Below are 262,215 nucleotides of genomic sequence, written 5' to 3'. Positions count from 1 at the left end.
GTATAATACAGCTGGCCAAATATCAGATCAAAATCATTTAATGGTACACCAGCAAATAATTCGTTTGTATTTGCAAATAAAAACAAACCAGATGGAACACCTAATTGGGTCGTTGTTGGAATACCAACTGACAGTTATGAGGTCGAGGAAATCAATGAAGAATTTCAACGTAGAATAAAATCAATAACCGGAAAAGAATCAAAAATATCAATTAACGTTTATGAGCCAACTTTATCAGCAACGATTGAAATACATTCACCTGATTACGCCGTTAATATTTATCAATTATCGATAAGATCCGTACTAGGTTGGCCTGAAATCCCGCCAGAGCATCGCGGACCACCAGAACCGAAAAAGTCTGATTATGTCACGGGTATGCAATCATATCATGAATTTAAACCATCATCATCATATCTGAGAGGTTTAAATGTGTTAAAAAAATCAACATTTGTTGAAGTTGTAATCATTAATAATGGTGAATTTTGGAGATTTAAATCAGATGGACAAGATTCATCTATTGATCGATTTGATATTTATGATTATTTTCAGGAAATTGATGTAGAATGTGAAAAACAACTAAATCAATATTTTAACGAACATATTTTTGACATATTAGCGTCATCACGTGAAAAAATTGTCACGCGTGTGGAAATATTAAATCAGCTTATATCAGACATGGAATATTTTAACAACCGAATAGTACAGGCGATGGTTAATTCAAAAATTTCTGAAGGATCTTCAACCAAAAAAAATGGGTAGATAGAAATAGAGTAAAAGAATATGATCTACCGAATTATAAATTCCCCGGATATAACGTGAATGAACTAAACAAATCACTCAACGAAATAATTGATGAGTTCTTTCCTAAAATATCGATGCGTGGAAAAAAATAACTCCACCCGAGCCTACCCTTAGATATAACAACAGTCAACAAAATAACGGACGTCACGTCTCACCAGGAATCGTTAGTATAACATCAACGATCGCAGTCAATCTTGCTTGTGACGTAATCGATGGCAGCTATCAAATAGATCTTGGAAAGTCAAATCAGGCTCAACAAGGATATATTTTATACACGTTCACACCACAAGTATCTCCTGGGAGTTTGATCGTGCAAGAGTCAAACAATCCTGTTTATCTACGTACACATAATCAGTTTCAAACTCACTGACCACATAGGACAATTAATTGACCTGCGTGAGGAGGAATTGATTGTGAATCTACATGTAAGATCGTAGATCTTTATCTTAAGATTTCTGTCTTAAAGATTTTTATCGTAATGATTTTTGATCATAGATCTTTGATCTTAATATTTTATTTTTTCTGAAATATTTTATTTTATCAGAAATATTTTATTCTATCAGAAATGTCTTATTTTATTTTTTCAGAAATATTCCAACATTTTTAGTCAAATTTGTTATTTTTTTAACCTATTTTAGTCGATTTTTTCTAAGAAAATTCATCAAATTACAGTTTTTCGTCAGGTCAAACCTCAAGCGGTTCTCTAATCGATTTATCGATCAATCACCGAAAATCAGTAAAATTAGCTCAAAAAATGAGAATTTTCATGCGATTTTTGTTAATTTTTCTGGTAATTATCGAAAAAAATGAGGATTTTTAACGATTTATCGATAAATCAGTTAGAGAACCGCTTGAGGTTTGACCCGAATGATATTGGAAAATTCATCAATTTGCTTTGACAAAATCGACTAAAATAGCTGGAAAAAAATATTTCAGAAAAAATAAAATATTTCATAAAAAATAAAAATATTTCAGAAAAAATAAAATATTTCTGATAAAATATTTCAGAAAAAATAAAATAAAATATTTCAGAAAAAATAAAAATATTTCAGAAAAAATAAAATATTTCAGAGAAAATAAAAATATTTCAGAAAAATAAAATAAAATATTTCGGATAAAAATAAAATATTACACGTGCTCGGTCGTTTCATGATCTGACATAATTTTTCTTAATTGTCTTATACGAGTACTAATTATTTTTTTGCTTCGTACTCGCGGGATAATTCCGATCGAATTTTTTCTACTGCAGCAGAGAGGGGAACGAATTCTTTCACTTGATCATCTTCTATAGCAGCTAGCGACTGAAACATCGCCGCCTGAATTCGTTTTATGAACCTGTATTCGGATGATAGTGTGTGTATTCCTTGGTTCTTACGTTCTTGTAAAATGTCAAAATCAGAAATTATTTTTTCAGGATTTAGTTCATCAGATATATTAATGCCATCTTTTTCCAATGTTTTAATAGCAGAAATAATATCATTAATATTTTCGTAGTTCATTATCATACGGTATATATATATATATATATATATATATATATATATATATATATATATATATATATATATATATATATATATATATATATCCCCATGTGAACCCCTAATCGAGTGTTTTAGCAAGTTCAGGAGGATGTTTCAAGGACAGCACAACATGTATGATGAATGAATAAATGACGACACAACATATAATCCCCTTATGAACCCCTAGTCGAGTGTTCTAGCGAATTCAAAGGGTATATGAATCACAAACCCCCCATGCGAGCCCCTACTCGAATGTTCTAGCGAGCTCAAGAGGGCATGTTTCAAGGACAGCACAACATGTATAATGAATGAATGAATGAAGGACATTACAAACATAAATCTTAATTAAGGACGGCACAAACATATGAAATATATACAATGAATGACAATCCCCACATGAACGTCTATTCGAGTGTTTTAGCAAGTTCAGGGGGTACATGAAATATATACAATGAATGAATGACAGTACAAACATATATGAAATATATACAATGAATAAATGACAGTACAAACATAAATCTTAATTAAGGACGGCACAAACATATATGGAATATATACAATGAATGACAATCCCCACATGAACCTCTAATCAAGTGTTCTAGCGCCATCCCCAATTGATTATAAAAATCGCTAATAAGCGTAACCACCGACAGTTGTCAGTCGTGGGGACTCGATCGCCGGGCCTCGAGTATCACGGTCCGATACGTTATCAACTGAGCTGTCGAATCATCTAACAATTATACGTTTCAGAAATTGTTATATAGCTACGGTTTCTGAGTAGATTGTAAGTTATACATATTTCTGCATTAAAACAGCGGTTTCTGAATAGATTGTAAATATTTCTGATTTAAAACAGCGGTTTCTGAATAGATTGTAAATATATAAATGTAACAGCGTGTTCTGCCTCGATTTCTCGTAACAGATTGTAAATATCTGCACTCAAACAGCGTGTACTGCCTTGATAAAATCGAGTCTGAAAAAATATATGTACATCTCCTACCACTGCACCATCAAACGTTTTATAGTTACCTACAGATCGGTTTAAATATTTCTGCATTATAACAGCGGTTTCTAAACAGATTGTAAATATCTGCACTAACAGCGTGTTCTGCCTCGATTTCTCGTAACAGATTTAAAAATAACTTGCTATATTGTACGATGTAAAATACGTTTATTTTTTTATTTTTGAGCTTAAAACCATAAACATCCTTTACTCGTCACATTATTCATATTAATTACGACGTAGATGGTTAATTGACTAATTACGACCGTAAAAATCAGAAATCTACGAAGAAATATATTTACAGAATTATCTCCCTTTCGCTCAAGTCGAAAATTAAGTAGTATATGAGTGGGAATTTCTGACAAAAAATAAATAATTAAAAAATAGTCAATAAATATAATTTGAGGTAATTACTTCCTAAAGATGATAGTTTATCTCATTAACAATAATAGAAAATAATTTTTGTTTATATTTTTTGGAAAGATTGGATTTGATTATATTTTCTGCGACGTATTTTACCACACGCGAGTTAACATCAAAGTATTTCTCAGCAGAATACATTGATTGAAACGTTTTCTCTTCACCGGTCTCTGCGTTAAGGGATTTAACTACCCTCCTTGCAGCTGTTTTTTCATATTTACCAGTACTTCCCCTTGCAGAGTTCTCGCTTTGTGTAATAGAATGAAGATTGGATAAATTATTGTCGGTTTTTACACCGTTGATGGGATCGATTACAAGACCATCTTTGATCACTCCGAAGAAACACTCATATGTGAAACGATGACAGAAATATCTTTTCTTCCCGGCACTAAATATTAGATAACCGGTATTAATAACAGTACCAACTGGTCTCTTCAACCTGCTATTTCTAATCAAGCCATCACGATTTGATTCGTAGTTTATTATTATAGGATGCTTCACAAACTCTCCTTCATTATATTAATATCATTTGTTTAAATCATAATTTGTCTGAAAACTTAGTTAGATAATCCTCCACGGATTTTATAGCTCCGTCACTGACATTATTTTTTTTTAAATCATAATATCTCTTAAGTTCTCGATATTTTTTTTTCACCACATTTCGCACATAACTCTTTTTTATCTCGTACTCCAACACCACATCACAGACACGTTATTGGTCCTAAACAACCTCTACGAACGGACTGCAAGTGAATCCCTCAGAATTCCTTCCTGCAGGATTTATTGCAGGGAGTTAATGATCCGATCATCAACCATTTACACTTGTTCTGTTGAGACATTGTATATATAATATATTTTATTTAAATACTTGTCTGAAATATAATATGGATGAGTTTGAGAGATTATCCAGAATCAAGCCTTGGAAAACAAGTAAATTCAACCTCGACAGGATATCTTCTGGTTTACCAATAAAACATCTAGTTGATAAGAAAAATAAAAGTTTGATCAATAAAATTCAGGACGCCAAGAAAGAATTTCACGCAGATGGTGCATCTCATGTATGGTCAACGTTCAAAATTATACGCGACAAAGATATCATCGACGCTACGATGAATGACAAACGAGCGGCAGCTATTATTGAGCAGGTCGATGATAGAAGTTATCTTTTCAGAATAAAATTTGTCGTGTTAAAAGAAACAGATAACTGGATTATCCGTGACAGATATGATCCTGTCCACAATAATAAAAAAACTGTCATACTGAGTAAAAATTCCAAACCAGGAGCGCTGACTGGTATTGACAAACCGTATTATGAGCGAGCGTACCCTGTAACAGCAGTTATTTATGGAATCTATGTGATAAATGAAAAACCCAGCATTAATAAACTGACACCGATGAAATTTTCAAAAATAAACTGTGTAGCTTAACGAGTAATAGAACATTTTACAAACGCGGCCGTGGAAACGGTTTAACAGATAAAAGACGTAAATTGATAAACGAGTGGGGCGAGATGGTTAAAGATACCGGGGCGTCTATCAAAAATGTCACTGAGTTAGGAAAAAAATTAAAATTCCCAATAACCGTAAGAACAATAACAGGAGAAATATTATTTGATTCAAAATATAAATCAAAGGAGCTTCGATCGAAATTATTGATCGTAACGCGCACGCGTGGACTAGCGCAGTAACAGTGTTTCCACGAGATCGAACTGTTAAATACTATATGTTTGATTTTATTAACGAGATAAGTTAAAACGATCCTGTGTCAGTATGGCTGTTTCAGAGTTCTAACGACGAATCAGATATGGAAGAAAAAAATAAATTTGATCAGTTTGTAAGACCGAATGGCGTTATTTATCGAACAGATCTTCTCCACGAAAAAATGAAAAATCTTGCGCTGAAATATACTGATGACACTAATGAACTATTGAGCAACTGTTTTACTCTTCCGTCAGTTGCGGCTCATTTTGCTAGAAAGAAAAATTCGTGGAAGCCAACTCGGTCTGATTTTCTTGATGATATAATACTGAGTTGTGTCGAATACGGACATGGCGGACTATGGAATATTAAATACGATCATAAAGATGTTATTTCAGTTGATATGGTTGCATGTTATCCTGGAAGTTTTCTTGGGTACGGAGATTGTTCTGTGTACTTTGAGCGATTCGGTCATCCGACGCACGAGATGACACGAGCATCGATAAATGCTGGATTTGCTTGTATCGAGTCATTTGAAATGTCTAAAGATCTCCACGCGATTTGTTATACCTGGTTTGGAAAACATTTTTCAGAAAAAAATGTGGGCACCAATAGTACTGTTACGGTATATGCTCGATTGTGCGATGTTAACACTGTTGATTGTAAGTGATGCAATTATATCATACCGGAAACAAACCGAAGTTTGGTTACCACAACAAAAGAAATATTCTGATGATGAAAATCCTGATATAACCGATTATGAGAATAAAATTACAAAAGATCTTGGTAGAAAAATAATCGGCAAGTTCACCCAAGGAGGAGCATATGATCACAGACGACATTGTACAAGATTGATTATGGATGATGCTGAGTTAGATTTTATAATCGCTGATACAACAAACAGAAATACGTTTATTAGTCGAGAAATTGTTTTCTTGTCAAATGGGACTAAATTAGGTACAATTGTAAGTTATATGGACATTGAGTCACCGCAGTTTACTCATTTAAGATCATCGATGTTCGCGTACGTTTCAATAAATCTATTATCGATGATAAATAGAGTTTCTGTACTCGCTGTCAGAGTCGCTACGGATTCGTTTTATATCAACAGAAAATATTCAGGATTACTAGAACAACTACATATCGGTACTTGTGCATCATGGGGTTCGTGGAGAATAAAAAAAGAAAATATACTCGATTATTCCGAATCAGCTGATGCTGACGTTAAAGATATTTACCGCAAAAAAACATCAAACACTACAATTATCATCTGCATCATCGGTGTACGATCCAATAGCTAGAAATGAAACAGTTTATCTAAACGGACTTGGAGGTTCTGGTAAAACCACTCGAGCGATCGAACGATTTCAGAACTCATATATGATCGTGCTAACACCAACATACAGACTCGCGCGAGAGATGAAACAACGAGGAGTACAATCGTGTACTTATCATAGCTTTTTTAGATACAGCGGTGATGCATGTACATCTTTAAGGATGGGCGAGAAATACATTCCAAGGATCATCATTTGGGATATTAAAAACATTTCTCGATTGGTAATTAACAAGAAATACTGCTGTGATAATGTATGGTGATCACGGTCAACCACCACCGTTTGTTGGATTATCTCTACATGGATGGCTAAAGAACTTTGTCGATTATTACGATGATGATCATAGAGCGCTTGATGCAGAATTAAGAGAATTAAAAAAATTAATCAGACTACAGCCGAATAAAATTCATTGTGAAGTAATGCGTGGGATAATTCCAGAAACTCCGATGAACGACTTTCTACAAACGTGGCGACCAAATGCAAGTAGAAAAATAGTTCGTGATACACTTCGACGGGAATTGTTTCAGTTACATAAAGAAAAATTTCCAACATTGCCAGTTCCGTTATGTTATCGACCAGCTGATACACGGCGGCAGAATATTGACGTTGATATACCAGGACAGACCGAGAAACAGAATTTAGTATTAAATGATATTGTCGCAGTTGATGTTGATGTTGTTGAAGATGCATTAACGTTGAACAAATCTCCGTGGACACTAGGATATGCAATGACGATTCACTCATCTCAGGGATTAACTATTTCTGATACAGTTATTTGGATTATAGATGATCGTATCGAGTGGTCAAACTTAGTTTATCTCGCAGTGTCTCGAGTCAGAAGAATATCTCAGTTGCGGAGAATTGCCTTGGACGAGTCAGTGATTAGTGATGATATTGACAATGATATAATAAGAAAAAAATTAGCTGGTTATAAACAATCTGATACAAAAAATAACCGAGAATTTGATCTCGACGTTGAATTTATCAACGCGCTGAAACAACAGCAGAATAATCATTGTACAAGTTGTAATTGTGTGATGTTATGGAGATATTCAAATAATAATCCAAGACAATTTACCATAGATAGAAAAGATAACAGTCGCGGTCATACACGAGAAAATGTAATGTTGACCTGTCTTGAGTGTAATCGACGTAGAGGTGCTAGTTAAGTGATCGCGGTGGTAATTGCGTATCCTCAGGAATCACCTGTAATTGTTCACGTGTAAATCCACGTTGGGGGGCAGTTGAATCCAGTCTGTAGATTGCGGGTCTACCTGAGGATCTTGTTACGTTAGATATCTTATGTGTGGTAACACTCCAAATAGGATCAGTCGCTCTTTTTTTACCACCTTCGAGTTCACCGGGTTCATATAAATACCTTACAGTGGTATTACTTAATACTGGTTGCGCTGAAAAATCACGTCGTTGTATTCGTATATTTTTTTTTTGTAATTGCATTAATAGGTTTCATGTTGGTCGTTCGAGTTACTTCATTATTTAATGCGGCTATCACACTTGGTAATCTTGCAACCCATTCACGAGATCTCTTGTCTTGAATAAATTCCTTCGTGTACTGATATCCAAATAACCGCTCAGCAAGTGTTCGATTAAATCGTTCAATGATTGCCTGATCACGATGAATTGCAGTGTGTCCTTGTCTCATGGTGACATTATGTTGCTTCATCAGCGATGATACTGGACCTTGAAATTCTCTGCCAGGATCAACCTGTAGCATCTGTGGCCATTGTAGACCACCTTGTGGTCCGGGTCCACGTTGATAATTCGTTTAAACGCAGAAGCTACTTCAGCAGCTGTCTTTGTTAATAATGGTTCTGCTTCTTTATATCTACGTGCAACATCAACAACGGTTAGCGCGTATTTGTACGTTTTTCTACGTACAGTATCGTGTGGTAAAAACAGAATATCAGCTTGATGAACTTCATTAGGGACGCTGACATCAAAATACGCGTACTGAATTTGTTTCGGTGGTGGCAGGTAAATTTGCCATATTGCCTGTTTAGATAACCATTTTTTAGCAGTAACACGTGTGACTTTTGCTGCATCGGCGAGTTTGCTAATTGCTGCGTTACCTTTCCAGTATCCTCTTGGGGAATAATAAATCGATTCCATTTATATATTACCAGCACCTAGCGCTAATTTACCTTTCATCGCGGATCTTATTAACCAATTAGCTAATGATTCTCTTATATTTTTATTTTTTATAGAATTTAACGCATGAATTAATTTGACATCTGCAATATGTCTGTCTTGTAGATTTTTGCTTTTATATGCTACATCATGAACATGGCACGCTTTATCAATAGCGTTTATTGGTTCCTCGCCTGGGTTTGGTTGATCCTGATTGTCAAGTCTGATATCAAGTCGAGTACCAGGACCGCAATAATTATATCCTGGTAGATGTTTTTCTCCTTGGTATTTAGCCCACGGAGTTCCTGGGAACTTTGACATTAATTTAGCAATATCACCACCATCTTTTTTAGGTAAAAAAGAAAACATTTTTCTGTTACATACTGCACATCTTCCACCATATGCTATTCTCGCATTTTTTGTTGTAACCGTGGAGAGATCATTAGCTGGGGTTTTAGTTCTACAGCGTAAACAATATAGATTCAGTGTTTATATAATATGGATATAATTGATTTCTCAGCGACAAAGAAACGAGAACCGGTCAAGCATCATCCGGCGTTACCGAATTTCATCAGAATGATTTTAATAGGTCCATCTGGATCGGGTAAGACACAATTGTTACTTAATCTTATAGTGAGACGGCTAAAATGGGATAAGTTGTATTTAGTAGCACCATCAGTTGATGATCAGCGGTGTTATGACGTACTTAAAGATTTTAATGAAAACGCGACACTGTTGAATGACGAGAAAGTGATTGAATTTATAACCAACATTGATGAAGCTCTGTCCGTTGATGATTTAGATGGATTTATTAATAATTTGGTTGTATACGATGATGTAATGCTGGACAAACAATCAAATCCAGCTAGAATATTTTCTCGAGGAAGACATATAAACACTGATGTGATATATGTAACACAACGGTATACACAAATACCAAAAGTGATCAGAGACAATTGTAATATTTTAGTTGTGTTTAATGGCGTAGACACACATACGTTGCGCAATATTCACCAAACTTGGTGTAGCGGAGATATGGATATAAATAAGTTTAGAAATTTTTTTTCACGAGCGCAGGCTACTCCACACGGATTTATAACGATACATTTACATGATCCTAGAACAAGATATCGTGTGGGTCTCGATAAAATATTTGGATGAATAGCAGCAGGGAGGGCCCGACCTCAAGTTGACGTAATTGCATAAAGCGCGTGCATAATAAACTAGACAAAATCGCCAACGACAATAAAGTAATATTAATTAGAAATTCCATAGAGACTCTCTCAGTAAAGTGTCGACGCTTTTTAAAAAAAAATTTGTCGACGCTTTTTATTTTTTGATTATTTGTAGGAAGGCTTATTTTCGACATTTGGACGTTTTTCGACCATTGGTCTGTTCACCCTCCCTGCTGCTTCATGAGAGTGACTCATTACTTCATATCCTTTTGGGTAAGAGAGTGGACATCTTTGATTCTATGGATGATCAATCATGGCAGGCATTCATGTGTGTGGTGGCTGATGGAATAGACACAATGTACAGAAGAACAAATGAACTTGAAAACGATATCTGATATTATGTTTGTTCAGTAAATTAGGGAAATGGAGCCATTTCATTTTGATCTTATAAATTATCTGCATGTGTTCTAAGTGAGAGAGAACATGATGATCCATTTAAATCGTTACAATCGAATGTAAATAATTCCTATTCCTTTAATTTCCTCTCTTAATCTATGTTGCGCATATATCTCGTTTGCAATGAGTTCTCTCACTCATGTGTTTAGATATTGCATTTTCTTTACGTTTCTTATATATATATATATATATATATATATATATATATATATATATATATATATATATATATATATATATATATATATATATATATATATATATATAGATAGATAGATAGATAGATAGATAGATAGATAGATAGATAGATAGATATGTGTGTGTGTATATATGTATTTATGTGTATATATGTGTATATGAATGTATATGTATGCATATGTGTATATATGTGTATCTATGTATATGTATGTATGTATATGCACATATATATGTGTATGTATGTATATGTATATGAATATATGTATGTGTATATATATGTGTATGCGTATATATATGTATATGTGTGTATATATATAGCGTACTGTAAGTCCATTAATGTCAAGCTATGTTCCTATCTTTTCTGTATTAACGAAAATTTAATTGAATGAAATCTCTTCTGAAGAGGAAATAAAGTCACACACACACACACACACACACACACACACGCATGCATGCATACATACATACATACATACATACATACATACTGAGTGGAACACCTATGAACTAAGTTTGACATTTTTACCAATATCTCAAGCTTTATACACATTGACTTTTAAAGGTTTCGCGCATGGGACGGCTTCGTCACGGTTACAAGCATCATTGTCTATTCGAGTTGCAGATTCAGCTTCAGGTTCTGCATAGCAAGTGAATTTTCAAACATCACTTCGCCCCTCTGTGGCCGGTGATCGATTTTCGTACCATCACGTGACTGAATATTGTATTGGACTGTTCAATGTTAAGTGAATCTTTATACAAGGTTTTTATTCTATAATAAATGTTGCGGGTACCAGCCTTTTGTCAATTCGCTGTTGAATTGTGGCATCGGTGTTAGAGGTACTTTCTTCTTAATAAAGTCAATTTCAATTTTTAATATATATATATAAATCTGGCATAAATTAAACGTATTTCTTAAATCAATTATTTAAAAGAATAAATCTCGCGAATGCACTTTCCATCATGTTTTTTGTTGTTGTTGTTGTTGTTTTTTTATATTAACCCCCTAATAGGTTGACCACTGGTTCAGGGATCCACCCCAAGGTCACCTTACAATCAAACATTTCTGGTTATCAGATAATCTAGGGATACTAAATATAATCTAGAGAAAAAGAAACACATACACGCATTCATATATGCATATGGCACACAATCTAGTTGACATGGACTTTGTGATATTACAGTATTTGTTCCTGTTTACCATTAGGTCAGATACAAGTTACATGTTCATTATTGAGGTCATTTTTGAAGAAATGGGTCCTCTTTTTTTTATTTACCTTAGCAGAGTATTTTTGAATATTCTTATGCATTGCAACTATTTGCTTAAAAGCAAAAACAAGGATTTTTCATATTGAATCTGCAAGTATAAATATAATATTTTGCCAAAATAAGCAGGAAATTACCCAAACTGTCCAGTTGTTCACTTCCTAAGAACGTTTCTTTTTTGGACAATTGTACAATATTTGGGCAAAAAGGTGCAAAAACTTCAATGAAGTGGTACCAAAACTTCGAAGTATTACTGCAATCATAAAGGGGATGCTCAATACTTTCATTTTCACTCTTACATTTGTTGCCATCTAATATTTTAATTCTTTTCAGAAAATCATTAGTAGCGATTATTCTATGGATTAATTTAAAGTTAAAAGAGATCACATTGGTATCCTTGGTACAGCATTTCACCTGGCTATAAATCTCAGACCACTCCTCACTACTTATATTTTATTAAATACTTACATCAAAGTTTCTTGCTTCGCGTGTGTTGCTTTTTAGCTTTTTTAAAAAATCTTTGTGAACAAACTTGAGTGAATTTTGTTTTTGCAAGTTCATTATTTTATCCTTATGCTTAACGAAATTGTTATGTCCTAAAAAAATTTATGGCATCTTTTCATGCTTTTGGAATTTTGGATATTAAGGAGAAGTATTTCAAAAAACTTACTGCTTCTGGTTTTTTGTTTTATTATCTCAAAAGGTATTAAATTACATTGATCATCAACTAGATCATTCACAATTTCAAAACCGGCTTCTGTCCAGGATTTGTATTGATAGAACGTTTTAGGGGGGACAAAATTTAAAATACTCATGGATATATACTCGTTAGGACTTTGTTGTTCCTCTTTCCAATTAGATACTGCCAAAATAACATCTCTCGAAAAACTGTTTTCAATGAACTTCCTAAATTTTTTTAATTTCGTTCTCCCTAAATACCAAATATCCTTTTTATTTCTGAGTATAGGTGTATTGACTAAGTTCTGCCATGTTCCATTTTCCTTTTCCAGGAATCTTTTTACCCATCTTATCTTAATATACCTAATGAATGAAAATGTGTGTATCATATTTAGTCCTCCCTCATGTTCTGGGGAAATTAGTATATCGTGTTTTATTTTCTCTACTTTTCCACCCCATACAAACTTAAATAATGTGCGATTTAATTCTACTTCAACTTTTGCTGATGGGTTTGGAAGTGCTGAAAAAAAAGATGTATGAATATGGGCAGAACAAGAGTTTTAACAACAATTACTTTACCAACTATTGACAGATGTCTTTGACTCCAGCTTGCCAGTATTCGTTTTGCCTTTGTTAGTTTCTTCATATAATTAATTTCCACCATATGTTGTAAATCTGGAAAAAATTCAGTGCCAAGGAGTGTAAAGTTAGAAGAGGACCAAATTAGACCCATTTCGGGACATATTCTTGCATTAGAAAATTTCCTGTTTCCAATCCTAAAAGCTTTTGTTTTTTTAATTTACATTTAAGCCCAGATAATCGAAAAAAACATCTTGCAAGATATTCCTAATTGCTTTAAGAGAAAGTTGAGATCCATCAAGAAGAATAAAAGCATGATCGGCATACTGACCCAATTTATATTCACTGGCGTCAAACATTAGTCCCCGTACATTCACATATTGCATTAAAGTTATAGCTAAAATCTCAATCCAAGTGATAAACAAATAAGGTGCATTAAGGGGATCTCCTTGACTATATCCTCTTTTAAGTCTAAAACAAAGATGACATATGCCCATTATTTATAACACAACTTTTAGAGTCATTGCAAAACAGTTTAAACCACTTGCAAACGGAATCACCAAAGTTAAAAGATTGTAAAGCTTCTTCCACAAAGATCCAATTAATTGAGTCGAAGGCTTTTTCAAAGTCTATTAACAATAATAAACCATATCTATTTTCATTCTCAAGTCGGTCCATGATATTGTATAATAGCCTGGTATTTTCTCCAATGAATCTACCCTTCATATATCTGTTTTGAGTATCACTGACTATTGATGGAAGAACCTTTTTAATCCTAGCTGCAATGGCTCCCGAAGCAATATTATAGTCAATCTTTAAAAGTGATATAGGTCTCCAGTTTTTAAAATATCTTATGTCTTTTTCTTCCTTTGGTAGACATGTGAGACTCCTTGAGTCTGAAAAGCTGAAAGTTTTACTACAGTATATCCGTAATTTATTGATCTACATATAAATCACCCAAGTGACTTCCAAAAGAATTTATGGAGCTCTACAATGAATCCATCCGAGCCAGGACTTTTTCCATTTTCCATCCGTTTTAGAGACATACCGAATTCATTGATTGTAAGCAGAACCTCGCATGATTCTCTTTCCTCATGACTAGGTTTAATATTGTGATTAAACATCTATTTTGAGTTTCTTGAGTAGCCTCATCATCAAGCTGAGCAATTATACTATTGTACAATTCCATATAAAACTGTTTTCGAGCTTTTAAATTATCTATTTGGTCAGATATATTTGTCCCATCATCTAAAATAATTTCCTTTATTGTCTTATTGACACATTTTCTTTTTTCAAGATTTAAAAAGTTCTTTGTGGTTGTCCCCCCAAATTCATACCATCTAGCTTTAGATCTTAATATAACACCTTCTATGTATTTTTTCCTAGATTCCTCTAATTCTGCTTTTTTCTCTCTAACTTTTCCAGAGTTTCCCCATTTATGTTATTCGACAGCCCCTCCCCCCGAATTTATATTATTTCCTGCTCAATTTTCTTTAATTTTTTTCCGTTTCTCTTTTGTTTTCCTAATATAGTAACATATAGTTTCAGATCTTATTTTCATTTTCAAAATTTAAAGGAACATTTGATCATTACAGGAAAGAGAAACCTGGAGAGAATCATCTTTATTTCCCCCTACATAATATTCATTTACAGTGTCAGTTGACCAAATCAGTATACTCAATGTTCCTCAACAATTGGGCATTAATATTCCAATATCCTTCCCCCCTCAGACGTGTTGAAAAAGTCACACTCAAAACAATGGCTGAATGATCAGTCTTATACCCTAGGAAGATACACGCATCAGCTGTATTCATATGAATGTCATCCGATATAAGAAAGTAATCTAATCTACTTTGTTTCAATGGAGATTTTTGCCTCCAGGTATACATCTTTAAGTCTTTATTTGGAATTTCGCCAGGGATCAATTAATTCCAAATCGTTTTTCAGGTCTTGAATCGCTGCCCTAGACTGTTGGTGTTTGTCGTGTAAAATATTATAAGTATCCAAATCTAAGTCTTGAACAGTGTTCCAGTCTCCGCACATTATAAATTGATCAGTTCTCAAAAAATAAGATCTCCTTCTTTAACTCTCTAAAAAGCTAAATTATCATCGTTATAACCATGCAAATTCATGAGGGTTATTCTGTTGCCATTAATTGTAATATCTAAAATAATAAATCTCCCTTGACTGTCACATCTTTCTCTATGAATTATAAATTCAAAGGTATTTCTAAAAAATATTGCAACCCCGGCACTATTACTATGGCAGTGGCTAAATATACATTTGTATCCCCATTCAGCTGCTCAATATATTAATTACCAGGATAATTATTGTCCAGTTTACTCTTTCACCAAGATTCTGCCATTCTGCATTAAAGTATTTCCTAAGCCTTAATAGGTAAATAATCTAAATATACCGCGCTGTAAAAACTCAAAGATGGCTTTTTTACTCTTTCTCTTTTGATGATAAAGACATTACACTTGGTTCCATAAATATATGCCAAAAAACATTTAAAAAACCAAACAAAACCAAACCAGAAAAAGGCAACTGAAAATAAGATGCTCCAAGCTAAATACGGTATCTATATGTTATTGCATGAAGTTAATACCATCTAGAACGTTATTTGGAAGAAGTGTTTAGATAAGTGTCCATAAATTAATAAGAGCAACAACGTATAGAACTCACTGCATTTCCTTGTTCTCTCTCTCTCTCTCTCTCTCTCTCTCTCTCTCTCAGTGAAACTTTAGCGGAAAACAATAAACCACGCATACTGTATCTGCGATAAAATCTGGTGTGCGGAGCTGTTCATCGCGAGAAGCAACCTTGACCATTGACCTCTTGACCCCCAAATCAACAAGCCCCTTCCAGCCCCCTAAGTGCAAGCCCTCCACGACTATAGTAAAAGGTATGTGGCCCAGAACTCAAGTCTGTATGCAAAGACAATTTTTGTTCTTTCAGTCAGTGGCCATAATCTTTGATCCCAAAATTACTTCTTTCTAACCCAAGGTACAAGTCATCATGAAACTTTTGCAAAGGTACACGGTCTAATACTGAAGCTGTATGCATAAACTAGTTTTCTTCTTTATGTCACAATGACCTAGATCTTTGACCTTGTGACCCCAGACTAGTAAGCTTCTTCTTTTCCTCAAGTGCAAATCATCCACAAAGTTTGTCCAGTCTACCTTGCAGAATAAATGTTATTGTGCAGAAACCATGTCTTCTTTCAGTCACATCCACCTTGGCTTTTGATCCCAAATTGACAGGATTCTTTTCTACCCCAAGCGCAAGTTATCCACAAAGGTTGGTCATTGTAATGTATAATTAAAGTTAAGTTGTAGAAACCACTTGTATTCTTCCAGGCATAGCTACCCTGACTTTCTTGCTCCAAAATCAATAGTATTCTTCAGTAGCCCAACTACGAGACATCAACTAATTTTGCTAATTGTTGATGATAAACAAGTCTAGTTATTCAATGGAAACCAGTTTTCTTTCTTCAGTCACTGTGACCTTGACCATTGGCTTTTTGACCTCTAAAGCAACAGGTTTGTTTATTACCCCAAAATACAAGCCATCTTGAGAGTTTGGTAACTAGATGGTGGACAAACTTAGTTATTGTGTAGAAACCATTAATCTTCTCTCAGTGACCTTGGTCTTTGATATAGATATTGATAGGATGCTTCACCACTCAAAATGCAGGCTATCTGTGTATACTTGATGTTACTTATTATATCTGATCGTTTATGTATACAACGTTACCCGTTATTTACGTCAGACGTGATTTCAAAATATTGAGTTCGGTTCACTAACGTTCCACACGAGCATGAGCAAACCGACATACTTCGAGTTCCCTGGCCGTGGATTGCACCATAACCAGGGTACTTTTACGTTCGAGGTGGACTGCAATGCTATAACACGAACAGTTTTGTTACGAAGCTGTCCACTTTACGAGAGTAAAATCTTCAGCTGTAGCAGAATGTGAATTTTTAAATTTGTATTATTTTCGCTATCCGTATTACATGATAGAATTGTTCCATATATGGGATTTTCTATTATTCATTCTAAATTGTACAGGTACTGAGGTAGTCAGACCTATGTCATAAAACACCATGTTATTAGATGTACTATAATCTGTTTTCAAGTTGGCCATCTTATAATTGAACCAACGAATTGAATTCACTTTTGTTGCATGCGTTATGATAAAAGTTTTGTATCATAGCCTTCTTCTCATTTTTTGCTAAGAGAAGGAATTGCTAATAAGTTAATAAATTTCTTTGCCCATGGAGAGAGAGAGAGAAAGAAGATTTCGGATTCTCTTAACGCTCATAACGGTGTAGTACGGCTACATCTTGGGGAATATGGCAAGCGAACGAACAAACTTTATTTAAATAATTGACATATATAATACTATATTCTAGAGATACATCTAGAAGCTTTTATATTTAAAATACATGAAATACATATAAGATTACACCTTTCCTTCGAGCTTACCAACTTCATACATTTGTATAATTTCTGCATTTTAGAATATAATACAGATAGTGAAATCTCGGTTAATTCATGACAGCCAAAGAGTATGAAATTCAATAGTTCCGATTAGTACAATAATCATTTTGAAGAAATGTATTTTACGAAATTTAAAATTTAGAATAGGTTACTAAAAACATTATTCTTTATTACTTATAGAATATTTTATTTTCACATTAAATCTAGACATGAAGTTTGTAGCGAATTCGTCATTTTCGATAATAATTACCATAAATGCAAATGAATATAAATTCTTAACCACAATTAAACATTCCATTACATTATATTATAAAATAGAAGGAACTCTGACAAATGTTGAAAAAAATATGAACTTTACCGTTAAAATCTCAAATATTAAAAAGTACCTATTTAAAGAAGTTTACGAACACAGACGATTCTTATCTACAAGAAGAGACAGACTCTTTCTGATTCTGGACAAACGAACTAATTCTGCGCAAGCTTGTTCTTAATTTATGCGCAATTTTGAACTTTGAACTTAAACTCACGGCCAAATATGGACATTCTTCAAGATTATAAATATATATATATATATATATATATATGGGTGTGTGTGTGTGTGTTTCAATGTAATTGTTTGTCAGTTTAAATTTTAACAAAAAATATATTACATGCTATTGTAATGTAAATATATTCATTAGAGATGATACTTTTTTCAGAAAATAGTTTGACCTTGACTGTTTGTTTTATAAACACCAGGTGTTGATCTAGATCCTTACCATGATTCCAAATTTGTAGCAACCACGTAAATAAGTTCTATTTTTATTTTAAAATAACTGGTTGTTGTCGATGTCATGATGGTATTTCGTGTTTAAGATATAAATATTTTTGTTAAAATTATTTTTTATTTCTTAGAGTAAAATGATTGGTTTTCGTCAGTCACACTGGGTGTAGATGACCTTTAACAAGTACCTAATTTCTACAGGCCTCCAGAACATGATCACGTGACACCCCTGTGTATGTTTTAGAAGACGATATAACCTCCGTTTTGGAAAGGTATTCTCAGTAGAGGCTGGGCTGTTACAATGGAAGTTATATGTTGTGCTATTTGGAGTTATTTCAAATTACTTGGATTAAAAAGGATTAATTCTGTTTTCTGGAAAATACATGTGCTCATGTAAAATTGTTGAACAAGGACAGTTTGTTATAATGACTGAGTGTGTGTGATTTGGATATTTAACGTAGCTTTTAAAAAAATGTCAGTCATATCACTACGATGTCTGTAGTGTGACAGTTTATAGTGATGTCTAGTACTGGGGCCTCATGCTGCAGACATGTAGCATGATATCCCACCCAGTCACATTATCCTGACACCAGGCCGACCAGTACTAACACTAACCTCATAATGCTGAGCGCCTAGCGAGGCAGCAGTTAGTACCATTTTTGTCCGTCTTTGGTATGACATGGCCATCGATCGAACCCATGACCTCCCGCATCCGAGGCGGACGTTCTAACCACTAGACCACCAGAGCGGTCCCTTTTTTAATTTTTTTTTGTAATAAAAAATTATTTAGCATTCCAAACCCGGAGTGATAATTCTTGTTTCTACAAGGAATTGTATACTTCAAACCTACAGGTCACAACCTAATTCATCGTCTTCCATCTTGGATTCATCGTCGGGATTCGAACTTGAAATCAGTAGAAAATTTTGTTATCAGGACTAAAATTTTATTCTTGGATTATTTTTGGATTTGATGTTATAAAACCATAAGTTCATATTTTTTCTCTCTCATTTTTACAAAATTCTTTCAATGAAATAAATTATTATTATATTTTTCAAAGCTTGTTGTTTTCACTCTTTCTTGCGTTACAGTTATTCGAGCCTAAACACGTAACATAAGAATGCCTGATATATAATTGGTAGAAATTTAATTAAAACACAGTTGGTAATTAGGTGGTTCACAAGCTATACGCTGGGGAAAGAATACAAGCCAGAGTTGGATTTTATCCTGCTGTGACCTTGACCTGGAAGCCATGAGTGTAGCTACAGTATCTAACATTCATACTACTTAATCATAATACATACTGGGCCAAGTCTCATTATATAAATTTTAGCTGCTTAGAAGGTTATTCTCTGAACAAGGGAATAAGTCACATACATTAAATTTTCATGACATTAATTTGGATGAAAGACATGTAGCTATGATACGTGACACACAATCTAGTCATAATATATTTATTTCAGCAATTTCATGAAAATATCTCGGACTATCATCAAATTATGGCTCGACAGCAAAACGTTACCAGACAGAGATGGATTATGCCAGAGCATAATACACGCATCTTCAAATATTGGTCTATAAAAATGAAATACCAGTAGGTCAATATTTTGCCACAAATCACTTCGGGTTGAATCAATGTGGAATAAAGATCTACACAAATAAAGGTTAAAAAAGTTATTTCCTTGCAAATTGGTGAAATGTTTTGATTTGGTTGAATAAACAAGCATACAAATAAAGTTACCTGGAAAAAAAGAGGAAACACCAATCATCAACAAAAATGAATTTATTAATCTGATTACAAATAAAAGGAAAAAAGGTACAGATTCATTGCTGGATATACACAAATGATTCACAAGGTTTTAAAGAGTTCTACCTCTCCTTCTCTGCTTCACCAAATATCTGTCATCACCAAATATCTGTCATGCCAGCAGTGCTTCAGGGCACATGATGCATTACCCGGCAGTACCCAATTTATAAACCATGCTTTGACTCGATTTACATATTTATAAAGAACATACAAGTATATTTACATTTTTAAAAGATATAAACATACAATCATTTGACTTTCTTTCATATTATGTGCTAGTGATCATGAAAAATGCATTTAAAGTGAAACCTAGGAGGTGATAAAAATTCTGCTAAATAATCAATGGTAAAATCTTTTTGTAGGCCCCTTTGTTCCTTTTCTGTATTGGAGACAGAGGAATCAAACTTAAACTAGTAGGTTAAATGTGCATTAACAAATGATATGATACATTTATTTCACTTGTCCAGGTATTTTCCTTTTCGAAAAGAGTGTGTGTGTGTGTGTGTGTCTGATTTGGATTTTTAACGTAGCTTTAAATTTTTTTGAGTCATATCACTGCAATGTTTGCAGTGTGACAATTTATAGTGATGTCAAGTACTGGGGCATCATGCCGCAGACATGTAGCATCATGTCCCACCCAGTCACATTATCCTGACACCAGGCTGACCAGTCCTAACACTAACCTATTAATGCTGAGCACCAAGCAAGGCAGCTGTTAGTACCATTTTTGTAATTCTTTGGTATGACTCGATTGGTGATCGAACCCACAGCCTAATACATAAAAAACTGATGCTCTAACCACTAAGCCACCAGAGCATTTAAAAAAAGAAAATAAGTAACAACCCCGATTTTGGTACCATATGATTTCATGCTGTGAATTTATATTCAAAAACAAATTTTTAAAAACATACTTCCTCTAATGTAATTCAAAATGACTATTAAAACTTGGTTTTGGAATAAGAATGAGAATTCAAAAAACTCCATCATATCTACATTTACCATAGGTGATAAAGTGAATAGCAAAAGTCATGAAGGTGTTCAATGCCAATTATTTCAGAAATGGATCTTAACTTTCTGAAGTTTATTCTTTATACCTTTAAATGGCAATTGTTCAATTAATTTGGATCCTCATACATCCATATATTTTGGGAAGGTCATTATTTACAAGAAGTACATAAAGCAAAATCTGAGCTAAAGTATGCAGACATTTTTAGTGGAGATCAACCTAAAGGTGTGATCCAGTACAATCAGGTTAAAAGTTGCATGCTGGGATGTCACTATATACATGTTGATAAACAAATCTGTCCTTCAGTATATTATGATGATCAACATGCTCTTGTCTTGACCCAGTTTAGTACCTGGCCACCATTATAAATTTTTGTCTGGATGTCTCATGAGGACAGTTAAGGTGTAGAGCATTCAATAATTTGGATTGGATAGCCTTTAGTAAACAAAATTAGTATTACATTTTAAAACAAAAATTTATTTTTAAGATGAACAACTGTGCATACATGACAGGTATGACTTTTACTATGGCTAAAGAGAGCAGGAAATAGTTCCCTTGTTGTTCCTTTAATGGTCATATGATATCAAGTGATTAGGGGCCTCATTTGCATAGGGAATCCAAGATAGGTTCATAAAGGGCTTTAATGCCAACCCCTGTGCAATTCTTATCCAAGCTAAACATAATTCTGAATAAAATGAAGTAGAAAAAAACAATGTTAAAAAATCATGAGATGATACTTTCAAGATGCATTTAGCCAGCTTATCTTACATTGATTTAACAATATTTACAAATGAAATTTTATTTCTAGGTATTAATTCATGTAAAATACACTTGCAGCATCGGATGCATGTAGAGTTCACCATAAATATAACCTGCATTAAGCATGACATATCATAACATGTATTTAAGCTTGAAATATATGACATTATGATCCCTTGGACATGACACATATAACAATATGACATCTATGACATGACACATGCTTCAGTATGACATCTGTAACATGACACATGATGACCAACAGTATGACATCAATGATACAACACATCTTAAAGCATGACATGTCTTACAGCATGTCATGTCTTAAAGTATGGCATCTCTTACAGTACGGCATATCTTAAATTATGATGCAATACATTATGATATCTGAAACAACACATCTTACAGTATGACATGTCCTACAGTATGACAGGTCTCACATTAATGTCTTACACATAAGAAAAATAATAATAATGTAACTGCTACATTCCCTTTACAAAGTGTATTGTCCTTATTTCCTGTCAAGTCCAACTACAAACAACAGGGTCAATGTTATTTATTCTACTAATAACTTGTAACAAACTGCATAGACCTAGATCTGCCAAAACATTATGTGGTGGTAGATCTGGATCTGTGGAGTTTGCAGTTAGATGTGACTTACAAGTACCAGTATATACTGGACATATTTAATCTGATATTGCTTATCTGGTATTATTTGATATGGATGTTCAGTCTGTATTTCTGAATTGTATACCCAGAGTAGAACTGTTTCATGAACATCAATATTGTGATAGACTGAGAAGTACCAAATCAAACTGTAATATAGACCAATTTTTAATAATTCTGTTAAAGATGTCTAGCTACAAATATTTTGAGAAATGGGAGAGTATAATAAAATGCACCCATGACCAGTTCAGAATCAGGGGAAAGAACTCATTATGACTCATCCCTGGTGGAAGTCGCTCATTTATCCATATGCCATATCATACACATTCTTACCTGTACCTCAGAAAACTAAACATACACACCAATATATATATATATATATATATATATATATATATATATATATATATATATATATATATATGCAATAAACTGACAACGAACAGTGCAAAGGGTACAGATCTTACATATGATGAGATAAATGACATTCTCTGTTTTGCACATTTTGTTTGGACCATGTATGTTTAATTTATCTCTAGTCACTGTGCTAGAAAATGTCCTGATCTCTATCATATGTTGACAGGTTTTGCACCTTTTATCGCCACACTGCACAGGGGCCAGATTGACTAGGGTGGTCTTGATTAGTGATTGGCGTTAACTTCTCCTGACTATGATGTCCTTGAGGTTTTTTGGTCTCTGGTATATTTGTGTATGTCCATCAATGTATCTGTACCTTTTTTCCATTTATTTGTAATCAGATTAATAACACCCTATCCAAAACATTACCTAAACTGTTTCAATGTTTTTGACCTTGACCCACTATCCGATGGATATGATAATGTCACAAAATAAACTGTCTTTCCTCTGAATAAATTTATTAAAGGCGTAAGGTATACAGTATATATTCACTTATAAGGTGAGTCCAATTGCAAACTGCACAGACCCATATCTGCCATCACAAAATGGCAGATCTGTGTCTGTGCAGTTTATTAGGTGTAATCAGTAAAGCAAACAGCATAGACCCTGATCTGCATGCACATTATGCTTTGGCAGATCAGGATTGTTGCTGTTTGCAGCTTGACTGGACTTATAAGTGAGTACATACAGTATATGGTATTTTACCTATGTATAGCACCTGCAATTCTGATAAGCACTAATTCAAGGTCATGTTCTGTTGACTTTCTGATTAACCAATCAAATTATAACTTTCATAATCTGAAGGCATTAAACTGTCATTTGGACCATAATATCAATAATAATACACCCCTAACATAATGGGCAATGCTTTATTTGATTGTCTAAAATTATTAAAGCTCCAAAACTGACATTTATCATAACTTTCAAAATTCTTCCAATCTAGTTAAAAACTGGAAGGAAGGAAATGATATGTTAAAAGAAGTTATGACATAAAGCAATTTTGAAACAATCAAGATGTTAGACATAAATGGTGTTAAAATTTTCAGTTTAGAATTAAGAGGTGCCACATATTAATTCAGTCCTCAAAGTTGCTGGTTATTCAGATCTTTTTCCAAAATGCTCCAGAAGAAGTGATGTGATGCATTTGACAAATTCTATTAGCAAATAATCTAATAACAACATCTGCACATAGCTCACATTTTGAACTGAGAGCAAAGAAAGAGGCATGCTTGCTTGATGCAGATCTGAGAAGAAAAAGCACGTGTTAGATACAAATAAGACTTGGGTGAATACTGGTGATCAGCTGGGGTGCTGGAATACACACTACAGTATGAACATAAACTGAAGACAGTCAAACACAGTGTGATGCAATCTTCTTATGTTTACAATGGTGACATCATCAGATCATGTGTTCTATCTTTTGACAGAAATCGGTAAACTCAGTGACGTCAATGATTATCGCTGGATTAATGATTAATGACACAAAAAATGGCCAGGTTTCTCTCAGTTTGAGGAAGAAATTCTATGGCTCATAATATGGTGAAACATTGATATTATGTTTGGTATTAATGGAAATGAACAATGTTTAGGACCAATATCTTTCAAAATTCAGTATTATTCAGATGATTTGGCATACATAGCTTTATTGCATGTAACGGCAGCATTGGGGCTTTAAGTGGACAGAGGTCACCAGAACATGAACTTCTACTGGTAATTGTCAGATCTCTGTTAAAAATTCAGAGCGTCTTTGATAATAACCAAGGGAGACTACTTAGTCTCTTTTGTATGCTTCATTGATTTAAAAAATATTGCATACAGCAAATTTTGAAGCAAATACTTGGAATAGTAGTTGTTTATTTTGAGCTGTTGTCTATTTTGAGTGACTCTGACTTCTTCAAAAACTTGTAATGTAGAAAAAAGACACATTTTTCAGGTCACTCTAGGCCAACAAGATCCAACAAGGGGGACCAAAAGAAAATGTACCATATATGGTTTTTAATCCAATTTCTGTATTTCCAAATATTACTCTGACAAAATACTTGAAATCATAGTTGTGTATTGTCATTGATATTGTGATACAATATTTAAAATGCAAATAAAAGTATCACTAATACATGTATAAAATACATACACATTTTTATTATTAAAACATCATTAGCTTGATGATATCGTTACAACTGACAAACAATCTGTGCTTTCTCTTTAAATACTTTAATATATGCAGCCTAATGTTGAAATTTATGCAAAATGAGACAGATTAGAAAAATCAAATCAGTTATCAACTTCAGTAATTTAATCTGTGTGAATAATCTTACTCAATTCATCTTGTTCTAGATTCCTACATTGTTATTACATTATAATGCTGTTTTGTGCTTATCACCATTTGTTGATAACAATATGAACACATTATTACCATAGTATACTGACAATGAGATCTTCTACAATCTGTATGTGATATCAAAGGACCTCATGAGACATGAAGCTTCAAGTGTGATCTGCTGATATTTTCTACAGCCAGTATCTGATATCAATGAATTTCATGAGGCATGAAGCTTTGAGCGTGATCTGCTATTTTCTAGTCTGTATCTGATATCAGTGAATTTCATGAGACATGAAGCTTTGAGTGTGATATGCTGATGTTTTCTTCAGTCTGTATGTGATCTCAATGAATCTCATGTGACATGAAGCTTTGAGTGAGATCTGCTAATGTCACATACTCATGAGAGATGCAACAGCTTTCCTGATCAGCGTGCTATGCTTAAATTACACAGCTTTAAACAATGGACACATAATTCATTTATTAGTGGAGCTATTAATAGACAGTGAGGCATCAGATTGCATGCACTGCTAAGCTGCCACCTTTCTGGATACACAACTTATATTGTCACAAATGTTTTAACATTTGAATTACTCAACATCAGTGTCAGTCACAAATGTGTTAACATTGGAATTACTCTGTACATAATTTGGATTCTCCTCCATTTTGGCAAATTTCATGGATGTAAGTGGCTGACAATGATTTGCATTATAATTCATCAGCTTTGCAACCAAAGCATTTTATTGGTATCACCACTGAAACTGAATGCAAATGGTATGAAATGCAAAGATGGCGTGTAATCTCTACATGATAACTTCCTGGTAATTCTGTCAGCTTTTAAATGCTGCCAAAAAACTGTTGGTCTTTTACAACTGTGTTAATTTAAAAAATATGTGTAATTATTTGAATAATATGCCTGTTTTGATTCTAAAATTAAAACTAACTTCTTAAGAATCAGGTCACTCATAGAGGTCATTTATAGGGGTCACTCATAGAGGTCACTCATAATAAAGTTCTTCAGACTGTGTTGGTATGGAATCAGAAGCTATTTGGTGATACAGATGCCCATGTGATATACTTTGTCAGAAAATGTTTAATCATTTATCTGTATATAATGAAATACATTCTCTTGGCATAACAATGTTGGTATTGTGTATATGTCATGCTGGGTCACTATAGCTATACAATGAATGGAAAACTTCCAAACCAAAGCCTTTAGTGCAACAAATGGGTTTAGGATTTATAATGGCAACAGTTCACTTTGGATTATCAAAACATGATTTTCCTATAGAAGTCTGTATTTTGTATCATACTCAAGTATAACAACCACCCAACTCAAAATACACATAAAATCCTGACTAGTATTCTTGGGAAATTATGTTAGCATAAGACTCAAGATCAAATGACAAAACTTTTAATTACAATAAAGCTAGAATCATGGAATTTTCAGATTTTTCTTGACTGAGGTACTCTACTTGACTGCCAGATTTCCTTAATTTACACCTCTTGATGAGACTGACAGATTTTCTTAATTTACACCTCTTGACCAAACTGCCAGATTTTCTTAACTTAGGAACCTCTACTAGATCGACAGATTACCTTGACACAGATGCATTCTAAGTAACTGACAGAAAAGGGTATATTCTATAGTTTCTACAAGTGAACAGTGTACACTTTGATAAGTCATCACAAAAAAGTGCCAGCAGATCAGGATCTATTCTATACTTTCTACATAGGATTACAAGTCAACAGTGTAAATCTTGATCTCTCATCACACATTGTGCCAGCAGATCAGAGTCTATTCTACACTTTCTACATAGGATTACAAGAGAACATTGTAAATTTTGATCTATCATCACACAATGTGCTGGCAGATCAGGGTCTATTCTATACTTTCTACATAGGATTACAACAGTATATACATTGATCTGTCATCACCTAATGTGCCTGCAGATCAGAGTCTATTATTTCCATATATGAGTACAGGTTAACCATGTAAATTTTGGTCTTTCATATAAAGTGCCAGCAGATCAGGGTCTATGATATTCTTTCTACATATGATTAAAATTATGTCACTTTTGAAAGACCATTTCTGATTGGCTGATTGTGGAAATCCAAGCTCTGAGTTTTATTTTATATAGCCCAATCAACCATGGCATAATACTGTAGTTCAGTAGTTCATGGTCTAAACTGTTTGGTGTATTCTTGATTTTATGAGAACAGTTTAGACCCAGATCTGTGAATACACTATCTCATGGCTTGATGTGGTACTAGTCAGACCTGCTAACACACTATTTGATGGCTTGATCTGGCACTAGTCAGACCCACTAACACACTATTTGATATCAAGATGTGGCACTAAAGCATTTTATTTTATGTGAGAGTTATATACAGCCCTAGATAGTACAGAATAACATGTAATAACTTGATTATAGTGTTTTGAAATTTTGATAAAAAATGAAATTTCATGAGTGTTATTTAAATGAAATAAAATATATGATACAATAATCTGAGCATTTGTATTTTAAGAACTCTAACTGTATATTTGTATTGTCAAAATGAAATGGATTGCAATATATGACAGAATACTAAACTTGAGGAGGAATACATGAGAAAATGAAAGATGGCTGCAATGGCCTTCATAACCAGGATAAATATACTCTGAAGTCGACGGATCTATGTTGACTGACCCACCTGAAATAGAAAAGAACAATGATATTCACTGTGTTATGCAATTGTTTATATACTTTAAAATGTTTCTTTCCTTCTTTAAAATCAAGTCAATACTATGTGCACCGCTCTCTTGAAAGCTTGCACACAAATAGGTCAAAAAACAGACCACAGCATAAGTGAAGGCACAATTTACCAAGCTACCATTGAACAATGAGGAAAAAGGATAGACATTGATAGCAAAAATGGGTTGATAAATGACTCATATTAGCTGGACCTTGTATGGTTTTCACCATTCTGTTGAAAAATGCAATGGATTTATAGCCCATCCATGTTGGACAACTTATCCAAAATACTTGTAAGATATCCTAGAATGCATGGACAATTTAGGGAACTACTTAATGCAGAGGGTGGGACTCTGTAGAAATATCCACCCATTAGTATTCCACACTTGTGGTTGCACTGTATAACTTCAACATGGACACACTGGTATTTAATCAAGTTTTATGTTGAATTTATACTGACAAGAAACCATGCATTTAAAAACTTTCATGTCGCATGAAACACAAAACAAAATGACTACTAGGGATCTCATGGTGACAGTCAGATTTGAAATGATAAATTAATGAATGAAATGACTTTAGTGCATTTTTTATGTCATTTAGGCATTCCATTTTTAAAATATGGTGGGGGGTAAAACTGCTGGGGGAGGTAAATGAGTAGGGTTATAAACATCAATCTGATGTTAGTAATATCACAATTTATCCAGTAATAATCTTGTAATAATTGTACAATATATGAACTTTCAGTCCCATTTTAGAAAACAAAATTCTATTTGAGTTGGTAAGGAAAAAATTTGCTAAAATGTTATACATGTGAATTAGTGATAAACATTTTTATTTGATTGTTTGTCAATTTCTAAAATGTTGTCTTCCTAAATCTAGGAAGTTACAGATTCTAATTCGATGAAAACAAAAAATTGTGGAACAAGAATGCTCCGTCAAAGTCCTTAGGAGAACTTAAATGAACATGAGCCAGTCAAAGGGACTGATAATTTACTGGTTGGAAAAATTCAAGATAAGTTCATTTATTAAAAATTCAAGGACATCAAGGTAAGTTTATTTATTGTAGTCCTTGAATTCTTTTTAACTGCTTAGTATCAAAAACATAATATTTTTTAAGAAACACAAAGGTACCAAATTTTATCACAAAAATATTTTCTTTAGATATCGAAGTTAACATGCTCACAAGATACCTATGTTTGATACAAATTTTTTTATCATGGTAATAGATCTTAAACCTGATATAACCAATAGGAAAATGAGTGCTCTTGTCTCAGACAATAAGAAAATATATCCATTTACTCTGTTTGCTTCAAGGCATAATTATTTTTGGAGAAAAATAATAAATTAAGTGACATCATTTAAAATATCCACAAACTTCGTTTTGATAAAAATCCTTTCATATATGTTTACATTATTCTTACAAGCCTGTACAGATATAGAGATAGTTGACCTTGACATTGTGATGACTATTAACTTTTTTATTGAAATGCAACTAAACAAAATATTTGGTCCAAATTCACATGCAAATGTGAGTGTGTGTGTGATTTGTATTTTTAACATCGCTTTAAAAAAATGTCAGTCATATCGCTACAATGTCTGCAGTGTTGCAGTTAACAGTGATGTCTAACACTGGGGCATCATGCCAGAGACATGTATCATGATGTCCTACCCAGTTACATTATCCTGACACTAGGCTGACCAGTCCTAACACTAACCTCTTAATGCTGAGCACCAAGCAAGGCAACTGTTAGTACCATTTTTATAAGTCTTTGGTATTATTTAGCTGGGGTTCGAACCTGCCACATCCAGCATCCAATATGGACACTCTAACCACTAGGCCACCAGAGTGGTCACTTGTAAATGTACAATTCACTCTGTTAATGAGCTAAGTGAAGTACAAGAATGCATGCAATGACCTCAGACCCCAAGGTTAGTTAGTCTTGTTTGTAGCCTCCTTAATAAAGGGCTATATTGGTTTTCATCAAATCTTCACCTATAACATTCTGAACCAGTTAAACATAGCAAGAAGTGTTGTAGTCAAAACCCCATGTGAATGACACCATTCATGGAAGACGAGTAGTGATAAGGTTTTTCGAGATTGCTACTATCGTGCCATGTGGGAGGTCATCATACAAGAACCATTTTCATTCCAAATCAGTTATATTCTGCTACTGTGTAGATGTTTTTACTTGTAAATATTTATTTTCAAGATAGCAAGAGAAAGCTTGCACGAAAATACTTTGACTTCGGAAAAGTGATGATTGTAATATTGTTAAAATTTTTGTAATGTAGGGAAAGAGCCTCAAGGCAGATTAGTGGTATTCAACTGAGATTACCCATTGTAATTAAAGATATTATTATTATTATTATTATTATTATTATAGTGTTTTAGAAATAGTCCTATAAAGATTTTCAGACTGGCAGTGAAAGCAGCCATTTTGGAGGTTGGATCAGCATCATTCAAATATAAGAACAAATATATTACCTTTAAATGTGATCATTCAAAAGAATCAGCTAATGTGAAATTTTCATATTTTAGGAGATAACATTGTCATCATTTTCATTTAGGATAAACTACATAATGTGATGTATTTTTGTGAAAACCGCATGTCGATATGACCATCTGTTCAGAGTAATAGTGATAATACAGTATTCAAGATGGCCACCATTGAGCAGCATTTTTTTGTTTTGTTTTTGGACCAGCTACATGTCACAACAAGTCTTCTAGTGACAATTCAATGTCTAACCATCTGTTCAGGAGAAGAAGCAGCTATAACAATATTTTCAAGATGGCCACCATACTGGACAAATTAGAGGTATCCTTGGCATCATTTACATTTAGAACCAACTACATACTATAAGAAGTCTTTTAGTCATTACAACTCAGCCATGAGAAGGAGCAATAAAGATCTTCAAGATGGCCACCATGACCATGAAATTTCAGTTAGGTCCAATCATGTCTTTTAGTGAGAACTCAGTGTTGTAATGGCCATCAGCCAATGAGGAGTAGCAATAACAAGATGTTTGAGCTGGCCATTGGGGTAGCAAAATATAGGCATCATTTTCATTTAGAATAACTAGACAGCATAAGAAGTCTTTTTGTTACAAAAATACTATGACCATCCATTCAGGTTCCACTCCACAGTTTCATATTTTGCACAGGGGTTAATTTCTAAACAATAAGTGAATACCAGCACTTGAACTATAGGATTATATCATTTAAAGTTGAATCCATAAATGATTATGCTAATGTGAATCAATTATGTTTAAGCATTCAAGATAAACCAGATGCTGCAAATACCTAGCTCAGTAATCACAAGGTTTGAATGGAAAACTAGTTGTCATTTTCTTCAAATTATGTATTGAGTAAGGCAAAGTCAAGTACTTTAATGTTCATATGAGTGTAGGAATGTTTTTTTTCTCAGAACAAGGAGAGGGCAAAAACAATAATTTTTGTTAGTTCACAAGCTGGATTTAAACAAATGCAGAATAATTCTGACTGAAAAATAGACAGAATTTCTGCTTTGATTGTAAGAGATTAAAAAAGTTCTCAATTTCATTTTGGAGCAACTAGACCTTGGGATAAATGTGTAAAATTTCATGCGAATTCTTAAAGTAGTTTAGGACAAGCAGCAATTACATAATTTTGCTAAGAGACTGACGGAAGCCAGACAATTGGCCACTGCACAAGTTTTTGTACAAATAATTCTAATGTATATTATTTTGATTAAAAGGGTCCAGTTGTTAAAAAATAAAATTGTATTAAGTAATATATTTATATGAGGAACTTTTAAACATTTTCATTCAACAACATGCTGCTAAATCTTCACAGTCATTTTCATATCTTTACATCTTCTTCCTACCAAGCAGAAAATAGTGCTGATGTGTTTGACAAAATGTCTTGTTTAAATTATACAACATCAACTTCCTAAAATTAAGTATTTCTAATTAAAGTTTGAAAAAAAGTTCTTCACATTAGTTATTTATGGAGGCATTTTCTTCATTTACCATTCTTGGTAATTTTTCTCGCAACCACAAAAAAAAGCAAGGGCTTTTCAATTTTTGTCCATCAGAGGGCTAGGTAAATCTACAAAGCCGAAGAGGCATTTAGGTTCATGCGCTATTTATGTGACATCATTCAAATGATGTCATCAATGCACATAATGATATACACTGACTTTTTGTATTCTCTGATGTTCAAAAATAATTCATGTCATGAAAGTGAAGAATCTTCCCAACATGTTTAGACAGGATAGGAAAATATTAACTGGGATTCTGCAAACCTTACCCCAACCTTATTTCTTTCAAATTCTATTTTCATAATTCCACCTCACAAACATGGATTATATTTGATTACATTCCTATTTCAGGCTGGTATAAAAATTATTAAAAGGAGCATTAACTCAAAGTGAACAGCAAGTTCAAAAAAAGGTGTTTTAAGTGAGATTTTGCTAAAATAATATGCATTTATGGGCCAAAGTTGAAGGTGTCTTCCTAGTTTTTTAAAAAGATAAAGGCAACACACCCAAGGTAAAATATACTGTTGGACTTTTGGCCCCCTCTCCTCCTCTGCTCCAACCCAGTATGCGAAGTTTATACACTTCATTTGATTGTATGCCCTCAAGAATGGTCTCCCATACTACAGGTACTTTAGTATCTACTGCTGTCCTGATGTCATCAGTAACTTTCCAGTGTCTTAACTGAAAGAAACAAATGATGTTCATTATTATCAATATTAGTTTCATATAAATGAAAACCTGTCATGACATCTATGACCCCACTAATTCAGAGCACATGATGAAAAATTGGTTTAATATATGGCAAAATTCTGTGTTAATTAGAACCATAACTCCATCAAATTTTGTCAAAAAAATTCATGAAAGAAACTTTACTTATATCTCTTAATATATATTCTTATACCAAAGTTATTCTTAATCTATTTTAGTTGTTCAAAAGTTACTGAGCTGATGGACATATATGTGATTGATTGACATGAGTTTCACTGACTGACCCCCTCCCCCCAGTATGTCAAAGGCTTTGGTGAAATTTTTGTCCAAAATAAAAAGTTTTTAAATCAGTGATATTTCAGTATTAATAATAATATTAATAATAGATTCATATATATATATATATAAATCATGAAGTCCTTCAAATGTTATCAAGAGAAGGCAAAACTTTGAAGTTAATGAATGGGAAATTCCCAATTCAAAATCAGGCTATAGCTCTGTTAAATTAAGTCGGATAAAGGTGAAAATTAAACTTAGCCAGGATCTTCTAACTTTAAATCCTCATACTAAATCTGACTTAAATCCAAGAAGATCTTCAGCATTACTGACCAGAAAACAAAGTTTACAAGCCATTCCAGAGCAGAAAAGTGACAACACTATATATGCCCTTCACAGAAATGATGGGAGCACAAAAATGGTATATTTTCATACATGTTTCCAAAGATCAAATAAAGAAACTTTATCAAATAAAATACAATATCTGATTAGCCAATTCTGTAGAAATGAAATCTAAGATTTTCTTTTGGAAACACCAATTCAATTGCAAAGGCATCATAATATACAGATTATTCATGGTGTACTATGTACAAACCATGTATTATCATTATTCATGGTGTACAAACCATGTATTATCATTATTCATGGTGTACAAACCATGTATTATCATTATTCATGGTGTACTATGTACAAACCATGTATTATCATTATTACATTACCAATTATTGGGGATTTGATGACATTAATGGTGTTTTTACTGTGGAAACTTCAAGTTTAGTTATAAAGTAAACATACACTTTATGGTAGAAACCATCCTTTAAGCCATCAAATCCATCCTAGTTCGAACAATATCATAAACCTTTGGCAAAAATTGTTGAATTTCACAACCAGTAGCTACTAGATATGGAGTATTCTTACTTGATCACAGCTTGTTTGGGACGTTATTTTTAGATGTCACCCATACCTAAACATTAGAATTTCACTTGCTGCCCAAGCACAAGACCTGAGCAATTACAGGGTAGTTTCTCTAATAAATGCATTCTGTGAAATATTCACATCTATTTTGAACAAATGGGTATACAGATGGGCAGAAAGTAATTATCTAACAGATGAATCTTAAGCTGGCTTTAGAAAACACTAAAGTATTTGTGATAATATATTCAGTTTGCAGGCAATTGTTCAGAATTATACATGTAAATCTAGTGGTAGGTTTTACTATTTATTTATTGATTTCTCAAAAGCTTTTATCATGTACAACATATTAAACTATGTTTTTCTTATGTACAAGAATGTATTGAAGGAAATTTTTTACAAGTTTTAAAAAATATTTAATCTTATTTGAAAAACTGTGTATGAACACCAAATGGATTAACCAGATATTTCAATTGCAATGTAGAAACAAGACAAGGATGTATTTTAAGCCCAATTCTTTTTGTCTTTTTATTGATTTAGTTCAAAAGTTATGAATTAGGTGAAATATCACAGATAATATACCAGAGAATTTTGCCTTATTGTATGCAGATGACGTGGCTAATTGTGCTGAAACTGTGTGCTTATTGTAACAACAAATTAATGCCATGGATAAATTCTGTGTTGAAACAAGAATGGAAATATTTCTAGCAAAAACAAAAATAACTGTCTTTCAAAATGATGGCTATCTGAGAAATTATGAGCATTGGCATTACTGGGGCAAACCTACTGAAACAGTGTCATTTTATAAATATATGGGGTTGCTTTTCACATCGAGGTCGATCTGGACTAAGGCAAAAACAAACACTTTGGCATCACAAAGCGCTGAAAGCAGTATCTAAAAATTTTGGGTATCAACACATATTTGGAAGATTACATATACAGGATATATTTAAAATATTTGATGCAATGGTGAAACCATTATATTATGGTTCAGAAATATGGGGGTACAAATATTCACTGCAAAAATAGCAATTCAACACAGATTTTGTAAAAGATATCTTAACATACCAAATACTTTGAATAATTATGCTAGTCTTGGTGAATGTGGATGATACCCTCTGAGAACAACTTATATATGTAAAGTTTTGGATGAAAATTATACATGTGCCAACAAGCAGATATCCTTCCCAATGCTATATAATGTTAAAAAATAATGACAATGCCAGCGGGCCAGTAAAATTAAAAATGTTTTATTCTGTCATGGTTTTGGTTATGCATGGCTAGCGCAAGAAATGGTTGACAGAAACAATTTTCTAACTATGCTCAGACAATGTCTACTTGATTCCATGTTACAGATCTAGTCAAGTAAAATAGGCAGTTCTATAAAATATGTTTGTCACAGTCAAAACAAGTTGTTATTGGATATTAAGAAATATTTAACATTAGATTTACCTTTCAATTTCAGAAAAGCATTTGCATCTTTTGATGTTCTAAATTTGATTTAATGATTGAATAAAAAAAGACATTAAAATTAAAGAGATCAAAGAGTTTGCAAGTTATGTCTGGAAGAAAATATCAAGTGTGTAGAAGATGAATGTCATTATGCATGTATATACCAATTTAAGATGAAAATATCTCGACTAGATTTATCACATCAACCCTTCAGTAAATACATTTATAAATTTAATGTCCATTCAGAAAATAAGCATTATTACAAACGATTCAAAACTTTTCACATTGGCTTTTAAACGAATAGAGATGAGCTGTGAAAAAGTATCATTACCAACACCTAAACAAATGTATTATACCATCCTGTTTATGGCACACTGTGTATTAAACTGTGTTTTATTATGTTGTGTATTATGGTCCAGTGGCCTCAAGTACTGAACGTTTGTTGGATATAGCAGAGTGGATGATCTTTAATTTAAACACTTAGTACTTTGGCATGTCGTGAATATATTCCAGGTAATTCAATATGTAATTTATTCCTTTGGATTATGTGAAACTTTTCGGGACTTAAGTGATGTTCAATGCACATGAGATTACACTGAAATAAAATCATCTGGATTAATAACTATGATAATTCAGTGGATAGCACATAATCTTCATTTGGAATATCTTGGAACAGTTTCTGGATTATTTAGAAACTTCATCTGGAACACCTAGGAACAGTTTCTGGATTAGTTAGAAACTTCATTTGGAACACCTTGGAACAGTTTCTGGATTAGTTAGAAACTTCATGGAATATCTTGGAAGTTTCTGGATTAGTTAGAAACTGATAGCAGAGTCTTAGGATTGTATTCTAGGAATTTTCATACAATGTCAGTTTTTTAATTCTTTCACTTTGCTTGATTTAATATTTTATTTAAATAAATTTATATCTTCGAAAACCTAAATGCTTGTTTGGTTTTACCTGATTACTTAAGTTTATGCCTCTAGACATAACAATATATACACAAGTCAAGTCCAACTACAAACAACATAGACACTGATTTGCTGTGTGCTGATGGCTCTTAGCAAACTGCACTGAACCTTATTTTCCAGCACATTATGTGATGGCAGATCTGGATCTGTGCAGTTTGCAGTTGAAATCGACTTATAAGAAAGTATGCACAGTAGTTAGAGTATCTTTACTTCAGTGTATAAATTTATTGACATGCCTCTTATGGGTGATGTGGTTGAAAAGATTCTTTTTAAATGGATAATATATCTTTTGGTCTTTAAATTACTGATTTTGAAGCAACCATTAAATCTGTGAAAATCAGTATCCCAAGAAAAAGAGATTCCACAGTATTATCTATTCAATCAAAATTAAATAGGCTGAAAAGAACATCTTTACAATGTATCCCTCCAAGGACTCCTCATCCCAGCGAGTATCAATCTGTTGCCATGTGACACGGACACTGGTAGGGCCATGAGAGAAAACTTTCACATGACGGGGATATAATCGTGGATCTGTAAGTAGACAATGTATAATTGTTTAAATATTTATTATAAATTTTACATAAAATGAAGCTTTCAAACAAAATCCTCTATTCACATCTCCAGTTGTTTTTAATTGCAGGAACATTTATTTTGCTATTAATGAACTGGCATATGCATGAAAAGAAGTAAAAACCTGAGAAAGAAAAAAACCCTAATCCCAATTTCTAATTTTTTGAAAACAACCAGTCTCCAATAAGACCTTTTGTGGTATGTTTCCTTGATTTACGCTAAAATGTGCACATGTTAAGATACATTATGAGGGACATTTTACTGCACTTTGGGTTTTTTAAGAGCTGGTTACTAAAACACAATGGTGGAATGATGGAACAGAATGAAACATTACCAAAATTAAGCAGAAGAAGATGGGCCTCAAAAACAGTGTATTATTAGATAATACACCCCAAAAGAGATGTAATGATGAATCGGTTGAATGGTCCTTGACAAGACATGCATGCCAAAGTAGCCTCTAGGATTTTATCTATAATTTTACATGAATAATTTTTTCTAAACAAAAACAAGACAAAATTAAAAGTTTTATTAAAATCATTACTTTTTAAAAATAATTATGATTAATTAAAATATTCTTTAACCAACAATTTAGCCCCTGCCTGCAAATGTCATACATGTACTTCTTTAACCTCATGGGACGCATTAAGAAAAGTGCAACACATTAAAAATTAATCTTGCAAGAACATTCTGGTGTCTGGCAAAAAAGTAACTGAAAAGAAACAGAAAATATGGTAACTGAATTCATGTGCACAGCCACTTACAGATTTGGGTAACCTAAACACCAGTTAATACCTGCATCATGGGGGCATACAAAATATAACATACTCTGCTCTGAGTGACCCTGACCGTTGGAACTAAATACATGTAGACAGCAAAATAGGTTGTCATCTTAAATGTTAATTAATGCATTATGATGAACTTACACCAATGTTTTGATTCTGATAGTCTCCATTCTCCAATAGGGCCTACTCCAGCATGGTTCATCACCTGTACGGCCAGCAACCAATTGTTGTTCTCCTTCAATCCTATAACCAGACACTCGCCAGTCTGCCCCCAGGTGTATACAGTTTTAATTAGTTCTGGAATTGTTTGCTGGTAGTACACAATCTAAAAGATGAATAGGAACTTTTAAGTGGAGCAATCTTCAGTAAAACAGTCTACGACATCTAAAGTGGGGACCAAAAAATGTTGTCATTTATTTGGTTTTATTTTGTGAGGTTTAACACTATTATTCTGCAGCACATGTTAAGATATACATGGTGGCCAGTATATCTGGTGAATTAAAAAATAAAGGAAGACCCTAGTAAGAATCACTGACCCATGGGAAGCAACCATGACCACATTGATTAAACTGAGACTTGGACTCATGCTGAGCCCGGGTGAGAAGCGTGAGTGATATGTAAAGGTAAGCACCATGGATGACTTGGCTGCCCATCACCCTTTGTCCTTTTAGGATAAAGATCTGCTATATATAGGTGAAATATATAAGTACACTTCAGAAAAGGAGTTTATAATTTTTTGATATTTTTATGAGCAGATACCCTTTATATTGGTACAATATCTGCTAGGACAGGATTTTACTATACACAGTGGGAATTGAAAAACATCAGGCCATGGTTAGAAATAGCGAATTTGAACAGTATTTACAGTGGGCTAGCACTGTCAAATTATCAATATACCATTACAAATAACAATCAAGAAGAAAAAAATCTATAAAAGATTAAAATATAGAGAGTTTATATTTCTAACTTATTGCAGAGATAAGTGACTTAAGATTATGGTTTCATAAAAAATGAAGTAAACAATTTGAATTATTTATTTCCTTCCCTTTAAAACTTCATATACTGCATGTATATATACATATATACATACACACACACAAAAGTAGGGGTCATCTTAACAGTATGACATAAACAAAATTTGATAAATCTAGGGGTGACAATGGAAACTCCTTTCCAGTACATACAAAATACTGTCAATTCAAATATGATTACTTTTCATGCCATTGTTCCCATCCAGAAATATATATGGTATGCACACTGTGTTTATCCATTTTATTATGGTACTCATTATACAATGTTTGTATATACATTTATTTGGATCTTAAAAATTGTAAAATATTAAATTAGATATTGCTCACTGTGAAATGAAATCTCCATCAATGTTGTTTATCGAGAGTGTTCACTAGTAAGTTTATTGCTTTCCTTTTCATGCAAGTCCAAACAATCCATATTTGTACCATATTTTGTGTTTTGCTGTATAAACACTGTTTGTTCTTGATGCAGTTTAAGTTTTTATATGATTTGCATATTTGCATTTTCGCCTTTTTGTAAGCCAGATATAACTCTCATGTGATATTTCCTAAGATATCTGTCAGCACATGTGGTCCAAATAGAGCCCTACAACTCCCTGTGTGCATCTGACCATAATCCCTTAGTTGGTAAAGGCAGCCCACAATGTGTTTTCCCAGCTGACAATCCTCTAATCAACCTGTTCAGTGGAAAGTAGTTTTGTATTCAATTAACAGAGGGTGCTTACTTGAACTCCCTGTGATCATGCCAAAAACCAACATCTATTCACTTTAACAGATGTCACAGAAATGAAGATCAAAGTACCAAAAAGTCTCTACAAAAGAAACCTACAAATTACAGTAAAGATGAAGGAAGCACCTGACAGTTTCACAACCAAAAATGATCATGCTGTAAATTATATTTTATTTATCCAATAATTTTAGAAGAAAAACGTGTTATATACTTGTAATAAGAAAGTTTCTGATGTTTGATTGACACATTAGGATTCTGAAGGTTACCAGTGTGTCTTTGTGTGTGTGTGTGTATGTGTGTGATTTGGATTTTAAATAAACCTTAAAAAATGTTCAGTCATATTGCTAGGATGTCTGCAGTGTGGCCGTTTACAGTGATATCTAGCACTGAGGTTATCATGCTGCAGACATCATGTCCCCCCACCCACTATCCTGACATCAGGCTGACCAGTCCTAACACCACCTCATAATGCTGAGTGCCAAACACGGCAGCTGCTAGTACCATTTTTATGACTCTTTGGTATCACTCGGCCAGGGTTCAAAGCCATGACCTCATGCACCGAGGTTCATGCTCAAACCATTTAAGCATCTCAACCAGAGTTACCAGAGGGCAGGCACTTGACAATTTTCACTCACCAATTCTGAATTTTTGGTAACAAATGCTACATGATTCTGTTTTTGCTTGCTCCTTTCAGCTATGCCCATTTTACTCATTTGTGCAGATAAAATTCTTAAGTTGAACAACCTAAAGGTTCAAAGTTGGATAAATCTGATACTGACAATAAAGAAACAAAAGTTCTTGCACTTCACTGCCTTGAATATTAATGCTTAAGCAATCTTTATCAAAGAAATATAGGCTGGTTTGTGAATATAATATTCCTTGGAAGTTGGACAAACAATAGCATTAGTTGGTAAAATGAAATGGTCAAGCCAGAAGCAGTATTTAGTGGAATTCATTTTTGAAGGCAAACTGTTGCAACACAAATTCAGGGCAGGATGAGCCATCTGCAAAGCAAGCAAAACTAAATTTCAGAACTCCAGGTTGATGCTATGAACTACAGCAAACTGAGCTACATACTGCACATGCTATACTAACATTATCATTCTGGATTATATAACATCCATCAACATAGTATGACCACCTTGCATCAGGGCATATAAGGAAAGATCATTTCCAATGCTGTGAAAAATCCAACAAGATCTCTTTGGGGAAGTTTAACAACAACATCATCTAGTGTCTGATGACTGCAAGGATGAACACTAATGACATCTGCATCGCCTTCAAAGCCTTCAATGAACTATGGAAAGCAGCAAAATCAGCAATCAGCAACTAGAAGTTAATACTCTATTCCATTATTCAGCTAACTTTAAAGAGAGAAACTTTGTGTCTTATTTGTTCAATGTATGTATGGTTTTGATTACACCAGCTTATATAATGATTCGACGATAAGTCAACCCCCACCCCCATCTACTTTAGAGCTGCAAAAATCTAAGTCAAGGAGTATTTTGCAAGTCAGGTCCAACTGGTCAGGTGTCTTGTTATCAGTGAGTCAGAGTTGACTTCTGGAGAAAAAAAAGCCAAACTAAATAGACAAATTATATAGCTGGATAGATTGCACAGACTGTATAGATTGAGCTTGGACTCTGTAACTGACTTTTCGATTATAGTATGTGAAATGTATTATGGGATATGCTGCAAACAGAACAGGTGTCAACTGTGTGGCATGATCACAGTGAGGTAAAAAGAAATAAGTACCCTCTATTAACTTATTAAAGGACTCTGCATGACACTGAATCATTATGACTACAAGCTTGATCAAAATTTGTCAGCTGGGAAAACAAAGTGGGTACTGTCTTCATAAATGAAGGTCAGATTAAGGTCAGATGCACACAGAAAGTTGTAGGACTTCACTTGGCACTGAATAAGAACCCAATCAAAGGATTGTAAACTAGGAAAACAAAGTCAGTTCTGCCTCTACAAAATATGGACTTATTGGCCCACATGCACATGTAACTTAGGAAATATTACTTGGGAATTAGACCTGGCTTATGAAAATGGCAAATATAATCAAATCAGAGCATCAAATATAAACAGTGTTTATGTCAAAAAAACACAAAATATATTACAAAACACAGGTTATTTGGACTTGTGTGAAAATGGAAGCATACTTACTAGTAAACACTCAAAGTAAAAAACATTGCTGGACACTTCAATTGACATTGAGTAATTAATTTAATATTTTTAAATTATTAAAACGGAAAAAAATTTTGATACAAGTATGTTAAAATGAATACTGTAATGAAGTGGATAAAACAGGCATTCTATAAATACTTTTCTGGATGTGAATAGTGACATGAAAATGTACAAATATTTGAATTCAAAGTATTTTCTAGAGTTTCCAATATTACAGTAATTTTAATAAAATTTTGTATATGTCATGGTTTTAAGACAATCGTTACTCTGCATGAATCAAATCTTAATTAAAAACATCAAATTATAAGTGAGTATATACGGTATGTAATACTGTGTGTGTGTGTGTGTGTGTGTCTGTGTGTGTGTGTGAGGTAATGATATATGACAATGCTAAATCTATTAGCTATACTTTATTTGAATTTGAATGAAATATTTCAAGAAAAACATGTTTGTTTCTTTTATTCAGACTTGAAGAATTTTCAATCATTTCTATTAGCTTGTATGCATAAGTAAATTATTCTCAATTGTAACATATCACTTTTTTGTCATGCATTCTGATTCCCTTGGGACTACAAAACACTTCTTTTACATTTAAATTACTTATGAGTTGTTTTTATTTAAAAAGCAGATCTGAATAAATGTGTGCACAGTGGAAAAGAACTAAAGGGGATAAAATAAAGGACACTGATTGTACGATATGTACATCTTATGGAAGCATAAATAAAAATATACATCTAAAAATAAATTAGTGATAAATTATTTGAATTAAATTAATTTATTCCATGGTTAACAGCAACCTAATCTTGTTTTTAAATCTACCAGTTTATAAAAGTGTGGACAGCTGCTGATGTAAATTTCTAGATCAATGGACATGTTTATCAACTTTAACAAAGAGAATTAAATACAAAAGCATTAAAGGGAAAGCACCCAGGGAAATACAATAAATAAGTCAAATGAATATATTGCTCCATTGTGATACAGGTTTTGATGTTTGATGGCACAGAAACAAAATATCTGTCCAGAGACACCTTGGTAGGTGATCTTATGGCAGGATTCGAATCATGCCCTTTGGGTTGCAAGTCCAGAATTGTAATCACTTTGTCACCATGGTATCTGCATAAATGGATGTGGAAAAGTGTTTCCCTGTGTGAGGACATCTGCTCCTATTTATGTTATTGTAACAAATGGCCTATTTATGTCATTGTTACAAATGGCCTATTTATGTCATTGTTACAAATGGCCTATTTATGTCATTGTTACAAATGGCATATTTATGCCATTGTTACAACCTGTATGAAAACTTCCGCCCTGACATTAACCAGATTCCAGGTGGAATTTTAAAGCAGATTTCACTTAAAGCCTAGTGGTTTGCTGTGTAGCATTGTGACTGTATTAAGGTCACTGCATTATAGTTTTGTATGGTTTGCTGTGAAGCATTGTGTGCATTAAGGTCATTGTAGTGGTGTTTTGTATGGATTGCTGTGTAGCATTTGTGTATTAAGGTCATTGTAGTGGTGTTTTGTATGGATTGCTGTGTAGCATTGTGTATATTAAGGGCACTGCATTGTGGTTTTGTATGGATTGCTGTGAAGCATTATGTGTATTAGGGTCATAGTTTTAAAGATGCACATGATGACATCTGGATGCACCTAAGATTTTTGTAAGAATTATTGCCCTTTTATGTCGTAATATCTTGATGCAATATGATGGAATTTTATCCTGCAATTGTCACTGAATTGTTGTGACATTTAGTGCATATTATGGTCATCATCAGAAGATATGTTTGAATACAAAGTCATTGTACTGAGACAGACATATTAATGTGAGCAAATTGCTAATATTTCTTCACTACTTTTCTAGGTATGATTGATAATATAGCGCATACATATATGTACATTAATAACATGTTTAAAATTGACTTTTCAACTGTTATATAATTCTAAACCTTTTTAAAATACAGGAAGCTGTTTGTTTGGATTCTCTACTAATTTATCTTTATAAGGTAGTAATTGGGCTATTTTCTTTTCTCAAACAGGAGTGGGAGATTTTGGTCCTATCATGCACACTCATATTTTTCCAACACCAGCTATGAGGGGAGGTATTATTCGTATGGAATGTATTGCTTATGGGACGTAAGTATTTCTTGGATTGTTTTAAGTATACAGCACCTAAATTGCCTTCTTATATACTTCTTTGGTTTCAGACTGATTTGTGGCACCTGATTTTATGCTATGAGCTGTTGTTAGATGTGGCATTTGATTTTATGCCATGAGCTATTTTTAATATGCCATTTGGCATTTGATTTTATGCCATGAGCTATTTTTAATATGCCATTTGGCATTTGATTTTATGCCAAGAGCTATTTTTAATGCCATTTGGCATTTGATTTTATGCCATGGGCTGTTTTTATTATATCATATGGCATGTGATTTTATGCAATGAGCTGATTTTTAATATGTGAATTTCATGCTACTTTTTATTTAAAGGTAGAGAATCTTCATTTTCATTTGTGCATCCACCTTTCCTTCCATTCAGCACACAGTGTTAGTACAGCTAGTCCAGAACCACTGAAACTTGTAAAATCTTATGTTCATCACCAAAAGATGTTCATATTGACAGACAACTGTGCTGTCACTGTTGTTATAAGAGTTATTGCTTTTATTTACTTGCAGGTGAATGCAGTGTGTTACAGTCTAGTGAATGCGATTAGTCTTAAATTTTTTAATGGATCACCATAAAACTTTGTAAATTATAAGGTCATCACCTGAAGATGTGCATGTGTACAATTCCCACAATATTTATAAGTCATTGCCCAATTTTATCCAAAAAGCTGAATGCATTGTATGGCAAAATCTTGTGAACACTACACGTCTTACAGCTTGAATCAATCACCATGAAACTCGGTAAATGTATGATCATTATCTGAAGATATGCATTTCCAAAGATCTCTTTGTATCAATAATGTTTATTAGAGTTATTACCCTTTGCTTCCACAATTTTTATTAGAGTTATTACCCTTTTCAACCACAATTTTTATTAGAGTTAATACCCTTTGCTTGTTGTTAGAGTTATTGCCATTTCTTTCTTGCAGCAAATATGCAGTGTTTATAACATAGTTGTACACTTTACATACAGTATGTTATCAATACTCAAGGCCACTAATTTGGAGAAGAATCCTAAAGTAAATTACAAAAAGTGTAAATATATGTGCATTTCATTGTAATCTAAAGCAATGGATGAAAATTGGAACCAATGATTTGACTCCTGTATGAAAACTTCTGCCCTGACTTTAACTAGATTCCAGGTGGAATTTTAAAGCGGATTTCACTTAAAGCCTAGATTCCACTTATTATAAATTTTAGGTGGGTTCAGGGCGGATTCAGGGTGGAATACAGCCTGAAATATGCAAATTAGTCCATCTATTACTAGGCGGAATTTGTTTATTCCGCCTACTAGGTGGAATTTTTTATTCCGTCTACTAGGCAGAATCTGTTTATTCTGCTTATTTAGCCTAGAATTCCCTTATTATCACTTTTAGGCAGATTCAGGGTGGAATATAGCTCGAAATACACAAATTACTGTTACTAGGCGGAATCTTTACTTCTGCCTAATTAGATGGAAATACCTGCAGAAACCCCATCCAATAATGAAAATGTCAAGGCAGATTTCAGACGGGTTTTTTAAAGCAATTTCTGCCTAAACCATAACAAATATACTTCAGATTTCTATTAAACTGCCTAATGATTTTTAGACATTATTGGGAATCAATGATAAATATTCACAGTAATATTTAAAATGGATCATAAATTTTATTTTGACAGACATTATCAAATAAGATTTAGGTTTATCTTGTCCTAAGGGGCAATGCCATTTTCTTTTTTGCATACAAAATCTAATCCAACATGGCATCACTTGAGTATTTTTCATTTCACTTTAAAGTTTGGTGAGATTTCACATATTTTGACCAAAACTTTCATTGAAATTATGTTCAGGTCTCACTCAAATTTCTTTGAAATATTTGTGAGGTTTCACAAAAAAATTGACTAAAACTTTTGTAAGATTTCACTAAAATTTTTATCATTATATAGTATTTTACTGAAGTTTTTTTAGTGCTTCAGACATTTCAGCAGGTTTCAAAGAAATAATGGATATGAATTAAACAGGACTTTATCAACCAAGGTCAGGGATGGTCCTGGCTTTTAAAAAGCTGTCGCCAAAAAAATCACCAACCTCAATATTTTGTCGCCAGTTTTCAAAAAGTGTCGCCAAAACAAGTAGTGTACATTTTTCCAAGTGTTCATTTAGTCTATTAATGTAACAGGCAATGAAAAGTACAAAAGATGGGTTAGTTAATACTTTAATTACAACAAGCATTAACAAAATGTTACAAAGTGTTACATGAAGATCTGTCGCGATTTTAGGACTGCCCACTTGTTGAATGCAGTTTCAAAGTCTAATTTTTCAAATCTGAACATGCTGATTCTCATTAAATTCTCGAGAGATGAGATGCAGAGCTTATTTCTGATGTCAGTTTTTATGAGGTTCATCTTACTGAATCCATGTTCAATGTCTACAGTGCTGACAGGTGACACCAGTAGTCTCTCAGCAGACCCACCCCACACCCCACCCCTTTAAGGCTAGCTTCACAAAGCTTGTAGTGAATTGCTTCCTAAATCCCAAGAATGATCACTGAATGCTGTATAAATTTTCTCGACAAGCAAAATAGGATCTCCATTCCCACGAATGAAACTTACACGAGTCAACACCTGGCAATATTGGACCGTATATATAAGCATAAATTCACACCCAATTTAGGGATTCTTTCACTCCTGTATTTTGAGAAATAACTAATTATTAATTATGCAGAACTGTTTTTTTTTTGGTGCTATTTCTTGTTGCGGAGTTTAAGTCTCTGCAGCCGTAACACGGAATTAATGGCAAAAGGAAAAGATCAATGAGTAAAATGCTGCACTGGCGACAGATATAATTGTAATTGAGATTTTTTCCATTTGCTTTGTATTTATACACAGTGGGTACTTCAAACGTTATCAGTTTTCTATAAAGGTTCAGCGAAACTATTGTATTGGTATATGTATAAAAAAAAAAAAAACAAAAAAAAAAAAACAGAAGGATTAGCCATACAATTAATTGTATCTGTTCTATTCGCGTCTTCAGAAGTCGGTCAGTTGTAGGTATAGTGCGGTTGCATGAATGACTACAGCAGCATACAGTACTCAGCCCAGATGTCAGCATAAGCAGATTATGATGTAACAATGCACTGTAAAGATGGGGTTGTCAATACGAACAAAGGATCATTTGTGTAACAGATTGATTCCAATGCATTGCTTAGTCAAAATTGTGGCTTCCTTTCATTCTCCCTTTTAATTTATCCAGTCCAAATCCATGATTGTATGTACAAATTAAATAACCAAAAAGTATGTCGCCAAAAAAATCGCCAGATGGGATATTTTTGTCGCCAATAAGGGAAAAAAATCGCAATTTGCGACATTGGCGAAGCCCAGGACGATCCCTGAAGGTGATATTTAAGTGTGCATGAAAACAATTATACTGATGTTGTAATTATATGACATCCAAGGCAAGAGAAATGGGAGTTAATAATAATAACAATAATGATAATAATAATATATGACTTTATTTAGAGAAGGTAATTCAATTAGTTACAGAACTAATCTACCTTAAGGCCTTCTATCTGTGATGTACAACATATACAGTATATACAACATGATACAAAGTATCTGACACTAAATAATTAAGTGGTTTTAAAAATCAAAGTATCAAGCCTGGAACATATGCACAGGCATCTGTGAACACATAAACATATATAAAATATTAATCTGCATTGAAAAACTCAACCGTGAAAATAATGCAAAATTACAGAATAGCATCCATTTGAGACAATTTGATTATGAGAAGAAGAAAAGCTAGGAGCCTGCCTTATGTCACTTGCACTGTAGACTGGATTTTTGATTGCACAAACTATGATGCTGTTGTGGTCTTTCAAATTAGTCCTTGTTCCATAAGCAGCCGTGACAAACGTTTATCATGATATAATTATTCTTATTTTACACTGAATTCCAACACACCAAGAATATTTTGATAATATACACAATAATGCCTCACGAGATTGAAAGTAGATTCTACTTTTCAGTGAAGAAAATTCTGCAAAGATATGACTATCTTTGATAGACATGGATATCTGGCAACAATTCCCACCAGTGATCTACACGTTGTCCCTCCTTAAATTCTGAAGTTAATCAGTTTGGAGTTGTATAACTTCGAAATCATCCTGATTCCTGATTCAATTCCTTGTCCTATTTAGCATGTTAGCCGTTACTGTAAAGCTCTTTATGGCACAAAAAGCAAAATGCTTGTCCTGGCGTTCAGTTTTCATACAGACTGGCCAGTTATGTTCCCATCAAATTTGTGTTCGGGGTATTCTCACTGCCGCACATTTTTCAAATGGTTATTGAATCTCTCGTCCCGCCCGAAAATTTGAATTGCCATGTTTAGCAAACATGCTCTTTCCCATCAGTTTCTGTTACGCGATGATTCATTGGGCAATTACAAAATTATGAGCAATCAGAAAGCTTTATACAACGATCTCTGTTAAACAATAAACAGAACAAATACTTATTTGAAATGTTGTGGAATGGGACCGGATAGAGCATTATTTAAAATAAAGTTTCGGAGACGATATTAAAAAATGGGTCCATATTGAGGAAATTCAGGTCAGGAGAAAAGCGAAATTATGTTTTAAAACGGAAAACAAGATGAAAACTTGTTTGAGGGCAGTTAAATCCAATTGAAGTTAAACAAAAATACAACAACAACAACAAATTTGAAAAAAAAATTTAACAAGGAAAGCTGTGGAAAGAAGTTATAAATTGTGCCCAAAATAAACAATAAAATTACAGCTATCAGAAACAGGAGATATAAATGCTGCTGAAAATCATTCAAATTGTACAAGAAACAATAAATGTTATTATATCTTATTGATATTTTTATTGAACTGTCAGTGACATTACAATCACAAAGTATCACTATATTTTCAGTCATTTAACTTTAAGCCAAGTCCTAATTATGCCTTGTTTAACTGATGTAAATGACTAAGTTCTTCATTCCGCCTAGATGCTGGTTAGAAAATAAACTAAGTCAAGATTCCTCCTTTCATATAATAGATGCCAGTGACTAAGTTCCTAATTCCACCTAGATGGTGGGTGGAAAATAAACCAAGTCCAAAATTATGCCTAAAGATGTATTTATAGCAGGAATTTGACAAAAGTCCATCTTTGAGTTAGACAGACTCTAGATGGATTCATCTTAATGACTTCTCAAATTTTCCATGTCCGCCTCTGTATTAACCAGATTTTTAACATTTTAGGCAGATTCTGCCTGGAGTCTGGTTAAGTTCCAGGTGGAATCCACCTAATAATTTCATATGGGAAATGACCTATTTACTTCATTGTTACAAATGGCCTATTTATGCTATTTTTACAAATGGCCTATTTATACTATTTTACAAATGGCCTAGTTATACTATTTTACAAATGGCCTATTTATGCTATTTTTACAAATGGCCTATTTATACTATTTTACAAATGGCCTATTTATACTATTATACAAATGGCCTATTTATACTATTTTACAAATGGCCTATTTATGCTATTTTTACAAATGGCCTATTTATACTATTTTACAAATGGCCTATTTATGCTATTTTTACAAATGGCCTATTTATACTATTTTACAAATGGCCTATTTATACTATTTTATTTATGCTAGTTTTGCAACTGGCCTATTTAAGTTATTGTTACAAATGTCCAATTTATGCTATTGTTATAAATAGCTATTTATGCTATGCTTACAAATGGCCAAAATGACAAGATATTTGCAACTTGTTGTCAATAAATAGTTGGACTAATTTTGCCTCTAAGTAATGAAAATATTCTGAAATCTCTGTTTGAAAAGTGAACTGTTTGTATTTTTATGAGAACTGTTAAGAGGCCATGTGAATAATATCTTGATTATGTACCTGGTAGCCCCTAATGCTGCCTTTAACAGATTCCCTTGTGTCAGGTACAGGGTCCCAGTAGGTCCAAACAGCAGTAGAATTGTAACCATCACCATCTTGCATTACAGGTCTGGCTACTGGCACTGAAAATACAAAACGTACCTCATCTCAAATACAGTCTGATCTACAACATCTGAAATCACTATTCTCACTGCTGAAACCTCCTGATTGCTAGATTATCAGAATTATTTCAAAACCTCATCTACTTTACCTTTTTCAAGAGAACAGATTCAAAACAATCAGTCCCTGAGAAGATTATGGCTTTCTATTTCAGACACCAGCAAACTGGAAATAATGTAAAGAGATTTAAAATGAACCAAATGATGCTCACAAGTTGAAAGATTCCTATCTTTTGCAAACACCCGACTGGAATTTTCAATAAGTTTCATTACTTACATTTGAAATGAGGGAAAAATATAAAATTCTGGTTACCCCATAGATAATCACAGACCTGTTTTTGATAAATTTGATTAATCCTTATTATAAACATTCATTGGCTTAGCTGCCAATTGAATAAACATGACTAAAACTATATGCTTATCTACCATGATGTCGAGAGAGGATGCATTTATTTAGCATGTAGAGAATGCAAATATTTAACCCATGAACATGTGCATAAAAGACCTAAGTGGGACGGATATGCTCACCTGGCCCACTGTTATTTTAACAGTTGACCCTTCACAAATCATCCTTATGACATATGGTATAAATGCAAACTATGTATTCTATCACACTGATTTTGTCCCCATTTTATAATATCCTGAAAAAAATCTTTGCAAAGATAAATGCAGAATTAATATACACTGGTCATCCAAATTCTCTAAAAGATAAGTTTACAGACAAAGCTTTTATTTGTGGTCTACAGTCACATAATAATTTACAGGTGGTTTTTTTTTTTCAAGGTCATAAGTCTATTTAATCTTGCTAATTAAATTTGGAAGTGTTTCATGACAAAAGGATATTGGTATATTTTTATTTAAGTATAAGCTAAAATACAAAAACAAATTTGAAAACTAAATTTCAAATAACAAAGAATATATGAAATGCCATAGAACATATTATAAAATGTAGTAATATATGAAATGCCATATTATAAAATATGCCATATTATAAAATGTAGTAATATATGAAATGCCATATTATAAAATATGCCATATAAAATGTGGTAATATATAAATGCCACAGAACATATTATAAAATGTGGTAATATATGAAATGCCATATTATAAAATATGCCATATGATAAAATGTGGTATTATATAAATGCCATATTATAAAATGTGGTATTATATAAATGCCATATTATAAAATATGCCATATTATAAAATGTGGTAATATATAAATGCCATATTATAAAATATGCCATATTATAAAATGTGGTAATATATAAATGCCATATTATAAAATATGCCTTATTATAAAATGTGGTATTATATAAATGCCATATTATAAAATATGCCATATTATAAAATGTGGTAATACATGAAATGCCATATTATAAAATATGCCATGTTATAAAATGTGGTATTATATAAATGCCATATTATAAAATATGCCATATTATAAAATGTAATATATAAATGCCATATTATAAAATATGGCATATTATAAAATGTGGTAATATATAAATGCCATAGAACATATTATAAAATGTGGTAATATATGAAATGCCATATTATAAAATATGCCATATTATAAAATGTGGTAATGTATGAAATGCCATAGAACATATTATAAAATGTAGTAATATATAAATGCCAAATGTTTTGATAAGCCAGAACTGGAAAACGTCAAACTCTATTTTGCAAAACATATCAATTTTGTTTCCAAATATCTAAGAATTTTAAATCTTGTAACGGTTTTGGAAAAAATTCTCTGCAAATAAAATTATAACCTGGATGTTGATTTTACAATAAATGTGGTCTTTTTCAAGCAAAATTAATGATAGAAAAAATATCTTTAAGTATGTAAAGAATTCTTGATTTTTAATTATAATAATACTGCACATAATTTATGTTTGCCTGCAAGTGTACATTTTATTATATCAATATTTCTATTTCACATCATTTCTTCCATTATAAATTGCAAAGTATTAATTTTAATCCCTAAAGTGAATTATTTGTCTGATTTATACAAATTGTTTTATCAAAATGTATGCATCTTGTATTCTACAATTTATTTTGTTATCTGGTTTGCATAAGTTATGCTTGTGGAAGAACTTAAAAATTTTGAGTCCCAATAGTCAATATCATGGGTTACTTCCCTTGCTCTACCTTATGCACTGAAGGCAGGTATTGTAAAAGAAAACAAAACTGACTGAATTGCCTGTGATTTGAGAGCTACATCTAACTGCACTGAAGTTCATTTAAAGACACAGCTCTTGCTCAAAGTAAGATTCATTAGACATCTAAATGATTACTTCTATCTACCAATTTTACTTACAGATATAAAATTGTGTCCCCAAAGAGGTAGAGGTAACAACCAGTCAATCAGATGTAAGATTACCTAATTATTTTATCATTCATACAATTGCTGGCTATGTAGTTTTATGTTTGATAAACTTAACTTTAATAATCTGATTCTTAACTGCTAAAATTGCACTGCTGCTCTTTTCTGGGATGCCAAGTCCCTAGTCCAAATTACATATATACTCGCGTATAAGCTGATTCGCATACAAGCCACAAAAAACCCAACTGAACAGGTATAAGCACTAAAAAGTATAAGCCAACCCACAACTCCGAGACATCACAGGATGCACACGGTAAGTTCTAAATGCATTTATTTAGGCAAACTTATATAAACAAAAAGTACATGTATACTTATCTCGGGCATGACATGTATGATCATCAAAAAGAAATGGTATCAACTTGTTTGAAAAGTAATTTATTTAATTTTCTGTTTTCTTACTGGTTCTGCCTAATTTATATTAACATATAATTTGATTAAACAATGATGACAATTGAGCAGTCATGAGTTGCTGTAACTCTACCTCACCCTTTTGACTCAATTATTGTTTGTTTATGCATAATTGCATTGGACATTTTATATCAGTGCACCAGTAATTACGTTTCTATTTTGCCTTGAAATTGTAAATACCTAACTCATTAAAATTTGATCCCAGTATGACAACACAATGAATAACAATATGGTTTGATTCAAGGCTCTCAATTTGGCTACTGAACGTATTTACATAATGGTGCCACCACATGTACATCGTAGGTTTGAACATGTGCTGAATGAAGTACATTCCACTGAATGAAGTACATCCCTTAGAGTTGAATCATGGGCACCACTGCACTAAATTTTTATATCTCTACAATAATGAAGTTTCAGAAATAATCCTTTGAAATTTATCCTAATACCATTAAAGCTGAATTTGCTTTGATGTAAGCGACCCAATACCATGCCTGTCATCTCTCACGCTAGGAGAGAAAAAAAAACAACTCCCGAATTTTGGGGTCACTCCATGCCTACCTCCCGATTTCATAATATGTCCTGATTTTTGCAGAGAACTCCCAATTATTATATTATGTATTCAATTTTAATTTCTCCTAAAAGAGAAAAGTCCGACATAAATAGATATATCATATCAGACTCACACTGGAGCAAAGGTCAGTACATTTTTTCTGCCTATACCGCCCTCCTTCTAGTAGAAAAAACAAGTTGACTGAATCTCTCTTTTTGGAGCAGTTTCCGAATCTCCTGGAGTATGGAAATTCGATAGGTGGCAACCTGATTATTCTTGGAGATTTCAAGTTTCACTTCGACTGTCCTGGAAACCCAAACACATCAAAACTTCTAGATTCCATTAATGTTTTCAACCTCAAACAGTCAGTTAACCAACCCACCCATAAACATGGTCACAAATGAGACTGGATTCTTCATAGACCTGATGATAACATTCTACAGTCCTCCCTGGTATCCCATGAACTTGCATCAGATCACCTCTGCATTATATGCCATCTTGACATATCAGTCCCTAACCCTCCACCTTTATCTGCTACTAAGAGAAACCTCCGTATGATAAATAGAACCAAATTAATGCATGACATCAAAGCAAACCTAACAACTTGCTTACCTCCTACAGCAGAACAACTTGATAACTGCCTGAGTTCACTGCTTGACAAACAATTGCCCCAGCTACCAAGTGCAGAGTATCAATTCAAAAGTGTTCTCCATGGTATAGCAGTGTTAGGGACCAGCTTCTCGCTGCTAAAAGAGACCGCTGTAAAGCTGAGAGGCTTTGGCTTTCCACCAGACTCACTATTCATAAGCAAATCTATGAAGCTGCTAAGAAGAATGTTACAAATATAGTCCATGCAGCAAAATTAGCCCACTACACTACTAATATCATGGAAAGTTCCAGCTGCAAAGAGCTCTTTGAGATTACTAACAAGCTAATGTCAAGGAACAAATCTACATCACTTCCAACTACCTTCTCTCCAGTCAACCTTTCGGACATGTTTGCAAATTTCTTCCGTGACAAAGTACAAACCATTAGAGATAAGCCTGACACCACAATTTCAATTGACTCGTCATCAACATACAGTTAGGATACAGAATTTGAGCAGCAACCATTAGCAGTATTTGAACCTGTCTCTATGGATTTGTACGTACAATCCTGATGAAGAGTGCACCAAAGTCATGTGAACTTGATCCAATTCCAACATCACTGCTGCCTGAGTGCTTAGATCCAGTATTGCCTTCACTAACTGATGTAATTAATACCTCACTCTCATCTGGGGAATTCCCATCATTTTTTAAAACTGCCATTGTAAAGCCTCTTTTGAAGAAACCAACACTAGACCATAACGATTTAAAGAACTACCACCCAGTTTCTAATTTCCCATTCATATCAAACATCTTAGAAAAGGTTGTTCTATCCCAGCTTGTATCTCATCTGAATTCAAACAGTCTTTTTAGCAATGTACAATCTGCATATCGCCCTTGCCACAGTTCTGAAACTACTCTTCTAAAAGTAGTTAATGACATTCTCTCTGCTTTGGATAGTGTAAAGATTACAGTCCTCACCCTCCTTAATTTGTCTGCAGCATTTGACACAATAGACCATGATATATTACTTCACCATCTCCAGGATGTATTTGACATTCATGTTACAGTTGCACTGCGGTTCAAGTCCTACTTGGTCAACTGGACACAAATTGTGTCTGCAAACTGAATACACTCCAGCCCAGTTAATTTATGTTGTGGTGTTCCACAGGGGTCTGTTCTTGGACCTGTTCTCTTCATTCTGTACACTCAGCTGCTCTCAAGTGTGATAGCTCGTCATCCAGTGTCTCACCAATTGTACGCTGATGACACCCAAATATACAAATCTAGCCACCCAACTGAAGTTGATGCTACCATCCAAGGTGTAGAGAGGTGCATTTCTGATGTGAAATCATGGATGACATGTAACAAGCTGCAGATGAATGATGATAAAACTGAGGCCATTCTGACCACAACACAAATACTTTCTCATTCACATCCTTTACCTCAAACAATAAATATCAGCAACACCAACATCAAATTCACACAATCAGTACAAAATCTAGGTGTTACTCTGGACAGTACTCTCTGAGGGCCTCAAGGTAGATTAGTTCTTAGCTAATTGTGTTACCCTCCTTAAATAAGGTCATTATTATTATTATTACATTGCACCAACATGTCATTAACATATGCAAGGCTGCATCTCTTGAGCTGAGACACATCAGCTCCATTCGCAAATATCTTTCAGTTGATGCCACTAAAACACTTGTGTGTTCATTAATACTTTCAAGACTGGACTATTGTAACTCAATTCTGTCTGGTTCATCTCAATATCTACTCCAGAAACTTCAAAAAGTTCAAAACAGAGCTGCTCGGATCATACTTAGAGTACCACAGTCAGAGCACACTTCCCCACTGCTCTGTACCCTACACTGGCTATCCATTCGATCCAGAATCTAACACAAAGTTTGTTCTCTGTGCTACCTTTCACTGACGGACTCCAGTCCAACATACCTTTCCGACCTCACCCATGTGTACACACCAGCAAGATACTTACGCTCCTCTTCTGACAATCATATACTCATTATTCCCACTATGAAAACAAAGTCATATGGACAGCGTTCTTTTGCATACCAGGGCCCAGCAACATGGAATGAATTGCCCACTGAACTTAAACACAAAGACATAGTGATCCCATTCAAGAGTGCTCTTAAAACTCACTTATTTCGACTGCAAGAACTTAAGGACCTAATAATGTTTCCTACCTTAAATATTTTCAGCATGTTTTTTATGTTTTCTAATTTCTCGGTGTTTGTTTTTGTAATCATATCATTATATATTTTTTTATTTTATAGGTGTTTAATGCTGTAAAGCGCTTAGAGCTTCTAAAGATTAGGCGCTATACAAAGTCCTCATTATTATTATTATTATCATTATTATATGCAATCCATGGAAGGCATGTTCTGTTGTATCACCTGTGAATATAGTCCTACATGTAACACACATCACATGTTATTTATGTTTTAGTGCTATGACCCTGACTCCCAAAACATAAATATCAGCATTGACATGTATGACTACTTTGATTATTGTTGTGACCAATATAATTACTTTACCAGAAATAATTCGCTTCTTCACTAAATAGGATGTTAAGTTTAAACATTATTCAAATAAATTTATGATCTTTTTTTCATCCACAACAATACAAAAGTCAGAAAATAAACCAGAAAAAAAAAACCACAACAGTAAAATTATTGGCAATTAATTTCAACCCAAAAAATGATCACTGTGAATCATGCAGCTCCATTCCCACCAAAGAAACTTACACGAGTGAGCACCTGGCATTTTTATATCATTAACATGAATGTTAATTACCATCATTAAATTACAAGAAGAAATGAAAATACATTCCTGGCAGCATATCTGTCCTCAAAAGATTAATTCAAAATATGTATGTTTTATAGTAGAAAATATTAAATGCCTTATGAGTTGACAATAAAGGAATAAGGTCAGCTATACAATGAGAGGAAAATAGTTACCACACGTATGATACCATAAGGCTGCCTATTTAGGTACCTTCAGTTCAACAAAACTGGTAATCCTTTATTTTCCAATTGATTGTTGGTGCTTGCACAACACACATTAGTGTAGAACATGGTTTCTTGAATCATGACTTTTTCACAAAAGAGTTGCATCAAAAAGGATTAACTTTTAATTAGTCTTGCTGTCTTTCTTGCTTGCTTATTTAAGACTAACCTTTAGCTATTGTGCAGTATGGCCACAACTGACCAGAATGTGAAAATAGGGCACATCCTCGGGGAAAATAAGGCGCGTCACAGGAAGAAACCATGTGTCCTTTGCAAATTTCGCCAATATTAGACTTGGAAGATGGATCAATATTTAGTGAAAACAAGGCTTTAAAAATGCCACAAAAAACCTCCCAATTGTAGGCAATAACACATCAATGTACTGGTATAGTTGCTGGTCAAAATTTCCTCTTAACCCTTTACCTCATAGAGGGTATGACTTTTTATCCCTCCGATACACATGAAGCAAAGTTACATAGTGCAGTGCGCTCTAAATAGAACACTTGTTACCTTTATGACTCCATACACATAGGCCTTCCTGTTAACTGTTAAGCAGTGTAGTGTATGTTACGTTTAAATGCAATTTTAACCATTTTACGTTTGGTACACATCTACTAAGTATGGAAAAATTTAAGAGTAAAGTCTGATCGTTATAGCTGTGTAATTATTTTTCAAGTAAGAAGTATTTATGTGCTTTAAAATCTTGATAGAACTTGTTCACCGTCAAGTCAGTGAAGCCGCGTGACCAACCATAGCTGCCATTTCTCATACTCGAAATTTACATGTTCTTCATCTGTGTCTACATCACTAAGTCATCTGAATTTGATAATTTATAAACACTAATTGCTACCTACATAAATATCAGAGCCTTTACCTAAGTTACTGAAGCTTTCAAAGTTGTGATTCTAATTGTGAAAAGTACAGAACGAAATCCGCGACCTCCATTTTGGAGAGTGGAGATTACGACCCAGTTACTTCAAAATAGCAGATTTTGACCAGAGCATAAATAGTGACTATGTGATCTGACATAATGGTCATTCACAGCAATGAATGAGGCATCTAATAGGGGTTTTTCCTGAAGGTGGCGCTACAAAAACCCGCTACAAATGGTCGATGTTTACAGCCGATGTCAAAAGGCGCTTCCATGCAAATGGAGTAGAGGCATCCAAAGTCGCTTGCATGAGGTAAAAGGTTAACACAAACAAATTTCGGGGTTTTAATGATTAAATGACCTGTATCACTGTCAGAAAACAAAAGACAAGTCCACCAACTATCAACAAAGGAGATGCCGAAACATCAAGCTTTAAACTGTGTGGGAAGTTTGATGTTGTTCAGCCAAAACACAAAACTAACATAGATTGGTGATGATATTAATTGATCTATAATGAGAATTTTAGCCTTTATTATTACCACTCCTTGTAAGTTATGCTGGCTATGTACCTTGAATAATTAAACGTGCATAACTTTTCATAAATATTAACGTAGTTTGTAGGATTGTTTATATCACTGAAATTGAGAAACTCGTGAGCGTGTGATTCAACTTAAATGACACAGCTATTAAGGACTTGCTGAAATGTTATCTGGAAGAATGTAATTTGGTCGAAACAATGATTAAAACAAAACCTGCATCTAATATGTTTGGGATGGATTTCAGTTATCTATACACGCTTTGCACTGTGTAAGCAATATACATTATAGCTCATCTTGGTCTCCAGGGTAAACTCATCCAGACCACAAATTTTGAAGTCTGTATTTACCTTTATTTAATTTCATGCTAGAGAATTCAGAAAATATGCAAATGCAAAATAATAACAAAATCAACCCATAGTACTTGATAACAGTTCAATAAGTGTCGGGTCACTGAAAATGTTTCTTTTTTAACACGCATGTCTTGGGACACAGCAAAAAATTATTTTTTCATGTCCCAAGATTTACAGCCTTTACAGTAAGACTTAAAAACTGTCAAGTTTAGACACTTGCCTGCAGATAAGCCGACCCCCCCCCCATCTTCCAGGCCATTAAGTTTTCCTAAATTATTTTGCTTATACGCGGGTATGTATGGTAAAATATTCATTCCTCCAATTATTACGGAAAGACCAGAGTTGAAAAGAACACTATCCCAGTCTGATTCTGTAGTCATAGCCAAGACACAGAATATCTTCCTCTTCAAACCTTTACCAAGACTACAGCAAATCAGACAAGGGTCCAGGGTGGGAGGAGGGAATCTTTGCACAGTAGCAAGTAAATATTACATAACTAAAGGTAGTTTTACCCCTAAACAGACTACATTTGAATAGCAGCATGGCAAGGGACTGGTGTTGTTGGTCCCTCTAATCTTGTCACACCATGGAAATGATTAGACCTCTGAAGAGCCCTACCTGAGTTTTGCTGTGATCCAAAGACAATCAAAGCTGCATCTTTCTGTAGGTGGAGAAACACCATGGACACTGTCAGTGCATGTCTGCATGTTTTAATCAAAGCCTCCAGCAAGAGTTATAATGATGCAGAAAACAACAATATCTGCTTCAACAAACTGAAGGAGGCAGCCAAAAACAAAAGATCAATATTTGTGACTATCATAACCAGGGTTCCAGCCTTAAATTCCATTTAATCCAGAGACAAGACCAGGTCCCAGCTGAAATCCCCAATTGGGAATCAAATAAATCCAAGGAGGGGGGTTAAAAGGGCAAAGCAGGAAATGCACCCAAATTTCTTGAATTGTAAACTGAGTGTGGGAAGAACAGAAGATCTGAATGAGAATAAACCATGGAAAGTCTCTCCAAACATAAGAAATCTAGAGTCCTCAGCTTCCAATGGCTTTGAGCACAGTGCTGGAGACTTATCACAAGTCCGAGTTCTTCCTACTCCATTATATGATCTGAAAGGTGCAATGAAGAATGGGACCCCAGTGGAATGGCCAGCTTCAACCAGTTCTTCTGGAAACTCATCCGAGTCTATGAGAATAGAATGGGCATCATTGTCCTGACCCCACTTTCAAGACAAGACAGGACTATCCTTCCTGGTATTCATCTCCATTGGAGTCATTAACACAGGTATTTTGTCGTTCTGTAACCAATCACGGGGGGGGGGGGGAGGGGGCAATGGGACTAACCCTCTCATCTTCCCTCCTTGGAGAACAAGACTGATGATTCCTTCTGTACAATCTATGAGGAAGATGGTGCTCTGCCTCCTCTATTTTGAACAAGGCTGGAGGGGACAGAGATGGTCTACTGTCTGCCCCATCCAACATACCTTGGGACCAGGGAAACAATATCAATGATGACATGGGGTGAAAAGGAAGACACATTATTGGGTAATGGGGGGCACCAAATTCCATGGGATTAAAAGGGAACATAGAGAAAGGGCATGCCAATCTGATCCCACTCCCTGATGGGTTAGTAAAACCACAACTACCTATTCCCACAAGGATTAATCAGTAACATGGAAGAGGAGGAAGGGATATTGACTAGGCCCATGTCTCCAGACCCATGCAGATGACCTTTGCCTAGTTAACAATTGGTCCTATGGTGATGATTTGACATATGGAATTCTGTTTGGAGAACTAGAGTCAGCATCAGATCACTTAGAGTGAGAGTGCTTTAGAATAGGCACAACATACTCTTATTGGCCATCCATTGGGACGGGCCAAGGATTTCCACTAACAGGAACTGATAACACGTCATAGAGTTCAATGATCCAATGACTTAAGTCAACTTCAGAACCATGGAAAAGCAGACTTGATCCCTCCATTACTGGAGATATTGACTTATCTAAGACACAAAGCGATCTAGACACCTCGTGAGAATAGATGTGGTCATCCTGGGATGTAAAGGAAGAAATGGTATGAATGGAGGGGGTCATCCAGGGATGAAGAGGAAGAACTGGAACTTTGTTCTTTCCATTGTAAGTGTGACAACTTGATGCCATGTCTGACACTGCATCTTCAAGCAGAAAACAAATAGGATAACTTCATTAAGTGTACACTTACTACATGATCAAGAGGTGGAATCGTCTTATGCCCATATTTACCAACACTCTGTAATATAATTATCAGCTGAAAAAGAAAAACAAATTTGACTGGGATGAAAGAGGAAAGGAGGTATTTACCCTGGTACTGGATCTAAGAATGGGTACAAATTTATTGAAGCACCACTTTGTTAAGCAAGATGCAAACACCACACAAAACCAATGAAAGGAACAAATCAACTGAAGCAAAGCAAGGACTGGGTAGAAAATGAACACACTGAAAAGGATACATTTAGCAAAACAAAAAAAAAACATAAATCAACATTAAAAGCAATTTTGCTGAACATTGAGACTCACGTGTATGAACACAAAGAAAATTTGCAAGATATTCCATATGTATGTAATCTGTGACTAAGGAATCAGACTGGGACAGTGTTCTTCTCTTCCTGGCCCTAAGCTTACTAATTGAAGGAGGGAATATTTTAGCTTGGAATGGGGCTTAGCAATAAAATAGTAGATTATATATATTACTGCTATTAAACCCAAAAACTTGCATTCCAAATCTGATCAAAATCTGACTAGAAATATGACTTTGATATATATTACTGCTATTAAACCCAAAAACTTACATTCCAAATCTGATCAAAATCTGACTAGAAATATGACTTTACTGTGTTAACATGTTCAGCCAATTAGATTCATGACTATCATTATTCTGCATGAATCTAATGAACTCAGCAAAGAACTTGCTGATATAAGTCTATATTTCTAACTTGATCAAAATCAGATCTGAAATATGGCTTCCAGAATGGCTACAAGCTCAGCCAATCTGACATAGATCACCCCATTAATATGCATGTTTCTCGCTCATTCCAAATCTGTCATCCAAAATCAGAAATACCTCCAGAGTGGTAACAAGCTCAGTCATTCATATATATTAAAACCTGTCAAAGACCTATTTTCCAAGTTTGATCAAAATTGCATTAAAAAAGTTTGGTAAGAAGCTAATAAGCTTATTTATCAATGTGGAGAAATATTTTACTGGAACTTGGTTCAAGAACAGTAGCAAGTTCAGCAAATCAGATACAAGACTATCTCATTAATAGGCATAGATCTCAATCATAATCAAACTCATCTTGATAACACAAGACTACTTAACAAGTCTGATCAAAATCTTATGACATATATATTTGCTAGAGTGCAGACAGGATCAGCCAATCAATTGCAGGGTCACATAATTAATATGCATGAATTTCACTCATATTTATATTCAACAAAGAATTGACATCTTGATGATATAGACCTAGTTATCAAGGTTTGGTTAAAATCCTCTCAAAAATACAGTCTTTCGAGTGGTAAAAAGAACTCTCAATCAAGATTACACAAAGTATGCAAAAGTCTCTGATGAATAAAATCATCCAACGTGACAATATTTACCAAACTTGAGTAAACTCAGGTCAGAAATACAGTCTCTCAAGTGGTAAGAAGCCCAGCCAATCGTATGCAAGATTGCCTTATTAATATGCACTGAACTCACCTTAAATGTCTTGATGATACAAGCCAATTTACCAAGTTTGGTGTTGACATTTTCAGGCAGTCAGATGTAAAATCATCTCATTTATACAAACAGATCTTGCTTGTAATTACATTAAATAAACATATTGATAATGTAAGCCTAAATACCAAGTTTAATCACTTCTGAAGCAGGAATAAAGTCAAGGTCAGTTCATAAATATGGCTTCCTGAATGGCAACATGCTCAGCCAATACGATGCAATATCACCTGCCATGAAGAAAGTTTGTAAAAAGTTTTTATGATTACTTGTATGAAACATCAGGACAAACCACAACAGATTCAACATGTTGAATAGAACATAAGGCTTAATTAATATGCATGTATCATAAATATGACTGAACTCAAGTGAGATCTAGATCATATAAACCAAAATTCTATGCCTGATCAAAATAAGAAATATGGCTTCAAGAGTGATATGCTCAGCCAATGAGATGCATTCAAGAGTGATATGCTCAGCCAATGAGATGCATTCAAGAGTGATATGCTCAGCCGATGAGATGCATTCAAGAGTGATATGCTCAGTCAATGAGATGCATTCAAGAGTGATATGATCGGCCAATGAGATGCAAGATCACCTCATTAACATGCATGGATCTTCCTCATTCTTGAACTCAGCAATGATCTTTAACATACAAGTCCACAATCCAAGTCCACAATGGTAATAAGCTCAGCTAATCAGATTCAAGTTCAGCTCATTTATATCTATTTATGCAAAGACCACCTCAGTTATATCTGTTATACAAGATCACCTCATATATATGTTTATGCAAGACCACCTCAGTTATATCTGTTATACAAGATCACCTCATATATATGTTTATGCAAAGACCACCTCATATATATGTTTATGCAAAGACCACCTCAGTTATATGTTATACAAGATCACCTCATATATATGTTTATGCAAAGACCACCTCAGTTATATCTGTTATACAAGATCACCTCATATATATGTTTATGCAAGACCACCTCAGTTATATCTGTTATATAAGATCACCTCATATATATGTTTATGCAAGACCACCTCAGTTATATCTGTTATACAAGATCACCTCATATATATGTTTATGCAAGACCACCTCAGTTATATCTGTTATATAAGATCACCTCATATATATGTTTATGCAAGACCACCTCAGTTATATCTGTTATACAAGATCACCTCATATATATGTTTATGCAAGACCACCTCAGTTATATCTGTTATACAAGATCGCCTCATATATATGTTTATGCAAAGACCACCTCAGTTATATCTGTTATACAAGATCACCTCATATATATGCAAAGACCACCTCAGTTATATCTGTTATACAAGATCACCTCATATATATGTTTAAGCAAGACTACTTCAATGATATCTGTTTGTCTTGCTCATTATCAAACTTATCCAAGATCTTGGTAATATAAGCACACATTCAAAGTTTTATCAAAATCAGGTCCGAACTATGGCCTTCAGAGGGGATAACAGGCTTAGATGTACCTCATATGTATGAATGTATCTCACTCACGATGGATGACTGATGGACAATGAATGACAAACACTGGACAATGTCATAAGCTTACACAGCATTAAATTGCAGGTTAGCTAAAAATATGAAATGGGTCGTAACAACATTGTACTGATGACAAAAGAAAAATGGACTGCATGGTGGTAGTAATGGAACTTACTTGCTTCAGCAGAGTAGATGACCTCCACGCTGGAGTTTGGTCCTGGACCATAATCATTGAATGCTCCAACTTTCACCTCATATTCTAAATAATAGTTGTCTAGACCCACTAAGTAAACATATTGTCCAATGTTACTATTCACATGCCCCTGCAAAAAATAATAATAATAAAAAGTAGTGGGCAATATGAACCAGATTCTCCCTAATTGGCCATTACATAGGAAACAAGCAAATAATAATAGTGAAAACACAGATGGCTTGATCAGGTGACTAGATTAAAAGGATAAACATAACTAAAAAATAGTAATAAACACAATATAATGATAATCATGTTCACAGTAAAATATTAACATCTGTTTAAATACATGTAATATTAATTTTAAAAGTTTCAAGTATTTTCTTTTGTTTGTATATTAACAGAATTGATTTAAAAGTTCATAATGTTAATGGAGAACAATATCAAAGCAATTACATTTAAGAAACATTTTACTTCAGTGATTCAGTATTGTTTTAAATGCTATACAGAAGCTGTCAAACTACATCACATAAGGTAACCAGTCATTGTCTCTCAGGATTAGAAATTTTATTTATGTCCCTTTACATACTGTGACTGGACTTTCAAAGTTAAAAATGCCAGAAAAGATAAATATAGCAAATGTTTTATTATACTATATTTAGCAACAGAGAGCAAACTGCTTGTTACAGGCTCTGAGGGATGAAATTACTGTGGCAAGTGGACAGCTCTTCTGAAAATAGGGTGAGTACACTGACTGGTCGATAGGCATATCTCCTGAACAATAACTAAAATATGCACCAAGTTTCACAGCAACCCAATAAACACTGCATGAGTAGACACATTCACAAAATTCTGTCACAATATGCATACAGACATAGTGAACAGGATACCACAAACAGCACATTATACACCCATCCCTTGTTGAATAGTTCACTACACAGGCATTGCTGACTGTAGAGATTACACATCTCCCTCGATAACTTGCATACAACCGGGTCCACAAACTCAGGCCACACTATAAGCGAGGTGCAATTTACAGATGGACCTCCAAAAATTGAAAAAAATCAATTTGACATCGAGAAAAGTGGGGGGGGGGAAGCGGCATTAGGGAACTGGGCTGTTTAATGACTAAGTCCTCATTTCTCATTTTACAATCACGTTGATAATAATTTTTAATAACGTGCTTTTCCTAAAGAAGTTGTTCATTATCCTGTTTAAATAATATTTATTTTCAAAATGTCCAACATGAAAGAATGTTCCAATTGGTTTCAACAGCCATCACGTGTACACAAAAAATGTGTGTATTACGTCACTGCTTTTTGTTTTCTTGATGAGTCTGGTTCCCGTAGTGGTGTTTAATACTATCCTGCCAAATCAGGAGTCTACAAGCAGGGAACTAGACCAACTGTTGATACACCACCAAACAAGATTCCTTTTTTTTAAAAAGCACGCAACATTTATTTCATGAGACAATCGTCTACTTCAAAATCAATATTTTTTTGTATTGTTCAATTAGTACAATAATGAGGTCATGATTTTATTGGAAGTAATAGTGAAATATCATCATTGAGGATATCTCCAAGTGCCAGTTCAAGAATTCTCTGAAACTTGCTTGCCTACAATGGTCCGTCTCTGTGAAATCAAGCTCTTATTTTACGAAGTATTCATTTTGTTTGGCTGCCTTGTTATTTTGATCACAGTTATGAAAGAGTCTGTTAATTAAAGGTAGTTTATGTTACAGACACAATAACATTCATAAGTGTTCGATTGATTAAATGATGTGAGTTCAACCAATGTACAACCGGGGCCACTAGATTTTAAGTTTGTAGGATTTTCGTGCCTTTTAACTTTTCTTTTATTTCACCACTTTTTTTTGATTCAAAGACATAATTAAAGTGATAATACAAAGGAGGCCAGCTTTTAATTCAGTGCAACAATACAAAAAATATTTCCACAAGTCAGTTATCAAAACACAGCTGGCACTTAATTAGGTTCTCAGAGAAACTCTCGTGGACATAGCTTTTATTGTAGATAGATGCATTTTACATTTAATTACAAGAGGACACATTGTATTTGTGACAATTACACTCAAAAGGAACTAAAAGATAGAACTAGAACAAAAATTTCAATTGATAAAAAATTATTTAATTTGTATTTATTTATTAAAGTACTGCCTCCACTTGGCATAAGTGACATTTTCATTGATCAAAATTTCCTTACATATCATTAATTGTGGTGTACTAGGAATGTTGTTTGGAAAGAAAATGTAAAAAATTGTATGACCTATTATTAAATTTGATATGTCATAGTGTTGATTAAAATTTCCAGGTCCTATCTACCGTTTTTGACAATAAAACGAGCAATACATCAAAGTTTCCATTACCAATTTTGACTGCAAATTTCTTCAAGTTCAACAAACAGGGATAAAATTTTGGGGTATTTTCTGGTTTAAAAAACGGGATCCATGCCTGACCCTGCATTTTATATGGGTTTGTGAGTTATCAGGGCACGAGTTATCGAGAAAGTGGTGTATCAACCAATGGGTCTCTAAACTTACTGCGCAGACATTTCTTTCTTATCAGACTTAACACAACCATGACCTTTATTCTTAATGCTTAGACACCCACCTCCATCATAAAAAGTTAGGACAAAATAACAAATTCCTGATTGATGAATCTATTGACAAGGGAGGTGACAAGATCATTGTCATTTCAATCTGGGTGTATGTCCATGCCATCAAGAAAGTTTGTAAAAGTTTTTATAATTACTTGTATGTTACATCAGGACAAACCACAACAGATTCAACATGCTGAATAGAACATCAGGCCAGGTTTATTTCACTTTTAATTATTCATTACCTTAATATTGTTAAATTACCAACTATTACTCAACCTTTTTGGTGGTGGGGGAAGGGGGATGAAGTTGGCCACAAAAAATTGACTGAAAGACAATAATAAGCACATTCTCATGTTTACACTCCATAAGTTGGATGGCTGGAAAAAGAGATTTTGTTAAGACCCACACTGGACAGAAGCATTTATTACTGCAGTATTACCTGTAAGGTCCCCATAAAGCCTGAAAGAAAATTATGTCCTCAAAAATTCATCTCTACGATAAAGAGACATGCACACAAATGATACCCGCATTACCTTCACTCCTCCCTCACCCTGAACTTCTGAGAGCAGTAAAGACTGTACTAATTAAGGTAATATTCCATTGTTCAATGGATTTTAAAGAAAGAAATTTGGTGCAATTTTATTTAAACCATGACCACAACAACAAACAATTATGAAATCAGAAAGCATGTTAATCATCTAAATTTTTTCTTTGATCCAACCAGGGACAAGACAAGCTAGTACAAATCGGAAGGGTATCTTTTTCTCTTGAGTGATAGAGTGACAGAAGGATATACTTATGTCAATTACCTTCATCCAATTATCACCTCTGTCCACCCCATCCCCAGTGTCCTCTGGCTTCCTCCTCCAGTAAACATTGTACCCAAGTCCGGATCCAGACTCCTCAGATATATCTAGTGGCTGAAATAAATGTTAAAATCAAGTGCAAATGATCTTTAATACATATAAGAAAAAAGTGCTGTAAATAGCTATAATTAGTTACAAAATAAAGGTTGAACAATGTTGAGTGTTGTTACTTTTTTGTGCTAGCAAGGCAAGAGACTAAAACAAATGATCCCAGTCAAAGATGTTAGTAGGTCAGCAATTAATCATTTGTGCAATTTAATGAGTTTTTTACATCCCAGATGTAATATTTCATCCCGGTTGTAGTATTTCACTGAGCTAGCTGTATGTTAAAAATTGTACCTATTTACAGCAAACACAATGTCAGCTTTGTATAGTACTCACATTTTTGTGGGGATTTTTGTGTTTTGCTAAGTTGTCATTTGTGTAATTGTTCTTTTGTGGCTCTGAGCCCTTGAAACAGTAATCAGGAGATTTGAAAAGCACTTGAGCTGGTTTTGCACCAGTTTTGCTCTGTTGTTTGTCAGTTTTTCTGTTGTTACATTGATTATTTCCCTGGCTAATATGATATTTTTTCATCCAGTGCCTTTGAAAATGTGATTTGTAACACACACACACACACACACACACACACACACACACATATATACATACACACACACATATATATAAATATACATACATATATATATATATATATAGAGAGAGAGAGAGAGAGAAAGAGAGAGAAAGAGAAAGTTTCTTTTCCTAGGTAAATACCACATATCTGGCCTGTACCATTTTTCCCTGGAAAAGTTATTTGTTCTGACCAAAATGTTTACTTGTCCCATTTTTTCATACTTGTAATTTTCTTTATTTTCTCATATCTAATGTCTAAAGAATTTGAAAAGCCTTTTTATCAGCATCTGCAATTTTTTCTGGGTAGGACTGTACTCGTAGCTACTAGTTACCAGATTATGTAATTAAAAGAGTCCATATTTTTTGGGTGTTGTGTTGCAGTACAGACTCTCATTTCAGTCATTTCTGTGTTTTTATGGTACATGTGTACTTGTTAATTTTACTGTTTTGTTGCCTTTTTGTCAGAATTAGTGCTAATTATTATATTCAAATTTTACCCCACATAAAATATAAAGTTTCAAATATTTTATGTCCCATTTCAATCATGATCTGCACCACCCCCCAAACAAAGAAAATTATACATTGCAACATTTCTTTACTTTAATATTACCTCAATAAACATATCGAACAATACATAATTATGAATTTTATAACTGATAATAAAGCTGCATTTAATTTACTTTTCAAAATCTAATTCTAGAACAAACAAGGTTTCTACACTGCTGCCCCTAAAATCTATGCACATTTGGAATCGACAGTATCATGATTATGTGTCAGTTAACATCCATCCCTGACTTTTAATTCATTTGAAAACCCCAAAAACTGCTCTGATATAAAAATTGTTTTTATCCTCTTGCTAAAGTGGAAAGAAAACAAATCATATCCTCTTGGTAACATGTTTACATAAAGATTTCTACTGAATATCTCCACGGTCTACTATTCTCAATTATTAAACACTACTATCAACCTATACAGCTTATGTTATTACCCTATACTACTTATATTACAACCCTATACTACTTATGTTACTACCCTATACTATTTATATTACAACCCTATACTACTTATATTATTACCCTATGCTACTTATATTACAACCCTATACTACTTATGTTACTACCCTATACTACTTATGTTATTACCCTATACTACTTATGTTACAACCCTATACTACTTATATTACAACCCTATACTACTTATATTACAACCCTATACTACTTATATTATTACCCTATGCTACTTATATTACAACCCTATACTACTTATATTACAACCCTATATTACTTATGTTACTACCCTATACTATTTATATTACAACCCTATACTATTTATATTACAACCCTATACTACTTATGTTATTACCCTATACTACTTATGTTACAACCCTATACTACTTATGTTACTACCCTATACTACTTATATTACAACCTTATACTACTTATGTTACAACCCTATACTACTTATGTTACAACCCTATACTACTTATGTTACAACCCTATACTACTTATGTTACAACCCTATACTACTTATGTTACTACCCTATACTACTTATATTACAACCCTATATTACTTATGTTACTACCCTATACTATTTATATTACAACCCTATACTACTTATATTACAACCCTATACTACTTATGTTATTACCCTATACTACTTATGTTACAACCCTATACTACTTATATTACAACCCTATACTACTTATGTTACTACCCTATACTATTTATATTGCAACCCTATACTACTTATGTTACTACCCTATACTATTTATCCCTTTACCTCATAGAGCATAGTGACAAAGTGCAGCACGCTATAAATAGAACACCTGTTACCTAGCAGACCGCATCCGCATAGGCATGCCTGTGAATTGTTAAGCAATGTAGTGGTGTTACGTTTAACAGCAGTTTTAACCATTTTACGTTTTAGGTAGACATCTATTATATATGGAAAAATTGAAGAGTAAAGTCCGATTGTTATAGCTGTGTACTTATTTTTCACGGAAGAATATTCTATGTGCTTCAAAATCTTGAGAGAACTTGTTCACCGTCATGTCCGTGAGGCCGCATGACCGACCATAGCTGCCATTTCCCATACTCGAAATTTACATGTTTTTCGTCTGCGTCTACATCACTAAGTCATCTGAATTTGATAATCAATAAAAACTAATTGCTGCTTACATAAATATCAGAGCCTTTACCTTAGTTACTGAATCTTTCGTGGTTGTGATTCTACTCGTGAAAACTTCGTAAGTACTGAATGAAATCCTGCCTGAGAACTGTTAAGCAATTTAGTGTATGTTACGTTTAACAACAATTTTAACCATTTTACATTTTTGGTACACATATATTATATGTGGACAAATTTAAGAGTAATGTCTGATTGTTATAGCTGTGTGATTATTTTCCACAGAAGAATTTTTTTTATGTGCTTCAAAATCTTGAGAGAACTCGTTCACCGTCATGTCCGTGAGGCCGCGTGACCAACCGTAGCTGCCATTTCCGATACTCGAAATTTACAAGGTTTTCGTGTGCGTCTATATCACTAAGTCATCTGAATTTGATAATTTATAAAAACTAATTGCTGCCTACATTAATATCAGAGCCTTTACCTAATTTATTGAATCTTTCGTGGTTGTTATTCTAATCGTGAAAACTTCGTACGTACTGAATGAAATCCGCGGCTGCCATTTTGGAGAGTGGAGATTACGACCCAGTTACTTTAAATAGCAGATATCGACCAGTGCATGAATAGCGACCACGTGATCTGACGTAATTGTCATTCGCAGAAATGAATGTAGTATGTAATAGGGGGGTTTTCCCTGAAGGTGGCGCTACGAAAACTAGCTCAAAATGGCTGATGTTTACAGCAGGCGTCAAAAGGCGCTTCTATGCGAATCTTGCAGAGGCGTCAAAAGGCGCTTCCATGCGAATGGTGTAGAGGCGTCCAAAGACGCTTGTATGAGGTAAAGGGTTAAATTACAACCCTATACTACTTATATTACAACCCTATACTACTTATGTTATTACCCTATACTATTTATATTACAATCCTATACTACTTATATTACAACCCTATACTACTTATGTTATTACCCTATACTACTTATATTACAACCCTATACTACTTATGTTATTACCCTATACTATTTATATTACAACCCTATACTACTTATATTACAACCCTATACTACTTATGTTATTACCCTATACTACTTACATTACAACCCTATACTACTTACATTACAACCTTATACTACTTATGTTACAACCCTATACTACTTATGTTATTACCCTATACTATTTATATTACAACCCTATACTACTTATATTACAACCCTATACTACTTATGTTATTACCCTATACTATTTATATTACAACCCTATACTACTTACATTACAACCTTATACTACTTATGTTACAACCCTATACTACTTATGTTATTACCCTATACTATTTATATTACAATCCTATACTACTTATATTACAACCCTATACTACTTATATTACAACCCTATACTACTTATGTTACAACCCTATACTACTTATATTACAACCCTATACTACTTATGTTATTACCCTATACTACTTATGTTATTATCCTATACTATTTATATTACAATCCTATACTACTTATATTACAACCCTATACTATTTATATTACAACCCTATACTACTTATATTACAACCCTATACTACTTATGTTACTACCCTATACTACTTATATTACAACCCTATACTACTTATATTACAACCCTATACTACTTATGTTACTACCCTATACTACTTATGTTACAACCCTATACTACTTATATTACAACCCTATACTACTTATGTTACAACCCTATACTACTTATGTTACTACCCTATACTACTTATATTACAACCCTATACTACTTATATTACAACCCTATACTACTTATGTTACAACCCTATACTACTTATATTACAACCCTATACTACTTATGTTACTACCCTATACTACTTATATTACAACCCTATACTACTTATATTACAACCCTATATTACTTATGTTACTACCCTATACTACTTACATTACAACCCTATACTACTTATGTTACTACCCTATACTACTTATGTTACAACCCTATACTACTTATATTACAACCCTATACTACTTATATTACAACCCTATACTACTTATGTTACTACCCTATACTACTTATGTTACTACCCTATACTACTTATATTACAACCCTATACTACTTATATTACAACCCTATACTACTTATATTACAACCCTATACTACTTATGTTACTACCCTATACTACTTATATTACAACCCTATACTACTTATATTACAACCCTATACTACTTATGTTACTACCCTATACTACTTATGTTACAACCCTATACTACTTATGTTACTACCCTATACTACTTATGTTATTATCCTATACTATTTATATTACAATCCTATACTACTTATATTACAACCCTATACTATTTATATTACAACCCTATACTACTTATATTACAACCCTATACTACTTATGTTACTACCCTATACTACTTATATTACAACCCTATACTACTTATATTACAACCCTATACTACTTATGTTACTACCCTATACTACTTATGTTACAACCCTATACTACTTATATTACAACCCTATACTACTTATGTTACAACCCTATACTACTTATATTACAACCCTATACTACTTATATTACAACCCTATACTACTTATGTTACAACCCTATACTACTTATATTACAACCCTATACTACTTATGTTACTACCCTATACTACTTATATTACAACCCTATACTACTTATATTACAACCCTATACTACTTATGTTACTACCCTATACTACTTATGTTACAACCCTATACTACTTATATTACAACCCTATACTACTTATGTTACTACCCTATACTACTTATATTACAACCCTATACTACTTATATTACAACCCTATACTACTTATGTTACTACCCTATACTACTTATGTTACAACCCTATACTACTTATGTTACTACCCTATACTACTTATGTTACAACCCTATACTACTTATATTACAACCCTATACTACTTATGTTACAACCCTATACTACTTATATTACAACCCTATACTACTTATGTTACTACCCTATACTATTTATATTACAACCCTATACTACTTATATTACAACCCTATACTACTTATGTTACTAACCTATACTACTTATGTTACAACCCTATACTACTTATATTACAACCCTATACTACTTATGTTACTAACCTATACTACTTATGTTACAACCCTATACTATTTATATTACAACCCTATACTACTTATATTACAACCCTATACTACTTATGGCAAGACATCCTCCATTTTGTACTAATATTATAGCACTTAATTTCAAGGGTAAAATAAACTATATTGAATGTAGCGTTAATTTTGAGTTTTTGTGCCTTGGTGAGCAAGACCTGGAAAGTATTCAATTATCTTCTAAATTTTACACTAAATCAGTATCCCATATAGATTATGTTAGTCACATAGCTTTTATTTAGTTTAAGGAGTTTACAAAAAAAGAAAACACAAATTATTACAGCATTTCATTTAATTCTTACTCAGATACTGTACCACAATACAATGCAGAAGTTGCACAAAAAACTGTACTAGAAGTGTTGCTGAGTATAGTGATTCCAAATGTAATGTTTATGTGACCAGATTTTTGCATTATTTGGTTTGGATGAATGCTGTGATGGGATAACTTCCTATCTTTTAGAAGACCAGCATTTATTGACATTAATTTTGTAAGAGTGGCCAGATTATTTAGGTTGACATGTAAATCACACTTGTCCTAGGGTTGGGGTACAAAATCCATACCATGTGGTAGCAGCAATTTACTCATATTCAAGTTTTAGCATGGCATTCAGAGAATTCAACACAGGGTAAATTGGCCATATTCTGACATACATAATCACCTCTTTGCATTTTTTGTGATAGTTGCTCATTTTTCACACTGTCCATTGGGCTACCATTTGGAAACATGGTTGCCATATTGTCAATAGTAATAAGAAAATGCTGGGTAAAGAATCAATCATGTGTAATAATTTCATGGGGTTATCTGGACCAATTAGTTCCACATAAAGTGATATGTTAATTTGCTGCCATCAAAGATATTAAACCACAAACACTGTATGTAATGTATGAACTATGTGATAATTGTGTATCTCGCTCATAATTAAACTTGTTCAAGATCTTAAGCCTACATTCAAAGTTTGATCAAAAAATCAGACCAGAGTATGGCTCTTGAGCACTACAAGTTCAATTAATCACATGTCTGATCACCTAATTATTATTATGGATCTTGCATAATGTCCCCAAATCCTTAAGTAAAAAATACTCATAATGGCTACATTTATTTTCCATGGTACCAACTGTCATGGTTTTACTACTGAAAAAAGGCATTTTTGTGGATATGCAAATTCATGGGTCTGGTAAAAAGCATTTTTTTTTTTAAGTGGATAATATTTTATTCAGTCTTCAAATTCTTGATTGAAACGATCACAAAAATTCATTCAAACTTGGGCACAATGAGAAAAGGTAATTGACAGTAATTTATTAAAACTACCCATAACAAAATTTTCAATGAAATATGACTTAATTTACATTAAAATTACTTGACTGCTTATGAGCTGTTTTGAAGTACATTGTGTGATGTCGTAGAAAAAATACGAAACGTTAATTATGCCATGTGTTAAAGTATTGCTTTAGATAACTTACCTCCCACTTAATTGTCAAAGTTCCTTCACTTCCCCCTCCCCCATACACCTGCTTGGGTGCGATGACTGGGGCAGTTGGGGGTGTTTTGATTACACCTGCATAATGAAGAAGAGTGGTCAAACAAAATGTGTGTGTGTGTGTTTGAGAGAGAGAGAGAGAGAGAGAGAGAGAGAGAGGGAGATGGAGGGGAGAGAGATAAGGGATTGGGAGAAAGAGATGTTTTGATTAAATTAGAGCTGTCCCTCATAAAAAAAACTATATATAATACTAATAAAGATGCTAATAAAGTTGTCAGATTTAGTTCTGTTACCCAATTTATTTTAGTTCCCTGCTCTATTGTTGTTTTTTTTTATGCACAATGGGACACCTCATTGTTGTGCTTGTATGCACTATGAGAACACAGCATTGTTGTGCTTGTATGCACTATGAGGACACAGCATTGTTGTGCTTGTATGCACTATGAGAACACAGCATTGTTGTGTTTGTATGCACTATGAGAACACAGCATTGTTGTGTTTGTATGCACTATGAGAACACAGCATTGTTGGAATATTCCTCTGTATAATGTTCCCTCATATAATGCAAGTCACTTTATTGATTTTCATGTACATTTATGGAAATGGAGTATTGTATGTAGACAGCATATTTAGTTTAATAGATGAAATTAACAAACAGGATCCTTAATGTAGGACCTCAAAGTAGATTTAACATGGATGAGTTGACTACAAGCAACATATTAATTGTCAGTAATTCAATGTAGTTTGTTGTTGTTGTTGTTGTTGTTGTGGGGTTTAACGCCAATTTTCAGCACACGATAGGCTATACATGGCGGCCAGTATTAATGGTGGAGGAAGAACCAGGAAAACCCCGGAAAGAACCACCGACCCACGAGAAGCTACTGGCAAGCTTTCTCACATGCCCACATTGGCTGAATCTTAGACTCGAACCGCCGCAGACAGAGGTGAGATGGCAGTGATCCGTAACGAAGAGCGCTTTAGACCACTCGGCCACTCGGGGCCCCTCAATGTAGTTTGTAGTCAGTAAGTCAGTAGTTCAATGTATTGAGTAGTTCAATGTAGTCTATATTCAGTAGTTCAATGTATTGAGTAGTTCAATGTAGTCTGTATTCAGTAACTTAATGTAGTCAGTAGTTCAATGGAGTCAGTAGTCAATAGTTCAATGTAGTCAGTAGTTCAATGTATTCAACAGTTCAATTTAGTCAGTAGTCAATAGTACACTGTCTAAGTCTCAGATAAAAAAGATACCAATCCCTAAGTCACAGATAGAAAATATACCAACCCCTAAGTCACAGATAGAAAATATACCAAGGTCTAAGTCCAAAATAGAGAATATAAAATACTTAAGTCCAGGACAGCAAATATACTGATGCATAAGTCCAAGATAACAAATATAACAATATTTAAGTCACAGTAGCAAATATACCAATGTTTAAGTCAAAGATTGCAAATACACCAATGTTCAAGTCAAAGAAAGCAAATACAGTAAACTCCGGATTTATGCATATTGGACTTACTTGTGTCTCATGTTTATTTGAATTAATATTAAAACACAAGCAGAAAACTACAAGCTTAAAACTGCCATATTTTGATGCGTTTGACTGGGATGAAGATTCAGCTCCATGTTGATGAATGGATTTGAGTCTCATGAATTCAAGATACACTAATTTCTCAGGAATGCAATATACACATAAATTGGGGATTTACTGTATACAAATGTTTAAGTGAAAGATAGCAAAATTACCAATGTCTAAGTCAGAAATTGCAAATACACCAATGAACACCTTTTCACAATCCAAATCAAAGACAGCAAATTTACCAATGTCTAAATCAAAGACAGCAAATTTACCAATGTCTAAATCAAAGACAGCAAATTTACCAATGTCTAAATCAAAGACATCAAATTTACCAATGAAAACCTTTTCACAATCCAAGTCAAAGACAGCAAATGATCTAATGAACACATTTTCAGTCAAAGATAACAAATATACCAATGTTTAAATCACAGAAAGAATATATGCTACTGTCTAAATCAAAAACAGCAAATATATGAATGAACAACTTTTCAGATTAAACAATTCTTTGTCGAACTGGTTCAATGACTTCATCTCATATAACCCCATCATGCCCCCTAATTAAAAATGTACATTTAAGCATTAAATAATATAAAAGAAAACAAAAATCCAACTGACAAGGACAAAAGTGCCTTATTTTTTATTGTATGAACTGGAAAAAAGTGTTTTGTCTCTTTATTCATGTATGCTTCATGGGAAAACTGGATAAAACTAAGACACACTATTATTCTGCTCAGGAAAGTTTGAGTAAAAGAGAGGAAGTTTTTAGCTTGGAGTTTAACAAATCTGAAATTCTAAACTCTAATCATACGAATTAATAATAAAAACTGTCACAAATTTCCTAACTTTGATTTTTTATCAGCAAGCTACATCTGAATACTAAAAATGTGCTCAGTGTGTCAACAGATCTGATTTACAGGCTTGGAATTTGTGCATCTGCAAATGATGGCCATCACATATCCTGATGCTTTTCACTGCTAATCCAAGGCACACCCACTGACTCCCCTCCCCTTGGTAACCCAACCCACACACATACCAGATAGTGACCCAGGAGTTTTTAATAAGAAAATCCTTTAAAGGTATGGTACAGCTTCCTGGTGTGGTTACACATATAAAGTTTGATTAGAAAATATTTGAAAATGTACTGTCATTAAAGTCTTTGGTACATCTGACCCCTGACCCCCTTACAGGGAGTTCTGGGGAAGGTGACCCATCCTTCTAATGGTTATCAAAGGGACATCATAACTACAAAGATCCATATAACTTCACCCAATTGTTTCGGAGATATGGAAACTGACAAAGATGGACTGACAGATGGATACAGGTATCACAATATCATAGACTATTTTTTAAAAATGTACTGGGTTAATAAAACTTTTAAAATGCATGCATTTGTCTTTCTCTAATAAAAAAATAACAAAAGAAAATGTGTATTACCTGACCCAACACTGGGTCTGCCAGCTCCAAACTTGTTGACGGCACTAACCCTAAAGCTATAACCTGTGTTAGGAATTAGGTTATCCACTAAATAGATCCTCTGATCTGAGCGCAGTATTCCACCTACACCCTGGACAGTGTCCTGAGCAGGAATGTCTGTTAAAAGACAGATATTGTAAAATATGTTTAATAGAGACAGTAACACAATGGGACAAGTCTGTCCAGAACATACAGCCACAGGTGTCCTTTATATAGAGGTTTCTCTGATGTGATGTGATTTACTGTATATACTGACCTATAAGTAGAGTCACACTGCAAAGAACATAGACTCTGATCTACCATCACATAATGCGCTAGCAGATCAGGGTCTATCTTGTTTGTTGTACTGATTACTCATAACAAATTGCATAGCATTGCTGGCACACATTGTCTTGAAAATTGAAAATATTCTCCAAAAAAATGTGTATTTTGTAAATTACCACTGTATGGCCATATTCTATGCTGACTTAAAGATGCAACTATCTGAAGCAGGGCTCTCCACAGAATTTCAGAATCAGGAGCCCTGGGCTATTTACTCAAGGAATTTAAGAGTCACCACCCTATATGACAGAGTCCCTGGTATAAATCTGGGAGTCCCTCACTTTCAAAGGGATAAAAAGGAAAATGAAAAGCACATGCTCATTATTTTAATAATATCAGGATTGAATTCTTTGGCATTTATAACATCAGGATTGAATTCTTTGGCATTTATAATATCAGGATTGAATTCTTTGGCATTTATAACATCAGAATTGAATTCTTTGGCATTTATAATATCAGGATTGAATTCTTTGGCATTTATAATATCAAGATTGAATTCTTTGGCATTTATAACATCACACCATAAAGATTTTTTTTCAGTAAATAGAATGTTAAGCTTTTTTTTTTACCACTACAAGAATACTGAAATAAAAAAAATGAACCAAAACAATAAAATTATAAACAATTATTTTAAATCCCAAGAATGATAACTGGGAATTATAATTGGGAATGCTGTTTAGTTGTCTCTACAAGTGGAGTAATGTCTCCATTCCCTCCAAAGAAACCTGCATGAGTAAACACCTGTATCATCTACAAGAATGTGAATTACATCATTAAATTAAATAAAGAAGGAATTAAAAAATATACCAAGCAGCATATGTGTATAAAACAACTTATTCAGAATAAATGTTAATTAGTAAACAGTGCTAAATGCCTTTTATGGTATGAGTTGACCCTAAGGATATAAGATGAGATATAAAACATGGACTTTATAGAAAAAATGGCTACTACATGTATGCTACCTAAATATATGCAGCTTGAGACCACAAATCTTTCAAGATGAATCCACATACACTTCATGGTCAAACATGACAAATCAAATAAAACTTTCACCTTTTGTTGTATTTTCTCTTCTTCCATTTATGGGTTCATTTTCATCACAAATCTGTCCCCCCCCCCACAATGAAACAGATTTTGCCTACTCAGTTTTTCAAGTCAATGCACAGTGTACACTTTTAAAAGGTTTCTACTGATACTGTAAAAGTCACACATACTTAAACAGCAGTTATTATTATTATTATTATGACTATTATTATTATTATTATTGCATATCAATGATTTTACGTTATTGTCCAAATCAGACTCTGAAAAGTTTTGATCACATTCATGATTTAAACAATGCTGCAACAAAACAGGGCATTGTTAATTTGCCAGCCAATTGCCAGTGCTTACATCCATGTAGAGTACGGTTTCTTTGAAGTATGTCAAAAGGCCAGTCCATTTCACAAAATATTTGCAATGATAAGGATTGACTATTAATTAGTCACACACTTCTTGCCTGTTTTCTTAAGTCTATAATTATACAATTTGGCCACTGCTGACCAGAATAAGAAACAGGGCATGTCCTGAGGTAATATGAGACACATCACAGGGAAAAACAGTGCATCCTTTGAGAATTTCATGCATATTAGACCTGGAAGCTTGGGTCCCTGAGAGCCCTGTGAAAGAGTCATTTAAAAAACTCAAGGCAGCCGAAAAATTTGTCATTACATATGTCTTCCAATGATGACAACAATATGTACCAAGTTTCACAGCAATCCATAAACAAGAGGCTCTAGAAAGGAGTGACATTCTACTAGCCAAACATAATTTTCAAGAAACCATGATAAATCGTTTTCTTCATTTTAACTGCTGGGTGTCGAAAACATCTCTGACATTCTTAAGAAATATGAATATTTCTAAAATAGGGGCTTAGGTTGACATATTACATGTAAGACTGGCACCATTTTCATTTAGGACTAACTTGACTTCATATGATAATAATTTGGGTAAAAATTCAATGACATTAAATTTTATGTTTTATTGCTTTTTTAGTCATGCTGGCTATAAATTAAACTTACCATAAAAAGTCCTCTGGTGAAAAAAGCCTATGTTGATTATGTAGTGTAAGCCTTAATCTAATTAGCTTTAAAATATCACTCAGCTATTCCTGACAGAAGAAGTAATCAGACATTCCACACTGCACTAGAACTTAGATTCAGACAACAGCTGGTTTATGTTTTATGTTCACTTGGGGAAAATGCTTTCAGCGCAGTCTTGCCTCCTCGTACCATGTGCGTGTGTGTGTGTGATTTGGATTTTTAATGTAGCTTTAAAAAATTTTCAGTCATATTGCTACGATGTCTGCAGTGTGACAGTTTATAGTGATGTCTAGCACTGGGGCATCATGCCACAGACATGTAGCATGATGTCCCACCCAGTCATATTATCCTGACACCAGGCTGGCCAGTCCTAACACTAACCTCTTAATGCTGAGCGCCAAGCGAGGCAGCTGTTAGTACCATTTTTGTAAGTCTTTGGTATGACTCGGCCGGGGATCGAACCCATGACCTTCTGCTTCCGTGGCGGACGCTCTAAACACTAGGCCACCGGAGTAGTCACCTCCTCCTACCAACTGTACTGATGACTTGTATTAATAAATAGGATAAACTGCCTTCTGGAGTTATTCCTCAATAACATATACCATTACAGATATGACCATGACATTGAGGAGGTTAAGCAGCAATAAGATTTTCAAGATGGATATTCATGTAGGACCAACAAGACACTCTAAGAAGTCTTTTGGTACCAATATGACATTCTGTTTAGGTAGAATACCAAGACTTTCAAAATGATTGCTAAAGTGACCATATTTGACATCAGAACTGGATCCATTTTCATTTAAGACCATCTAGACATCATAAAAAGTCTTTAAGAGAAAACCCATATCAATATAATCATCCATCTAGGAAGTGTAACTAAGAAAAAGATTTTCAAAATGGCCACCATGGGTATGTGAGAAAGCTTGCCACTAGCTTCCCAAGGGTCAGTGGTTCTTTCTGGGGATTTCCTGGGTTTTTCCTCCACCAATAATACTGGCCGCCATGTATAGCCTATCATGCGCTGAAAAATGGCGTTAAACCCTACAACAAAAAACAACATCACCAACAGCAGTCTTCAAAGATTTTCACATGGCATTACCCTAATCATTCTCAGCCAACAAAGTAATTTGTGGAATGATGGCTGCTTATCTCTGACCACCTTACCTTTCAATTGCCTGGAGTCTATGATAAATCTATGGCATAAACTGCCCCAAGGATAGTTCTAAGCAGGATTTATTACTGTTTAAACTAGGAACATATACAGTGGTCATATAAAAACGTCTCCATCGCTCACTGTTTACTAATTTGTTAAAAATTTGTTTTATAAGATTACTGTAAACCATGTTTTTTTTAAAGATGACAGTGCTGTGGGGTCTGCATGTAAAAAATCTTATTTTCATGTGAGGAGCCATGCTATTGCAGGTATGTACTTCATAGTGACCTAGTAATATGTAAAAGAAATCACAAGAAATGTTTGAAAATCAAGGAAATTTATTCAAACCTGACTTTAAAACCTGCCATTGCCCCTTGTAGTAATCGGTTTCACCCTCAATGATGAAATATGCTATAGGATCCCCATATTCTGCTCCTACTGTCCAAATGACTGATGCAGATGTGGCAGTTACAGATTGAAGATCTACGTAAACCCCTGCTGGTTCACCAGGAGGACCTGGAAAGAAGAAAATATGTGTATATAAAATATGGAATATACTTGTCTCTTTGGCTGACTCTTAAAAAAAGCATTATCACCTATGAATTCAAGCACATAATTATTTACATCTAGGATGTCATAGTCATTCTGTTTAATAGGAATATACCACAACCGCAACAATTTGTGCCGAGATTACTGGCAAACACACCTATATTGTGGGGTAGGTGTGGATTCCACCTTTTTTCTAGAAAATGCAAAAAGAATTGAGTCATTATGTCCAATGTGAAGAACTGGTAAATAAAAACCAAATATATTGCTCATTTTATCATTGAAAATGGTAGTTAGTGCCCAGAATTTTTAATCAACATTGTGAAATTCTCAACGTTTAATAAGTCATATATTTTGTCACATTTCTAGACCACCCATCCCCATCTCCAAAATTCTCAGCACTCTGTAAATAACAATATTGGATGAAATTTCAATCGATGAAATGTCATTAATGCCTAATTGTGGTAACACTTTAAGAAATAAATATCAATGAAAAAATGTTTTGTCAAGTGAAATTTGTGCTTTAGCTCTGTTTTAATTCAGTCTTATTATTGTGTAATCATCGTAAATGTGATATGCCCTCTTGTATTCAAACATAAAAATGTTAATCTACCATGTCACAGATATGTCCATGAGCATTTCTGTGAGAACATAACTGACTGCCAGCTGTGCTTTTATCTCTCATATGTGGACACATTTTTTGCATTTTTACGCTCATTGTATTATCACATTAATAATGCCGTTTGTATCAATTAAATAAAGGGGACAGAATTAAACATGTTTATTGGCATACAAATCCTACCTGCAGAAGAGCCAGTGGCCATTATAGTCATGTATCAGGTCTATTCATTTAAATTGATCACTCAAATACCGTTATAAATATTATTGTGTCAGTAACATGATTAAACTATCCTTATTGTTCACAAACATGATCAAACATGGCAATGCAACCAAGTGAAAGGAGTACTCAGTGAATGTAAAGCTTTATTGGATAGATACAGTTCATTACAGAGAAGCGAGCTCCAAAGTCTTAAGTGAATTTATAATTGGCACTCCATAGATTTGCTCAAGAATGAGCAGAAGTTTCACTATTACTTGTAATTAAATCATGGCATCAATATTTTATTGATAAAACAAGTTTGAAAAAAAAAAATCAATGTTACAAACTAAATGTATAAACATATCTTGTTCTTGTTCAAAAAGCAGTCATTTAATGCACAGTGATTTGCAGGTACACAACAAGTCACACAAGTAGATGACGTGTGTTGAAACCCCTTTGAGTATTGTTTGCATGATCTATCAGACACTGGTTATGCTGAAAACAAATGCAATTTATACTGAAATGAGAACAGTTTTGTTAGAAAAAGCAGTTTATCAACAATTATTCCCTGAGCGAGTATTCAGCCATTAAAGAGCAGTGGTACCTACCCTCCTTGAGTCTTTCAGATGCCAAAACAGGATGCCACACATTCATTTTTAGAAGTCCCTTGGTAACTAACTTGTGAACACAACATTAACCCTGAACTGCTGGCACATTATGCAGTGGCAGATAGGGCTCTATAGTATTTGCAGTTGGACTGGACTTAAAATTGAGTATATGGTAACAATGCGTTTATTTTTCAATCTGTCCTGAATAATGGAATATAAGTCTTGTAAAGGAACTGGCACTCCATTGGCTGAAAAAAATTGGATTCTATGAGAGAGCTCAATTTTTTTTAGCTCCTTTGTGTCTTTTCAACTTCTGATTATGAAACCATCTAAGATAAACTAAATAAGCTGCAACATACTGAATTAGATAAGAAAATTATTTTCTTCCTTGTTTAATTAAGATGTTCTCTGGAAAAGCAGTAAAAATGTTTAGATTGACCTTGAATCTTTGATCTGGAAAGATCATTGAACTCATCTCAGACATACAGTTAACACATTAACCCCTAGTGACAAGTTAACATGGCAGGAGGTAGTAGCCTACTGCCGAGCTCTGTAGGTCATGGTCATGTACGATACACTAAAGTGGGTGGTATTATAGAAAGGTAGACAGATGTAGCTCTACAATGATACCAAATAATTTCTAGTTGCACTACAAAATACAGAGGGGAAAACCTCAATTTTTGGACCTGATTTTTTTCAATCCAAAATTGGCCTGTGGTTAGGATCCAATTTTGTGTCCGGATTTAGACTTTTTGGTCTCAGATCTAAGGCAGACCAGTATGAACTGCAAACAGACAGATGAACGTTTGCAAAAAATAGGATAAGATGGGCATTTGGAATCAAGAGTGTTCTCGATACAAAAATAATGGGTCCGTTTAGCAACACACAAAATTTTTTACAAATAGCTTTCAAAATGTGTTTCCTACTCAAATTTCATGCGAAAATGACAAAAACCTCCAGGAGTTAATGTGTTAAGCTGTATTCACATCCTAAGTTTGGTTAAAAAACACAGTAACCAATTGGATTGGATTGTTGTATCACAAGACATTATAATGAAAAACCCAATTATGTTGTGATCCCCCCACATGGTTTGATCAAAATCAGTTGACACTTCTCTTTTTTTACACACTAGTTATAACATCTACACACTCGGCATGACCATTAACCTTGAAATCAATATCTGAGTGCTCACTATCAGCTTGCGTGTTAAGATGCAGCATAATGCAAACTATGGTCAAATCCCTTTCAATATGTACAGGTCAGTGTATTTATTACCTCAATGAAGTATAAAATCTCCAGAAAGTTATGTTCGACCTTGACCCCAAGGCCAATTAAGGCAAATTATAAAACTCATTCAGAATTGTGCTTAGAGATGCAAAGAAACTAAGTTTGATCAAGATCTATAATTATATTTGCACAAGTCATAACAGCTTAATCAGAACCAAATAAATGACATAAAAGCCCTCTAGTTAAAACTAAATGTCAATACGGCCACTGACTTAGGAAGAGCAAAGATAAAATGTCTGCAAGGTTCCCACTGTATTAGTTTAGTTGGACATTAGATAAAACCAGTTTCATTCAGGATCAACTATACAAATGTTATAAGTGTTTCAATGAAAATCAAATGTCAATACAACCATCCCTTAATGACCATGAGTGTCCAAAATCTTGAGGCATTTGAAGACTTTGAGTAAACATAAAGCAAAAAACTTACCCATAACTTCTAAGTAGGCACTCTGCTCCACTGTATGGAGTGTTGTCTTGGCAATGCATTTGTATTGTCCCATGTGCTTTATCTGGGCCTCTCTAACATAGAGTCCATTAAGTCCATTCTGGGAGCTCTGTAATTGAAAAAGTATATTCTTATCAAAATATTGTATCACTTGTATTACTTGGCATTCAACTGACCTCTCAGAATTCAACTGACCTATGGGCATTAACTGAGCTGTTGGCATTCAAATGACATCTTGGCATTCAACTTACCTCTTGGCAATAAGTGACATCTTGGCATTCAATTGACCTCTTGGCATTCAATTGACCTATAGGCATTAACTGAGCTGTTGGCATTAAATGACATCTTGGCATTCAATTGACCTATATGCATTGAACTGACCTGTTGCTATTCAGCTGACCTCCTGGCAGTCAATTGACATCATGCCATTCAATTGACATCTTGGCATTCAACTGACCTCTTAGCAATAAATGACATCTTGGCATTCAACTGACATCTTGGCATTCAACTGACCTCTTGGCATTCAATTGACCTATATGCATTGAACTGACCTGTTGCTATTCAGTTGACCTCCTGGCATTCAACTGACCTTTTGGCTGGGCATGACATTATTCAATCAACTATTGCATAACAAAACATTCCAATGAACCATTTCCCAATTTAATCGCCCAGGTAGGTCTCAATGTTCACCTAACCAGAATTTTACAGGTATTAGTACGGTGATCTGATCAGAGCAGGTTCAACCACACAAGTCACCTGGACATCATTAACTACACAGTTTCAAATGTTTATAATTCTGACATCTTCTGTCCAATTTTCATTAAATTCCACACCTTAACTCATTTGGAATATCCTCATCTCTTTCCAATGTGAGTCAAATAACTTTGATTCTCTAAAAGAGACTTGAAGGTAACAGTAATTAAAGTGATACTTCCCAAATTCACAAGTTTTTGGCAGACAAAAATTGGGCTACATGTGCAAAGAACAGGTTGTTATATGCTTGCAGCCAACCACTTTCAAAATTGCTATCCCATTCCTCTGTACATCTTAATGGCTATATTCTTACATATGTCAACAGCTGTAGGTATTTGGGTCATGTTTTAAAATCCAATCAGTCTGATGATGAAGATATGATGTGACATTACAGATTTCTAACAAATATGCTTCTGTAACATAAATTTATAAATAATATTGGTATATCAAACTGTGATCCACCAATGGTGCAATAATACGCATATATAAATATTCTTGCGAGCACCTGCAGTTAATTCTAGATCAATGATCAATTTCCACACATTAATCATTAGTGACATATGAAAATAATGATAAAATGTATTAATAATCCACGTTTTCTAAATGAATTTAATATGGTACACATTTTCATCATAATCCTTTCTGCTTTCTGTTCCCCCTCCCCTCTCATGCATACCGGACAAACAACATAGAAATGTGGAGTAAGAGAGAAGAGAAATTTGGGCTGGATTAAAACCTTGAAATAGAAATTACACCAAGTAACCTACAAGAATATGGTTGTCACAATGATATGCATGCACTTTCCTTGGGATCTATCTAAAGTATTTATCAATGATACAAAGTTGTAAACTAGGTCGACATTACACAGCAAATTTCTCGGTTATGTGGTACGTATACTGTGATGTATTTAATATTCTATTGTTATTTTTGTTTCTTCAACATTCAATAGCATGCTAAAAATTGATTATTATTAATTAAATATGAAAATGTCCAAAGACCTATCTCTCTTTCTCTTTCTCTTGACCATCATAGCAAGAAGAGTTTTAAAGTCAAACTGACCAGAAAGATGGAGAGAGAGAGAGAGAAAGAGAGTTTATGGTCAGTAGTACTGTTACTAAAGCAGAACAATGACTTTGATCAACTGCAAATATATTAAAATATTTTAATTACCTCTTGCTGGTTCATTGTTTTGCTTAGTTTCTCTTCCACATTTATTTCCATGTGCCAGTACATAAATGGCTAAGCTTTCATGTTTAAATCATAAGTGTGTATTGTACTGATATAATCAATGTGAAGAAAAATAGAAACTAAAAATGAAAACTATCAACTTATCAATATGCAATGGTGATTGTGAATAGCCACAAAAGGCATAGAACTACATTTTGTAGCGAACACACTCAGGGCTGTGAGAAGTTCATTCACTCGGTCAATACACAGCTACCTGTAGTAAAGCTTAACTTCATTCAAAGAGCAAATATACATATTTGCATGTGATATAAATAAAATATATGTACAGCATGTATGCTGTATCACTGATGTACCACTCTTTGTATAAAAGTTTCATTAAAAGGAAACTCAGCAAGTCTCGTTTCCTTCTAATGAAAATTAATCTCGTGGTATATCATTGATAGTGTATATATTATATATATATATATATATATATATATATATATATATATATATATATATATATATATATATATATATATATATATATATATATATATATATAGATAGATAGATATACAAGTGCTGACTTGCACTATGGGTTGTACAATACCTTTTACAAGGAAGATAGTAAACTCTCAAAACAAGTGCCCTCTCAACAGAGGTCATCATACTATACAGTTTTCCCTCTTTATGATGCAATTAAAGATGTAACAGGACACCATAGTGGACCATCTGACCAAAATTAAATTACTGAATTGTAATTGATTATCAAATGTACAACAATACAGACTGTGAGAAAACAATATGAATCTTAGTGTTATATATCTTTATTAACATTTTACCAGTTTGTTTTATAAACTCTTCCCTCAACATCACAGTTAAGTTTTTGTGCTGTTCTAATTCATCAGGTTGGTTTAATACATGCTGTTCCTATTACATCACAGTTTGGTTTACAAGCTGTTCCTATTACATCACAGTTTGGTTTACATGCTGTTCCTATTACATCATAGTTTGGTTTACATGCTGTTCCCATTATACCACAGTTCAGTTTCTATGCCATTTCCATTATATCACCATTTGGTATCTGTGCTGTTCACACTATATCACAGTTAGGTTTATGTGCTGTAACCATTATACTGGTTTGGTTATTATACTGCTCCCACTATACCACAGTTTTGTTTCTATACTGCTTCCACTATACCACAGTTTTGTTTCTATACTGTTTCCACTATACCACAGTTCACTTTATATGCTGTTCCCACTGTACTACAGTTCAGTTTCTATGCTGTTCACACTATATCATTGTTTGGTTTCTATGCCATTTCCACTATACCAGTTTAGTTTTTTATGCTGTTCCCACTATACCACAGTTCAGTTTCTATGCTGTTCCTGTTATACCAGAGTTCGGTTTCAATGCTGTTCCCACTATATTACAGTTCAGTTTTTGTGCCATTCCCATACCAAAGTTTCGTTTATATGCAGTTCCCACTATATCACAGTTTGGTTTATATGCCATGCCCACTATACCAGTTTTGGTTTATATGCTGTTCCTGCTATACCACAGTTTGGTTTATATGCTGTTCCCACTATACCACAGTTTGGTTGATGTGCTGTTCTCATTATGCAACATATGTTCAGTGGTTATAAACTCCCCTATTGTGTTATAATGAAAGAGCTGTATAATCTACCACTGATCCATGCATTAAGAATCTGATGTTAACTGAAAAGTGGTCTTTCAAGTCAGGTTGTCTCTCTAGTGTACTCTATCTGAAATAATGAGCACACTATATAGGACTTGTCTAAAAAATCAAATCTGTCACAATTCTTTTTAACAAGATTTTAAGATATTAAAATATTCCTTAAAAGATTGCTTCAGAAGAAATTTAAGGACAGTTTAAGCAGACATGGGCAACCTATGGCTGCCGTAAACTCACTGCATCCAGTCTGAGCTGGTTTTATCCCATTATATTTATATCAATCATACTGGTTGCGTGTGCTTGATAAAATGTATGAATAACCAAGATACAGATTTTGTAAGACCTACCAATCCTCTCTCACCTTTACGTAATGCAGGCTATCATCAAAGTCAACTGGATATCCATTAAAGGTCCACAGGTAGACAAGGTCGTATGTTTTGTAGTCATATGATGCCTCGCAGTACAAGAAGGCAGTACTGTTGACTATCACTTGCTGGTTTGTTGGTGGTACACTAAGTGTTATACCTCCTGAAACAGAGTGGAGAAAATGTTTGTTCAACAAAATTACAAGGTGTACAGACTCATATATCAACATGCATAAACCCATGACCCCATGGCCACATCCAGGGGCATGACAGGAATGCAACAGGAAGTAAGGAGTATATGACGCAGTACCTTCCAAACTGGGTGTAAATTGGATGCAACAGAAAACTACAACCAATAAACTGTAAATTGGATGCAAGAGAAAAACTACAACCAATAAACTGTAAATTAGATGCAAAAGGAAACTACAACCAATAAACTGTAAATTGGATGCAAAAGAAAACCAAAAAAGTATCAGCACATACTTGTTCTATGAAAGTATAAAAAAGATTTGTGTTGACATCATATCTGATGTACCATCATTATTATCATTTGTATCTATGCTCATCATGTGTGATATACCATCATTATTATCATTGGTATCTATGTTGATCATGTATGATGTGCCATCATTATTATCATTTGTACTATGCTCATCATGTGTGATGTACCATAATTATTATCATTGGTATCTATGTTGATCATGTATGATGTGCCATCATTATTATCATTTCTATCTATGTTGATCATGTGTGATGTCTCATATAGTTGGTGGCGCATACTGAAAATGTTGCATAGCTTAGAGTGCAACTGTTTTGGTCATTCTATACTTAATCTGATGTCTTTTACCTTATTGAAATAAATGGAGGCACAATCAAGTGGTTGTATTTTTCAAACTCTGCTGACACCATTTCTGTTCTTGGAAAAGTGATGGCATATGAGGAATGGCCAAGTCGATTGAACTATAAATGCAATTTCTTCAATGAAATGAATATCTCTAATTTCATTTTGCTGACTGTGATTAGACATATTTGTTTCATCAAAGAACCTTAACTGGAACTTCAACCAAATTCAGTATTACTTACCTATCATCAACTAAAATGGTGGTCTACAACAGCAATGCTATACAGGAGTAAAATTAGTTATTTCTACATTTCTTGGAAGTAAAGCTGGCATGATGCATGAAAATTTGTGCACAATTTTTTTATCTTTGCATGATCAAGCCTGATTGGATTTTAATTTTTTCAAGTTTTTCATCGTTTATTACTTGATTTTCACAATCATAAATCCAGGATACAATCCTGTAGGTTGAATTAACATGGCTTGATTTACTGTGTATATACACATCAATTGTATGGTGTGTTATTATGTATTACCATATATTATCTTAAAAGTGTGTTTCTTGTACTTTCTATATTGCTTATTATATGTATTATATTTTTTATTAAGACTTTTATGTATCACTTCCTAATTTTACCAAATAATTTTTACGACTACAACCTTTACTACTATTGCAGCAGCTGCTTCTACTACTATTACTACTACTACTGCTGCTGCTACTACTACTACTACTACCACTACTACCAGACATGAATACAGCCAACTCCAAATCAAAGCATTAAGGAAGAATCTAGCAAGCTACTGTCTTAATGATGGGATAATATTAGAGATGAACATATCTAGCAAGATACTGACAAATATGTTCCTTTTTCTGGTTATTTTCAAACACCAATATCCACCTAAATACATTTTATTACAAATTTTGATATTTTATTCCTAAGAGAGATCTGATGAAAATTTCATAAAATATAATCAGATAAAATATTTAGGAATTAAATTGTACAAGCAAGGAAGTTAATCACTGTAACCAGGGAATGTCTAATCATTACCTAAATTTACCATTTGACACAACACTAAAAATTATATTCCCTGAATTGAAATGACTGAAATATGAATACAAATTGGCCTACCATATATTTGGAATAATGTTCTTTGTCCACAACATTTGCATGATATGTTTCATTTTAAGTCAGAAGAATGATACCATGGACATAAATTTAGCGGGATTACAAACTGCAAAACACCATTTCCAAAAAGAAATACCTTTAAAAAATCATCTGCTTACTTTAGTGTTATTCTACAGCAGTGGATCTTAAGCAATGACCCACATTAGGTTTGTGGTGTTAACATCACCACCCATCAAATGCTAAAAAAGAATTTGGTAGGAATTCCAAATTATTAAGATTGATCTAAGCAACCTAGTTTTAGGTTGCAACCAATGGGTTAAGAACCACTGTTCTATGGAATGAACTCCCTGAAATCATTAAATGAGAAATTACACATCTAAATGTGTTCAAAACAAAATTGTTTAACCATCATCTTAAAAAGGCAGTAGTCATTGTAAATATTGAAAATACATGTACTGGATTACTCCACTTAATTGCATATCATCGACACTGTGCTTTTTATACTCATGCATGCTGGGGGCCTAGGGGGAAAATAGTATATCATAGCTAACTGAGTTATCCTCATAAAAGAATGTACTTATTATTATTTCTTCTCAGTATCAGAAAGAGTTATTTCCCTTTACACAGCATGACTGTTATACCACATTTCAACCCTACATCTCAAATGGTTTTACACAGCCTAACTGTTACATCACATTTCATCCCTGCATCTCAAATCATTCAACACAGCATGACTGTTATTCCACATTTCAACCTTGCATCTCAAATGGTTTTAAATCATAGTGAAAAGGAAAGTGAAATAGAAAAATTCATATCAAAACACCAAAACAATGACCATGATTATAAGGTGTTGTAAACTGCAACCCTGCTGATTATGACATAAGTGTTCCATCACATTAGCTCAAACAAATCAAAGGATGGAAAAAAAAGGGATGAAAACAAATAATGAGCCAAGACTGTGACCTTAATGACAGGATTCAAAAGATGTATGCAACACACTTTCTAGGGATGATTTACATATCTTATCCCTTACTCTTAAATGGTTGTAAAGATATTAAGTCAAAGCAAATCTGTGATGGAAATAAAATACCGAGTTGTGACCTTGACCTTGAAGATCCCCCTCATGTGATATGCAAAATACTTTCTAGCGATGATGTACAACTTTACCAAGTTTCCTGCTTTAATCTAAAATGGCTTTAAAGCCATCGACTGAAAGAGTGCAACAGAAAATTTAAAATACTAAGCTATGACCTTGATATCGATTCTAGCATCCTATGCCACATGAAACACCTTTATAGTAATGGAGTATATCAAATTTCATCCCTTAATCTCAGAATGGCATTGAAGGGAAATTGTGACTGAAATTTAAAATAATGAGATGTGACCCTGACCTTAAAGATAGGACCAATAGTCTTATGGTGTTGATGCATCAATATACCAAGTATCCATGTTTTATTCCTCAGCTTTGAAGTTATAGACAATGAATGAAAGGTGTGATGGACAGATGAATAGATGGGCAAAAGAATAGATGGAAATGCAGACACTATGGTCTTCACTATTTTTGTTGAAAAAGTGGGGCAAAAATTGAAATTGGGCTTTACTCTACGTGTTGGATGAATCTACTTACACAATCATTTATCAACACATGAAAGCTTACACTGTGCCATGGCATTTGCATTAAATTGCATTGCCCATGGACATAACAAGGAAGCTGAGCAGGCCCAGTCTGGGCAGGAATCAAATTCAAGCCCTCGGAACAAGTTAAAGAAGTCTGATACATTTGTTTTTGATACCTTAACTCTGCCATTGTCTTGTAGTACATACAATGTTTTGTTTTCATCTTCATTTTTTCAGTCCTCCTTCAAACTTCATTGTTTTATCTTCTTTTCTTCTTCTCATTTTCTTCTTTTCTCTTCTTGGTATTGTTGAATAAAAAAATACTTGTTCTGCTTCTATTACACCCTTCTGAATTGGTTTGAGTCAGCAATGATAATGGTTTCTCAGTGCAAATCCCTTGCCAGGAACTTGATATCTCCCAAAGAAGTTGCTAGGCACTCAGCAATATGAGGTTAGTGTTAGGAATAATTGGCCTGGTGTCAGGATAATGTGACTGGGTGGGACATCATGCTACATGTCTGCGGCATGATTCCCCAGTGCTAAACATCAATACAAACTGCCACACTGCAGACATCATGACTGAAATTTTTGTCATGCTACATTCAAAATCCAAATCACACACACACAATACTATATGGAGGATTAAGTTTGTAGCCAAGTATATTAGCCACTACCCTATGCTAACAAATTACTGTTATATACTCTGCTTTGACTTAAACTCACCTACGACCACCAATGATGTAGTGTTTGTAGCTACTCCAATAGTGTTTGTGGCTTGACATGTATATGTGGTCTGGTCAGCTGGCTGAATATCAGTCAGTACAAGGCCATTGTTGAATGACATGTAGACTCTATTATTCACATCTCCAACCACCAGGTTCATGTTTGCTCCATTCTTCAACCAAGCCACCTGTCAGAATAAGAACATCAAGAGTATACCATGTACTAATTTTTTTATATGAAATTTATAACCTCATTTATGAGGCTTAGTGGCAAATGGGTTCTAGTCAGCACTATCATTTTGCAGAAAATTTAATCATATGGGAATAAAATCCAAACAAGTAAATTTTAAGGTATTTTACTTTGGTATTGTGATCCATTGATAATTAGGACATTGACCACATGAGCATATTTCTGGCCTCTAGGCTGCCCCTTTAAAAATACTTGATTCTAAATACTAAGCAAAACCTTTATATTCCAAAACTTTATTGTACCTCATAAACATTAAATCTTTCTAATTGATCCATCATAGGTCTTATGATGAAAACTAAAATATAATGCTAGTTTAGTCAGTGAGGTTCCACTCCCTAGTTTAGTCAGTGAGGTTCCACTCCACAGTTTAGTCAGTGAGGTTCCACTCCATAGTTTAGTCACTGAGGTTCCACTCCCTAGTTTAGTCAGTGAGGTTCTACTCCCTAGTTTAGTCAGTGAGGTTCCACTCCATAGTTTAGTCAGTGAGGTTCCAATCCATAGTTTGCATAGGATTTTTAAATAATTTCCCAGGTTTTCCTAAATGATTATCCTGGTTATTTAAATAAGACATTGTATATCTTAATTATTGTTAAAAGAACTTTTAATTTCCTTTTCTTTTGTGTATCTTAGTGAAAAAGTGGCTGAAATTTCAGTAAAATTTCACTGGTAATTTAGTAAAATTCATGAAAATATTAGTGAGATTTCACTGACCTTTTGGTGGGATATCATGAATATATCACAGACAATTTTGTGAGATTTCACAAACATTTGACCAAAACATCACTGAAAATTTGGTGAGATTTCAAAAAAATTCTGACCAAAACTTTCTTTAAAATTTTCAAACAGATTTCACTAAACTTCCACTGATATTTTGGTGATATTTCACCAGACGTTTGACCAAAACATTCACTGAAATTTTATCCAATTACCAGCAAAATTGTGCTGAAATAGCGAATTTCATAGTTACTATATATATATATATATAAAGGTTTCAGTAATTTTTCACAGAAATTTCAGAAGGTTTCAAATGAAATAATGGATATGAATTAGACAGCACTTTACTACCCACTGTAATATTTCAACATAAATGAAATAAAATTATACAGCTGAAATGGGAGATGTCCTGCAGACGCAACTTTTGAATGTACAAACCATGATGCTGTTGTGATTGCTTGAATGAGCCCTTGATCCATAAGTACCCAGGACAAACTTTATCATGATATAATTACACTGATTTTACTCAGAATTCTACTACAGCAATACTATTTTGCTAATGTAAACATAATATCACTCACATCACTGAAAGATGATTCTGCTTGCGTGTGGGCCATGAAAAGATATGTCCAACTTTGATAGATATGGGTATCTGGCAATAATATCATCAAATCCCCACCAGCGACCTAGATGTTGTCCCTCCCTAAATTTTGGAAGTAAATCAGTTTGGAGTTACATAACTTCAAAAGCATCCTGGTCCAATATCTTTACATTTAACATGTTTGCTAGGCCTAACTGTAGGGCTGGTATTTCAAATCTTTCGGACCAAAATTGCAAAATGATAGACCTAGCATTAACGCTTTCTTACATACTGAACAACTACATTCCCATCGACTTTGCATTCAAGCCATTCTCATTTCTGCACATTTTCAAACCATTATTTAAACTCGTGTTGTCTGCTCGAAACTTCAAATTGCCATGTTTGTCAAGCATGCTCATTCCATTCAGTTTCCGCTACACCAAGATTTGTTGGGCAAGTACAAACTCCAAACAAGTTCTTTAAAGTGATCATCTGCTAAATAATATATGGAATGAATACTATTATAAGGATAGTTGTGAAATGGGATGGACAGACCATTTTTCGAAAACAGTTTTGGAGATAATATAAAAAATAAAGTCCATATCAAGGAAAATTGGATTCAGGTCAGAGAAAAAGCAGAATACTGCTTCAAAATTGAAACCAATTTTTTTGTCTGAGAGCAGTTAAATCCAATTCAAGTTAAACAAAAAAAAAAAGGAAAAGTAACAAGGAAAGATGTAGAAAGAAGTTATTGTTCCCAAAATGAACGTCAATAAAATTAGAGCCTTCAGAAATGGGAAATACACTTTTGCTGAAAATCATTCAAACTGTACAATAAACAAAAAATAAATTTCATTAAAATATTTTTTCATCAAAATTTCATTGACATTTCAATCACAAAATCTCACTGATATTTTCAGACATTTTGGCAAAATCTCTGAAATCTCACTCACAAAATTCAGATATTTTCTGAAATTTTGCCAAAATCTCACTGAAATTTGGTGAAATGCCATCATTTCAGTGAAAAAGGACATTCAGTGAATTTCACTGAAATGTCCATTATATTTTCACAAGGGCATGACAAATGGGTGTAATATGGATTAATCTGAATACAGCATGGCCCAACATCAGATGTGCATATCTCAAAAGATGGCTAGCTCTCCTTGGTCATTTTTACTTCCTGGACTTCAAGGTAAGTTGGAAAAAGACATGCCAATAACTTTTTTAAAAACATTTTATATTATTTATAATTATTTTATTGCACCTTCAGAAGCTGCTATTGTCTAATCTGGCAAAATTAATTTTCCCTATTTTAATATCTGCTGATTCTAGTGTACTTTTGGGTGAGTTCAGGTAGAGTAATAACCAGTTATTTCATTGGGGTAAGTGCTAATCTCCTGTCCACAGGCAGACAAAGGTTACGCATGCCCTTATTACAGTCACACTGCAAAACAGCATCTGCATTAATATCACAGAAATGGATTTAAGGAATATCCTGGTCTGAAAATAACCTAAATATTAGCAAAGAACGATGTTGATAATGAAAATAAGGCAACAAAGTTGCAGGAAGCAATTCAGCATAATAAAGTAAACATCCAGAATTGTTAACAGTATATTTTTTTAAAACTGAATTAATGGTAGTAAGGGGGGACAACTATTTAATTTGCTACACATAAGAAACAGAAAGGAAGAAAGTGGAAAGAAAGGAAGAAAGTGGATGAAAAATCTACAAATTCCTCTATGTAATTTGGGCTCTTATGTAATCTGCACCCCTCTCCCTCCCCCTCTGCCCCTCCAAAATCCTTTGAAAAAAGTTTGTATCTATATATTTTGGGTATCTCCTGTTTCAGCAAACATCTAGCTGTGAACCTTCCCAGTAGTAAAATGTAGATATGGTGATAACGGCTTTCAAGGACAGGGTTGGTATATGTACATTCCATGGTGTATACAGTAAAATGTAGATATGGTGATAACGGCTTTCAAGGACAGGGTTGGTATTTTGTACATTCCATGCTGTATACAGTAAAATGTAGATATGGTGATAACGGCTTTCAAGGAGAGGGTTGGTATTTGTACATTCCATGTTGTATACAATGCTGTTGACTGCATGTTACAAAAATATTAATTTTCAAGGCTTTTCTAGTTTTTATATCATCTTCTTATCTGATGGCTTATCAGCATTATTTGTCTGATAATGAAAGACCTCTATGCCAGGATGACTTCTTCAAAGTTGCTCAAATCTGCATTTTGTTTGATAGATTAAGTTTAATACTTCTGTATTTTTAGTAATGACAAGTATATGTGATGGGGGACTTTCACCATTCAAACAAGTGTGCAAGACCTTCAAGATATCTGTCAAATGGTCAAATTCTATTGAGCAGTTTTTTTATATGAACGTTTTGAACAATGATACCAACTTGGCATCAAATTGACTACCAGGCACAATTATCATAATTGAAAATCCTTTAAATGACTACTTCTTCGAAACCACTTGACAAAATTGGACCAAATTTGACAGAAAGCATCAGGGCCTAAATAAAAATGATGCTGAACTTTTATCAACTATGGCTGCTTTTACTAAAAATAGAAAAACCTTCTGATCACATATTTTGTCTATATCATGTGTGCCATTAAGCAGAAGTGAGGGGTAATTTCTCATTTCCAAAAGATCTGAGGAAACTTTTTGAGTGATTTTTTTTTTCTTTCAGTTCCTTAGCTTTAGGACAAGAGAAATAATTTTTGTTTAATGTCTCAAGATATGCAATGGGATTCAAACAAGATCGGTGTAATTCAAACTAATCTATATAGTTTCTGCAAAGAAGAAGAGGACACGATTCAACATTTGCTTTTGGAGTTATTGCCATCCTTATATGGACAAAAAATGTATTTTTCAACAATTAGATCTGATTGAAATTCACTCTATGTCAATGAAAATATAGTTTAAAAATTCTGCAAAAAATGGGGTCTACTAAGCAGAATTGTTCCATATAATAAGAGAAATAATTATGCTCAGCATAACCTATCAAAGAATCAATGTCAATATATTACAAGTGCTGCACTCATCAGCACTTTGATTCATCTTGCAGAGAAACTAACATTAATGGAAACAGAAAATAGCTTCACAAATTTGACAGTTCTGTACATTCACTTTACATAAAGGCAATAACAGTATATTAAGGTAATACCTATATATTAAGTCAATACCTGTGTATTAAGGCTATACCTGTATATTATGGCAATACTTATATATTAAGGCAATACCTGTGCATTAAGGCAATACCTGTATATTAAGGCAATACCTGTACATTAAGGCAATACCTGTATATTAAGACAATACCTGTGTATTAAGACAATACCTGTGTATTAAGGAAATACCTGTATATTATGGAAATACCTGTATATAAGGTAATACATGTATATTAAGGTAATACCTGTACATTAAGGTAATACATGTATATTAAGCAACACCTGTATATTAAGGCAATACCTGTATATAAAGGCAATACCTATATATTAAGGCAACCCTTGTACAATAAGGCAATAACTGTATATTAAGGCAATACCTGTATATTAAGGCAATACCTGTATACTGTAGCCACCATTGTGAGATATATCAGTATATACAAGGGCGAAATGATTAATCAGTATATTGATGCATTGATACTTTTTCCATACTGGTACCCATAATGATACAAGAGGCGAAGAATCGAAAATGAGTGTCACTTCATATCTTGTTGACATGGAATGAATTTGAAGACTGGTGAAAATATATGTTACATTCAATTCTGATCGGTCATTATTGTTTGTTCAAGTCCTGAGTAAAACAAGGACCACCAATCAGAACAATCTGTAGCTTATTCAATGCATGACACACTGGAAGTATTGCATCAACTGTTGCTCCAAACAGACACATAGTAACAGAAAATATTTGTGTAAATCTGGCATTTAATGATCTACAAAGAACATGTACATGAGGAATAAGTTTTGAATGTTTCCTTTTAAACTGACGTACGTAATCAGCAACTCACCCTGATGACAGGATAAAACAATTACCACAGGATTAATGAGGGAGAAGATTCCAAACCACATGAGTCACAGTCACCTTGTTAATTTGTAGAGGCAGAGTGGGTGTTGTCAATAATTTCTCTTTTTACTAACAGAAATGAATGCCTGTGTCCATTGTAGCTGTTTTGCAGTAATTACAATGTTATGGGGATCTGGATGCTAGTCATCTCAGCTCACACACTCAGTAAGTACAATGTTATGGGGGATCTGGATGCTGTACAATGTTATGGGGGATCTGGATGCTGTACAGTGTTATGGGGATTTGGATGCTGTACAATGTTATGGGGATCTGGATGCTAGTCATCTCAGCTCACACAGTAAGTACAATGTTATGGGGGGATCTGGATGCTGTACAATGTTATGGGGGATCTGGATGCTAGTCATCCCAGCTCACACACTCAGTAAGTACAATGTTATGTGGGATCTGGATGCTGTACATTATGTTATGAGGATTTGGATGCTGTACAATGTTATGGGGGAAGTGGATGCTAGTCATCTCAGCTCACACAGTAAGTACAATGTTATGGGGGGATCTGGATGTTGTACAATGTTATGGGGGATCTGGATGCTAGTCATCTCAGCTCACACACTGAGTAAGTACAATGTTATGGCAGATCTGGATGCTGCACAATGTTATGAGGGATCTGGATGCTGTACAATGTTATGGTGGATCTGGATGCTAGTCATCGCAGCTCACACAGTAAGTACAACATTACATGGGGATCTGGATGCTGTACAATGTTATGGGGGATCTGTATGCTGTACAATGTTATGGGGATCTGGATGCTGTACAATGTTATGGGGATCTGGATGCTGTACAATGTTATGGTGGGTCTGGATGCTGTACAATGTTATGGAGGATCTGGATGCTAGTCATCGCAGCTCACACAGTAAGTACGTTACGTGGGAATCTGGATGCTGTACAATGTTATGGGGATCTGTATGCTGTACAATGTTATGGGGATCTGGATGCTAGTCATCTCAGCTCACACACTCAGTAAGTACAATGTTATGTGGGGATCTGGATGCTGTACAATGTTATGGGGGATCTGGATGCTGTACAATGTTATGGGGGATCTGTATGCTGTACAATGTTATGGGGGGATCTGGATGCTGTGCAATGTTATGGGGGATCTGTATGCTGTACAATGTTATGGGGGATCTGTATGCTGTACAGTGTTATGGGGGGATCTGGATGCTGTGCAATGTTATGGAGGATCTGGATGCTGTACAATGTTATGGGGGATCTGTATGCTGTACAATGTTATGGGGGGATCTGGATGCTGTGCAATGTTATGGAGGATCTGGATGCTAGTTGTTGCAGCTCACACACTCAGTAAGTACAATGTTTTGGGGGATCTGGATGCTGTACAATGTTATGGGGGATCTGTATGCTGTACAATGTTATGGGGATCTGGATGCTAGTCATCTCAGCTCACACACTCAGTAAGTACAATGTTATGGGGGAATCTGGATGCTGTACAATGTTATGGGGGATCTAAATGCTAGTCATCCAGCTAACAAACTCAGTAAGTACAATGTTTTGGGGGATCTGGATGCTATACAATATTTGTACAATGTTATGGGGGGATCTGGATGCTGTACAATGTTATGGGGGATCTGGATGCTGTACAATGTTATGGGGGATCTGGATGCTGTACAATGTTATGGGGGGATCTGGATGCTGTACAATGTTATGGGGGATCTGGATGCTAGTCATCTCAGCTCACACACTCAGTAAGTATAATTTTTTGGGGATCTGGATGCTGTACAATGTTATGGGGGATCTGGATGTTGTACAATGTTATGAGGATCTGGATGTTAGTCGTCTCAGCTCACACACTCAGTAAGTACAATGTTATTGGAGATCTGGATGCTGTACAATGTTATGGGGGATCTGGATGCTAGTCATCTCAGTTCACACACTCAGTAAGTATAATGTTATGGGGATATGGATGCTGTACAATGTTATGGGGGATCTGGATGCTGTACAATGTTATGGAGGATCTGGATGCTGTACAATGTTATGGGGGATCTGGATGCCAGTCATCTCAGCTCACATACTCAGTAAGTACAATGTTTTGGGGGATCTGGATGCTGTACAATGTTATGGGGATCTGGATGCTGTACAATGTTATGGAGGATCTGGATGTTAGTCGTCTCAGCTCACACACTCAGTAAGTACAATGTTATGGGGGATCTGGATGCCATCATCTCAGCTCACACACTCAGTAAGTACTATGTTATGGGAGATCTGGATGCTTTACAATGTTATGGGGGATCCGGATGCTGTACAATGTTATGGAGGATCTGGATGCTGTACAATGTTATGGGGGATCTGGGTGCTAGTTGTCTCAGCTCACACACTCAGACATTCTAGATAAAAAATTTGCATGACAAAATTCATTGCACATTTTCTTCTCTTAAACACTGTCATGTCTTCCAAATTTATGTGAAGATGTGAATTAGATGTTTTTGAAGCTTTAATGTGGCACAAAACATGGTGACCAGTATGAGTCAACTAATCTAATGAAGGATTAATGTGACCTAATCTAATGAAGCATTAATGTGGCCCAAAACAAAGGGTATGGTGACCAGTCACCTGATCTAAGGAAGCATTAATGCGGCCCAAAACAAAGGTCACAGTGACTAGGATGTCACCTAATATAATGAAGCATTAATGTGACCTAATCTAATGAAGCATTAATGTGACCCAAAACAAAGGTCACAGTGACTAGGATGTCACCTTAATATAATGAAGCATTAATGTGGCCCAAAACAAAGGTCACAGTGACTAGGATGTCACCTAATATAATGAAGCATTAATGTGACCTAATCTAATGAAGCATTAATGTGACCTAATCTAATGAAGCATTAATGTGACCCAAAACAAAGGTCACAGTGACTAGGATGTCACCTAATATAATGAAGCATTAATGTGACCTAATCTAATGAAGCATTAATGTGACCTAATCTAATGAAGCATTAATGTGACCCAAAACAAAGGTCACAGTGACTAGGATGAGTCACCTAATATAATGAAGCATTAATGTGACCTAATCTAATGAAGCATTAATGTGGCCCAAAACAAAGGTCACAGTGACTAGGATGTCACCTTAATATAATGAAGCATTAATGCGGCCCAAAACAAAGGTCACAGTGACTAGGATGTCACCTAATATAATGAAGCATTAATGTGACCTAATCTAATGAAGCATTAATGTGGCCCAAAACAAAGGGCATGGTGACCAATGACCTAATATAATGAAGCATTAATGCGGCCCAAAACAAAGGTCACAGTGACTAGGATGAGTCACCTATCTAATGAAGCATTAATGTGACCTAATCTAATGAAGCATTAATGTGGCACAAAACAAAGGGCATGGTGATTAGGATAAGTCACCTAATCTAATGAAGCAGCCTAAAATGACTTAAAAGGTTGAATTAAAATCGCTGACAACTAACAGCTTGTCTGATTGGAAGTGCTTTCCTTCTCTTACTTTGTCAAGGCACACAACCTGATGAAAGGTGAACTATATTCAGGATGTCAACACAAAGTAAACCAGAACTATTCCATCACTGACAAACCATCAAAAGATGTAAAGATCATGAAGTTGATATGTGTATCAGTAATGTATAGTATTACAGGCTGTTTATTATGAATCATATTGAAACACAGCACAGGTGTATCATTTCACCCATAGTATATACATGTATTTTTACATCAATATCTATGAGCCAGTGTACTTTAACCTTCTTCTAGGGACCTAGAGATTTAAACTTACCTCAGGAGCTGGGGCCCCTTCCACAGAGCAGGGTATGGTTATGTTGCCTCCTTGGGGAGCCAGAGTCTCCATAGGTAAGGGGTGCTTGTTGAAATTAGGTAGAAATGCTAAAAATAGATATAACAGGAGTCAATGGTTAAACAAATATAGGCCTCCACAAACAGCTGTTCATCAACTAAGAAAAGTTGAAAAGAAACAGGAATGTACAGATGCATTGCAATATTAAGTGGCCAAAGTCATTCTACCACTTATAAAAACCTAAAACAATGGCTTGTGAAATCCAAAAATGTAAAATACTGCTTTTGAAAACTAACAGATTATTTTTTTCTTTTAAAAAATAAAAGCGACAATGTGAGATATTTTATTAGGTGTTGTAAGTAATAAAGGGATCAAAGTTGGTTCATTATGGCTTTACAAATCTTTGAACAAAAATGGGATGAACTTTGGCAGAGGTGAGATAACAATAAGAAACAGACCCAAAAATGAATTTGGTAGAAACACATAAAATATGTTTTTTTTTTTCTGGTATTGTTTAGTTGTTATTGTGTTGATGAAGATGTCTTAGAGGGATACTTCAGGGCAGTTCATATATTGTTTAGCCCAGTTAATGTCAAAATGCTGAACTGTGCTTTCTCACATTGCTAAAAGCCACCAAGTAAGAAATATGATGCTCAGGAATACATCACCTGGGGGTGAACTTAGCTTGGAGGAAAATTGTTTTTTTTTATTATCAGCAGCCTCAAAAACCAAGCTGCAGGAAAAATCTGAACTTCTTAGAATGCAGGTTGAGCAGGATTGTTTTGTCATTGCCACATCCTAATGCTGGTACAGAGAGGACAAGCTCCATTTTTGTCATTGCCACATCCTAAAGCTGGTACAGAGAGGGCATTCTCCAATTTTGTCATTGCCACGTTCTAATGCTGGTACAGAGAGGACACTCTCCATTTTTGTCATTGCCACATCCTAATACTGGTACAGAGAGGACACTCTCCATTTTCGTCATTGCCACATCCTAATGCTGGTACAGAAAGGACATTCTCCATTTTCATCATTGTCACATCATAATGCTGGTACAGACAGGACATTCTCCATTTTTGTCATTGCCACATCCTGATGCTGGTACAGAGATGACAATCTCCATTTTCATCATTGCCACATCCTAATGCTGGTACAGAGAGGACACTCTCCATTTTTGTCATTGCCACATCCTAATGCTGGCACAGAGATGACAATCTCCATTTTCATCATTGCCACATCCTAATGCTGGTACAGAGGGGACATTCTCCATTTTTGTCATTGCCACATCCTAATGCTGGTACAGAGAGGACATTCTCCATTTTTGCAAAAGACAAACTGATTCAAGGGGAAATCTAGACTTAAAACCAAATGAGAGCTTGTTGAGTGTGAAACTTAATTCATGGGGAAATCTGAACAGAAAGCTAATAAAAGCCTGTATAGACTGAAACTTAATCACAATGAATTTCAGAAGTGATCAATAGTCAGTGGTGATCTTGTGACATGAACTAAAAATGCTTGTGGATTTTATTTTTAAAAATCTTTGAACTCATTGAGTCACTAACTCATATTAGTTAACGTTATCCTCAAGAAACTGAATATAACATTATCCACAAGAAACTGATTATAAAGTTGCCACAAGAAACTGATTATAACATTATTCACGAGAAACTGATTATAATGTTACCCACAAGAAACTGATTATAATGTTACCCACAAGAAACTGATTATAATGTTACCCACAAGAAACTTGCCATTTTATTATAGTATGAAGAGAATGTGTATTATGACACAAGATGTTCATGTTTTCATTTGAAATTCCTCAAAATATGTAAAATTTATGTCAATAAAAGGGTAACTGGTTATGAAGCCAATCTACTGGTCAAAATATGTGCATTTACTGGTCTGATTTCCTGATTCTGTAACACGTATGCTCTTTCCAAATGATCAAACATTATCTGCTTGGTCCAAACAAACCACATGGGGACTGAAGTCTGCAATGTTTTTCCCTATATTGATATCTGCCATATTTCCCTAGACAGATATCCGCCATTATTTCCCTGTCGATGCTCCATGGCCATTTTTTCCCTAGACTGATATCTGCCATGTTTTTCCCCCAGACAGATATCTGCCATTTTTCACTAGACAGATATCTGCCATTATTTTTCTAGTCTGATGCTGGCCATTTGTTCCCTAGATTATATCTGCCATTTTCCCTACACAGAGATCTGCCATTTTTTCCCTAGTCTGATGCTGGCCATTTTTTTCCTAGATTGATATCTGCCATTTTTCCCTAGAGAGATATCTGCCATTATTTTTCTAGTCTGATGCTGGCCATTTGTTCCCTAGATTATATCTGCCATTTTCCCTAGACAGAGATCTGCCATTATTTCCCTAGTATGATGTTGGCCATTTTTTCCATAGATTAATATCTGCCATTCTTCCCTAGACTGATATCTGTCAATTCTCTATGCAAATAAATTATGGGCTAACTGAGACTAATGATAGCAGACCGAATGATGTGCATGTGTTATCACATCCTGATTATGGGCTGGCTGAGACTAATGATAGCAGACCGATTTATGCGCATGTGTTATCACATTCTGATTCAAGAAAAACAACCATATATACTCTCTTATAAGTCAAGTCCAACTGCAAACAACATAGAACCTGATCTGTCATTTCAAAATGCACCAGCAGATTTGGGTCTAGGTTGTATGTTCTACTATTATTCCTAAAAGACTGCAAACAACACAGACCCTGATCTGCCATTTCAAAATGGATTGTCAGATTAGGGTCTAGTTATTTTGTTCTACTGATTAGTTCTAACAAACTGCAAATAACTTATAACCTGGTCTGCAATTTCAAAATGCACCAGCAGATTTGGGTCTCTGTCTACTGATTATTCATAACAAACTGCACAGATCATTATGAAGTGGATAGTGACTGTATGTTATTAGCAAACTGATGTGATAAGCAATGTAGTGAAGTGCTTAAATAAAAAATCACTAACTGTATGATGAGTGTTCTAGATTAAGCAAAATAACCATATATAAATTCAAGTCCAACTGCAAACAGTACAGACCCTGATCTGCCATTGCAAAATGCACAGCAGATCATGGTCTATATTGTTTGTTCCCTGACTATTCCTATCAAACTGCATAGACCCAGATCTTGTGGCACATTAAGTCATGACAAATTTGGGTCTATGCAGTTGGACTCAGTATTAGTGAGTATATATTGAAAATTTGTTAAAGATTCCTTCCAATCAATTGGCCTGTACACAGGAATTAGCTTCTTCTGAAAGGTAAATACCAACTGGCTTGTACACAGGAATTAGCTTATTCTGAAAGGTAAATATCAATTGGCCTGTACACAGGAATCGGCTTATTCTGAAAGGTAAATACCAATTGGCCTGTACACAGAAATTGGCTTATTGTGAAAGATAAATATCAATTGGCCTGTACACAGGAATTGGCTTATTCTGAAAGGTAAATATCAATTGGCCTGTACACAGGAATTAGCTTATTGTGAAAGGTAAATATCAACTGGCCTATACACAGGAATTGGCTTATTGTGAAAGATAAATATCAATTATGCCTGTACACAGGAATTGGCTTATTGTGAAAGATAAAAATAAACTGGCCTGTACACAGGAATTAGCTTATTCTGAAAGGTAAATATCAATTGGCATGTACACAGGAATTGGCTTATTCTGAAAGGTATATATGAATTGGCCTGTACAAAGGAATTAGCTTATTCTGAAAGGTAAATATAAACTGGCCTGTACACAGTAATTGGCTTATTCTGAAAGGTAAATATCAATTGGCATGTACACAGGAATTGGCTTATTCTGAAAGGTATATATGAATTGGCCTGTACAAAGGAATTAGCTTATTCTGAAAGGTAAATATAAACTGGCCTGTACACAGTAATTGGCTTATTCTGAAAGGTAAATATCAATTGGCCTGTACACAGGAATTAGCTTATTCTGAAAGGTAAATACCATCTGGCTTGTACACTGGAATTAGCTTATTCTGAAAAGTAAATATCAATTGGCCTGTACATAGGAATTGTTTTTTTCTGAAAGGTAAATATCAATTGCAAAAAATAAATTGGAACTGGTGTTATCTAGTTAATAAGGTGACAAAAGTATCCAGAATAAGTGGTGAAAGGAAACACACAGTGTCAAATAAAATGTCAGGTTTACAATGAATATTATGAAGGCTGTACTGGATTTTGATGTTTGTATTTTATTCAGTCTTGTTTCCAGTATAAAGTGAATGTTTACATGCACATGTTTACTCACACAAAACTCTAAGCTGCGCTGTACTATATGCGGTCCCGTAAACATTTGTTGCAGCACACTGGTACATCCCTTCATGACGGTTCTTCTTCACCGATTTAATCAGCAAATAATTCTGTTGAATTTCTATTTCTCCTGGTATATTTTGCAAAAGGATCCCATTTTTATACCATGTATATGTAGGAACAGGCCTGGCTACAGCTTTACATCGCCAACTGACACTTTTGTCAGGATCAACATGCATATCTCGTAAAGGAAAGGGAAAATATGGCCGTGCTGAAAAAGAATGTTTTAAAATTATGTCATTCATATAAAAGTTTATATTGTGGATATATTATTGTAGCACTTTTATAAAAATGCAGAGATACTATTATGTTGACACACATATGTTATGTTGACACACATATGTATAAATGTGTATAATGTCCTGCCTATTAGAGATAAACATTTTAAAACTTGAGTCAAAGATCCTCTTTTGGTGTAGACTGGGCCCCTGGGGATGGGGCCAGAGGGGTATGGGTGATTTTACAATAATTTCAAATAACTACAAAGATGCCTGTCTCAAATTTATTAGAATTGGCTATTGTAATTGATGACCCAAGTGTCAATACATATCAGACTGGAACCTATTTGTCATGCCTTAGGGTCTTTCCCTACCTCACAGGAACTTAGCCCATGGCTAATAACTTAGAACCTATTGAGATTTCCATCCTATACCCATACATACACATAGTGGGCATGTAAAAGAAGGTTTATTCATGCAACTGATATTGGACCCGAGTTCCTGACAGATGTGAGATGGCAGTGAGCAGTCAAGGTGAGTGCCTTAGACCACTCGGCCACACAGGGCACCTATTAGGTACAGAAAGACAAATGTACATGCCCAATCAATATTTGCCCTTGGGACAATTCTTACCCCCCAGTCTCTAACTTTGGGAAGAAGCTCAAAAGAACTTGCAGAGATAAATGTTTTATGGAGTCCAAGTTTTCTCTAATGAATCATCAACAATTACGGTTTTTGTGGAACTAAAATAAGTGGGTACATATATACTTCAAACACGGGTGGAATTTGAAGTCCACTGTTTATATCAACCATGACCAGAGTCCCTGGAACAAACGTAAATCCACAGTATTTTTGCCATTGATATCAGAATTTGTTTTCAGTATATGTTAACCATCTATAATAGAGATTAAGTACATCCTGATCTTTATACCACCATTCTTGATCTTCCCATATTCTATCAGGTACCACACTCTAGACTTGTATCTAACTATCCTGCATATCTATTCTGACAAAAATTACATTTCAAAATAATTTTTGGAATTGTTATCCTCTCAGTTCTGCATATGTGATCTAATGACACTCTCTGTTCATCCATTTGCTGTCTTTCTGTTGCCCTATATATTTCTGGGTGGGTTTTCTATGATGAGGTTTGGAAAAAAAGTCGTATGTTGCCATTCAGCCATTTACACTAACAATTAAAGCCCCATGGAGACACAAATTCCTTACCCTTTTTTTCTAACCCACAGCACCTGATTTTGTTTAACACAACATTTTTATTGTTCACATAACAGCCATTAAAAAGAATTTATGGCACCCACCCCATGGATTCTTTGGTAGAGGATCAAAAGGGTCAAATGTACTAAAAATCTTTTGCTGCAGTGGCATTATTGAATAGGTTAGAGAGTTAATTATTAATTTATGGCCTGAAAATACATAATAAATGTGAAACTCAGTAATTTTGAAATTACAAACCATGGGTATTTTTTGCCAGTATGGATAGTTAGGACTATTTAAAATATATAAATTTATTCTTTTGCATGCATTGATATCGCCAAAGCTGAAACTCATTTCTTTATGGAAAGAGGAGATATATCTACATCATAGGACCTTGAACAACGTACCTCATTAAATACTAAGATCAGTTAACATAGTGACTTTGATCAACATTGACCAGTCATCCCCAAGGATGCTACATGTGAATCTGGATCACTACATGTGAATCTGGATGACATGTAGATGACTACATGTGAATCTGGATGACATGTAAATCACTACATGTGAATCTGAATCACATGTAAATCACTACACGTGAATCTGGATCACTACATGTGAATCTGGATGACATGTAAATGACTACATGTGAATCTGGATGACATGTAAATGACTACATGTGAATCTGGATGACATGTAAATGACTACATGTGAATCTGGATCACATGTAATTGACTACATGTGAATCTGGATCACATGTAAATCACTACATGTGAATCTGGATGACATGTAAATCACTACACATGAATCTGGATCACTACATGTGAATCTGGATGACATGTAAATCACTACATATGAATCTGGATGACATGTAAATGACTACATGTGAATCTGGATGATATGTAAATGACTACATGTGAATCTGGATGACATGTAAATGACTACATGTGAATCTGGATCACATGTAATTGACTACATGTGAATCTGGATCACATGTAAATCACTACACGTGAATCTGGATCACTACATGTGAATCTGGATCACATGTAAATCACTACATGTGAATCACTACATGTGAATCTGGATCACATGTAAATCACTACATGTGAATCTGCATCACTACATGTGAATCTGGATCAAAGTTAGATAAATAGTCGTACAAAAGTTTAAGATTTTTTTAAAACTTAAGCAACCGACCATTGTGTCCTTGATCTTTGACCTTTTGACACAATTGGCTGTAAATCTCTTGGCATGCCCCCTCCAAAGCAGCTGTGGGAAAATTATGGCAATAATAGACTTATGAAAACAAGAGATGTTGTCTTTAAAAAAAAACTGTAACCATCAGTTGATGATGGATGACGAGATGGAAGAAGGTGGATGAACAATTTAACTAATATATCCTGCTGTGCCACAGGCAATTTGAAAATCATGAAGATTTGCAATAGTGACCCATGTCCCTCCCCAATGGTGGATTAAAAATCTACAGCCACTGTTTCATGATATCAGTGATCCAATCTTGCTCAAATGCTTTAAGATATTTGCCTCTTCAAAATATGGTCAGATATCTTTCAATGTGTATCCAATCTTCCATAAACTAGATTAAGTTTCTAATTTTGATTTGAAAGAAAATTAGATTGGAACAATCACTGAGTACACAATAAAACAGAACTTAAAATTACATGACTGTCTTTTTGCTGACACTTATTTTTCTACCTTTTCATGCAAAAATTCCAGTTCATCTGACAAGCCTGCCATGCTTGCATAATCCAAGTTAAAAACAACAAAGTTGTCCCTTTCATTAAAACTTAAGTATTCAGGTACAATTGAACCTGCTTTAAATTTCACATCTATTCAGCAATCACCTGACCTAAACATCCATATTCTTAAGGTGCCGATGAAATAACTTTAGAATTAAATGGATTTGTATCAAGCAGCCACCTACCATAAATACTCACCTCTAAGTAAGGCATTCTGCAAACTGCATCTACCATCATAAATCATGCCAGCATATCTGGGTCAATGCAGTTTTTCAAGACTAATTAGTAAAACAAACAACATTGGCCCTGATATCACAGTAAAATATGTCATGGCAGATTATGGTCCAGTTATTTTGAAAAGTAAACAAAGCCATGAAGCACAAACAGACATTTTTGTTTCCTGAACAAGCACAAAAATATATTATGGACTAAACAGAACTTACATTCCAAAACCAATGTGATGTTGGTTGCTGCATATGCCTGAGCTCTTGTGCACTCACAAATATAATCTCCCTCTGCATCCAGCTGGGCATTTTTTATTGTAAGTACCCTGTTTAGATCTGAGAGTTCTGTACCTTCAGAAAATGGTTGTCCATTAGCTCTTTTCCAGGAGTAGTAAAGTGGCAACCTGACAAGAGAAAAAAAGGAACATTTACTCATGGCCTAAAATGGCCATAAGCTTATTATATTCCTCCTTGAATTGCATGAGTTAGAACTTTAAGAAATATTTAATAAACCCTAGAAAAGAGTAATCCAGCTATCATGTGTGACATACACTCATCCAGTGGCACGGCTCTGCAACATTAGTAGTAGATGGAGAACAGATATTGGAATCTAGATGAGGTACCAATATTTAAGTCATGTTAAATGAACCTTTGAAAGTAACCCTGTTTAGGTAAACCACACCATCATCCCAAGATACACTGCAAGGATTGTCTTAACTATGCATCAGTGAAGTTGCAATTGCCTTCCTTTCAAAATCAAAGCAAAAGCATCCTTAAAAAAACAACAACACACAAATGAATGAAATCGTCACATGAACTAAATCCACCAATACTTTTCCACTAGTTACTATCCTCAACATAGTGATGTTAAATGTCAGAACACAATGACTGAGTACAACTCAGTGTTACTTGTATAGATAAACAATCAGCACATTACAGTTTCATAGTAATGGTACAAGAATACCACATCCCGAATTTGAAAATTATATTCTGAAAACAAAGTTAATAAAGAGATGGGACAAAAATTTGTCTGCTTATTAGATGCTGTAAGGTATTTTCAAATACATTGTTGTAAATCTTAAGAAAAATCCACGTTCACCAAAACAAGCAGGGCAAGTAGTGACCTCCCATGCAGTACATGTATTACTTACATAAAGATTGTAATGAATGACACAAAGCCACTGTTACCAAGCCTGTCAGAAAGGTAGTTGTTGCTGTTGTAGGGTTTAACGCCATTTTTCAGCACATGATAGGCTATACATGGCGGCCAGTATTAATGGTGGAGGAAGAACCCGGGAAAGCCCCGGAAAGAACCACCGACCCACGAGAAGCTACTGGCAAGCTTTCTCACATACCCACATTGGCTGAATCCAAGACTCGAACCCGCACAGACAGAGGTGAGATGGCAATGATCCGTAACGGAGAGCGCTTTAGACCACTGTGCCACTCGGGGCCCACGTAAAGGTAGTGATGGATAGTGATCAACAGTGATGCCATAAATGTGTTGACAGATTTTGTCTTACCATCTGCATCTTTGATTTCAGTTTTACAAAGATTACACACAATGATGGCTTTGTCAAATGTAATGATCCCAAATGCACTTTTAAATGAGAAATTACTCCAATTTGAGTTCTTTCCTCAGATGTTTACAGTTGGTAGCTGCTATACTGGATAAGACCCTAAACTTTTTGGAAAACAGAGGTGTACTCTAAATCAGTACCAGATTTTTAAAAATGTTGCTGAAGACAAAATAAACCTCAGTATAATGATATTACTGTACTCATATTGGATGATTTGTATTGCAATGTATTGGCATATTGGAATATTGGTATGCTTTGTATTGCAATGTACTGGCATATTGGATTATTGGTATGCCTTAGTCCAGATCAGTCAATCAGTTTTTGAGAAAAGTTTTTTTTTAAAATTCTGAACAATTCTTGATTGACTATGGATAATGGATGTACCCGCAACTAGGATTTCCTTCTCTCAGTGCAAATCCCCAACTTTATTAATTATTCTCACCCAATTCTTCCTTAAAATAATAAACCTTCCCGTTTGCAATTTATTCAACACATAAGTTATTCATCAGGCACAATTATTTCCTCACCTTTTTATATGTTTTAGGCTAGGGATTTACATTTTCATGCTATGAATTTTTTTCTCTCAATAATTCTTTGTCCACTGCTGTAGATCAGCTGAGACAAATGAAATGAAATAAGGAGTATAAAGTAAGTTGATCAGCTAACTTCTCTGTCACAGGTACTTGGATAAATTGTTTTATCTTCATAACAATTAATACCAAATATAATGAAAACCTATTATATGGCTTAGGAAATACAAGGAAATGAAAAACAATCAAAACCTTAACTGAGGATGATGATACTCTCAGAAAATTTGCCATCACATCATGCTTGCCACTAAAATGGGTTTGACAAAAATGATGAGCACAGGAATATTTCTCCTTGGGGTACTCAGTTATCTGTATGTATACATATATAGTGCACAAACAAGAAAAAAGGCACAAACAACTCTTTACTGGACATAAACAAAACAATAAACAAGTTTATACCAAGAAAATTTCATAATAATAAGCTAAACTTATTCCATGTAATTGCTGTCATTGTTTTGAATTTGATTACACATATTAATTTAAATGGCAATTATTCACTTTGTTATGTTTATTAGTTTGGAAGGTCATTATTTATATGCCCAGAAAATTACATACAGCAAAAGTCAATGTTAAAGTATGGATGAGGTCAATCACAAGTTGTGATCCAAATCGGATTGAATGTTGCACACTGTTATGTCACAATGAAAGCTGTATGTGCATTGAAAACAATTTGTACTACCCTGTTATGACAGACCCGGCATCCTCTTTTCTTAACCCTGCTCAGCACCTGGCCACCACTGTACAAGTGTATAGCAATCATGAATTTTCATCGGGATGTATTTTGATGATATCAGGAATGAATATACTTTGGTAAAACTATATTGGTATTGAATTTTAGAACAACAATTAATATTTAATTTAATCTCGTAAATGTACATACATGACTGCATTTACATACACTTGCAGAAATATACAAAAAATGGATGGTTTGAGAATTGATACTTTAAGTTGCAATGTAATAGTCAAATCATTGGTTCCAATTTTCATCCATTGCTTTAGATTACAATGAAATGCACATATATTTACACTTTTTGTAATTTACTTTAGGATTCTCCACCAAATTAGTGGCCTTGAATATTGATAACACACTGTATGTAAAGTGTACAACTATGATATAAACACTGCATACTTGCTGCAAGAAAGAAATGGCAATAACTCTAACAACAAGCAAAGGGTAATAACTCTAATAAAAATTGTGGAAGCAAAGGGTAATAACTCTAATAAAAATTGTCGATACAAAGAGATCTTCGGAAATGCATATCCTCAGATGATGATCATACATTTACTGAGTTTCATGGTGATTGATTCAAGCTGTAAGACTTGTAGTGTTCACAAGATTTTGCCATACAATGCAATCAGCTTTGGATAAAATTGGGCAATGACTTATAAATATTGTGGGAATTGTACACATGCACATCTTCAGGTGATGACCTTATAATTTACAAAGTTTTATAGTGATCCATTAAAAAATTTAAGACTAATTGCATTCACTAGACTGTAATACACTGCATTCAGCTGCAAGTAAATAAAAGCAATAACTCTTATAACAACAGTGACAGCACAGTTGTCTGTCAATATGAACATCTTTCGGTGATGAACATAAGATTCTACAAGTTTCATGGGTTCTGGACTAGCTGTACTAACACTGTGTGCTGAATAGAAGGAAAGGTGTATGTACAAATGAAATGAAGATTCTCCACCTTTGAATAACAAGGAGCATGAAATTCACATATTAAAAATCAGCTCATTGCATAAAATCACATGCCATATGGTATATTAAAAACAGCTCATGGCATAAAATCAAATGCCAGATGGCATATTAAAAACAGCTCATGGCATAAAATCACATGCCACATCTAACAACAGCTCGTAGCATAAAATCAGGTGCCACAAATCAGTCTGAAACCAAAGAAGTATATAAGATGGCAATTTAGGTGCTGTATACTTAAAACAATCTAAGAAATACTTACGTCCCATAAGCAATACATTCCATACGAATAATACCTCCCCTCATAGCTGGTGTTGGAAAAATATGAGTGTGGATGATAGGACCAAAATCTCCCACTCCTGTTTGAGAAAAGAAAATAGCCCAATTACTACCTTATAAAGATAAATTAGTAGAGAATCCAAACAAACAGCTTCCTGTATTTTAAAAAAGTTTAGAATTATATAACAGTCGAAAAGTCAATTTTAAACATGTTACTAATGTACATATATGAATGTGCTACATTATCATTGTAAGAAATCATACCTAGAAAAGTAGTGAAGAAATGTTAGCAATTTGCTTATATTAATATCTGTCTCAGTACAATGACTTTGTATTCAAACACATCTTACCATTATATGCACTAAATGTCACAACAATTCAGTGACAATTGCAGGATAAAATTTCGTCATATTGCATCAAGATGTTACCATAATAAAAGGTAATAATTCTTACAAAAATCTTAGGTGCATCGAGATGTCATCATATGCATCTTTAAAACTATAATACACATAATGCTTCACAGCAATCCATATAAAACCACCATGCAATGACCTTAATACACACAATGCTTCACAGCAATCCATACAAAACCACAATGCAATGACCTTAATACACACAATGCTTCACAGCAATCCATACAAAACCACAATGCAATGACCTTAATACACATAATGCTTCACAGGAATCCATACAAGACCACAATGCAATGACCTTAATACACATAATGCTACACAGCAATCCATACAAAACCACAATGCAATGACCTTAATACATAACAATGCTACACAGCAATCCATACAAAACACCACTACAATGACCTTAATACACACAATGCTACACAGCAATCCATACAAAACACCACTACAATGACCTTAATACACACAGTACTACACAGCAATCCATATAAAAGCACAATGCAATGACCTTAATACACACAATGCTACACAGCAATCCATATGAAACACCACTACAATGACCTTAATACAAACAATGCTACACAGCAATCCATACAAAACACCACTATAATGACCTTAATACACACAATGCTACACAGCAATCCATATGAAACACCACTACAATGACCTTAATACAAATAGTGCTACACAGCAATCCATACAAAACCACAATGCAATGACCTTAATACACACAATGCTACACAGCAATCAATACAAAACCACAATGCAATGACCTTAATACACACAATGCTACACAGCAATCCATACAAAACACCACTACAATGACCTTAATATGCAGTGCTACACAGCAATCCATACAAAACTACACTACAACATTTCACTTTATACTGCATTCAGCTTCAGGACTAACAAGGGCACCAGCTCTATAAGAAATTGTAAAAGAAAAATCATTTGTTGAAATGTGGATGTTCAGATGATGGCTGCAACATTCCGAAGTTTCAAGGAGATCCATTCAAAACTGGAAGACTAGTTGCATTCACAACATTCTGTCAGCCATTCCGTCCAGCTCCAAGCCAAAATGAGCAATAATAGTAACCAAAGTTGCAGGAACACTTTGATTTGTTGATATGTTGATCATAATATGTTTCAGTGATTCATCAAAAACTGCAGAACTAATTGCATTCTGTCATACAATGCATTCTGTCATCCAATGTCATACAATGCATTCTGTCATCCAATGTCATACAATGCATTCTGTCATACAATGCAATGCATTCTGTCATACAATGCATTCTGTCATACAATGCATTCTACCACAAGTGAATAAGGGCAATAACTCTAATAAAAAAATGTGGATGGCCAGTAAATTTTTTTAACATATGCATCTTTAAATAATGACCATAACAAACGCAAACTTGTATGGCCATCCAGCAAAACTGCGACTATTTGCATTCACAAAATTCTGCCATACACTGTGCTAGGATCTAAGTAAATAACAGACAATAACTCTCAGAGTAAGTAACAAAATGAAAAAAATATAAGGACTCGAAAAATAATTGCAGAGGCAGGGTGATTTGTCAATATGCATATCTTAAGATGATCCTAACATTTGTCAGGTTTCATGGTAATCCAATCAAACCAGCAAGACTACTTGTGTAAACAAGATTCTGTTCTGCTCTAACTAATAAAGAACAATAATCTGTATCCTAATTGTAGGAGCACAGTAATTTTATAATGTATGCATCTTCAGGTATAACTACAATATTTACAAAATGTCATGAATATCCATAAAAAACTAAGAGATTGTGTGCCAAAGAGATTAATGGCCAAATGATTAGACATGATGATTCCTATATACCCTCACATCTCAAGTGAAGAATAAAAACTAGACCACAGAGAAGTACAATATTTTAATTATCACATTGTTAAGTTCTTCCTCTCAGTATCTATCTAGCAGAAAAAGAACTATAGGCTTGTATGCTAATGACTTCTTTGAATATTCCTAAAAAGGACTACAGGCTTGTATGCTAATGACTCCTTCGGGTATTCATAAAAGGACTACAGGCTTATATACTAATGACTCCTTCGGGTATTCATAAAAAGGACTACAGGCTTATATACTAATGACTCCTTTGGGTATTCATAAAAAGGACTCCAGGCTTATATACTAATGACTCCTTCGGGTATTCATAAAAAGGACTACAGGCTTATATACTAATGACTCCTTTGAGTATTAATAAAAAGGACTACAGGCTTGTATGCTAATGACTCCTTTCAGTATTCATAAAAGGACTACAAGCTTGTATGCTAATGACTCCTTTGAGTATTCAGTTTTTTCTTCAGTTTTGCCAATAAAACAATTTTAGTCAGTACCTGAAAACATGGATTGGGGAAAGGGTCTTAATATTTCTACAAATGGATAGGGTATTAATATTTTTACAAATTGATCATCATTATTTGAATCCTTAATTTCATATAGAGCAACTTTTAAATCCATTAAAAAAAAATTACCCTAAGAAAAAAAAAAGCAATCTCATTATTTCCTCTTTTTTTTCATCAAAGGTTTGATTCTGGTTTTGTGTTTTTAGAGTACAGCATCAACTGATAGTTACATCATGCAGATTAGGCAGATCAATGTGCCTAGATCAAATACATATGGCAGCAACTGATCCAGGCTGATCCACTAGTGTAAATCAAAACCACACAATTCTAATTCTGAGTCTATTACCTGAACCAGACAGACACCATGGTTCAACTTCCATACTGATGCTTTCTTTTTTTCCTGACTTACCTTTAATATGGCTTTATTTTGGTTTCCTTGTAGAGTAAACATATTATTATTTAAAAGCAAAAACAAAGGTCAAATGAGAAAATTATATTCAGGATAATATTGTACGTACTGTAACCGGTCACCCTGAGCCATACGGGGAGACTGGTTCTACTGGGTGGTTGATAAGTGGCCATACTGTACTCAGCTGGTGCTGTGAGGGTCACAATACAGTAGTATTTCTTTTCATCCGTTAGCTGAACTTCAGAGAAATAAAGAAGGCCCGAATTCGAGACAAACATGTATGGATGTGCAGGAAAGATAAAACCATTCAGAGAGTTCCAAAACCATTCAAATCTAACAGCTACAAAAGAGAAAATACAGTCACATTAGGGGAGAAAAATTAAAATATTTATATTATGCATTCTGAGAACATGTTATGAATGGAAACTGTATTTTTGCAAATATTATTATGACTTTTCATTCTCTGCATGTTTTAAAAAAAGTTGCACCTTGCATATGTAGGAGTGATCACCCTTAGTGGCCAAAGTACCAAACAAGAAAATGGCTGAAAATTAAGGAACAAATGATGAAAATCAAGATAAATAACATATGCAAAACTCACTCTAATTTATGCAATTATCTAAAATTTTGAAAATATTGCAAAATTTTATTACACCCAGATTATGACAAGGATTTTTCTAATTTCAATTTAAAAGAATGAGAAAAAGTCCAAGGAGTAAAATTAAAATGTATGTATTCTACTGAATGCATTCTTTTTTAAATATGAGCATACTTTTTAGTCAGCTGGTATAACCTCTATTTAGAAAATGTATGCAATAATATTCCTTTTTATCAAAGATTGTGGAATCCATTAATTCATCCATTTTTCATTTTAGAAGAAATTGATTTTGTCAATTATTTTTTTTGCTTCAATTTTTTAAAGTCTTAATCACAAAAGGGAAAGCTGAATGAGAAACTGTATGTCTTGATACACTGTGAACACATCAACACATAAATTTAAACTTCTTAGATTAGTTACTTTGGTACATGTATAACAGTCTATAGTTACATTCCTTTCTTTAGCTTTTGATCTATACATTTTTCTGTTTCAGAATGTCTTTAATCAAACTGGATTTTATGACACTGATTTTTTGACCATGATCTAATAATATAGGCAAAGTCAACATAGTTCAATGTAAACAGAGTATTTATTTTGTTCTATAGATATTTCCAAATAAGGTCACCAGCAGACGATATTCTGTCCATTTTACCTTGATGATTAACAACCATCAAAATTGACCATTTTTAACAAGGCACACTGAGGCAAAATCAACTTATAAATTACAAATATAGATACTAACAGAAATCCTGTTTTGTGGTCTATGTATGTAATTTCTGTAACAGTATCTTGAAATTCAATGAAGATTTTGCATCTTCCAAACACCATATAAAATCAATGGTAAATCTACCAGAATACCATAAATATGGCTGCTGATGATGTCATTCAAGATCAATCTGTTAGTCTCAGAATCTTGTTAATCAATTTTCTGTAATGTTAAGAGAGATGCTTGAATTTAGTCACTTTTAGACTAATTTTAGTGAAACATTGTTTATTACATCCACTTTGGATCCTGATCAGGAAAAGGTTTACATAGCTCAATCATTATCACTCAGATGCTTCTAATATTACAAATTCCTACATTTTACAGCTGTTGTTCTGACAGCCTTGTACATTTAATTTTGAGCCACCTACTTCAAAAGGTAATGAAATGGCTTTATAGCAATATAATATCTATAGCTTCTTTAAATAATGCATTTTTATTACAATGATGATTTTACGTGTCAACCTAGGTTTCTGACATAAATTTTCAATCTTGATCAAAGAGTCCCTCAACTAAGCTTCAAACTGCCTGAAAAGAATTTCCAGGATTCCACTTTTCTGTCATCTTATTCTGCTGAATATCTAAACTATCTCTGTCATTTTTTTTCCAAAACTATTTATTACATTTCTAAGTCCACATCTTAGCAAGACAAATGTATGTGATCACAAAATAAGTTTGTTATCATGTACTTTAACAATGATTCTGATATCATAGATAGAAGATGAATGATCTTTTAGAAAATGTTTAGATACAACCACATGCTAAGCTTGGTTAAATCCATGAATAATATTTTTGAAGTATTATTAAAGTTGTATCATTCTTCAGACACGTCCACAAACTGGGTTAAGTAAAAACAAGAGTTCCATGTTGAGACTGATGCTCTACTGCCAAAATGAATTTACCCAGAATGCAAGATCTTTAAGACCATTTCTTTCTTTGAAGTCATGAGTGTTGAGACCATCTCTGATATTCTTCAGCGATAACAAGATTTTGCAAATTAGCTACTGTGGTTTACATATTGGAGTCAGACTGGCACCTTTTTCATATCAGACCAAGTAGATATTATTACAAGTCTCTGTATAAAAATCCCATATCGGTGTTACATCTATTCAGGGGTGTAGTGACAATAAGATTATCAAGACAGCCATTGTGACAGCCATACTGGATGATTTATGACATCCTCAATATCATAAAAAGCCTTTAAGTGAAACCCCTTGCCTACAGATCATAAAAAGCCTTTTAAGTGAAACCCCTTGCCTACATATAAAAAGCCTTTTAAGTGAAACCCCTTGCCTACATATCATAAAAAGCCTTTAAATGAAACCCCTTGCCTACAGATCATAAAAAGCCTTTTAAGTGAAACCCCTTGCCTACATATAAAAAGCCTTTTAAGTGAAACCCCTTGCCTACATATCATAAAAAGCCTTTAAATGAAACCCCTTGCCTACAGATCATAAAAAGCCTTTTAAGTGAAACCCCTTGCCTACATATAAAAAGCCTTTTAAGTGAAACCCCTTGCCTACATATCATAAAAAGCCTTTAAGTGAAACCCCTTACCTACAGATCATAAAAAGCCTTTTAAGTGAAACCCCTTGCCTATATATAAAAAGCCTTTTAAGTGAAACCCCTTGCCTACATATCATAAAAAGCCTTTAAGTGAAACCCCTTGCCTACAGATCATAAAAAGCCTTTTAAATGAAACCCCTTGCCTACATATAAAAAGCCTTTTAAGTGAAACCCCTTGCCTACATATCAGAAAAAGTTTTTAAGTGAAACCCCTTGCCTACAGATCATAAAAAGCCTTTTAAGTGAAACCCCTTGCCTACAGATCATAAAAAGCCTTTTAAGTGAAACCCCTTGCCTACATATAAAAAGCCTTTTAAGTGAAACCCCTTGCCTACATATCATAAAAAGCCTTCAAGTGAAACCCATTGCCTACATATCATAAAAAGCCTTTAAGTGAAACCCCTTGCCTACAGATCATCTGTTGTTCATCAGAAGAAGCTATAACAATCTTTTCAAGATGGATATCATAGCAGCCATATTGACGTTCTAATTAGCACCCTTTTCATTGAGAATCAACATATTTTAAGAAGTCTTAGTGAAAACTACATGTTGCCATAGTTACCCATTTGGAAGAAGTGTGTGTGTTGTGTGTGATTAAGATTTTTTAGTGTAGCTTTAACAATGTTTCAGTTATATTGCTACCATGTCTGCAGTGTGACAGTTTATAGTGATGTCTAACACTGGGGCATCAAGCTGCAGACATATGGCATGATGCCCCACCTAGTCACATTATCCTGACAACAGGCTGACCAGTCCTAACACTATCCTCTTAACAATGAGTGCCTAGCAAGGCGGCTGTTAGTATCATTTTTGTAAGTCTTTGGAATGTCTCAGCTGGGGTGCCTGGCATGGTGTCCATGTGGAGCATTGAGATGCCTGGCATGGTGACCATGTGGAGCATTGGCAACAACAAGACTTTTGGGATGCATGGCATGGTGACCATGTGGAGCATTAGGATGCATGGCATGGTGACCATGTGGAGCATTGGGATGCCTGGCATGGTGATCATGTGGAGCATTGGCAACATCAAGACTTTTGGGATGCCTGTCATGGTGACTGTGGAGCATTGGGATGCCTGGCATGGTGACCATGTGGAGCATTGGGATGCATGTCATGGTGACTATGTGGAGCATTAGAATGCCTGTCATGGTGACCATGTGGAGCATTAGGATGCCTGGCATGGTGACCATGTGGAGCATTAGCAACAACAAGCTTTTCTGATGCCTGGCATGGTGACCATTTGAAGCATTGGCAACAAGACTTTTGGGATGCCTGTCATGGTGACCATGTGGAGCATTATGATACCTGTCATGGTGACTATGCGGAGCATTAGGATGCCTGGCATGGTGATCATGTGGAGCATTAGGATGCCTGGCATGGTGACCATGTGGAGCATTAGGATGCCTGGCATGGTGACCATGTGGAGCATTAGGATGCCTGGCATGGTGACCATGTGGAGCATAAGGAGGCCTGGCATGGTGACCATGTGGAGCATTAGCAACAACAAGACTTTTGGTATGCCTGGCATGGTGACCATGTGGAGCATTGGGATGCCTGGCATGGAGACCATGTGGAGCATTATGATACCTGTCATGGTGACCATGTGGAGCATTAGCAACAACAAGACTTTTGGGATGCCTGGCATGGTAACTATGTGGAGCATTACGATGCCTGTCATGGTGACTATGTGGAGCATTAGGATGCCTGTCATGGTGACTATGTGAAGCATTGGGATGCCTGTCATGGTGACTATGTGGGGCATTAGGATGCCTGTCATGGTGACCATGTGGAGCATTAGGATGCCTGTCATGGTGACTATGTGATGCATTGGGATGCCTGGCATGGTGACTTTGAAGCATTGGGATGCCTGTCATGGTGACTATGTGGAGCATTAGGATGCCTCTCATGGTGACCATGTGGAGCATTAGGATAACCTGTCACAGTGACTATGAGGAGCATTAGGATGCCTGTCGTGGTGACTATGTGAAGCACTAGGATGCCTGTCTTGGTGACTATGTGGAGCCTCAGGATGCCTGGCATGGTGACCATGTGGAGCATTGAGATGCCTGGCATGGTGACCATGTGGAGCATTAGCAACAACAAGACTTCTGGGATGCCTGTCATGGTGACCATGTGGAGCATTGGCAACAACAAGACTTTTGGGATGCCTGTCATGGTGACTATTTGGAGCAAATGGGATGCCTGTCATGGTGACCATGTGGAGCATTAGAATGCCTGTCATGGTGACTATGTGGAGCATTAGGATGCCTGTCATGGTGACCATGTGGAGCATTTGGATGCCTGGCATGGTGACCATGTGGAGCACTAGCAACAACAAGCTTTTCTGATACCTGGCATGGTGACCATTTGGAGCAATGGCAACAAGACTTTTGGATGCCTGTCATGGTGACCATGTGGAGCATTAGGATGCCTGTCATGGTGACTATGTGGAGCATTAGGATGCCTGGCATGGTGTTCATGTGGAGCATTAGGATGCCTGGCATGGTGACCATGTGCAGCATTAGCAACAACAAGACATTTGGGATGCCTGGCATGGTGACCATGTGGAGCATTGGGATGACTGTCATGGTGACTATGTGAAGCACTGGGATGCCTGGCAATGTAGCCATGTGGAGCATTAGAATGCCTGTCATGGTGACCATGTGGAGCATTAGGATGCCTGTCATGGTGACCATGTGGAGTATTAGGATGCCTGTCATGGTGACTATGTGAAGCACTGGGATGCTTGGCATGGTGACTATGTGGAGCATTAAGATGCCTGTCATGGTGACCATGTGGAGCATTAGGATGCCTGTCATGATGACTATGTGAAGCATTGAGATGCCTGTCATGGTGACTATGTGGATCATTAGGATGCCTGACATGGTGACCATGTGGAGCATTGGGATGCCTGTCATGGTGACCATGTGGAGCATTAGCAACAACAAGACTTTTGGGATGCCTGGCATGGTGACCATATGGAGCATTGGCAACAACAAGACTTTTGGATTGCCTGGCATGGTGACCATGTGGAGCATTATGATACATGTCATGGTAACCATGTGGAGCATTGGGATGCCTGGCATGGTGATCATGTGAAGCATTGGCAACAACAAGACTTCTGGTATGCCTGGCATGGTGACCATGTGGAGCATTAGGATGCCTGGCATGGTGACCATGTGGAGCATTAGGATGCCTGGCATGGTGACCATATGGAGCATTGGGATGCCTGGCATGGTGATCATGTGGAGCATTGGCAACAACAAGACTTTTGGAATGCCTGTCATGGTGACCATGTGGAGCATTAGGATGCCTGGCATGGTGACCATGTGGAGCATTGGGATGACTGGCATGGTGATCATGTGGAGCATTGGTATGCCTGGCATGGTGACCATGTGGATCATTTGGGATGCCTGGCATTTTGACCATGTGGATCATTGGGATGCCTGGCATGGTAACCATGTGAAGCATTAGCAACAACAATGTTTTGGGATGCCTGGCCATACTGTACATTAGAACAGGTTCATTTAGGACCAACTAAAATAACCTGTAGTAAATATCCCATATTGATACTTGCTATATATATATATATATATATATATATATATATATATATATATATATATATATATATATATAAAGTGACAACAAGAATTTCTAGATGGCTGACATGGTTTCCAAACTAGCTGTCTGAGGTCATGTCTGACAAGCATCATTTTCATTTTGTACCAACAAGACATTACAAGAAATGTTTAGTGAATACCATAAGCAGACATGAATATCCAATCAGGAGTTGCAAAACAATATTTTCAAGATGGTAACTAAGGTGCCATACTGATGCCAGATTGGCATCATTTTGATTTAGAATGAACTAGGAAGACTTTTGGTGAAAACTCCATGTTAATATGATCATCTGTTCTGGAAGAGTATCAACAAAGTGTTCTAGTGGGCTGCCATGGAGGCCATATTGGTTGTCCAAGGACTACTACAATTTAATTTAGAACCTTTGAATGAATATGTTTGTAAAGTTTAACAAATCTGTATTAATGGATTACAGCTTAAGAGAAGCAGCAATAAAATCTTGTGCTTAAGGATGATGGACAATGGACACATGATGTAAGGTCATCATACTGTGCTTAAGGATGATGGATATTGGACACATGATGAAAGGTCATCATATTGTGCTAAAAGATGATGGACAATGGACACAAGATGAAAGGTCATCATATTGTGCTAAAGGATGATGGACAATGGACACATGATGTAAGGACATCATACTGTGATTAAGGATGATCGATATTGGATACATGATGAAAGGTCATCATATTGTGCTAAAGGATGATGGACAATGGACACATGATGAAAGGTCATCATATTGTGCTTAAGGATGATGGATATTGGACACAAGATGAAAGGTCATCATATTGTGCTAAAGGATGATGAATATTGGACACATGATGAAAGGTCATCATATTGTGCTAAAGAATGATGGATATTTGACACATGATGAAAGGTCATCATATTGTGTTAAAGGATGATGGATACTGGACACATGATTAAAGGTCATCATATTGTGCTAAAGGATGATGGATATTGGACACATGATGAAAGGTCACCATATTGTGCTAAAGGATGATGGATACTGGACACATGATAAAAGGTCATCATATTGTGCTCAAGGATGATGGATATTGGACACATGATTAAAGGTCATCATATTGTGCTAAAGAATGATGGGCAATGGACACAAGATGAAATGTCATCATATTGTGCTAAAGGATGATGGATATTGAACACATGATTAAAGGTCACCATATTGTGCATAAGGATGATGAATATTGGACACATGATTAAAGGTCATCATATTGTGCTAAAGGATGATGGATATTGGACACATGATTAAAGGTCATCATATTGTGCTTAAGGATGATGGATCTTTGACACATGATGAAAGGTCATCATATTGTGCTAAAGGATGACGGATATTGGACACATGATGAAAGGTCATCATATTGTGCTAAAAGATGATGAAAAATGGTCACATGATGAAAGGTCATCATATTGTGCTAAAGGATGATGGACAATGGACACATGATGAAAGGTCATCATATATCAAGCTCTTCTGGTCTAGGATTAGATATGCTGAAATCCTTGCACAGTCATTATAGTAAGAAAGTCACTGTGACCTATTTATACCTGTGATAAGCAGCACCCTTGAGATGAATGTAAATAAAACAGTCTGTGAAAAAGTAGGTCACAGTGAAAAGAAACAAATGACCTGTTACACTGAAGATTCTGAGACCAAGTAATAAATGTTTGTCAGCCCTTTTTCTAGGCCCTTTAAAGTCTGCTACAAATCAGGATTTATCTTTTACTTATCCTTTATTTAAAGACAATTTGGCTTCATTTTCCACTGTAAAGCACGTGTTTCCCATAGATCCTAATTAGCTGGAAACAGAACTAATCGTATAAACATTTGCTTGGTATTCACAATGACATATCAAGCAGGTACTTGTGGAAGTTAGTTATTTCTAAACACAGTCCTGATAAGACTGGTTTCATTAAAAATGTGAATTCTGGCACCACAGAAAGTATAAAGTACTGAGAAAACATTTCAAGTTTTTGACAGCAAATCTGTCAACTTTAGCAACAGTTAACTGCCATCTAGTGGCTATTTTTTTTACACCGGCCACACAACTATTCTGGTATACTTCTTACACCATTAAAATACACAAACTATTCCAGGCCATTTTGACATGCTTGATATATGTAAACTATTCCAGGCCATTTTGAAATGCTTGATTTATGTAAACTATTCTAGGCTATTTTTGACATGCTTGATATATGTAAACTATTCCAGGCCATTTTGAAATGCTTGATATATGTAAACTATTCCAGGCCATTTTGACATGCTTGATATATGTAAACTATTCCAGGCCATTTTGACATGCTTGATTTATGTAAACTATTCCAGGCCATTTTGAAATGCTTGATATATGTAAACTATTCCAGGCCATTTTGACATGCTTGATATATGTAAACTATTCCAGGCCATTTTGACATGCTTGATATATGTAAACTATTCCAGGCCATTTTGACATGCTTGAAATATGTAAACTATTCCAGGCCATTTTTGACATGCTTGATATATGTAAACTATTCCAGGCCATTTTTGATATGCTTGATATATGTAAACTACTTCAGGCCATTTTGAAATGCTTGATTTATGTAAACTATTCCAGGCCATTTTTGAAATGCTTGATATATGTAAACTATTCCAGGCCATTTTTGACATGCTTGAAATATGTAAACTATTCCAGGCCATTTTGAAATGCTTGATATATGTAAACTATTCCAGGCCATTTTTGACATGCTTGATATATGTAAACTATTCCAGGCCATTTTTGACATGCTTGATATATGTAAACTATTCCAGGCCATTTTGAAATGCTTGATTTATGTAAACTATTCCAGGCCATTTTGAAATGCTTGATATATGTAAACTATTCCAGGCCATTTTTGATATGCTTGATATATGTAAACTACTTCAGGCCATTTTGAAATGCTTGATTTATGTAAGCTATTCCAGGCCATTTTGAAATGCTTGATATATGTAAACTATTCCAGGCCATTTTTGACATGCTTGATATATATAAACCATTCCAGGCCATTTTTGACATGCTTGAAATATGTAAACTATTCTGGGCCATTTTGAAATGCTTGATATATGTAAACTATTCCAGGCCATTTTTGACATGCTTGATATATATAAACCATTCCAGGCCATTTTTGACATGCTTGATATATGTAAACTATTCCAGGCCATTTTGAAATGCTTGATATATGTAAACTATTCCAGGCCATTTTTGACATGCTTGAAATATGTAAACTATTCTGGGCCATTTTGAAATGCTTGATATATGTAAACTATTCCAGGCCATTTTTGACATGCTTGATATATGTAAACTATTCCAGGCCATTTTTGACATGCTTGATATATGTAAACTATTCCAGGCCATTTTGAAATGCTTGATATATGTAAACTATTCCAGGCCATTTTGAAATGCTTGATATATGTAAACTATTCCAGGCCATTTTTGACATGCTTGATATATGTAAACTATTTCAGGCCATTTTTTACATGCTTGATATACGTGAACTATTCCAGGCCATTTTTAACACCCCTGATGTATTCAGACTATTCCGTGCTATTTTTGTGGATGACCTACAGCTATTACTTTGTCCAAATTTTGGGGAAAATGCAAAAATGTAAACAAGAATATCAAATTAAAAAAAGTATCACCAATATATGTGTCTGTACTTACCAGGTAATGCAGATGGGGCTGTGCACTGCATTTTTGTTCCATCAAACTGTTTTGCTACTATGTCCTCAGGTTTGACAGGAGGAAAGTTGTATAGATCTATGAAACAAAGGAAACAGAGAGGCAGTCATTAAAAATCAATCTATTCATGATAATAAAAAGATGAAAATTCATTCAGTAGTGCAATTAATAGACAAAAAAGTGTAACTGAATAATTCATTACTCCTGTAGGTAATCATTCCTTTGATGCTGTCATTCTTCTGATTGGGTGAAGGTCTGTTGTGATCAACCAATCAGTCAGTCAGTCAATCAACAACAATAAAAAAACATAGACTGGTAGTAGAATTTCTTCTTCATAGGGCTCAATTTTCAAGATCAATCAATTACACTGTGTTTTTTCTGAATGAAGAACATCAAAGGAAGCTGATACCTCCAAAGTGCTAATGTGCTAACCAAACTGAAAGACAGTGAAATCACTCCGTTGTTTGTGCCTGCTTTACATACACTAGACTTGACAATAAAAAAAAGGTACAAGGAAGAATTAAAATCACACCTCCACAACTGGAATTTTAGCTATTTTGCAGCCTCATTTATAATTTCATCCAGCCAGTTCATGCTGTATTCATAATTGCAGCTCACACAATAAGTGAATGATTGGACATAATTAATGGTGGTTTTAAGAAACTTGGACTTATTTAATTCTGCAATTGGGGGATTATTTACTTGAAATGCATTTGAGTACAGCTGTACCATGATTGATATGATGTTCGTACAAAAGCTTTGTCTGAAAATCTTTCAAGTTGAGATTTAATATATATATATATATATATATATATGATGTTTCATTAATATTGGTGCTTCAAATTATCAGTAGTTCTAGCATGTTACAGGCTTGTTGTTCATTCTGATTAAAAATGCATAGATAAAATGACATACGTCTTTAGGACGGTTGAACTTTTTCAATAATAATTGTATTCAATTGAAGGATCACTTTGAATAAGTACTAAATTTACTTTTCATATATCAGTATTTTTTTACATTTCTTTCTTTCATTTTCGGCATTGCTAGTGTTTGAATACCTTATTTTTTTTCCCATTTCCCTATATTTTCATTTATCTCACATACTGATTTAAGGCAGTGACTAGAAATTACAGCTACCAGATACATTATCTATATGTGTGCTTTGAAAGAATACTTTTTATTTCTTTTTTCAAAGGGTTAAAACATAACAATCACATGCAAAAGCTAATAATGTATTGCCTAGTTACATTATTGATGTTGATTTATCAATTACTAGTAGCTTTGTTGATATCTAGGAATGAAACACCGTAACATAATGGGGCATAATCATCATATATTCATTTTTCATTGGCTGTTTAAAATCATGATTTCGGTCAACAACAAAAGTTGTGAAAATTGGTTCCCACAAAAATTCCTGATACTATAATAATCAAATTGAAAATAAATATGTAAACAGACAAATAAGTAAAGATCAGAAAGACTTATTAACACTTTTATCCATAAAAATATTTCTTAAAAGATATTCTGAGACAGATGTTATTGTTTCACATCATTAGTCCAACTGGCCTAAACATTAAAAAAAATCAAGTTAAAACATTCAGAATCATAAGCCAAATAAGAAATCAATATTGTGATTCCTGAACAATGAGGTGAAAAAAAGGTAACAGCTTAAATTAGTATGTAAGTGATACATAGTAGTATGTAAAGGTGCAATGATACGCCCAAAACTGTATTGTGATAAACTGTGATATAACAAAACCCATATTGCAATACACAGTGCAATACAGTAACACTTTACGAAAACAATAAAATAATTACAATAACATTTACTACTTGAAAAATACAAGATCTCAAGGTGATGTTACCTTGTGAGACTTCAAATGGCAGTCAAATGAACATATACAATTAACATAAAAATGAAGCAAGTCTACAAACACCTTAAAGCAAGTAAAATCATCAGCAAATAAAAATCTCACTGCCATTTCAACACATCTAAAATATCTCTTTTTATTAATGATTTGATTACACAGCTGAAGTTCAAATGCAATAGAGGTCTCAGAAGATATTGATGATACACATGACCAGCTGTTAATTGATTACTTTTTGTTGTAATCTGGAGACTTTAGGGCCAAATACAGGATTTTTTAATAAAGGTATTATAAGTAATAAAGAGAACAAATGTGGTTGTGTTGGCTTTTGAGCCTTTCATTATAAACAATCAACCATCCTTTGCAGAGTTGAGATTAAAAGAAAAGAGCAACTAAAAATGATTTCAGCAAGAAAACTTAACTATTTTGATTTTTTAAAAGACTGTCAACCTTTTTTGTTATTGTGTTGTTCAAAATGCTTCAAGTCAAAGTGTATGAATGAATAATAATAGAGCTGTCCCTTGCACATGCTTACACTAGTGTAATGTAACACTGGTTAAACAAATTAAGCAGCACCTATGAATAACATCAAAAGTGTAAAGAGAACTGTATAAATCATGACGCACTTCAGATGCTAATTAACATAAACACTGTTGATCCACTGAATAAGAGAGGTACTAGAGCAATCAGACGATGGCTGACCTCAGGACCTAGAGGAAAACATGGCTTTGTGTGAAAATGTTTTAAGATCTAAATAAACACAAAGTCAATTTAATATGAGTTTGCTTTTATTTTGTCATATTTGAAGTGCAGCAATTGAAATGACATGTGACAAATAATATCTAAACAAGGGGGTAATTTTGGGCACATGAAAATTGGAGTCTTGTCTTGTGAAGTTTGAGTCTGGGTTTGTGATCTTTTTTAGGTCACCAGCCCTGGTCCTGTGTGTAAAACATTTTTGTTTGAGTACTGCAGTCAAAAAGCAGCAATCAATTAATTTGACAGCTATTAATATTATTTACTAATTGATGGGTAGGTGCATGAATGAATTGCAAGAAGAGATGAACCCATAAAGTCTTAGTTTTTGTTGACAAAACATTTGTTTCAATGTTTTTACCTTATGTATGACATGAAACCAACATTCTGGTGACAAACATTTGAAAATTTGAGAACATTTTTCTTTTCTCAGTCACACTGGCCTAATGGACTTTTGACCATTTAACCAACCCCACAATCAATAAAAATGTCTTCGATATCCCAAGTATAACTACCAACAAAGTTTGTTAACTACCAGTGATAGAAAACTTGAGTAATTAGACAGTTCTTTCAGTCATTGTGATCTAGATTTTTGATTTTTTTAAAGCTCAATATTAAGAGGGTTCTTCTTTACTTCAGGTGCAAGCCTTTCACAAAGATGGTGGACATCTAGAATTATTAAGCAGAAACCATTTTGTCTGGCAACCAGTGACATTGTCCTTTCACAAAATCGAAAGGACTCTCCCTGACACCAAGTGAAATGATCTAGACTTTTGTAACTGTAGATGGAGCTAAATACATAACAGATAGACAAAGAGATGAACAGATGCAGCGATGGACAAATGATATCTAAACATGGTATGTTCTTGTTTATGGCTGGAATAAAAAGTGAATTTTTGCTATGATATATTCTTCCACAATTTGTTTTTAAGTATGAATTTCTCCAGAATACATATAATATACTTACATCCAAACAAAATTTGTGCTGCTTCACTCATTACTGTACCATATTCATTTTCCACTGTACATCGATATGTGTTAAAATCCAGATTGTTATTTGGCTTTTCTATCGTGAGTCTTCCCCCACTGAGAGTGTAGCGATTATCTGTCGAGGATGTGACACTTTGATTTAATCCTGATCCTCTGTACCATTTATATGCTGGGAAAGGCACTCCCCTGGCGATGCATTCCAAGTACACAGACGTAACACCATCTCCGACAATTACAACGCTTCCTGGTTCCTGGATGATCTTTGGTCCTCGTGGAACAGTGTCAAGGCTAACTAATCCAAGGCCATAATCTGTGAAACAGTTAAACACGTATAAAGTATGTGAAGAAAACACTTCTGTAATAAAATGTCATTTCAAAATTCATAAAAGAATTTATTCATCTTTCAGTTTCCAATTTTTGGGTTCAGATTATGTGGTTTAACTTGCATTATGGCTGGTCAGATTAAACAGATAATCAGTTAATTTATCAAACAATTATCAATATGAAATTATGCATTATTATTTGGGAAAACAGTCTCTATGTAACGTGTTGAGCCTTAGGTTTTGCTGGAGGTCAACCATGACAGCTTGACATACATAATCTATTTGCACTGAAAAATGGCATTAAACCCATAACAAAAACAACATATATGTTTCATTTTGTTATGTACGTTGGCCTCTGAATGTTTATTTTGATAAGTATGTATGTATGTACGTAGGTGTGTAGATATGTATGTAGGAAGTATGTATTTATGTAGGTAAGATGAACCACCCCCAGTAAAAATAGTGTATCTTTGTATGCATGTATTTTTTTTGTTAAGTTTGGTGCAATTATGTCTTACTGTATGTACTAATGTATTGATTGCTACTGTTTGTTTGTAATTTGTCTTGTGTATGAATAATCCTAAACATCACTTTAATTAATGTTTTAAATAGTCGGTATTAAAAACACTCAATAAACATATCGTTTTTTATAGGTTATATGGATTGGCACCAACTATGATTATGGATGTCATAAATTTGAATGGAAAGTCATCACACTAGAACCTGGGAAATAAAATGAAATGAAAATGAGGCACCCCAAATTTGGGGGGCTAGATGGCACTACCAGCTTTGACTGTGGTGAATTAATTTAATAATCAAAACAATGCATGTCAATTCACAAATTTGAAGTTATCTAAACAAAATTTTTATTACAAAGAATAATGTATGCTCAGTTTAGCTGACAAATTGCCAAACTAATCTGATTTCTAACATCATGTACATTTAATATTACAATCTCAATAATGTCAACATTTTCGTATGGAAATAGACCTGCTTTATTTAAAGGGAGTGCATATTTTTGGTAATTTTTTTCTCCCGAATGATTGCTGTAAATTCTCTGCACAGTCAGGACGGTCTGAAACTATAACCCACTGAAAGACAGGCCATAGGTGCTAACAGTGAAATGCAGTGATGACAAGTCTACAAACTATAACCCACTGAAAGACAGGCCATAGGTGCTAACAGTGAAATGCAGTGATAACATGTCTACAAACTATAACCCACTGAAAGACAGGCCATAGGTGCTAACAGTGAAATGCAGTGATAACAAGTCTACAAACTATAACCCACTGAAAGACAGGCCATAGGTGCTAACAGTGAAATGCAGTGATAACAAGTCTAGAAAGGATAATAAGAAATCCATAGAAATACTAATTACTGTACACAGTATTGTTTCAGGAGTTGACAGTAAATATCTAATAATCTGACATATGATTCTGAAGGATGAGTGGATGGTATGTTTTACCATCAATTCAAAATGAAGCAAACTGATTTCCAGGGATGCAAGTATTGGACATAACAAATGAAATAGTTCTTAATCAAATGTAACTTACCTTTTTTATTTGTGAAGAAAAGCAGCAAGAAGACATGGAAAACAAAAATTAAAAATAATAAAGGGAGACCCCCATGTACCATGGGAATATAAAAATAATAAATGGAGACCCCCGTGTACCATGGGTTAATCAAGTACAGTCATCCTTCACTATACTGCCCCTCAGTAAGCTGCAACACTTGTTATAACATGAATAAAGGTGATGGATCCTGCTAAATTTATCACATTTTGTTTTATCATGATTGCTATTTAATTTATTTCACTTTATTTCACTCCTTAGCTTATGAGAACCAATTATAATATGATTTCACAACTAATTAAATATATTATTGTTGTTCTTCATGCACTATTATGACACTCTTGTTGGAGGGTCCCTTGCTTATAATGCAGTCACTTTTTGGGTTATAATGTACAATATTCTAAACAGGAAGCAATGTACTATTACTACTACTACTACTACTACTAATAATAATAATAATATAAAACATTATTTTACCAAAGTCTCGGGACTGGATGGCAAAGTTGGGAACTGCACTCTTCTCAATTTCACATATGTAATTGGCTTTAAGACTGTTTTCTATAAGACTCCATCCATAACCATCACCGCGACCTGAAAAGATTTTTTTAAAAAAACAAATAGAAAATATCTAACAGCAGGATCAGTGATTTAAGATTAAAGGCATTTTTTCTTGGTCCAGAACATATGCATCAGAAAGTTTAAGAATAATCCATAATGTCAATCAACCTTAACACGTCTGTATCTGATTAGCTATCAGTGTCAGTCAACTTTAGTACCTCTATATCTGATGAGCTTTATGTGTCAGTCAACTTCAGTACCTCTGTATCTGATTAGCTATCAATGTCAGTCAACTTTAGAACCTCTGTATCTGATTAGCTGTCAATGTCAGTCAACTTTAGTACATCTGTATCTGATTAGCTATCAATGTCAATCAACTTTAGTACCTCTGTATCTGATTAGCTATCAATGTCAATCAACTTTAGTACCTCTGTATCTGATTAGCTATCAATGTCAATCAACTTTAGTACCTGTGTATCTGATTAGCTATCAGTGTCAGTCAACTTTAGTACCTCTGTATCTGATTAGCTATCAATGTCAGTCAACTTTAGTACCTCTGTATCTGAATAGCTATATGTGTCAATCAACTTTAGTACCTCTGTATCTGATTAGCTATCAATGTCAGTCAACTTTAGTACCTCTGTATCTGATTAGCTATCAATGTCAATCAACTTTAGTGCCTGTGTATCTGATTAGCTATCAATGTCAGTCAACTTAGGACCTCTGTATCTGATTAGCTATATGTCAGTCAACTTTAGTACCTCTGTATCTGATTAGCTATCAATATCAATCAACTTTAGTACCTCTGTATCTGATGAGCTATCAATGTCAATCAACTTTAGTACCTCTGTATCTGATTAGCTATATGTCAGTCAACTTTAGTACCTCTGTATCTGATTAGCTATCAATGTCAATCAACTTTAGTACCTCTGTATCTGATTAGCTATATGTCAGTCAACTTTAGTACCTCTGTATCTGATGAGCTATATGTGTCAGTCAACTTCAGTACCTCTGTATCTGATTAGCTATCAATGTCAGTCAACTTTAGAACCTCTGTATCTGATTAGCTGTCAATGTCAGTCAACTTTAGTACCTCTGTATCTGATTAGCTATCAATGTCAATCAACTTTAGTACCTCTGTATCTGATTAGCTATCAATGTCAATCAACTTTAGTACCTCTGTATCTGATTAGCTATCAATGTCAATCAACTTTAGTACCTGTGTATCTGATTAGCTATCAATGTCAGTCAACTTTAGTACCTCTGTATCTGATTAGCTATCAGTGTCAGTCAACTTTAGTACCTCTGTATCTGATTAGCTATCAATGTCAATCAACTTTAGTACCTGTGTATCTGATTAGCTATCAGTGTCAGTCAACTTTAGTACCTCTGTATCTGATTAGCTATCAGTCAACTTTAGTACCTCTGTATCTGATTAGCTATCAATGTCAATCATCTTTAGTACCTCTGTATCTGATTAGCTATCAACGTCAATCAACTTTAGTACCTCTGTATCTGATTAGCTATCAATGTCAGTCAACTTTAGTACCTGAGTATCTGATTAGCTATATGTGTCAATCAACTTTAGTACCTCTGTATCTGATTAGCTATATGTGTCAGTCAACTTTAGTACCTCTGTATCTGATTAGCTCTCAGTATCAGACATCCTTAATATTTCTGCATATCTGATTAGCTGTCAATGTTGGTCAACCCTGTTATACCTCTATGGTCACAAACTAAGTAAAAGAAAGAAGCAAAGCCAAAACTTAACAAACAATTATCAATGTCATAAGTGAAAATGTGAGTGAGAATTACAGTATTATGAAGTGAATCCAAAATAAGCCTGATAAAGTTCTATGAAAGTCCAAAATAATGGAATGTTCCATATAAATTTGAAGACTGGAAATGTACTAATCCAACAAGATCATGAAGCTGTCAAGATGGCAATGTCCAGAACTCCTTTGACTAATTCACAATAGTTCCAGAATAATATTATAGTCCAAGTAATAAGCATTTTCTATTTCCACTGTAAAGTCCAAACAAATGTTTTTCCTCTTGAATAATATCTAAGTACAGCACAAAACACATCTGCAGAATTACAACAGGAACACAAGAAATAAGAATGACTCCAAAATAGGAATGAATTTGATTGTCTACTTCTCTCTTTATGCTGTCTTCCTTGCATGCTTGTTTGCACATTAATCAACTGGAAATTACATCACATTTTTAAAGCTAAATGGATTTGTAAATTTGACAATAACCACAAATTTAACTGTTTGAGACCTATTCATGTTTGAAAAAGCAAGAACCATAAACCTTTGTGTCTAAAGATGCATTTTTAAGAAACAAACTTTGTGTGACCTGAGAATTTTCAGCCATTTTCAGAAACAGAACATAAAATAAAAATGAGATTTACTTTTAGTCTGTATTTATTCAGTCAACATACAGTCTAGAATGATATTTCTAAATTATTTAGTATGAAAAAAAGAAAACAAAAACATTTATTTTTAAGCTTAATTGCACTTTACCAGCAACACATGACTCTAAAGTAGTGGTTATGAATGAGGCGTAAAAATCTTTATTACCTGGTGTGATTATCACTTTTGTTACCTGACACATTAGGTAAATGATGTTTTTTTTACCTGACACATTAGGTAAATGATGTTTTTTTACCTGACACATTAGGTAAATGATGTTTTTTTTACCTGACACATTAGGTAAATGATGTTTTTTTACCTGACACATTAGGTAAATGATGTTTTTTTACCTGACACATTAGGTAAATGATGTTTTTTACCTGACACGTTAGGTAAATGATGTTCTTTTTACCTGACACATTAGGTAAATGATGTTTTTTACCTGACACATTAGGTAAATGATGTTTTTTTACCTGACACATTAGGTAAATGATGTTTTTTACCTGACACATTAGGTAAATGATGTTTTTTTACCTGGTAACTTTGTTGTTTAAATGACTAGCAGTGTTTAACTGTCTTTGGTGTATAATAATTGTCGGTGTTTTAATTGAGCCTCCTTTCTTAAGCATACCACACAGATTAAAGACTATAACCAACAAGACATTATAATGAAGAAACATTATAACAAACCCTTTGGAATGCATAGTAACTACAAATCTAGTAGGGCAACTTAAACTCAAAATGTAATTGAAAATATATAATGCTCCCAAGAATGTAATAAACAATCTGTACTGTAATTGGATAATGGAATTATAAGCCTGGATACAGAGACTTGTGTCCCAAAAGTATTAAGCATGGATACACTGGGATGTTTTCATTAATAAATAAAAAAAATTTAAACTGGTCACATTTTGAATGGTTTCATATGAAGATGAATATTTATAAGCAACTTCTGGCAACACATGGACTTTTTTAAGGACTTACACAACATAGGTATCTTATGATAAACCCATGTAAGCAATTATGGATCAATTTGATATTGTTGGCAGCTTTATAAAATAATATAATCATTCATCCTCTTTTGGACACTGAGATTAACTGCTCCGATGGCCTAAGTGATCAGAGCATCTGCCTCGGATGTGGGATGTCGCGGGTTGCAACCCCAGCTGAATGATACCAAAGACTTACAAAAATGGTACTAACAGCTGCCTCACTTGGCACTCAGCATTAAGAGGTTAGTGTTTGGACTGGTTGGCCTGGTGTCAATAATTTGACTGGGTGGAACAACATGCTACATGTCTGTGACATGATACCCCAGTGCTAATCATTACTATAAACAGCCACACTGAAGACATCGTTGCAATATGATTGAAACATTGTAAAAGCTATGTTAAAAAATCCCAAATCACACAATCACACTGACATGTTAACTATAAACTGCAAGAGAGCCTTACGTCAGCACTTAAGTCACTAATTTTGGAAGTTACACGTTTCTTAAAATATGTAACCAGCTTAAAGCCTAGATATACATCAGAATTTACACAAATAATGACTACACTCAAAATTCTTTTAAATGTAGATGGGGAGTAACTCCCTTTGGCTACCACCCCTCAATATAATTCATCTCCACAAGAAATATGTCTGCATTCCTTTACCACTTTATTCTCCTGGCTCAAGGTGAGCACCTCATCCCAAACACGTTTGGATTGGTCAGCCTAGTGTCAGGATCACATGACTGGGTGGGACATGAAACTACATGTCTGTGGCATGATGACCCAGTGCTAGACATCACTATAACACAAAAAACACACACACATGCAATTTAAATGGTTGGCTCTGGAGGATGATCATAGTAGAAAGTATAGTGTTGTGGGTTGCTAGATGGGGTCAATGAAACCTAGCAACTCACCATCAAATTTATAGACAATGTGACTTTGAGCCCATGGATTGGGATTCTTGTTCCAGAATGAAGGGCCATTGTAAATGGTGTTATCGCCCTTCCAGACAATGACTCCATTTTGGTATACACCGCTGGTGTGCCACAGGTTTGTACTGAAATATTGAAACAAAATATTTAAATAAAAGCTGCTGAGCATAATTAAATGTATTCTTATTTATATGACTGAAGTGATGGATGATACTGTATTTGTTCAATACATGTACATTCATATCTGATGGTTAACACACACCATGCCCAACATAGGCATAGTTCATATAATGTTGCTATATAATTGCTTAAGATATTTTTGGTTTTTTTATTTCCTAGATTTTGAAAATCTTCTGAGACTGACTCCTTGAAAAAATGCTGTACCTTTATAAGACTATTTGCAATTAGCAAGATTAAAAGGTTTTCCTAAACCTGACACAAGATTAGACAAAGAAATTTCATACAGTAAAACCTGTCTTGAGAGACCACTGCTGTGAGAGACCAACTATTTTGAGAGATCAGAATCTCCTTGCACAGATTTATTGATCATATAGTATTAAGACATGTTATGAGAGACCACCTGTCTTCAGAGCCCATTATTTTTTGGCAGAAGGGGTGGTCTTTCAAAATAGGTTCTACCGTATTAGCATATATACTCAATTATAAGTCAAATCCATCTATAAATACCCCAAAACTTGAAGTTGAAAGTCTGAATGCCTTGGTTTCTAATTCTTCTCAAGTATTCAAGCAAACATATTAACATCAGCTGTGTGTAAAGTAATGTACAGAAGTGAGTTGACCTAATCTGTCATTCATATGACAAGGAATGATCTGACAATGTGCCAAAATAAACAAGTTGTACTGCTATGAAGCAGTATGTGAAATTTTGATTTTTAGATATAAAAAAATTCAGATTAGCTGACCACTCTTCTGACCATCTTTGTAATTGTTCAAATGTAGATATATGGGTTTATATCATCTGTGTGTGAGAGTCATATTATATTGAAGAAGATATCTTTCATTTGACTGAATAAAACTGTTACCATTCAGGAAACCATATTTCTGATCCAATTTTTAAAATCAAATTTGGATTTATGTCATTAAAATCTCAAACAATTTTGATGCTACGCAAGATTAAATCATATAAATGATTTTTTTAAATCAAATTTTGAATATGGACGTGTATCAAAAATGTCAAACAACTTTGACGATATATGAGATTAAAGCATATAAATAAGATGATCATGCATCTGACTCACTTAGCTTTTTACCACTATGGACGCCATATTTCTGAACTGACATTGAATATGGGATTATGTCATAAAGCTCTTGGACAATTTTGAATGAGATCCATGCACAGCTATGTGATTTTGCATGTCAGTGACTGTATATGCATGGGTTTGTTTCCACTCTAGTAGCCATATTTTTAATCCAATTTTCATCAAACCTTTGGAATAACATGATCAAGTTCTCTCAGAAAGTTCATGATTAATGAGATATATGAAATATTAATGATGTGATCCTGCATCTGACTGATGAGATTGTTTCTACACTTGAGACTATTTCTGGCCTGATTTGAATTAATTTTGGTACACAGTGTCATGAAGATGTTGGACCATTACCATTATGTGTGAATTCAAGTCAGTTCCATGCATATGAATAATATAATCCTGCCCCCCCCCCCCATATGTGTTCTGATTGGCTGATTATCCCTACTGTAGCCAACCCTAGCACTTTTAATCTCCCAGGATAATATAAAATATGGTTTTCTTCAAAACTGATATGTGCATCTAATAATTTTTTTTATAGCTCCAATTACCTGAAGTGCTTAGTACATTATATATACTAATCATTATTATATAAATAATGTTGAAATAAAATTTAAAAAATTAACAAAAGAAAAGGAAAAACTGAAAGGTTCATCTAATCGAAACTGTTTAGGTCAGTACTTGAAACATTTAGTACATTATATATATATACTAATCATTATAATATATTATGTTTAAAAACCCACAAAAAACTATACCTACCATAACTTTAAAATCAGTGCAATAGGAAACACATTTTTGTGGGCCTTGGCTATGTTTTTCAACACATAATTAAGTGTCTCTAGTCAATTTTAATTGATTTTCATTAAACTTCACAAACTGGTATCCATCAATATACCTGTGTGTATGCAATGAGTTTTATTCTGAGTAAGATCTGTGCATATTAATGAGGTGATATTTACATCTGATTAGATATGCTTCTTTGGAAATGTAATTAAACTTCATGAATAGGTTCATTTCATCAGGATCTTGGATGAATTTTCTTATGAATGTGACCTATACATAATGATGAGATGATGACTGTGATGACTGTGACATAATGATGAGGTGATGACTGACATAATGATGAGGTGATGACTGTGACATACTGAGGTGATGACTGTGACATAATGATATGGTGATGACTGACATAAATGATGAAGTGATGACTGACAATGATGAGGTGATGACTGTGACATAATGATGAGATGATGACTGGCAATGATGAGGTGATGACTGTAACATAATAATGAGGTGATGACTGGTTTATACCATGGTTGAGACTGTAAACTGTTATAGAATTTTGATGAAACTTTGTAAATCAGCTAATATCATCAAGATCTTGGTTGAGTATCAAAATTAGTAAAAAGATAGATAAGAAAAGCTGAGAAAATTTATCTAAAAAGGGTTTTATAATAAATCTGCTTTGTATCTCTTTAAAATGCTGAGAAAAGAGTTGTCTATCTTGCACAATACAGTGTACATCTCATATGGAGGTATGTGTCACTCAGTAAGTGGTGGGGCCCCGAGTGGTCTAAAGTGCTCTCCGTTATGGATTACTGCCATCTCACCTGTCTGCGTGGGTTTGAGTGTCAGATTTGGCCAATGTGGGTATGTGAGAAAGCTTTCCAGTAGCTTCTCGTGGGTTGGTGGTTCTTTCTGGGGTTTTCCCAGATTCTTCCTCCACCATTAATACGGGCTGCCATGTATAGCCTATCATGTGCTGAAAAATGGTGTTAAACCCCACAACAACAATAACAACAACAGTAAGTGGTAACTGAGTAATATCAATATCACAGGAGTGAGCAGTCAATGGCTGAGTAAGAATCCAGGTCACAAGATACTTTAGCTTTAAGGTCACCACATTCAAACTGTGCACAAAAGACAAAATTGTGATGTGCAGTATTTATTTTTTTCATGTCAGAATAGGGACTTGAAAAGCGGTACCTATATCAAACATTATGTACCTGTTCCCAGCATTTCAGGTTTCAATAATCACCAAGTGCATTAGTGCAGGAGGTTATGTAAATAAAAACAGTATTTTCCTGTTATGATGTCTCAACTAATATATAACTAGGAGAAAATAGTTATAAAAATACAGCCTGAGCTCCAATAAAATGCACCTGCAGATGCAGATCCAGTCTGCTCATGCAGATCACTTGCTGAATTCATTTAAAGGTATACACACAAGTGGTAGATTATAGATTTATTACATGGTGACAACTCAATCATGGCAACCATATAGTAATAAAAGCCAGAGCTAATCTGGTGACTAAAGCTTATAAGGTAAACATGTATAATCTTTATTATGGCAAAAATCCTGAGGTTCTTCATGAACAAGCACTAAAATTAAATAATTTTCTACCTTAAATCATTTTAAAATCCTTCAATGAATTACATCAAAAGGTTAAAAAGTTATTTTGTTTACACCTACAGAAAGAGACAAGAGTGATAACATGACTCCCTTCTTTGATAGCTGTCAGGTTAAACTACAGCGGTACCTCATAATAAAGCCCCTCAGTAAACAACTACCCTGCCGATAACATGAGTAATGTTATAAATCCCACTCAAATAGGGCAAATTTTGTTTCATTTATTTCTAAACGAGACTTTAATATCATTAAGAACTCAATATTTAGTCTTTCATATGGACTCTGTGCATATACTTCTTGGAATCTTTTTCGGTAGGTCTCCTTCAGTTAAAACACAGGCCACAGTGACTCAGATCAATGTCGTGTGTGTATGTGTACCTGCCTATGCATGCACAGGTGTGTATGTCAGTTTCTGAACTTTCCTCCACCTCTTGGTAATGCTTTTTGCACTTAAAGTTGTATCATGATATTACCTAGTGGGGTTCAAGTTGTATCATGATATTACCTAGTGGGGTTCACGTTGAGTTGTATCATGATATTACCTAGTGGGGTTCAAGCACAGGCTTGTTATAATATCAAGGTGTGTATCAGCCCAAGTTAGCAAGTCACCATGTTGCTATAAATAGAAATGTCATTTACCCTTGTCACCTTGCACTTACTACCATTATCTTTTCCGACAAACAGAACAACATTAAAGTGTAAACAGAGCTGTAGCTTATGCTAAATTCTAACTTGTGTTCTTTGTGATAGTTATGGAACTGGTTATGAAACATTGTCATAGGTTTTATCACTCTTTACATTGCTAATACAGTTTTGATCATTGTTGATACAGTTTTGATCATTGTTGATACAGTTTTGATCATTGTTGATACAGCTTTGATCACTGTTGATAGTTTTGATCATTGTTGATACAGTTTTGATCATTGTTGATACAGTTTTGATCATTGCTGATACAGTTTTGATCATTGTTGATACAATTTTGATCATTGTTGATGCCATTTTGATCATTGTTGATACAGTTTTGATCATTGTTGATACAGTTTTGATCATTGCTGATACAGTTTTGATCATTGTTGATACAGTTTTGATCATTGTTGATAAAATTTTGATATTGTTGATACAATTTTTGATCATTGTTGATAATTGTTGATGCCATTTTGATCATTGTTGATACAGTTTTGATCATTGTTGACACTATTTTGATCATTGTTGATACAGTTTTGATCATTGTAAATACAGTTTTGATCAATCAATGTTGAATCAGTTTTGATCATTGTTGATACCATTTTGATCATGGTCAATACAGTTTTGATCATTGTCGATACAATTTTGATCATGGTTAATGCAGTTTTGATCATTGTTGATACAATTTTGATCATTGTTGATACAATTTTGATCATTGTTGAAAACTGTGAAGGAGAGAATAATATGACTATGGATACATAAAACTATTTATTGACATATTATTCTCTGTATCATTCATTTTACTTCATACCAATCAAAGAACATTAGACAGCCTTGTATTAGGGTTATGCTTTCATATACTAATCAAAGAATATTAGACAGCCTTGTATTAGGGTTATGCTTTTCTATACTCATCAAAGAACATTAGACAGCCTTGTATTAGGGTTATGCTTTCATATACTAATCAAACAATGTTAGACAGCCTTGTATTAGGGTTATGCTTTCATATACTAATCAAAGAACATTAGACAGCATTGTATTAGGGTTATGCTTTTCTATACTCATCAAAGAACATTAGACAGCATTGTATTAGGGTTATGCTTTTCTATACTCATCAAAGAACATTAGACAGCCTTGTATTAGGGTTATGCTTTCATATACTAATCAAACAATATTAGACAGCCTTGTATTAGGGTTATGCTTTCATATACTAATCAAAGAACATTAGACAGCATTGTTTTAGGGTTATGCTTTTCTATACTCATCAAAGAACATTAGACAGCATTGTATTAGGGTTATGCTTTCATATACTAATCAAACAATATTAGACAGCCTTTTATTAGGGTTATGCTTTCATATACTTATCAAAGAACATTAGACAGCCTTGTATTAGGGCTATGCTTTCATATACTTATCAAAGAACATTAGACAGCATTGTATTAGGGTTATGCTTTCATATACTCATCAAAGAACATTAGACAGCATTGTATTAGGGGTATGCTCTCATATACTAATCAAAGAATATTAGACGGCCTTGTATTAGGATTATGCTTTCATATACTTATCAAAGAACATTAGACAGCCTTGTATTAGGGGTATGCTCTCATATACTCATCAAAGAACATTAGACAGCCTTGTATTAGGGTTATGCTTTCATATACTAATCAAAGAACATTAGACAGCATTGTATTAGGGTTATGCTTTTCTATACTAATCAAAGAACATTAGACAGCCTTGTATTAGGGTTATGCTTTCATATACTCATCAAAGAACATTAGACAGCCTTGTATTAGGGTTATGCTTTCATATACTTATCAAAGAACATTAGACAGCCTTGTATTAGGGGTATGCTCTCATATACTAATCAAAGAATATTAGACAGCCTTGTATTAGGGTTATGCTTTCATATACTAATCAAAGAATATAAGACAGCCTTGTACTAGGGGTATGCTTTCATATACTCATCAAAGAACATTAGACAGCCTTGTATTAGGATTATGCTTTCATATACTAATCAAAGAATATTAGACAGCCTTGTATTAGGATTATGCTTTCATATACTAATCAAAGAATATAAGACAACCTTGTATTAGGGGTATGCTTACTAATCAAAGAATATTAGACAGCCTTGTATTAGGATTATGCTTTCATATACTAATCAAAGAATATAAGATAACCTTGTATTAGGGGTATGCTTTCATATACTAATCAAAGAATATTAGACAGCCTTGTATTAGGGGTATGCTTTCATATACTAATCAAATAATATAAGACAGCCTTGTATTAGGGGTATGCTTTCATATACTAATCAAAGAATATAAGACAGCCTTGTATTAGGGGTGTGCTTTCATATACTAATCAAAGAATATAAGACAGCCTTGTATTAGGGTTATGCTTTCATATACTAATCAAAGAATATTAGACAGCCTCGTATTAGGGTTATGCTTTCATATACTAATCAAAGAATATAAGACAGCCTTGTATTAGGGGCATGTTTTCATATAATAATCAAAGAATATTAGACAGCCTTGTATTAGGGTTATGCTTTCATATACTAATCAAAGAATATTAGACAGCCTTGTATTAGGGTTATGCTTTCATATACTAATCAAAGAATATGAGACAGCCTTGTACTAGGGGTATGCTTTCATATACTAATCAAAGAACATTAGACAGCCTTGTATTAGGATTATGCTTTCATATACCAATCAAAGAATATGACAGCCTTGTGTTAGGGGTATGCTTTCATATACTAATCAAAGAACATTAGACAGCCTTGTATTAGGATTATGCTTTCATATACTAATCAAAGAATATGACAGCCTTGTGTTAGGGGTATGCTTTCATAAACTCATCAAAGAAAATTAGACAGCCTGTGTATTAGTTTTTGCTTTTCCTATGCCAATATAAGAGACACTTGAGCAGTTGCTACTTAAATCATTATGACAACTCAAGCATGGTGATATTTCACAAATGTTTCATTTCTGGCAGAAGAAAATGTCAACTGTAATAAATGTAGCCACTAGGTAGTGACATTTAATGTGGACAGGTGAGGAGGGATGCAATGATAAATGTGTGTTACTTCAATACTTGATACAGAAACAATAAAAAAAGAATAACAATATCAGAATAATTTTGATATCAACTATGAATATAGTAACTGATGACAGTTAATTTAAATACCTTCTGAGTGCAAAATGTTCCCAATAAGCCTTTAATTCATGTGTATGAAAACTACGTCTTTATTTCAGGCATGTGAAAAATGGTTTATTTCATGTAACAAATTAATCCTTTCTTTCACTTAGTTTTGCACATATGTGAAATAAATGACGTAGTTTACCTATGTAAACCGAATTACACATATATGAATGAGAATTTTACAGATGTGAAATTGATTTTTTTTTATAAATTATTGTAAAAAAGACTTTCCCTTTGTGAAATTCTGTTTTACAGATGTGAAAATCTTTTTCACCTGTTAAAAGAAATTACTCGTATGTGAAAAATTGTTTAGGTAATGTGAAAAGTAATTTTCCATCTATGTGAAAGAATCTTGCCTGTGTGAAAAAGAATTTGACATAAATAAAATAAGGCTTTTTATCATATATGTAGAATAGTATTTCCAAGTACGATTCTGAATGGAAGGCGATTAAAATAAAACCTACCAAAAGGATTAATGAAAGTTGTAAGGCAGCGTGAATCTTCTAAGAGGTTTATCTGCAAAAAGCCTGAGTTTGCATCATGTTTGGTGTAACATTGACACATTGATGAGTATGGTTGTACCAATTGTCGTAGGTTCGATCCCAGGCTGAGTCATACCAAAGACTTACAAAAATGGTACTAACAGCTGCCTCGCAAGGCACTCAGCATTAAGAGGTTAGTGTTAGGACTGGTCTGCCTGGTGTCAGGATAATGTGACTTGGTGGGACATCATGCTACATGTATGTGGCATGATGCCTCAGTGACAGACATACTATAAACTGTCACACTGCAGATATCATAGCGATATGACTGAAAAATTGTTAAAGCTATGTTAAAAATCCAGATCACCCACCCAAATCCTTGCTACATAAGGTGTGCATTTTTATAGTTTTTCCATGGATTTTTAAAAAAGAAAATTTGAAATTATAGAACACTTTCCAATTTCTTTTCAAAATGGTGTAAACATAAAGCATACTAATCTTGTTAAAAAGAAAGCATCACAGCATTTGGTTATGCACAAAGAATGATACTGAGGAACCTGAAAGAGACACAAGTACAATAAAGTCAGCAGTTGATAATGACTGACTGATTTAAGTTCTCCTGAAGGCTAATGAAACAGTAAACCATGAGGCCCATGTGGGTCATCACTCATCATGGCAACTACCTTAGTCTAATAAGGTAGTTGCCATGACTCGACTTGAAAGATGCCCATGTTAGGAAAATTACCAATTATTCAGTAGAAACTGGTGACATCTGACATGCTGATAAACTATGTATTTACTTACAGTAACTTCAGCTTGATACGATTTTGAATGTTAAAGATATAAATTTATCACAGGACTCCAAATACACACCAAATTTGACATGGTAACTTGGCAGTGATGGAACGAAGTTATTACATGATAATTTTTTCTCATACAGTTACTATTTAGGCATCTTCATTGTTTGGGGCGCCACTCAGTGTGCAATTTAGATGAAGCATACCCTAAGAAACAGTCTTACAATATTTAACCAAAATTGGGCCTGCCATTCTGGACCTATGGTCATAGAGATATCTCATCAAACAGTATTCAAGTTTTATCCCTGAAACAAAAGTGTTAATGATAGACGAATGAACAGACAAAGATGAAAAACAAAAATGATGCTGCAGAATTCTTAACTGCAAAAGGCAAATCTAAACCATTTGAATTTATAATCATTTTCCTATTATCCTCTTGGCAGGTCGGTGGTTCTTTCTGGGGTTTTCCTTGATTCTTCCTCCACCATTAATACTGGCCACCATGTATAGCCTATCATGTGCTGAAAAATGGCACTAAACCCTACAACATCAACAACAACAACAACATCATCCTCTTGCGATATAAGTGATCAAACTTGCTAGACATATTAATGATACAAGTCCACATTCCAAATTTGATCTAAAAATAGATCAGAAATATGGTTTCTGGAGTAATCAACAAGCACAGCCAAATAGATGCATGATCACTTCATTATTTTGCATGCATTTTGCTCATTTCTGAACTCATCCAAGATCTTGATAACATAAGTCCATATTCCAAGTTCGATAAAACACTAGATGCGCAACAAGGCCTCCAAAGTTGTAACATGCAACTGTTGACCATAAGCTCATATCACCAAATGGTTAGTTGAGCATTTTAGCTGAGTACTATTTCTAGCTGCTCAAAATATTAGCATTATGTGCATTTCTAAAAATAACCACACATTCTAAGTTTCATCATGCAAAAAATTTCAGTTAAATCCTCATCAATATAAGATACTTCCATTTTGTCTAACAACTTTAACATAAAGCTTAATTTAAAGACTTTAACACTTGATCTAAAGAATTTAACATTAAGCTTGATCTAAAGACTTTAACATTAAGCTTGATCTAAAGATTATAACATTAAGCTTAATCTAACGACTTTAACATTAAGCTTGATCTAAAGACTTTAACATTAAGCTTGATCTAAAGACTTTAACATTAAGCTTGATCTAAAGATCATAACAATAAGCTTGATCTAAAGAATATAACAATAAACTTAATAAAAGGCTTTAACAGTAAGCTTAATCTAAAGACATTTACAATAAGCTTAATCTAACAACTTTAACAGTAAGCTTAATTTAAAGACATTAACTTTAAGCTTGATCAAAAGACTTTAACATTAAGCTTAATCTAAAGACTATACCATTAAGCTTGATCTAAAGATTATAACAATAAGCTTGATCTAAAAACTTAAACATTAAACTCTATCTAAAACTTAACCATTAAGTTTAATCTAAAGAATATAACAATAAGCTTAATAGAAAAGCTTAACAACAGGCTTAATATAAAGACTTCATATTAAGCTTGATCTAAAGAATATAACAATAAGCTTAATCTAAAGGCTTTAACATTAAGCTTGATCTAAAGACTTTAACAGTAAGCTTAATCTAAAGGGATTAACATTAAGCTTAATCCAAAGACTTTAACATTAAGCTTGATCTGAAGACATTAACAAGAACCTAAATCTAAAGACATTAACAAGAAGCTTAATCCAAAGACGATAACAATAAGCTTAATCTAAAGACTTTAACATTAAGCTTGATCTAAAGACTATAACAATAAGCTTGATCTAAAGACATTTACAATACGCTTGATCTAAAGACTTTAACATTAATCTTAATTTAAAGACTTTAACATTAAGCTTGATCTAAAGACTATAACAATAAGCTTGATCTAAAGACATTTACAATACGCTTGATCTAAAGACTTTAACATTAATCTTAATTTAAAGACTATAACAATAAGCTTAATCTAAAGACTTTAACAATAAACTTAATCTAAAGACTTTAAGCTTGAGCTAAAGATTATAAGAATAAGCTTAATCTAAAGACTTTAACATTAAGCTTGATCTAAAGATTATAACAATAAGCTTGATCTAAAGATTATAACACTAAGCTTGATCTAAAGATTATAACATTAAGCTTAATCTAAAGGCTTTAACATTTAGCTTGATCTAAAGATTATAACTAAGCTTAATCTAAAGACTTTAACATTAAGCTTGATCTAAAGACTTTAACAATAAACTTAATCTAAAGACTTTAACTTTAGGCTTGATCTAAAGATTATAACAATAAGCTTAATCTAAAGACTTTAACATTAAGCTTGATCTAAAGATTATAACAATAAGCTTAATCTAAAGACTTTAACATTAAGCTTGATCTAAAGACTATAAGAATAAGCTTAATCTAAAGGCTTTAACATTTAGCTTGATCTAAAGATTATAACAATAAGCTTGATCTAAAGATTATAACAATAAGCTTACTCTAGAGACTTTAACATTAAGCTTGAGCTAAAGACTATAACAATAAGTTTAATTTAAAGACATTAACATGAAGCTTGATCTAAAGACATTAACAAGAAGCTTAATCCAAAGATGATAACAATAGGCTTAATCTAAAGACTTTAACATTAAGCTTGATCTAAAGACTATAAGAATAAGCTTAATCTAAAGGCTTTAACATTTAGCTTGATCTAAAGATTATAACAATAAGCTTGATCTAAAGATTATAACAATAAGCTTAATCTAAAGACTTTAACATTGAGCTTTGATCTAAAGATTATAACAATAAGCTTAATCTAAAGACTTTAACATTAAGCTTGGTCTAAAGATTATAACAATAAGCTTAATCTAAAGACTTTAACATTAAGCTTGATCTAAAGATTATAACAATAAGCTTGATCTAAAGACTATAATAATAAGCTTAATCTAAAGAGTTTAACAATAAGCTCAATCTAAAGACTTTAACATTAAGCTTGATCTAAAGATTATAACAATAAGCTCAATCTAAAGACTTTAACATTAAGCTTGATCTAAAGACTATAACAATAAGCTTAATCTAAAGAGTTTAACATTTAGCTTAATCTAAAGACTTTAACATTAAGCTTGCTCTAAAGATTATAACAATAAGCTTAATCTAAAACTTTACCATTAAGCTTGATCTAAAGACGAGTACAATAAGCTTAATCTAAAGACTTTAACATTAAGCTTGATCTAAAGAATATAATAATAAGCTTAATCTAAAGACTTTAAAATTAAGCTTGAGCTAAAAACTTTAACATCAAGCTTAATCTAAAGACTTTAACATTAAGCTTAATCTAAAGACTTTAACATTAAGCTTAATCTAAAGACTTTAACAATAAGCCTAATCTAAAGACTAACAATAAGCTTAATTAAAAAATGACTTTAACATTAGGCATTTTATAAAAAGATTTTAACACCAACTTCAATTCTAAGTGGAATGCTCTCATGCAATGGATTAATAGAAGAACAAGATTTTTCATTTTGTATACAAACATCAGTCAGAATACTTTTATTTTCTGTGAGCCTACTAAAATATGAATTGTTCTTGGTTATACAATCTTACTGCAATTCTACAGTTGTTCTACACCATGGACAGTAACATTAGAAGAAGAAAAAGTCACAGCGAATTATGTCAGCCTACATGTAAGGGCAAAATCTGTTAAGGTGCAGTGGGGCTATCAAGGTGCATCTGCACATCAATTACAGAGTAGTGGTGCTATCAAGGTGTAAGGTAACAATATTGCTGGCATACTGCTGTGGGGCCATCAAGATGTTGGTCTAACATTGGAGCTAACAGGACGTTGTGCTTGGTTCATTACAACTTACATGCCTGGAAAGAACTCTGCGTTTAATAAATCATATATAATATCTCCTTACTGTTGCATGAAAATGTTTCTCTGATTTCTAACACAAAAGGAAATCTTATTACTTACTTAAAATCATGTTTTGAAAGCCACTGAGATATGAACTGGTGTTCTGTTACTGTATTAATTGAAAGCAGAGATGCTCCATTAACCTGTAAGAAATAAAAATGACACATGTAACATACAAAGGAACTCAAAGATATAAAAGTCTAATGTGTTTTTTATACTGTGCATGGAACACAAAATACATATATTATTATAAAAGCTTGATGGTACCAATTCCCATGCAAATACTGTCAAATTAGATATGATCATGATGGATTCAATTTCTTTCTTTGCAATAGTAATGAATATCCATGAAATTTAATCTACCATAACAAAAAAAATAGCATTGTTAAAGAATAAAAAAGTTAAAAGTGTGACCCCAATGAAATTTCAACCCCACCATGAAACTAATTTCAACCAAAAAATTGTATCCCCACAAATATATGTATTTTTAAGTTTTACAGATTATAAATAATTTTGCTATGAATTTTGGCCAGTTTGCTATGAATTTTGGCTATTTTAAAACATGGAAAAGATTTGGATTTTGAGAAGTTTACAAAGAATTTGAGTGAATAAAACAAAAAGATGTAGAAGTGTATCACAGTATCCTTCAGCTGTATCCACAAAATTCATACTCATGTTATCATAATAACAAACAAGTACAGCTAAGCTTTATGGATCTTAAACATCAATGCCAGACACTACATAAATCCATGGTTTTCCTCTGACATGCAAGAGATATCTCTAAGCCACAGATGTTTCATGTGAGCTAATCCCCTACCCTGCACATGAAATTCATTGGACCATTCCAGTTTTCTCATTGTCAGAGAAGGATGTTCCAAATGAACTGACTGTTAATTATCAGTGATGCAGTTATGTAGTTGGATTTTATTCTGAATTGTCCCCAAAACATATTAAGTTTTGGTTGAATTGATGAACACTAAGGTACTAATGGTATGGAAAAATGGGAACCAGTCTGGAAATGGGTGAACATAAAATAGAGTATATATGGGTTTGGCTGACCAGGACAGGTTAATAATGTAAGTTATGTTTTAGGAAAAAGAATCTTTTGAGAGCTTATCCTAGTTGTAAGTGAAAAAATAGAGATATTGTTTCATTGGTGGAATTTCAGTCCAATTTAACAGTCTTCAAGACTTTGAAACACTCATTACTCAAATTAGCACCTGACTCATTGGTACGGAATTGAATGCACGTTTCAAATACATGTAGGTCCAGAAAATGCAGTGGCTCATATCCCTGTCTCTACACAGAAGCTGACATCCAGGTTTCATTTATACTGATAAATATAGGTTTGATCATGAGCACTCAAAAAGTTTAAGTTATTGAATTTTTAATATCAATTGGTGTTTGCATAGGTTTACTAATTGGGAACTGAATTAGTATCGAGAGTCCTGTACATATGTTCTCAAAGGGGTTGTGTCAAATACATTTTCAAATGTTTTCAACTTTGTCATTTTCTGGTGAAGTTTAGAAGTTAAATAAAATCACATGTTTAAGTCCTACATGTACAGTCTTGCTTGGTCTGCGGCCTGCAAATAATATTCTACTGATGTTTACATCAATGTACATGTACAGTCTTGCTTGGTCTGGGGCAGCAAATAATAGTCTACTGATGTTTACATCAATGTACATGTACAGTCTTGCTTGGTCTGGGGCAGCAAATAATAGTCTACTGATGTTTACATCAATGTACATGTACAGTCTTGCTTGGTCTGGGGCAGCAAATAATAGTCTACTGATGTTTACATCAATGTACATGTACAGTCTTGCTTGGTCTGGGGCAGCAAATAATAGTCTACTGATGTTTACATCAATGTACATGTACAGTTTTGCTTGTTCTGGGGCAGCAAATAATAGCCTACAGATGTTTACATCAATGTACATGTACAGTTTTGCTTGGTCTGGGGCTGCAAATAATAGCCTACAGATGTTTACACAAATATCATGCACATCATAACATAGCAAATTGGCACTGGACTCCAACCATACATTACAATTGCATAATTGACACTCTGTGGACATGACCATACATTACACTGCATATTGACACTTATGTGGACCCTAACCATACATTACATAGCATACTGGCACTCTGTGGACTCCGACCATACATTACATAGCATATTGGAACTCTGTGGACTCCGACCATACATTACATTGCATATTGATACTGTGGACTCCGACCATACATTACATAGCATACTGGCACTCTGTGGACCCTGACCATACATTACATAGCATATTGGCACTCTGTGGACCCTGACCATACATAGCATATTGGCACTTTGTGGACCCTAACTATACATTACATAGCATAATGGCACTCTGTGGACCCTGACCATACATAGCATATTGGCACTTTGTGGACCCTAACCATACATTACATAGCATATTGTATTGACACTCTGTGGACCCCAACCATACATTACATAGTATACTGGCACTCTGTGGACCCCAACCATACATTACATAGCATATGGACACTCTGTGGACCCCAACCATACATTCCACTGCATATTGGCACTCTGTGGACCCTGACCATACATTACATAGCATATGGACACTCTGTGGACCCCAACCATACATTACATAGCATATGGTCACTCTGTGGACCACAACCATATATTACATACCATATGGACACTCGGTGGACCCCAACCATACATTACATTGCATATTGGCACTCTGTGGACCCCAACCATACATTACATAGTATACTGGCACTCTGTGGACCCTGACCATACATTACATAGCATATGGACACTCTGTGGACCACAACCATACATTACATACCATATGGACACTCTGTGGACCTCAACCATACATTACATTGCATATTGGCACTCTGTGGACCCCAACCATACATTACATAGTATACTGGCACTCTGTGGACCCCAACCATACATTACATAGCATATGGACACTCTGTGGACCCCAACCATACATTCCATTGCATAATGGCACTCTGTGGACCCTGACCATACATTACATAACATATTGGCACTCTGTGGACCCTGACCATACATTACATAGCATATGGACACTCTGTGGACCCCAACCATACATTACATAGCATACTGGCACTCTGTGGACCCTGACTATACATTACATAGCATACTGGAACTCTGTGGACTCCAACCATACATTACATAGCATATTAGCACTTATGTGGACCCTGACCATACATTACATAGCATATTGGCACTTTGTGGACCCTAAACATACATTACATAGCATATTGTATTGACACTCTGTGGACCCCAACCATACATTGCATAGCATACTGGCACTCTGTGGACCCCAACCATACATTACATAGTATATGGACACTCTGTGGACCCCAACCATACATTCCATTGCATACTGGCACTCTGTGGGCCCCAACCATACATTACATAGCATACTGGCACTCTGTGGACTCCGACCATACATTACATTACATATTAGCACTTATGTGGACCCTGACCATACATTACATAGCATACTGGCACTCTGTGGACTCCAACCATACATTACATAGCATACTGGCACTCTGTGGACTCCAACCATACATTACATAGCATATTGACACTCTGTGGACCCTGACCATACATTACACAGCATATGGACACTGTGGACCCCAACCATACATTACATTGCATACTGGCACTCTGTGGACCCCAACCATACATTACATAGCATACTGGCACTCTGTGGACCCTGACTATACATAACATAGCATTTTGGAACTATGTGGATTCCGACCATACATTACATAGCATATTAGCACTATGTGGACCCCATCCATACATTACACAGCATATTGACACTGTGTGGACCCTGACCATCTAATAATAATGAGGTTTTACAATAATAATAATAATAATACTAATGATGATAATAATAATAATAATGCACCCAGCATGCAGCATCAGCCTCTTCAGTTATTCTTTTGTCATCTTGAACAAAGTTGTAGCATTTGTTCTCCGATGGATACCAATTCTCAGGGCACCCTGGAAAAAAGAGAAATCACTATTTACAATAAAAAGAAAAATTCATACCTCGCTATCCATTGATGTTAGATATGTATGAATATATTACAGCATAAACCTTGATCTGCCACAGCATAATGTGCCAGATGATCAGTGCCTGTGTTGTTTGTTCTGCTATTACTTCACAGTGGAGTATTAAAAGGGGAAGCCAAATTTCTGATACAGGATTCAGCATTATCAATTTCCATCACTAAAACCCAGCTCAAATGATGATGTTTCAGTTTAAGTTTATTGTTTGTCTTTAATGGGAAGATGCAGTTACAAAAAAACTACAGACTTTAAAATACTGTGTGTGTGTGTGAGTGTGATTTGGATTTTTAATGTAATTTTAGAAATATTTCAGTAGTATCACTATGATCACTGCAGTGTGTCAGTTTATATTGATGTCTTAGTGCATCATGCTGCAGACATGTAGCATCCCATCCAGTCATATTATCATGACACCAGGCCAATCAGTCCTAACACTAACCTCTCAAAGCTGAGCACCTAGCGAGGCAGCTGCAAGTACCATTTTTGTAAGTCTTTGGTATGACTCAGCCAGTGTTCAAACCCATTAAAATATTAGAGAAAACAAAATGATGAGTTACTGGTGGGCACAAAACGTTAAGCACAAGCCATTGTTGACACTTGACCAAAGATAAAATGATCAATTAAAAACCATGATAACTCTATAAACAAAGACTCAATTATAAGTCAGACTAACTACAAACTGTATAAAATCTGATTTGCAATCACATAATGTGCTGGCAGGTCTGAGTCTATGCATTTTATTAGGAGTAATCAGTAGAACAAATCACATGGAATCTGGTCTTCCTGTGAATTATGAAATAGCAGATCAGGGTCTGTCTTATTTGCAGTTGGACCTGACTTGTTATTGAATATGTATGCAGAAATTTTCTTTCTTTTCCATTTTTTTTCTTACCTAACACCTAATAAAAGAGTTTTTGACAAAAAACTTCAATATCACTGAAACATAAATATAGGTCACATATTATACCTCTTTTTGAAATATGAGTCTAGTACTCAAGATGTGTACCCTCACTCAAATTCATGATTTTTTGTGGGGCCACGAGCGGCCAAGTGGTCTAAAGTGCTCTCCGTTACAGTTCACTGCCATCTCACCTCTGTCTGCGTGGGTTTGAGTCTCGGATTCGGCCAGTGTGGGTATGTGAGAAAGCTTGCCATTAGCTTCTCATGGGTCGGTGGTTATTTCCAGGGTTTTACCAGGTTCTTCCTCCACCATCAATACTGGTAGCCATGTATAGCCTATCATGTGCTGAAAAATGGAATTAAACCCTAAAACAACAACAACAACGATTCTTGGTAGGATAGTATAGCATATAGCATGATATAAAAGCTCATGTGGCCATACACTCAATTTAAAGGATTTCACCAGTATGCCAGTAAAAGAAAACACAATAATGGCCATAACAACCTACTATTCAACTGAAGGGTTACTAAGTACTCATCAAGATGCATCCCCTCAGCAAGCTTTATGATTCTAGACAGGATAGCATGTATGCAACAAGCAAAAAGCCAGCGTGGTCATAACATAAACACAAAATTTTAATCTTAATAAGTCAGTAAAATTGTGACATGAGCCATGCTGACTGTTTGTTTGGGTGTACTACTAAAATACATGTATTTAAGCATCTAATTTAATGATTCAAGTAGGTGCAGTAAAAAATATTTGACCTAAGTCAGTGAAGCATGAAATATCAGCCAAAGTGACATAATTTTTTATAGGATTATGGAACACATTGAGATGGATTTCCTCATCAAGTTACACAATTCCAGGTACATACAGAATGTAAAAAGACTTAAGTTGTCATGAGCTAAATGCCAAAATGTAGCCTAAGCAAGTAAAATGTGAAAAGTAGGTCACTGTGACCTTTTGAAGGGTTTTGTTCCAACAGAGATGTACTACTGCATATTCATCTAGTTTGATGATCATTATATCAACATTTCTTGAGAAATAAACATTTGTAAAAACTGCAATATAAGGTAAGTGAAGCATGAAATATGGGTCACATGACTCTATTTCATTAGTACTCTTGTAGATAACAGTATGTATAAAGGGTGCAAAACAAACGCAAACACCACAACCAATGAATTAAATAATTTACCTTAGCCCCTCCATCCCCCCCCCCCCAAAGGGCTGATACTACTGAAGCCCAGTCTAAACAGTCCGAATTACACCACCACACTCTTGAGGCTGACCAAAAATCAGGAATATTCCAAAAGAAATAGTGAAATATTCACATGGTTTGTTTGCCACTGACTTGCCAAGTAAAGTTACTTATTATAACAAAGGAGATAATGTATGGAATTGCATAGAACATTGCTTCTGCTTGTCCCTTAATGAAATCAGTAGGATGTAAAATGTCTGCATTTTCCGGGTCAGGCAGATGCTTTTAGGTTACTTTTTCTATGTCAACCTTTTCACATTAGCAATAAACAAAAACAAAATGGTTAACCTATGACGAAATCTTGAAGGATTTATAGAACTAAGGTGGGTTAATGTGTGGCAAAAAGTGAAAGGTCTATTATTTATGGTAAAAGTGTCACTGTCGAATGCTCATACATGAAATAGAAGGAAATAAATCAAGTCACATAGAAATGAATAATGGCAGAGTCATCATGCAGCAAGGCTGTACATATCTGTAGCATGCAACCATGAACTCCAACAGTGCGGTTGTCATTTTTGTTGTTTTTCAATTACTGCTAGAGATCATAAATTTCCTCCCCTTAGCTGATACTCTTTTTAATTTAAATTCCATTTCTCTCTCTCCCTCCATATATTTTAATAACAGTGGTACTTCAAAGTTCACAAGCGTGATTAGCTTCTGAAAGCCCATAAAAATTCCCTTCCCTAATTAGTATGCCAGAGATCTGCCTACATACATCTTCTAATTAACCAAATAATTTTCTCAGTTCCCAATGCCTTTAGGGTATCACTGACATGGTGTCAACACTGTCATTTATAAACAAAGATACCTATGTACAATATTGATGTTTTTATGCATGTGGACCCAGACATTGACACTAGGGGTTGTACAATATAGCATGTCTGTTTTAAAGAGGTGAGCTAATAAATTCAATCCAACCTGTCTTAAGCAGCCACCTCTACAGAAAGGAAAAAAGTGTCCTCTAATAACAGGTGGAAGCCTAACAGAAGTGTCTTTCTACAGTAAAATGCTTTATGAGACCCTGAAAAGTAGGTTATTTAACACAGGTGACTGCTCAGTACAAATGGCCTTTAAGACAGTTCTGACTAGAAATTAAGGAAAAAATATATGTCGAGATGGCACCATTTCAAAATTAAAAGGTCTCCTTCACATCTGGACCCAAGTAAAACTAAATTTTATGTCATATTAATGTTCTACAAAATAACCATTTCGGACTGTTTTCCCACATATCTGCAGCAAACTTAATGTAGAAAGAAAGCAATGTCCTAAAAAAATAAATTAAAACTTATCAGATACTGCATGACAAACGTTCCTCAGATTATTGCTAAACACAGGATAAAGTCATAGCAGGTCATAGCAGATATCTATTTTCTTCAGGCTACACAGGCAGATCCAGAAATTTTAGATGGTGGGTGGGGGACAACCAAGTAGGTAAGGAGTCCGTGGGATGGAACCCATGAAGGGTACTGACAGGCCCAGGAGGAGGCCTCCTCTCCCCTCCCCAACAGGCCCCTCCCCCCAATTACAGCATTCTTAACATTTCCAGGGCAACTTACCGGTACTCTAGAAAACATTAGGGTAAATGCATCACATTCCTGTGTGTGGGGTGGGGTGGGGTTTAGGATGGGGACTGAATATTAGTCCTACAATGTAAAACATCAACATTGATACGCATGATGAGGGGGGTTGAGACCTAATTTACTGCTTGAAGTAGGTCACAGGTATGCAACATGTCCTGGGCTCAGTTGACCCCAGAGGAAGAGGACACATTTTCAATAATACCTCATTTAGGTCGCAGACCATATATTTGACACTAATGCACAGAATCTGTGAATGTAATAGCTTTATCCATGCTATAATCTTTTAATCACCTGGATCAAAAGAATATTTCAACACAATTATCGTTATCTATGTTATTAGCAAACAAAATCTTTATCGCATATTAAAATACTCTGTAATTATTAAATAATCTTCCAGTTCTTGTTTATTAATAGATAGATCCCGAATGACATCATCAGCGGCCATAATTGTGGTATGCTGGCAGATTTACTGCTGATTTTACATGGTGTTTGGAAGTTGAAATAAACTAATTGAATCTCAAGATACAGTTGCAAAACATAAATTCATAAACCGAACGCAAATCAGGTTTTCTGTTAGTATCTATATTTGTAATTTATACGTTGATTTTACCTCAGTATGCCTTGTTCAAAATGTTCAAATTTGATGGTCACATATAGGGGAAACTGCCAGTTTGCCCATCATCCAGGTAAAATGGGCAGAATATCGTCTGCTAGTGACCTTATTGGAAAGCATCTGTAGGGATGGACGAGTAAGGAAATTTGGTCAGTTTTTACTAGGTAGTGCAAAAACCAGCAGGGTCCAGGTGGTTGGATTGAGCACCCATCTATCTATATTTATTACATATCCCATCAAAATCCAATGAAATATTATAGAAGAAAGAGTAGTACTGTTATATTTTGTCATCCCTTTTAAAATATTCAGTAGTCTCTCCATTAACTGGTAAATTTTTATAGCTGATGACTCTGTTTTATACCATGCAATAACATTATCTGGATTTGTAAATGTAGTCTGCCTAATCAACCATCTGCATTTGTAAATGTAGTCTGCCTAATCAACCATCTGGATTTGTAAATGTACTGCCTAGTCAACCATCTGGATTTGTAAATGTACTGCCTAATCAACCATCTGGATTTGTAAATGTAATCTGCCTAATCAATCATCTGGATTTGTAAATGTACTGCCTAGTCGACCATCTGGATTTGTAAATGCAGTCTGCCAAATCCAACATCTGGATTTGTAAATGTACTGCCTAACCCACCATCTGGATTTATAAATGTACTGCCTAATGTACTGCCTAATGGAACATCTGGATTTGTAAATATACTGCCTAATCCACCATCTGGATTTGTATAACAGTCTTGTCCCACATAAAGTACTCTTTATTTCTGGTGGAGTTTGTTTTACATTTTAACACTGTGTTTCTGTAATCCAAATTTAGAAAAATACCCTTGTGGTATAGTTTATTCCACCACAATGACGTGTACTACTACCTAATACTGGATGTTTATCTACTGTACATATTACTCCTTGTAAACAGCTGAAATAGCATAATGTTGTCTCAGAATGGTTTGTTATGGTAACTGGAAATGGTCTATTGTATATTACTACAAGTCCTTAGTATAGTCTAATTACAATTTGATAGCAACTGAATTTAGTATGCATTCTCTAGTAAGAACAATAACTTGGGGCTGGTTACTGTGGATTTGAATTATCTTTGTTTTAGTTTACTTTGTGAGAAATCACTATTTTGTAGCTCTTCGTTCATTGAAGAATAAATTTGTTTAAATAACAAAAATTGTTGGTGCTAAGATTATATAACCTTCTTATTCTGTTATTCTACTTAAAATTCCAATTATTATTCTGATAAAATTGGTGAAGAAAACTTATAAAAAAGTACTAAAGATTAGTTTACAAAAACAGGAATCTGCCATTGGGTGTGGCAAATGTAAATGCAGGTAAACCAGCATTTGGAAAAACTTTAAAAGTTATATGTTTAGTTTTTGTAAAGGACAGGCAATCCAGGCAGTGGTGTTGGACTGGAGAAGGACATCATGCAATAAAAATAAGTTACAAAATGTTGAACTGATAGGGACCGGAGGTAACCAAAGATGCTTCTCACCTGGTGATGGCAACATATTTTTTTGGGTCCAAATATTTTGAAAACTCTTTTCATGGCAGTTAGTTGATTCAGGAATTGCATTTTCTATCTACTACTCTTCCTAAAGTATGGAGACTGGTTTTTGATAATGATTAAAATTCTTTGCCAATATTGTTATGTGTTAATAATATGAAATACAGTTAAGTGCCATTGTAAAAAAAGTAAATAAAGATAATCATTTAGAAGTATTACTGATGACAACCATCAGCATATTGATTGCAAAAAATTACTTCAAATAACTAGCAATGTTTAAAACAAAATAATTACAAAAAACATTGTTTGGTGTTTGAAAATTACACTGTAATTAATCTGAATGACACGAATGGGTTTTTCTTGTGATACCATCTTACCAGGAGGTACATAAATTACCCATTTAGATGCATGAGACATACATAATGTATACAGTTTCCATTCAAACACCTGTTTACATTCACCTTGCCAAGTATTCAGAAAGATCAAATGATAACACACTCCCCAATTATAATAGTATGAATTTTGATAGATGATTATTGTGCCATAACTAAGGGAATCTTGTCAGGATCAGAGTGACATGTAACACTGAACATTAATGTATGGGCCAGGCCTGCAATAAATGGCTAGCTTCTGATGGGGATTGATGTTCCTGCTGGGCATGATTGATTTTAAAAGAGGAAATGGCTAGAGACATAAAGAATTGAGGTTAATTTAGGGTTAAGAAGCAGGGAAAATCTTACAGTTGAAATAATCGTAAGGCAAATTTGTAATAAGAGTAATAAAATGAGATTTCCCAGAAACAGTTATTAATAAAGTTGGACTAGAGAGAATTGTTCTAACTTCAATGGACATATTAAACTTTGGTGGTTAGATAAAGTTAATCCTTATTGGTTAAGCTAAATAAGGGGGTGGGGGGTCCCCAGGTGAAATTCACTGTTTTCAGTATTCTCCCCACCCTCGAAAGTTTTATCAGTCTAGGTTTCATTGGGAAGTCAAGAAGTTTAATCCAAGATTAGTAGAACGTACTTTTCTCCTGTAAATTCCAATTAGGGTTTTAAAATCGACAGCAGAGGTGTACGAGTGGTTAATAAGGATGTCTAGTTACATCAGCATTCCATTAGGAATGCCAAGTAGTCGCTAGGGAAAGACATTCATTTTATGGTAATAGGGTTGTGTGTATCAGCTGTTGGGCTGCGAACTGACCCATATTAGCCTTAGTCACTGCTGAATAAGATGATATCTGACGTAACAAGTTTGGGAATAGTGTTTGTTCCAAGAAGGGGAAAGAAACTCTGACAAATATTTAGGATGCATTTTTATTTATTTAATGGAGGAAAAGACCTTCATGCATGCACTACCCAGTGGGAATGAGAGCAGACAACCAAGTTGTGGTTGATGACCCGAAGGAGTTCGGACTGAGGAAAAGAGTAGGGAAAGGAATAAAATAATGCTGACCTGTCACCAACATTGATTTTGAAGGACCGGAAGCAACTAGGTTATGCAGGCATGCCAACCACTGGAGTTCAGTCTATAATGGCATTGCATTTTTTAGAGCTTGGTAATTTTATTTCTAAGACAAAGTGTATCATTCAAATGTTATGCTCAATTTCATTTTGTTTATGTGTTGTTCTATACTATATCTGTGCTCAGACCTCTGTTATTCCATCAATTAATTTTTATATTTTGTTTTATTATTTACTAGATCCAGCAATAACTCCTTGGTCAATTGTCCGCTATGTAATGATAACCATACTAAACAAAAAGCACCATAACAAGTGGCCCCATAACACAAGTGCCTATGGAAAACACTCTAAAAAAACTAGTTATGTTTGTGCAGCATATGATCACGACACGGGATTAAAAACATAAAGAGGATACAAACACTCGAACAGACGTACTCAAGCTGTCCAGTCTATCATTTCAATGAGTAGTAGTTAAAACAGAAGCTGTTGTCGTTGTTGGGTTTAACACCATTTTTTTCAACACACGATAAACATGGCCGACCCATGAAAGTAAGCTACTGGCAAATATTCTCACATATCCATGTTGGTTAATCCGAGACTCGATCTGACAAAAACAACAATTAGACGCTGATCTGCATAGGAGAGTTTAGGCCACTCAGCCATAGGCACCTGATTCCGGGGTAAACTAATTATGTGTACACTCACCAACTAACGTGTTAATTAAATTTGTTTATGTAATAAAAATCTTTCCTGAAAATCTGCTTCAGAAGCTGTTATTATTGTCCATCCCTTAAAGCCAGATGTTACTGACCCAGAGTAACATTTGATTGACAGCCGGTAAACCACCTATTAAGTATTATTAAGATAATTAAGTTTCTTATATATTTCTTGTATTGTTCTACACGCTCTATGAAATCCAGGGTGTATGTTCCAATGACAGATGCAACAAGACTGTCTTATATCAGACACTAACCTGTATACAGCATCAACATAGTTGTTGTTGTATTTTATAAAGATGCTGTATTTGAATGATATTACTGGATATTTTAGTTTAGGTAATTGGTCTAAATAGTGAAGTGATACCTATTAAATGCATAGTTTATGCATCAGTAATTACCTTGATTACCTGGCTGTACTTTTTCCATCGTATACTCTGGAAAAGGATGGAATACGATGGAAAAACATGAAAAACCCTGGAAAACGATGGAAAAATGAAATATTCTGCAGAATTTAGCATGGAAACCCTGGACATTGTACATGGAAAATGCTGGACATGCCTGGAAAATGCTGGACATTTTGGACTTTGAAATTTTTCAGCATGGAAAACCCTGGAAAACGATGGACATTTTGGACTTTGATTTTTTTCAGCATGGAAAACGCTGGAAAATGATAGACATTTTGGACTCTGATTTTTTTCCAGCATGGAAAACCCTGGAAAGGCATGGACAGTTTAGACTTAGAATTTTTTGGATAAATTTCAGCATGGAAAACCCTGGAAAAGGATGGACAGTTTGGACTTAGAATTTTTTGGATAAATTTCAGCATGGAAAACCCTGGAAAAGGACTTAGTCAATTTTCGAGATTGGTACTAAGAATTATTTTAATTACCTAAAGAAAGAGCAATCGTGGTTAAACTGCGGTGTAACACAGATTTTTTAACTTGAAACTAAACTATTATTTCAAACCTATGATAAATATATACTGAGAAATAGAGGACACAAGTCAAATAATCAAACTAAACCATACACACACACACACACACTTGACCCCTGCTTTAAAAAGACAAACCACAAGTGTTGAAGTAGTACATCATTTATTGTATGTACCACATATGTAATTAAATGTTCATTATCAAAAGAACATCACTATACAAAAATGTTGGTGTAACACAAACTATACATGTACGAAAAGATATCCTGAAAAATTAGTTAAATCCTGACCAGAAAATATCTGGTGCATATAAAATCATAAATATGTCCAAATCTGTTCACCACATGAGCTTGACACTACAGTGTATAAGTATGAAATTCTGCTGTGCAATGGTGAGAGCCATTTTAGTCCTTTTCATGATGACGGGGGAGAACAGTACCATAAATGGCATTTCCAATTTCAACAACAATAATAGGTTCTCGAAGACACTCGATCCTATTTTTGATGACGAAAGGAAGTCTTCTTTCTTGTCAGAGCCAACTTCATTCCAAAGAGATGTTTGCTCATAATTATTAGTTACGTACACCCATACAGCCCCCAGTTTCACACATTTCTTCTTTATCGGAGTACAATTTTTTGCAGATCTCACAATAAAAACTGTATTTCAGATACTCCTTACTGAATTCACATTTTTCCTTCAAATCTTTGACAATTGTCAATCCTGTGTTTGTTGAAGGAAGATGCAACTGAATTAAGTCCAAAAAGTCACATATTTAGCATCTGACAAATTATGTCTTGTTGGCAAAGCCCCAAGGACAATAACATGTTCAGACTTGGTGATTTCACTACAATATATATCTTGTTATGGGGCTATGACATAAAGTGGGGGATCTGTGACATGGGATGGGTAAGACTGAGTTGCTTCATTCACCTGATGATACTGTTCATTGTCTGAACTTGATTAAAACTCTATACTTTCTTCTGAGTCAGATGAAAAACTCATGTCACTGTCACCATATCTAGTTGGTTCATCTGTTGATATTCTCATTATATTTGAAGAGTTAGTATTACGTACAGTCACCAATTTCATAATCTCCAAGACCAACAGAACTGGATTCACCTAGATCAACAACACTGTAATAAGAAATACAAATTTTAGTGAACATTTATAATTCATATTAAAATCTTAACATTCAAACATTATTGTTTTGTTGTGGGAATTGAATATGTACAGTTAATATTACACTGTTACAGTAGTTTAGTTCGACAAATCCAATGTTAATGCATGCATCATTTAAACATGGGTAATGCAAACATGATACACAATGAATGCATGTAAATGACAAGTAACTGATACACAATAATATACTCAGTCATACAAAGTACATGTGATACAACATACACTTCATAAATTTATGTGATGTTTTCAGAAAAACAACTCAAGTTTCATAACGTTTTAGGGCATTATAAGAAAATGAAAGTAAAAATTATATTTAACATTTTAAATAATTAAAAACTGAAGTATGACAATGCATAACAATAAATTATTATATCTTGTTCTGCAAGAATCATTACTGATCAGATATTTCCTGGAATTTCTGTAATTGGCTGATTTGGTTAAATATGGTGTACATTGTGCATATATTGTGTATGGTGTGTTGGATAACCCATACAGAGTGAATGTTATGTTCAAACACGCACATTGAATATTCTGTCTGTAAATACTGAATGATTTCACCATATACTCAGATTCTGTTGAACTCTGAAAATTCCACTTAGTGTTGTATAGTGAAATTTGTTTATTCCTTAAATTATTGATATGGTAATGAAACTGTGTTTAAGATATGAGCCATGTTAAGCTGTGAATGTACTAGGTAAGAACAAATGTATAAAGAATAATGCTTATCTTCACACAAATAAACAATGTTGAGGGAGACAGCTGCAGACATTATTTAAAATGTAAAAAAGCTCTCTGTTACTCCTGGAATTACCATTGTTTTCTCTTCCTCCAGTACATGGTGCTTTTAGGAATGGACTTTGTGGAATTAACTTCAAACTGCTTATATATTTTGTCCTGAACGCAAGTACCTGTAATACACAAACAGCATTAAAACGTTTACAGACTGAACAGTCAGACTGATTAAAACATTAACATATCGTTCAAAAATCATCTTCATGGTAAAACTTGTGTAAATTTTAATCTTGCTAAGATTAATATGAAATTTTTCAAAATTTCTTTTTCCAGGGCTTAAGTTACTTAAGTTATGATTTTACTTATATATGTAGCAGTCTGAAAATTTAGCAGTAACCTAAAGACCTTTTTGGACTAGATCTACAAATACTCAAGAAATTCACAACTTTATCATAATACCAGAGCAGTCCCTGTTTGGGCTTACATGCATCACTGGAGTTAACATTTCCAAGACTGACAATTACAAGGTTATGGCTGTTAAAATAAAATTGCACAAATTAGGTTGCTTTGAAAGTTATATACATATATATTGAAAAACAAAAATACCTACTCTAATTTTAAAACTGATGCAAGAGGAAACTTGTTTTTGACCTTGTATATCTTTTCACATTTATTGAAATACTTGCTTACAATTTAATTACCAGTCATACATATATAGTGTTGGGCGGTTGATCATATAGTCAGTTTATACTTGGGCAAACAAGATAAAGTCAAGACTCCGTTTATTTCATACTCACCTATAATATTTGGGTGTCCAATTTGTGTTGTCTTTCCATTTGTGTTCCACACCTCGACATGATATTGCCGCTTGGTTGTAAATTTTGTCTTCTAAAACCACTTTACTGTAAACCAATCATTCCCCAACATATCCAAATCACGGTGTTGGTATCCGATGTATACATATTAACTCTTTTAGATAAATCATAAATCAAAAGAGAACAAAATGTCTGATTTTTCTGTCAAGGTGGCAGGGTCCAGTTTCGTATATTGGCCCCTGGCAAATTTCTTAACTTCAGGCTATGGTGTGACTTTTTCAGCTATTATTGTTTACTATTTATAGATATGGATATATTTGTGAACTAGGTGTTTTGGGCTTGTGTTGTTCTTGAAATTGATGTCAGGCATGTACACCTTCCATAGTTGCTCTGCAGTATGTTGATAGTGAAATACCAATAGTTGGCTAGGAAGAAGAGCTAGCCTCCCATAGCAGTAGACATGTGGGTTCAAGGCAAGCCGAGTATCTCAAAAACGGCTTGGATGCCAACTATTCTGAATTGCATCAAACTATTTAGTAGACAATGTTTTTCAAAATTTTCATCCAGGGAAAGGGCTTGCGTTTGCACTGTGAGCACTACATGCTGTCAAAAATGGCATTTGGATGTGAAAAATGCAGGTATAAAATAGGGGTTGGGGTGCATAAACCTCTTCTGCTATGAACTGCCATTGACTTCTCTGGTCAAGTGAATACTATTCTTATGCTTTGTTTTAATATAGGTATCTAAAAATATGGACCTTTTTGACCTCACTTGTGTATTTGATTTTTTATGATTTTTTATACTAGGTCGCTGATTGCGGCATTAAATTTGTACATAAAAACTGGACCCTGCCCCCTTAAGGAAAATTGATCATTTTTTGATGGTGCAGTCAGCAACATCTATTATACTTTTCTGTTTCTTTGTGTATATTTAAATAATTTTTATGCATTAGCTTTATTATATCTCCTTCCTTTTTCCATATATTACTTAGTGTTGTATGTGATGTTCTTTGGAGAGGGAGGTAACTGTGTTTTGTACCTCCATGTGAGAACTGTTTACATCATGACAAAAAAGCATATTTTGGATATAACTTACTAAATATGGGAACAAAATGGTAACCATAATGTACTGTCTTGCACTTTCTGTAGCTGTCAAGGTTTTGCACCTCTATTTTTATGAATACTATTCACATTTCAATACAGACACACCTAAACAATTGCATAGCATGTCAATATGTATTCTTTAAAGTAATTTAACTCCACAGGAGCAGATAGAATTCAGAGGAATCATACATAAACATACTGTTGTGAATATTGAAATAATGATGCATATGACATATTACTTGCTATATTTTGGTGAGAAGAATGAAAGTTTTAGCACACCGACATAGTTTCTACCTTCATGACCCCACTCTGAAGTTGACATAAGAGATTCATATCTCACACTTGGGTGATAATAGAAAATGTTTCAATGTTATGTATATATCTTGAAATTTCTAGGTTCAGTTAACAAAGGAGGAAAAGCTTAAAATTAAGTGGCAGCTTCATGCATTTGACATTATGCACATACAGTTTCTCCTCTGAAAGTCTTATGTTTTTACTGAATGTTAAAAGTACATCAATATCACTTGTTTCTTTTCTTTCTGCAGGTGTCAGTTTGCATAGTAAGAGATTAGGATTAATCGGTTAGTCATGCTGAAAGAAACAATAGCTTCAATCTCATCCAGATACTCATTCTGATCTAAGTGCACAAGAGAGTGACTCTGACGGATAGACTTAGCTTCTGCAGGAGTTGTTTTATGGTACGTGCTTATCAAAATCCAAGCTGGTGATATGCTTTTTACCTTTAACTGGACTTTCCACTATAAATATTTGTTCTATACCTTATCTTATTATTTACTATGATTTTGTAAACTCCAGAAAACATTAAAGTCAGTTGTAAGTAAATTGGTGTCTGAGAAGAAATTTCTCTGTTAAACTGTATTGAGTAATTTGTATATGTATGGTCAATTTCACTGGCTATGTATCAATGAATTTATTTGATATGTCACTCTTTGTAAGTTTTAGGGTCCTACACATCAGTATATCAATATTCCAGCATTGTCTAATGTTAATTGATTAAACTTTGACTTTTCCAGACTAGCTAGACTTGTGTTGCGATTACCCTCCCCCCACCAACAATATGCACTGACACAACACTGATGTTGCTATTAGCATCTCCAGAATGATAATGAAAAGTTAGGAACCACTTCTTTTATATCAGTCTAACAGTACTTCTAAAGCACATGATTTACTTAAATGTGTGATTTCTTTAAGTTTGCTAGAAGAGTTTAGAGAAACTTTTCACTTCTGTCACTGACACCTAACATAGCATTTCTGTTATTCCCTCCTAAAATTTATAACTTCCAGATCTCTTCTTGACATTCATGAAACATTGTAAAGGAATTTTGATTTTGTACTGATGCTATGGTGGTAAACAAAGACCAAGAGCATTGTAGGTTGCAAACAATTTGAAATCTTTCAAGAAATGCAGTCAGTCATAATTCACAATGTAAATAATGCAGTGCTTTTTGCCGCAAAAGGTAACTTTTTTAAAAGCATAATACCATTTTTAGTTTTGTGCACAAAAAGTTTTCCTTTATACCATTGTACTAGATAATGTCTAAATATGTGATATGTACACAACTTTTGACATAAACCATTTTGAGCCAAATCCTTTAGGTGGCAGGGTCCAGTTTCGTATATTGGCCCCTGGCAAATTTCTTAACTTCAGGCTATGGTGTGACTTTTTCAGCTATTATTGTTTACTATTTATAGATATGGTAATATTTGTAAACTAGGTGTTTTGGGCTTGTGTTGTTCTTGAAATTGATGTCAGGCATGTACACCTTCCATAGTTGCTCTGCAGTACGTTGATAGTGAAATACCAATAGTTGGCTAGGGAGAAGAGCTAGCCTCCCATAGCAGTAGACACGTGGGTTCAAGGCAAGCCGAGTATCTCAAAAACGGCTTGGATGCCAACTATTCTGAATTGCATCAAACTATTTAGTAGACAATGTTTTTCAAAATTTTCATCCAGGGAAAGGGCTTGCGTTTTCACTGTGAGTACTACATGCTGTCAAAAATGGCATTTGGATGTGAAAAATGCAGGTATAAAATAGGGGTTGGGGTGCATAAACTTCTTCTGCTATGAACTGCCATTGACTTCTCTGGTCAAGTACTATTCTTATGCCTTGTTTTAATATAGGTATCTAAAAATATGGGCCTTTTTGACCTCACTTGAGTATTTGATTTTTTATGAGTTTTTATACTAGGTCGCTGATTGCGGCATTAAATTTGTACATAAAAACTGGACCCTGCCCCCCAAGTATTCGCCTTCATGTATCGGAGTCACGTTTTTGTCACGCAGAAATAGCCGAGGTTGTTCCGTATGATGATGGCTGATGAAGATGACTATGATGGGATATAAAATTATGAACTTATTTTTTTTAACCAATTACTACATTTAAAAAGCCGGCATATTTCGACTTCATACGTTAGAACCAAATTTTCTGTAAAAAGAAAAAAAAGAAAGAAAAAAAAAAAAAACGTTTCTGTAAATTTTGGTTCTAAATTTGGCACCGTAAAACAAGTTGGATAACCAGTCTAGAATTTGGGCGCAATTTTCGATTGGAGTGTCATTGAAATTGTACAATATAAAATATCCCAAGATTTTAAGATGACCACTGAACCAGAAATATCCCTGGTTATATGGGTGAATCATCGTTCAGGGAGGCATAATCTGTATGGCTGATGTACACTCATCACGAAAAGAAATGAAGGAATATCGCACGGGAGAGAAAGTGATGGCGGTTTATCGTGGATTCAAGGATACCATGAGTGTATTATTGCCAAAATTACAGGTAAGTCATTACTCAGTCCAAATGTAGCAAAATTATTTGCACGGCCGCCAAGTACCTTAGCTGCAAAAGACTTCGCGTGACGTAAATTTACGGAAAGCTATTACGAAATATATCCTATGGAACAATTTCTTTTTTTTATGCTGTTTGAAGACCTAAATTAAACGTCAAACTTGTAAGGATATTGAAAGGTATGTGTTATGTTTTAAGCTTTGTTTACATAATTGGCAACATTTTTTACTTATCCTAATGCACAATGACCAGTCATCTCATGGCTGTCTTTCAAAAAGTTGGTACATGCCGGACTTGCGAATATACATTTCCAAATTGTAAGTTTCACTTTAAATTTTATTCAGCCATGATATTATTAATGATCTGACTGGTATTTGTATTTTTTACATTTTCGTTATTATTTTCCAGACAATGTGCTATTTGTAGCAATAAGTTATATTTGTTTTAATTAATTTTAGACTGTGACTCAGAAATATATCGGTAGATCTCTTTTCCAATTAATCTTCAATTCAGATTATGGCTTGTTTTTTTCTATCCAATTTATATACAGCCATTTCAGTAATATTTAATAGTAACTTACTGTATAATTAATAAGAATGTACAGTTGTAAACTGTTGGAAATGATTATCAATTTTCCTCACCAAAAATACTTGTTTAGTCTGTGTCCTTTAATTTCAGAAAAAAAAGTTGCAAGGCACAGTTATGTAAACAACTTGATGGCGACAGCTTCATTGAACTTCTTCGATCTTTTAATTTGTATTAAGCAAGCTAGAGGTAATACCACATTTGTTTCAAATTCAAATGTCTAGAACATTAGCTGTAACCTGGAGTTGTGTCTGTAGATAAGTAAATATATCAGAAACTTAGTGCATATGAATCATCATGGTGAAAATTTGGATTAAAATTTTTTTCACACCCAGCATGAGGCAGAAATATGTGAAATTTTGGATTTTAACAAAGCTGCTATTCAGAATGCTGTACAATTCTTGTGAATATACATGTATTGGCAAGACACTAACTGGGGCAAGAGCCAATAATGAGTACACACAAGGCCACCTCTCCAAGACCAGTCCAGAATTCAAATAATTTATGGTATATTTTAAATTATTAACCATGCGTTTTAAACTTTGTTAAACAATGACAAAATATATGCCAAATTGTAACAAATTTTTTTTATGCACTAAGGCTGGAACATTATTGTGAAATTTAAACATATGCACAACTACTACTTGAAACATTATAGTGTAGACAGGCAATATTCAAATGGACAATGTAAATCAACTTTCAGTTTAAATGGTATAATCACAACTGCATGTATATGGTAGCCAGTTTGTGTGTGCGTGATTCAGATGTTTAGTAATGTAGCTTTAACAAATATTTAGTCACATCGCTATGATGTCTGCAGTGTGGCAATTTATAGTGATGTCTAGCACTGGGATATCATGCCACAGACATGTAGCATAATGTCTCCCACCCAGTCACATTATCTTGACACCAGGTTGACCAGTCCTAACACTAACCTCTTAACCGTTTACCTTATAGAGCATAGTTACAAAGTGCAGCATGCTATAAATAGAGCACCTGTTACCTATTCGACTCCATACGCATAGGCCTGCCTGTTAACTGTTAAGCAATGTAGTGTATTTTACGTTAAACAGCAATTATAACCATTTTACATTTTTGGTACACATCTATTATGTGTGGAAAAATTTAAGATTAAACTCTGATTGTTATAGCTGCATAATTATTTTTCACTGAAGAATTTTTTACATGCTTTAAAATCTTGAGAGGACTCATTCACCGTCATGTCAGTGAGGCCGCGTGACCAATCGTAGCTGCCATTTCTCATACTTGAAATTTACAATTTGTCGTCTGCATCTACATCACTAAGTCATCTGAATTCGATAATTTATAAAAACTAATTGCTGCCTACATCAATATCAGAGCCTTTGCCTAAGTTATTGAATCTTTCGTAGTTGTGATTCTAATCGTGAAAACTTAGTAAGTACTGAATGAAATCCGCGACCTCCATTTTGGAGAGTGGAGCTTATGACCCAGTTACTTTAAATAGCAGATATCGACCAGGGCATAAACAGTGACCACGTGATCTGATGTAATTGTCATTCACAGAAATGAATGTGGTATCTAAATGGGGGTTTTCCCCAAAGGTGGCACTATGAAAACCGGCTTAAAATGGCTGATGTTTACAGTAGGCGTCAAAAGGTGCTTCCACGTGAATGGAGTAGAGGCGTCAAAAGATGCTTGCATGAGGTAAAGGGTTAATGCTGAGAACCAGGCGAGGCAGCTAATAGTACCATTTTTTAAATAAGTCTTTGGTATGACCAGTTAAGGGTTCAAACCTGTGACCTCTCACACCCATAGCAGGCGCTCTAACTACTTAGACTTAGGCCACAGGAGCAGTTAGGTAGCCAGTTTAATTTGTGATGGAAACCACACGTTTTTAAGCCTATTAAGTTAGTCATCAAGCCAAGTGCCTCATTACATTTACCAACCTCAGGGATTGTAAAAGTACTGTAATTGCATAAAATGTTTCAGGCATAACTCTCATTCTCTCACTCCCTCTCTCTCTCTCTCTCTCTCTCTCTCTATATATATATATATATATATATATATATATATATATATATATATATATATATATGGGATTGAAATAAATTTGAAATCTTGCTTGATTCTATTCATTAATATACAATGATTTGTATTTCAGAAATCATCAAGGAGAAGTATGACTTTGGGGGAGGTGATGGCGAAGCAGAAGCTTTGCAATTTGGTTAAACCATCAAGAGTACCATCACTTCCACAGACTCCAGTGGTGACAACAGAAAAATAAGAAATGTGGTGAATGAACTATGAAACAACACGTGTAAAAAAAAATATTTTAAATTTTTTTAATTAAAATTGAGATAGAAATTAACGTGAATTTCTGTTATTTTGTTGTTAAGATTGCTTCAGAACAAATTCAAACTATAACTAGAGTAAGAGAACATATTTTTAGAAACTCTGATGATGTTAAGGAGCTAGTAATCTGGATTTTATGACACACCAGTAGAAGTGTAGCGACATTTATGACAACTTAAGCCATGTTGTCTACTGAATACTAGTGCACAACCTATTAAGCTACCAGTGACAAGTATAGTTTTTAATTTTTATTCCCTTGTTTAAAAGTTACTAAACATCACAGTCAATACAAGGAGTTGGTTGGGGTAATTTGGATCATGTTCTTCTTGAAATTATCATCAAATAAAAGTTGCATCACTGTTAAAAAATCTCGTTTTCATAAAATATTTCAACAATTTTCAGCTAAATTTTAGTGTTGTCCAGGGTTTTCCAGCCTACTCTGGATAAAGACTGGAATATTAGTCCAAATGCTCCAGCATTTTCCATGCTAGAATTGTCCAGGGTTTTCCAGCCTACCCTGGACATAGCCTGGAATATAGTCCAAATACTCCAGCGTTTTCCATGCTAGAATTGTCCAGGGTTTTCCAGCCTACCCTGGACAGAGGCTGGAATATTAGTCCAAATACTCCAGCATTTTCCATGCTAGAATTTTCCAGCGTTTTCCATGCTAGAATTTTCCAGCGTTTTCCATGCTTGAATTGTCCAGGGTTTTCCAGCCTACCCTGGACATAGGCTGGAATATTAGTCCAAATACTCCAGCGTTTTCCATGCTAGAATTTTCCAGCATTTTCCATGCTAGAATTGTTCAGGGTTTTCCAGCCTACCCTGGACAGAGGCTGGAATATTAGTCCAAATACTCCAGCGTTTTCCATGCTAGAATTGTTCAGGGTTTTCCAGCGTTTTTCATGGAATATGATGGACATTCTACAGCCGGGTAACCACTACAACTGCATGAAATGTCCACAGTCCACTATTCTAAGCCCTAATAATCTGTACCATGTGTGTGTGATTTGGATTTGTAATTTAGTTTTAATTATTTTTCAGTCATATCGCTACCATGTCTGCAGTGAGGCAGTTATGGTGATGTCTAGTACTAAGGCATCATGCCGAAGACATGTAGCATGATGTCCCACCCATTATCCTGATACCAAGTCCACCAGTCCTAACACTAACCTTTTATGCTGAGTGCCAAGAGAGGTTGTTGTTATTGTTGTGGGGTTTAACACCATCTTTCAGCACACGATAAGCTATGCATTGCGGCCAGCATTAAGCGAGGTAGTTGCTAGTACCATTTTATTAAGTCTTTGTTGTGGCTTGGCCAAGGTTCGAACCCGCAACATTCCGCATCCTAGGCTGATGTTTAACTATTTAGCACACCGGAGCGAAAATACATATGTACGATACGCAAATAACCTGATGAGGGCAACATATCACAATCAATGGACATTAATATGAAAAGTTTACGACAGACGAAATATATATTGTTTTTCTTGGAACAACTGCACTGGTCAGAATGGGCCTTCGCTGTAGGCAAAAAATAAATAAGTAATATACATGGGTTTAGAATTTACCAAGCAGCATCCTATCATCCACTCTGTGCCATAGCTGCTAAATAATTAAAAACAACACCGGAATTTGTTTAGTTTGTTCTATCACCATATCTCATAATTCTATGTAGGATAGAATGCATACAGCATGCCCCAAAAAAATCAGTGTGGTCATAAACAAAAAAATAAAAACTTTAGTAAAGGCAATAACAGATCAAATATAGGTCAAGATGAGATTCTTTTCTTCTTGTTCGTCTTCTTCTTGTTTCTGATTTAATGCCATTCATCAGCGCAAAATAGGCTCAACATGGCCACCAGTGTAACTGGTGGAGAAAGAACCCGAGAAAACTAGTTTGAACCCCATGGGAAGCTATTTTCTCACATACCCACAATGCCAAGCCAGAGAATCGAAACATTGCGGACAGAGGTGAGATGGCAATGATCGGTCAAGGAGAGCGCTTTACACCACTCGTCCATCCGGGGTCCTCTTTTCTTGTAAAGATGCGGTACTGAGATACATATCCCGAATTTCATGGTCCTAACAGTTTTTGATATATCACAATAAAATCATCTAAACATGTCCGTGTCTGAATTCACTATAATTTCAAAATAATGTTTCTGTCAAAAATAGTATTCAGCACTTTGTCATTCCAGAGAATAATAATCTGAATAAATAAATCCACGAAAAACTAGACACAACAATAAGACTGATTCTGCATCAAGATGTTAATATAAGAATCAGTGATTTTTAGGTAAACAAGATCATTTACCCCCTCTACTTGACCTGTTTCGTTATTACCCTTTTCTGAAAATACTGTCACCTACTGGAAACTTCCAGTCTAGAAGTTTCTAGGGTTTTATTAAGACTTTTAATTTAGCTTTAACAATTTTAGCCACATCGCTATCATCTCTGCTGTGTGACAGTTTATAGTGATGTCTAGCACTGGGCATCATGCTGCAGACATGTAGCATAATGTCCCACCCAGACACATTATCCTGACACCACACATCTACACTTACTGACACAAAGGGTATGATGTAGAAGGGGTTTCAAACAGATGTGCATGGAAACTGTTTTTACGATCTCATAAAACGTTTTGTCTACTTTTTTTTTCCTCAAGCATTTTCTGACTTATAAGGATTTCAGAAGAAATGTCCTTGATATGCGCTTTCATTTTCGTAATATAGAGTAAACGTGACTTTTTTGTGCCAATCCCATTTTCTCTCTCGTCCTCATTTTCTCAGGAAAGAATAAATCATGGTTGTGCAATATGTCACCAGCCTGCTACCTATTTTCGTTTCGATAAATACTCGCAAAATATGTGGTGCAAACACTTCAGAGTTAATGTTACAAGTGTGGTTCTTCACTTTGTTACAAATTACAGTTTATATTTTGCCATCCTAGATTTAATATGCTCACTGACCCGCTACACATTGTCGCTCTGAAAAATATTTTCAGAACGTGTGTTGCAAACAATCCAATGGTAATGCTAGAATGATTTATTTTCCTTAATTTTTGTGCAGTTTACTTTTACATTTTTCGACCGTTTGCTTAAACTGGCACACACATGTATACTGTATGGAGCAAGTTTGTTTCATCACTTTGCACACAAGTATTGACGTGTCTGTAGGAATTATTCTAACCTGATATTTGACAAAGGAAGGGTAATAATACCGGGTCTTTTGCTGTTTTGTATTTGAGTTAATGAATGGAAGGAGATAATGAATGAATGAATGAATGAACGTAATGGTGCACACATTTGTAGATGCCTTCGCAGTACATACTGTCGTGGTTAGTGTGACACGTAAACATTAAGATTTACATATGGGCTGGGATCGCAATATATTGGTAGCTGCGATGGTCAACCACAGTCTCTTGTTTGGGGGCATAATTAAATTTTAATTAGAGTCTGTTTGGATAAAAGTGCTATACATATGTTAACGTAAGGTCAAGTAGCAGAAGACGACAAAGTTGAGACAAGCCAGAGACAATTTATGAAATCTTGGGCCATTTGAAATAGGTAACATAAAAATATTTTGTCCAGAACAGTTATTAATAAAGTCGGTCTAGAAAGAACTATTCCGACTTCGATGGGGGAGTTAAAATTTTGGCAGTTAGAGAACGTTAATCCTGACTGGCTAGGCCAAACGAAAGAGTATGTTTCCCGGACAAAATTCAATGTTTAAAGTAATTTCCTTTGCGAAATTTGGCAGTCCACGTTTTTAATGATGAAAGGAAAGCCTGAGGGACTCCGAGGAAATTAACAAGTAAATTTTCTCTTTAAATAAATCGTCCAAGGGATGGAAGTCCGTAAAATTAGATAGACCAAGAACCGAAGAGGCCAGAGAGAGAGAGAGAGAAGTACTGCAAGGCTGTCAACAACAGTGATTTTGAATGTTTGAAAGGACAGGAAGCAACCAGGTTATGCTGACATATCGGCAATTTGAGTTCTAACAATGAAATTTGTTTTATCAGTATAACAGAACGGCAAACTGAATTTGGCATTAATTTTGTAACTTTCCTTCTAAAAGAAAGTGTATCATTCAAACGTCATGTTCAATTTCATTTTGTTTATTTAAATGATTAAATCGTTATATTTTACATACGGGGGCTCGTGTTGTTTTATTCTAAATTTGTGTTCAGGTCTCTGTTATTCCATCCATTAATTTAATATTTTATTTTATTATTTATTCTATCCGGACAATAACACCGTGGTCGACCATCTCTTAGGTAACGATAAGCAAAGCACCGTAAGAAGTAGGGATCATATCCCACCCCTGACACCCACTATGAACATACACTAAGTGCAAGTCGAGTAAAAAAAAAAAAACGAGCAAAAATTTATAACAAAATGAGTATAAGTATCCCACCCCTGACACCCACTATAAACATACACTAAGTGCAAGTCGAGTAAAAAAAAAAGCGAGCATAAAGTTATAACAAATGAGTGTAAGTATAAATACACACACACACACACACGCACGCACATCCACAGAGCAAGAGTCAAGTACAAAAAACACGCATATCGAGGAAAAAATAACTAAAACAATTATTTTAAACAGGAAATGAGGGATACCCATCAAACACCGTACACTTCCTTCTTTCCAGCGCCGAGAGAGTCTAAATCAGCCAAGAAAGAACTTCGTTTGGCAGCCCTTTAAAATTATTTTCATATTCGAGTTACCCGCAAGCGATTTCCACAATATCTAGAACGACTGCCAACATGCACACGGTCAAATTTAACAAGCTCAAGTATTACATTGTTGTTGTTATTGTTATAGGGTTTAACGCCATTTTTCAGCACAGGATAGGCTATACGTCGCGGCCAGTATAAATGGTGGATGAAGAATCCGGTAAAACCCCGGAAAGAACCACCTACCCACGAGAAGCTATTCGCAAGCTATCTCGCATACCCACATTGGCCGAATCCGAGACTCGAACCCACGCAGATAGAGGTGAGATGGCATTGATCCGTAACGGTGAGCGCTTTAGACCACTCGGCAATTCGGGTCCCCTCAAGTATTACGTCCTGACAGAAAGCAACTCTCTTTATTACGGACTTATTGGAGTGTATGTTAGCTAGCCTAAAACTGCAGTGCCATGCAAAAGACCATGCTCATTCGAGACTGTCGGTGTCTCAAGACATTCTGAAGTGTCTCGTATGGATTAAATTCAGTACACCTGCTGATATAAACTTATTCGAAAATCTAAGACAAAATTCAGCAAGAGCAACATTCCAATGATGAGTTTCTGAAATGCAGAAACTTCATGACGTGTCAGCCCGATGTTGTACGTTGAAAGTTTACTTTCAAGTCTTTTGTGGAAGCCTGTTCCAATGATTGAATTTTCCAGAAGAAATATTAAAAATTTATGTATATCATCCCTAAATAATTTCAATGTCATTGCAGAATCACTGTATAAAGTTACAAATGAGACAAATGTGACCAAGAATTGGACCAGAGATGTCGTGGCGTCAAGACCTTGTATTCCTAAAAGTCAATGTTCTGCTTTCTGACGAACATCCTCGAGTCCAGCATGTTACAAGCGACATCGTTTGAAACAATTCCAGCAACAGGAACGTGTTTGTGAATTACTGATACTATGTCCCACGTGTTGACAGCATGATTGCACCAATTTAAAGGTCACACATTTGTTCAGTAAAGAAACGATGTTGCACCTGTGGCCAAATCGTCAATATGTATCATTAGTGTCTTACTCCGAGACATGCCAACGAACTCTAGAACAATTAAATGACCAAAAGAGCGAAGAGAAACGTAAACCATCATGTTGATTTTATCTTTCTTGTATATTTTTAATGTTCTAAAAGCTGAAATTCACATTCCCAAGTTTTGTGCGCTTTATCACGCCTTCCACAGCTGTATTCATGCATCTTTATTTTATACTTGTTGAAAAAAGGTATCGTTATTACGACGGGGGGGGGGGGGGGGCATTAAACGATAAAGTGGTTCAGGTAATCCTTCTGATAATTATATTTTTTTATATAGTTTTTTAAGTTTTTTTTTTTATAACTCCCACTGATGCTATCTAGAACGAAGAGGTGTATCATTAGGGAAAATGTCTTCAATACGCTGGTGTCATTACTAACATTTTCTCCGCTACAACAAACAGTTCTTTTAAAACATTTTTAGAACAATGAACCGATTTTCCACAAGTCACCATGAATACAGTCAAATTCATTAACACGAAACTGGGGCGTATACAATTCAAAGGTTCCATCAGTTATATGGCTATACAAAGAGAACAACGAGAACCTTTAAACGATTGGTACCAAGTCCACTCTTCAGACAGTTTTGATCTTCAGTAAGAATGCTGAAATAGTGCAGGTCCTATGTGGACTTTTTACTACCTTGTTTGAAATAATCTAAAGGTTGGTTCTCGAACACTTGATGGATTAAACCTAATACTGTCAGCTCATCGACGATAAAGGAAAACCAAGTACATGGAAAGCATATTCGATCTTGCTACAGAGTTTGTTTCATCAGATGAGTTTGGCAATGTCCATCGTTATTATTTAAGTGACAGCCACCACATGCATGTCTTTGTACATTTAGGGGACATCGGCCTTTTCTTGGACAGCGACAGCTGTATGTATATGAATCGCACTGGAGGCTGTCATCATTACAGCGAAGACGACAATTTAGGAACGTGGACCGAAGAACACCTCGAACACAACGTGTTCTGCCTCTGATGAACCTGAACAATATGGCTACCAGCACCGAGTAGGAAATGACATCTTCGTATCGAATGTAATGTGAATAGAGTCATCCTCAACTACTGTTCTAGTCAAGGGGTGAGAACTGACGTGTTTTAAGAACCTTCAAGTCTGGACAAGATAAAAACGTTCGTGTCAAATTGATCGACCCTCATAAGACTGTACGTTTGTCTCACCACCAAGTCGTCAGTCTACCCTTGGAAAAAGTGTTTACGAGAAACAAATGCGACTTCCCGATTATATCACCAAACGGGGACTGCTATCCTGAATAGATAAGTGCCATGAAGAAATAAAAATGATTATTGCAGATGCATCAACCGAGAATGATGAATTTGACACAGAAACCGAATGTGATCCTGTGTTATATGATAAGGATGACACTGTGCCATGCAACAAGAACGATGATTTTGCTCCACTAGTGAAACTGATGCCACCCTGGTGCCCATCTTTGCATGTCGTCCACGCACTCAGAAAAAAAAAAAAAAAAACGCTGGTCAAAACAAGGTCAATGAGAATCATGAATCAAAGAAGACAACACGTAGCTTTGCCTGACTTGTGTTATTTTACCAGTCGATTCCAGAACAAAGTGCCCCAAGTATCTGAAAGGACACATTCCCAAATCCTTAGCGAGAGCAGAATTTGTCTACATAGGAGAAAGAGACAAAGTAAAGTGTTACAGTTGTGGTATGAAACTCAGTGAATGAAACTATACATATTCACCCAACGAAAAATGTGTTCAGTGGTCTCCACGTGTCACTCCACTCATCTGATCGGAAGAGAAGACAGTGCCATGGGCCTATCTTAATGGATAGTTTGTACAAGCGCCATCGGAATGCAACTTTGGAGTTGCGAGAACACTGGACTTTGCACAAATGAATTTGAAACAAAGGAAACAACTACATCCTAAATGGCATCAACGTTTAGTTATAGGTACCTGATTGTTATAAGAACGTCGATTACCTTGAAAATGTTCCAGTGGTCAGATAATGATTAAGATCCATGAGGTTGAAAGGCATTTTATACCACGATATCAACCATCCTTCAGGTTTAAAGGCTCTTGACACCACGATATCAACCATCCATCAGGTTTAAATGCTTTTTATACCACGATATCAACCATCCATCGAGTTTAAATGCTTTTTATACCACGATATAAACCATCCATCGAGTTTAAATGCTTTTTATACCACGATATCAACCATCCATCAATTTTAAATGCTTTTTATACCACGATATCAACCATCCATCGGGTTTGCTTTTTATACCACGATATCAACCATCCATTGGGTTTAAATGCTTTTTATACCACGATATCAACCATCCATCGGGGTTTAAATGCTTTTTATACCACGATATCAACCATCCATTGGGTTTAAATGCTTTTCATACCACGATATCAACCATCCATCGGGTTTAAATGCTTTTTATACCACGATATCAACCATCCATCGGGTTTAAATGCTTTTTATACCACGATATCAACCATCCATTGGGTTTAAATGCTTTTTATACCACGATATAAACCATCCATCAGGTTTAAAGGTTCTTGACACCACGATATCAACCATCCTTCAGGTTTAAAGGTTCTTGACACCACGATATCAACCATCCTTCAGGTTTAAAGGCTCTTGACACCATGATATCAACCATCCATCGAGTTTAAATGCTTTTTATACCACGATATCAACCATCCATCGGGTTTAAATGCTTTTTATACCACGATATCAACCATCCATTGGGTTTAAATGCTTTTTATACCACGATATCAACCATCCATCGGGTTTAAATGCTTTTTATACCACGATATCAACCATCCATCGGGTTTAAATGCTTTTTATACCACGATATCAACCATTCATCGGGTTTAAATGCTTTTTATACCACGATATAAACCATCCATCAGGTTTAAAGGTTCTTGACACCACGATATCAACCATCCTTCAGGTTTAAAGGTTCTTGACACCACGATATCAACCATCCTTCAGGTTTAAATGCTTTTTATACCACGATATCAACCATCCATCAGGTTTAAAGGCTCTTGACACCACGATATCAACCATCCTTCAGGTTTAAAGGTTCTTGATACCACGATATCAACCATCCTTCAGGTTTAAAGGTTCTTGACACCACGATATCAACCATCCTTCAGGTTTAAAGGTTCTTGACACCACGATATCAACCATCCTTCAGGTTTAAAGGCTCTTGACACCACGATATCAACCATCCTTCAGGTTTAAAGGTTCTTGACACCACGATATCAACCATCCTTCAGGTTTAAAGGTTCTTGACACCACGATATCAACCATCCTTCAGGTTTAAAGGTTCTTGACACCACGATATCAACCATCCTTCAGGTTTAAAGGTTCTTGACACCACGATATCAACCATCCTTCAGGTTTAAAGGTTCTTGACACCACGATATCAACCATCCTTCAGGTTTAAAGGCTCTTGACACCACGATATCAACCATCCTTCAGGTTTAAAGGTTCTTGACACCACGATATCAACCATCCTTCAGGTTTAAAGGTTCTTGACACCACGATATCAACCATCCTTCAGGTTTAAAGGTTCTTGACACCACGATATCAACCATCCCTCAGGTTTAAAGGCTCTTGACACCACGATATCAACCATCCTTCAGGTTTAAAGGTTCTTGACACCACGATATCAACCATCCTTCAGGTTTAAAGGTTCTTGACACCACGATATCAACCATCCTTCAGGTTTAAAGGTTCTTGACACCACGATATCAACCATCCTTCAGGTTTAAAGGTTCTTGACACCACGATATCAACCACCCTTCAGGTTTAAAGGCTCTTGACACCACGATATCAACCACCCTTCAGGTTTAAAGGCTCTTGACACCACGATATCAACCATCCTTCAGGTTTAAAGGCTCTTGACACCACGATATCAACCATCCTTCAGGTTTAAAGGCTCTTGACACCACGATATCAACCATCCTTCAGGTTTAAAGGTTCTTGACACCACGATATCAACCATCCTTCAGGTTTAAATGCTTTTTATACCACGATATCAACCATCCATCAGGTTTAAAGGCTCTTGACACCACGATATCAACCATCCTTCAGGTTGAAAGGCTTTTGACACCACGATATCAACCATCCTTCAGGTTGAAAGGCTTTTGACGCCACGATATGAACAAACATAAAGCATTGCAATGATAGATCGAATTACATGGAAGGAAGTCAATGAAACTGTTCAAACAATGATTTAAAATAAGTATTTCCATAGAACAAGACTCCTTTACGACAAGTCTTGTGTATGTTATTGGCTCATGTTTTCACTGGCAGACTCTATCAAACAGATAATATTATGAATGGACAGGAGGATCTAGTGTCAGACATTGATCAACTGCGATGTAACGGCATATGTCATCAGTGTTGTAGTGAATTTCGCGGGAAAGGATAATGAAATGATTCAGAATCTAGTGGATGGATTACAAAACGATATGATTTGTTTCAATGTAGGGCCACGCGAGCGCGCATGTGTATGTCTAAATTTCTTGGATTTCATTTACCACCGGGCTTCTTGTGGCAAATGTATCATCAGCGCAAGCAAAGATATGACCATCAAAACGTTTTGACCGTACAAAGAATAAAAAATTATGTCAGACCAAATATACACGGATCTAATTCAATGGTGGGTGTGCAACAATGTGTGTTTATTTTCTCCCCCAAGGCAGTCTTGGATAAACATTAGAGCATTAGCTGACCTGGTTTGTACGTAATATCTCTTGAAACGAAGAACAAATAGAAATGTTGTTTAGGGACAGTTCTAGATCATTGGAAGTCTAGTTTTACTGCTCAGCGTTATCAGTCTTGGTAATACGTTCACGTTTAAAAGATTGTAGTATTTGTCATTTTGACAATAGGTTGCACTTGAAAAAAAGGGACTGTCGTTTCCTCCTTTTCATTTTTTATTTGTTCATGATTGATTTAGCGAGACTTACTCAAAAAAGTGTTTATTTTCAACTCTGATATTGTTTGGTTTACAGGCTATTTCATGTCTTTCTTTTGATCCTTTTTTAATTTCTTGCAAGGGGTAGAAAATGGACAAAGAAGTGTTCACTTAGGCATGCTTCGCTTATCAGCGCGCTTAGATCTTGAGTTCGTCGTTTCAAGAAACTAATAACAGAATTACTGTTACAAGCTTTTGATTATAGTGTTGTATGTTTGCTATATTGCGGACAAGACTATAACTGTTAGACGAGGCACCTTAAGAATACTGACCTATTGTAGACACAAAATGGTATAATATAAAACATTCTATAGGCTCGTCCCAAAGCCCGTTTCTGTTTAATTTTTAACTTGAATTGCCGTAAGGGTAAAAAGTCACAACTACTGCAGCTAAAACTCAAACGCTTCACCTGATTTTCTTATCTTGGGACTAGGATCACTCCACATTGTTAAAGGATTCTTTACTTATCAAGGATAGATACATTACGCACGATGTGAATGTTATTGCTGTTATCATTGGATAATATCTACATTTGTATAAAGTTTGATAGTTTATTACTTACATGGTTTTCCCCAATTGTAAATCCAGCTATTCAGAAAAAAGTTTACACATCACTAATAAGTTTAACGAAACTTCTACTCAGTAGAACATCGGCTCTATCCGTCCATTCTTTCTATCTACCCTATGTAGAATATGTTCTAACAGAGTACTGTAAGCAGGTTCCGAAAGTGTTCCTGTAAGAAATTATTAAGTGACATTCTTACAAGCGAGTGAACTGATACATTATTTGCACAGTTCTTTCGAACATTAACAAATCCTTTTACCTAAAAATCCTTCAATTTGACCGTGTTTGCTGTTGTTCGAAATTTCCTCGACGTGAACTTGCTGGCAGGTATGGTATGAAAATAATCCCTGAAATCTACAATGCGACTTTCACTAACCTCTCCTCGTACGCAATACATTGACTTCTGCCCACTTATAAGTATATGTGTACTAACTTCCAGAAAACGTTTTCTTTCATTTTTTCTGTCTATCGAGTGCGTCGCGGCAGCTAATTAGGTACAGCTTATTAGGTAGAGCGTCCGATTCGTATTCCAAGCGTTGGGGGGTTCGATACCCGCCGAAGCAATCCCGGGTATACTTCCTCGGTGTGACCTTCTGAGGCACTTAACTTCCATTCGTCAGTATTATGTAGCCAAAAATGTGCTAAAGGAACAGTAAGAAAAACATATCTCTGTCGATAGCCATATGGACCCTCTCCATCCGCCATGTATGTGTTGATTACGGGTACCCAGTATATATGTGCCTTACATAAGGCTAATTTAAAAAAAGGAGCCACCGCAAACACTTTCGTAGCGATATTTTTAAGTTTTATTTCCACTTTGAAATCAGTGTTCTCAAATTCTATGGTAAATAGCTGCATCTTAATCTTAGCGAACAAAACAAAAGCCCCTCGAAGGAACTGAGGCCCTATATCCTTAACAAATGTCCAGCAATTCAAGATAAGACCATGTCGTCTTTCTAACGGCTGAGTGTTGATACCATTTTTGACATTACCGAGCAATACGATTTTTAAATGAGATGCTGTGGCACCCATATTGGATGTAAGATCAGCACCATCCATTGTCATTTATGACGAAGGAGACACCAATAGAACACTTTTGGTGAAACCTCCATGTTGGTATGACCCAGTAGCGTACTACATGGGGGATGGGGGAAGGGACGGGGCGGTTGTCCCGGGCGTCAAACGTCTTGGACCGCCAAAGCCCCTTTGGGCCTTCAACGTCGCCCCGGGCGCCATTTACCTTAATATGCTAACGATATGACCATATTCAGGTGAATTAGATATGAGATTTAGCAATATGGCACTCCTCCAATTTGTTTAGAATGAGAAGCAATAACAAACTTGTGCTAATTGACAGACTGCTAGTCGGACGACGGACAACATATGCCAGGCAATGCACTTGGTGATTTTCCATTTCGGCTTCTTTCTTTTTATTTTTAACAGATAATTTGTAAATTGTCATTTTTAGTTTTATCCTCTTCTGGTCTGTGACTAGTAAAACTAAAAATGACAATTTACAAATTATCTGTTAAAAATAAAAAGAAAGAAGCCGAAATGGAAAATCGCCAAGTGCACTGATACTTTTTAAGATTTAATTTTTCCTTCTTCAAATATCGTCACAAAAGAGATAAATAATGTTATATTTATTCCGTACCACCTTCTCTTGAAAATATGAGGGAAAAAAGTGCTTGCTGGAAAACGGAATTTTCAAAAGTATAAGAAATATTGACTTAATCTGGGGAATTTGGGGATTTCAAGCATAATACCGCCACTCAGGAGCACTAGCGCGACGGGAAGTTTATTTTATGTAGCATTTGCGATGTTGAAACTCGGAACATCTCAGTTTCTTTTCCATTACCACAGCGAAGGTTAATAACTCCAATGTCAATATACCTGTAGAACTGTAGCAGCAGAGAGGGTGAACAGACCATAGAATTCCGACAAAACAAATAAAACAAACAAATAAATCATCTCGTAGAAAGGTCCAGATTTTACAAATGAACTTTTCCTTGAGATGTTTATTTTTGCAATGACCGATTGTGCTAATAAAACCTCAGTTCGGAATAGTAGCTGAAAAAATAAAGTACTCTACGTGTTTATTTATTTCTTGTTTATTTTTTTGACGACCAACGTTGGTAGGTACCCTCTCTGCTGCTATTAATTTACCACCATACCAAGTTTGATGAATATTTTTCAACGCGTTCTCGCTGTCGTTTTTCCTCATCTGTTTCATCTTCATCTGAATCTTCGGAATTTGTTCTATGTTTCAAGTAATATTCAAGTTCTGATGGTGGTTTTTCTATTTTTGGATTTATGTTCTTTCTTTTTCTGTAATAGTTCATCAAACTTCGATATCGATCTCCACCGCAATTTTTGCAAATCTGATATAATCCTCTAACGCCGTTGTTACATCCAACACATCTTCGTGGACCAGCATGAGGATTTTTCTTTATAAGATAATTATGTTTCTTGCAATATTCTCCACGGCACCTTTTGTTGCATTTATCTGTTGTTCCTTGACGTAACCACGCACAGTTGTTCATTATATTAATGATATCTATTTAATTAAATTTAATTTTATCATCACCCCTGTTACCCAAATATTTTATCAATACCCACACGATATCTTGTTCTTGGATCATGTAAATTTATTGTTATAAATCCATGCGGGGTAGCTTGCGCTCGTGAGAAGAAATTTTTGAATTTAATTATATCCATGTCACCACCACACCATGTTTGATGAATATTTCGCAACGTGTGTGTGTCTACGCCATTAAACACAACTAAAATGTTGCAGTTGTCTCTGATCACTTTTGGTATTTGTGTATATCGTTGAGTAACATAGATCACGTCTGTATTTTTGTGTCTACCTCGGGAAAATATTCTGGCTGGATTTGATTGTTTATCTAGCATCACATCGTCGTATACAACTAAATTATTAATAAATCCGTCTATGGAATCTACGGATGGTGCTTCATCAATATCGGTTATAAACTCTATAACATCATTATCTTCATCCAGTAATCGCGCGTTTTCATTGAAATCTTTAAGTACATCATAACATCGCTGATCATCAACGGATGGTGCTACTAAATACAACTTATCCCATTTCAAACCATCTCATTATCAGATTAAGTAATAATTGCGTCTTACCCGATCCAGATGGTCCTATGATAATCATTCTGATGGAGTTCGGTAGCGCAGGATGATGCTTAACTGGCTCTCGCTGCCGAGTTGCTGAGAAATCAATTATATCCATATATGTTATAACATGAATTTATATTGTTTACGCTGTAAAGTTAAAACTCCAACTATTGATTTAGCTACAGTTACAACAAAAAACAAAAAAATAGCGTACGGTGGAAAATGTTCTGTATGCGGAAGAAAGAAATTTTCGTTTTTACCTAATAAGCGCGGTGGTGATATTGCTAATTTGATGTCAAAGTTTCCAGGTGCTCCATGGGCTAAATACAGCGGAGAAAAACATCTACCAGGATATAATTATTGCGGTCCTGGTACTCGACTCGATATTAGGCTCGATGATCAAGATCAACCAAAACCAGGCGAGGAACCAGTAAACGCTATCGATCGAGCTTGTCATGCTCATGATGTAGCTTATAAAAGTAAAAATCTACAAGATAGGCATATTGCAGATGTAAAATTAATTCATTCATTAAATTCTATAAAAAATAAAAATATTAGAGAATCATTAGCTAATTGGTTAGTAAGATCCTCGATGAAAGGTAAATTAGCGATTGGGGCTGGTAATTAATAATGGAATCAATTTATTATTCGCCGAGAGGATACTGGAGAGGCAAAGCAGCAATTGGTAAACTCGCTAATGCAGCATCGGTTAAACATTCTACTGCTAAAACGTGGTTATCTAAACAAGCAATATGGCAAATTTATCTACCACGTCCTAAACAAATTCAGTACTCGTATTTCGATGTCAGTGTTCCTAATGAAGTTCATCAAGCTGATATTCTGTTTTTACCGCATGATACTGTGCGTGGAAAAACGTACAAGTACGCGCTAACCGTAGTTGATGTTGCAAGTAGATATAAAGAAGCAGAGCCGCTATCAGCGAAAACATCATCTGAAGTAGCCGATGCGTTTGAACGAATTTATCAACGAGGACTCGGACCACAAGGTGGTCTGCGATGGCCACAGCTACTACAGGTTGATCCTGGTAAGGAATTTCTTGGTCCAGTATCATCGCTGATGAAACAACATAATACCAAAATACGACGAGGTCATACTGCAATTCATCGTGATCAAGCAATTGTTGAGCGATTTAATCGAACACTTGCTGAACGGTTATTTGGATATCAATACGCGAGGGAATTTATTCAGGATAAAAGATCTCGCGAATGGGTGGCAAGATTACCAAACGTGATAGCTGCATTAAATAATGAGATCACACGAACAACCAACATGAAACCCACTAGCGCGGTCACAAAAAAAAATATACCAACACAACGAAAAGATGCTGGAAAACAAAAAATATTAGGTGATGTTACAGTCAGATATTTATATGAGCCTGGTGAACTTGAAGGTGGTAGCGCGAGAGCGACTGATCCTATTTGGAGTGTTACCACACACAAAATATCTACCGTGACAAGATCCACTGGAAGAAATGTAGGCGTTTCCAGACCTGCAATCTACAGATTAGATTCTGCTGCTCCTCAACGTGGATTTACGCGTGAACAACTACAAATAATTCCCGCGGATACACAACTACCGCCGCGATCACTTCGGTGATTTCGATCACTTAACTAGCACCCAAGGCGCTAGCGCCTCTACGTCGATTACACTCAAGACAGGTTAACATGGTATTTTCTCGTGTATGACCGCGACTATTATCTTTTCTATCTACGGTAAATTGTCTTGAATCATTACTCGAATACCGCCATAACATTATACAATTACAACATGCGCAATGATTGTTCTGCTGCTGTTTTAACTCAATAATAAATTCAACATCAAGATCAAAGTCACGTTTATTTTTTTTGTCAGATTGTTTGTATCCGATTAATTTTTTTCTTATTATATCATCATCGATGATGTTAAATTTATCAACGATTTCAGGAATTATGATTCTACGTAATTGAGATATATTTCTGACCCTCGATACCGCTAAATAAACTAAATTTGACCACTCGATGCGATCGTCTACAATCCAGACTCGTGTATCAGAAATAGTTAATCCCTGTGACGAGTGGATCGTCATAGCGTATCCCAACACCCATGGAGATTTGTCAGCGTGTAATGCATCTTCGACTACACTGATATCAACGGCGACAATATCATTTAATACGAGAATCTGTTTCCTTGACTCTGTCTGTCCTGGAATATCAACATTAATATTCTGTTTTCGTGTATCTGATGGTCTATAACACAACGGTACGGGTAGTTCTGAGTATTGTTCTTTATGTAGTTGAAATAACTGTTGTTGTAAAGCGTCTCTGATTATTTTTCTACTTGCTACGATCAAATCGGTGGGTCTCCATGAGTTCAAAAAATCACTCATTGATGTCTCTGAGATCACTCCACGTATTATTTCACACTGAATTTTGTTTGATTGTAATCTGATTAATTTTTTAAACTCCTTCAAATTTGCATCAAGAGCTCTATGATCATCATCTATTTCTTCGTAATAATCAACGAAATTTTTTAACCAATCATGTGGAGATGGTCCAACAAAAGGCGGAGGTTGACCATGATCGCCACACATTATTATGGCGGTATTTTTCGTCAACAACCAATCAAGAAACGTTTTTAATGTATCCAATGAGACCGTGCATATCTCATCCCAAATAATTATTTTAGGTATATATTTTTCTCCCATCCGTTGAGGAGTCCATGTATCTCCGCGCCATCGAAAGAAACTATGATACGTGCACGATTGTACTTGCCGCTGTTTCATCTCACGTGCAAGTCTATGTGTGGGTGTCAGCACGATTATATCTGAATTTCTAAAAACATTAATCGTTCGAGTTGTTTTGCCGCATCCACCAGGTCCATTGAGATATACTGTCTTATATCTGGTTATTGGATCACTCAACGATGGTGCTTTCGACATTTCTGATATTTTATTACCCTCACGATAAACATCTCTCATTGGAACATCTGCTGATTCTGTGTAATTGTGTAATAGTTCCTTTTTTATTCTCCACGAACCCCATCGTTCATCATTACTTGTAAATTTCATAACAGGTTCTAAATATTTACTTGAAATATAAAACGAATCTGTTGCGACTCTGACTGCGGTCTCAGGAAATCTATTAATCATCGATAATAAATTTATAGAAACATAAGCCAACATGGAAGATCTTAGATGAGTATATTGCGGGGATACGTCATTTATGTAACTAACGATCGTACCTAATTTTGTTCCGTCGGATAAATAAACACTCTCTCGATTTACAAATGTATTTTTCGCCGTTGTATCAGCGATTATAAAATCGTACTCGGCATCATCTAGAATTAATCGTGCGTGATGTCTTTTATAATCATATGCACCACCTTGAGTAAATTTACCTATAATTTTTCTACCGAGATCTTTTGCGGTTTTGAGTCTATTAGGAATATCATCCTTAAACTCGCTAATAACTTCAGAATCTGACATGGGCAACCAAACTTTGGTCTGTGCATGATATGATATAATTGCCTCACTGACCACCAACGATGTCAGTATCATACAATCTAGCATATATCGCAACAAAACTATAGGTGCCCAACGTTTTTCACAAAAATGTCTGCCAAACCAAACATAACAAATCTTGTGAAGATTTTCGTTAAACTCGAACGACTCAATACAGGCGAATCCAGTCAGATCAAAATCAGGTAATGGTCCATTAATTGCCACTCGCGTCATCTCGTTTGTAGGGTGACCAAATCTTTCAAAGTACGTAGAACAATCTCCGTATCCCAGAAAACTTCCTGGATAACATGCAACCATATCAACCGAAATAACATCGTTGTAATTGTATTTGGTATTCCATAATCCGCCATGTCCATATTCGACGCAACTTGCGCGTACGTCCTCGAGTAAATCAAATCGTGTTGATTTCCATGAATTTCGTTCTCTGGCGAAATGAGCCGCAACAGATGGAACGGTAAAACAATTAGTTAGTAATTTGTCAGTATTTTCCGCGTGCTTGCACTGTAAAAACGTCGCAAGATTTTTCATCTCGTCATGGAGGGATTCTGTGCGATATATTTCACCGTTCGGTTTGACAAACTGATCAAATTCACCTTCTTCATTACTTTTAAATAACCATACCGATACAGGATCGGTTTTACTTATTTCGTTGATAAAATCAAACATACTCATATCTGAGGGGTAAAATCTAACAGTTCGATCACGTGGAAATATTGTTACTGCGTTAGTCCATGCGTGCGCGTTATGATCGATAATATTTATTGGAGCTCCTTTCGATTTATATTTCGACTGGTACAGTACTTCTCCCGTTATTGTCGCCACAGTTATTGGAAATTTTAATATTTTTCCTAACCCAGCAACATCTTTTATTGTAGCACCAGTATCCTTAACTGAATCAGCCCACGAGTTTATTTTTTCACGCCTTAAATCAGTTAATCCATTTCCACGCATCGCGTTTGTAAAGTGTTCTATTACTCGTTCAGCCACACAATTTAACCTTGAAAATTTCATCGGCGCTAGTTTATCAACGTTAGGTTTTTTATTTATCTCATAGATTCCATAAATAACTGCTGTTACAGGATATGCTCGCTCATAATACGGTTTATCAATACCAGTCAATAGACCCGGTCTGGAATTTTTACTTAATATGATAGTTTTATTATTACCAAGGACAGGGTCATATTTGTCACGGATAATCCAACTATCTGTTTCTGTTAATACAATAAATTTTACTCTGAAGAAATATTTTTGATTGCCCTCGTATTCAGCGATGTAGTTAATGATAGTTGCCGCTCGCTTGTCGTTCATTGTGGCGTCCGTGACAGCGTCCTTGACTCCGTCAGTGCGTATAATCTTGAACGTTGACCATGTATGAGATGCACCATCCGTGTAAAATTCTTTCTTGGCGTCGTGAATTTTCGAGATCAAACTTTTATTTTTCGGATCAACCAGATCTCGCACTGGCAAGTCAGAAGATAATCTGTCAAGGTTGAATTTATGCTTAACAGGCCTAGTTTGGGATAATCTCTCAAACTCGTTCATATAATTAAAACAAATATTTAAATAAAGAAAACTATATATATATATATATATATATATATATATATATATATATATATATATATATATATATATATATATATATATATATATATATATATATACAATGTCTCAATGCAGATGGTTGATGATCGGCTCAGTAAATCGATGCAACAAATCCTGTAGAAAGGAATTTTGTTGGATGCACTCACAAAACATACGACGAGGAAGTCTAGGACCAATACCATGTCTACGGTGTGGTATTAGAGTGCGAGGAAAGACAGAATTATGTGGGAAGTGTGGCGGGAAACGGTTCAGAGAGCTTAAAAGATATTATGACAAAAAAAATAATAGCGGTGAAAACGCTATAAAATCCGTGAAGGATTATATATCAAGATTTCAGACAAACAATGATTTAAACATATAATATTATTATAATGGAGCAAAATATATTTGTCCCACATCCTGTCATAACAAACTATGAATCAAATATTAATGGTGTCATCAGACACTGCAAGTTGAAGAGACAAGTTGGTTATATTAATAATGCTGGTTATCTAATGTTTACTGCTGGGAAGAGAAAACATTATTTGTGTCATAGATTTACATACGAGTGTCACAAGGGTTTGATCAATGATGGTCTTGTTATTGATCATATTGACGGGGACACTCAAAACAATAATTTATCCAATTTACAAGCTATCTCTCACAGCGAGAATAATACACGCGGTAATACAGGAAGATGTAAGACAATCGGAAAGAGGGCGGTAATTTCTACAAACATAGAAACTGGTGAAGAAATAAAATTGCGTTCAATGTATTCAGCTGCTAAATATTTTGATATTCACCCGCAATCAGTACAAAGAGTGGCAGAAAATATATATAAAACAGCTTTTTCGAAAAAATATAAGCAGAAAATTACATTTCAGTATCAATAACTATCATCACCACATTATTAACTATCATCACCACATTATTAACTATCATCACCACATTGAATTAATTTTTTAATTTATGTCACAGTAGGTCCTCCATACACTACTGAATTTTTGATTACATAAGGGAGATTACTTTGTAATATATAGTTTTCTTCGTAGATGGTTGGTTTTTTATGATCGTAATTAGTCAGTTTAACTAATTACATCGTAACTAATTACATCGTAACTAATTACTCGTAGAAGTATTATTTATGGTTTTTAAATATTTCCCCATCATACAACACATGATAATATTATTGATCCGTAGGAAGCTGTGTGTAAACAGAAACCGTTACTCATTGTAATCGACCTGCAGTTGTGTGTTCACTGAACTTACACTCTGAAAAGTTCTTTGACTGGTGCATTAATGCTACTGTTATTATTGATTTTCGGTCTGCTTAGGAAACCAGCTACAAATACAGAAACTATTATTCAGAAACTGTTATAAATACAGAAACTATTATTCAGAAACTGTTATAAATACAGAAACTGTTATTATTCAGAAACTGTTATAAATACAGAAACTGTTAAATACAGAAACTGTTATAAATACAGAAACTGTTATGATTCAGAAACCGCTGTTTAGTGTAAATATTGGTTCCTTAGCTATATAGCTAGCTATATATTAACTTCCGAAACATATGTTCGTAACAATGTTTGATAGCTCGATCAGTATGGTATTGGACTGTGGCGCTCGCGGTCCAGGATCAAACCCCCATGGCTGACAATTTGTCGGTGGTGCGCATAATTGCGATTTTTATAATAGTGGGGGGAACCGCAAGAACCCCTCCGCTCAGCAGAATTCACCCACAATATTGACTTGTGGTTGATACCTATTTTTCGTATCACCCACTGGATTAATTATTATGGGTGGGTTTTTGCTGAGCGTACCTTAATTAAGTTATATGTTTGTGCTGTCCCAGAAACATCCCGACGAACTCGAAGGGGTTCTGGGATATTTTTTTTTTATTTTAAAGATTTATATATTATATAATGAACCATGAAAATATCAATGATGTAATTGTCGCTATTAAAAAATTAAAAAAAGATGGAATTAATATATCTGATGAACTTAATCCTGAAAAAATAGTTTCTGACTTTGAGATTTTACAAGAACGTAAAACCATGGGGACACACACACTATCATCTGAATACAGGCTCATGAAACGGATTCAATCGGCAATGTTTCTGTCGCTAGCTACCGTAGAAGATGATCATGTGAAGGAGTTCGTTCCTCTTTCTACCGCCGTAGAAAGAATTAAGTCGTTATTATCCCACGAGTATGAGGCAAAGAAAACGATTAGTACTCGCATAAGACTATTAAGAAAAATAATGTTAGATCGTGAAACGATCCAAGGTAACCCCGTTACTGGTGAAACGATCCAAAGTAGTAATTTTGAAGATGACTGAGATCTTTGATCAGAAATAATATTTCTGAATTTGATGGGTTAGTAATTTGTTTTTTTTTTACTGAAATTTAACAAATTTGTACAAATTTCTTAATTTTGACTACCATTTACCCCATCAAAAGCATAAAATTGTACAAATTTCTTAATTTTGACTACCATTTACCCCATCAAAAACATAAAATTGTACAAATTTCTTAATTTTGACTACCATTTACCCCATCAAAAACATAAAATTGTACAAATTTCTTAATTTTACAAATTATTTATTTCTGAATTAATTTATTTATTTACTGAATTAATTTATTTTTTTTTACTAAAATCAAGAAAAATGCACAAATTACTTGATTCTGACGGGGTAGTTGGTAGTCAAAATCAAAGAAAAATGCACGAACTACTTGATTTCTGACGGGGTAGTTGGTAGTCAAAATCAGGAAAATTGAGCAATTTCGTTGTATTTTAGTAAAAAAAAAAATAAAAATCTCAGTAAAAATAATATTATTAATAAATAAAATTAATTTATAATAAATAAAATTTGTTAGGAACAATTTGACAAGGTTAGAACTACTTGATTTTGACGGGGTAGTTGGTAGTCAAAATCAAGTAGTTCGTGCACTTTTATGTTTCTGAGGGGGTAGTTGGTAGTCAAAATCAAGTAGTTCGTGCATTTTTATGTTTCTGAGGGGGTAGTTGGTAGTCAAAATCAAGTAATTTGTACAATTTCAGTAAAAATCAGGAAAATTAATAAATATTATTTTTTTTTGTGATAGAAATTTTAATTTTACTTTCATCGACTAGCTTTTTTAGTTGCCTGGGCCGATTAATTTGTACCAAACACAAATTTGTGCCAGTAATAATAAAATATTTTTTTAAGTTGATCGAATTTGATTCTGAAGATCTACGACGGAAGTCCTTAGACAGAAATCCTTACGACGGAAGTCCTTACGACGGAAGTCTTTACGACTTTACATACAGATTTATTACAAGCTCTTCTTCACGTATGTCAATTAAGCGATTAAGGTGGTCTGTGAGTTTAAAATTGATTCGTGTTAACATATTATTGTGACACCGCAAATACACGGGATTAGTTGGTTCTTGCACGATTAAATTTCCAGGGGGAACCTGTGGTGTGAACGTGTACAGGATGTATCCTTGTTGAGCCTGATTTGATCTTCCGAGATCTATTTGATAGCTGCCATCGATTACGTCACAAACCAGATTGACCGCGACCGTCGGTGTTATATTAACGATCCGCGGAGATACGTGTCTTCCGCCGCCGTGTGGATCATTATCATGTCTAAGAACAGTTGGAGGTGGAATTAATTTTCTCCATGCATCGAGTAGTTTAGAAAAAAACTCATCAATGACATCATTGATAGATTTTCTTAACTCGGTTACACTATACCCGGGAAATTTATAATTTGGTACATCGGCTTCTGTTAATTTATATTTTTCTAACCATTTATATACATCAGGATTTTCAGGTGATTTTAAAAGACTAAGCATCGCCTGAACTATTCGGTTATTAATATATTCCATATCTGATATAAGCTGATTTAATATTTCCACACGCGTGATGATTTTTTCACGCGATGACGCTGATATGTCAAAAATATGTTCGTTAAAATATTGATTTAGTTGATCTAGTTGTTTTTTACACTCTTGATTGATTTCCTGAAAATATTCAATAATCGTTTCTCGATAAAAACCCCTAAAATGTCCTGTTTCTCCCGGATTTTTAAAAAACCATGCCTCAATTTCACTGAAGAAGGTAAACTCGTGAAACATTGATTTATTTTTTATAATACGTAGTTGTTCCCCGTATGATGGATTAATTTCATGATATGATTGTCTATCCGTGACATAATCAGACTTTTTCGGTTCTGGTGGTATCGGTGTTATCGGTGGTGATATTTCAGGCCAACCTAGTACGGATCTTATCGTGGACTGATAAATATCAACGGCATAATCAGGCGAGTTTATTTCAACCGTCGAGGACAACGTCGGCTCATGAACGTTTATTGATATTTTTGATTCCTTTCCCGTTATTGATTTTATTCTACGCGCAAATTCCTCACCGATCTCTTCAATCTGGTAACTGCCGGTTGGTATTCCAACAACAACCCAGTCAGGTGTTCCATCGGGTTTGTTGTTGTTAGTAAATACGAGCGAATTATTTGCTGGTGTACCATTAAATGATTTTGATCTGATATTTGGCCAGCTGTAATATACTCGTAATTGTGCTAGTGCTATTTCTTTTACTGGAATTGCAATAGGAAAATTAACACTAAATTCAGGATTAGTTGAACTTACCGAGATCATCGTTATCTTTGGCGGAGTTGTGTTGGTCACGATCTGCTGGAGTAATTCTCTCATTATTGATACTTGTATCTTTAATACCTTCATCGTATATGTTGGTCATCATTGAAAATTCGAAATCAGATATAATTCCATCACTGAGACTCGCTGATAACAACGAGGATAATTTCGAGTATGCTACCGTCGCTGTATGTAATTTTATTTTGTAATCGGATAATTTTTCGTTCGTACAAGTACATATTTTTTTTGTGATGATACCAAGCACACCTGCAATAGTTGTTGCTGCTGAAATACAGATAGTTACAGCTACTGGTGCCATCGTTGTCAACGCCGATAATATTACACCGGTTTCAGCAACAACAGCGGATACTGAATAAACAATCACATCAACGATAACCAATCGTCGTCGATATTTTTTTACTTTTACTGTATATTGATCAACTTGATCTTTTAGCGCAGCCTGCCATTCACGCGCTTGATTGTATCTGTATTGTGCACCGTCCATATATATTTTTATACAGTAACCAATTGAGGTGTTTCAGCTACAAATTCCAAACACCACCAGAAGGATGTTGCGGTTAATTTCTTATCATCTGCTTCCAGAATAAATATTTCTTCGGTTCCGCTATTTAATACAACAGATACAACCCCGGAAAACCTGTCTGTGGAATGACGCCATGGAAACGTTGTAAATATTTCAAATTTTGCAGCACTAAACACAGACAGCCTGTACACGCCAGTGACTGTTGCGGTATATTTGATAGTATTATTTTGCTGCGACCATGTTGCAAATCCCGATGATACCGTGCATACGATGTTTGTGATATGCCCGGGAGTTATTGCGGCTGGAATTTTAATCAAATTGATTTTACTGACAATCTCAGGAATTCCCGCTACGACGTCTTGCTGTGTTTGTTTGATCGTGTCTAGGTCAGTTTTGATATCAACGAGTTTCATGTCAATGGCGCGTGGAGTACCGAAGAATTTATCTATGGTATCATCGATTTTTTGAAAATTTCTTCGAAATCTTCCAAAAGCTCCTGCGTGAACGTCATACTCAGCCCGTAACGTGGATAATTTACCGTCTACGGTGCCATAGTTGACATCGACGTATTTTTTTGTTGCTGCGTCTTCGTCAGATGTTGGATCTTTTAAAACTACTATTTTGTTCCCGTTCATGCTAAGTTCACCTGTCATTGTGTCACCGGTGTTTCTCACGCGATTAGCAACACTTTTTGCAATTTCATCTCTGATGGTTTTAAGTGACATACTTGAATCTCTGATTCTACCACCGTCAGTAAACACGGGAATATTATCTGTAACTGCACCAAGTACTCGCCGGACTATATCATTCCATTTGATATTGCTGGTTTTTAGTTTACCATATCGATCTTGAAAAATAACAACTTCATCTGGGTCAACTCCAGCAAGGTTCATAATATCAGCGAGGTCATCTTTAGTCGCATACTTTGACAGATCAACGTCGGATTTTATTTTCTTACTAGTAGAAGATCTTCCGTAAATATCAACCATTATAATAAGATCCGTTGTTTAAAATGCTTTACGCGCAACAAATCGGTTGCTTGTATAATCATGCACAACTTTATGTGGCGGCCTGGATGATTTTGATATAGCGTCGAGTACATTAATTACTTCACGGCCGCATATTGGCGGATCTGTCATTGTTTGTGTGGGTAGCGTTGAATACCAAACTTTGTAACCGCTAGTTGTTGCGTGGAGTGGTGCGACATACTTGATAAATTCAACAGGTGGAGCTAACCCGTACGAATCAAAATAAACAATTCCACGCGGATCAACCGCGTATGATACCCAATGAGTACCGGGTCCGGAACGTTTGTCAAGATTAATAATACCTGTTTCAAGTTTGTTTGGTTGTTTCGGTAATTGATCTCGCATAAAAACACCTCTAAAGGCGGATATTTTTAATTTTTTAGCAGCATCAAGTAAATCAAAATTTGATGCTGGAACGTCTAACGAAATGATCCTGGAAGCCTTAGGCCTCTCCCCCAACGAGATCCCGGTAATCTTAGACCGCGTCCCTTTTTTTTGTATCCCTGCCCTGTTGCTTTCTTTAGTGCCATTCCAGCGGCTGTTCCAACAGCACCTAACGCGGCCGCTTTTGCTACGGCTGGAGCAGCTGCAGCTATTAATGCCGGAATGGCCGCAAGTAGTGGAAATATACCACCCGTTTTAACCATGTCTTTGATGGCGCTCGGGGAGAGATGGAATTGAACTCCAGTTTTTGATTCTAGGGCTTTATTGAAATGTTTAATCTGATTATTTGTCAGCGATAATTTGTTTGGACCACCACTAATATGATCTCGTTTTAGTGATATTTTAGTGCCGCATTTGTTGGCGGTTTTTGATTGAAGCTTTTTTACCTGACCCGGGGTCAGAGTAACATTAACATGACTATACGACATTTTTATATAAAATATATTTTTCTAAATAACACGATTAAAGATTTTCCACCGGTGCATCAACAACCCTCATTCGACCACTACCACCTTCAAGTAACATGGCCTTGTCGCTAAGTATGACCGCGATTGCTTTGTAGGCGCCGCGAACAATTGGTGGACCGGGTATATCAGGAGGAGGGTTAGTAACATGAGCTCGAAAGTGTATATCAACAACAGATTGTTTGGATAAATCAAGATGTTCTAGTGAAAAATAATAAATCGGATATGGACCTGTAAAATCTAGTTGTGATATTTGCAACCCGGTATCTATATTTTGATCACGTCCCATGAATGACATTAAACGATGACATGCGCGCGCTACATGATTTTGAACAAAATTTAGTTGTATATCCTCGGCTGGTTCTTGATGTCCATTTATCCGTAAGGAAACTTCATTAACTCCAAGGTTGTCAAATATCATATGTGAACGTTGTTGATTATTCGTCCGAGCATTATCTTGTAGTGCAATAAAAATATGTCGTGGTGCAGAAACACCCTGTTGTGATGCTATATGCCATGTAAATAAACCATTAATATTGCTTTGAGCAGCATCTGTGGTTACTGTTAACCATGATAGCAATGATTTGCCGCCTTGATCCATAAAAGATAGTAATTTTTGTTCCTCAGTAATAGATGGAGTCATTACTGGCATCCACAATGAAAGTTTTGATATATTTACTTTACCACCATCAGCAACACCAGCACCTCGCCAGATTGCATCATTATCATTACCTTTTCTTACGAGCACAATTGTGTGTTTAGCTCCAAAGATGACCTTTCTAACATTTCTGCAAAATCCAAAGATGTGAGATAATGGAATTGCACACGAAAAATTTCTATTATTTCCCGACAGCGCTGATCGGCGTGTTGCAAACCCTAAGTTGTAAGTCGGGGCAATATCTTTTATGATTTCAAATTCAGCAGCTGGTCTACCTTCACGGTCTGGGTTGGCAGCTTCTGCCTGATTAGCAACAGAAGTATCCTGTGGTGTGAGTAACTTGATATACTGATTATGGTTGGCGTTGTCGGTGATATCTTTAGCGAACATCATTGTTGGACCAGCTGATCTTGTAAAGTCGTCAGAATATCTCGCCAGACCAATTGTTGTTGTAGCAACATCAACATCCTTCTGAATTGATTCAATATTTTTTCCATCAATCATGTATGTGGCGCTATCAAACAGTGCCATAATTCCGTTGTTGACAAAACCAACACGCAGATTGGCACCATATGCCGTATCATCCCCCTTTACAAGTCTACCTTCTAGTTCAATAAACGCTTCAGCGGGCAAGAAATATCTACTTGTATCATGAACCTGTAATTCGATTCTCCCCGGATGATTTGGTTGTCTTGCGTCATAAGAATAAAACTGATAATCACGTACTGACTCGTACTTAAGGACAGGTGCCTCCATATCAAATGCTGGGTCTGATTCGCGCCTGAACATTTTTATTATAGTTACCATTTTTCCAAATGATGATCATCGTCGACGAAGACCACTTCCTGCTATTAAATTTGCTGTTATATTTTTTTCTGCTTCTTCAGATATCGCCGCTAGTTTTTGATTTGCAGCTTGATTTATTATTTTACTGACATCTGCAGGCATCACCTCAGGACTTGGTAATTTTACTGGTGGTTGTTGTTTTCGTCGCAATAATCGTGCTAGTCTTTCCTTGATCGCCGAGAACGCCTTACCAGCAACATTGACAATTGCACCAGGAGCTTTATCACGAACAATATCAATAGCCTTCATCGATAATTGTTTTGCGACGGGTGCTACTTTTGGAGCTATCCTCGTGAATAATCCCCGAATGACATCACCAAGTCCATTTCCGTAAATAACACTATAGATTGGTAATCGTGAGTTTACCGCTCTAACCTGTGTGGGTTTACGATGATTATCATGCACAATCATCTTATTTTATTTACCATTTATCTAACAACTAGTCATCAACGAGCTCATCAATAAGTTCTCGGTAAACGCCAATATCCATGATACCACCTTGAAATAGTCGCCGACAAATATCAGCTGCTTCATTGGTTATTTCTGGTGAATTATTTCCGGCACGTTTTCCTCCTATGAGAACTTCTAACCGTGATACGTCATTGATGATATTATCAGGACATAAACCACGTCCTGTTTTAGGTTCATCTTGAGGTGTTTTAAATACTGGTGGTTGCATTACCGGAGTAAGTACTTCAGTGGTGTCCGGGGGTGAACCTTCTCGAAATCCATGTGGTGAACCTGTCGGTGTAAATGTCATTTTCGGTGCAGGAATTTTCTTCGAGGAGGGTGATTTAAGTGACTCTTTAGCCTTTTTAATTTCCGACATCAACCTTTGCTGTGGCGAAGAAGATTGTTGTTGTTGTTCTATTTGTTGCAGAGGTGGAGGAAGCTGATACTGGGAGGACTCTCCTTGTCCTAGTTGTTCCCATCTCTCTCTATAAAGTCTTTTTACTTCTTCTTTAAGTCTTTCAAATTCTGGACCTCTAGCTTGTTTTTTGTTGTAATATACGCGATATATCCATTTAATGAAATTATCATCATTTGTTTTTTCATAACGGGGTTTTAAAATACTAGATTTATTAGATATACTATTTAATATTGCTTCAGGTAATCTCTCTCTTTCAGTTTTTCTAATTTCCTCAACAACTCCTTCGTTAAATTTTGCAATTAATTCTACGTTTTCTCCTGCTGGTTTGGATTTAGATGCAAGTTTTTTTCTCACATCGGCGACTTCAGTACGAAGTTCTTCAATGCCTTCAAGTATTTCCTCATCAACAGGTGGAGGTTGAGCTGCAGCTATGTCAGTTGGAAGGCCTCGTAAAATCTCCCTTGTCTGTTTAGTTCTTCTTGCTATTTTTTTTTGATACCGGAAGAAGATCTTCTTTGATGACAGTTGTAACTTGTTCAGTAGCTGCAGTGACGGGTTTAAATAGTTTTTTAGTGTCCTCTTCATACTCAACTTTTGCTTCTTGCTGCGCTTGCAGATTTTTTCTAAATGAGTCTCTGACAGGAAGAAATTTTTTAATTGTTTCTAATCGTTCTCGTGCTGTTCTTGCAGTATGAGATTCTGGATGTACCATTTTTATTATAACATAATAATTTAATTAATATCAGCAAAAGAGGAATACAGAAGTTTGATGATATATTATAAACACAGAAAAAACATAAATCCAAAAATAGAAAAACCACCATCAGAACTTGAATATTACTTGAAACATAGAACAAATTCCGAAGATTCAGATGAAGATGAAACAGATGAGGAAAAACGACAGCGAGAACGCGTTGAAAAATATTCATCAAACTTGGTATGGTGGTAAATTAATAGCAGCAGAGAGGGTACCTACCAACGTTGGTCGTCAAAAAAATAAACAAGAAATAAATAAACACGTAGAGTACTTTATTTTTTCAGCTACTATTTCGAACTGAGGTTTTATTAGCACAATCGGTCATTGCAAAAATAAACATCTCAAGGAAAAGTTCATTTGTAAAATCTGGACCTTTCTACGAGATGATTTATTTGTTTGTTTTATTTGTTTTGTCGGAATTCTATGGTCTGTTCACCCTCTCTGCTGCTACTGTTAACAAATTTCGTGATATGTTAATAATAGAACAAGACGTAATAGTATTTGATGTAATCGACACTTTGTGCACCCACAAAGAATATAGTGTGGATGAAATTAGTCAACGAATGTTCAAACAATTCTACATTCTTTTCATCATATCGCTTGTTAAAAACACGTATTCCCAACTTTATGGAAAATGCAAAAGTAATGTCAGTGTATAGAACGGGGAAGTGTCAGTAATCATTGAAAATGTGAGACTATTTCACATCTGAAGTGTATTGGAAAAGGTATGTAAAGAATTTGGATAGACGCCAACAACCTTGCTTGCTAATTCCAACAAAATCCGCTTTGGTGGTAAATCGGCTAAGATTGACGTCAGCACCATTGATTGATTGATTACTTGGATTTACGTTGCGTGCGCCCAAAAGGGCATGTACGACGGGTTTATTCCCGCACAGCGGGATGCTAAATGTTCCTGAGGGAAGGAATTAGTGCCACATCCCACAGGCGTTTATGTGCTCAAGGAGCACTGCTAATTTAGCCGTCAGGTCGTAGGACTATATGTCCCTAACGACGTGCATGAAGGGCTTTCATGAGTGGGAATGGGCCCAACACACACTCATGTTAACAAAAAAATGTCAGCACCATGAAGAAGAGCTGACTAACGGCCGTAAACGTTAACAGACATTGTTAAATAATATCACACGTACATTAATGTGAAATCATTAAGTGCCTGCGGAGTTGGTGAACGCTCCAGTTTAAGCAACGCTTCAATGACAAGACGACCACACACTGGACTAAGTTTGTACTGGAGAATTTGAATAAAACGGTTTCGTCTACCAGTGCCCTGTAATACATAACAACTTCAACAGTCGGTGCAAGTCAAAACAGAAACTATACTGAGGTGTTATCACGGATGCGACCCAGTGAGTGCCAGGAACTCGGCCACTCGGGGCCCCACCACATGATTGCAAAGAATGGAAATGTTCCACTGGTTTTTAAATTTGTGGCACCTCTGACTTGGATAGAGTTTGGCTGCATTAAGCTGAGAGAGTTGTATTTGGGTAAACCACACGGGAACATTTCCAGTTAATTTCGCTGAAGAAATTGATCATGGTTCCCACGCTTTTCTAAACCTAATTTCCAGGTCTTTTCCAGTGTTTTTTTTTCCCAGGATGAAATTAATTTTGTCAACGTTAACATATGACCATTACTGAATGGAATTAAAGAATATTTTGGATTATATATGATGATGTTTCTCTTTCAAGACTCTCCAATACATATATGTCAGAAACGATGATCATGTACAAAACCACAAGATGAGTCAGACAAAACAAATTTGACTATATTCCCACAAATTGGCATTTAAAGCCATTTCAATGTAAAGAATACAAATTCTAACTTTACTTTGCTGACCTGCATTATGCTGCTGCATGGAAATAACATAATGAGCATACATTATTTTGTTTCCTTTCAAACCTTTGATTCCAAAGAATTATAGAGCAATATGTGTGCATATTATACAAAGTAAACATTTCCTATCAAAGTATGAAAAAAAACCTCCAATAAATGCAAAGTTTTAAAATCTTATCTTGTTACAAAAAAAAAAGTTTAACCCTCAAATTATGTGTGCCAATAAAATCTCAAACAAGATTTTTCAACCAACATAAACTTCTTTTGACGATTTAGTTAACAATTCCATGATTTAAAGACATTTACAACAGGGTTGATTTAAATTTTGACAAAAGATCTTCAAAATTATATACTGTTGTATAAACAAGGACTGAATTTTGTGTAAAATCAACTTATATTCTTGTAGTTCAATAAACCAGTCCACAAACCTGTATTGATACGTGGGCTATTATTGTTTCTTAATATATAATAAAAGGGACGACAATTACCCATTTTTTCCTGCGTTCCATTTAAGATCTGAAACCAATGCTTCAAGCTACATGTCACTGTGTAATAATTTCGCACTAATGTTCAGCTCAGAGATTCGAAATTTTTATAAACAGGGTTTCCGCCGAATATTCCAACCCCATTTTTGCCATTTGGACATTTTGGATGGAGTGTGGGTTCAGAGCAATTACATATCAAATTTGGAATCTGCCGCCACCGTAAGATAGCTTACCAGCGGGCCTAGCAAATTTAAGCTAGATTATATCGACTAATACCTGCATGAAATCGATAGCAAAATTATTTATTTTCTCACAAATGGAAAGTATTATAATCATTATGTCTTTAATCCGCTGACAGACTAGACGAAACTCAGCATAGATGAAACCTGACCCGGTACTCGCCATTTGCGTTAATAGTCACATTACTTCATAAATCTCAAACAACGACATCGGAAGTCCAATATGCATGTGATATCAACAACAAACTCCTTTTTAATGTTGTTGTACAAAATTTCAATTATATATAATGAAAGTCTGATACCTTTTGTAAAAGCCAAAAAGAACATACAATTCTCAACGTATTTATTTCGAGAACAACTACAAGAAACTGGGCCAGTCTGATTCGTCAAGCAGAGTAGTCTGGTTACCTGCTTCGTATGCTGCATACGTGAGAGAGCACATGTCAACGTGATAATCACGTTATACAACAAAACTACGAAGTTGGTCTCGGAATAAATATAGAGAATTTTGTGCTCTTTCGTTTTTGTATTTTTGTATTTTTTATTACAACCAGTATACGGCTTTCATTTAATACTTTTTCTACAATATTTCAAAATGATGGTTGTGAGATTCTGTGTCCTCGTCCGACATTCTATCGAAATCGCTAGTACCAGCTCAAATTTCATCAACGTGTTAGTTTCATCGTCTTTCAGCAGATTAAAGATATAACGATTTTAACACTCTCGCAATTTTTGCAGGTGCACTGACCACTTTCATTCGGCCACCAGCATCCTCCAGCAACATTTTTTTGTCAAAAAAGCATCACAGCATAGCACCAATAACCCTGACAACTAGCGTTACCGACACGTGTATGAAAATACATGTCAACTCCAAGTGTTCCAATGAAAAATAATAAATGGGGTATAACGTACAAAAGTAATACTGCCAATTTTGCAGACCCGTGTCAATGTTTTGATGCCGGTCCATAAACGGCCACAGATTGTGATCTACACTGGCAATATGAGGAGTGGCGTCTGCGTAGCTAAGCTGAATTTCGTCAGAGGGTTCTTGATGGCCGTTTAACCGCAAAGAGAACTCGGTCACTTCTAATTTGTCAAGTATCATTTTACGCTGTGCCTGGCCATTATCTGGCACTGTAAGTTGAAACGCTAAAAGCACATGTTTTGGTGCAACTACATCACGATGGGTACTTTTTGTCACGCAAACTATCCAACAATAGCACTAGATTGATGTTTGTCTGTGGTATGTGCGAGAAATGACAACACTGAAGCAGTTCCAGACTGCATACACTATGACAAGTGCTTCTGTATTCAGACAAGGGGACAACACAGGCATCCACAAGGTTAACATTTCTAATAAAACTTTGCCATCAGTAGTACTTGCATCAAGCCAAATTACATCGTTGGAGATGTTTTTGCTAAACAAGGCGACTGTTTGTTAGGCCAAAAAAAATAATCTTGCAAACATATTTACAAAAACCAAAGACGTGCGTGGGAATAGCTCACGAAAATCTCAATGAAGCACCAGTGAGTTATGATCCACGCTGTTCAAATCCAAAATTAAAAACAGGATTAGGAAACAATAGATTTTCAACAGCTGCATAAGAATCGCCAGCAGCTTTTGATCTGCATGACCAGTTGCATCTTTGACAAACATTATTGCTGGGCCATTTGTTATAATGTAATCATTGCTATTTTTTAAATATTTTTTTTTGCTAGTCCGAGGTTTGTTATGTTCACAACATTGTCTAAAATCGATTCAATTTATTTTCCATCGATGTAATAACGTGCATAGTTAAACAATGCCATAATTGACATAGTTAACAAATCCCACTACGGTACTAGCATCTTAATTGCCATTGTTCTCTTGTACCAGTCTTCCAACAACTAACAAAAACGAATCACATGGAAGGAAAAATCTAGATGTGTCTTAAACTTGAAATTCTAATTTTAACTGATTGGAGTCTCTACCCGGGTATAAGTAACACTGAAAATCTCTCTCGATTCTGTCTTTTTTTTTGGGGGGGGGGAGGGCACCGGACAGATGCCCCTTACTTGTCGAGAAAAAATTATTTTATGTGTGTTTCCCCCAAGGCGTGTTGTTTGTTCATTTTTATAGAAGAATTTTGATCAAAAATTTATTTTAAGTTATATTTTTGATGAGGTATTTCTTAATTATCCCTAGTGTTATCTATAGGGTTGTTCATCTGAGCAGGTTTCTTTCACCTTACTGAATTCCCTTCCCTTAGTCTTTTTTGTGACCTTTGAAAGAGGTCTCCTAAGTCCCGTGTTTGCTATGTGTATATAAGCTATACTGTGTGTATGCTATATAGTTTTTGTGTAGGGACAGCAAGACTTTGTCAAATATCCCAGTTGTCTTAGTATATTTATCAATATGGATATCACAAATTCATTTGATAATCTTGATTGATTTAGATATTTAAATTTGATTATATAGTTTTGAATTTTGGCGAGTAAACGGTGTACTAATGGTGAATTATAAAAATAAACCCATTGTTTTATATGCGAGGCTATATGTGGCGTTCCTCGCATTGATTCGATCCACTAAGGCACACTCATGTTAAATGCGCGATCAAACACATATTGATATTATTATTAGTCAGGTCGATCTCTAATGTACAACTGTATCGTCACTACTCACCGCGCAGATTAACCAGAAATATAGTGATGCGGGCGTAATCGATATAAAATCACCTGGTTCCACAGTTGATGAAAACCCAAACATAATATAACCCTGAACAACTCCGCCTGTCGTTTCAAACCTGCTTTTATAGCAATCACTGATTTCGTCACAACTTAATCATCGAGGTCACACTCTATTTACAACAACCTGTTGCACTGAAGTATAGATTTCATGTAAAACACGAACCGTCTCAATTGCTTCAGAACTCATCATCAATGTTTTATATATCATGAATATTTTCAACAAGTTCATACATCAGCGCATGATATATTTATATCTTTCCATACGACAACTGTTGAGCAACCGCTGACAAACCAATGTAGCTTTATTAATAACTTCGGGTGCGTTGTTGCCATACGAACTGATCTTTTCTTGCTAATCCGTCTATATCTGCCATTCTTGTTCTGTCTGTGTGCATTTACATCTTTGCATTTTCCCCAACTTTTGTTGTTAACTCTTCGAGGAGTTCTGTTATATGTCAACGTTTGCGTTGTTGCTGAGGTGCTGGTTTGGTTAGACCGTTTACTTATATGAGTTTCGCTGATGGAGGCACAGGTGCATCACGTTGTTCCTGCTATAACCATATTTTTTTCTCGTCTAGCCATTTCCTTTTTGCTGAATTTGAGTTTAGGCTATTGTTGTGCTAGCCAGGTAGTACATTCCCTAATTGTACGCTGTATTTCTTTTTTCTTCTTGTGTTTCTTTAATTGGCCGATGTACCAGGTCTTTGTTCTGCCACAAATGGGCTTGGTAATTCAAGCTGAGATTCTGTTCGTGGCTGCATCACTGGTGTAGGTAATGAAAGTTCAATAAAAAAATCTTTCCATAATGCTTCACCTATTCCAGTCTCCCCATTCTAAACTGCATTAAACGTTTCTACGAAATGATTCTACCAATCACCGGTAGCTTGTTTCCTTCCAGTAAAATCCCTGAATACCGTTTTAGGCTACTCCGTATTTATGTATTTATCATATGTTTTTGATGGCATTATGATAATGTACTATTTCCGGTCACGAGGTCAGTTATGAGCAAGGGCTATATGATTTGTCAGGATTACCTGACGAGGTTCTTCTTCACAAAATTTAGGCTGTGTTCCCATCTATGACTTGTACTCAGGTGGTACATCTGGTATTTTGCTAAGTGCTTTCTTACATGCTCATCCAGTGCATGCATTCCTTTTTGCAAGTACATTAGTGGTGTACCCAGTCTCATAAAGCCCTTCTTTGCATTTCTCAATTGCCTGTGGAAAATGTGTGATAGACACTGCATGTTACTCTTGTGGCCTTTTTAATATATGTTTGGGGAATTAAGCTATTTTACGAACTTGACCAGGTGCTCCTTCGCTCGCTCAACTTGTTTCACTGTTGATTTTGTGGACATTTTAATACTACTATCCTTGGAACGTTCTGCAATTTCTTTTGCGGGTTTAATCAGCAGAACAAAAGTTTGTTCAAACCCAGCTGTAAGATTGTCTCATTTGACGTTTTACGGCTTTCTATGATATTTCGAATCAATTCTTACTATTCTTGAGCGGCTTGACGGCGTCGCGTCTCAAACTTTTCTATGGTATAAACGAAGCACATTTTTATATGATTGTTGCTTTTAATTGTTAAAATGATACATCCAAACCAGCTCGATATTTATTTGCGCGACTGCAAGTTCAAGTCACATCAATGATGAGAAAACTGTATGGGTTCTTTGTGATCCGCGCAAACATGTTACGAAATTCATGCCACGTGTGCTTATCGGCATGCCAATTCCAATAAATATTTCCAAGCCCATGCAAGTCAATACCACGAAATATCACCAGCATGTTACATTCCCTACGGATAGCTTTGGGCTCATGGGCGTATCACTGTGTCAAATAGATGACATCCTTGTTTGTATGCCGGACTCGTGAAAATATTTGTGCGGAATTGACTTAATTTCCAACATCACATCTTGCATCCAAATCATCAGCGGTAGGGGCTTCGTTAATGGCGGAAAATAAATCGATGGTGTACAAAAATGTCGTTTCGGTGTTAGCACTTCTCAACGCTTTTGAACATCTATTAAAACATCGGAACGCTTGATCATCACACATAACCGATCCCAGGTTAACCATCGTAAAATTATATTCATCAGCAGTTGAGTATTTCCCTATACAGCAGGGACGATGATAGTGCACGAACTGAGTTTGAAAATACGGTTCCATCACTTTGCTTGGACGTTTTATGTGTTGTATGTGCAGGAAAATCAATAATGGAGAAATCTACAAATTTTCTTTTTCGTGATGCGATTGAATAATACAATGGCTGTATAACACAATCACGTCTTCATATCGTATGCGATGTCCCGCTAAAACTCGTACCGCAAATCCAACTCAAGCATGTATGTGACGAGCAGCGATTGCTCGATGTGGAGCAAATTAGCCTACATTCATCAGGAAAGCTGCGAATTGCTTAAAAAGTCGCTGGCGGCGTTGATATTGCTGCTGAATTAACAAAGTTACCATGGGTAACATGGAGTAGATATCCAGGTGAAAAACATCTTCCTCGATGTAATTACTGACGCTCTGGTACACGGCTTGATCTACGACTCGAGTCTAAGAATCACCCAAGACCCGGCGAAGCACATTTACAACCACATTGATGAGACTTTATGAGACTTATAACGCAGTCAATGCTATCAGTGAACGCCAATGTGCATACGTGGATCTAATTCATGACTTAAATGCGATTGTTTAAGCACTGGCAGAACGAATTGCATGATGGGTTGTCAAAGGAGGTATGAAAGCCACGGTTGCACTTGGTTGCACTCATTAAACACAACATTTGTACTGATATAAATAAACAAACAGTGGACACAAAACACGGATAATATCCAACCGGGCACGGACGCAGCTTCTGGGTCAGCGGATAATCTTTGTATGCGCAATGCAAATCTCAGGATTGAACCTTCGAAATACACCAACTGGACTTGGTTACATCATGGCCCAGCCATAAAGCTTATTCGGATCTAGATACATAATGTAAATGTTGGAGTCAGCGGGATCGTATCCATCCATGTTTGGATTTTTGGCACGGGTGTACCTCTGAATAGATATGGACCTTCCACCACGAACTGCTCGCTCGATAAACAGATGCTGATCAATGTCACTGAGCAATTCCAACTCAAGTTTGGTTTAGGACAATAATGATCTACCTATTCTCAGTGACGAAAAGTAATGTGCGGTATCGAGCTTGTATACGTGCAAGGCAGTATCACGAAATTTCTCATACACATTAGCGAGCAAGAACACATCAGTGAGTTAATACAGATAGTGATAGTCGTCAAAGTGTTTACACTCGAATGCTGAGCAAACTTTCTTTGCATGTTCGTAATCGCTGTCAAAAATACCTTTACGTGACAACGATGATTAACGCTTCGATCGTTGGCAACTGAGTTTCAGCAAATTTTTTCCTGTGTCTCGTGAGCTCTAGGGATACACAACTTTTTTCGTCAGCAGGTCCATATTAGTTGGACACTATCGACGAGTAATTTTGAAATTCTCCACCGTCAGATTGTTTGATAACGTGCCCAATGTCCAATTCATAAACTATATCGAATCTATAAACTGAAACTATCGCAGCCGAAACGTCATGTAGTTTTAAATGTAGCTGGGGATCACACTTATCGGTGAGTTTGATACCGCGGATACAGCTTGCATTATTAAGTGGCCATCACGTCCAGGTAGGTTTTGAAGCAACAAATGAATTACGGTTTTGCTGGGGTACATTCTCAACTGCAAATTACATGCATTGTATGTAACACTTCTCTGCGCATCAGTGATTTGATAGTGATCACAAAAGTTGAAACCGTAACTACGTTTCATTCATCATCACTTCAAAGACGGTTTTGTTTATACTCGACTCCTACCGCAATAACGTCTGTTTTTCTTGCACCTCTGGATATTCAGATATTATATTCACGTGCAAATTGTTTTAGTTCATGTACAGTTGTTTTGTGGGTGATGGTTGCTGATGCAGTGACAACCGGTGGTGTTGGTGATATTTGTGGATTTGATACAATTATGGGTCTCAATAATTTAAGTATGTCTGCTTTTCTCATAGGACTTGGTATGTATATTCCATGGTGTCGTGTGATCTGTTTAAAATGTGACACAGCAGGCATGCTTATGCTGAGGCGAGAATGAAGTGTCCTACTAATTAGGAAAATATATCGATGGCTTGTTTTATTTTTGATACTTTATCAAGATCAGAAACTAAAATCACTTCAGTCCTGGTTATTATTTCATCTATTTCTGTTTTATTATTCGTTTTCTTGTTGATGTGGTATCTGTTTATGATTCGACGGCTACGGGTGTTTGTGGTTTTGATTTGTTTCTGCGCGCTTTATAGCATTCACGAACAGATCCACAGGGCTGACAAAGTTGGTTAGGTAATTTGACTCTAACGCCACATCTAAGGCAGGGTGGTGCCCCATGGCCATCATCAATTAATATTTGCATATGTGTTTTACAGTACTCATAATGACGTGTTCAGTCACAGAATTCGTATTTTGCGAGGCTGTTGCGTCCCAATGCCATGGAGCTCCCTATACGTACGCGCGAGCGTTTTATCTACTTGGCAAAACCTTCCCTATAGCGCTGACTTTACCATCGCCGCTTTACTGTCTCCACCGGTGCAATGTCTTTAAGGCTAGGCGGAAATTCATTTCCATATTTACCATCAAGCAGATGTATGGTAAATCGAACTCTAAAAATAGGATTTCTAAAATAAAACACCTAACTGTTTATTACTACGTAGAAATAACCTTGAAAGTCGGAAAGAATAAATTCCATCTCGAGTTCAGTCAAATTAATCTCAAATTACCAGTCACTCAGTGTTATGCCAAATCGGGATGTACAAAAAGTCAATCCAATAACATCAAATTACTGAGAACGTATGTAAATATCAAGGAGACGTTTGTTTCGTTGCCTTTAGCAATAGTTTCTGCGAATTGTTCTCAATGCTCACACTGCCGCAACTCTGCAACGACGTACATACATTGTCATGCGAAAATTTATCTTCCAGGGTGGGTGGGTCGACTATTCCTCCTGAATTCCGTCAGTATACTTTGTGAATCAATAGCTGCTAAAGTTTCTTTTTAAATACAATATTCACAACTTAACTAATATATTACTCTCTTTGTAAGCACACAAATCTTGCTACAGAACTGTGAAGAAAAATCAATACAGGGCTTTTGTAAATATAATAATACAACCCGGTCTGTAGACACTACTGATAATATATAAAAAAAACCAGTATATCCATTCATTCATTACACAGAGGGTTGTCAATAGACACAAAAATCCAAAATACAGATAAACAACTGCTTATCGATCAAAGAGACATTAGCTGGCAATCTGTGTATACTGATCGCAACCACAGGCTTGCCTAAATAATTAACCAAATCATTTTAATGGATTTTGCATCTACATTCACAGCAGACTAGTATGAAAGGTCCATGGTTTAACCGTTGTTGAATACAGACTAAAGCATTTCCATCAATCCCCCCACCCCAAGACTGGCTCAAGTATGTGTGCTGCTTCATACCCCCACATATAAATTAAAAGACAACATGGCGCAACGCTCGCGTTGGAGCTAAAAATATATCATGGGAGGTAGAGGCGAGGACGGGTGGAATGACCCCAAATTCGACAGAAAAGACACACAAATGTAAATGATTAGACATCACTCTCCAAACAATGGCGATATGAATAGCTAGTGTCTTGTTAGCGTCTTAGCCCGCAAATGGCTGAACATAGGCATATTTTGAAAGGCATATTTGTTGCGACTTCATCTATTTTGGGTATGAATAATCACTGCAATACATATTCACAACCACATACATTTTTATTAGCGTGAAAAGTTGAATGCTTTCCTTTGGACACCTAATGTCTTTTTTTTGAAAGTTACGTATCTAGCACATGTTTACGTCATTTACATACACTTTGTGATCTGTGAAATTAAAGAGACAATATCTTGGGTCCTTTAGGGTCCGGTCTTGGGTCTGGAACAAGGGGAAAGAGCTGATCAACTTGAATTCTCATAGGGAGTAAAATGGTGATATCAAGGCCTAATTAGGAATGTTCAGTGTACATGGATAACATCTCTAGGATACGTTTATATTATCATACTCGAATATGCAGTAATTCAGAGACATTGCTTAGGTCTTCATCAGAGAGATTGAAACCACTGCTCAGTGAAATAGAACCTTCCAAGAAGTGTATGTTTCTATTACAGGGTCACTTTTAATGGCTAGCAAGACTGAAACGCCATGAATATTTGATGTTAAATAAAGTACTCGTCCCATAACTAAGTATAATTTGTGTGTGATATCATCTATTCAAACTGAGCATCCGATTCAGTGTAACTGGACATAACAATTGTCATTGTTCCTTTAATGTGTACACTTGTACATGATTGAACAATATATGTCGAAGTTTCCCACAAACTCACGAATAGCTAATATGATTTAGAACTCATAGATAAAATGTTATAAATTGCAAAGACCTAAGCTAATACTTGATTTAAATTTTATTCATTGGTCATCATTGCTGTGCAAAATTAGGAAGTTATATATCAAATTTCATCATATTTATTTTTGCTATCCAACATTTCTTCGTTCCTATCTAAATGCTTTACTTTTTAGCCTGTCAGTTTATCCAGTTGTCAGTAGTTTTTGTCTTATTTTCCCCTCTGTTTATAAACGCATAAATGCTGCAAAACAATCGAATAAACAAATATCTGTGAAATCTTTGACAATTTAGCTCTTTAAATTTTGCTATAATGTTTCTCGCTTTCTACAGCTGACACAAAAGTGTTACGTGTGTGTATGTGTGTGTGTGTGTGTGTACAATTCATGCATTTTAATTGCGTGCTTTTTTATATAAAGATACAGTTGGAGCTGGAACTTAAGACTTTGTTGAACACGTAGCTTTACGTCAGAACTGATCCGTTTTATAAAATATCGTGTTAACAAACAATCGATAAAACAAGTTGTCGCAAACCAGGAGGGACAATCCGTCACACTCCTTTATCAAAGCATAACAGATTGTCTCCCGAGACTTGCGACAATGAAACAGGGGCTGGTTAAGATAAAGAAGACAGACTGTACATGAATATAACCTTCTACCTTTCTTTTTATTTGTTGATATCTATGACTAAAACTTCAAACACTTTAATGAAACAAAGTTATTTGCTAATGAGCATTTTTATGTGATAAAATGTATGTGTATTTTCTAGAAACCACACTACGGAGTATCCGAACAGAAATATGATAATTACTGCAATCTGATGTATGTAAACGCCATAGAAAGTAAGAAATACAGCACTTAGGACTTATTTTGCAAAAGGTTAGGACTTCCTGGCTGACACATGCACATATGTATCTTTTGAACATTCGTTCGATCTTCTTTATTTATTAATTTGCATACATGTTGTGGAAGAAAATGCTTTTTCATAAGCGAAATTGTTACGAATAATAAAAAAATATTCTGTTACATCGGTGAGGTTCTTGATGGTTCAAAATGAGGCAATACAATATGTAGACAATGCATCCATTTTTTTGAGATAAAATGTCGCTGTATCAATAGTGTCCATTGCGCAAAAATCAGTTTCATTATGAACGAAGAGAAGGACATTTTTTTATTTTTTTTTGTTTGCTTTATTCACAATATGTAGATCACTGCATGTCTTTTAGGGTACGTAGGTGATTACTATATAAAAAGAGACATTTATATCAATGTCGTTTCTAAGAAAGAAATGAAGTACAACATAACTTTTCTTCTGTGCAAAAGAGCTAATGCCTTCTGTCGGTATAAAATAAGGTTAAATACGTACACGGCTGACTTGTATGTTAGTCCCGTAAAGCGTCCGACAGCCGAGGCAGTAGAAGCATGGGTTGCCAAGACCGGGTAGGCTTCCTTGAGCTGTCGTGTGAACTTTCGTTGGCATGGTATAGTCAATAATGTTTTAATGGTGCCGTGAAAACCAACAAATCAACAAACCTTCCTACTCAGCCGATCGCAAACGTATACACACAATGCTCTCTATGGCGCCAGAATATTTCATAGCATACAACGATCAATATCTGTTAAAGATTATTCCTTTGCATTTCGTATTTACTTATGAATTCACTGCACTCAAACAGTTAATAATGGCGAAATGGTGGCAATAGCTGTATGAATTCATTTTAGAGTTGGTACACCCTGAGGTGGTTGATACAAGTTAAATGTTGAAAAACAAAACTTCTATTGCCGCAGGGAAACAAATACCTAGTGACAAAAGTTCCCCGATTGCTCTGATACGTGTTGACAGCGGATCCTGTCCATGCCATATCATAGAAGAACGTCAGTGTCTTTAATATGCAGTCTTACGTTATCAGAATGTTAATAGATATTTATCATACTTATGTTGAATAAGGATCGTGAACTACGATTTGAAAGTAGACTTTGAAATTTGGTACACAATGGCCTTACAGCAAACGATGCATTATACACATATTACACTGGAGAAATATCAATGTTTTTCTGAGTCATTTATTATTGTAATATCACAGTGTCAGGCAACAAACTTCTAGGTAAGTATATATATATATATATATATATATATATATATATATATATATATATATATATATATATACTGTTAGTGTGAACGGAATAACTTTTTGTGCTACCTTTAAATTAACAGCCAAACCCCACCACCCGGGCATGTTTATAAATCCAAGCAATTGCTAACTTAACAGTTTTAAAATAATTTTCAGCCCATTCTCCATTTATCTATTATCCAATTAATTCCAACTTCAACTCATAAAGTTAAATGCCAATTTAAGTTGTGTTTCGGCAGTGTCGCTATTGATTCGGTACAACACGAAGAGAGATGTCTACAACAAATATACATTAGTCATTTCCATATAAATCTGTTGCCGTAAAGAAAATGAAATTTCACTTTGTTTGCTATATATCATGTTTATAAGTTTTAACTTCTTTGGATCTTCCTATTGAACGAATGCCGCTGAAAATGACGATCCCTAAACGATCACAATACGATGACAACACATCACATATATAACAATGCCAGTATAACGCATTTTTTAAATGATAATACAAGGTTTTGCATCAAAGAATAAAAATTCACTTACCAAGTGGTGAAATTTGTCCATGTATACTCCAAAACTGACTTATAAAGGAAGAAATCAAAAGCAATAATCCCTGCATGTCTACGATATTAAAGTCCTTAGAGTGTGACCTACTTCACACGTTTCTACTACCACATATTCAAGCTTAGTGTTCCTTATGCTCAAACAAGCGGTGAGTTGGCATTTTCTTTTACAGCATGCATTTCCCGTCACAAGAAAAGCCCTCGGGCAATGCTGTCTTGTAAGGGGATGATTACCCTGCCACTTTCATTTAAGGACCGGTTTGTCCGGTCTTGGTGACCGGCCATGTACATTTAGATATGGAGGTGTGGTGGATTTTATTTCGAGCCGGAGTATTTCTTTTTCTGTTGCATAATGCATTATTTTCAACGAATATAAAGAACACACACACACACACGTGTGTGTCTAATTGATTTGAAAACATAAAATATAAATTTTCATTGTTAGTTTTATGTTTTGTGATCTGTGTTCATCAATGTGCTTTTCCAATCCCTGCAAATTTGAATTCAATATAGCCAATGAATTTCCAGTACATTTTATGTTATAGCGTCATAAATACTGGACTAGTGAAGAAAGGTCATTTTTCACATAGTGCAAGCGCCACAATATAACAGCATTGGAAGTCATCTTACGGTGCTGTCAGTAGACAGGTGAGGCCACACAGTGGGTTAAGATTCAACGCGGTATCGTATTGCCGCGATCGCATGTGACCAGCAAATAACAAATCAGTTCTTCGCTCTAAACTGGACTAGGATTACGAAGGGATATCTCTTCTTCGATATCTCTGTCGTGCCACGGCACCTTTACCACACGCATCTTTTTCAGTGCTCTTTAAAAGGTAGCTCAGTGGGTAGAGCGTCATCCATGGGTAGCGGGCTCAATACCCGCCCATGCCAGGGTTGGCGGCCTTTGCACATCTTTGGGAAATGTGCGTAGCTCCCATTTCCTGTACATAATATGATTAATAATATATTAAAAGTGCTGTTAAAACCAATCAAATGCGTCATTTTTTTAAAAGAAAGTTTATACAAGTATATTATAAAATTTTAAAAATATATTATGTATAATTAATTTATATTATTTTTTGGCTTTTCTTAATGATGATATGTTATATATATATATTTGTATTTTGTACTTGACGTTTTTCAAAATTAGGTTCTTTGTGTATCTGACCAGGGACATTTATTTAGTAATCAACATAATTAATAACTCATATTTCCCTAAGAGTACATATTAAATAGTCAGATCATTATATTTGGAGGTAAACATACGTATTAGGTTCCGAATCAAGGGCATTAGATTTACATTTGGAAATTCCTAAATTTTGCTGTCAACTTTGAATGTTTTGTAAGAGAGACTGACCTACATACTAGTTCTATTGTTATGTCTTTCCTTTTTATATAATATTGTTTACTTAAAACTTTGCTCATTCTTGCCATAACATCTTGAAGGAGAATCATTCTTGTTGTTGTGTTAATTTTTTTCATTTGGGTGGATATATTTATTCAAAATCGTATTTGGGCAATGAGTGGCCGAGTGGTCTAAAGCGTTCACCGTTACGGATCACTGCCATCTCACCTGTCTGTGTGGGTTCGAGTCTCGGGTTCGGCCAATGTGGGCATGTGAGAAAGCCAGTAGCTTCTCGTGAGTCGGTGATTCTTCCCGGAGTTTTCCCAGGTTCTTCTTCCACCATTTATACTGGCCGCCATGTATAGCCTGTCTTGTGCTGAAAATAATATTCTTTGACTAGAACATTAATTTAGAATTATAGTGAATTCAGATCAGGATATTTTTGGGTTATATTATTGTGATATATCAACAGATTCTTAGACCACTGGCACATTAGCATATTCGAGACACAGGCACATCCACACACTCAATATTGGAATTTAATTGGAATACCACTGGAATTTAGTTGGAACTTCTTACATTTGGACTTGTGATAGAACGTTAATGACCGTTTGAAATTTAATTCACAATACAATACGTTCTTTTTAAACATAGTATTCTAGGAAAATAGTTTTAAAAAATAATTTTACAGAACTGTTTGGTTTTCGCTCTTTTCTCTTACTTAGTTTAAGATCATAGAGTCATAATAATGTTTTATTCAAATCATGGCGCATTCAACACGTACTCCTGACATAACATTTAGAATGCACAATTGGCATGTACTGGAATTTTTTGGGGGGTACACTTTCTTTCAAAAAACATGAGTGCAACTCCAGCAATCATATATGGCATAACAGACCCGGTATATATTCAAAGAATATTGCATTCTCTTGAGTTATATCCTAGTCCTCTTTATCTTTGACCTTGTGTCAGGATAATGTGACAGGGTGGAACATCATGTTACATGTCTGCAGCATGATGCCCCAGTGCTAGACATCACTCTAAACTGCCACACTGCATACATCGTAGCGATATGAGTGAAACATTGTTAAAGCTTCGTCAAAAATCCAAATCACACACACACACACACAGTATGCTTTATCTTCAACGTACGAATCTTTAAAACAATATTTGCAGGTCCTTAGATTGTGTTTTCCAAATATTGTAACCCTGCTGAACAACATGTAATATCATCGCACGCTATGTAGTCATGTTGTTTTTCTTATATACCTCATATGCTGTAACCTTGACAACATGAGTGTAATAAAGACTTGTCCTCTCATCATGCCCCGTGCCAGAATTTGACTGAGCTAAAATGGGAAGCGGGCGAGGCAGTGGTAAGTAAGAACAAGAGGCGGTGTGATAGGAAGGTGAACGGTCATAGGTAACCAATGCGAAACAAGCAGAGGATGCGCTGCATATAATCGATAACAATTTGGTTAAATTGCATACAATAATTTATTACAGTTTACACAGATAAACATTCGGTTAACTTTTATTATTATATAAGAATCAAATACCGTTTATGCTCGCTTATAAGTCGAGTCCAACTGTTGTTGTTGTTGTTGTTGTGGGGTTTAACGCCATTTTTCAGCACACGATAGGCTATACATGGCGGTCAGTATTAATGGTGAAGGAAGAACCCGGGAAAACCCCAGAAAGAACCACCGACCCACGAGAAGCTACTGGCGAGTCCAACTGTAAACAGCACAAAACCTGATCTGCTGTAGCATAATGTGTCTGCAGATCAGAGTCTATGCTGTTTGATCTACTGAATATTCCTGACAAACTGCACAGTCATAGACCTGCCGGCGCATTGTGTGACGGCAGTTCTGGGTCTGTGTGGTTTCCAGTTGGACTCGTGTGTTAAGGGAGTATGTACGGTATAGCGTCACCTGAAAGGACAAAATAATTACCATTGTATCAAAATCCTGAATATACTTTCCTCAGGTAAAAAAAATAGTTTTAGAATATGCATATTCATTAATTAATATGAATGAACCACTACAAGTTTCTAACCTTGGTAAGACGCGACATATAAAGAAGGTAGATAACATTTCCTTTCCGACGATATTACCGTATTTAGTCACTTATCAAACGAGGTCAACTGCAAACTGCACAGACCTGGATATGCCGTTGCATCAAGCGTCGGCAGATCTGGCTCTGTGCAGTTTGTTAGGAATTTACAGTAGAACAAACGACAAAGGTCCTGATCTGCAGGCACATTATACTACGGCAGTACAGGGTTTTTGCAGTTTGATTCGATGATTCGACTTATAAGTGAAAACATAGGTAAACTTTGTATGCTAACTTCTGTTCATGTGTGTAGTTTAGTATACCAAAAGAGCTCTTGAGTAACATCAGTATTTTTTTTCTCTCTTCATTTTAATGCTCTATATAATACTGTGTTCTTTGTGACTAGTATCATAACTAAAAATCAAACAATTCCTTTCTTTGTCATGCATATTCTCTTCTGATGTACCGTATTTTTTCCAACTCTGATACAGCGATTCGTAATTGTTTTAACCATTTTTGTGGACAAGTTTATTTGTTAGTGCCTGTGAATACTTTAAATTTATAGTACGGTGTTTTCATGTTCACAATGCTTTTAGAAAATGTTTGCATGTACGTTATACCAATAACTATTTATAACAGTTATATATATATATATATATATATATATATATATATATATATATATATATATATATATATATATATATATATATATATATATATATATATGACAGGCAGCAGTTGGGAAGATATTAGTGCGACAAAAGAAGGACACCCTGGTGCAGATGGTGGTGCACCGCCACTGAGAGGGTTACCATCCTCCAGAAAGAATCGCCACACCGAATCTAGTGTGAGTTACGATGTAATTTCTTGAGATTGTTAAAACCTAAAAAAAAAAATTTCGAGGAACGTTTAGAAAGTGTGATTTTGGGGATTTTATTTTGAATTTATATAATATATTATATAATTTGTGTAACGAAGAAAATGATTGTTAGAATTTTTGCATTAAGTGTTTCTACTATGATGCATGATGCCGTAACAATGTTTATCGGTGATACAGTTGTATCATTGTAAGACAACAGCTGTATATTGTGCAACAAATTTTCATTAGAGGCTTTCTGACGCCGGCGTTTTTCAGACATAGACTAAAACTAGATTGGGATCTAAGATGCACACTGAAACAATTTTTGACGAAGCAAGTATCGGGGGCCCCGAGTGGCCGAGTGGTCTAAAGCGCTCACCGTTACGGATCACTGCCCTCTCATCTCTGTCTGCGTGGGGTTGAGTCTTGGGATCGGCCAATGTGGGTACGTGAAAAAGCTTGCCAGTAGCTTCTCGTGGGTCGGTGGTTCTTTCAAGGGTTTTCCCGGGTTTTCCTCCACCATTAATGCTGGCCACCATGCATAGCCTGTCGTGTGCTGAAAAATGGCGTTAAACCCCACAACAACAACAACAACTTCCTGTAATTTCAAAGGTATTTTTGTTTCTACTCGGGGCCCCTTACATGAAGTAATATTTTAGCTGTTAGAGTGAACATTTAATAAAATACTTTGATTGAAAATAACTTTGGTATAGGTTTGTAGTATTTAATTAAGCATTTTTTTCCCATACTGGTAATTTATTCGGCATTTAACTCCAAAATACAGAAATTATATAATTGTATGAAACCGGTTAGCTCTAATTCAATACAACACTAGTGTAGTGTTGTTTAATTTTAATAAAGAATTTCTGTACTGTCGACTCCTGACTCCCTTTTTTCCAGCTCTATCCCAATACTTCTTCGTTAATACTAGTGATGTAACATCTACATCGCAGGAGTGACACCGCTGCCAAAATTGAGGCCAGAATGATGTCTCTCCCTCTCTATTTCGATCTGAGCGTCGTTCCATCCATAAACTGGGAAATGATGAAAAGACTATATGCCCAATAAACTGACCAACACAAAATGGGTTCTAAAATTTACCCATTAAAACATATTCTCTTTCCTGAAAATTGGTGGATATATTTCTTGAAATGTATGCCAGCGACGACAGTAAGGATTTGTTGCAGTTGCATGTAAGCTCTGCAAATAAAGATTCCAGCATGAATGTAGCTATTTCAAACAATGCTGATCCTCTTAACAAGTAACCAGCCCCACCCCCACCCACGATCTTTAGAAGCACATTGTGTATTAATAAAGTTTTTAAATATTTCATAATCAAATTTGGGTGCATATTTTAAGTTATCGAAGACCATCTAATTTGTTATCAAGAGTGGCCATACATCCCATTGCTTCATTTCATTTGTAAACAGTTATTCTCAGTCTTGTGGGATTCATGTGCGGCACGCTCAAACTGCCACCAGAATTAGAAATGTACCACTTTCTTCCAGAAATGCCTGCTCTTGTTTTTGGCTCAGTTTTAATGACATTTGCAAAGATTACTAAAAAATATGAGTTTTTAGGCAATGGCAAATAACTCTAGCAATGTTATTGTTAACTTTATCTGTTTTGTTGAGGTTGTTTTGTCCAAAATCAAATACCAACTGACTGAAAGGACAACTGGAAGAGGCCAGTCCAGGATTAAACGGGTCCATGTGGGCAGTGGTAGTATTTTCTGGCATTATTGGAATATGCAGCTTAAAAGTCAAATAAATTAGCAGAACTGTGGCATGCTGCGTAACTTGGATGAAAGGACGTTGACCGTGGCATTTTTACTCTGGACCATAGTCAATCTTTTATTTTTTATTTTTTGTAGAATCTATGGTGAAACTGTAGCAGTACGCAGCTACTTCATCAGCTTGAACGCTAACCATAACCTGATCGTGTTTAAAAGTAATTGAATCTTTAAGAATTTTAGCGGCATCTAAATATTTTCATTATAATTGATTTTAAATTTTAATATAATTGTACACAACAGTTTATGATCTGAAAAGAATAACTATTTTTAGCTAAAATGTAGTTTCCAGTATGTCCAACAAGTGTTCTCTCTCTCTCTCTCTCTCTCTCTCTTTTATACCCAAATAAATCAGTGGAAAAATACTGATAGAAAATCTGACATACACCCAAACAAATCAGTGAAAATATTGAGAGACAATACATTAGTTCATATTTCATAAATAAAAGACCAAGCAATAAGTGCTCAAAAAGAAATTATTTTAGACACCGGACCAATGATGGTTATATAAACAAAAAATCCCAAGCCCTGACTCAGATTCCACAGGCCCGGACTCCAATTTCCAATTGCCTAAAATTGACATATTTTTACTATTATTATTCTGTCACACAAGGTTGTAATTTGCTGTACTTCAAATATGAAATGATATTAACAGAATCATACTAAAATGACTTGGGTGTGTATGAAAGCAAGGGCTCTTATAAGGGCCATACTGCCTACTCACTCCAGGTGGTCATTGTGAGTAAGTGCAAAAATATAAGCAACTCGAGCACATGGTCAACCTACTGGATTACCTTGCGCTATCTTAGTTTGATATACGGCATGTGTCATACATACCCATATGAGTGATAATGAGAATTGTTTGTGTAGTACTGTTAATATCTCGGACAGGTGTTTATTCGGATCTCAAAATATTTAACATAAAACAGTGTTATCCTGTAGGTCATGAGGTCAACCATTGTCTAAATGCTCCATCAATGTCCATCAATGTTCTTCTTATTCATTGAATAAGCGGTGATTATGTCATTAGCATCTGAAACATGTCTAATTTATATGGTTTCTCTCCTCACAGTTTTGATGTTCTTCATAGGTGCCTATTAATATGTTTAACCAATGCTACATTACGATAGTATAAGTGTGAGCAAGGGGCAACTTAATTATTTTTTATTAAGCTTTAATTTCAAACATCAACATACAAGTGTTCTGCTGATTTTTGTTAGGGCCATCTTTCTTTTATATCTCTCATTCGCCAAAGGACGGCAGATTTTTAATCAAAGACTCAAAGGGCATCACGTACAACTTTTGATCCCTTTATTACTTATAATAACTCCACAAAAATCATCCCGCATTTGGCATAAACGCTCCAATTGATACAATAAATAATGTAATCAACTGGCAACTTGTTGTGGTTGTGTACACATGCTAGCCTTAATGCCATTACTGGGTCACGCATCACTGCACCGGTTGCAACAACGATACTCACTAGACTGGTTCTGGCTGGTTTTTGTAATACACATACATATCCCAAACGGTATTTTGCACTGCCTCCGGTAGAATCACAAGAATGTAAAAGCAGAGTGAGCGCAAATTATAATTAATCTTGGCAATATCTTCCCCATTCATAGGCAACGCGCTACGCTCCGTAAACAAAGTTTACAGATTTAGATAGAAGCATGATAAGTAGACAATCTTCATGAGGGTAAGGGGCATACATGTGATAAATGTTGAAAACTTACTAGTCTTTCAACAACTTAAAAACTAATTTCTGTATTTCATCAGCCGACTGAATTTTTCACAGTCAAATTAGAATTTTTCGACAAAGCCCACTTAAAATACAGGACGGACCCAATCTGACATTAGAGGGGTCACGTGCATCAGGCTATAGGATTTTCTTTAGCACTAGTAGTTAACAATACTCTTGTTGGTACAAAATAGTCAAATGCAGTTCTCTACGCTGGTTTCTTGAGTTATAACTGAACGGGTATGGTAATATATTTCGATGTTTTTATTCAGTAGTCAGTCAAACATTCTTTGGCAGGAGATGAAAGTTTTGGTGCTTGATGAGGCAGTTCTTTACCTGTACCCAATATGTGCTGGATCTGCCCGAAGACTAGTTGTGGAAGGCAAGTGGTCTGCAGCATATTGAAAGTCAGTACTGTGGTAGCATGATCAACTAGTGAAGTGTGTATGAGTGGTTATCCATCGCTGCTGTGTCTGTTGGATCAAGGACATGTGCCATGATGCGTTTGGCTAATTTACTGCCTAAACACCCTCCAGACCGACCTTGTTGATGTGGCTTAAAGTAGACGAAGAACAGGAGCCAAATGTTTTTCTATTTTTATATCAAGCACAATGATTTCTCTTCTCTTCTACATTCCCACAGGGTCCCTCTGACCTTTTAACCAATATTGCCTTAATTTAGTTGGGGAATGTGGGGATACATTTCCTCCACTTTCAATGGGTTTACAGGCCATCAGTCACTCTTCTTCTTGTGTGATGTGTGGTATCTATTTAATAAGAAAAAAAAAATATTTGAATGAAAAGAGAGCTTTGCAATCCCAACTAATTAGGTTTTGATCTCGAAGTTGTCCATGTGTTTTGATAAATTTCTACATTTGTGCACATTTGAGACCAAAACCTTGGTAAAATTATTAAATCTGAGATTCTATGGAATGATGCATTTTCCTTACTCCCCTTCCTGATAGTGACACAACAAAATTTCTGAATAACACATACTTTGCATGTGGGGTGAAGGGAGTGCAAGGGTATCTGAACATTTACGGGCACTGCTTACTGGTTCTTTATTTAAGTCACGTTTTCCGTTCATTACAGAGATTGTGAACTAAAAGCATAGATAAGCATTTCATCACAAAACTTGATCTTACCGACTGGGCAGAATTTTGGTGATATTGTTTGACAAGTATCAAAATTATTATCACAAAGATTTTGGACTTTTGAGCCTACACTATTAAATCTAATATCTTTCTAGGTCAAGTAGCTGTTGTTAAATGACGGATACTCGGGTCTCACATAGTTTTCAGTTGAAACACCACAAGAGGTAGCCCATTTTACCACGATAACAAGTCTAAATGTCAGATTACACGTTCATGCCAATAATAGTGTTTTCTCATTTTCACATTTATCATAGTTTTCTCTTAACATAAAACCGAAACTTTTTCATAAGAAATATATATCTTGTTGATATTTGTTTGAGGTTCAGTTTTGTCTTGTATGCCTGAAGTAAATTAATTGTTCATTTGTTTTTACGTCAATTGTTTGGAAGGCTTTCTATATTTCTATAATGATAATACTTAAAACGCGCCACCCTGTTTGCCCTAAAATTCATTGATAATGACTGGGCAAAGAAATCAGTTGTCAGTATGGGTGAAACGATTAGTCGATATATTAATACTTTTTCCATATCGATAAATGAAGTGAAGAATCGATAGAAAAACGATACTTAACCTGTACAAGTAACTTTAATTTTCAGCTGCCGTGTATATATATTAATTGTTTGTCTCTTTAGTCATTACATTGAGAATTCATCTGAGACAGTTGTCGCAGGCATATACACTCATTTATGTCAGCTTAAAAATATTGAGAACATTACACAACTGACAGACCTTCTAAAGATGAAAAGACCATCAAGTTGACCTGTGTATCGATAATGTATGGTGTCGTAGGCTGTGCACCACGAATCATATCGAGAGGCGCCCCAGGTGTTTCATTTCACCAATATTTTTCTGTATACATCACAATGTATTGTTTGAATGTGTCCAGCTCTGCATTACTTCTGTATAAAATATATATGAAAATTCTCTTTGAGTGACAATTAATTCTCCATGTAGTGGATTTGAATGGAAGCACAGTAAAGGATCTTATTGTATTTGTACTTGGTGTGTCTATTGTAAAATTCAGTTGCTTGTAAAAGTAAGAAGCAACTTTGCTTCCAACCCATATGTGGTTTAAAGCAATTATAAATTCGAATATATAATTACTGTCAACAACAAAGGAAACATCATGCATCCAAGAATGTTTTGTGTCACAAATTGTTTTTACGACATTTTTTACACAAGCATGTACCAAACAAAAGAGAAACAGTTTTAGCAATCATTGGTGCATGTTTGTAGATTTTTGCCTCAATGGAACACATTTATTGGTTTTTTTTCCCATGTGTGCAAATAAATAAATAAATAAATAAATCTGTCTATCTATCCGTCCATCCGTCCACCCGTCAATCTATAATGGACTTTACCATCACTTTACATGTATTAACATGATAAATATGATACATCAGTCTTTAACTGCACCAACTGCATCCCATGAGATCCTAATGCTTAATGTCTTACTATATGACACCACTGCTGTATCTCACCACTCACCCTGCTGGACACCCAGATCATAACAAAAGGGTCGAAACCTCTAATCCATTTAACGTATTCCTGCACTGACTGGATATATACAATGCTATCTTTTAACAAAAGTACTTAAAATTGAAATAATTAGTTTTTTTTATAGCTTTGATCCAATGTACAGCACACAGGGGATTAAGCCCAAAAACCTATACCCTTTTACAGATTGTTCAGATATAAGCAGGATAAGTACGAAGTTTAGTGATTCTCTATACAGCCTGTTAGGACGCAGGGGATATAGCAATGGCAAACACACAGGGATTGTAATGCTATCATGATGTACGTTTTTATAATCGATATTATTATTATTAATTATTATTATTATTATTATTATTCCGGTGTACGTAAATAAAAGTATTACATAAGTTCTCTTTTCAATTATGTGGTAAAAAAGAAAAAGATAATTGTTTTCCAATTTATATATGGCATATATCGATTTGGAGCCAATACGTTATGTTAGCCAGGCTCAGATTTTGCATGATAAATGGACTTCGGAGTAATGCTCAAAAAAGTTACAGACAATGATGAATGGTTTCACGTTTCAAACTCATGTGATTGTCTATGGAATTTGAAAGCTGTGATGTATATTCGAGAAGCAGACTGCCACACGATGTGTATCTTCGAAATTAGGGTTAACTTTGCAAATTGTAGAAAATGAGTATATCGTATTATAAGAGAATCTCTTACTTTGCATTTGATAGGATGCATTACCATGCCTAGCATTTATCAGTATTAATGTTTTAAAACATAATTGGTCATTTGTTTTGTTTGTCTGTTTTTTTTGTGGTGTTTTTTATTTATACAATAAATCTGTAGCGTCTGCTTATACTCATGTGTCCTATTCTCGCGGTATTGACCATTTCCGTTTTTAATTGATACTTGCACCATCTGCCAGTCATGCATACGTAGAAGTGTTTGAACGTAACTAATAACAAATCTTACAGCAATATTTTCTTTCCTGTAAATAATGGAAAGCCTATCAAAGATCATACTTAAATGCAAGTCTTCCACCTCTCATACCGAAAGCCGAATCACGTCCGCTTGAGAGAATAGGGTCATTCACTTGATGATGATTTGCACCACAAGGGCCAGTTACAAAGAAAATAAAGAGCAGTCGTCAACGGACAGAGAGATCATTGTCCAACCTGTAACAATATAACACAAGCTAAGACACGAGCCTGCACCCCTCGGTATTTCTAGACATGCTGACTTTTCCTATTTTCGCCTCCTAATGTACAAATTATGCCCGCCATAATCTAGAATGGATCGGTTTTCATACCATCTCAACGGACCTCATTCAATTCACGACATATTTGAGAAAATTTGACACTTGTTCTCAGATTTTGAAGAATCAGCGAGTAATAGGCCAGAAGGTGCCGAGAGCTTTTTCGGACAGACATGGATTTCACTACTGACCAGAAGGTAAGTTCAGAGCAACCTCTGTTATAAAATTCAGCCTTAAATACAAGCTGACTGTATAATGTGAAGAAATGGATAATTTTAATGTGCCATGTTAAAACAGATGCGCAAATAAAGATAATTTTTCAACTGTTAAATATATGCAATTTATTATTTATACTTGGGAATTTTCTGTTCATGACTTACCCAACAGTTAATGCTTAAATCCATGGATATCCAAATACTAACGGCAACAGCAGTGATCGGACACTCGCGCCCCGCCAAATACGTGGTGGGGAATAAGGATCGTTATATTGAATCCATGACGTCATCCCGGAATGTCGCACTTGTGACTCTATCGAGATGATATCCCAAAATATATAAATGAAACTATGCCAGTAATCCATAGTAATTACAACATTACAAGAAAACATGTAACGACTACGTACATTAATTCTTATATTTAGTAAAGGGGGAACTCAAGGAGTGAAATGGAAGAACAGTGGTTCCAGAAACCTTCATAGCTGCCTTTAGAAAGTAAAGCAGACATCACAGTCAACTATATGCCGAAATTTAGAGGACTACATTTTCCTTCTGGCAAATATAAATGCAAAAGATATGAGAGCAGAGGTGTGAAAGAGTCGAAAGTCGTCGATCCCGAAGAGTTTATTAATTAAAATACATGATGATTGTAAATTATGGAAAATGTGGTGGATACACTATGAATTAAATTCGAGTACTGAGGATAAGTGTCCGTACTAACTCTTCAGAGAATAATACATATATAATTGTATGCACTCATAACGACTGTAAATATTCAATGCTTGTAAACTGTTAATATTAAGTTTTGTGCTACGCATAACGATATGGTATGTTATAACTGACATCGGGTTCGTTTCATACCATGTTTCGGGACCCTTGCAGTGATTATTCATTTGCCGTGAGAATATTATAATCTCGTTTTGTACTGCGTGTTCCACTGGACGTTATTTATTGAAAAAATTGGCATCCTTTACTATATTTCCTGAATATACACTCGGAGGTAAACAAGAGATATACAAGCCAGGCTACTTTCCTTGGCAAGTAAATTATTTGTTTCTTATTTGTGATTCGTTTCTTGCTTAGTACGGCAAGAATACGGTACGCCAGTAAGAAGAATCTCCGCAATATCTGCGTTTGTATTCAGCCCAAGTTCGCCATTCAGGGAAAGCCAACACTTCAGCAGATCACCATATCCACTCGAGTCTTATCTTTATATATTGGTAATTTTCTAAGACCTGCTTACAAAAGCGGACCAATCTTTCCTCGATTTTTAATGATTACCTTATCACCATGGTATTGTCGTTTTGTATTAATCATCGCCGGAATCTTTTGAACATATTATGCCACTGCTTTTATAGCAGACCCGATAAAGAACGAATAACGTGCGACTTCGGCGAGTGAATAAAGAGGTGAATTCTAAACTGAATATTTGAACCGCGTTTAAAGCTAACAAAACGATTTTGTCAAAGAACTGTTATTGTCAGATACTTGTCTTTTATTTTGCAATTTATTTCTTCCAAAGTTTAGCTAGATAATGCAGTTACTATTTGTTTTAAAAGAAACTGAATTTTAAATTTTTAAATCACGCTAGAAAACTGAGTCGACTACAACGTCAAATATGTCGGTGCAGCTTATTTTCAATCCGCTGTTAAACAACTGGGCTCGAATTTTTTCGTGAGGGGAAGGAAAAAATAAACTTGCAGAATTATATTTCCACTGTTTTTATTTTTATTTTATTTTATGAGTTATTATTGTTTTATATACTGCTATCCAGCAAAATAAGAGAGAACCACACAGCTTTTTCTACCAGTTTCGATATAAAATTTTACATTATTTTGAAAAATAAAATAGGAAAAACCTACACATGAATAATTGATTTGTTTTTCCTTGCTTTTGTATATTAAGTCTGATGTATAAACATTTCCGAATTGTATTTTTGAACCAGAACGTACTGTAGTGTGTGTGTGTGTGTGTGTGTGTGTGTGTGTGTGTGTATGTGTGTGTGTGTGTGTGATTGTATTTTCAACTGAGCTTTACAAATCATATCGCTACGATGTTTACAGTGTGGCAGTCTTTGGTTATGTCTAGTACTGGGACATCATGTCCCATCCAGTCACATTATCCTGACATCAGGCCGACTAGTCCCAACACTAATTCTTAATGCCAATCGCCAAGCAGGGCGGCTGATAGTACCATTTTCCTAAGTCTTTGGTATGACTCGGCCGGGATTCAAACCCGCATCCTAGGCGGTTGCTCTAACCACTAAGACCATGGGAGCGGTCAGATACTGTAATAAGCATATGGGGTGCGTTATTTGTATTTACGTCTTTGTTTATAGTTTATCAGATTTGAGTGATTATCTGTTAATCTTGATTAGTTTGTATTGGGAAGATATTTCTAAAGCTGAGTAACTAGCTAATGTCTATGAACATACGTCATAATGTACAGTATTCACGGGACTTTTTGATAGCAGGAATTAGTTTCGTAAAATGGACACTATTTATTTCTCAACATAAGGAATTCTCTGGATATTATAATGTATTTAGTCTTTAGTAATTTGAAATAGGAATAAATCTTAGTATTAGGAGATTAGTAATTTGAAAAAGGAATAATTCTTTGTAATAGGTGTCTGCGTCGTGCTTTGTAGTGCATAGCGTAAAGTACCAATCTTTGGCTTGGTAAGGGTTTATGATGGGTCATGCAAATGTGAAGTAAGAAACCAGTGCAACTGTGAAACTGGAGTGAAGAAACAAAGGGGAATGGGAGATACGTCAATTTAGGGGGAAAAGGGGAAGCCTAGTTTACTTTCATAGTACTGGGACGAAATATCTGGTACTGAGGCAAGTATGTCGCCAAAATTGCACCTTACGTGTTGATGAATATAATATGATATAAATATGTCCGTTTTGCATATGAAATTGTAGGCGCAAAAGAGATGTCCAGTGTGTATTATCAGTAACCAAACAACACATATAACGGCAAATTAATCAAAATAAACTCGTTTACACGTGATTTTGCTGAATTTACATAACCTTAATGAGTTTAGCTAATGATTTACCAATTATTATTGTGAAACAAATTTAAGAATCGCAAAAATATGCAAGAGAGCACTGGTCAACAGTGAAATCATTACTGACTTGAAAAGGCCCTAATCTGTAGTATTTTGGTGTGCCGAACACGAATATAACCGTGAAAAATTTGTATTGGCTCTCGTTTTGAAGATATTCATATACCTCATTTTCTATGTTTCACTGTGTAAATTTCTCCAGTAGGACTGCAGCAACATCCGGAATAATGATGTAACATTGCATAATACCATCATGCTCACATCATCCACAGTTGATTGCATCATTTTCTGATGCAATGCAATACTAATGCCATGCGGCTGCTGAAGTAAGTTGACGTCAGCAGTGTACTATACATGTGTAGGCCTATTATACTAATGCCAGGCGGCTGCTGAAGCTGACGTAAGCAGTGTACTATATAAAGCCCAATCAGATAGGTTCAGCATTTAAAATATTTTAGACGTTGTGCGAGACAGTTCAAGCTACTGTTACATAAAACTTATTATTTTATCCATTTACGTACAATAAAGAACAGTAATGCCTCGAAAGTGTGTTAATACCGCGGACAATTTTTGCTATATTTGTGGGGAAGTGACATTTGCCAACCAGAAGAAAAGTATCAATTCTCAAGTGAAGAAGGCATATCATCTTTACTTCGGATGCAAGGTTGGTGACCAAGACAAGCCTTGGGCTCCGCATATATGCTGTGCTACATGTACAACACAGCTTTCACAGTGGTTGAATTGCAAAAGGTCATCAATGCCGTTTGCATTCCCAATGGTGTGGAGAGAGCCAAGCAACCACCTAAATGACTCTTACTTCTGCTTGGTTCCTCCTCTTTCCGGCGGAATAACGAAGCGAAAGAAGTCGAGAATAGTCTACCCAAACATTCCGTCTGCATTGAGACCAGTTCCACATGGTGAGGGACTTCCTATTCCAGAACCTCCAGCAGAATATTCTCTTGATTCATCTGACGAAGACAAAGGTGAGTCGACCTGTTCTTCTCCTGGTCCATCAGCATGCAGTGATCCAGATTTTCACTGTGGTGCATCATCAACCCCACACAGAATAACACAGGAAGAACTAAATGACCTGATTCGTGATTTGGACTTATCAAAGAACAAGGCAGAATTGCTAGGATCAAGACTCCAACAATGGAATCTTCTAGAAGAAGATGTCACAATTACTGCATATCGAAAGCGCCACCAGCAATTGGAGCCTTTCTTCAGAAAGGAAAGTAATCTGATATTCTGTTCCGATATTGAGGGCCTCATGAATGCTTTAAAAATCACTCATGACCCACAAGAATGGAGACTATTTGTGGACTCTTCGAAACTGAGTCTCAAGGCTGTGCTTTTGCACAATGGAAACATTCTTCCATCTATTCCAGTAGCGTATGCTGTCCACATGAAAGAGACATACGATAACTTAAGGCAGCTACTGAATTCCATTGAGTATAACAAGTACAGCTGGCACCTCTGTGGTGATTTGAAGGTAGTTGCCCTTTTAATGGGACTGCAGCAAGGATATACAAAATACATGTGTTTCTTATGCGAGTGGGATAGCCGAGCAAGGGAAATGCACTACATGAGGAAGGAATGGACTCACAGGCAGAATGTAGCCATTGGAGAGAAGAATATCCAACACCCAGCTCTGGTTGAGGCTCAGAAAATCTTGCTACCACCCCTTCACATCAAACTAGGTTTGATGAAGAACTTCGTGAAAGCCATTGACCGGACTTTGCCAGCATTCCGATACCTGCATGAAAAATTCCCTCGACTCAGCGAAGCAAAGATTAAAGAGGGAGTTTTTGTGGGTCCTCAGATTCGAGAGCTTTTCAAAGATGACCGGTTCAACAACTTGCTGGAAGGTGACGCGAAACAAGCATGGAATGCTTTTCGCCTAGTTTCTACAAACTTCCTCGGAAATGTTAGGGCAGAAAACTATAAGGAACTAGTAGAAGACATGCTGATGAAGTATAAGAAACTTGGCTGCAATATGTCTCTAAAGATTCACTTCCTTCATTCCCATTTGGATTTCTTTCCTAGCAACTGTGGTATTGTTAGTGATGAACACGGCGAACGTTTTCATCAAGATATCGCAACAATGGAACAAAGATACCAGGGAAAATGGTCCACTACAATGCTGGCTGACTACTGCTGGACACTCCTCAGAGATGCTCCCGAACAAGCTGTACAAGAGACAGGCGAAGAAATCTAAGATGTAGTCAATGACTTGATTTTTTATAGGTAGGCTATTACAGTTGACCTTTTACTATTGGAATGCATTTCGTTATGTAAACATTAATTTCTTGCAGATTACAAAAAAACTAGAGCCAATTTTGCAATTTGACTGTCATATTCGTGTTCAGCACATAAAAATTGATAAGAATTGACTAATTTTATTTCAGTAACATGACTTTTGTAAAAATTTGTTGTCCAGTGGAGTGAATCTGTCATAAGTAGCTCGCATTTTGCGAATACAAAGGAGTTAAATTAGAACCCCGAAACGGAAAAATTTACTAGTTACCAAAAATGGAAAAAGGAGAATGTTCAGGGTAAATTTACCTGTTTTTGAATTTGCAATCGTTTTCCACGAATACATCAGTTGTTAGAAAGATAGCTTTTACATTGATGTATTTGTGGCCAATATAAGAGTACTTTCACAAAAAAGAATAAATATGTAAACTCCCCCACTCTTTGTAAAGGGTGAGGGTTGATTGGCGGATTGTACCTTCTTTCAAGGTGTCCGCTTTATTCGGTCCTCGTTGTTTAGGAGATGATCGCCCTCGGCGTTATTGCCTGGATCGAGTGAAAGTATAGGTAGAATAAACAGAGACCTGAGCAGATATATAGAACAGAACGACTCGAGCCCCCGAACATTAAAAATCAAAATTTAATCAATTACGTAAACAATGATGATAATACAATACATTAGGAAGATACACTTGTTTTTGGAATAAATAACTGAATTTCAAAACACAAATATATTTATAAAAATAGCCGATCTGTTTTACTGATAGAATTAGTTCATCATACGGTCGAGTGAATAATCGAACTTGTTGCATAGTACAACTGCATAATCTGCTTATCTCTGGTTCACTCCAATTCCACTGTAGCTGTTCTCTGTCCTTTCGCCTTTTTCCCTTTCTTTTTCTCTCCCAACCTCCTAACTGTTTCGCCTCCTTTCGGCCCTCAAACTTTGTGTGGGTAGGTGAATATGTAAATATGCAGATACGTTAGTGCGTATGTACATCTGAGGATACGTCTGGGAATACGTCCGAAGAGCTATTTTCCCCTTTTGTTCTTTCAAGCGTTGTTCGTCCTAACCGCCAAAATTGTGTCCGTCGACTTTCCAGACATCCGGTTCCTTGGACAAATATTTCACGAGAGAATTTCTGTCTCTCGGAGTCCCCTGTACCTTTACCCATGCAGTAAAGCTTAGACTAATTAGATTTTTCTATGGGGGGGGGGGGGGTAGGGGAATATTTACAGCTAGCGTAATCAATCAGGATGAAAAATATTTGCCGCCTTTTATCTAGGCGCCAAAACTGGGAGTAACTTGACCTGGGTCTTCGAATAACTGTTTCTGGAATTTTTTAAGTTTGACAGCTCCACTACGAAATCGAAGTTAGCCGTGTTCCTAATAGTCCGCCTCGTGGTTAAGTAAACGAATACTTAATTTAAAAATCTCTACCACTACCGACCAGACATTTTGAATTACTGCAGAATAGCTTTTTAACAAGCGCCTGTCCCCATAAATATAATTAATTGTTCTCTGGCCCAAACTAATGTGCTTTTCGTAGATCGACACAAATTTGCCCCATCACAAAATATATACCATTGTTTTTGGTATATTTTGTTATTTTGAGATGCGGTCAAAATTGCGAGTATATGTATTACATTTTCCAGTCCCACAACAATTTACACAGGCTGCACAGAAAAGTCACCATTTCGTCTGTCGTTTTAATAACGGATAGCGCTACAGGTATTTTCGTTTCATGACTAAACGGCGATAGAGGCTCTAAAAACGACTCTGCAGACAGCCTACTACATCCAACATCCTCGAATTCCATCTCTTATGGGACGCTGATGTTATCAGGCAAAATAATACGATGACAACCAAAAGATCCCGCAAAATAAGAGGGGAGCTTCAGTCCAAGCACCATAAGTGTGCATTGAATAATGCTAATGTCGTACTTGTGCAGACGAAAACAATCTAACACAAATAATTCCACCAGGCCAAATGTCAGCTAGGACGAAAACATATAATTTTAAGCCTTGGTAAAAAGAATCAAGAATATCGCTTGATCATGAGTTTCAATCTCATTTAATTGTCCCTCTCGTCTGTCCGAGACATGAGCTCCTCCTACTTGTCGATAAATTAAAGTCATCTAATTCCGATTGGCTGGTAACCCTTGTTTGATGTTCGGCGGCGCTTGGCACAAATCTTCTGACATTTAACTGTAAGCGCAGAAGTCTGGCCTTCTTAGCGACACAAACAGCTTTTATCGCTTTGAAGCCATTAGCCTATTCAACAGTCTAATTACTGACAATACACATAGCCGTCCATCTGCAGTTGGACGCATACCCTTAAGCCGACTGCCATAAACCTTACGTAATACTTTGCCAGCAAGAAAGTCAAAATCACGGCCGTAAAGATGGAACACATCTGACTATATTTCTTCACAACATGTCTTACGTCTTTATCTTGAGCGATTCCGAAGAAAAGGTATTGTGCAAGTTGATTGCGAATAGCAGGTGGGCAACAACGATATGCCAGCGAAACAGTATTTGTGTCTGGTTTGCCATAATTTGGTAAGTGTTCCGCTCCTTCTTCTGAAACGGCTTCGAAGCTGCGCCTAGTAGTATTTGTCTTGGTTGCGAGGGCGCAAGAAAGCTTCCAGGGACGTTTTTACTTTCCATACTCAACTTTACCCGGGTGGACATGAACATCTCTCAAGACCTACAGGCGTTCTTCCTTAAGCATTCGGCCAAACGCAATCCTTTCTCGATTTCGTTACAATCACTGAACATTGCTCAAATTGGTAAAGTCTGTTTTATCATCGGCAATGGCACCAACAAAGCAAACAGCAAGAAAGTTCACCGAGTATGATAGGGCCTGCACCCGATGCCGACAGACAGGACGCAGTCCTTGAGACTGATAAAACCCTTCGGCGGCACTCACGTACACTAACATAGGAGCAAGCAACAGAGCAAAAGCAAACCTGAGCGGAAATGAACAAGATGACATACAAACAAATATTGGGAACATGATAAGGGGAATAAGGCAGGAACAAAAACGCAATGACAAATTAGGGACAAACATGGAAGAGAATACTAAACAGGATAGGGATGCGTTGGTCAGAAATGAAAATGAATCATTGGAGACCACGCACGTAACACACATCCCCAACCTTGATGTGACGGCCATAATGGGAGATGGAAACCCTCAAACTAGTCAGGAGAGGGAAAATTTCCTGAGCCCGAATAAAATGGGTAAGATGGCTTCGCCCCACAAGGAACATATTATGTTCAAAAATAAGTTTGCCTTTTTAGAAGAAGAGGAGACCTCACTAGAAGGAGATAGGATAGCCCTCAAATAGAGCACAGTCCGGCGGACCTTACTGGTATCAAACCATTAGCGTCTACACCTATTCCAAAATTAAGAATTAAAAATGGAAAGTGACACTATCAATGTCAAGCTCGTCACAGGGCAGTGACACCACCCCGTCACAGGGTTAAATGACACAATTGACAATCATTGGAAATGCAGCCACAGGCTATGAAAAAAAAAAGGGGGGGGGGATAAACTCCCAAATGGGGAACAGTTTCAACACGGATAAACGGACAGTGACGATGATGACAGAAGTACAGACGAGAACCAAAGGAACAAGGCAAGCACGGACAAAGACATGGAATCTGAAACTGAACACTATGTAGAAAACGAGACAACTGACAATACTGGGAAAGATGATATATATGAAATAAATCAAGTAAATTAAACCCGAAACAGCGGAAGTGGGGGGGGGGACCAGTGCACCCTGCAACATAGATAGAACAAATATAGTCAATGCAAAACATCAATAATAGTGGAATGCAAAATTAGATAATATGTCAAGTAATGCGGCAACCTGGTTGGAAAACAAAAATGGAAGAAAAAAACTTTCGATTCGCTTCTATATATATAAATGGGACAGATAGAGAAAAAATAATAAAACTAGCATAGGAAACTGAATACGATATGTCGTTAATCCAAGAAACGCTTAAGTTTTCTAAAGATTTAAATACAGTGATAGAAGATAAACTAGATGCAATAATCATCTTAAATGACTATAAAAACGTCGATATAAGGGGAGGGGTTGCAACTATAATAACAAAAAATCAGAAGAAATATAAATTGGCAAAGGAGAAATGAGGGGGAGATTTTTGCTGGTAGAATGCTACACATAGCAATAGAAAAATTTCATGTAATAAATATATACTTTTCTGCAAACAAATATGAAAAACAACAGTTTATAGAAAACCTACATAGATACTTAGATTACTTTTCAATGGAAAATTTAATAATAGAAGGGGACTTTATCTGGGTGGGGGAAACTAGATAAAATAGGGGAACTAACGACGAATGGCATAAGATTTAAACAGGAAATGGGAAACTTAATAAGTATATATAGACAATTAAATAGCTTAAGGTCAAACTATACATATGAATATAAAAATAACATAGCCAGTAGACTAGATAGATTTTACGGCACAAACTACGAAAACAAAAAATATAAAAACGCTGAAATAAGGCAAGTTAAAATATGAGACCACAAACTTTTTAACATTGAAATCTGCATAAAAAGAGGATAAAATGGGGGAAAGGGTTATGGAAAATTAACAATAAAATCCTAGAAGAAAATGAATTTATAGAAATAATAAACGAAGACAAAAGGGAATTTATAAATAAAAGGAAATAAAGATATCATAAAGGAGTGGGATATTCTAAAAAATAAATTTAAGAAAAAAGCTATTAAATTCTCGGTAAAAAGGAATAAAACTACAACACATGGAGAAAGAAGCTATAAAAACAATTAGAAAAAATAAATACATGTACAGAGGAATTGAATAAAATACTAAAAGAAAAGCTTAAGATAATATTAGATGAAGAAAGCAAAGGAAGAGAAATAAGAGGGTAAAATTCACGAAGAGATATAAGAAAGCAGATGGACTGTTTAAAAGGGAAGAACTGGGGGTGACGCATATAACTATTAAGAGATAACAATTATAGGGAAAGACAGGGGACGACATAGATAATAAACTACATTAGGGAATATTATGCGGAACTATATGCAACACAGAATATAGATTCAGAAATAATAAATAACTGCCTAGATGAAATTGCATGAGAGAAAATAGAGTCAGAACATAAAGACTTAAGTGACAATTTTATTTCCATGGATGAAATAATAAAAACAATTAACGAGGTAGCGAAAGGGAAATCCCCAGGTTGAGATGGACTCACCGCGGAATTCTATCAAACATTCCAAGGTGAGTTATCGCAGATTCTTGAGAATCTATATAATAACATTAATTTAAGAAACGAGACAATGTCCAACACAATGAGGGATGGGATAATCACCTTAATTTATAAAGGGAAAGGATATAGGGAAAACTTAAAAAAACTGGAGGCCCATCTCCCTTCTAAATCTAGACTACAAAATGTTAAGTCGATAAATAGCTAATAGGGTCAAACAAGGGATAAATAAAATGATAAATATAAAACAAACATGCGGGGGCAAAGGCAGAGACATCCAAAGCAATATTCTTAATATACAAACAGTGATAGAGTACGTACAAGAAACTGATCAGGAAGGTGGCATGGTACTTTGTGACCAGGAAAAAGCCTTTGACAGATTAGAACATAACTACAGACAAAAAGTTCTAGAAATATTTGGTTTTGGGACGTATTTCCGAAATTGGACTAAAGTCCTGTACAACAAAATAAAATCAAGAGTGCTAGTAAATGGGACAGTCACAGGTAAATTCGACATACGAAGATCAGTGCGGCAAGGGTGCCCACTGTCCATGTTATTATATGTGATAACAATTGAAATCCTAGTATTAAAATACGACAAAACAGAGAAGGAAAAAAAGGGAATACAAAATCCCGAATATAAGAGAAGAGTTTAAGATGCTCCAACATGCAGGTGCTTGTACGAACTTTATAAAAAGACAAAATTCATTTAAACACTTGGACAAGGAATTCGAATCGTTTGGAAAGGCCTCTGGGTCGAAAACAAGTCATGACAAGACTGAAATTTTAAAAATAGAAAACTGGAGGGGAAATCATCCAGATATACCCACATTTAATAAAAGATCGAGTAAAAGCCTTAGGTATATTTTTGGGAAAAGGTGGAGAACAGGAAAATTATAAAACCATGGAAAACAAATAAAAGAGAAAACCAAGATCTGGGCACTCACGCCACTATGCATAATGGAGAGGGCACAAGTAGCCAAAACCTACTTACACTCAAACATAAACTACACATCAAAATCATTAGACATAGAAAATAAAAAACTAGATGAACTAGATAATGACATAATCAACTATAGCTGGAGTACAAGATACATTACATCAAAAAGGAGACATTATACAGAGCCAAAACAAGAGGCGGGCTAGCTCTGCCTAGCCCGGTGCTAACGAAATGCACAAACATCCTTAATAGGATAAAAATGATAACCTAGAGCTCAAAACACCACGGGAGGGGATATACATCTATTGGTTTGGGTCTAAAATGAGGAACAGAGAAGATATGTATAAGAACAATAAATTAATAAAGCTACTTGAAGTCCCCAGGAAGTTTAGAAACATAAGCGAACTACTAGTAAATATAGAGATAAAAACATTTGAAGTAAACTGGGATAGAACATGGGAACACTGGCAGCAGAGCGTATGAAAAACCAGTATGCAGGAAATGGACACTCAGTACATATATACGGGGATAGGATAAAAACTAATACAACACACGGGATCCAATATAACCAAAGGGAACTAAACAATTTTTTAAATATCTTTTCTTGCTTTTATGCCCTTTCGGACCAATTTCACATTACGGAGAGAATATACCGTTCAAGATGGCAGACAAGGCTATGTCCTCAAATTAAGATATGCATGATTATAATATATATATATATATATATATATATATATATATATATATATATATATATATATATATATATATATATATATATATATATATTAAAGTCGCGTGCAACATTCGGTATGTGCGACTGGTTGTTTTGTACACGTTTGTGCACTATTTGATTTTTGCGATTCACCGCTACGAGTACAATGCCTCCCAAGCAAGCAACAGAGGGCAAGATTCCAAAAAGACTCCACTACTGCTTCCAAGGCTGCCACCAAGTATACTTTACGATAAATATTATTTAAAATCTATGCCCAGTTTCCTAATTTGCCGGGCGGTCCCTAACTTAATGCCAAACATGAGAAAGTCACATTCGAGTAAAATATTCCTGAGTTGTGAATTTGCCTATTGTTCAGTTATATAATTTTCGTGTACTATGCGTACTTGTATTTTCCACACAAAAATTCTCCAATCGGTTAGGCTCATAGTGGCGATGACATTTTTGTGACCTCCATTAGGGTCACGATTCATGAGTTATTCAGCAGCTTGCCAGTCAGGATCTTTTCAGGGCCAGAGTTTTCGCCTAAAAGGGCTTTCTGGGGTCAGAATGAAAGCCCTACGTAGGGATTTCTCCCCTAAGAGGCAATTTTGATTATGTCAGCAGTCTGAAGTTATGCCGGCGGTTCTCATAGTCCCAGGTTTCAGCCGCTGTATGTTGCTTCTCATACGTCTCTGTCGGTATTGCCTCATACCAATACGTTTCTGCTAACGCTTGGGCAAAGTGCACCAGGTAAGTGAGCGAGGATTCCTTATAGGCCTTTGGATAATACTGCGATAGTATACGTTAAGCAAACAACCACTGCTGCGGGGTAGGTGTTTTCTTCTTTCTAAGTGACCTCCAGGCCATGTACTTTACAGAGCTGATAACGTTCTTGGCCTTTTTGGAGTCACTTAGAGTGTCCTGCAGGCCTAGTTCTTCTGATCGCTGCTCAATCGTTGTCTCCTCTCCGTTATCCTCACCAGTGTTTTCTTCTTTTTTTCCATTTTTGACGGAGTTTCAGTAATAGAAGTAGCATCCTTGGTGGTAATTTCCATCTGCGTTTCAGCGTTCTTCAATTTTCTTTGCTGCTGACTGCTAGTCTAGGTAACTGTAGACATTCTAATCATTAGGGGCGCCTGTGTCGGGTGTTGATGTCCTTGTTTTCCGCTTGAGTTAGTAGCCGGGGTATCAGAATAGCCAGCCGCTTTGTTAAGCCGCCCTTGGTTACGTTTCCTATTTCTACTTTTCCTTCTGGCTAAACAATAGTCACCCTCTCCACCGATTAGGCCTCTCCCTCAATGTTTGAATCCCAGACTAGAAGTAAAGTTGTTATTTTGGTCCCAGCTTTCAGGCTCCATGGGATTCAATACAACCATAGGGAACTAAACAATTTGTTATCTTTTCTTGATTTTAGGCCCTTTCAGACCAATTTCACATTACGTAGAGAATATACCGTTCAAGACGGCAAACAAGGCTGCGGCTCCTTATATAGTGCATGGCCTTGTTACCACCAAACTAGTCCGAGGAAACTATGAGAATCGCCACGCCATAAACAAGCATCTAAAACAATAGTTCTTTTTTTCTCTCTCGGTTAAGATACCAATTCTCATTTTTAAACTAAAAAGATTAAACAAAAATGTAAATTCGATAAATAAACAAAAAATAAATATAAATAATCAGACAAAATAAATGTACTGTACGACAACTTGAGGGAAAGTTTGATATAGATGCTGGCCTAACAAACAATCTATAGCATACACACAATATAGCAAATATACATAAAACATACACAGGACGTAGGGGACTCTTAGCAAAGGTCACTTTCAAAACAGAAGGGAAGGGATTCCGACTAGGACAACGAAGCCTGGTTCGGAAGAACAACCCTTAAGATACACTAGGAACAAGGAACTACAAATACCCCGTCAAAAAATTTAAACATTACAATTTTTTGATCAAAATTCTGTTTTTAACAAATACAAACATACACGCCGAAGGGGGCAACATAAACACATACAAACACTTCTTATTTTAACTGGGGGGTATCTGTCTGGTCCCACACCCCACACCCCAAAAACGAAAGTCCACCGAACTACATTGATGCCAGAAGACCAAGAAATGAAGTAGATGAATCACTAGGAACAAAATAAAAACAAAGTTTATTTACAGAAAAATACAGATACGATAGTTTGGCGAACAAGGTGAACTCGAAGCACGTGAAAGACGAGAAAACAATGTCGGCAGCTAGAAATGAACTAAAAAGTCTGACAAAATTCTTCAACATTAAGAGAATTGAAACGAATGAAAGAAGTTTCCTTGAGTGAGCATATAAAAAAGGAGCACAAGAGCTGGACAGATCACACGTTCCGAGAGATAAAGTACCGGGAACATCAGCGGTGATGATTGTACAAAAAGTACTAAATCCGGAATACATAAAAAACTTGTACTCAATCATCCCCATTGGATATAAAGGATGCATCATCAGACCCAGAGGGAAAAAAACCAATACTACCTTATGGAGACATCAACATAGGAAGAGATAAGTCATGGTAAAAGAACCAACACCCATCTTAAGAAAAGTTTTTTTTTAAAAAAAGAACAGGAGAATTACACTTGTCAGACATTCCCTGGAAATTCCTCTAGGGGCAGTGGTAGAGCAGTTTGAAAAGAAATTGAACATAAAAGTATTATAATCCAGAATGGCGACGATCCCTTTAACAGCAATTTACAACGGACACGAATACTGGATACCGACAAAAGCGAACTGAAACAAATAAAGAGAGCATTCTTTATATTTGGGTTTCTAGCAAAATCATGGTACAAAGGATACATCTACGACCATAAATGTAGTACATGTGAGAAGACAGGACATACACATTTTAATTAAAATGTCCAACAAATCAAGAGTCATAAGCAGAGCCTGGAGAATCCGTAACAAGGAAGCAACAACAACAACAACAACAACAACAACAAAAACCAAAACAAAACCAGCAACGGGAAGAAAAACATACTCATACCGTACAGGTAGAAAATACCCCCAAGGGAAGCTAGATGAAATAACAAGAACAAATACAATAGAAACATTAACTAGGAAAAGGCAAAATCCGGGAGTAAAACAAAGCCCAAACCAACAACAAAAAGAAGAGAAACAACAACAACAACAGGAAATAGAACAAAAGCAAAACCAACAGCAGCAAGAAAAACCACACCCAAAACAACGCCAAAGAGTAAAACAACAACAGCAAATAGGACAAAAGCAATTACAACAACAACAAGAAAAATATAAGCTAGAGATAGAAAAACAGAAACAAAAATAAGAGGAAGACATGAGGAAACAAGCACAAGCACAAATGACCGCTAAGCTCGGACAACAACATGAATTAGAGGAAGCTATAAAAACATCAACAAAAACAAGAGCAACCACAATAGCACCATCAATCCTGACGGAGGATCAAAGGACAAAACTAGACAGAGACAGAGACAGGAACAAAAGGAAGGAAGAAAAGAAGGAAACAAAGAGAAGAGTACAAAATGACGGAAGATTACTTTTTGGAACAAGACGAATGCATAGAACAGATGAATGAATTTTGAATGTGAAAAAAAACCCCAAGCATTCTTCTATAGGAATACAGGAATAGCACTTTCCGTTTTGTCTGGTGTATATTTATAATTCTCTATAATTAATTCTATATAGCTTGATTTCTTTCATATGAATCCAGAATGACTGTGTAGATACATGAGAATTAATTACTAGGTCATCATGCGAGTGTGTCTGCTACACACTAGTGCATGTAACACCGATTGAGTAACATACTCTTTTGGTGATGTGTCGTCGTGAGGGAATATGGGATCGTGTGTGCAGGCAAGGCGATGGGTGCCATTTACCCGCTGACCTGGTTCGAGTCTCCATTGAGTACGAATTAAAAATTATCTAACCTGTATGATAGTATTATATATATGAAACTATTATTTCTGCCTATTATTATCAAGCATTCTTCTATAGGAATCCAGGGATAGCACTTTCCGCTTTGTCTAATGTATATTTATAATTCTCTCTCTCTCTCTTTATATATATATATATATATATATATATATATATATATATATATATATATATATATATCACAAAAAAATATATACCAATTATAATAGTAGGACAGGAGGACCTCCCTAACTGATCTGGGAAGATCAAACAAAGAAACCCTCTCCCCCTTCCCCCCCCCAAAAAAAAAAAAAATGGGTAGCAAGCAATGGCTTTGAGCCGTCTTAAGTATCTGCCTTACTAATCTTATTTCAAGCCGAGGAGAATCAAACTGTTTTTCAAGTGCCAAATTCAGTTGCGCGTGTGGCGTATCTCTCTTGAATTTACCGAGGCTCTCGACCGACTTTGCTGAAGGTCACGAACCTCTAACATTGAGACCTGGCACCGAATGCATTTACATTTATGTCGAAATTCTCGCTCTCATATGTAGAAGAAATCATAACGAACTGAACATAACTGTCAATGTCGATAAGCAAAATTCTTATGCTTCGGGCAATATATGGTATTGACTGTAAGAGTCGACTCTGAACAACTTGTGGTACCGGATTAGCCTATACGAGCGCTTTCTGCACTTTCACCGGTAACCGTTATACATAAACAGAGTGTGTAATTGTAGCAAATCACGGGTTCAGCTCTTTCATTGTTCTGTTGGTACATGAAACGATTATATGTATTTTTGTGTAATCAAATGTTGGCTGTTAATGATTGATATTGATGAGTATGTCCATATTTATTGAGATTTTTTGTCAAAACTCTACAGTTTTTAATAGTTAATAGAAACAGTGTCACGTTTTTAGGCTTAGTGACAAGAGCATGTGGTGGCGTTAAGCTACAAAGTCTTCGTAAGGTTCTTCTATTTGGTAATCAAACATAATAAACTTCACAATAACTACATTTAACTTTCTAAACCCTTTCTGTTATTGTTCCTTCATATAATGTTTTCCGACATACTTTTTCAGCCTGTAATAGACGTAAAGATAAAAGTTTTAGAATGATATCATATAGTTTTTGTCCCATAATAATTCCTGTGAATAAATGTTTTAATATTTGAAATACCCAGAAATATTCCTAAAGTGATCTACATTCTGTCCATTTGTGATATCTTTAATGAAAACTTATAAGATATTGTTACACAATGGACAGCTAACAAATTGATAATATTGTGCTATACGTTTTGGATTCCTACCATCAACCCCACCACACCTCAACACAAATCCAGTAACCGTACGCACTACCCTCCCCCCGAAACAATGTATGTATATTACTCCATTCCCATATAGTGACTACTTCCATAAAACTACAACCCAAGCGAGGGAACAGACGCCGACACACACACACACACACGAACGTAGAATGTCACACTAGATCGTATTCTACTCATAAATAATAATAAGAAAACTCTCAAATTACATAATTAAATAATATAATATTAGCAAGTCCATACGTTGAAAGACACAAACGTATATTTCTATAATAACCTTTCATTTAGAATGTTGAGTTCATTTTGAAATATTTATTTTAACAGGATATTTTTGTATATGCTGACGTTAACATTTATGCCCACTTATTCTCAACAACAAATGCAGTGTGTACATTGTTTTGCTTCTTCCGTCCGTCTGTACATGCATGGGTACCTCCAACCGACCCGCGTTACCTGTTGGCTATTAAGATGATGCACTGAATATTTGCGATATACAAAAGGAAACTGTGTGGGCTTCTTCATGTGCATATGTAAATTATATAAAAAGAGTTTCATTAAACTTTATCAGTTTTAATTTTTTATTTTACCTATAACATTATATGCAACCGACGCAGACCTAAACAAGTGTACAATTGAAATACATAATTAGGAGTAAAACGTTCGCTACTAAGACGGGGTGGAAATTGAAGAAAGGTAAACAGATATGTAAAAAAAACCAGTGCGCGTTTTACATCAATAGTGAACCTATCGCTGACCTATGTGTAGTAGAAGTAATCGTTGCAGTCTTGTAAAGGATACCGTACTTAACAGACACGAATAATATACTCAAGGAAGTTAGAGTTAGTAGCGCGTGATGCACTCCATGTTATACAAAATTTTGGGCTATTGTTTAATTGCGTATTCAGTTTTCCAGTCACTATACATTAAATATAGCCTAGCCTGAACGTAATTGCTAAATAAATTATTTTTCTTTTTTCAAGTAGATATAGGCATAGTGAATGATATAAAAAAGAACATAGCTAAATCTATGCAGTATCTTCATATAGATTTTAAGCAGTCACTAGTTTGTAGTTTTTAAGCTATTTTATGATTATAAATGTCTTTTGAGACAATTACACGGTAGCATCAGAAAGGTACAAGTTAGTCCTTTAAGAAGATTCCATGAAATTGTAATTTTGTTTTATTATTAGGGTGATTCAGGTCGGAAAAGCACCCCCACCCACTCACTAACATACAGGTAAGTATAAAATTTGCCGCATATATTCATATCAAAAGTTAATTAACCAGTAACAATGACAAAGTACGGATATTTTGGAAAGGGAAAGCACAAATGAAATCATAAAGGGATATAAACAGTATAAACTGGGTCCTTTTAGAAAGAAGAATATATAAAAATAAAATCATTAGCCTGCTTCTAAGCTCACAGCACGTTTTCAACACAAACATAAGCATACGTCACATAAAATCGACTACTGAATAAAAGGCGACATTTCAGGTAACATTTATAAATATATGGAATTTCAGATCCTCAGGAAGTAAAAGCTTTGTAACTCAAAAGGCTACTAGTTTGCATACCTTAAAAATCCCTACCCCATCCCTATTTCTTACGTACTCAAATCCAACATGGGTTGTGGGCCAGTCAATATGTGCATTAAGTCACTCTACACAAAGTTAAGATTATTAGAAATAAAAAGCATTAAATCAAATTTGTAATATTTGCTATGGTTAAAAAATTGGCAATATGAATTATATCCATCTGATGATCAATGCTGGCTGTTTATGTAAAGGTAGCAACTTGATGTTGATCTTAAAAAAAGAATTTTTTAAATATAATTTTAGGCTTTTATTGTGAGTTTTATCACACGCCACGTTTATGACATTTCAGACGGTTAGTGCTTTTTAATGTTGTTGTAAGTATGTGCATAAAAATATTTCAATGAATCATAAAGTAATATTCAATATTTTGACAACCTCGGAATGATGGGACATTAAAGGAAGGATGGTACCATATCCCAAGGTAGTAAAAGGAGTGATTTCTACAAGTATAGCTTATACCACACCCCAGGGCAATTCAATAATGAATTCTACAAGTATAGCTTATGCCACACCCTCTAGGGCAATTCACTGAGTGATTTCTACAGGTATAGCTTATTGTGAAGTTCTATGTGACCCACTGTTATGCGTTGGGGTGGGATGCTCCCAATATTTATTTGAATTACTGGGGAATTCCCACCCTGGCTCGTTTTTGTAGGAAGTGAAATTAGTGATAGAGAGAGGTAAAGCTCCGAGCCCCCAGTCAGCAATACCGACAATTAAATTATTAAGAACACAAAGGTGAAATTCAAAAGAATAACAACTTAATACAAATTAAACGATATTAATTTCTCAACCAATCTTCTTCCTCTCGACCATGTAACAACCTATTTCATCACGTGATTATAGTGTGAGATGGCTTTTCCCTGTACTTGGTTTCTACTCATCTGTGTTACTCCGCCAATTCCTTTCCTCCTTCCGATTCCTACTCTGATTCTTCCTATCCTCTTCCCCTTTTGTCTCCTTTTCTCTTCCTCCTTCTCTCTCTTTCTTCAGCAACTAGGCTTGTTCTCGGCCTACTGTCTTGTTCTATCCTGTTTCTCTGAGACTCGGGACTTGACTACCCGATAGTTCTGTCCCCAAAAGCTTCCTACGAAAAACACAAGGACGTTGCATTTGTGTTAGCCATCTCGCCTCACACTACATCAACAATCAATCCATCATCAGATAAAGGCTATCTACATCTTTGGTCACGCATTCGTGTACATCGAAAAACCCACACTTTCTTATAGAAACAACGTTGCAATAAGAGCGGTATCCTACTTATCATACAGAATTCACTAAACTGTGTCACATCAATATATATATATATATATATATATATATATATATATATATATATATATATATATATATATATATATATATATATATATATATATATATATATATATATATATATATATAATTATTCTCAACAATATCACAACAATCCGACGCATTTCTGTACATTACACTCCCACAAGTGTACACAAATATTCAAATATCCATATTATTCAAATTTACACGCTGCAACCATTTCTAAAGTTACAATTTAATTCAACAATTGCAAAATCTAAAATATCACATAAATAAATACACTAGTTTACCACGAAATAACTAAATAGCGTGTTACAATATTAATTCTGACGAGCGAGCAATCTACATAATCATAGCTCATTTCTCAAGTACGCATGTAAATGAAACAATACAAAGGTAATTCTACGTACTAACGATTCTAGTAAGTAAATACACATACTGCACATAATTGCAATTACTATGCCGTAACATTCTGCAACAATCGAGCAAATAACTCACTGACCTTTACGAAGCTTTCTGTCCTTGAATATACCAAGGTTTTTCCCGCCAAATCACGAGTGGCTCCGGGAGTTATTGCTACAACTTGTCAGCACGATGCTTCACAATGTCTAATTCGTTCCCAGCCCAAATGACTGTTAAATTCTGGTTCGAATTGATGGCCTCAGCCTTCCTCAGTTCTGATTGGATATCAATTCTACCCCAGTCGGTCCAACTTAATAGACGGAATGATCTTTACAAGTACAGCTTCATACCACACTTTGTCTTGCATCTACATGAATTTTACGAACCTTTCTGGTGCTGTGCTATAATGTTTCTTAACAGAACGAGTTTACGATTCCAATTCCTGTGAAGAAAAAAAACGTTTGCATTTTCTGTACGGTAGACTCCTAGGCTATAATAGCCTGCATCTGCAGACATGAATGGTAAGGTGTGAAGTTGTACAAATACATGCTAGTTTTGCCAAAAGTATCCTCATCCACCCAATGTCTCCTTCCCTTATTTTCTTTAAAATGGTCTGCTTCGAATCAGATCGAAAGAAACATCACAACGCCTAAGGTCGGTGTGATATCAAAGGAGGATCTAATGGTCAGTATTGTTATGTGATGGGTTGGTTATCATTATCTAGAGGACGATCGACCACTATGTTATTGCCCGGATCTGGTATAAACTAAAATAAAATGTTACATTTAAAGATGAAATAAATGGAGATCTAAGCAGCGATATAATAGAACAACACGAGCCCTGTATGAAGAATACAACAATTGAATCAATTATATAAACAACATGAAGTTAAACATCACATTTGAAGGATACACTTCTCTTAAAGATAATTACCAAGTCTATAAAAATGCAATTAGCCGTTATGTTTATTCCGATAAGACAAATTTCATCATGAAATTGAGTGAGTGATTCAACTCAGTTGCCAGCATGCCTGCATAACCTGGTTGCATGCCGGTCCCTCCAAACTCAACTTTGGTGACATGTTAGACTCGACGTATTCATTTTCCTCTCTGTTTTTCTCTGTCTCTGTCCGTCTGTCTGTCTCCAGCCTCCTTTCGGGTCATCAACCGTTATTTGGAATTTGGTTGTCTTCTACATTGGCCCACTGCATGGGTTCATATATGGAACCATTTCCTTCTTGCTTTTCGAGACTAGCTCGCTTCTGCTTAGCAGACTGTATCTGTACCTTTAAGGTTCCGTGTCCCTCAAATTTCCAGACAATCTCTTGGACAGTTTAAAATTAGAGAATACTTGCTATTCTCTCGGATTTAAGAGTTTGACTCCTGCAAACGTAGACTTGGTTATTTTTTAGAGAAAGAATACTTAAAACATTGAATTTCGTCCGCGAAACACACCCTCCCATTTAACTTAGTCAATCAGGATTACATTTATCTAACCGCGGTTATCAATACATGTCCATCGAAGTTAAAATAATTCTCGGTAATCCGCCCTTATTGATAACGATTTCTGGAAATTTTCTTTTTATGACACTTATTTAAAATGGCAAAAAATCGCCTCTGCATTATCTCAACTTAGTCATTTTAAAGGGTACTCAAACCCCCAAATTCACCTTTCCTCGTCCATGTGTCTAACCGTTATCAAAATGGATTTTATTTAAAAAATCAATCATGCCCCAATCCAGTAACATTAAATCCCATGCAGACTATTGATTTAATACGGTGCGTAGCCCCTTCGTCAAATTAATTAATTACGTGTCACACTGACCTCGGCAAAATTCTTTCACTTTTGTGTTGCTATAACATCGAAACAAATTTGACACTGTTAGAATTATGCTCAGCGACCAAAAACAGCTATACTAACAGCAACACATGTTATTACAGTCTGCTCTATCAACAGATTTGCATTTCCTGTAGCATTTACTTTTTTCATCCAATTATCTTCAACTTCTAACTCGGCATATTTATGAAACTTTGCATAATGTCAGTGTTGGCCATGGTATGATTCTTCCTGAATGTGAAGGGCATGTGTCTTCGATGAAATTCAAAGCACACCTCTTGCGCGATGTAGTATTGGCTGAAATTATTAAACAACACATGTACTCGTTTAGAGTCCCTCATTTCACGTTCTCTGTTATGACCTGCAGCTGTTACAATTCTCATCAACACCTGCTCAGTGACCAGCATATAATTGCTGGTCATCTTTGAAGGTGGAGCACACCTCTGGATGGTCTCTCTCAAGTTCATCATCATTTATAGGTAGATGTAGGTTGATTGAACAAGAAAATTGTGCCCTATAGCACTGCTGCACGGTAGCATTACTTATACGCACTGCAGATGAAGAAACCAGTTGCACATGCGCTCTACGTTTATAATTTTCACAGCGTGAATGCTGTTATGAATATTTAAATTAATTGTTGTCTGTTAGTTTAATTTTGTTAATATTCCATTACATGCTATTGTAATGTAACATTATTTACTGGATTTGACATTGTCCAGAATTGAAACATTGTAACTAGTTCTTGACCTGGTTTCAAAATCAGTGACAGTTTTAGCAAAAACTTTTCTTTTAATTTTTATCTTTATCTGACTCAGAGTAAGAATCAGTAAGTTGAGTCAAGGTTATACCTGGACTATGTGATATTAAGCACGTGTCAATTGATAAACAAACTTCTATTTTTTCCAGAAGGATGAACTCTTGATTGAGGCTAAATTTTTATTTTCTTCAAATTTTTGAATTTCAAGTGACAGTTTTTCCTGGAAATACTAAACTGCTTTGATAGATCTTGGACAAAGATATTTACCGGAATTTATACAGAAATAAAAACTGGAATAATATTTTCTGTGATTCAACAAGAGACTGTTGACACATCAGTACAACGCTGACTATTGCATACGCAGTCGCCTTCCATCTTGGATTTTCATCGGGATTCGAGCTGTGATTCAGTTAGAACTTTTCATTGATAGGACTTGTGTTTTTAGTTCTTGGATTACAATTTGGATTTAAATCGCAGTACCGTAAGTTCTTTTTGCTTTTCCTTCCTTTTGTAGTCTAGGAAAAAATTATTTGTTAAATTTGACAAAGCTTGTTGTCTTCACTCTTTTCTGTTACTTACTTGAAGAGTATGGACTTGTAACAAATGCAGACTTATGCTAATCGAACATGTGCGATGAATTAATTCTCTGCTTCGAGTTTTATATCGAAGACTTCATTTACACAGACATACTCGGGTAAAAAAGCTGAGTTACTATGGCTAAGTCTTCATCAATGACGTTCACTTTGTTCAAGTTTATGGAAGGCTGATGGGATTCCATATCGTCGCCCTTTCTTCAGTATTACCTATATTGCGTGTTTGTTACATTCGGGTTCAAAGGACACAAAAACACCAAGCAAGAGTCCTACAACTTTATGTAAAATAAAGCTAAAATCTTCACAAAAACTAAAAACCACTGTTGCTTACAGTACCGAGCCCAGCTGCTTAACTACCTGCTCTCCTATTCTACTCTTGTTTTAGTAGGATTAAATATAAGGGATTTTAATTAATTTAACATTTGTGCCTTATCCAAGGGCATGAACTGGTCCAGGCTTAGTTACCAATGGGAAGAAAAATAACAGAAGCGAACCTGTTGACAGTCTCTGGTATCAAATATCCAGAATGCTGGGATGAATGATCTGGCCAACTGTTACTACTAACAGCTAGAATCTGATACAGGCACTGAGTGCGAAATCATACCGATAACACCTCCCTTCTTAAGAGAAAAGTTTATGTTTTTAGATACAATAGTTTTTAAAATTAATTTTCTGGCTTGGTACATCAGTAAAATGATAAAGCATACGTTGCTACTAAAATGCATAAAACTTAGAGTCACTACTGTTAAATTCTGTAAAAGAGAAATGAATTCCATCCGTGACCATCCAAAATAGTGGAAATCCAACAAATTTGTTACCGTCTATATCCGCATAAATTCCCTATTAAACCAAAAACAGAACACACTGAATTTCGAAAAATCCAAGAATCTCAGCGCCTTTGAAGTGTACCATACAGTCCAGTATATTTTGTCTTTTAATTCATACACACTTCAGTTACATGCGCGATAATCCATCTGCATTCCCATGTTGTTTGCCGCTCGTCTGCTTTATAATGAAGCTGTAAGGCTGGAGTGCCAAACACCATTTAATTAGTCGCTGATTCTTGAATTGCATTTGATGCTACCATGTCAGTGGATTGTGTTTAGTCACGATTTCAGATGTGTTCCCTTAAGGTAATACCTTGACGAATCAAATGCCCAGACGAGCGCAAGACATTTCGTCTCGATAGCTGAATAAGTCTGCCCTCGCGGAAGAAGTTTCCGGCTAAAATAGGCCACATCATGTTCTTCACCGTCCACGATCTGGCTTAGAACATCCTGAAACTTGTTACAAAGATTTCTAATATCTTCTCGTTGCTCCTTTGTCGAGTTTACTCCACAGCTTAACGTCAGTGTCACCATCACCTGCTCTTGGAGGAAAATCAATGTTTCAAACCATCGTTATCGTCCACCAGCGTCGCTATCAGCACAGCACGCTTGTACCCACGCAGTAAGTTTACATCTTAGGTTACCGTACTGCGCCTACCGGGCACCCCTGGACTAAATTGTCGTGTTTTCGTGTGACTATTATACAATGCCTTGATTTTCCATTGGCGATTCAACTGTTTATCTTCGAGAAGAGTTCCGATGTTTGCCAGCTTCTCATGCATATTCACAATATGCTCCACAGCTAACTTTTTCGTGGCATCATTTTCTCCTAAAACAAGCCTCAAAAATTCGACATTGGCCCTCTTACTCAGCCAACCATGCAAAATCACTGGGTTTTTCTCAAGGGTGCGAATCCAGTTTCCTCACGTGGGACTTCGTGGTATGCGAACAATAAATATGGTAACATCTCATCCCATTCATTCCTGTTGTCTGCACAGAACATCCGCAACACTGACTTCGACGTCGCGTTAAAACAATATATCTTTTCATGGCTTATAAGGCATTGTTGTAACTCCACGGATATTTAATAGCTCATACAACTGTTTCAATAAGGTGCTAGTGAAGTTGGTTCCTTTATCTGTTAATATAACCCTTGGAAAATCAACACGGCTAAAAAAAACTCAATCGGTGCTCGAGCTACACTCGTTGCCTCCATATCTTTTAGAGGAAAAGCTTCGGAATATCTCGTAGCATCATCAACCACCGTCAGAATGTATTTGTGTCCAGACTTCGTTCACAACGGTTATGTTATCACCGTAGGGCAAACCATTGGTGCTCTCCCACCTGGAGCCCGTTTAACTGTCATCTAACATTCATGACACGATGTACAATATCTTTTTACATCTGAAAACATTCCAGGCCAAATGAACTATTGGAGAATCGTCGCTTTCGTTTTCTCCATACCCATGTGACCTGCGAGGGGTCGATCGTGTGCCAGCTCCATTACCATTTATCGTAATCCTGCTGGTACAACAATTTATTACCCTCCACGCGAACCATCACCAGATTGTCATTTCCGCTGGAAAATATCATTGTCCCAGAATAATGTCATTGGATCCTCCTCAGCCTCTTCACGAGTAGCAAAGGACTTCTCTTTAATACTTTGCAGTGAAATATCGGCAGTCTGTAGTTTCGACAACATTGCTGAAAGTTTGTCAACTTCGATGTCAACACGCTCATCAGTATCTGCTTTCTCGATGTTGTTGTTGACAACTTCATTCTTATCCTCATCCTCACAGTGGTCAGTATTCTCCACATTCCTCTCATCATCGAGTCCTTTCACCATCGACCTCGTAACAACTTACGACCCTTCTTGTTAAGTATATCCATCCCCTATAGGGCTTTAGCGGCTGAATTTGAAACAAGCCCCACTTGCGCTGGTCCCTTATAATGCGGAGTGTCGATATTTAAAACAACCAACAGTGTGGTAAATGGATGACTCACTGCCTTGTATAATGTAACTTTGTGCCCCTCCAGCTTGCAACTCTCGTCAACGAGATCTTCTATTATCAAGGTCATATCTGAGCCAGTGTCCTTCACAAACGTGATCTCGCCCCATTTACACATCTGTTTCCGAAATAAGCCTTTCACCATGTGACGGTTGCACGTATTGGGGTGGGGTTCTTCCAATATAATTTAATTAAATTATGATGAAAGTTCCACCATGGCTCGTGAGGTTAGAAAGTTAAATTAGTGACGAGGTAGTTTTACAGCTCTGAGCCCCCAGTCAGCAATGCCGACGGTTAAATTATAGAGAACACTAAGATGAAATTCAATCAATAACAATTTAATAAATGTGATAATTTAAAACGATGACTTCCAATCACTCGTGTTTCCCTCGACCAAGTGACAGCCTAATTCATCCCGTGATTTACAGTGTGAGTTCGATTTTCCCCCTGTCCTTGCATCTACTCATCTATTTCTTTCCCGCTGATTCCGTCCTTCTTTCCGTTCATCTAACTCCTCCTTTGTCTCCGTTTCCCTCTCTACTATCTCCTCCTCCAATTTCGCTCCCAGACTTCAACTTCTCCTGACTTCTCTCCTTTCTTCTCTTTTCCTCCGTCTCTCTATCTGAGACTACAGGACCAAACTATAACTGGTCTGTCCCTCAAAGCTTCCTGTGAAAAACCACAAGGCGTTAACATATGTTTTATCGAATCTCACCTCACACTATATCGACAATTAATCATCAGATAGCTATCACTGTTTCGGTCACGCATGCATACATATCGAAATTCCCACACACTTCTTGCAGGGTAAACAATGGCGTAATAACACGGTATCAGCGAATTGTTATACAGACATCAATACATTGCGTCACGTTAGTATATACACATATATATTTAATCTCATCGTACTATAATCTGACAAGAATCAGACGCATGTCTGTACATTACAAATATTCAACAATGGCAAAATCTATAATCATATGAACACATGTGTTAATCTACTATAAAATACCCACATAGCAAAGTACAATATTAACTCTTACGACGGCTAGCAAGCTATATAATTCTTTACAAATATCAACTCATTTCTTTAAAATATGCAAACATATTAACAAAGCAAAGTAATTCTTCGTACTACGATTCTAGTAATAATAAAGTATACATACGACGTACAATTAAAATGCAGTCGCATTCCACAAAGACCGAACAAATATCCTACTGACCTTACCTGAAGCTTTCTGTACTTAGAATTTCCCGCTCTAAGATTTTCCCGCCAATAACGAATGGCTATTCGGAGTTACGCTAACCTCCACTCTGGGTAATTTCTCTCAGCGAACTAACTCTTGTCGGAAGACGCGGGGATATCATTCTACCCAAATCAAGGTCTCCCCCCTATCTCGATTCTGATTGGGTGGCGCTGTGACCCTGTCCAATCGTCTTAGCGGCCAGTTCAAGCTGTCTGTCTGTTTGCAGGGAAAAGAAGTTAAGACACTCAAACTTCTTCAGGCAACTTCCTTTGATCTTGGGAAACATTTCCACACCTAGGTGATTATTGGCTGTCTGTGGCTTCGCAACTCCTATGTCCGGCTCTTCAATTCTAGCCACAACAATCTTACGTAACGGATTAGTGCTAGCCTTCGGCAGTGTTTGACATCAAACAATGGCCTGTCAGAATTACCTTGATTATACATGTTTCAAACTGGGCTACTCTGGGTCGGGGTAAACGTGACACACCAATTGTTGGCTTAACAAAACAAGTTGTTGGGTTACCACGATGTTTCATATCATCTGTTGAACAATACCTTATAATATGTCCCCCATGCTTGATTGGTAACACTGCCTATTCTTATGTTTGGACTGGTCATTCGTCGATCTTAGTTGCTGCTGTAAGTTCTGAATCTTATGCGAATATATTCAAGAAATATTCTATAGGAAAATTTCGGTATTCCTTTCAGCTCTATAGGTTGTTATCGAAATTGCCAATGGTTTACCGTGAAGCTGTTGACAATCGTTTGCATGGAAACCTTAAAACAATTGCCCACCAATAACTATATTTGAATAAAGAACTAGGTTATCTTCACGTAAGTCGTTAATGAGATTCGTTATATATAAATAAGGTATACTGGAAGCATATATGGGAACCTACCAGACTGGATGATTTCCCTCCCGCGATGCGTTGTGTCTCCAATCCTCCCGACACTTAATTAAATATCCCGTGTCCTCATGTTATGAAAACGTTCGGAACAGATATTTTTCCGTTTCTTTTCTTCTTTTCACGCCCTGCTTCCAATGATTATATTTATGAATTTTGCGATCACTTGACCACACTGGTTTAAGCGAACATAATACTTAAATTGCCAAACCGAAAGACAAAATAAACTAAACGTAATCACTTAATTAAGCTACTTGTGATCGGTAAGTAAATATATAAGGATTAAAGACTTTAATGAATTAAGAGTGGATTAGCAAAAGAGATCACGCATCATAAAACAATCACCAACACATGGATAATATTTGCAGGATCGATTTGCCGTCAGTGATTAAAGTTGTCGATTTGCTATCTGCATTTAAAATTGACGAGATGGATTATGCTGTGTGTAAAATGAAGTTATTCGGAGAGGATTCAAGATGTTAATGGATTATAGTTGGATTAGTCATTACAAAAGATCTAAAAGAAGTCAGTTTGGCATCGGTATTTAAAGTTTGTCGAGATATCTATGTGTGCGTTATCTCATCACCCAACACCAAAAACGCCAAAATCTAAACAAACGCAGCATCATACGAAATTTGATAACAGAGTGAAACTGGAATTTCAGCGGTTGAAATCAAGCTGAAACGGACATGAATACGTATTCTGTCATTTCTGTAGATTCGATTTTAAAAGAAAGTCCCAATTTCGACCAGGATAGCGCCAGTCTTTAACAATTCTGGGAGACAATCAGGAACTTGGATTTACCCACAGGCAGGAACCAATTTTAACTTCCTGGTAGACTCAGCGGAGTCTACTAATATTGCCACATTCAAACGCGGACAGTGGAAGGGCATTTTCTATTGTGACTAAAAATCAGGCTGACTCCAGAGAAAATATGGATCCAGTAACGTGCATATAAGTCTTGAGATCATCAGTAATGAGGACTGGCACAAACAAAATTCAGGCAATGCTGTGCTAAGAAAGAATAAATATGCATGTCTACATATAAAGGTGTTACGAAACGCAACAAGTTATTGTGAAAGGAATAATGAGATGATTACGTGCACATTTTAATACGGCAAATGGAAATGTTTTCATTTGTTGTCTTTTATCTATTTGCATGATAAACATTGTGTCAGTGAAAATCCTCCTGATTTGAAGTCAAAACTCCTGACCAAATTTTACAGATATCCTGATATGTCCTACGCTGTTTTGTCACAAGTATGAGGCAGGCTTCTTAAGTGTGTGACTTTAGTTGGACATGCCTAATTACCGAAACTGATTTCGAAATCGTCTGTGTTTACTGCTAAGCTGTTGTCTGGGACAGTTTGAACGGTTTTGTAAACTGCTGAGATACCTTAAAATTCCGCTATTTTTGTTGTTGTTTTTGTTGTTTCATTTTTTTTGTTGAGATTGTTGAAAGTAGGCAAGGTACATGGAGGCGTTGTTTGCTTTACAAGTCTAGCACGATTGAGAAGATGAGAATACATTTATATGTCTGTCACGTATTTGGATTTACGTTAAGTTAGATTACTATTATCACCGCGTTATGCTGTCTCAAGCATACAGCAGATGAAAAGTTATGTACGCAAGGGAGATGTACTTGAACTAGTAAACACTAGATTAACTTTGTCTGTCCAGTAACTAGTTTTCACAGTGCTAGAAATCTTCAGTGAAGAGTTTATCAGAGGAAAGGTCACGCCGTGTACTCTCAAACCATATAAATCAGAATAATCATATATCAAAATAAAGAAACTTGTGGGTTCTTTAATCCCACCTTAGAACACACACACACACACCCGAATATAGGTATATTATGTACACCGTATGAATGATATACCACGAGATGTATAATTTGTTGATTCAATGGAAAGAAGACTTGCCTAGTTTTCTTTTGATGAAACATTTATACAACGAGGGATATATCAAAGATAAAGTGTACATACTGTACAGATATTTTATTGATATCACTTTCAAATACACATATTTGCCCTTTGAACGGAGTTAAGATTGACAACAGGCAACTGTGTATTGACCGAGTGAATGTACTCCTAAAATCCCTGCCGAGTGTGTCCGCTATAAAATGTAGTTCTGTGCCTCTTGTCGCAATTCACAATCAGCTTTGCAAATTGGTAAGTTGATTGTTTTCTTTTTTGAGTCTCAATTTTTGTTTAAATTGATTAGATCAGTATAAGACACTTATGATTTAAACATGAAAGGTGGTTTTAAAGTGGAAAGTGGAGCACTTCAAACAGATGGTTAGATTCTTGAACACTGACCGCGCAGCCATTCACGCACTGTTGCATGGAAATTATTGTGGAATAGAAACAAAGCGAAATGACGAAACAACAAGAGGTAATTAAAGTTGATCTAAGTAATTGTTCTGCTTTAATTAAAATTGCATCTCTCTCTCTCTCTCCTCTTCCCTTTTCATTTGGATATTTCCGTATTTAATTAGCAGTAATCGAATTTTAGAGCACTATAATATGTTTAAGAAACAACACCAACAACCACAAACTTTACATACATTATAGAATGTGTCCCTCGTAAGCAACAAATTTACCGTATGGTGTCGACTAGGCTGATAAATCA

At 35.3% G+C, this 262,215-nt stretch overlaps 1 protein-coding gene and 3 long non-coding RNA genes across 8 annotated transcripts; 2 read left to right on the top strand and 2 right to left on the bottom strand.

The window, feature by feature from the left end:
• Positions 1–20,307: 20,307 nt before the first annotated feature.
• LOC149781867 (contactin-3-like) lies at positions 20,308–219,357 on the bottom strand. Of its 2 annotated transcripts, XR_016414810.1 has the most exons (26): positions 218,707–219,357; positions 155,712–155,806; positions 151,818–151,900; positions 138,962–139,104; positions 134,555–134,668; positions 132,161–132,493; positions 128,552–128,647; positions 118,409–118,639; positions 115,076–115,172; positions 111,155–111,339; positions 107,463–107,735; positions 103,139–103,245; positions 93,746–93,932; positions 89,437–89,603; positions 85,438–85,564; positions 82,098–82,265; positions 78,156–78,311; positions 75,128–75,222; positions 67,712–67,822; positions 64,272–64,419; positions 49,945–50,066; positions 38,079–38,262; positions 37,001–37,116; positions 32,772–32,946; positions 27,051–28,205; positions 20,308–27,014 (listed from the first exon to the last, which is right to left on the bottom strand). XR_016414810.1 is itself a non-coding variant. In XM_089936061.1 (25 exons), the coding sequence occupies exons 1-25, from the start codon at positions 218,780–218,782 to the stop codon at positions 28,045–28,047; spliced, it is 3,750 nt and encodes a 1,249-aa protein (XP_089792187.1). In that variant the 5' UTR covers positions 218,783–219,357; the 3' UTR covers positions 20,308–28,044. The 2 variants fall into 2 exon arrangements, 1 of the variants encoding a protein (XP_089792187.1); XM_089936061.1 differs by having other exon boundaries at positions 20,308–28,205.
• LOC149781869 (uncharacterized) lies at positions 165,006–170,177 on the bottom strand. The gene is made up of 3 exons (XR_016414816.1): positions 167,569–170,177; positions 166,851–166,947; positions 165,006–165,993 (listed from the first exon to the last, which is right to left on the bottom strand). It is a non-coding gene; the product is annotated as an uncharacterized LOC149781869 (long non-coding RNA).
• On the top strand, positions 170,212–174,431 carry LOC149781868 (uncharacterized). Of its 3 annotated transcripts, none has more exons than XR_016414813.1 (3): positions 170,212–170,735; positions 172,175–172,270; positions 174,225–174,431. It is a non-coding gene; the product is annotated as an uncharacterized LOC149781868 (long non-coding RNA). The 3 variants fall into 3 exon arrangements; XR_016414815.1 differs by lacking the exon at positions 170,212–170,735 and adding an exon at positions 170,745–171,487; XR_016414814.1 differs by lacking the exon at positions 170,212–170,735 and adding an exon at positions 171,502–171,675.
• A 766-nt stretch (positions 219,358–220,123) lies between the features above and the next one.
• LOC149781866 (uncharacterized) lies at positions 220,124–228,878 on the top strand. Of its 2 annotated transcripts, none has more exons than XR_016414534.1 (3): positions 220,124–221,450; positions 222,864–222,979; positions 226,822–228,878. It is a non-coding gene; the product is annotated as an uncharacterized LOC149781866 (long non-coding RNA). The 2 variants fall into 2 exon arrangements; XR_016414535.1 differs by lacking the exon at positions 226,822–228,878 and adding an exon at positions 223,892–224,051.
• The last annotated feature ends 33,337 nt before the right edge of the window (positions 228,879–262,215 follow it).

This window comes from Sinohyriopsis cumingii, chromosome 15 (assembly GCF_028554795.1).
Source record: "Sinohyriopsis cumingii isolate HCF-2022 chromosome 15, ASM2855479v2, whole genome shotgun sequence".
In the NCBI taxonomy this organism is placed as follows: domain Eukaryota; kingdom Metazoa; phylum Mollusca; class Bivalvia; order Unionida; family Unionidae; genus Sinohyriopsis; species Sinohyriopsis cumingii.
The sequence above is the reverse complement of the archived record's forward strand: the minus strand, read 5'-3'. Positions and strand labels throughout refer to the sequence as shown.

Bases quoted from the DNA above. Each gene is read 5' to 3' on its own strand.
- LOC149781867 (XM_089936061.1), bottom strand. From the start codon at position 218,782: ATGCAGGGATTATTGCTTTTGATTTCTTCCTTTATAAGTCAGTTTTGG. The intron at 107,736-111,154 runs GTAAGTTCTGTT...ATTCTTTTTCAG, and splicing joins CATCACATTGGTTTTGGAAT to CACGGCCATATTTTCCCTTT. The intron at 75,223-78,155 runs GTAATACACATT...TTCATTATGCAG, and splicing joins CAGACCCAGTGTTGGGTCAG to GTGTAATCAAAACACCCCCA.